Source organism: Anopheles coustani, chromosome 2, assembly GCF_943734705.1.
Source record: "Anopheles coustani chromosome 2, idAnoCousDA_361_x.2, whole genome shotgun sequence".
In the NCBI taxonomy this organism is placed as follows: Eukaryota; Metazoa; Arthropoda; class Insecta; order Diptera; family Culicidae; genus Anopheles; species Anopheles coustani.
Window position 1 is genome coordinate 37,099,596 of NC_071289.1, and position 288,358 is coordinate 37,387,953.

At 44.2% G+C, this 288,358-nt stretch overlaps 6 protein-coding genes across 8 annotated transcripts; 5 read left to right on the forward strand and 1 right to left on the reverse strand.

Moving 5' to 3' along the window:
- The first annotated feature begins 9,839 nt into the window (after positions 1-9,839).
- LOC131263255 (homeobox protein aristaless-like) lies at positions 9,840-30,696 on the forward strand. The gene is made up of 4 exons (XM_058265422.1): positions 9,840-10,123; positions 13,679-13,724; positions 29,890-30,152; positions 30,237-30,696. The coding sequence occupies exons 1-4, from the start codon at positions 9,840-9,842 to the stop codon at positions 30,694-30,696; spliced, it is 1,053 nt and encodes a 350-aa protein (XP_058121405.1).
- A 22,484-nt stretch (positions 30,697-53,180) lies between these two features.
- Positions 53,181-169,957, forward strand: LOC131267176 (uncharacterized). 2 transcript variants are annotated; one of them, XM_058269969.1, is made up of 4 exons: positions 53,181-53,265; positions 53,671-54,151; positions 91,300-91,561; positions 166,455-169,957. In XM_058269969.1, the coding sequence occupies exons 2-4, from the start codon at positions 53,970-53,972 to the stop codon at positions 168,234-168,236; spliced, it is 2,226 nt and encodes a 741-aa protein (XP_058125952.1). In that variant the 5' UTR covers positions 53,181-53,265; positions 53,671-53,969; the 3' UTR covers positions 168,237-169,957. The 2 variants fall into 2 exon arrangements, with proteins under 2 accessions (XP_058125952.1, XP_058125953.1); XM_058269970.1 differs by having other exon boundaries at positions 53,195-53,585.
- Positions 169,958-176,817: 6,860 nt separating this feature from the next.
- LOC131262900 (RNA-binding protein 42) lies at positions 176,818-191,452 on the forward strand. Its single transcript, XM_058264994.1, has 5 exons — positions 176,818-176,976; positions 177,036-177,405; positions 177,494-177,661; positions 178,683-178,941; positions 191,056-191,452. The coding sequence occupies exons 1-5, from the start codon at positions 176,936-176,938 to the stop codon at positions 191,178-191,180; spliced, it is 963 nt and encodes a 320-aa protein (XP_058120977.1). The 5' UTR covers positions 176,818-176,935; the 3' UTR covers positions 191,181-191,452.
- Positions 191,453-191,683: 231 nt separating this feature from the next.
- On the forward strand, positions 191,684-192,571 carry LOC131264352 (radial spoke head 1 homolog). The gene is made up of 2 exons (XM_058266655.1): positions 191,684-191,827; positions 191,897-192,571. The coding sequence occupies exons 1-2, from the start codon at positions 191,684-191,686 to the stop codon at positions 192,569-192,571; spliced, it is 819 nt and encodes a 272-aa protein (XP_058122638.1).
- A 130-nt stretch (positions 192,572-192,701) lies between these two features.
- On the forward strand, positions 192,702-196,117 carry LOC131267427 (ribonucleoside-diphosphate reductase large subunit). 2 transcript variants are annotated; one of them, XM_058270306.1, is made up of 5 exons: positions 192,702-192,910; positions 193,025-193,113; positions 193,308-193,485; positions 193,768-195,761; positions 195,843-196,117. In XM_058270306.1, the coding sequence occupies exons 1-5, from the start codon at positions 192,871-192,873 to the stop codon at positions 196,005-196,007; spliced, it is 2,466 nt and encodes an 821-aa protein (XP_058126289.1). In that variant the 5' UTR covers positions 192,702-192,870; the 3' UTR covers positions 196,008-196,117. The 2 variants fall into 2 exon arrangements, with proteins under 2 accessions (XP_058126289.1, XP_058126288.1); XM_058270305.1 differs by having other exon boundaries at positions 192,705-192,910; positions 193,768-196,117.
- Positions 196,118-265,836: 69,719 nt separating this feature from the next.
- Positions 265,837-266,244, reverse strand: LOC131264353 (uncharacterized). The gene has a single exon (XM_058266656.1). The coding sequence runs from the start codon at positions 266,242-266,244 to the stop codon at positions 265,837-265,839; it is 408 nt and encodes a 135-aa protein (XP_058122639.1).
- Between the last annotated feature and the right edge of the window lie 22,114 nt (positions 266,245-288,358).

Consider the following 288,358-nt stretch of genomic DNA (forward strand, 5'->3'; position numbering starts at 1 on the left):
TTCGTTGTTCTGGATGCTTCTCGATCCGTGTCATAAAAAACCGATTCGTTGTTCTGCTAATTAAAAAACAAACACACACACTGTATCGACTAAACAAACCTAACGGCTTCGGAGTAAAGCTGTTGATCCGGTCCCACGCCCTCTTGCCGTGTGCCCCTGAGTTATGGTTCGACACGCGAGGGACAAATTCAATTTTCATCAGCATAAATCAAGCCAATTTACGAGTTCCTGCGTTCGGGAAGTGATGGAAGACACTTCCATCAGCACTCGCTACCCACTCAGCAGCTTCCATTATCAAGCGAACAAGGCGCGCGAGATGCCTTGGGCCAAGGCGTCCGACGCGCTCGCGTTCACGTTAAGCAAACTCATAAAAGTACGGCTCACACAATTTCTTGATTAGCAATCATAAATTTTCCATCAAGATTAACGCGTGATTACTAATAGCGTTCTCTAGGGGGTTCTCCGGCGGAACGGACACACTCTTACCGACGCTGTTCCGTTGACATCGTTTATTTCAGAAAAAAAATCAAGTGTGAGAGGCAGAGAGAGGTGGTAGATGCAAATCGATTGATTTACGACGGGATCGGATCAAATTGGCTGAAAATTGAATTATTTAACCCACCTTCCGTGAGGAGAACTCTGTCACCGACGGTGTGTCTATGTGTGTGTGTGCTTCTAGGATGAAGGTAAAGCCAGACGATCTTGAGCGGATACAATGTTTGCTGTACTAATTACTGCCTGCCCGCAACAAACTCCTTCACGTCCCTTCACCGCTAAGGGTCATTGAGTCGCTCGAATGAGGTTCGTCGCTTGGCTGCGCTCAGCTCTTTCCGCTCGGCTTCGAGCTGCGCTAATGTCGATGTAATCTAATCAGCCACCAATGAAGGGAGAGGAGCATAAAACTGCATCGTAACGATCGTAAAGGAACATATTTTGTGTATGCTGTGATTAAATTAATTAATTTGTGCTCGACTTCATCATCGTCCGGCCATCAGCCTGCAAATCCCTACATCCCGGAGGAGACGATGAGGATGTCCTCGGTCCCGGACGTTCGGTGTCCGTTTTCGGTGTCCGCCCGCGTGTGGCGCGCGTCTTGGGCAAAGGCAAAAATTCAATCAACTTTTACCGGGACGGGCCATCATTAGCGCTCTTTTAATCATCATCGCCGTCATTGGGTATGCGATGACTTGTCGCTTGTTATTGATCGGTGGTTTCCGCGCTCCTAGACCAGAACCGATCGGAGCGCGCAATCGTACAACATTGCGCACCGCTTCTCGCTGTCAATTGCTGCTTGGGATCGAAAATGGGCGACAATAATGTCATTTGCAATGAAGCATTCTTGCTCGTCGTCGCGTCGAACCGATGTCTCGCGCGATGCGTGTAAATGGCTCGAGCTAGTGACAGGTTGGCAGGCGAAACTACGCTGCAGAATGTGGGGCCTCCCCTTCGGTCTCCGACCCCCCCCAGAGCTGATGACAATTACTTTCAATCAAGCAGTCGTTACGCGGCCCGTCGACGAGATTGATCAATCTTTGGCTCGCTCGCTTGATGTGTGTGTGTGTGTGTATGTGTCGCCGTAGGAGATCACTTCCCAGGATGGTGCGAAAGGAAATTGACTCTCGTTGGTGGTTTTTCTTATCCCGTTCCGTCGAGATAACGCAATTATGTTTCCTTAAAGAAAGTTCTGTTAGTGTATTCGCTTTTATGGGTTCAATTAAGGACGGTTGAATGGTGACAAAACTAAACCTTAAGATCACTCAACTCGAGCCCCTCGAGGGAAATGCAGCTGATGAGTGTTTCCGGTTGCATTCATCGAAACTTCGAACCCGCTGAATCGAACGAACGAATCGCACCGTTCGACTTTTTTCCATCTTCAAAGTAGATCAGAGGGTTAAACATGTGCTCACAAAGCGCGCGAAATGCAGCTAATTAATCTAATAACAATTGACCCATAAACCGTTGCGAGATGGCGATCTTTTCCGGCATTTGTGAAATGAAAAGCCACGCTGCTGACGATTTCACCTCCACCTGGGAGCAACTGATGGGCCACCATTGGCCCAACGTCGCACCGTCATTTATTCAGCAGGTTAATTTTTTCCACACGCCTGCACAAACCCGTACACTCACACACATACCGGATGGCGGAGTGCATTGTGGCTGCAGTCGCATTTGTGTCGCCGCTTCCGCCCGTCATCGTTTCGCGAGTTATCCCACCGCAATCTGACTGTGATGATTCGATTATCAACCATCATCATCAGGTTTGCGTTGAAACGAAGCGGGTAAAAACGGAGAAAAATTAACTCACAATTAATTAAATTACATGACGCAAGGACATTCTTTATTCCCTTCGCGTGAGTTCTTTTTTTTTTTTTTTGCAAACCCACTGGTAACGATTCCGTCTGCCTACGTAGCTCTGTGCGCTCAAAAGGTGTGCGGAAAGCTGCAACCTCATGCACGGTGCCACCGGCTCCGGGTGGTGAATAATTGTTAATTTGAATTTAGAATTACCTTGTTAATTTGAATTTAGAATTACCTTGGAATGGAAATTACCGACCATGGCGAGCGAAAATGCATCGGAATTTGGAAGAAAAAGCCACATCCACCGCCCATTCGAGTCGGCGCGCGTGTGAAGGTGAGAACCTGTGGCGCAGCATTCGACGTCGGTAGCGACGAACCCGATCTCTCAAACGAAACATCATGCACCGCAAAACATGATGAGGCGAAAACGCGGGGGGGTTGCAAAACGAGTGTTGCCGACAGAAGTGATAATGAATGGGGTTGTATCGAGCGTATCTCGAGTGAATGGGAAGTGCATTGTCACCGATCGAAAGGGAACTACCGTCGGCGGTTTTGGATGGTTGGCCAATTCCGGATGCTTAATTCGTACATTCGACACGGTGAGGTGTGTTAATATTATAAATGCTTCCGGAGTGAGTCTTGTAAAAAGCTTTCTGCAAAATTTGTTGGCACAAATCAACGCGTAACTTATATCAACCTTTTGCAACACATTCATTGTTAAAGGAAACTAAATTTAAATTAATTTAATCGTACCATGGTCCAAAACGGTGTTTACCACAAAGTATAAAGCGCAAATGAAGAGACCAACGGGAGCAGTACTGCACGTTTTAAGCAGGCTGCCAGCAATCCGGTTCCGTTTCGCGGCCACATTTCGTACCCGGCCTGGCTCGGGGTGCTCGCGCGGTTTTGGGTGCAACTATTTCGCCACGACTGACGACAAGATTGGCCCCAAGGGGGAATCGGATGGCGGACGGTCCGCGCGCTACGCATAGGAATCTCGTCCAGATCGATTCGTTTTCCACTTGGAGCTCCACCGTGGAGCAGGGGAATCTGAGCCGCGAGGGAATAAAACTCGGTGCTGGCTGGACTTAAAATGCGCATACCACGGTTACCATCAGGCTGGGGCAGGTGAAGGCCTCACCACTCAAAAGGGAGAGGCTGCAAACCAAAAACAAGGAAAAAATAAAAGCAACGGCTGCATTCGATGTCCATCCGGGCAGGCCAATCCATCGGCGGAGCTGACGGACTCGCTCCCGGACGTCAATCGAAGCACATTCCGCGGGTCGCATACCGCACGGGCACGGGAAAATGCGCGCTGCGCAACAGGCGGGAAATTAAATAAACTCCCAGCCCGCGGTGCACCACGGTGGTTGCGGTGCGCACGTTAGGCCACAGCCCACGGTCGACTCGGAGGACGCTTCGGCATGTCGAAAATGAAATAATGATCACATGCGTTCCTCGATCGTCCGTTCGGCAGGATTCTAGGGAGAGAGGTGATTTATTTTAATTTCAATTTTCTATCTCCCGATTCCAGGTGTGTCATTTAATTACTACACGCATGTCACGAAACAAAAAAAAGCTTCACAAGTTGTTTTACCAGACATCTGACATCGGTTCGTGGTTGTTTCAGTCAACGGCGATAATTATGATGCACAAATAAGGAAGCACATTCGAAAGGGAAGTGAAAATGACGACGACAAAAAACGGCTAAATTTAAAGGAAACAGCAGACCTTTTCGATGGCTCAGAGGACGGTTGGGAAGTAATTTTAATTTCTTTCTTGCTGCCCACAAACTACCTTCACATTGGAGGCAAGTTTTGATGCTTTCCAGTGATTGTCTCCGACCTGCCCACTAGAAATTCTCGGGTTCGTCGCTTGCGCTTTAATCGAGCTCTACCGGTTCCATTACCACGTGTATTATTTTGTCGTCACTAGCCGCTGGACGATAAGCACGAAGAAATGAGTTCCTTTTTCGCCTTTCTTTCACGGAAGGATTTTATCTCCCACCAGAAACGCACCCGTACATCGTGTTCATCTTTTTCGCACTACCACCACCATCATGGAGAAAAATTCATCTTTCCGTTGGTCGGTTCGTTTGCACTTTCCTTTCGGGTCGGGGAAGGTAAAAGGCAATCAGAACTCAAAATGATGGCATAAATGGGAACAACCGAGTGGGGAGTGGTGTACTTAGTAGATGAATGAAAAATAAAAAGTATGAAAAACTTGAAGCACAAATTTCATTCCTTCCCGCACTTTATCCGCACGATGATCTTGCGAGGAGGAGCCTCGGCAATTACTCGGGCGTTACTGGGTTCGCTCGCTCTGGGTTCGGAAGGTTCCTTTTTCCCACAGGTAGCTCGTTATCGAACCGTACTGATCTTAACAAGAAAATCGACAAATCGAAGCGTGGTAATTACGCAAGCGTTGTTTCTATTAGAGAGCTTCTGCCCGTTTGAACTTTACAATGTTCTGTTTTGCTGTCAAATAATTTAGCATTGCTGCTGGAAAACAGGAGTGCGAGTGGTTATGTTATCATTTTCTCATTTTTTATTTTGAAGAAAAAACAAAAACAGTTCATTTCTTGGCTCCTTAAGAATAAACAAAAACAATCGAGTGCAACTCTCCCGGAGCTTGTTGCGGAACTGGGTATTACTAATTTCATTACCTCCTACCGTTCGGCCGACCAGATGATCTTAAAGGGCAGAATGAAGAAGTCGTCCCTGGACGGAGGGAGTATCCTCGGTTCGTTGCGTTTAAGAATGCCAACTTATCGCTTTCCATCGGACATAACAATCCTTGCCGAGGCCTTCCGTGCGTTCCGTTGTTGCGCGTTGCGCAGAAGTGCGCGCACCAATAATGATACTTCAAATTTTAATTATCGATAACAGGCAGAAAAAAACGACCCAAGCCGAATGGGGGCCACGTTCCGAGGCGCATCCGAGCCGCACAAATGGAGCCTCAGCGGCGAAAATCCGCTGCGCACGGGTCCATCTTCGCACGGCAGCTACGGCAGTCCGGCACCCCGAGATCTTTATCGGGTCTAGTTAAATGTTATTAAACTTTTTCCACACCCCTCGAATTTAGTTTCCCATTTCGCATTAGCGTTCGAGCGCGCACGGTTTCCGCCCTTCGGTGCTGAGGATCGCGGCTCCTGTGAAAACGCTTGAAAAACCTTTCCCAAACCCGGTGGAATGGAAGAAGCTGGACGCTTCGCCCCGTCTGTGACCCGGCCTCGTACCGCACGCCAACCGAACGGTTGCATCGCGAAAACCAGCACGACAAACGGTGATCTTGTTAATTTATTTTAATTAAAAATTCATAAACAAGATGTAATTCCGCGCCAGGCCCTTTGCACGCTTTCCTCCTGCCTCCTGGTTGGCTTTTTTTACGGTTTCCATTCCCTTGCTCACTCTCTTTTTCCACGCACGCGTTTGCAACCAAACCGCCAATGCACCCGAGCAGAGGAAAAAGGGCATCCTTCGGAAGATCGAAGGCGAATGTCCGGGAAAACGGGTCCTGCGATCGCTTCGTGTGATAATATTTTTTATTTAATTTCTTTTTTTTTTCCCCTTCAACTCACTATCAAAAACAAGCGAAACGTGTTTGCTGCGTAGTGAAGCATAATTTCCGGGGACGCGAAAAGGTACGGTCGCAAAAATTATCACTTGCCGATGTGAGTGATGTTTTTTCCCGTTTATGAATGTAATGTGGTGTCAAGATTGGAAGTTTGGTTTGGAAGTTCATCTGTCTTCCATGGTCCGGTGATGTTATGTAAATCGGCCGATGAATATTTATACCTTCCCAAGGGCCGCTGCTTTGCGCAAATGGTTTGTGTGGATTTTAGCGCACTTCTGAAACACCGCGAATACTTTCGCTACAACCCAAGACCGAGCGCAACATTCAATCCATGCATCCATGCATGCAGAGGTCAATTTTCTGACCTCCCCGCGAGCCTACAGCGATTCCGACATTCCGCTATCTTATCCAATCGGATCTGCTGATTCGAATTCCCGCCGAAGAGGAATGCCCATTCCGCACGCTTAGTCATTCCCCGGCGTGGTCCGCTTTTACTATCGATGAATTAAGGAAAGGAAAAAAAAGAACATCGCTCACACAATCTGGCCAAGGTTACCAAAGGTAGGAGATTGAGATGGATATGTTCAATTCGCTTTGAGGTGTCTGTGTGTGTAAGTGTGTATTTGTTCCACTAATGAACGCAACAGTTGGACGCTCGAGGTGCTGGTTTTACAATTCTGGTCCGGTGGCAAGCGATGTGTCTGGAGGCATGATTTAATTAAGAAATAAAACTAGATCAACACATTCTTTTCGTGTTTGTTTGGCCGATCTTGAACTTTGCAGACACAGTAAGATGTCAGCCTCTGGGTGTAAAATCAATTATACAATACCAACGAAGGGTTTTGCCTTTTTTTGTTTTCCGATGATTTTCAATTCGAGGCACGATTTTTTAGAATAGATAACAACTTTTACCAGTGGCACAGTGTTACAATAAAAGAGGGTTCGATTAATGAATACAATTTTTTCTTTTTAATTTTTTTTTCCGAATGGGAAAACAAGCTCAGCTTTCTTAGCTACCGCAACTTTCATCAACACCATCGATGGATATCCTGCTCTTTACGGCTCAACAAAAATGAATCCAATTACATTTAAACACCACACCGAAGCACCGATCATTTCCTTTGGCAAACTCTAAAGAAAAGACCGACCGACACAACCGAACTGCTTTATACCCACGGCCCTTCCATCGATCCGGTTGCCTTGTACGAAAATTCAATATCCATTTTAATGGCGTTCGTTACGGAAAATTACAATTATTAGTATTTAATTTTCATTATTAAATAAAATCGATTTGATGCTGCTTCTTGCCATACCTTTGGTAGAATCGTTTTGGGAGCACCGCCAGGCGGGAGTCCAACGTGCGTGCAACCATCTTCGATCCACCATCTCCAAAACGTCCGATTTTGATAAGATTCGCTAAAGGGGAACGAAGATAATGGCAATAATAATAATATTAATAAATATAATCATTATTATCAGAGCAATTATGATAATCATTTGGTTTCACACTTGTTCGGGCGCACGGAGGAAAATAAGCAAACATCGTTCGGGCCCGAAATTTCCCGGTGGCAGGAAGGAAGGTATACACATGGTTCCCACTTTTCTTCCTTTTACCTCTATTAGATGCCCAAGTATGGGAAGGAAAATAGGCCCAATAAAAGACTCACGTGTCTTTAATACGGGATGAGGAAAATGAGATAAAAGATTTCATCTATAAAACAAACGGCTATGTGTATTTGACCTGTCCACGAGAAAAGCACTTCTTCACTAATAAATGTTAAAACCTCAAAATGATCTATTTTAATGTGGTGTTGAAAATAATCTCGAAAAGAACCAAGCCTTGCTGGCGTGCAAGTCGTTCGAGTACTCCAACCATATGGAGAAGGCAAACCGCAAGTACTTTTAAACCAAAAGATCTATGCCCAAGGGATGACGGTAGAAGTCAGAGAGTATGGACGAGCAAAAAAGAACTCCGTCAAGGCAATGAGACGCGTGAGGCAAAAACACAAACAAATCAAACTAAGCAACTGGCGAAAAGGAAAAAAGAGGGAAGATAGAAACGAGAAAAAGGGTAAGAAAAAACTAGCCTTTACTCCTAGTTGGTAGCATCAATTACTGCTACACTCCATAAATAATTAAGTCTGTAAATGAACTCGGATGGGGGCTATCGATCCGTTCTCGCCACCGTACGGCGAGCGATCTTCCCGGCAATTTCAATCGAGCAGCACATCCTTTCGCGGCCTTGCGCTGGCTTCTGTTCTGGGTCGGGCGTGTAGCTGCTTTTCCTCCCGCCTCGAGCTTTCCGTAGCTTGCCCTTTTTCCCCCCATTTAACGCAAGTGATTACTCTACTCCGACGCGCGCTCCGAAGCTTCCTCGACGCTTCCTATCTATGAGGCTCGTTTTTCTTCGCTCGCATCCGATTCGGTCCGATCGAGGGATGTTTTTCTTCCTATTTTGCGCACCGCGATCGATCAGCGATCGATTGTGACTATCCAATAAAGGCTGATTGGTAAATAGAGTTGTAACCGGGGCAAAAACACGCGCCCAGAAGAGCAGCAAACACGAAAGGCAAAAAGAACGCGGCATCGCCGGATGCTCTTCTCCGGTTCGCAAGTTGATGTGTTTTCACCGCGACAGCGCCGGGGTTTTTCTTCTCGGTTTCGACCGCGAGCTACCCGTTTGCCGGTTCTCAGTTCGGATTCAACTCGTGCTGCATGCCAATTGCGCGATGCCCCCGACGGTGTACTCCCTTAGACGCTCGGTCCCTCGCCAGGGCCAAAAGGGTCTCGAGCTCGCCGTAAACCGCGTAACTAACCGCGACGAAGTAAGTGGCCACCGCGAGTAAGCAAACAGCTTATGGTCATAAAAGAAATTAACTTGTTGCCGAGTAGCAGCACCAGAAGCTTTGGACCTGTCTTCCCTCGAGCCCAGTGCGCTCAAAGTGGATGTTTAGCTTTTCAAACTGATGTGTGAAGGGTGGCTATCGTAAAGTACGAAGTGGGTTCCCTGGTGGATCTGTTAAGTCAACCATCTGTGGTCGATTACCGCAACAGAAACATGATTTCTTGAATTCATATAGCTTCAAGCATAATTTTACTTCAGTGCAACGATCGGCCAGTTAGGTTAAACCACTACTAAACGATGGTTTAGTCAAAAAAATTCAAAATTCAAATGGCTAAACACGCTAGGAGCGTTTTCTCTCACTTTTTTTTATTTTTTTTTTCGTGAACCATTTTTCTCCACTTAAAGTGTGATAAATGATTCGGCTTCCGAGTGGGAAAAGCCACGAGGCCTCAGACCAGGAACAAAAGAAAACGAAACATTAAAGCAAAGGATGAAAAATATCGCGCACACACAGGTTTAAAATCATGTGGCTCCTGGGGGTCCGGGAGGGGGTTCTTGTTGGTGGAGTAAATATCCGGATATGGGCTGCAATTTAGTACACTTAGAGAGCTTGAAGGAGTCCCCCGGAGAAGAAGGGGTTGTGCGAAAGGGAAATGCAATCTCCCATGCGTCGATAAATTGGCAAAAAGCAATCGTTTATCTTGTAAATGAAGTTTTGCATCATTTGATTAAATTTATTAAAATTAATACCTATTATTCTTGGCTTCCCTTTTCGGCGGCCTCCTTTTTTCGGTACGGGTAGTGTAAGTGTGCGTGCACAAAGCATTGGTTCAGCTCGGTTGGTGTTTTAATCTGGTGTTATTTTCTTTTATTTTCTTGCAGAGAAAAGGACCAAGCAGCATCAGCTTCTCCCCTTTCACTTCTTTAACTGAACAACACACCCACCCGAGAAAGCCAGGTGTCGTGCGAGCCTCGGAAAGGGGCGGATAAAGCGGAGAGACAGAGGCGCAACACGCACGCACGCACGCAAGGGTGAAGGTTTGAGGGCGAAGGAGCGTAAGACCGGTTCAAAATTTACAACATCGCACGGCTCGCCAACCTAGAGCAGCCCAGTCGACCAATGGGCATATCGGACGAGGGCAAGTTGCCGGAGGACATCGGACCGCACGAGGCGCGGCCTCCACAGGGCAGCCCGCACGAGCGCGCATCCAGCACCGGCCAGCTGATGGGCAGCAGCGGCGGCGACCCGAACAGCCCGCACTCCGACCCGCACAGCGACGACGGCGGGGATGACTTCGCGCCGAAGCGGAAGCAGCGCCGCTACCGGACGACCTTCACCAGCTTCCAGCTCGAGGAGCTCGAGAAGGCGTTCTCCCGGACGCACTATCCGGATGTCTTTACCAGGTAGGTTCAGCGTCGGCGTGCTCCTTTGAGGGGGTTGATTTCTACTCGAGCTCTGTTACTGTGAGCAAGAGAAAATTAACGAATTCGCGGAGTAGGGACTCAATCAGGGAACTTCAATCTCAATTGAATGCTACCGATAGTCGAACAAACTGTAGTGGTTTTTGACTAAATCTCTTCTCCCATTTATATAACCAAAGAACCATATAATAACCTTAACATATAAGAAAGAAGAGGGTAAACATATTTTGAATCAACTAAATGTACTCCAGAATTATCCATTTTGATTCGGTACAAAAAGAATACGATTGATTAACCTACCGAAAAGTGAATTCAATTTATGGGGCTGCAAACAATTACGAGAAATACCTCAAAAACAAATAAAAATAAATGCAAACAACAGAGGGCTGCATGAAGCAAAACAATCCTCATTTTATTTCGTTCTCCAATGTGATATCTCTGACGTGGATGCACACAACTACAAAACTCAGTTCGCCGAATCTTACTGTTTCTGTTTAAATAACTTTTTTTATAACCACTCTGAAAACATGGAGAAAAGGATTCCAGTAATAAAAAATGGCTCATAAATGGTTAAACATTTCATAATCAATTGGTTTTGAAGAAGTGTTACGTATTCAAGTTAGGAAATAATTGTGTTTTAAACAAATTATTACAGCCAGGTGAAATTACTTTTACAAACTGGGGTGGAAGGAATCTTTAGTATCGATCTTTTTTTATAGATCAATCAACAAGAAGGATAAGTTCTGTAAGCTACAGTCCATTAGTTTTGCATCTAATTTTAGTGTAAAGTATAAAGGAAGTGAATGAGAAACAAATTTGCTCTAAGTTTAGTTATTTTTTCAATTTCAATATTGAAAGAGAATTGAATGCATAAGGATTGAAGCAGGACATGTGAATTCAAAAGGGTATATTAAGATCGAAATGATACAGTTCTGAATTGAACATATTATTTGAATACATTTGAAAAAAGGTAAATAATTGAACAAACTTACAATAAACACGTTCTAAACAGTAGAAGCAAACGTATAAAACTCAAATCATGTGTGGAAAAAGGGTAGAAAAGATAGATTCTATGCGAAAGAGAGCAAAGAAACTCAAAATCTGTTCTCGTCGCTTAAATGGCCTCAGCTAGCAACTTTGTACCTTTTATCTCGGTGTGTCAAAAATGTTGAAACCAGATTAGACGTTTTCGAGTGCCATTCACCGAATTCATACTCCATCATATGGAAAAACACCCCTTTGCCATGGCTGCAACCTTGTATGTAGTTGCACTCACTGTCAAGATAAGCTCTCGGCTCGCAACAAGTTTGAAATGGCTTGCCATACGATCGCGGCTCGATCCGCAAAGCGCTCCGGTGTGTAACGGTGTAATTGCCACAATTATTGTCGCTGCACTAAACAAATAGTTGCAGCCGAGAGTGTTGCCGGCTGAAGGAGCATATTTGCAGCCACCGCCGCCGCCTCCGCCGCCGCCGCCGCTTGACCACGCCAATTATTTAATCAACATTTCATTACCCGCAACATAACCACCAACACTTTGGCCGGAGAGTTTCGTCGTCGTGTCAATCGAACCGAATGGGAGGGGAGCCCCGCTCCCCGACGTGTCGTGCTCGGCTGCCATCGTGGAAGTTCACTAACAGTAATGACAGAGCCACACTGCACCATTTCGGGAAGGCCAGGGGAAGGTGGAGAGTTAAAAGTTTTGCATGGCATTATAATTTCATGCTCGGGTGCGAAATGCACCAAATTATGCGCCACCTATCTCACCGCTTTCCATCTTCCTTCGCCCCCGCCCTTCGCGCTCTATGAGTCCGCTCGGAAAAGTGTAAACATGATGTGGCGCTTTCGTGCAGCAATACTCCCTCCACCCCCTGCCAGCACACCGCGGTCACGATGAAGCCGCGTTTGGAAGACATTTTACCACAGCCAGCAACCGGCTCGGAACAGTTGCTTTTACTGCATCTGCTGTTCAGTACAAACCCTCTTCCATACCATAGACCGATAAAAACTGTATCATTTCGTGGGATCGAGTCTTCATTCTTTCTACCCACCCCTTGCCCATACTTTTTCCGCTTCCAGATCCGATGTTCGCCGATGTCGCCCGGGCACGCGAAATTAAAATGTACATACATTTTAATTAACATGAATTACCAAATCATATCCCCCGCGCCGGCGCGGAAGTTCGCGGTTTGATGTGCAATTACTTCAACATGTTGTTGTCGTTGTTTTGTTTTTGTTTAATACTCGCTGATAATATGCTTTCCGCTCGGGCGCACAAAAATATATATTTATACGGTATAGAAAAACGTCCGTAATCGAGAACTACTTTAAACGCGGATGACATTTTGACGTTCATTAACGTGGCGCAACCGTAATGCCAGTGCTCGGGCACACGGGGTAAATTATTTAATTTATTTACCCGACTTTTAACTACCGGCGCATGTTTTATTGGAAGATGTTTAGCATCCGAGATGGTATGGTACGAACAAACATGGTTCGGTACGTTGTTCACAAAAGTACAAATGTGAAACTATAAAATTATATTCATCCAACAGAGCAACACTTAAACCAGGACAGGCGGTCGGTGCGGTCTGGTACAAACTGTATGTCTTTCTCGCGTGAGAGATGTTGGGTGTGAGGAATGGGGAGTAGTTTTACATGGTCAACGAACTCATTAGCCGGGCTCACGCCGGTGGTATTCATAATTAATCATAACGCTTGACGAGAGCTTGACTGACGGATTCTCGGATCTCGAGCTCCAGCAAAAGGTCACTAACACGTTAAATAAACATAGGCTTATCGATAATCAGCCTGCTTTACCGACCAAAACACAACCGCGGTACAATGTCACCAGGAAACGCCCCGGGATCAAGATGCCGTTCGCATCAAGAGGATCCTTTTTATTTTGTGTTCCGTCGTAGTGACGTCTGGAGGAATTATTTTCCTTTTCAAAAGGGCCAAACACAAGCACTCGACATTTTCGCGACCACCACGAGCGCGTTGTGCTTTGTGTGCCATTTAGCGCGACCCGGCCAAAGGTGAACGTCAATTAGCGGTCGCTTACAAACACGCGCAAAACGTGTGCAGCACATACCCCCCGGGAGAGCATTAGCATAAAACATAATGCAATTTGCATATTGATTAAAATTTAATTACTCGCATCGCTTATCGATCGCGTCACCCGGTGCGACGGTTTTGCCCGGGAATGCACAGGAAGTGACTGCTGTTCGAAAAGGAATTTGTTTCCTGTAACACTACAGCATGGCGAGTGTGTTGATGGGTTTTAATTTCGAAGTACGATTTATTAATAAGTAGTTAAGGCAGCGAAACATTTTAAAACAAATAGTTAACGAACGAGGTGCCGCTCGAAAAAATTTCCGCCATTCGTACTGAATGCAGACAATTATGTTTTCCCAACCGTTTACGTCGCGTGAACTTGTTCGCCCCTTTGTCCGCAGTGTGTGTGTGTGTGTGTGTGTGTGTGTGTGTGTGTCTGGCGAAAAAGCATTAATATAATTTAACATTTTGTTTTTCCAGGGAAGAGCTAGCGATGAAAATAGGACTAACCGAGGCTCGGATACAGGTGAGTTATAATGACGTCTACCATTACGTTTCATTGCGCACGTTCTAGGAAGTGGAAATGGGAAGAATGAAACGGCAAACGCACAGGAGATGGGAGTTTTTCCCATACAGAAGCGACCCTTTCCCGTTTGGTTTCGGGTTGGGTTTCGTGTTGTGCGGGGTGAAAAAAAAAATCAAATATGGCATGCCGAACCCCGGAGCAAATGGTGTTGGGGTTTCATTTTTATTTTCTCCTACTTCTATGCTCCAATCGAGACGCAGCAGAGACATTCGTCAGCCTGACATAGAACTCCTATGGCGGAAGTGAAAGAGAAAAACGAAATAGGAAATGAATCACGCAACGTCATTAGTACACAACTTTCCTACCAATATATTGGCTTGTTAAAAGGGAAACAAATTAAATTAGTTCGCCTCGAGTTTTCTTACGTCTGTATGTTTGGAAGGCTTCACTTTCTTGCATTCGTAAACCTCGGTGTGGATCGGCATCTAATTTATTAGGGGTGGTTCAACTGGATTCAGTTTCGTTTCTTTCCATTATGCATCCCGGCGGTAAACTTTGCTGAATCTAATTGGCGTTAAATGATGATGTGTGTGTGTGTGTGTGTGTGTGTGTAAAGGGAGGCAGGCAATAACAAAGTTCCGTGCTTAGTTAGACTAATTATGCTTTAACTTTGCTACATTTGATTGAAGCAATTTCCCGAGCGTGTGACATACGTCTAAACCCCACTCCATCTGGAAAAAATGGTTAACTACATTTCCGGGTCAAAGAAATTTCAAGTCAAGGAAACGCATTGAAGTTGTTGACAGATTGAACTCAATTAGCGTAAAGTATATACAATTAGATGGGGAATAGCTTGCAATATCAAGTCGCATGCATGAAGTAATCAAAATTTTAATCAAACCTTGAGGGTTCTTATGTCGATAAAAAAAATGAAAAACCACTTTTTCAATAATTCACAATTCAAAATGTTTTAGCAGCAATACAAAAAACATTTGTAAATAATGATGTTTTCCAAATCAATCGTCTCATATAAACTTACAGTTTCTTAAGTACAACAAAAGTTTGCTCTGATCAAACTTCACTAAACTTGTCATGGAGCTTTACCGGTAAAGCACGAAGGAAAACTCCAAAAGCAGAGCGGTTAAACAAACAGATTATCGTTCCCGGCCACGTCCACCTTCCGTGCAGCAAACCCCCATTCCCCCAAACCCGGGTATCCCGAGCGGGCCTGACGGACGCATAAACACATTCATTAGCATATTTATTATGCTGCCGGTTGCCGTTGAACGGGGGAGCATGTATGCATGTTTGCGTACGAGCGTTTTTTTTCGATGGACGAGAGTTGAAACGAAACACAGAAGGCCAGAAAGGGACAAACCGAACGGCGCGCGTGGCCTATGCAAAAAGGGAAGGCTTTGGGCCACGGCCTCTCTCGGGAGTGGGTGCATTTATGAGTTTTCCCCTCCCCGAGACTGCGCCCGATGGGTGGAGTGAAACCATAGTGCGACGAGCCACAACAACATGGCCAACGCATAGGCGGACGGAAAGCCAGCATAGGCCACCGCGGATTGGCAGCCCGGCTTCGGTTTTCTCTTTCCTGTCCCTTGTACCTCGATCGCACAAAAGTCGCACCCCCCTTTTCTGTGGAGAAAGGAAAACGGCACTACCACGCGGCCCGGTGGAATAGAGCTGTCATCGAGTACGATCAATGTTTAATCAGACGCATAAATAGGGCCTCGGACGTAAAGCACCGTTCGTCGGTTCGTGTTGGGCGAGATTGGTGCCATCGACTGCTCCATTAGCGTGATGGAGGAAATCCACCATGAATTACAACCCGGCTGCGGCGGCGGCTCGAGGAGAAGAAAAAAAAACGATGATTGGTTCATAATTGCTCGACTCCATCGGACGCCCCAAACCGGCCAAAGCCAAAGGGAGTGCCAGGACCCGGCGATAAATTTAGATTGATTTAATTACGAACTAAATTGAAGCAATGTCACCTGCGATTACCGACGCGGGCTGGTTTGCCGCTCCGGTGCGACCGGTTTTTCCACCCTAATGTGTGTAAGTGTGTGTGTGTATTTTTTTCTCCTACGATCGCATGCAGTGTGAGGAAATTTAATGGATATAATGTCGCGTCTAATGGGAATCGGTCACTCGGTGGCAGTTGATGTATTCGCCTGGTCGTGACTGGTAGCAACCAACCTGGCAACTGGTGAGGGAGGGCAAGTCAGTGGTGGCCCGGAAATTTATTGCTTTAATTAGTTGTTTTTTATGACGATGATTTTACACCTTGCCCCGCCCGCGTGCACGAACACCGCGAAGCCGAGCGGCCATTGCGATCGACACGTAGGACCTCCGAGCGTATCCTAGCGAATGGCCTAATTGAATTTTAGTTTCCCTTTTATCGCACGGGGCCCTAATTTATGCAAATAGATATGAGCCGACGGTGCGCGGGTGACCTTCGAGGCGCACCAAGACAAACACACCGGGGCCGGTACTGGGGATGGTAAATTAGGCCATTGAAATTAAGGATAATTGGCCGATCTAGCAGGACGCAGGATAACGATAACGGGAAGTGGGAAAGTACCGAGCTTCTAGGGCCTTGTTTCTCTAGATCCTGGCTGGTTTCGGGGTCCTTGCCGGGCTAGAAATTAACGTCCATTAAGTAAACGAAACATATCAAAGCGATGATGAACCTCACCATGTAGGTTTTCGTTTTTTTAGGCCCATGATGAACGGAAAAGAGAAAACATTCTGACAGGAAAAGGGAATACATTGACAGGAAAGGGAGCTCATCGGAAACATGAATGGTAGAAACCGACTCTTGCTAAACTAAATTACATTTATGAAGCACAATGTAACGTACTCTTATGAATATGAAAAATGAACAAAGATCCATTGTTATATAGAGGAAAACGAGAATTTGAACAAGACATTTGTATGTTTATTGAAGAGAATTACACATTCCTTTGCTATATGAGGTTGGAAGAATGATGTAATAGGGAATGCATGATTTTGTTTAACAAAATTTTGACATAACGCACTTGTTTTCAAAGTTGAACAATATTCCCCCCAAATGCATAACTTTATCTCTTACCATAGTTTCTGAGGTTTAACTTGTGGTTTTATTCAAACTTCTATAATTATACAAAAATATAATTGAATGCTTAATTTTAATGTTAGGACACAACATTAAACAAACTTCTCTATTACTTTATTTTCACTAAAGTGCATTACAAATTGGTAGCATAAAGACAAAATGGATGATTTTTTTCCCAGCATGAGTGGTTTAGGAGAAAAATTTAAGAAATATTTGGACTCCTTGGATATGCAAACAAAATAAGCAAACAAAATTATATTTACTTATAAACAATCATGTCATCTATAACAATATGGATTCGAACTCACAAGCGTAAAGATGAAACCCAAATCTATGAAAAAATAACACATTTGGCAAAGATAAATAAAGCATATTCGAACTGGGAAATTTTTCTGTCTCGATGTCGCCATAACGTTTTTGTGTTTTTGTATCTCTAAGAAAACTATCTCAGTTTCAAAGTTATAAGAAACAACCTCAATTATCCCTAAAAGCTTCCGAAAAGGGAAAACGGCGTGCCTAATAAATTCCTATGCCATTATGGGCTGTGAAATACAACGTTCAACAACCCACTCATCACCTGCGCCCGGGTTAACTATCAATTTCACGATTCGTCCATTTTCCCGACGCGAAGCGGGAAAATCCCGGCGGCCACGTTGCCCCATACCATAACAATTTACAGCCCGTTACGGGAACAATCACGATTTTTCTATTAGACAAATCCCTGTAATCGATCGCGCAAAGGACGCGACTTGGGAGCGTTTTCGGTGGGTGGAGGAGAATCGCGAAACCCGAGGGGAAAACCCCCGGTAGCAGTTTCGGGCTTTCAACCGGAGCGCTTGATTTCGGTGGCCATTCGAGGACCGGGTCCCGATCTGCGACGGATCTCGTTATTATCAATTCTCACGAACTTATCCCGAGGGCATATCATTGCGGTGCTTCGCAGAATTCGAGTCCGTTTCTGTGTGTGTGGAAATCCTGCTTCCCGTGTACCGATCGTGATATTTGCATAAATTCATACCACGGACCGGTGGCCCACGGTTGCATTTATGTTCCACACCATTCCGCGCACCTTTATCGCTCCGCTTTGCGATGCGCCGTAGTTTGCTAATTAATTTTATTGCATATAATCATACACAATCATTTAACGATAGGGCTGCTCTCGGACGCTCCGGCTGCCAGCGCGCTTGCTCAAGGTGGGATATCAAATGGCATCGCCTAAATTGGCTAGAGAGAGTGTGATTGGGCGATATGTTAATGTTTATCTTTAATTTGGATTCGTTTGCTTTCGCCTGGCAGAGATGGAAGGGGGAAATAGGGGGGATCGAAAGTAAGCCTTGCGATTCAAATATCTAAACGTTTCATTTATCCTGCGAGGGAAGGGAGCGCTGAAAGTAAAACTACAAACGATGTTCTCCAGCGTCGAAACAGTCGAGCTGGGAATCGTTCAATTATTGATCGAATTGGAAATGATAAGTTTGCTGGAAATCAAACAGTTTCATCGTAAATGGGTCCGGTAAAAGCCCATATCAGCGGATGCTCAGTTCGGGAGTCCTGTAATTCCGGAGTCGTTTTCTACGTCCGTTTCGACTGTTCGGAGGCTGAATGAATCGGTGATGATCTCCGGCGCAGCGAGCGAACGGAACCGCATTCAAAATTGGGCCATTTTTTAAGGACAACTTTTTCTGCAAGGCGGATGACTTTTACCGACGATCGCTAATGAATTTAATTGAAGGACATTCGGTTGCGTAAGATGCAACGCAATTTAATTAAACTCCGTTCGATTCTCGTTACCAGCGTTCGGGGTTGGTGGCGTTCGCAACATTTTCGAACGCATTGCAGATCCCACCCAACACAATGGGAATGGTCTGAATGTATCCCTCCGCTACACACAGACACTCGCAAATAAAGGAAGCCCGGTCAGTGACGCATGGACGCAGCAATAATCATATCACATTAAGCCGGGAAATGATGCAGAACATTTGATTGATTCGATTCCGATGCAAATGGGTTTTGTTTTGTGACGCATCAACGGAACACTACCAATTTGGGGCTCAACGGTCCCATGTTTTTTTCTTGTGTGTGTGTTTGGAAGAACCTACGTGTGGGTTATGCTGCGGTGTTTTGGACAGAGCAACTTGATAGCGGAAACAAGGGAAAATAAATAAAACCATACGAACTCGCTGGAGACGATTCATTCGAGCTTCTCGCTTCTCCAATTCTTAGGGCGGAAGTCGTGACCTTCGGCACGGTGACGCCACATGGGGGTTTGTGCTATTTTGCGTACGTGTATTTCCGGCAGAACCGTTTGTGGCAGTGCCTTTGTGTTTTTTTTTGCCTCAGGTTGAGTCTTTTTTTATTTTATTTCACTCCCCGAATGAAACGTACCTTCTTTTGCATCTGTTGTTTTATAAATGGTCAATTCAATTTGTCTAACGGTACCCGGTTGGGGGGGGTTTCAGTTTCTTTTGCGGAGTCATATGGCCCTACAGAATGTTTAGTTACGTAACGATGATAAATAACGCAGTGAAAGAGGCTGTTTAAACACCACTAATCGCATCTAATGAAGTCCACTTATTTGATTTCCTAATGCCTTAAGAAAAAAAAACCCCTCCAGAACGCTTCTCGCTCATCGCCCACTTAAGTCGTTTGATGAGCAAACGGTCCGAAAGGCTTTTGAGTGGCGGTGGAACATCGTCGTCTTAAGCCTTTCAACGCTGGCTCGCTGCTCGGGAGGAAGCTGCTCGTTAATCTCCCATTTGTCACCGCAATTTCATCCGATCGCCGGTCGGCATCATCGGGTTTTCATAAAGGTCGCTCTTGGACCGGGGACCCGTAATAGGATTTAAGGCTATTCGTTAGGGGGCTTTCTGCCTTCGTCCAGCAACATTATCGACGCACTAACCAGGACCAGGACACGCGGTCACTTTCGGCACTGCAAAACCGCTCAAAATACGCTCACATTTCGGACGGTTAACACCCCGGTGAAAAATAAATGACCACCGGCATCCATTACTTCTCCACGTTGGTCCATGAAAAAGATAGTTTATTCTCCACCTCCATTTTCCTTCCACAATTCGCCGAGTTTCGGATTTTTCGGACCGAGGGCAAAACAAAAAACGAACTCAAAACGGAACCAGAGTTCTTGTATTTTTTAATTTCGCTCCGTTGCGCTTCTCCACTCTCCATTTCGGACAACCGCGTGGCGTGAGCAAATGATTGTGACCAATTTTTCCACTCATTTTTCTCACCCTCATCCCCTAGCGGATGGGCCGCGAGCCCGGTGGGAGGCCGGCGAACACAAAAAAAAAGGTGACCAATGTGTTCGGTACCATGGCGGTGCGGATGGCCTGGACCTAATTTTTCGTTTCAGTTTTTTTGATTAATTTTCTAAATTATTTTGACAGTTTAATTACCGTCGTTCATATAAATTTCGTTCCTAATCGATTGGTCCAGACCCCTGCCCGAATGGGACGAGGGGAACGTGCAGGAGATGACTGTGCGGTGGTTCACCGCGAGGGTGCGCAATCAAATTTGGCGGCGGCATTGTGGTTTTTGGCTTTTGTCTTTGCCCGAACCCGGCCGGCGAGCGGGGAGCGGCACTGATGCTCTTAATTTAATCTGGCGAGGGTCAAATATTTGCATATTTAATTAACGATAATCCGTTCCGCGCCGTCCTCGCACTCAGCGCCGCTTCTTTGTGCCGACGGCACATCTTCGCCGGGCGCGGGTTTTCTTTCGACGGCTCGTCAACTCCCCGAGTGGTTCTTCTTCCTTGTGCTACCCTTGGCCTGGAGCTCCCGCGCGACGCCTTGCGTATCAACTGCATATCAGCTGTCAGAACGCACCCGGAACGCCGTCAGCTCTGCATTTCGTACGCGGAATACGCGGCGAAATGTAAATTCAGCTCGGAAACGAATGGCCACAAACAAAATGTAACCCCCAACGAGCCGTGCGGGTTTTTGAACATTTATCAAAAACTAAAAATTTAATTACTTTTTTACCTTCTCCGCGCCACCGGCTTCTCGGAGATGCTTCTGGCCATGCGGGGTTTCTATAAAGAAGAAGGAGTCCGTATAAGGGGGTTTCCTTTGCGACCGTCGCAGCAGACAGCGAATGGCGTCAGAGTATTTAAGATAACGCTGGAATGCCGGGAGCCATCTCACCGGTCTTTGATTTGCGAATTCTCTGGTTTTTTGAAAGATTACCGTACATAATACCGTCGAATTAAAAGCTTCTATAAACTAGCGCAACATGACACACGCGTGATCTCCTCTTTCCTTCACTTTCTACTTTAGAAGCTCCTGATAGCAAAGCTTTGGGTTTCTTTCCGCTTGAAAATAAAGAAATCAGACTGTCATAATAAAAAGCCTAGTCCAAGCATACTTTTTGTTCTTCGCCTTCAACATTCTTCTTTCCTCTTTTTCTCATCTCACCGTGAACGCAACACCGTTCCAAATCGAACGAATCCTCCCTCCAATCGCCACGGAATGTACTTAATATAACCAACATTAATTAAATATTGGTAAATTATACGGAGCGGAAAAGATGCGACAAGCGCTGGGCCGACTCCCGAGGCGCCCCGAACGGTCGCAGGAAATGTCCCTTTCGTCCACGGAAAGCTAATAATCATCGTCGGAAAACATGATCATCATCCAATCGTGCTGCCATTCCACGCCTAAGTCCTACCACTCGCTGGTGCTGGCAGCCGGGTGTGTATGTGTGAGTAAGTGGGCCCGTAAGTGTTGCTGAAGGATGCTGAAGGTCTTTCTATGGCCACAGACAAAAAATCCCACGGTACGAGCGAGGCGTTCGACTCGAGGACGGGAGGGATTTCCTCCGACGGAAGGTGCGGGTCTGCTCGGACAAATCTTCCGGAACAAAGCGTGGGCAGCGGTAGGAGATGGGGGGTGGGGGGGGCTGCGTCGGGAACAAATTGTACAGCAGTTTCGGAAACCGATACGCGACCGGCAGCGGACAGGTGAAGTGCCCGGGCGAAAGAAGCGGACACAGTCGCGACGGACGAGTAAAGATGGAAGCAAAGCGGATAAAATAAAGGACAGAATCGAGCCGCGTTTCGAAGGACAGGAGTAGAACGGTGGTGGCTGCGCCTGCGCGGACGGTGGATTGTTTTATAATTTCCTTTGCTTGTCCGTTTTCGGACCGAGTTTCTGAAAGGCCCGGCGCCACCTTGCCAGTGGCCCGGGAGTCGGCGGCGACTGCCTCGGCCGAGATTCTACGAACCACACGACAAGATTTGGATGTTCGATAAGATGACACTAAACACGTTTATCGGTGACACGAGCCACTCGAGCGCTTCCACGGTGTGGTTTCGACACGGTTTACGGGTGGGTTTTATGGGCCGATGAGCCGTTTATTGTGACCGATCGGGTGTTCGCCTGTCAGCCCGGATGGGCAAGCGTTTCAATCAAACAAACCCGTGCAAAATGTGGAAAATTGAAGGATGAACCTTTTGAAGCGTATAGCAAGAATATTTAAAAATGGTACCAATCCAATATTTCGTCCTTAAAATGTAACGAGTTTTAGATCATATACTGAGTACTTTGTGATTTTATTTATCTTTTAACATAAATAATTCCAATGCAGATCGTCGAATTCGAATAACATTGGGTATTTACTTTCATTTCTTGTTTCATTAAAGACATTATTTAATACATCGCAAAGGATTAAAAATTTGTATTAATTTTTTAATGATTTAAAACGTTAACGTTTAAATTAATTGCGTCAGAAATATTCTCAAATAGGCAGCCAGTTAGGAAAACTTGAAAATCTTCCATTTAGTCATGGTGTATTGTTTGACATAATCCAATTACCCTATCTCTTTGATGAAGATAATGAAGACCAGGACTTAACATGTCTCGAAGATTTGATTTAGCCAGACATCGATTCTCGAAGTGATTTCTCATTTTTCATGAAAAAACTTTTTATCAGTTTGCTACAAAGACATGTTGAGAAGTAGTCGTACGAAAATTGTGTTTTTGATGATGTTTCAACAAAAATGTTTTATTCTGCTACTCGAAAGGGATTTAAAAAAAAATGAAAATATCCTCCAAATATATTTATTCTATTCAAAGCTCTTGGCCCTCGTAAATTGTTCCAAATGTAAAAAATCATCCTGACGAAATTCGACCTCGAAATCCAGAACAATCCATCACGTGGATCAAGTCCATCAGTTGGTAGTCCTCAACTTCTGGCCCTGGGGGTGCATTTTACTTCCCTTTTGCGTTGCCCAAATGAACCCGCCGTTTTCTGACGCGTCACAGACCGATCTCCGAACGCCAAATCCCGTGCCATCAGCAACCCGCGGCTTCCTACTAATTACTCGCCCCAAACCTAACCGAACGCCGGCCCGGAGGGCAAACATTCCTGCGCGCCCGGACCGGAAATCACGTAGGTGGTAACATTATCACTCATTAATTACGGTCTAATCTAATAATACTAAATTATATGTCTGCCGGGATGTCTTCGTCGCCGGGAGACGCTGTCGGGTGGCGTTTGTCTCTTTGAGGCATGCGAACAGCAACAAAAAAATACAACTTGTACACAACAGCAAAAAAGTAACACAAGCGTTGATGGCCCACGGGGACGGGGAATCATTTCGATTTTATTTTTAAGTCGCATTCTGGCGGAAAACAATCAAAACGAGCAGTCGTCGTGTCGTTTTTGAGTTGAGTGGTTTTTTTTTCCTTTTACTTCTTGACTCTCACAAACGTGCCATTTCGATCGCAGCACGATCCGATCGTCCCGAAGGAAGTTGGCCCGACATTCCTACGAACGCCCGCATGCAATCAAATAATTCGCTGGCCACAGCCCGATGCACCGTATCTGAACTGCTTCATTATTTTAATGACACAGCGGAAAGGACGCCAACTTTTACGATCGTTATGGGTTGCATCTTTCGGGTTCGGCTTTGGCTCTCGCTCGAGTATAACTTTTGTTATTTGATGTGTGTAAAAGTTTATTTAGGCAATTTAAGAAAAAAACAACCAACTACACATATTCTTCAGAGTAGTAAAAGTAAAGATCAGTAGAATAACAGTTGAACTTCCAGTCAAAGTGACAGCCTTGCGCTTCGGATTTGCAACACGTTTTGACAGGACGCGCCTTTTGACCAGTGACTTACATTTTTTCATCATCTCGTTATGGTTAAGGCTTGCGTTAATGGTTTCATTACTAATGTTTCATGTTTGCTCGTGATATGAATCGTCTTGCATTACTAAAACAAGCAGTAGTTCTGTCTCTGAGGGGAGAAAACCCAACGTCATTTCCAGACGAGGTTTGCTTAAACCGAAAGCACAGCGGGTGGGAAGACTTACTGCTTGGTCAAAAGCGTAGTCCCGCAAAACCAACCGATACAGACAGTGACATAAACGAGTTATTGAAACGTACCCGCGTGGTTGCGAGGAGTTCGCTTCTTGTGGTAAACACGATGCACGATCGCGATCGACCCAACCGTTCTATGGTGGTGGAAAACCGTAGCCAATCTACAATAGCACTTCCCGAACGGAGGATGTCAAAACGCGCAGGCAGGCCGAGAGCCGATGGGCCGAGTTACTTACCACATTTAAACTGTCCGTTTTTTTTACCCCGGGACCACCCAAGGGAAGCCGGGCGAGGTTATAATCAAATTTATATCATTATTTCCCACTCGTCCTCCCCAGGAACACCACTTCCTTCGCTTTCTCATTGGCGAAACACGCGGGATATCGGTATCGGAAGGAGCCGATTGGGCATCATGCACACTGACTCCCGCCGGAATAAACCGGGTCGCGCGGGAGCCCCGGGCTTTCCCTTTGGGAGCCCTGAGTGGCGCTGACAGATTAGCATTTGGTTAAATAAACGAATCACACGACACGGTCCGGGAGGCAAATCTGGCGAGGTCAGCTGAAACCGAACAACCGATCTTATCGTCTCACGACGGACTCCGTTTCTAAGCGAACGTTTTGATCGATGTTTAGATGCGGTGAGTTCCGCGCGAGAGAGAGGATTTTTTGAACGGTGATTGATGGAATGAAAGTGACGTCTGATGAAATGTTGATAAATAGTGAAGCAAGCGGTCAAAATTTCAGGCTATCAACATCCAAGGCACAAGGATCCACTTTAGATGATTTGTTTTAATGACACGACAGGCAGAAGTAGGATTTGGTCTCTGTTTGAGGCGAGCTATCGGTGATTAACCGTTTGTTAAACTTTGGAGTAAGAAATTTTGGACTTTCGAACCCACCGTGAGCACCCACACTTGAAATCAGGGGTCGGCAAAGTCCGGCTTGCGGATCAAATCCGGCCCGTAATAAATTAATGGTGCTTTATACGAAAATGATTGTTCAACGAGTTGTATTATTGATCGTTATAAAATATTCTAGCGTCGTTGTCAGAAATACGACGGCAATAACTCGTTTACTTTGCATAAAAAATAGCTACATTCAAGGAATGCAATTTTTATATCCATTACGAATAAGGCTCGCAATATTAAAAACTTGTCAAAACTGAGCTATTTTTGTTACTCAGAGAGTACGCTAGTTAAACTAAGATATTTTACAATAGTTTGTGTACATGATTAATTTCAAGCTCAATTTAAAAAAGGAATTAAAATGAAAATGTTTTAAAAAGTTAATAGATAAAATTTAAAATCTTTTAGTTTCTATCACTATTTATGTTACTTTACTATTTAGAAAGTAGATACACTATTAAAAAGGATTTAGTATTATATTTAGTAAAACATTAAACAATTGTTTAAACTATCCGGCTCGCGCTTTCGGATTCTCTTTAATCATCTGACCCTTGTTGGGAAACGAGTACCGACCCCTGCTTTAAATGGTTTCTAGCAGAAAGTCCATGAATACGAAAGCTGTTTGTTATTTATAAGATAATAATGCTGGGTTGAAGATACAGGCAGCAGAAAATGGCAATCATAATTTTCCAAAAAAAATCAAAAAATCAATTCATGGCAAACAATCTTCAATGAAATACATACACGCAGACCCTTGCTTTAAGACAAAACAATAAAACTGTGATACGAAATGCAGTCCACAAACATTGAAAATAAACAAATAAACCGCTAATAGGCGCCCGAGGGCCAGCTTTATTTTTCCAAACACGATTAAATTTCCCGGGCAAGAAAAATGGGAGCCCCAAAAGATCAATAATTTAAAATCAATCCACGGCAGTACATCGGGCATGCGTAGCGAAACATTATTACCGCCATTCCCCTTCCCGCGTCACCTTCGCCACGCAAGCCCGGACCGTCTAATCGGACGCCATGGCGTGTAATTGCTTTTCCGCGGGTGGCTTTTCCGCCAGCGCTTTGAGCAACCTGATCCTCCGACGGGACGCAAAGACAAAAGGACCGCCGAAAAGAGTAAATACAAATTAAGAATAAAAAAGCACAAGCTCAAGAGTATCATTCGACGGATGCGCGTTGCGCGTCGTAAACAATGGGGAAGAATAGAGCGAGAATTAGTTTCGATTATGTATTTATGAGCAGCCCGTTTGATCGCTCGCGTATGTGTGTGTGTGTATGTGCTGTTTTCTTATTCGACCGGGAGAAACCTCCATCGGGGAACGGGGAACGCAGAAAGAAAAACGCACATACGCGCGCACAACCGACATCGATTGATTCGATCGTCTTTTTTTTGGGAGATCACGGGGAAACAGAAATCGAAATCGTGGATATCGTCCCGGCCCGGTCCTTCGGCTCCGGCGGATCGTCGAGATAAAAATTATGTGTTTTGGTCGCAGCAGGGTGCCATTGTTAATCTAATTCACCCCGGGCGGCCCCCTCGAGAGTGGCCAGCATACGTCGGGCTCGTTCGTATCGTTTAGAACGCGGCCAGCCTCGACGTAACCTAACGACGTCCACCCGGAGACCCCGCTAATCACCTGTTGCTTGCGGTCCGGGTCTTTTTTGTGTGTACCCAGTGAGGTCACGTTTGTGCGTGTGTGTGTATATGTAGGCCCGAAAACGAGACACAAAATTATTGCTAATGAAAGCCGCGTCCCGAAAAACGTCGGTGAAGATCGTCGTCTTTGACCAGCACGTTTCGTTCACGATGTCGCAAAAGGTGTATGCTTGAGTGTGTTGGAGTGTTTTTTCCTGAATTTGTTCCTTTTTTTTTTGGGCTTGACCAAAAATTCCCAGTATCACCCGATAATCAGCCGCTCGATGAAAGTTAGATCGCTATCTAGGGCTTGACGTTGCGACACAAAACCAGCGGTATGAGAGATATTAATTGATTCGTAAATCGAGCTCGACGGCCGAGAACGGCATGCGCCGAAGGTGCGATAACGATGCAATGGCCAGACAGCTGCCAGCGGTCCGATTATCGGGGATATCCCGGTCCTTAACATCGGTTAGGTGCCAATTTTTCGAGCTTGAGGTGCTGGAAATTGGTTCGTTCGCGTCTAATTATCGCCGATGAGCACATTTATTTTCCTTTTTTAGAGTGTCACCTTTGCGCAACCCGATTAAGCCGACGAAAATGTCCAGTTCAATTGCTTATTTTTTTTTTTTACTTCTCCCGTAGAGTTACATGCATTTTTGATGCGTCTTTCCAAAATTATCCAATCTTGTTAAGTAAAACCAACGACGCCAATTCCTTAAGGCACCCGTCCTTATTTCACCCTCTTCAGCGAAAACTCCTTGTTCGTTTGGCACCTCTTTCATGACTGCCCACGCTCGCACCTTCGGGGCGGAAACGGTTTTAAAATGGCGAGTGCATAAAATCGGAACTTCATGGGATTCGAAAACGGCAACGCCAAGCTATCTCTCCCTTCGGCGCCGTTGCGTTAAGGTTGGAGCAGGGATTCCCGTGGGAGGCGAGTGAGAAAACCGACGCCGAACACACCGAACTAACTTGCTGCGGGAGTGTTTACATATAAATAAGCATACATTTTTTCGCCTCCCTGAAGAAGGAAGCGCTAAAGAAGACACCAACAACGGCGTTCGACACGTGAATGCGAATTCAATAATGATAATATTGGTTTTAAGTGTTTACTGGCCATAAATCAGGATGTGGTAAATTGGATCCACCCTCGCCCGGTCGGTTGCCAGGAGTGCTGCAGCCCATCCTACCGTTGGGAAAGGGCTCGCGTTAAAGATGAAGCCACGAGTCCTCACCGAGGACCACGATTGGCCGTGCTGGGATGTGTTTGTCTACGTGTGTGTGTGTGTGTTAATTGCACCAATCAGCTGCCAGCAGGTCCGCGGAAGGCATTGCGATGCTAAGGAACTTCAATTACCCGCGCCGAGGAGTAACAACCGAGTAAAGATATGACCCGAACGCTTGGCTGTTGGTCATCTCCGGTTAACGAGCCACTCGGACGGAGCCCTCGCACGGCCCGGGGGACACTTATGCTAACGTTTTTATCGCCGTTTAATGAATCGTAAAAGTGTGAGAGAGCAGCCCGGCCAGCGTCGACAAAGTATCAACCGTCTTTCGTGACGGCACTTCAGCAGGGTGATAGCTAGCCCCCTCGCGGGTCTTCGGCGAAGAAATGGCTTTGTTAATGATTTAGCGATTGTGATCTTCATGAATCTTTACGGAAAGGTGCCTCAGTAGTTGAACGGCCTGTTGACCTGCGGGAAGATTTAAGATTTAACTTAACCTCCGGTCCAGCTTTGCTTTCTGAGGAACGAAAGCTCTCCTCAATTATGTAAGGCTGGTTTTGGAAAAATGTATGGTCAAATCTTCAGCAAAATATGTGAAACGCCCTTTTCACTTCAGCTCCAGAACAAAATTAAGAAATATGACTTTGAAATTGAGATGGTTTGAGTGATTTGGAATAAGGAATTGATGCCTGGAAATTGAGATCAAAATAAATCTTTCAAATCTGTATCAACGCAGGTAAACGAACAACAAAGCTGTGTTTGAGAAGACCTCAAAACAACTACAGTAATAAACACTTTCGTAACAAAGTATATTGTAGAAAAAAGCGTTGCTAGTAGGAATAATAAAAGGTTAACTGCAGTTTCTTGTGGGTTTGAGAATAGTTTCATTCACAGTTTTTCAAGCCATAGACACTTACACCCGTTCATGGTTGAAATAAAGCATCACAATCTATTATTTTTTGTAGACAATAATATTTTAAAGCTTGATTGCTTTCATTGGAGTTTAATATTGTGCTCAGAAACTAAACAATCCTTTAGTTTAAACCACTTTTTGAAGATTTTGAACAAGCTGACAAGTTTGAGCAGATGAAGTTAAAGTTTTCCATCGGATAAGTATGTTTATAAAAATTTAGCTTCAGTGGATTTAATTAGCAAAGTAAAAACTTCTTTGCTTTTCATTGCATTGATTTCCTGCCAAAACCATAATGCGTATGATTAATTATTCTAAAAGTATTGGAAAACCCAGTAAGAAAATCTCAAAAAACAACATCAATCCTTCACATGCACCTCTCACCACAATAATTGCCATCTGCATGAATCCGAAGCATATGATCATTGATATTCATTCGATTCGAAGGAGGTTGAAAAACCAAAATACAAAAAAACAAGCACCAAAATCATGATTCTGCAAAACAATCAAAAATCGAACCGCGCGACTCGCTCGTTGCCTCAACGCAGCACGCGAAACGAACCGTGCCAGTTTCCTGGAAGGACATTAAAGTAATTGAAAAGTACGGAGTGGCACGTTTGCATCGGGGCGATTTATTGGGCTTCGTACGCTTTGGCCGTTTCGCCATTTTTGGATTTTTTTATTAAATTATCATTACGCTAAATGTTCCCATTCTCGGAGGGTTGTTCACCATCCCGGCAAACCACGAAGGACGTTTTGCCTCGCCCGGGGACGACGCGTTGTGTCTCTGCGCCAAGGCGGTTCCCGATTGTCGAATGTTTGTATGATAATTCGTTTAATGGCGACGGCGCTGCGTTTGCGATTGTTGCGCACGATTCTCGACTTAAATTGCGTGCCGTTTCGGGGTTTTATCTTTTTCCCATGATGGTTTCGGTGTGTTTGTGTGTGCGGTGAGGAGTAGTAATTTTCCGTAATTTAATTTTCCTTCAATTTTAACCGCTCTCCACTCTCTATCTCTCCTTCGGATTAGGTTTGGTTCCAGAATCGGAGGGCGAAATGGCGCAAGCAGGAAAAGGTCGGACCGCAGGGACATCCGTACAATCCGTACCTGGCCGGAGCGGCTCAGGTTCCGTCGGCCACCGTCGTCGCTCCCTCGCTACCCCCGAACCCGTTCAGCCATCTTGGCTTCAACCTGCGCAAACCGTTCGACGCAGCCAGTCTGGCTGCGTTCCGCTACCCATCGCTTGGCGCAAGTCACGTGCTGCCGTCGGCCTACTTCAACCAGTTCCACCGGTAAGTACCCCCCACTCACCCCGCAATGTGCCCTTCTTCCCCGTTACCGCCAAGGAGACCAATTTTCACCCCCGCCAATAATAGCGTCTCACCGTTTTCTTCTTTCGTTGACGAATTTTGCAGAGCGCCCCCGCCGCCCCTGCTTCCCCCGGGCGTTGGCACCCTCTACACACCGTCCGCCTCGTTCCAGACGCTGCTGGCTAACATTTCCGCCGCCCAGCGGGCCCCACCGCCTCCCGCCCCGATGCCCTCGAAACCTGCACCCGGCACGGATTATATGACGCCCGGTGGACCCGGCATGCCGCCAGGAGCCATTCCACCTTCGCCGACCTCCCCGCCCATCTCACCGACGGCTCTCCCACCCGTCATGCCAGTTCCTCAAACCGCCCTACCACCACCACCACCTCCACCGACTGGATCGGCTTCGCCTCCACAAGCGGACCGCCGGAGTTCGTCCATAGCCGCGCTGCGATTAAAGGCACGGGAACACGAGCTGCGGCTAGAGATGCTACGCCAGAACGGGCACAGTGATATCCTTAGCTAGGTCACGGAAGACTGGTCGAACCGTCGCGAGACGAACGCACAAAGACGAGCACAGTAAACATTGTATTTAAATCGTATTCATACAGGACACAAGCGGAAGCAATACGAAACTGCACGAAAGCAATACGACGCGGCGTACTCAGTAGACTAAGATGGCAATGGAAACAGGTTGATTTTCACAGTTTGTAAATCATTTCTTCCAAGCGGGTCAAACGGAAAGCAAAGCATCATCAATGAAGACGTGAGACGGTTATCACATGCAACCAACAATGGAATGCCGGCCCACACGGACGGATCATTAGGACACACAATTAATCAAATTGGCGAGCCTTTCATAGCACGCACGGAATTAAAATTAAAAAACAAAACACACACACACACACGAAAAGGACGCGTTCCAAATTAAGTCTTTCCACGTCACGGGAGGTTTCCATAAAATGGCGACGAAAAAGGGAATATTAAACCCTTTATCCGGTTTGCGATCCATTCATTCCCGCCCCGTACGGCCCCCGGGGGTGGACAGTTTTCATTGAAATTTCACTCGCCAAGGCCAGGGCCGGAGTGAAAAGCGGCGGTAATTATTATTCGAAAAGAAAAAGAAACTAAGCGACGAACCTCCCTGCAGCCTGGGGCTGCCATTTTTATTTCCCTTTGCAACCGGGAGCATGGCGTGCCGGTGGCCATCGGTTACCTAGCGTGACAAGCGTCACCGAGGAGGGTTTCGAAGAAAAAAAGCAGGGCGCTTTTGATCCGATGACGAATGGCTCAAATTGCCGTAAATTGCGCCGAATTGAAATGCGGCACGAGAAGTGTGTTTGTGTGTGTTTGCTATAGTTTAGCTGAATTGGGGTTTATTTTTCGGAAAAAGAAAACACGTCATCGGTCGATAGCGTTCCAGGGCGGCGCCAATCAAACGGGAAAGAGAATGAATGAAATCCGCGAACATCTTCCCAGCGCGACGGCGTCGTCGACGTCGTCACCTTAATCAAAATCATTTACCTCGTGGCAGAATCATCATTACGTCCCGACCGAGCGATCCCGTCATCCGTCATTCGCAAAGTTGTGATTATTACCATTATCACCATGCGAAGGCTATCGTTGACTTTAAAAACATAAGGAGGGAGATGGGCACAGTGTCGTGGCGGAAGATTTTCTGCTGATCGACAAATGTTTTTTTTTTGTTGGAAGCAATAAGAAAATTAAAAAAACAATGGCTCGAGGATCTGTAGCTTCTGGTTTTCCGCAATGATAAACGCCCTGGCAGCCGGAAGCCCTGGCACGCCACAATCAACTCCGTGCGCTCACGGACCAAACTCAAAGAATCAGATTCGCAGAAGGACACGCGGAGGAACCACGGGTTCTACGGTTCGGACTTAATTTTCATTTCATTCTCCCGCTTCGGACCCCGGGGGCGTTTGTTGTTGTCCTACTCGGTGCACACATTTGTCTTGTCTCGTTGACGATCCTGAGGCCGAACGCGCCGGAGTCGCTAATTAATGGATCCGTGTCCTTGAGGAAACCGGAGAGAAGTGGAGCCTTGTGCTTGCGTGTTGAAGAGGCAAACGTGGTGTTTCTGGTCAGGATATGGCCAGGAGCGAAGAGGATGTACTTCATTAAGGAAGCTCCAACTCTGCTGCACTCGGCCACATAAGTCACGAACGTGTGATTAATTTTCACGACGCGCCAGAGAAGCTTGACGGAGAAGTTTAACGTCAAAGGGCGTTGTACATACATAGCTTGTTTTCATTTTCGTTTATACCTTAGTCACTAAGCAACTTCCTTTTGTACTCGATTGTACTCTAAAGTGGATCGATATCCAGTATCCTTAAACAAAATTAATTATGTAAAACGTAGGCGAAGTAGGAACACAACACAGATGTAAATCCCTTGACTTGCGAGGCAAGTCATGACAGAGGCCGCTTCTTCGCAATAATGCTACTCAGAGCAAATTAGATGAAATGACATTGGCGTTCACTAGCAAATGAATGTTAAGGTAGAGTTAACTAAATACCAAGCGGTGGTACTTAAAACAAATCGTAGCCAGTTTATAATGCCGTCGAAAGATGCTCGTGTGTGCGGTGAAGATAGGTACTAGGAACATAAATATAAATAAGATTGTATAAACGTCTGCCTGAGTCCTTGCAAATAAGATTTGGTTGAACTTACCCTTAAGTTGTTTTTGATTGCTGAAAAAATAAACTATTTAACGAGACCAACTGTTGTTATTGTTGACGAAATATGATGACATAGGGCTAAAGTATTATGACATATTGCTCTCATTTTATTAGGAAAGAAACTTATCACAGCTTTAATTTGATGTACAGTATTTAAAACTCAGAACTGGAACGCGCTAAAAATACTATTTGTGCCGGCGATTGGTTATTTTTGAGTTATCGAAACAATTTTTCATACAGTTAGACAGAATACCTTTTAAGTTTGATAAAGAGTGTAGATAACTACGATATTCGTTTATGTTTTTTGGAAGCAAAATTGTTAAACAGCAACGTTGATTACCTACCCAATAATAAACACATTTGTTGAATTAGGTATACATCAATTTACATAAAACAAGCTTTTTAAATATTAAATTATTTTAAGATAGGTTTGGCTAAGATCCATCTGTGAAACTTGCAAATAATAATTGAAAGTATTGTCTCTGTCCAATGGAACTATTAGGATACCGCGATCTGAATAATATTTTATACTCTGTCAACAACCACTCTTTAATGTCCTTGACAACTCCCTTTCAAAAAGAATCCTTAATGCTTGTTTCTTTAGTTAGATATTGTGGAACGCAGCTGCAGAAGATTGCACAATCAAAATAACTATTTTTCACCTCTAAAACCATGATTCACAATGCCTCCTTTAAGAGTTTTGTACAAACAGAACCCATTCAAGTGTTGATTAATTTTGACCATTAACAGTAAATAAAACAAGCAAATCGAGTCGAAAGCATTGCCGCCGGGGGCAGTTTTTTAATTGAATTTCCTCTCCCTACCGACACTCCGAACGGATGGCGCGAGTGCTTCGATGAGGTGCTGACACGTCCCGGTTTATGAAATAAAATTTAAGAAAAAGGAGACACCGTGTTCGCTGACGTCGAGCTTAGCCGTTGCCGGAGGCTGCCTACTTGTGTCCGCTGAAGAATGGGGACCTTTATTCAATTAAAAAGATATATTGCAAGTTAAGATCTTGTGGTTTGCTGCTCCGGATGTCGAGCGGGTAGCAAGAGTTGGTTCAAAAGGTTAGCCATAATTGGATTTTTTTTCTTTTGCTTTCGCTCCATCCATTCCTCCGGTACGACCCACCTCGGACGGAAGCGTTCCGCTGATGACGTGTTCGCTCGCTTCCATTGGTCCACCATTTTTCACCTGGGATCTGGGTGACTTTTCAAAACTAATAACTCGGGATTGCCATTTTCTGCCGTCATAATTAATGCTGCCCGCCCTTCCTTTTTCGATGGACGTGCACGTTAACAAAACAAAAAAAAAAACGCACACCACGATCACACGATCGTCGTCCGAACCGGGTCAATCATGAGCCTCGTTCGTAACGGTTCGGTTCGGAAAAACCATCGACTGACGGGACGGAAAAGTGCACGCAACATTGTGTCACTCGCGAGGAATCATGTTTGATTCATAAATCATAAAGACACGCCGCACACGGCCCCTTCTTGACACTCCCCCGATCGCAGACCGGACCCGTTCGTGGCTGAGATTTCAGACAATTACCATTAAAATCAATTAAAAATCGTCTACTCGCTGGCTCACGATTCGCACTCACGCACTCCGGGGCGAAAGGGCGTTCCCGGCGGCCCGCTGAATCTCCGGCCCTTAACGAGCCGAACCGCGAGCGGAAGCTACCCGCTTTCAGCAGACTTTTCAGGACGGCAGCTCAGCAGCAACAGAAGAAAATGGCCGCAAAAAAAGGTGGTGCGCATTCTTTCCGCCCGGGTTGCAGCCCGGGGAGCATAACGAGCACCGAGTCCCTACCGCGTGCCAGGTTGAACATACCACCGAGGGACCTTGTTGCCTTTTCTGAGGGACTGCAGCACGTGGAGCTGTCAAAAAATTAATTATAAACAAATGTTCCAGCGGTCCACTTCGTTAAGCTTCGTGCACACTTTGATAATGTGCGGGCTGCTGGTGGTCAAGATCAACAGTTCGCTAGAAAAGAACTCCAGTGAGATAGAGATAAAAAGTAAAGAAAATTTGCAGACTTGAAATTCCTTAAAATTAAGTTAAAAGAAGACGATGTGCCATCAATTCATTAAGATACACAAATTTGTGTGACTCAGTCTTTTCGCACTGAGCACATAGTATTGTCCAGCTCAAAAGAGAATTTGAATTTGAAGTATTATGTCTGCGACAGCATACCAGGTGTATTTTGCACCTTTTTTATCAAGAACTATTCCGTTCCTAGAAATGTTTTGTACACGCGAATGTTTCTTTAAATTGGCAAAGAAAGAACACTCATTTTGCATTTTTGTATGAGCTAAACTGTGTGTTTACTCCAACAACCTCGTCTGCAATCTGCCTACCCAAGTAAATTGTGTGTTGTTTTATAGTTTTGCATCTTATAGAAGGCGGAAAACAGAAATCAATCCACGTTTGAATTGTCATCAAAATATGGCAAAAAAACTTAATTTTAAAAATATTCAACAATACACTTCTTTAATTTGGAATGCTTCACTTTTGCTTTTGCATAATTTGAATTTTGCCTGTATCCTAGACAATAGAAAATGTATTTTATGTGTAGTGTTTACCCTCATAAACAGAGTTAAAGAATTTGAAACACAATAATGTTTTAGGAAGTATAAATTAATTAATGTATGTAAAGGATTTGTATGAATGGAAAGAATAAATGATTAAAAATGTGTATTTGTAACTGCATAGACAGAAACTTACAAGTAAATGGATTTCTCTCACTATAATCGCAAATTATGTTTAACAATAATAAATGTTTGGTGAGGCGCCACAAAGCTAGCAAACAAATTGACGTCGTGTGGTAAAACTTTTTCCTCTTTTCCTTAGCAGGATTCAACTATATTTCTAACACATTTCTTCGTCCCCAATTTCAGGTTATTCAAGAAAACAAAGCATTTATTACAACTTTTATTTCACCCTCCGTTAATTTAATTCCCTTTCAGTGAGCGTTCGATGAGTCTTTTGTCGTAATGTTGTGACGCTTTGCATTGTTTGCTTTTAATGAAATTTTGATATAAACTGACTGCTAAGCCGTCCAAGCTAGTCTTTGTGGGACCTATCTCACCATGGGCTCAAATCCTTTCGAGCGGGTTTCAAACTCGCTCGCCCAGCCCGACGACCACTTGGAAGCGGAATGAATTCAGCACAAGGCGCGCACGGGCGGAAGTGTTCCCGCTGAGGGTTGCCGTAAATCACACTCTTAAATACGGGGTTTACGGCAGGCATATTAAGCAAAATACATTTAATTTTGTTTTAATTTCTTTTCCCATCCGGGCTCGGATCGCTGTATGTGGGGTATGTGATGGAGAAGGGGAGACTTGAAATGCCAACGCACACCGGGACCGGTGGGGACTTTAAACCGATCGCACGACCGCTCGTTGGCAAATGACGTGATGCTTCCTTTGGGCGCATCATCTCCTGCTCTCGGCTAGCTGGAGATGTGCCGTCCTTGAAGCATTCCATCCAGAGCAAACAGGCGAACCGGGAAACATTGCTGGGAAGCGAAGATCAAGAAAACATGCCACGCCAGCGGGACGGAGTCCCAGAAAGTCTCGCATTTTTATTTCCTCCTTAAATCACCGTTCACTCAAATGCGAAGGATTTCCTTCGCTTTAATGCTTCATAAAAGCACATATTAAAACGCGCCTGTGTGCGTCTGCGTGGAGTGAAAAATATGGAAATATGATTGGAAACCGATGGAACTGGCGAAGACTTAGGCCGCGATAGGATTTAAAAAAACACACCACGTTATGAGTCGTTACTCCGAGAGCCGATTTTACGATCAAGAATAGGGAACATACTGAACGCGATCGGTTGGTCGGTTGCCGATCTAGCTTTGCTTTGGGCAAAGTCCGGGCTACAAAGTGTCTCCGGGCCGCGGAGCTCGTCGTTATTTCGAGGCCAATAAATGTCTTCACAGGATGCCGGCCAACGCAGCCGGTTGTGGTCGTACGCGCTGTAAATGCTGTCCCCGGCAGGCGGTGGTTTTAATTTCATTAAAATTATTAAACTCCTTTTTACGTTCATCTCGCCGAGATGGAAACGATGCAGATGTTCGTCCCGGGATGCATTCGTCAGGCTGCAGTCATGTGTGGAAATGTTCAAATTCAAACGCCCACATTCAAGTTTAATTAAATTCAAACTGATCGTCGGAAGATGCTCTCATGCGGGATTTCAATTATTGAAAGCGTATTCCTTCTTTATTTTAAAATTTGCAAGAAAGAGCAGTGGTTTTTAGGAAAAATTAATTTATTTATTATTTTGTTTTTTTCTCTATCTCTAACTCATTGAATCGTTGACTAGAACACTCCTGGGAGAAAACACAAACGTTAATTTACTTCGGCTAAATGGTAACGAGCCACAAATTTGACCCGACTGACAATTAATGATCCCTTTTCGACAGACCCTATAATCATCGCTAATGAATTGAACCACATCCGAGCCGATCCCGAAGTCCGGGACCACCTCCAATGTTCACACCAACGTCCCGCACGGTGTCTCTCATTTTCTCGAGATGTCCAGAAAAGGGGTCTCGCGCTAGGGATGATCAGATCTGACCGTTCCCGATGGGTTTGACCCATTTATCCAAAAATCAACATCGCTGCTAAGGATTTCATGTCTTCGGTTGTCTTGATTTTGACGTTGATTCCTCTAATTCCACCGGACCATATTAGGAATCGCTCTCTATTCTTCTTCTAACTCATATTTCTTCGCAATATGGCCCTCCGTTGGAGATCATCTGGGGAATTCTACAGCAACGCCGCAATTCTTACACTGCATCATCCATCATCGGTGGCCGCTAAATATTTGTTGAAACAATAAATTTGAGCAATTAGGGCAATGGTTGATTGATTTTTTAATTTTTCTAATGAGTTGATTGATTGTCTTTGGTGTTGAAAAGTGGGCACGGTTTTGCCAAATTCTCACTGTAAGAAAACAAAAGAAATGTGATGCAAAACAACTTTCAAATACTTCTGTATAATCAGCGCACAAGGGACAGAAACTGAAACATAATTGTTTTTCTATTATTAAAGTTAACCATAATGTGATGCAAACGATTCCACTTTATGGCGGTACACACAATCCCACGAACAGTCCACCCGCTCCGACGCATTAAAATTAACAATGCACACTAATTTCAAATTAACCATTTTTCACCTCTTAGCTCGGAAACAATCTAATGAAAATTTATGTTTTAATAAAACGCCACAAACCCGCCCGGCCGCGAGAGGCACATTTGTTTTCACGTGTTTTGACAAACGGCGACCGCTCGCGTTGATTGTTCGAGCTCGCGCCCCAGCTCGGCCCTAGGCCGGAGTCTAGGACAAAACTGGAAACTCGGAAACCGGGAAAACAATAAAAAGGCCGCGCATCGCTTTGCTTCGGATCAAATTAGATTGCGCGATTAAACGGTGGACCCCTCGCGGTGAGCCGGAGAAAGGTTCAAAGGCGCGACGCGGTAGTGTAGGTGATCGAAAGCGTGAATGTGTATGTGTGTGTATGTGTGGATAAGCCTCGGCGCTCCGTAGAGCGAATGTGGAAAAAGAAATGAGAATCGAAAATCTGAACCCCCGAAAGTCTACCACAAAACGAACCCCATAGAGACTCCGGCTCAGGGTGACAGATGAGATGCCAATCCAAATCCCCGCCGTCGCCACCCGTGGGCCAATCGGAAACGTTTAGCGAAAACCTCGCCTTCGAGTCCAAGTCCCGCGAGAAGATCGAAATACGAAGCGCCCGATGGTCCCAACGGTTCGACAGACGGTCGCAGCCGTGAGAGCTAATAAAATAAAAATTTATTTACTTTTTATGAAACGGAACATAAAATTAAATAATAAAAATATAATTTATGGTATTTTAGGAAATTAGATAGACACAAAAATTATTATACGAATAATGGACGCCGGGATGGAGTCGTTAGCCGCTTGAAAAGCGAGACCGTCTCGAGAGGTGGGTGAGAGCGGAGGGCGAGGGGACGATAACCGGTGCCGAACGAGCGGTCCGGGACGCGGCATCCGCTAGGACATTTTATTCGTCAACAACCGTATTTAATTCAATCATAGCGTGGGGTTTTCAAATGAAAATTTATACACGCACCACAGTCGGATTTGGGCTGGCTGGGGCAGTCTAAAGCACATTAATCGAGGGCAAGTTTCGATGTCCTGTGTATGTGTCTCCGTCTCTCTGCTTCGATTTTCTGGTCGGGTTTCCTCTTCTCGGTCCATTGATGTGCGATTCTGAGTGAAACCGTTTAATAGTGTATTCTGAGGAGGATTTGGATAGAGAGATTCAACGGAGAGGAAAGGGGTTGTGCCGTAGAGGTGTTGGAGAGCACGCTGGGAAGGGATTATCCTATGAAATTCATAAAATTATACAATCATAACTTTGCCCGTTGTTCGTTCCCATCGAAACGATACGAAAGACTTCAATGGCCCGAACCAAGCGACGAACTCACGTTTAAATGAGGGATTTTGGAACATTTTTGGGGAAACATTCTGTCACCGTTGGCGAGGAACCGAAAGGAAAAGAAGTGGAAGGGGAGAGACGGAGACCTGAACACCTCCCCGGGCGAGGGCCATCAATAATACTAAATCGTCTTATCGATGACTTTTAATAGACTCTAGTTGGGTGTTAAATGAGGTGTGGAATGTCATCCGACGGTGTTACCGAAAATCGTCCATCGTCCACTCGCTTGTTCGACCAGGACCGCTCGAGATGGTTGCCGGTGGCCCCACAAGCTAGCCCCAGGGATGACATGCACTTATCGCCACAGGACGCCCCAAACACACATACACAGTGCGGCCAAAACTACTTTCGATTGGAGCAGTTTATTATCCTCCTGCCCATGTTTGTGGGCTGCTCACTTTGAGACAGTCGGCGATTGATGGCCTTTTGGGCCGGTCACAATTGTAGATTTATGTCTTGTTTCTCTTGCGCCCGCGAGTACCGGGAGGTAAGGCGTTCGAGCCATATCTTCGTAGCTCGTAACCCAAACGAAAGGTTGCCTTTAAGATGTAAATTTTGTCGAAAGCAACATTTTGAGCGGTAAAAACAAACATGGCCCACCCTAAAACCCATTCTTTGCGGAGACGATTTATTGACGATCCCGTTTCCGGTTTATTCATCCAAAACGATTAATTATATCTTCAATGGAAGCTTAACTATAAAAGAAAAATATGTTTGGATTTACTGTTTAAAACAGAATAGCACGTTTGTTTGTTTTATTTCCATGGTGGTAGAATATGCAAGGTAAGAAAATTAAAAACAAAAACTATTATTAAAGTATTTGTTGATCAAACATTAATTTTAACTGTAATTTCCGTTAAACACCGACATGCGAATTACAATTTTTTTAACCTACACCCTTGTTATTGCAACGAATAGTTCCGGCAGAATAAAAATTTACAAAGCATGTTGCAGATAACGATTTACTTGAGCAATGAATCCTTCCCATATGGACAATGTTACTTTGTTAGACACTTCGTTCCACTTTCGACTTGAATGCCAATATAGTAAAGTAAATGATACATATTTTATTGTACTATTTGTAAATACCCCATTTGTAAAAAATATATGTTTTAGATGGATCATTGTTGCCTCTCTTTATAATAGAGTTTCTTAGTTTGACGATATGCAAATGTTTCAACTAAATTTGTTTTGAATGATGTTAGTTAATTAGACCATTGACTAGTCATTGTATTATATAATAGATTTTGTTATTTTTCCAAGTTTCAGAACTATTACAATGTAGTTTTTATGCGTATTTCTTAGTATTTAGTTGTTGCGTCCTTCAGACACCAGACTATGCTGAACAAAAAAAATCAGTTGTACGTTTTCTTTATTCACATCAAACTTCGATCTTATCATCTTATCTGTTCTTCTTAAAAATGTGGACAACAAGGAACTTTGTCAATACATTGAGAAGGCATTGGGTGTAGTTGTCACTAAAAAAATGGTGAATACATTTTATTTCGCAGTTCACTTAAAGCTTTAGCCTGGAATGATGAAATTAAAGCTATATTGATGAAATAGCAGTCATTAATGTTAGCTACGAGGTTTCTTAAGAGTTGACTTAAATTTCGTTGCTTGCATTTCAATTTTAATAAAGCTGGAATACTTAAAGAAGGAAAGGCTCCTCCCATGCCAGTAAACTCCTGACCATTTACTGACAACGCCGCCATCTGAACTAAGCATCTCATGGGGTACGTTTCCCTAAAGCGCATTTTCTTCGTTAACATCTTTCATATTTCCCACTCCATATTCAAGGATGTCTTATGGGACATTTGATGGACTTTGGCATAGGGTCGTCGTTAAGCGTCCATTACGTCACTCTGTCGTTAAAACTCCGCCCTCGTGCTGTTGGGGCGAAAAATATTATAGGGCCCACATTAAAAACTGTACCCGAGAGAAAACATGCGTTCGTCAAAAAACGTTACACACATTAGCACACGAAAAAACACACGCCTAATTTAGTATGGAAATTTATCGATGCAACAATCGTAAATTGTTCTGTTTCCATCCGAATGCCGGAACTCTGCGCTGCAACAGGCTCCACGTGAAAAGTCACGAGTACATCATGGTGCTTTCGTGTGCTAATGTGTGTATCTGTGTTTTATTTTGCCTCCTGGAAGGGGTGTGCGGGGTCCAGAAATCCATTATCGGCAATCAACGGGCACCTAACGTCCCCGAACCCGGACCCTCTGCAAGAATTATGGGAATTCCAGCAGATAGCCTCGAACGAATCCTCGGTCTCGGTAAGCATTGCTGGTTGACGAATAGGGGTAGTTGGTGGGGAAGTGGAAACGGACCCACGGAAGAGGGCACACTCTCAAACGACCCATCAACTGCAATGCTAACAAATTGAATTTAGCAGCCGATAATGATTGAAGTTTCGCATCCTTCAGCCAAGGATCGGTGTCCATCCCCATACATTCCCCCTCCTTGCTAATCCGTTCTCGGCTCCACATTTCCGCCCCTTTCGCGATAAGGAAGGCCATCCTCGCGGGCTTCGCGAGTAATGTTTGACGAATCTTTCCGCCGTTGCCGAGGAGTGGAAAAAAAGAACCGGGAGTGAAACTTGCACCGAACGGACGGAATGGCATTTATCGGACGCGGTTATAAATGAACTTCAATTTATTACATTCTAAATTGCCTACCGCAGCGCGGAATGAAACAGCACGGTGTTCATCAGTGCAGCGCAAATACAACGCTGGCTTCCTTCAGCCGGACCATCTGTCCGGCTCTGTCGGTCCTGCTCCTACCTTTCCCGACAGTTGAGGCACGTCCCGTCTCGAGCCGTGACGAACCGACGTGCAATTGCACCGGAATCCGGTCACTGTCTCTTTCCCGGTGAAGCCCTTCTCTCTCTCCTCTCTTCGCTTAAGCATCCTCCACCCGGACACTTCAAATGGAGCAATGCCGTCGATATCACTGGAGACGCGTGAGATTGGAAAGAAAAAATAACATTAACAAACCGAGAACCTCAAAAACACGGTTTCGACTGATGACGAATGATTGATCGAGAATGAAATTGCATTTTACGCACGGACGGTGCATCTCGGACAGGTTGGGGGGGATGAGCCGTTGTTAGTATGCGAAATTTAATTTTCGTTAGAAACAATGCACGCCTGGGAGGTGGTTTTATTTAAAAACGGTTTGTTGGAGATTAATTGCCAGTAATGCTGTTCGTTTTATATGAAATTGAAAAATTAATAAACTTTTCATTTTGGAAAAAGGGTAAATTGCAGAACTTAAACAGTAATATTCGAATTGTTAAAAAATATTATAGCTCAGTTCTGTAAACTGAAGATATAACATTATAAAATGCTTTGCTGTGTGTTCAAAACTTAGTTTAGATCTTAAAAGACATATTGCTGCATGGAATAATCTATAACCTTTTTAAAATTCGAATATACTTATCCTCTGAAATATTTACTCTACTAAGCGAGGCTGAACTTTTTTTTAGAAAAATGTCATTTATTGAGAATGTTACATAAATATGCTTGCATTTCTATTTGTACAAATTTGTACATGCAGCAAAAAATCAAATATGATTGTTCTGCCATTTTTATGCTTCCAAAATAACATTCCAACTTGGGAAGACGAATAATTTGAATAGTTAAGCCATTTTAGTACTTTCTACAGTTTTAAAATTATGATGAAATGCGGGAAACAACAAACCATCTGGCCCTTTATTTTGAAATATTAGGAGTACATTTTACTAAAGTTTATCAATATCGAATTAAAATAGAGTGAGCACTACTTCAAAAATCGCTAATATCATTGGGTATGGCACTATTTTTTCCTACATGAATATTTAAATTAAAGTTTTGTACTTTTTATACCTTGCTCGACATCTAGAGACAAATTGTGACAAATATCCTTAGGAAAACATCATCAGCAGGCCATTGGAATTAAAATCTACTCATGGGTTTCCATTGCATGCCTTTTCTCTTCTATCCGAGTAAAACTTATCCAATCCCAATTTAATTGAATGTAAGCGCCATCAATTCCATCACACACAAACTTGTTTCTAAAAAAAACCAAACAAACCATTCCGAAGGGAACATAAGAGCCCACTTCCATTCATTTTGAGCCCTTTTTGGAATTTACTTTCCACCAGAAGGTGCAGAAGAGGGCGGAAAAAGCAACAATTTAATTTCAATTCAATAATTTCGTGGCACTCAAATTCGAACATTTTCGGCCACTAATTCACTGCGCTCCGTTCCGTTCCTACGCCAGACACACTTTTGGCTTCCCCCAGCCTTCATGTACCCTCCATCCCGCGTTTCCCATTTACTTCCACCAACCGACGTTCCAACCCGTGTCCATAAGTCACGCCGCGCTGGAAATTGGTCTGCCAGCGAAAATATGCAAAATATAATCAATAAAAAAAATATTCATTAATTTGTTTACAAAGAGGAACAGAAAATCCAATTTGCAATAACGCATATTTCACTTTTACGATCATTTATTATTCACACACTGCGAGCCGCGCGAGAGATCGCGAGAAAGGGAGCCGCACCGATCGCATGATCGGTTTCGTTCGCTCATTCTTTGCTTTCGCGTTCGGTTTCGGCCGTCTTTGCAAGCGCAAGCGGTCAACCCAGAAGCAGCAACGGCAGCATCCTGGAAGCGTCACGAATGGCCGGACCGTCGTCATCGGGAGGAAAACTCGAAACCTCCCCATAACATGGGGCACGCCAGTTAAAGGGGGCAGCATAAAACTTTTCCTTCGGTCATTCTTTTTTCATTCCGGTGGCTCAGACTGACTTTTATTTCGGTTCAGCAAGAGCAGGAGAGAAGCATTCCGTTCCGTCCGTAGGGATTTAACGATGTCTTGAGATGCAAGGATACGATGTCGAAGCGCGGGTGCAACTCGCGAAATCCACCCAATCGCAGCCACAACATTCGCGGTACCCTGAATGGGAGGCGAGGGGAAACAAACGCTGGAAAGAAGGGGTTGTAAATAATCAGTCGACCGCGAATGATTTTTGTTTGTTTTTCAAATTTATTCATGCCCAATATGTTATCGTTATGGATCGTCAACGGCAATTGTCGGTAGTAAACGAGCACATGGATGGACCCGCTGCGACAGGCGGAACGGGGAACTAGGGGTAAGAAAACCCGGGTTCTGGTCCTCGGTCGGACCGAAGACTCGTTAGCTCCTCCGGCGTTGAGGTTTTTGCCATTTTTACTGCTCGCAATCTCGCCACTTTTTCTCTTTATTGTACACGTTATGCTGGAGTTTGTTGGGTTCGTTTTCAAACCGCGAGTGACACATACTACGAACAGAAGAGAGAGAGAGAAAGGCAAAAAAAGACACGGAGGACATTCGAAAGAGGCGCTGATTCAAGCTCGCATACGCACAGCTATTTACATATAGCGTTTGTTCGTAAGCGATTTTTATGCTCCGCCAACGACCGAAGACATAACCCCGGATTATGTGGCGTCAGGATACAAAGTAAACAAATTAAATAATCTTAAATTATTTCCGCCGACCAGGATAGTGCGGGTAGGGTAAAAGCGTTATGAAGTTTGTAGAGTGGCTTATGTTTCATACATCGCCCACACTGTCTGTTTAATAAACATATAATTCTGTTGAAGTACAGTTACAGTCTACAATTAAACAATGACACAATTTTTTTAATTGTTTTCAAACATCCAATTTAAATTTTATCACTCTTATTATTTTATTACTTATTAATATCAAAACGCAAACGTTTCTATCGTCAATACAGTATTCCCGATATCGCGGCTAGAATATCCTTTTTGCAGATTATCAACAATCAAAACAGTTTGTTTTGCTATTTTTAGACTGTAATACACTCATGCAGTATTCTATAAAGCTGTGCGCATTAAAAAATAGTCAATCAAATGTTCCTGCAGAGCACAGGTGTAAAATTGGGTTTGTTACATAACAATTTGGAAGTGAAACTGAAATCTCTATGATGTTTTTTTTTATTTCTTTTGCAAATGTTGATTTTAATTATTTTGATGAATTTTTAACCACTTCGAGTATTGTGCACAAATTAAGATTATTGAGATATATGCGGGTGTTATTGCTCCCAATACCTATCTGCGGATAACGAAATTGACAAAATTAATTTTAAAACACTTAAATAATGCACTGCACCCTTATAGGTATTGCAAAGCTGGCGAGGATGTATTTTTCAACTTAAAGATAACTAAAAGGCATTGCTTGGGAACATACGAAATATATTACGAAAAAATATCCGTATTCTTATTTTGCTTCTTTTTAACTAACATTAAAAAAATAGAGGCTGATGTATTCATTAAAAAGAGGCCAACAATTGCACACGCAGCATTACGACACATCACACAATGCCCAAACATAAAAGCCTTCAGAACAAATTTATGAACAATTGATTTAAGATGCCACCTTGGTGGAGCACTCGTCTATTTTGCCGTAAATACAAAAACGCACATAGTAAATAAAAAATTAAGCTTTTAAAAAATTAATTAAGCGGTTAGGTCGTAAGTTTATACAGTATATTTTAATAGTTTACTTTTTATTTTGTTTGTTTTCTCTTGTGGTTTGTTTCTCTTTCTTGCACTTTAACGCTCAGTTTATTCCATTTGTCATTGTGTGTTTATTATACAATATTAACCCATTAAACCTTCATCATATAAGTCATATCATATTATAAGTAAATTTTTGGCCAATAAATCTACTATTACATCCATATTCAAAATTAATTATCTTGTGTTCGTCACGAAGTTTTCGATCGATCTGCCTTCATTAAAGGTGTTAATTTCTTCCGCACTACCATAAACACATTGTAAATGGCTTACTTTAATGAAACGAAATATTTTCCAACAATGCCCTACCGTTATTAAACATTTTCCGAAACGATGCACACTGCACCTCGTCGTACCTCGTACCTCTCACACGTAAGTGTGAAAACATTCAGTGCAAAGTGTCCAAGAGTCGCCGAAAATGTGTCCAATTTGCATATTATCAGAACACGGCGAGAAAAGTCCCCACGTTCGGCCCAATATGCCCTAAAGCCATAATGTTCTTCGCTCGATGGCCAGGGCCCGGTAATGATAATGATTGATTTTCGCGTCCCATCGGGTTTAATGCAATTGCCCGCGAGGCTTTTCCGGCCGGGATGCGTTAAGTGATTTTTGATGCGGTCAATAATGTTTCCCAATTAGTCACTTGCTGCTGGTTTGGAAGCGTTTCATACGGGACAAGGTGATTCTCGGCATTATTTTGGGCTATGAATGTTTCATGTGATGGGTGTTTCAAGAATGCCTTTTCTGTGTTTATTTTAAATACACCTATTAACAAAGAAAGTAAGGATAGGTAAGTTTTGTTTTCAAACATTTGGTTTAAAAACATGTGGTTAAAACTATACAGACTCGTTCTATTCAACTGCAAACACTGGTATCAGAAATCATCATTTTTATGTTTAGAATCATAGTTCATATATTGTTCAGGTTCGGGCTTCTTCTTCTTAGCGTAACGACCTCTTGGTCACCCCTGCCCGTTAAGAGCTTACGAGACTTGTTTCCCTGTGGTACGTGGATAATCAGTCCTCTCGTACAGGGGAGGGTCCGGTCTCGGTTGGGATTCGAACCCACGCCGACGAGGTGGTGAGCCCCGGCGCTAATGGGCCGATTTTCTAACCGGAGCTACCGCTCGACTGTCGCGGACCCCCATAATTTACGCTTATTTACTCCATAATTTTCAACGAAACGCATAGAAGAGACAGTGCAGTGATGATTTACTTTTGCCTTTTCCTCATTACAAGTATTGCGCTGTAGCAGGGCGCATTTTTTTTTTCAAAATTCGTACTTATGGAACCCCACACAACTCGAAGTCGTATGAAGTTGAATAAATTGAATCTCATATTAGTATATTTCGAATCGGAATCGCATTATGCATATACAATGTACGAGCATTGTATATTCTTTGTTGCAAATGATGTCGATTAAGAATGTAATACGATTTTCTTTATGCATACGTATAGATGAACGAGCAATGTACGGCTGATGTATATCGTAAGTCGTATATGATGCCGACTTAGAAAATATACGACTAAACATATACATTTTGAACAATGTACGGTTAGCGCCTCCACTTTTGTACGTATAGGCATTTTTTTTGCCTCATTTACGATTCTATCATATTGCATAGAAGTACGATTATTTCAAGTTGATATTCGATTTACATGCATATGTGTTGTGTGGGACAGTTGTCATAATAGAAATACTGTTTGAAAGTGAAATGAGTTACTTATAGTAAAATTAAAGGAGTATTTCAGAGAACATATCGTATACAGTCACTTGTTAGTTTAATGCATTATAAATAAACAGACATACATTATAAAAAAAATTATTATTTCCCATTGTTCTATGCAATATTTGCACTCATGCCATTTTTTTTAAAAGTATATTATTCAAAACCTCTGACATGATCAATCAAATGCTATCGGCATAAAAGCAATATTAAAAACGTTCCCTGTGGATATTCCCATTTCCCTGCTGCTTGAATTTTGCAACACGAACAAAAACATCTCTTTAAACAACTTTCCCGTTATGCGAACCAGATGTTTGGTAAGTAAGAAATAAAATTCGTTCTAGACATAAAACGGCACGCGCACAAACCGACTCGACCCGCAGATTGCGCGAATCCGGCTCAAGGTGTTGAATTAAATGAAAATTGAACCCTTTAGTTAAACATCCTGCACCCTTTCCAGCGTTGGGCGCTGATGGGCGCGTAAAAAGTTTGTTAATTGTGTTTTTCCTTCCTACCAATCGCCGTTTCACCGAAAATAGTCGGTCCGTACTTGTTCTTCGTGGAATGATCGGAGAAACAATGCACCATCTGGTTGATCCAGTAATGACTAGTTCAATGGGGAGTTTACAGTAATCGATTTCTTGTTATTACCGAGCGGTAGTTTTTACTGATCCTTCCGCATATTCTAATTTATATACTTTTGAAAACATAATTATTATTTAACACCGTAGTTCAACCAATCTATAATCAATTTATTAACTTTATTTCGTAGCACGGACCAGAATTGTTGAAAGAAAAGACTAACCAACATATCAACATACCTACTCCTGTTTGCTAGCATATGCTCCGAAAGCATCGATCGACATTGAAGGACAGAAAAGGGTGAAAAACATGTCGAACCTGCGCTTGGTCTAACGCAAAAATGGCGTACGACAGTTGGATCTGCCGAGTTGACCTTATGCTGCCCGACGCGACCCTTGCACCTGAGCGATCGGATCGAAGCATTTAAACGCAACGCTACCGCGAGAGGAGTCGTGTAAATTACCGTTTGTTTGGGGCAGCTCGGGCCAGGACATTTGCCATTAGTTACAGTTAGGATAATAACAAGCCATTCGATACCGCATTATTTGGTTCAGTCACTAATCGGCAGTTTCGTTGACGGAAGGATCCAATGTAGCTCTCGCGCTCCAAAGTTTGACTCAGACTCGATAAACTCTTTTGATAAAGTGTTGTTTGATGATCGCGTCGTTCGATTAGCATTGTCCGGCAGTATTAGAAGTTCAAATGACCACTTGCGAGTTTGTTGATCGGTATGCTTGGATGTTTTAAGAGTGCTGCCTCATAATTTGCATATTAGTTCTGGTGAGTCGCTTCAAGTCAAAACCATCACATTATAATTTAATTCATGCTACATTGAAAAAATAGTCTATTTTAGCAGCATCTCAACAGTTGCCAATACATTATAGAGCAGGTTATAGAGCGATCCAAATTACAGATAAAATATTTGGCTTGCGCACCCTCAGGATTGAAGAAAAATGGAAGTATTTTTCTTCTCGACGCGTCTGATCGCAAATTAACAAAATCATCTCACTCCAATTATTTGCATTTAACAAAGTGCAGGATGCACCGGGCACACCGGGAAACACCGAGTTACGCATACGATCAATCATGTTTGCTACGTCTTGTTCTTGTGAGCGGTCAAAGTCTTATCAGCTCTTGGGGCAGGCTGTGAATTTTGTAAATTTATTTTTTATTAAAATGTAATTTAATTTTTAATTTATTGCCATCCTACGCCCCGACCGAAGGATGTCAGGATGGATGGCAGCGACATCGACTGGGTGCTTTCTCGTTGCCGTTTTTTTTACTCGCGATATCAAAAACAAAAATTAACTTATTAAAAATTCATTAATATTCCTCGATTACCGCGTGGTCGGGCAGTGCATCACAAAATTTGTCTGCGCTCGCCTAAGTTAGGCCCAGAACTTTGGTGATGCAAAGCGGCTGTCATTGATTTAGTGCAGGGAAATCAAATTAAACAAAATTTGCATTTGAAAGTTACGCAAATATATGGATATGCTGATGGACGATCGTTCTCGGGTTGATCGCTAGTTGTTCGATTTGAAGGATGTTTTTACCTCTTAGAGGAATTTTGCCAAGTTTTAGAAACAACCTCCAATCAAAAGAATTACACCGATTCAAATTTGGTATCGTGCACGATAGAAAGTACACATTAAGAAAAGGGTTAATTTTGAGTATTTCTTTCGGCCTTGTAGGATAGGGTAGGGTAACGGTACTAATAGTGGCGCATTCAATCATGTAGCTAACAATATGATGTAATTTATAAGTGTCAAGAATACAACATTTTACATATTTATACCAATTATGATGACACCACTTTTCTTCTGAAAAACATCTGTTTTTACCATAAACCATAGAAAGTACACGAAAAAAGTGTTATTAAAAAGTGTATCGTGTGCTGGTAGTACAGAAAACTTGGAAAAAACTGAATATAAATTGACTGTAATTTGTTTTTGAAGCCTATTTCAAACAGAACGACAACATTACTTACAAACCAATGCAGTGTCATTGAAATGACTGTGTTTTTTTACCGGAATATGTCCAATTTTAATTCATAAAAAAGGTGTTGAATATTGCAGCTAAAACTGTAGTATATGCTTTAACGTACAGTCTGCCAATAAAGTATCCGTACAGTCACCAATTTCAACTGCAATCCTAATTATCTCAGTGACTACGTGACCTAGGGCTACCATTTAAACGACATCTCGTAAATAAACTTCTGTTCTATCCAATGAGGTCTTAACATTTCGAAAAAGTAACTTGTAGGTCACTTTGTTTTAAAGAAACCCAAAAAAAAGGCTTAAAATCGATGACAAAAAAGTATCCGTACACCCACCTTTCTTGACGAAAAACACCGGTTTGGTGAGGTTCTATTAGTCAAAATATCAACCTTGTCATTATTTCAAGTTATTAAGGGTCTAAAAGTATGGCGGCAACAATTTTATATCATCACAAGCTGACCCAACGAACTTCGCCTCGTCCCATATTAACAATACGCTAATATTAGACTAACAAAGTATTGAAACTCAAGGGAAGCCCCATAGATTCGGTTCATGAAGATGTCGACAACACATAACAATAACAGATCTATCTTTAAGTCGCGGCATATCCGACAAATCCAAAGAATGTTTTAAAATTCCAGTTTTTCCATTTTTTTGTTCAAAATTTCCTTTTCAAAAGCGATGTGAAATTTCTTCGGCGATGTCATTTTTATACATATCAATCAACGGGACTTTTTATGGCTTCATCAAAATAATCTTTCTTTTACGTATAGACACTTTAGTCCTCTCCTTCAATGCCAAAAAACGCCATATCCCATCAGGCGACGTACTTGCAAATTTGTTTGATAGATTTCCCTGAACTTAAATACTCAAAATTCATATGTATTTAGCAAGAAAGCTCTTTCTGCCACTCAACAAAATACATTCAACGCGTATCAGAACCAAATACACGTGATCTAGGTGATCGCTTGTTGATTAACCGAGATGAAATTATTCGATGATCTGTGAATTCGGACTCATGATTTGTCACAATTGTAATCGGTATGGGTAAGAAGGAAAAAAGTCATCCCAGAACTTCGTTAAGATTGGCCAAGCGGTTTCTTAGTTTAAATTATACATCGTATATTTGATTTGATTGTATGGAAAATGCAATTTTCACAAATCTTTCCATTTTCCGGCTTTTCCTTAGGGAACGTTAAAGTTTTCTTTTCTTTAAACTTGCCATGAATAAAAACGAATAAATAATCTGATTACATCGTCAAGAATGGCTCAGCCGATTTTAGCTTTTTAGCTTTAATTTTAGCTTTAAAAACAAACAAACACTCATTTTTATAAGTTTCAATTTTTTTGGGAAAAAAGCATTTATCGAGTTTTCTGGGTTTCTGGCTTTTTCTAAGAATTAACTAATCTAACTTGGATTGTTTTATTGGGCTAAAAGAAACAAATCAGCGGAAGACTTTGTTGGGATAAGTCCAATCGTTTTCGTTAGAGAAGGTAATTTTTTTTTATATGGAAAAAAGCCGTTTTTACCTAATTTTCACATTTTCCGGCTTTTCCTTGGGAATTTTCAAACTCTCTTTCTTCCTAAACCTTCCTTGGGTAAAAAGGAACAAATCATACGAAGACGTCATCAAGATTGGTCCAGCCGATTTTGAGTTTTAGCATCACGAACATACAAACATTCATTTTTATAGATATAGAGAAGAGAAGAGAAGAAGAAGAGAAGAGAAGAAGAGAAGAGAAGAAGAAGAGAAGAGAAGAAGAGATAGAGATTTAACGTGAAATGGCCGGTGAAACTAGGCAAACAGCTGCAACCGATAGAGAACTATCTTTTACATGTGATGTAAAGGGTTTCTGTTTTGTAGAAACAGAAAAAAATCACCAAACTTACCTGATTACATTGCCAAAACCTGGAATAAAAATTGTATTCCTTCCATTCTTCTGTGTGTTACTTGTGAAAAAAAAATCTATGGCTTCTATAGGAACAACTCTTGTCTCTCTTGTTGTGCCTTTAATGCTCAATGGCAAAAACTATGAAAATATAATAAAATTTTGCATAAATGCATTAAGTTCGTGTAAATCAATTATATTGGTGTATGTAAGTAGCAAAATCATATGGTTTTAATGATTTTGTAGTGATTTATAGCCTTAAGGAAATCATGTTGGTACAACCTGTAGAAAGTATGAATTTTAGAGCTTTTATATTACGGAATGGTATGGTTCATCTTTTGAACACTCCGCAAAAGATCAAAGAACATTTCAAAGAAGAGCAAATTTCTCCGTTACATTTATTTCGTCTTAGAGCTATAATTTTATTCCAATACAACTACTACAGTGGTATTAGCACCATTATGGATCCACTTACTCTATTCAAGTATCGGATGCAGAAGAACTGATCGATCGAACGCATTTTCAGATGCGTAACGGATGCGTTGAAGACCAGTTTTTTAGTTTCAATTTAAAAATGAACAAGTGTACTCTAAGCACCTTGGGGGCGTGACGTTTTGCTTTGTTATAACTATCTTGGTCATCTTAGCACTCACTAGCGTCATCTGGTGAGCGCAGCTACGTACTACTCGTAATTCCCGGTTCGAACCGGAAATGGGAGGGCCGCTAGCGCCATCTGGTGGGCTCACTAGCGTCATCTGGTGAGCGCAGACTCGTACTACTCTCATTCCCGGTTCGAACCGGAAATGGGAACGCCGCTAGCGTCATCTGGTGAGCTTTTACGAACCGGTAAACCGAACCGGGCCGGCAACGTGTCTGTACACGGATGCGCATGTGTTGGTGCGCAGAATGGAAATGTGTTCGTGGCCCGTTTCGTTCTCCGCGAGAGAAAATTGTCCTCTCTTCTCTCGACGAGAGATTGTAAAAAAAACTAAATAAGATGGTCAAAATGTCCAGCTGTTTTTCCCGCGCAGTTATCGACGGAACGTCATCAAAGCGTGTTGTGCGTTCGCGTCGCTCGTTCGTCTCGTACGGTCGCTGGCGTTTTTTTCCCTCCCGAGCAGATATAGGTGAGCGCTAGTTTAGCGTTGTTTTCCTGCGTTTTCTCGATAAGGGAAGCCGGTCAACAACACGACCCGCCTGGAAGAGTGTTGAGTGTTGAAAACAAGCTCGCTTCGGCGAATACGCAGTTGTGTTTTGTGTTTGTGTTTTGTTTTTGAAAGGGGCCCATAGTTGGCTGGTATAAATCGCAGGTGATTTCCGAACAACCGATCGAAACCCGGCGCATTTCTAGGTGCACTGAAACTGATTGTAACATAAAACTGCAAGTGGAAAAGAATATAGTTTCGGGTGGTTCTCAAACACAAACATAGAAAGTGGTCGTTCAAAGGTGCGTCTTCCGTTGCGTGTTTTGTTATTGGTTTGTGCGTGCTATCGCTCGTTGTATAATAGCTTGTGTGCGTTCTTTTTTGCAGAAAATCAAGAAAAGCAGCCCAACACATATAATTCTAGTGACACAAATCTCTGTTTCCGAAGTTTTCGTTGGCTCGCATCTCGCCATCAAGTGGTTGGCGGAGTTTTTCAGGAGGGTAAAGTGAGTTAGGAAAAAAGTTTGTGCATTTTCCGAGGCAGTGAGGGGTACTGTTGGAGAAGAAGAGAAAGCAAAAACACAATCGTAATAGTAAAGTGAACCCGCCGTGGCGTGCGTGGGTTGTTGTGCTGTGAAACCTGTGACTGGGAGGAACGTCTATGTGTCGCGTGTGTCGTGTCACGGATGATGTCGTTGGTAGAAGTTTGGAACACAAACGAAGAATCGCCAACGAAAATTCCCACTAAAGAGCAGCATCATCGGCAGCACCAGGAGCAGCAGGAGCAGCAGGAACACCAGCATTATCAAACGCACTGCATGCAGCTGGACACGATGCAGGATATCATATGCGAGGAAGAGACAGTGAGGTACGTGTCCCGTGGTTTTTTTACGGCCGGGTTCGTTCTGTGGTTCTTTGCCGCCAAAAAATCGATAATTCTGCTCCAAACTTTTCGTGTGCGATGCGTGCGTCCGCCGGGCGTAAAATTTAGCGTGCATCGCAATACCATGCAGGACTCGCTCGCTCGCTTTTTCATTCTCTCTCTCCCCAACATACACGCGAGAAGAGCAGGCGTTGGTTGGAAATTGCTTCAGCAAATTTCCTGAAATCCATTCTGAAAACAGCGGCACAGCAAAGCACTTTCGAGTGTTGGTGTCGCAGTAGTCTGGTAGAATGTTTCGGAAGGGAGAAGCAAAGGGTCTACTCTCGGTCCTGCTCTAGAAGCGCGTTGTTCTCCCCGCTTCTCTTTCCCCCCGCCGTCTGGCGGGTCTGTCTGTGCCGCACGGCTCAGCTGTACGTTGTACAGGTATCATTTTTTTCCAGCTGCTAGAGAGAAAGAGAGCGAACGACCTTATGTACACGACGCTGTTGTATATAGATAGATCAGCTCGTCGCCGACGCTTGTTACGGGTGTGTGTGTGTGTGTTGGTCCTGCTGATCCTTTTATGCGGTGTAGTATTTTTTTGTCGATTTCTTTTTCGGCTGGGCTGGGACAAAAATTGGAACACAATTCCGAGTATGGTTTTTGTCGGACGCTCTTCGCTTACTTCTCCGAAATTTGGAGACGGAATCACGTGACTCACCCGAAAGCGCGCGTTTTTGCTGCTAACGCAGTTTTTCTATAACTTTGTTCCGGGAGTAACTCGATTGTTTCAATCTCGAGTCGAAACCGACGCATCGCCACTTGAAATTAAATCAAGTTTTCGATGAAACACAGCCGGGCAATGAATGCGCGTCCCCCGGCGTACCAGCGGGAAAAGGCGAGATAGAACGATACCACCCAAGGAACAGGTAGAAAAGGACGGAGACAAAAGCTACACCCGAAGCAAAATGCGCGTCAAAATGAGAGCGTAAATGTGGAAAGTATGCGCGCGCACATACACACACACACCCATACTTGGAGCGGTTTGTTGTTTCCTTCAGCTTTTCATACTTTTTTTTGGTATGATTCTGTTCTCTTCCCATTCCGCACCGCTTAATGCTTCTTTTCGTTCTTTTCTTACGACCGATTCGTTCTTTTATGCTTCCCTTCTTGAAGCGTCCTCCCTACCGTTTCCTCCGTTCTCTACCCTCTCTTGGTTTGTGGTCCAAAAATACGTACGCTTCCTTCAAACCTTGTTCCGACTCGTCGACCAACCGCTTCTTCCACCGCTTCCTGCGTTGTTGCACTTGTGGAGAACGAGTTTCCCTTTCCGTACCGTCGAGATGATGGCGGCAGGGAGGGCTTCCTTCCTTCTTTTCCGTCGCTTTTCTTCGACGCTGCTGTTCCGCTTTCCAATCAGTTCAGAATGTCGCTTTCCTTCGTTCCAGCGGCGGGCGCATTAGAACGCCCTAGAGAGAGGAATCCATCGGGTGCAGGTTTTCGACGATGGACTTCTCCAAGACTCCGCGCTGGGCACGCCACGCCGGGTGCATCGAGATGCGTTTCGATGCATCGGTGGTGTGCAAGTGTATCTCCGTGCGTTTGTGTGTGTGCGTGTGTAATGGTCTCTGAACAAAACGAACCAACGCGCGCCCCTTCGTCCCTTGGTCGTAATCAGATGTTAACAACCATATGTTTAAGTAATTTCTTTCTCTCCCCGGTTTCCCTCTTTTTTTCCTATTACCTGTATGTGCGCGTGCGTGCGTGCGTTCTGAATTTCCTATTCTAGCGGCGCGAGCGCGGGGTTGGAGGAAAATCATCTGTGGCGTATCTCCAAGTTCTACGCCATTTTGTGTGTTGGGTTGATTGATTCGATTCCGAGGGGTTTTGGCTTTTGGGCAAACGACGCTGTCCATTGTGGACGATGATTTCTCCGTCGTACGGTGGACTTTAGGTTGGGTTTTTTTAAATTAATCTGTTTGAGACTAGGCAAAACGAAAACCATGCTCAATGCTATACAAAAATTGCATGTTGGTATCAGCTGCTGCCTGTGTGTTTTTTTTGCGGCTTAGCCTTAAAAAAAACCTAAAAACGGCTTATCATCTACACGCGATAGGAACACACGGATACGGGAAAGGGCACAACCCCCTACAGCACGCGGTCGATTGCATAACCTCTCCCGCCTTAGCACCATCTGATCGCAAATGGTCGTGGATGAAAAAGAAAAAGACCAGAATAGTCAAGAAAAACGACACGAGGGCGCTTCCGCGCCGCTTTTCTTGGGCGCTCTCGGGGGTAGGAGGAAGAAGCAAAAAAACAAAAATGCCCCATCACACAACAGCTGTGTACTGTGCCGGGGTGTTATGGTTGTTTTTATTGCCAGCACTATGGGGAAACGGTGGCCACCAGGAGTTGAAATGGCTATATCACGGGATTGTTGGATGAGAGAAAGTTCAAGGAGATGATTCCAATACTTTTTTTCAGAAATTTTAGTTAGTTTTTAAAACGAAACGTTTGGTTAAATTTTTATGTAAAAGGAAGACATTTTTGAAGCAAACATTCATTTATACTATCATGTGAAAAACCGTGATCAATGTTTATAAAGTCAAACCCTACCTTCCGCTCTGCATAAAATCTTTATCATCAAAAGTTTGTTTAGAATAATCCAAACACAATTTTGATGATTTTTTTAGAATTCAATAAATAAATTTGATTTTGTCATTGTAATGTAAGTAGTAAGCAAAAATTGTGATTTACAAAAAAAAAATAACTCCGACCGCTCATTCCCACGCTAAGCGTCCACAGTGCTGCGCACACACCGCGGGGCCGAAACGATGACGCCGTATACACACATCTATTGGAGGCGACGTTGTTTTGGTAACGAAATTACGCAGTAATTTTTATAACGCTTGCTACGTTCTCCGCGTGCGCCCCGCTGGGCTTCGTTTTTTTGCCCGGCGTCCGTTCCTGGAATCGGGGAATGTACGGTTGTTTTGTTGCCTCGGAAGACACGGTGAAGAATTTGAATGTTTTGCCTTTTCATTCGCGGGCCGGTTTCTTGGAGCCGATGGAACCTTTTTTCTGTTTATTGTTACAGCTCCCACCGCCCCCTGGCCACCCGTCCTCGTGGTATGTGTGTCAAAAATGCGACTGCCAAGCAGTTTGCTAATTCAATGAAAAAGTTGTTTTCTTTATCCCTGTTTTTTCCTAGCTGAACAAATTTTGTCGAAAAAAAAACCCGATGCCATTTTTTGTCGATTGTGATGACGCTCGGTGCCACGTTAGAATGGTTTTTAAAAAGTACGTTCTGTTGACAAGTTTTGGATAGAGAATTCTAAAATAAAATTTTATGTCTAGTTTGTGACAGTCAGCTGTTGTGCCGAAGTGCCGAATCCCATCCGACAAACCACCAGCTGTTTTTCCCCTCGCTGATTGCCTCGTTGTTGTTGTTGTAGCCTTGCCGGATCGGGGAGGGAGGAACCCCGTTAGAAGCCGCGCATCAACATTTCGACTAATTTATGATCATGTGTGCCGACGACGACGACGACGTACGACGTACGACGTTGATTCTTCGGGTGTCATGGGCGGATTGCAGGATAATCTAATGTGCCGGGAATGTTGTGCAAGATATCCCCCTTTATTCAATATTCGATCCCTACCAGCCGAATCACTTTTTTTGTTGCTCGGAATTCGTTAACTACGTGCGACCAAGTTGTATGAATTTACGTTATATTTTTTCAAACAATAGAATGAATGAATTTCTTTACTCATAAAATTACAAAAAGACATTTACTTGGAGTAGCTAATGGTGGAGTTTCCTTTCCGTAGTGGAACATCGAATGCTTTAAATGCAAAGAAAATGTTTCCCTGTTCGGTGCAATCTCAAGTAGTTTGTTTTTTAATTTTCGTCCCCGTGTTCGTCTCATAACCCTCTTTAACGAGAAAGAAATTGGTCCATGAATATTAAACTTCCCAAACACGAAGGGAAATCTTCACTTCCAATTCTAAATACACCACTACAGCTGCTTCAATACATCTTTTTTTGTTGTCTCCCTTCCGTCCCTTACGCTGGGCCATTTTTAATGCCCTTCTATACTCTAATGCAATTATGTGCATTCACAGAACACTTTCCCTTATGTACAGCGACACCGACCGGCCGAAGATGTGATCGCTTCGTTGTTGTATGCGTTTCTGTGTTTTTTTTTCTCTCCCTTTTAGAAGGAAAATACGCACGTTCCTCTTTTTCCCCGGATTCATTATGCGGCAGGGGAAGAAACAATGTGTGTAATTTGCCCGATGCATTAAAAATTAAAAACATTGTACGATGTTACGTGCGTATGTGTGTGTGTGCGTGTGTGCTTGAGTATGGCGTCCCGTCAGCGTAAAACAATTTTACGCAAAATTCAATTATCGTATCCTGGAAGAAGGAAGTCTGCTTGCCCTTGGGGTGAGAGTTTTCCGAGTTGCAGAACGGAGTGGTTGCAGGATACGAAAGGAGCCGGTAAGAACCATTCCCCCGGGGAAAGTGCTGCAGGTGTGTTGGTGCTACCCCCGTCCAAGGGAGGTGATGGTGGTGGTGCTGGTAGAAGGGATTTACATTGGCTCCGGATTGTTTTGTCAGCTGTTTCGATGCAATGATGGCTGCTTTGCATATGTTTTTCCCCGTCCTCCATATGATGCTTGTGCTTGTAGGAGAAACCGTTTGGTAAACCCTTGGTTTTTGCAACATTCGTTTTAGAGAAATTTGATTTCAAAGAAAAATTGAATTATTGAATTTTAACGAAAAAACACATTTATACAAACTTAGTAATTTTTTAAAAAGTAAGGCACTGATAATGTATTTTTCTACAATAATTTGAATGAAAGAGTTAAATCGTTCATTTTCAATTGTTTATGGTTCTAATTGTTTTTTAAAAAAATTCTCTTTTTCGAATTTGCAGTTTTTCTGTTTTTTTTTTATCGTTAATATCGTTAAGGCATGAACTTTTGTTTTTTTATAATGTTGCTTTAAATTTTGTCTCCTTTATTTCAAAAAATAGTTTTAGTTTCTATTGCGATTCATTCTATCATGCACTTTAAATCTTTTCTTGTTGTGAATTGAATTTATGTACCATTTTGTTCACACTGGAAAGAACTGTTCGAATGTCTTGCATTCGGGTTTGCCTTGTCTCACATGCGCCTCGAGATTAAAATAATAATCGCCCACTTGCGCTTATTGCTTAGAAAATATGTCCCCATCGAAACGGCCGGGATCTCGAAATAAGACATTAACTTAAAGCTCCCGCCATTCATAGTACCTCGTTTGCTAATCAGCGTACTATAATGGCTGTATCTGTTTCCCCCCCCCCCCACCCCCCACACCCGCCACCCCCCCATCCGGAGGGTAGGGACGGGAACACACACACACACACAATCTTACAGCTCCGGCTCAATCTTCTGCGAGAGTCTGCGAGAGATAGGGAACCGAAACGAAGTGCGCAAAACAGCTGACCTGAACGACGCGGCAAGAAGGCAGCCACACACCACCGGATCTGTTAGCATAAGGTTCGCTTCCACCACGGATCGATGCTCTACTGCGCTGCGGCAGGCGGTATTACAAATTCCTCCCATACTTGCATACATCTCCCCCCGGCATGTGGGGCCGCGAGGGAAGTGCTGATTGATGGATCGCAACCGGACCCCCGGATTTCAGGCCGAGGGTGGCAACGGTGGGTGGGTGGAGAGCGATGAATTGGATGGAAGTTCTCATCACCGTGAGTCAGATGTCTCGTTCTCGTCTCGAAGGGACGGCGCGCGGAGGGGAGAGGAAAAAAAAGTTACAATCCCACAATCGCACACCCACCATCACCATCACCCCCCACCCCTGTCGTTTCGCTTTCCCTCATCCGGAGGGCTTTCCGGTCTCGGCGAGATGGATGCTGACAAGCAATGGGGGAACGCAATTACTGGCGTTTGCTAAAAATAGTCTATCTCCATTCAGCGCCCCCGTAGTGGTGGTGGTGGTGGTGTCCTCCCTCCTTCCCAGCTTCCTCGGTCCATTCCCCCAGCAGCATTCGACCGGTGTTTCTCGCATCCGCCCGGGTTTGGCATGATTGTTGTCATCGTCGTAGTGTAGTAGCAGCGTGTCGCGCAAAATACTCCCTCGCACTCCTCCCCTCGCCCGGCCACGTGCCGCCTTGAACGAAGCTTTATTTACAAAACCGGGCTCAACAGCTATGCCTTGGACTCAGCTGGCGAGAAGCGGATCAACATGGCGTCGTGATCGAGGATCCACGAACGCGGGATACTTTCACTCGTTCCTCCTTATCAGACGGTGCCCTATTGTGACCACAGGCAGCACACACCAGTACACCAACACCCAGCAGTGCCGTGGCGTTATCAGTCGATGCTATTTATTTCTGCAGAACCCATGCACTCCGGTCAGCAAATGCAAATTTGGCGCCAGAAATAACTGGAAACGAAATCTCAACCATCTTCTGCTTCGCAAACTCGATTCGACATCGGCTTTGGGAAGCTGCCAAACGAGGATCGTCCGGTAGATGACGTCTTAAGGTTGTTCCTCTAATATCCGGGCGGAAGAGGCGAACGGTGTTTGGTTTTCCCCTGCAACGACCTACGATCATCGCCCCCTCAGCGTCTGGAGCTCCAGTAGGCCATTCGCCATAATACTGGGGGGGTTTGTGTAGTACGTTTGTTTGTTTTCTTGCGTATGTGTGTGCTGTACGCCAAACTGCAAAAACTCGCATAGTCTCAGCAGGCTGCAACTGCATCGGCTACGGAACGAAACTGTACAAAGTTGCCAGCAGCTCTCAAGTGCATGCGCTGTTTTTTTCTTACTACCCGGCCGGCCGGCACCCTTGGAGTTGGTGCGTTATTAGTTTTTCCCGCTCGAAATGGCTGCGTTCCACCCGCATATGGCTGATGATGATGATGGTAGTATAACTGTACAGCGGTTTCGTCGGTGCGAGGAACCGGGGAAGGGAACGGTCGTAAATCATGCTACCAGAGGGAGAACCGGTCGTTTGCGGCGCGTTGTAACTATTACACACGAATGCCTGGATTAACGTCACAAATAACAATGCAACAAAGTATGGGCCCGAGGTCCGGGTGACGCAGTTTTTCCGCAGCTCGGGAGCGCAAATCGAGTGATGCATGTTCTTCTTTGCATGGAATGCATTTAAAAAACGCGATTTACGCCACAGTGATGGGTTTAATTTGCTCGATGTTACAAATTATTGAACAAATAATTAAATCATTTTGTAATTTTTGCGTTTGTTTTATTTTTTGCTTCAATGTCTTTTCGATTTTTTTCTTTAACTATTGTATTTTAAAGCCCATGATTTGACTTCTAATATTCATCATTCAATTGGTATTGCCAGTCTTCTGCTTATTCAATTTAGTTTGATAGTCCCATGCAATCTCTTTGTTTAATACGTTCTACATTTTCAACCTGTTCCTACTTTAGTCGGTTTGCGTTATTTTTTCCAATGTTACAAATTATTGAACAAATACCTAAATCATCAGTAGACTTATTATTTCCGTCATTCAATTCATACTATTTGGCCTCAGCAATGTCTTCTGGTTATTTATTTTATTTTGTTAGTCCTTAGCAATGGCTTTGGTAAGTGCGCTTAATGTTTTCAACTTGTTCCTGCTTTTGTGGGTTTTTTTTAAATGAAATGTTCACAAAAAGGCTATAAAAGCGCCATGGTTATTTTATTATTTATTATTTTTATTATCAAATTGTTCGCCGTGTGGCTATACAAAGTCCAACTTAAAAGCTAACAGAAGGATAAACACAGACTAGAGGGGTTACAACAGGAACAGGATAGGGGTAACGAAAAAAGATTAGGAAACGGTGGACAGGAGACGAGAACGGAAGCTGACCAAGGACATGTGGTGGTCAAACAGGTGACCGACGGCGTTAAAGTCGGACAATGCACGTAGCCATGGGTCATTCTGGGCAAACAGAGTCCGACGTGTAGGAATGTGAAGAGGAGGACGGACTCGCAACCTGTAGGACGGGACGTAGAAAGGAATGGCTGCGAGAAGGCCAGGAGAGTCAATATGGCCATGTAGGATGTTAGCGATCAGCAACGAGCGAGCGTGGCAGTGGCGGTCCTTGACGCTAACCAGCCCCAGCAAACGGCACCGGACCGGGTAAGGAGGCAAGGTAGCAGAGGGGTCATTCAGGAATCGCCTAACGGCAAGACGCGTGAATTTCCTCTGCACACCCTCCAACCTATCCATCGCTGTGACGCCCGCGGGTGACCAGACAACGCAGGCATAGTCGATGATGGGGCGAACCCAGCAGCAGTACAGCGCCTTCAGGCATAGGGGGTCGCGAATTTCTGATGTCATGCGGGCGATGAGTCCCAGCAGCCTGTTGGCCCGTTCGACGACTGAGTCCAGGTGCGACCTGAATGTCAGCCTATCGTCCAGCCACACCCCCAGATCCTTGACTACAGTCACACGGGGGAGGGGCAGGCCACTGAGATGATAGTTGTGCACCAATTTGTCAGGAGAGCGACCAAAAGAGATGACACAACACTTCGCCACGCATAGCACCAGACCGTTGGCGATGCACCAAGCTGAGAAGGAATCTGCAAAGGTTTGCAGAGAGAGGGGATCACTGGACGAGGACACAGGAAGATAGAACTTGACATCGTCGGCGTACATCAAACAGCCCTCTGGTGGGAGGGCGCAGACACAATCCGAGATGAAAAGAGTGAAAAGGAGAGGACTCAGGACGCTCCCCTGAGGTACACCGGATAGGCCGATGAACGGATCGGAGAGGGACCTCCCGACCCTGACCCTGTACGTCCGATCCGATAGGAAGGACTGGAGCCAGCTCAGGAGTGCCCCCCCAAAACCCATCCGCTCGAGTTTGGCCAACAGTTATCAAATGTAAGGTTACATTTTCCCGGTCTTCTTTGTGGGTTTCAGGTTTAATCATCTACCGTTGCAACTGAATCTAGTTGAATACATGTTACTTTTTCCACACGAACTTAGTTTTCATAAAAACACAGGAAGCGAAAGATATAACTTCAACTGTTTTATTCTGATGCTCCAAGATTAATGCTGTGCTATTTTTACTTTCAATTACCTGCTACAGTCGCCCGAATTCGGTGTAATCCTAAAAAATAGTGGAAAGCATTGTTTTGCCCACTTATCCGATGGAAGCTTCGGAAAGGGAAAAAACAACATACTTGTTACAATTGTATCGTATCATACCACCTGTGCGTTCGAGGATCTACGATTGAGTGTGTTCAAAACAAAAACGGGTGGTAAACAAACCCCTCGGCCGAATGCCGACCACCCGCGTCCCACGGGTGTACGATCGATCGATAATTATAGTGTAAGCTCTCGTACACGTGTGTGTTATTGTTTGGGCAGGTGTGTGGCGCTTGTTGGAATTGTTGTGACGTTTGAAGGTCTTTTTCAAGGGAGGGTCGTATTTTTGCTTCGCGTTAGTTTCTGTTCAAAGGGCTCCGAAACACCCTAGTGAGGGTTTGTTGTTAAATACCTAGTGTCGTTGATGTTACAATTTGGTGGTTTTTAAATTATCCATTTCGCAAGCCGATTGTTTACGGGTAAAGAAATATAAATCATTAGATTAGTGGTGCTTTTGGCTGCGATGGACCTTGTTTGTGGTCGTGTTGTGCCGACCGAAAGCGAAATGCACCGCAATAACGCCCGGCACTGCATTGCATTCCAGCCGGCCCCCTTTGCCCGAGCTCGGCAACAAACCGTGCAATTGTTTTCATGCTTTCCCGCTCACTCGCTGCTCCGTCCGTTGCACTCGCTCGCCGGCCACGGGAGAGAGACCCTTTTGGCGGCAATTTGCAAAAAAAAAGAATGCAAGTATTCACACACACACACTTGCAGTGCGCCAATAATCGTTGCGCCGACGACCTTCGTGCGAATATTATCTCGTCAACAATTATTGGCAACGTCCACAACAACCTCGATTGGGGGTGCAATGATCACGCGGATGCACCGCTGTGAATGGGCGGGCGAGGAGGGGTGGGTGGTGGGTGGAGGGTCGGAAGGGCCGGAGCGACGAGTGACGAACGAGAACGCGAGCGTCCAAGACGACCACGACGAGATATATCATCGGGCGCTCGGTTTGGCGCCATGAGGTATTTTTTCCCATGGCGAATTGGAAAATAGTTCCTACACCACCTTCGCGCCTCCCCTCACCCAACACCCAGCACACCGTCTCGCACACGTTGCCGTTTTCCTTCACCCGTCAATGGAGATTAGTTTCTCGTGATTAGCTCATTGCATTCGTGCGATGGAGAGGCCGACGTTTGCTGTCGTTGTTTACGTGCGTCATGTTTAGGTTTGTTTACGGGAGGGGATTTACTTCGCCAACTGTCCCGTAAAAGATAACTGCCATTTTGAAGTCTATTGGCTGGTTGTCCGCGAGGGTAGCGACAATGACTTTTCGAATGGTGGTAGGGTAATGGATTGAGTCCAAGATCAATTGCAGTTTGTTTATGTTTAATTCTGTATAATAATTCTGGTGGCGTCATATGGTGTTAAAAAATCTCACGAGCAATTTATTATCAGTTTTTATGTTTATATTCGAATTGTAGGCTTGAAAATGCAATCTACGATGACGTGCATTTTGTGAGAATTTAAACATGCTTTTGCAAAAATTCTATGCAGGGACAAATCAAGCGTACATTAAACTCAAAAGAATGCCGCAAGAGTGTTTACATGAGCCCATACTTGTTTTTTTTTCTGCCTGGTCTTATACTAGCAAGAAACAACAAAGTGTAAAAAGGGTCAATAAACAAACCAACTATTTTAAATGACGCCTTCATCTAAAAAAGGGGTCCACATACATTTCCTAAAAAGGGCCAGATGATTAAAAGGAAACCAAAAGCCCAGGCCGGATACCGATAAACGATGATTTAATGTAAAGTTACATAAAAAGTGGTAAAGGTTAAAATATTTGAAAAAGATATTTAAACATTTTCATACATATTTTCGTTGAATGTTGATTGTTTTTTCAACGTATAACGGGAACACCTCATTCAACAAATTTAATCTTCTTTTTTGGGAAGAAAACATGAACAAATCCGATAAAAATTGAGATGTTTTTTTGTATGTAGTACTAAACTTTTCTTACGGGCCGGTATTTGCCGACCCCTGATCTGAAACGTTATGTTTAGCATCCCGCCATCCTGAGACCGCATCTGACTGGGCCTCAGTGGGAACTAATACTTCCGACTTCATTTCCCGCGCTCAGCTGTTAATCGACTCATACGGCAATCGAGGAGGCATGCAATTGTTTACATCGCTCGCGTTGTGGTGTTTATTACGAATACAATCAACTATCTCCTATCTTGATTTTTTTTTAAATAATCAACTTCATTCCTATTCCTACATCAATCTGTGCGGGGTTGAGTTCGAACTCTAGCCTGACTTGCTGGAACTATGACTGACCTTGCGGTGTTTTAGAATGAAGAATTCAGACCAGTGTAAACGTTTTTATATATAAAAGAGTTGGTATGGTTTCTCTTTTTTCAAAAAGTTTCACTCAAAGATCCCAACATTATTTCGAGTGAAATTTTTCTAAGAAAATAGAAACCACTCCTGCGTTTTGCGACGCCATTTAACACGTTTACATCATCATCTTTTTTCCAACCTTCCGGAGGAGATCCCTTCGGTTAGTTTGCGCGGTTGAACTTTGGTTACGTTTGCTTTTTTGCCGGTTACAACCGATTCCATATGGCCGTTGAGAATGTGTTTCCCCCCTCGGGGCTGCAGCCATTGTTGGTAGTTTGGAGGGTGTTGGTGTGTGAATGACGTTGGTCCTGGCGCCTCTACTCTAGAGTGGCGGGAACGACCAACAACCTGTCCCATATGGCACGCGGTACGAGAGAAAGAGCGAAGAAGATGTTAGCCATCGAGAGAACGATGATGTGGAGCGTCGTTCTAGCATATTGACTTTCTCCACCTCGGCCACGCCTCGGGGAGCCCAAAAGGACGCGGAGGTGTATAGCTGGTGCTCAACTTCCACCCCTTTTGCTTCCTTACCTCAAGGGGTGGGTAATTTTGCGCACTTTGCTCGAGTATACTTCTCCGCAGCTCTTCCGAACCTCCTTTCCCATTTCCTGATTCCGTTGTTGCCCCTGGCGGAGGACGTCGGCGACGTATGGAGACCCAGGAGGTGGATGACAGTCATCGATATCGATTTTCGGAAGCGTGTGTCTGGCAGGGGGAACGCGGACGGGCAGCTCTTGCGCTTCCTTCCCCCGGCTCTTGAATGTCGGGTTCCTGACGCCAACCGTCGCCATCATCGCCGTCGTTGTCGTCGGCGGTGGATCACATGTTCCGCTGGATGACTGTACCTTTCACGTGGCTCGCGTATCGTGCTCTCGTTGGAGTTAACTGAACTGGGAAGCATGAAGGAGAAATTAAATCTACTTGTAAAAGGAGCGAACGAAACGGTCTGATAGTGTGGCGCTCGGTTCGGAAGATACAAGTAGCACCAATAAAGTAGTCTCGTAAGTAGCCACACTCTTAAGGAGGGTTATGGAAGGGAGGCTATTCTGGCCATTCGTCCAGCTAAGGTTCTTCCCTCGATTTTGTACATACGTACGTTTCGCGCCTTCGGCTGACACATGCTCGGGTTAAATAGTGTTCCGAAATAGAAGACAGGATAGGAAACCGATCGATCGCCACCGTTGGTCTCGAATAGAATAGGACTGACCATGTGCAATTGTTGATTTTTGGCGAGAAATCGGCAGAATCAGGTTGACATTCGCAAATAATTTTCGTTTGTCGTTTGTTAATTTAATGTTGTAGGGTTGTAAGGTTTGTGACTAGAGTTGTGCCACTCAGATTCAGATTCATGAATCTTTACGATTCTCTGCGTTTTAGAGATTCAAGGATCTTTTCAGATTTCAGATCTTTTCATTCAGATGAATTCATGAATCCTACAGATAGCATATGCATCACACCAATGGAGGAATCATAAAGGTTTGTCATAGATTAATGAATCATTAAGGTTTCGAAAGATTCATTAACGTTTGAAGATTCGAATCCCAAAAGATTCATGAATCAATCTGAATGAATCTTACGTGAAAGATTCATATGCATGAATCTCGCCAAAAGATTCATAAGGCACAACACCAGTTGTGGCATATTTATTCGTTTGCCTTTTCAGTATATAAAAGTTACAAGATGCATTTCAGTGTTTTTAAGACAGTCGAGGACATTTCATTGAGCGGTGTGTTGTTTATCGATCTAACCTGAATTTTTATTTATTTAAAAAAAAACTGGTTACATTCTCCTTTTTTGACTTTTTTTTTTGGTAACTTCGGCATTCCCAACAACGTAAAAATGAACGAACTTAAACTCGGAATTAAATTGAATGGATTATAATCGGCTTTCAACCGGTGCACGAGCATACTTTGCGTTCGACCGATTGCATTACCGATAACTCGCGCCAATATTTGCTCTTGTGTGCGCTGGTGCTTTCCGGCGGATTAGTTCGCGCTTATCTGGTCACCCGATTATGATAGGCCACTCGTGGGCCATCGTGGTAGCATTTTTTCCCCCCTCCGGCCCCGTTATCGGTTCTACTACGTCGTACAATGCGCCAACCCAGTTTTTCCCGGTACAGCATGATGTATTGAGCAATGTCGCGCCTGCTGCTGTTGATGTTCGCCCGTTGTGATAAGAATCCGAAACGATTAGGAAATGGTGTGGTGCTGGTTCTTCCCGCGCGAGTTCAGAGGACCCCCAAAGGTGTGTAAGCACACAGGGGTGGCTTTTTCCACCCCGTTTTTTTATCTGTTGTTATCACGCCGAAACACACACGCACACACTTACACAATTTTCCCGCGGGAAACAAGTGTATCAGTTGGGTGCGGCTTGCGGCGTCATTGCCTGCATTAATATGGATGTACCGCGAAGACGGCGATCTTCCGCCCTCCTTTTGAGCGTGTATGTGTGTGCCGTGTGTGGTACCTGTAGGCTGTTGTCTGGCGTAAAGGCTGTGCATCATCACCCCCGGGTAGAGAGAGAGGTGGTGGTGGTGAGTGAGGGGTGCCCGGTCGATGTGGAATGGTTGAAGAAATTAGAAACACGTGCTCGGAACATGTGTTTCGTGCGCCAACCCAACTCAAGCAGCTGTGAGTGGGGAGCTGCCCATTTGTGTGTGTGTGTGTGTGTGTGTGCCAGGAGGATGTAGCCACTTGCAGTCTTTTGTACGTACTTTGGAAGGTTTCGTTGTGGCGCCAACAGGCGTTTGGCAAAAGGGGGTGGGAGGGGTGCTTTGATCCGCTTTGCTCTACGCTGATTGTAATGGTAGTAAGACGCTGATACGTGCATGATATAACCACGTCGACTTCCGCGAATCCAATTCGCCCTTTTTCCTGGAACTTTCAAGGCCTTTCGGGTGACTAGACTTCGGCCATATTTTTGTTCATCCTTGCACGCACCAAGAAGGGTGGCGGAAATGTGGTTGTTATGGCCTGACAGAGTATGAAAAAAAAAACACACACACACGACACCTATCATCCCGCTTTCGCAATATACACCTTTATGAAGTCGCATGGGTTCGAAGAAAGGTCCGGAAAAAACGGTTTTCAACATTCACACAACGTAGGATGAATAATTTATTTCTCCTTTTTTGATTTAATCCGCGGTTCTGTTTTGTTGGAAGTATTACTTATACACACATACAAACCCTCCGGTCCAAGACGAAACCACCTTTCTCGATCACGACGAGGGATGCAACGGCGTTGGGGTCTCAACATGTTCCGTTTCTCTGAGACCGTTCGCAAAAACAGCTGCCAACGAAGGCTGATCCTTTCGGTCGTTTTGGCTCAGGTTGATGGGCTGTTTGATGGGATACCATTTAACAACTGAAGCATCAATTTTTAAATTTAGTGAAACTTCTTCGTTTTGCTTTTGGAAATACGGACGATGTTGAAAAAAGGTGTAATTTACTATCATTTTGCTTATTCAAATAAAGAAATAGACATAATGATCGTAATAAATCGTTGTAGAGTTCAGCTGATCTTAGTTTTTAATGAAAAATAAATGAAAAAATAAAACGGCTTCTACCAGCTTCGCTCTCTCTTTCGTGACGATGCAACGGAAAGGAAAATCTAGCGCAAGCGACCACGCCACAGATGATGACCGTATGCCGAAACCCAACACACACACACACAACCCGTCAGAATTTTCGCCAAAGGTGCTGTGAATCTATTTTTACAATTTTGCAAACATATTCGCTAGCACAGATGGTTTTTTCCTTCGCCATGCACCCCAAGGCTTCCCTGCAGGCGGCGATTTCACTTTCATTCGCTAAGAACGAGGGCAAGAGGTGGAACGGCAGGTGGGGTGGGGTGCAGTGCGGAGGAAGCTCGAAAAAGATGATAAAAAATGATCCGCCGCGAATATCGCTACATCAGATGATAGGATTTGTTTTGGGAGCGTGCGAAAAGAATGTTTTTCTTTTTTTTCCCGAGCGAGGCGGAACATTTTTGCACGTTTTTATTTTTAGACACAAGAGATTCGATTTTCTGAAACACCGGTCGGATTAGTTGGTTTTTCGCTTCGGGTTAAGTTTTTTTTTGTAAAAATTAGAGCCTGATTAGCAAATGAATCAAATAATTTAAACTAAAAGAATCTTAACTTTGTTTCAATTAAATTTATATTTCCCATCTTCTAAATGCAGAAAACACTTCGAAAACGGTTGATTTTGCACGCTTTGTACCGGGACCACGGTGAGCCAAAATTCGCGCACCACATAATCCAATTTCGTGCTTCACCACCGCACGGTGCAGCATGTTGATGCACTCGTGAAAAACCGCACTTAAATGCATCGCGGCCGTCTGCGGCGGCGGGGGTTATTTTTGTGGTCTCGCGCGGGAAGCCGGTCAGCGGTCAAACGACCGACCGACGGTGCGATGGCAAGTGACTGATGGTGGCGCCAAGTCTGGCCATCCCGCGCGCAAATGTGTGCTGTGCAGCCGGGGGTGACGAAGGTGTTGATGCAGCTGCCACTACCTCTTCTCCCGCTGCTCTGGGGCCTGTCTGTGATTACAAAATCATTCAGTACCGGATTGGGGGTGCCGTCGTCCGTTCCGGGCGCACTGCACTGCATCAGAACCCATTTGCAGTTCATAATTTTTTGACCCGGCGCTTTGGGGCTTCTAAATTACGACAAAAATCAACCGCCTACGTGCAGCGTTTCGAATTAGAATTTGAAGTGCAAGCTAATGTAACGTAAATGGCGCCATAACTCAAATAGAGTTTTTGGAGGTGTAGAGACGGGATAATAATGTGGTAAGCTTTTTTTTCTATCACCCTCTTCTAGTCGACGCACTGTTACATACAGATGATTTACTTTCTACTGCCCCGGTAATAAATTATGCCACCCTTTTACGTACGGTGATTACAGGCAATATAGGCCTTAGCATTATTGATGCATTAAAAGTGTAAATTATCATGGGAAAAATTTACCCAACTTGTTAGAAAAAGCTTTTAATGTAAAATTGGAACGAATAAAATAAATAAAACTTTATTTATACTAAATCTAATCTAAAGTTGTGCCTTATAAATTTTTAGGTGAGATTCATTCATATGAGTCTTTCATCCAGAATTAATTCAGATGGATTCATAAGTTTTTTACGATTTGAATCTTAATACACTGATAAATCTTTCGAAACCTTTATGAATCTTTAACGAATCTTCATGATTGTTTCATTGGCGTGGATTATACGATAAAAAACATTTGTCTCGTTTCCCAATTTTTGGGCTTTACTTTTCGATGGTTTTAACCTAAGTGAATCTTTGGGACTTGTGAATCCCTCATTGAAAGATTCATGAATATCGTAGCTTAGGCAAAGAGTCATCCAGATTCATGAATCTGAATCGAAATCACACAACTCTAATGTAATTCGATGAGAATGTGTGCATAAGAAAATGATTTATTTTGAAAACGAAGACTGAGATAAGAGATACGAATAGTTTATGATGATAGCAGGTAAAAGTTTATGCAGGAAAAACATCATTCTCAATAATCACAAAGTAATTGGAAAAGGGGTGTGAAAGGAGGTGTTATTGATCGAATTTGTGTTTCATTATACATACTCAAACCTTTGCTATTATTTTTTATTTAAAGAAAAGGAAAATGACTTAAAATGGCATATGTTCAAAGATAGCATATGCTTAACACGTTGACTGCCATGTCACCCAAAAGTGGGTGACAGTTCTAAAAAGTTCTAAAAAGTTTTTTATTCATAAACAAATGAAAATGCAACATAAAAATTATAGTAATATTTTTTGTCAATTCTTTGAGTAGCAACATTTTTGCTTAGCCTGCAATAATCGTTGGTTTAATAAATGTTTTAAGCAAAATTTATTAAAAAAGATTGTTCTAAAAAAGTGTGCTAAAAACGCTTGGCAGTCAACGTGTTAAAGTGAATATCGAGCCGGGAATATATCACATATTACTATAAATATTCTAAAGTATAAACAATTACCTCGTGGTATACTTTCTTAGTAAAAATAACCTTTAAATTAAATTGCCTTCCTCACCGTTTTCGGTTCGTTCGTTGTCGGTGCGCACTTCTTTTTGCAGAAACTTTGAAGCACGTGGTAGCTTTTTCGCCTCCCTCGGTGGTGTTGGTGTGGACCCGACGGTCTACCACCTGCACGATATGTCAGCTGTGCTGTGTACGAACGATGTTGACCGTGCAGTGGAATTGGATGAGTCACGCGCTCACGCGATGCTGGCCGCCATCGCCGTCGGTGGATTCCCTGCTGATGATGATGCCGATGCCGATGGCGACGGTCGCCGATGTTGCCTATGCGTTGGCGGTTGTTGTTGTGGCGGACCTGTTCTGCCCGATTGCCTCCAAGTTCCGGGCGGGACCACCAACGATTGACTCCAGTCGATGAATCGGCTTCCATAAAGCTCTGCTCGCCGTAGCGAGTCTACGAACGAATGGAGACAGGTTACGTTGAGGAACCATTCGTTCGGTTGGCGACAAATTAGGTGACAGACCGTTCTGGTACGCCCCGTCGTCTTGCGCGCGAGCACTTCGATTGATCTCACGCTCTTTGACCGGCAGCTCCGGCGCCCTCCTACGCGCCTTCGATCGTGAATAATGCGCCGCCCGTCGCCGGACGTTACGCTGTGTGGAACGCGATATGCCTCCGTCTGGCACAGTGCCATATTTTCTGCCCACCTTTTACTGCTTCCCTTGCCAAGGCCGGGACCGTCGTGCGGCCAGCAGAAGGAAGATCCACGCCCGGTGGCATCGGTCGGGCCGGGTTTCGATCACATTGCCTTAGATGTCACCGAGCGCAACGCCTCGTAAAGTGTCTGGCGCTGGGCTGGCCGTATGAGGGGGGGAGCACACTTGACTGTCCGGCCGAGACGGGCATGAGCTCATCGGATGTTGTCTCACGCGCGCTCAGCATCGCGGACAAACACCTACGGCGTCAGCTGACAACGGCTTTTTCATCCGTCCGTCTTGCGAGCGGAACGGTTGTGTCGAATGATTGAAACATATCCAATAACTGTCGCATGCAGAGGTGGTAATCGTAAATATTAGCTGAAGTAAAAGTACGGTTAATATTGTGTCATTCACGAGTTGTAATTGTGGCACAAAGGTTAATCACATTAGTATTTTAAATAAACATCGTTTTTTGTGTGTGACAATTATGTTAGCTTATTGTTCCGAAAAAATCTAAATCCTTTTAACACAAATGTGTTAATTGAATTGAATGCCTCTGATCTGCAAATTACTGCTTTTGTTTGGTTTAACACCATGATGATGTTTTCGTGTCAAATTGTCACAGATCAGTGACAAAATGCTACTTAGTAAAGTCAAGAAGCAAGGACTATAAGAATTTTAAGTAGCAGTAGTAGTTATAATTAGAACATGTGATACAGTAGTTGTCTTTCTAACTAACATCCTTCCACATTGTAGCCGAAGTTTTTTAGCTTGGCAGACTTATGTTTCCTTTCTTATTAGCAGTCGATAGGTTGGAGTGGGATTTTGTTTGTTTAAAGAATTTTAACTAAGATGGTGGTTGTACCTTGAAACCAATCATCTTATTGCATTATTTTGTCCTTTTTCATAAAAATAGTAATACAAATAATAATTTAATAATAAGTTAGCGGGCAAAGTGGATAAATAAGGCGCCGTAGGTAGCCATCCTTCCTTGGTTGGAAGAGTGTTAAAAACGCAATTTAAATTTGAAATACTGCGAAGCTCGGTTGAAACAATAAAGTTACAAAAAATTACATTTGATCAAAACAATTTTCCACCAATTGATTTAAATCTTTTCAATGATTATCTAATAAACATAGGAACCTAGTTCTCTAACTCGAGAGACGATCTCCTTTATCCCAAGTCAAAGCAAAATATATGACGCACTTGGGCAAAGGCAAATTTTTAAACGGAGATGGATCGTTCGAAATAAGCAAGCGGCAGCGTAAGAAAAGCATTAAGAATTAAAAAAAAACAAACGATACTTTAAAAGGAAAAGTTTTTCGATTCGATACCGAATATATCCCACACTTAGCCGGTGGCAATGCGACGTTTTGTTATGGCTGTTAAATAATCTGATGCAACCCACACGTCTCGTTCGCTTCGCTGTCTTGCCTTGAATATGCAAAACGCCTACCGCTTCCTCCACAGGCCGAGTGTAAGGGTGGCAGGTGAACGGACAGCTCTTCCCGAAAAGATCCCTCGCAGCAACGGGAGGAGGTAATGAACCAATCCACCCCCGCGGCGAGTGGTGATCTACATTGTCGCGATCGGCGGCGGGACAATTTTGTTTCCATTTCTTTCTTTTTCCTCCGTCTGTGTCGGAGGGACGACGGGCCATTGGGGGTGGGAGGAGGACTCCACCGTTGCCACCACCATTCCTGCAGCAGTCCCGAGGCGCCACCTGTCGCGGTCTGTGCGCGAAAAATAGCACATCCATTCACGAGCGGCGGCCGACAAAAGTAATAAGAATACGGCGGCAGCAGCAGCATGACCGCAACATTTCGGAGTGGTAATTTTACACGGCTTGTTGTGTCAGGCCGCACTACACTACATCGGTCGTCGTCGGGGGGTTTTTGCGCGGCTAGACGTTTTCCAACGAGTGAAAATTACCATCCACCGGCCTCTCCCGGGGGTTCCCTGCTGCTGCTGCGCTTGGTCCGAGGCGGAAACGTCCTCTTTCTGATACCGAAATAGCCGTGCCGTCGTCGTCGTCGTCGTCAAGAATGAGAAAGTGGTTCAGGAACCGTTTGGAACGCTGCTCTTTATTTATGTGCTCTCGTCCCCATCGGAAATTGGCGTTACGTACGGCGTGTTGTTTTGTTGTGTCTAGCGCGGCGCCAGTAACGATCGTAATTAAACGATGGCCCGTAATTGCACGTGATGCACCGACTTCTTAGATTGGCAAAATGAAACGAAGCAGGAAGGAACGCTTGCGGGGGGGAGCTGGTTTGCGAAAAAGTTTTTAAATGCATAATTGATCGCGTGATTTCGAATCGTTTCGGGCGATTAATATTGTGTGCTCTGGCGTAAGGGAAGACGTAGGAAAATTAAGTGCATCTACAACGAAATTGATCGTAGCTAATTGTTTGACGTAGTTTCTATATATGAGCAGGAAGTCGGAAATCTTCTGAGGCGGAAACACTAACTTTTGGCTGGTTAAATTACGAGAATGTTAAACCGTTGGGTTTGCCTGCGGAAAAGTTGGATTCTTAAATACTTTCAACTGAACTGAACAAACAGTTTGATCAACAAAATAACAATTAGGACATAGATTTTTCGAATAAAATTCAATGTAAGGCTCATAGATTACTCACAACAACAAATATATTAAGTTTTCTGGATACAAACAAACAAGTTATTAATATGCTTATGAGAAGCACAGAAATATTTGTTGATTTATGATATCCTTGCCTTGGTTTTCAGGCTATTTCATACATAAATAATAATTTATAGTTTAAGTGGTATACCACTATGTCAGGTGCGACCAGAGTAAATGACGTTCACTCGCTGTCATCACTTGACACTAGACCTGATCTGATCGGATATAGATCGCCACTTCTATCTTGATCGTCCAGAAGCACAGACATGTAAATAAAGGGATCCACGACGTAACACATAATTTTATAATTTGTTTTATTTCAGTAGAAAGTACTCCTCTAACTGCTTAAAACTTTTTTTTAACCGCGTCTGAATTACTTGAAGAAATACTAATTTAATAGTTAGCAAGCAATAAAAAATTAAAAAAATAATAGTATTTAAATAGATACCAAACATATTTCAAAATGTCGTTTTTCTAAATTTTAATGTTGTACATACGTATTTGATAGAAATTTTTCAAAAATTAAAATTCAAAACTGGAGAATATTTTGTAAATTTGAAACAGATGAGAATAAACCTTTGCTGTTGTAGAGGATTCCAAAAGTTTCATGATATAAAAACATCTTTTTGCATGCGATAAAATATTCTTGTTTCTTTCAACCAGGTCGTATTGATTGAAAACAAATATAAAAAAAAAATCAGCAAAATTATAACACCTCTTGCTCACACCGTTGTTTTTTATATCTAACCCATCGTAATTGCTACTAATATAAGTCAAACTCCACAAGAGAACATAAAACGTTCCATTTATTTTAGAAGTACAAAAATCGCACCGGGGGACATCGCCAAGCCTTCTTTTGTTGACCTTCCCGGTTTCATTTCGCCTCGAGCCGAGCACCCACCACCACCATCGTCATCCAAAACATCATCATCTGTATTATCAGTGGCTTCATCGTTAGAATTAGCTTTCACTTTCCCTGATGAAGCGGACAGATATGCGAAGGACACCATCGTCGTTCGCCGCCCTCCCCGCCTCCGGCGAATTCTCTTGTGTTGGAATGAAAACACGACTTGCACAAATCGCCATCAAAAGCCGGGGGGACGGAATGGGGAGCGGCATGGATCAAATCAACAGAGAGTCCTTGAAATAAGTGCCCCAAAAAAAAAAACGAACAACGGGAAAAACATACTCGCACACACGCGGCTAAACATCGCTTCCGGTGGGTTGTTTCTTTTTCAGCTAGGAGATTTTTTTTTTCTTGTTTTTGCTTGCTTGTGTCCGTGAATGTACAATCGACAGATTCCTAGCTGTCGCATTTTTGCCTAACTATTTAAGTCTCGAGATCCGAGTTGCGAACCGTCTTCTCGAATCCCGCCTTCTCGCCGTGCCAGTGTGTGGCCGAACCTTCCTTATCACCGCGTCGTCCCAAAGTGCGTGCGTGTGTATGTGTGCTCGTGTGTGTGTTCCGCGAGCTGGCGACCACATACTTTCCGGGCCTAAGTTGATTGCATTCCTTTCCGCGACGAGCGCGCGCGCGCGCTTCTTTGCTTGCTGGTGGCAGATTTTCGGGTGTAGACATTCGGTTTTAAAATAACCTCTAGTGTTGTCAATAAAAAAGTCTTTCTCTCGTAAACCACCCCCCGGTCTTGCCACACACCCTTTGCCTGTGGGCACGGTTTGATATCATTCCGCACGGATGCCGGGTTTTTTTTTTTTGGGCCGAACATTTTATTTTGCGGCTGGCGTGTTGCTCCTGAACCGCGCACTTCCTGAAGAGGCGGAACGCGCGCTCTGCAGCATCCATCCAGCACCGGCCGCTACCTCCTCTCCCTCCCCCCTCCCCGCGCCATCCAACTCCCAGGAAGCCTATCTCCGGCTCGGTAGTTAGCTCTGCCACCAGCCGGGCGAAATGATGCTATCTTTAAACCGATTTAGCCTTGAAGAGCGAATCTCAACACACATACGCGCACTCGCTCGCCCGTTTCGTGCACCCGGAGGATGCGGGGATTCGGCCCGGTCTCCTCCTTCCTGCGCCCCTCCATCCGAGTCCTTCGCAGCGTTAAGCGAGGGGGCCGAGATTGGGGAGTTGGATTTCGGTCGTTCTCCTCCGGCTACTCCTCCTGCATGTAGAGGTTCTAAATTTCGCCATGGCCTATTTGCCGATTCTCTGCCCTTCCTTTTGCCGTTTTTCGCGCCCCCCTCTCCCCCTCCTTCCCATATCCCCAAAACACGGGAAAGATAGCATCATGTTCGGCCGCCCCGTTCATTTTCCTGTGTCGACCCCGTCGCTGCCAATGCCGCCTTCTCCTCTCCGTCTGCGCCTGAGTCGCAGTCGGTTTCGTGTTTCTTCCTGCCCACCCCTGGGTTTATTATTTCGTCAGCCGCTCTTTTGCCGGCAAGTGCCGGTTGCGAACTTCCGTGGCGAAAATTTAGATTGACACTACAAGGCGACGAGCGCGCGCTCGGATTGTGCGTCGTGCGTGACGCTCTCGGAACGATGGCCCGAGTGGCGTCCCTGATCTGCCGTCGTCGTGTGCGGTGAATTGGACGATGGGACATCTTGTTTGCTGGCGAGGTAAAACCCCGGCTCGGGTAAAGGCTCGCTGAGGTCAGAGCACTATCAAACGATTGGAAGAAATGTATTGTAAACTTTTTAAAACTGTTAAATATTATTACATTAAATCAAAGAAGAATATTAACTCAATCTTAATGAACCTTAGATGAAAGATTCATATGAATTAATCTTGCCTAGAGGTGCGAAAAAAACAAATCTTTTAATTATAACGTAAATAGTAAAATTTGGTTGATATTTTTTTCTCGTACCGATTGATTTTGTTTGGTTAGTTTTGGTTAAGCGAATTGTTTTTGATTGATAACAATCAATCATTAGTATTTGCTACAATAGGCAGAGGGTGTTTGATATAAGGCTGTTTTGATATGCTTCAAAATCTATTACTAAACCAATATGGAAGTGTCATTTTCCATCCCATTTACTTTAGAGTTCAATTTTTAATCCACTTTCAATCGATGAATTGAACAGTAAAATTAATGGTGTCTTGTTTTCCCTTCTTTTTCTTTCAAGGTATGTGGATTGCTTTTCCGATTCCGAGCAGTGCGGTGACAGATTTGGCCGACGAGAAGAATTTCGATGGAAAAGAGAGAGGAGGCGGGCGTGCGTATCTCGTTTAATCGCGGAAAGCGGATTGTGGTGTCGTTTTGCAAACCGGAAACATTGGGAGGTAATCTAGCCATGAAAACATACCACGAGCGGACCAACATGATGATGGGAGGCCACTGCTCAAGGCGGATGGCGAAAATATATACACACCAGTCGGTGTGTGTGTGCGCGCTCCAGAACTCCCAAGACGTTTTCCAGCCTGTTCCGGATTAATCAAATAACCGGAGGAGGGAGGACGGGATGCGGGGGGTATGCGTGTGCACGTACGATCGTATGACGATTGCCCCCGACGAGAAGGGGTTTTTCTGGCCTGACGGAATGAATGCCCGGTCGGTCCAGACGTAAAATGATAGCAACCTGACAACACACCACCCGGATCGGACCGGAGCGCGACGGCACGTCCGAGGACTGCTAAATACATCGTGTCTGGTGTGCGGTTGGTCGTAAAGCTTGTGCAGGACGAAAGGCGAAAGAGCGACAGAGCGAGAGCAAGAGCTTAGAGGCCGGGGGTCGTGAAGGGAGGTGGTTGTAGAGACGCGAGCGCATCGGTGGTGCAAAAGTAGGTCATAAACACACACACACACAAACCACGGAGACGCAGTGCAGTGCACTAAAAAGTGCTCACCGTTTGGCGCTCGACTCGCTCACCCGCACAGAAGGGGGATTGCACAGGAAGGATGCCGGAGCATAAGCCAGCCAGCCAGCCAGCCAGCCAGAGTCATAGTGGCAGAGAGTATGCACGGAAGGGATGGGATGCAGAGGAGCGTAAAAATTGCATGTCTGCTTTCAACTGACCGACCCAGCGCGCACCGTCCACCGTCCAATCGACCCGGCTGATCTGTCTGTGCTGCTCGGGAGACCCCGGGTCGGGAGGGGAGAGGAAGGATGCAGTGGCCGGTGGTGTTGCTGCTGCACTTCGTAAAATGCATTTCGTTGCGGGCGTGCGCATGACGAACGACTTCGGACGGGTAAGCGGGACAGCGCGACTCGTCGTCGGACGATCCGTACGCTCCCGCGTTCTTCACGAACCCAGTCGATGCCGGCTTGCTAGACGACCCGAATTGCTGACGATGATGATGATGATGATGTTGGAAATCATCGTCATCGTCTACCTCTTCGGCTGGAGCGTGTCCCCCCCTGTGCACCGAGCGATGAAATGTAATCATTGCCCAAACGAATCGAATCGAAACGAAATGGAACCCGATGCACTCATACTGCAGTGGGTGTGCAACGGGCGCTGCTCTGCGGTTTGTGGGTGGGCGTGAGTGGGAGCGCCCGGTCATCACTATCGTCTTCGGATCGTCTGCGTCTGCTCGACGTTTGCGTCGTCCGACGACCCGACGCTGTGCCTGTCCGTCCGTCCGTCTGTCTGTCTGTCTGTCGGCGAGCCGGGGATTTTCACCGGTTCGCGGAGGCCTTGGACGGCCGTGTCTGGCATGGCGTGCCCGGAGAGCGTGGTTGCATTTTAAATGCTCCTCAAGGAGGGCAGGACTTTGGGCTGGACATGATGGAGTGCCGCTTATTGGACTCTCCCTCCCGCCACTGTTAGCGGAGATCGGTCGATTCGGGTTGAGTGGGAACATCTGGAGGAGAACGGGTGAAATAAATCATTTTACGCGAACGAAACGACGTGTGAGGACCGGGCGAAAAGCGACACTGCATTATCCTTATCGCACAAAGAAGAACCCTCCGTGCAGGATATTCGGAGGGACCATTGGGGACATATTGAAATGCGCCGCACATCGGAGGACGGATGGCTTTGGCCCTGTCGGCCAAAGAGGTTCGCTCGAGACTGCACTCAATCGCCCACGAGAATACGCGAACGAAGAACGTCCAGGCACTATCATCCCTCCTTCCCGACGCTCTCAGAAGGGTTGGCTTCTCGAGCATAGCGTTCCGGTTCGCTGCCTGTCCCCCCGGGCTGGTTCACCTTGAGCCCGAGACCCGTGAGAGAGCGACAGAGAAAGGAAGCGCGGACGAGGGTGGGTGGAGGAAGGCACATGACTCGCGGCGGCCCTCAAGCGGCAAATGAATGATGAAGTGTGTGCAATGGGTGGGCTGTGCGAAAGATGCATTGTGTGTGATGCACTTCTGCTTGGCCGCCGCAGAGGGATCTCGACACCCTCCGCCCCCCACCAGTCGAACCCGGTGGAAGGGCGGAGGAGAAAGTGCCGGGGTAAAAGACAATGATTATCTTTTTCCCTCCTTTTTCTTTAATGTTGGTCCCCCCCGAAGGTGAAGTTGAAATGGTTAGGGAGGGGATGAACGTGAGGCAGCGGCAACGAACAGCCAAACAAGAAGAACATATGAAAATAAGCAGGCGTAAAACTTTCTGGAGCATATCGTCTGGACGAAGTGGACCTACCAGCCCCCCATCCTTGTCCCTACCTACCGAACCCGCTTCATAACTCTCTAGCGAAGTTATGCTATGCTGATTGCATTTTCTTGACCAATGTTCTGGCGGCTAGTCTCTCGGTTCTTTGGGTTGCGTTGTAATGGCTAACCGGCCTTCCGCTGACTGATTATTTTTGTATCTAACCGAGCCCGGGAAGAAAAGTAAGTGGTCCTGGTTTATGTGGCTTTTTATTTGCCCATTTGCATATGCGGCAAATGGCTTTATGCGAGGCCATGGGGATGTGATCGTCTCTTGGAGACGCTCTGGAATTGATGGGAATTTAAAAAGGAGTGTGATTTATTTATTCCGACAGCCATACTCCCATCATCATCACATCGACTCGTCCGATAACTATTAGCGCTGATTGGAAAGGTTCCAGGTAACGATGGCGGCTGTTAAAATGCTTTTTGGTTGAATGAAATCAATTAAATATTTACTTTCTTTTCTAGAGCCTCTCTGCGTTGCCTGCACGATCCGGCGGGTGGTTCGGGCACTGTCTCGACAATCCTTGACGACATTGTAGTGAATTCTGCTGGAAAAGGGCCCCTCGAAACAAACCACCGAGCAGACCACAAAAGGCAACACGTAATCGGTGCGCACTCGCCTACCTCTACCGTTACAATGGCCCTTTAAAAAATATACCAACTATTGGAGGGAGAGCGCGGGTCGATGGATTGTCTCGACCCCCGCCCCACCAACGCTCCTAGCCACAACCTGACAACCGTGGTAATTTGTGGCTATCCTTGGGGCGCTCTTTCGTGCGCCCGATGTGTCCCATCCTCGAATCGGATGGTTGTTCTGTTTTCTCCGTGTAGGGGCGGAGGAGAGGATTTGGGCAGCTTTGGTTGATGCCCGACCTGGCCGGTCCGGCTCGTGGGTTCCCACGTTCGGTCGGGATGGAACTCTAAAAATAACGGGTGGAAGGACTACCGCTTTCGGGGTTCCACGATGGGGTCGTCCCGCGGGAAGGAAGAGTGGCACGAAGACGGGGCACTCACAGAGAGGATGTCGGTGTAGGACTGTGTGCCCTAAATTGCACCCTTTGCTCTTATGCATTCCCTTCCCCCCCAGCGACTCCTCGCTCGGTGGTCGGGTCCGGGTTTTGGAAACGAAAGAGAAATCGCAAAGAATACGCAGCCAAGGTGTTGTAGGAATAAAAAATGAAAAATGGTGGCAAGTAAAAACGGGAACATAACAGCAGAGCACCAGCACCACCGAGGTTCCGATCGAAATGGTTTATTATATAAAGATTTTGTGTTTTTTTTTTTGCTCTCCGATCCTTGCCGCAGCAAATCGGCCGACGTATAGTTTTCGACCATCCTTTCGAGGGGGAAAGCGGCGTAATCGCGGCCGGATGCCACTGGAAAGGGCTCTTTCGCCATTCGCCAGCGCCTTTCTGCGGTTTCTCCACCGTTACGGTAAAGAATCTTTAAGACCTTGCCCGAACCCCGAACCTCCGGCCCCGAGGTTGGGTTTGGACAGCTCGCGCGTGCAGAGTCAACCTGTGCTCTGCTCGTACGTTGGACGAGTTTCTTTGCGTCTCGATATAGTACCGACGCTTGTTATTAATGTAGGTCATTGCGAAAAAGGAGCAGGAGGAGTATCAGAGTAGAAAAAAAGAGAATATAAATTAATCGCCATCCTTTCGGTGGCGGTTATTCGTTCGGAACCCGCGCATTATTATTAAAATGTCAACACATCGACCAGCAAGTTATTATCTTGCGAAGATTCCCAAGAACTGATTAGCAAGCAAGAAAAAAACATATCTGTCCTACCTAGAAGATGATAAATCTTGTTTAATTAAAAAAAGAAGACACAATCTACGTAATATGAAGTGTGTGAAGAAAATATCAAACGATAATCCGTATCTAGTTTTGCGAAAACATTTTCACATTTTTGCAACTTTCAATTTAAAAAGATCACCTCTGAATGTATGTTGTAACTGGATCGACGATTTTGTTTTATTTTCAAACCGTCGACACTCTCACGGTACATGGCGTTTGCCGTGGTGCGAAAAGCCACTACTCTTACTTTCCTGGACTCGCTCCTTATGTGTGTAGAGCCTTGCAGCTAGTGAGAAAAATTAAATTAATGGAACCCAATCTCTCGATGGCGATTGCCTCGATGGTGTGTGACACATGCGTGCGGGTAAATTAATGGCGAAGATGATTAAATTTAATTGAATGCATCGGTGCATTCGCGTGCACTGACTGATCGTTATCTGCAGTCTACGGCGTCTAGGGGTGCTTCTGCTGTCTGCCATCGCCATCGCTTTCTGCTTTTTTCATCCTTTTTTGTCCTCTCTCTCTCTCTCTCTCCCCCCCTCCCCTGCTGTCTAATAAAGTAAAATGTCAAGAACAACATGGCATAAATATTTGGCACGCAAGTAGGTGCGAAGTGATGATAGATAAATGACTAATTTGAAATGACTTGCATCGCTTCGGATGGTTGGATTACCAATCACGAATTTTTGTGTCCAGCAGTACATGCTGTACTATTTTGCTATCCTTAAACTTTGCACTATTCATAAAATATATATCAATCCTATGTTACCAGCTGCTTATATTGAAAGTTTTCTCCATCTTCTTAATCTGTTTGATGGTATGATTGCCAGTTTCTTACATCATTAAATACTCATAATTAAATAGAATATTTTTGTGTATTGAACATTACCATTTGGTATCGTTGTTGTATAATTAATACCTGTTTATGCAGAAGATTTAATTTTTAAGCAATGATGTTTTAGGTGTAATCCAAACACCAGTACTTTTTGTCGGCAAGTGCTTATTCGCTTTCGCAGAATAAACCATCTTTACCGACCCGACCTGAACCAAACTTTATGTTGAAGCTAATTCATTAGGCTTTTTTTAGTGTCATGGTGAGTGATTCATGGCCATAGGCGAAAACCCCCAATGCTAAAAGCAGATGATTTTCGCGCGAACCCCGTGGGTCTTTTGGCCTCCGGGACACTGGCCAGCTGAATCCGTCGAGGTCGCAATGTGATATACCTCGAACAGCATGCTCCAAAACTCCCTCCTCTCTCTCTCTCCTGGTGCTAACTCTCATGGCAACACGAAGCGGCCAGCTGCGTAGTAACATAATGCAGAAGTTTGCTAAAAAACCAGATGACAGGACATGAAAGGTGGAAACGAAAGGAAGAAACATTTGGTGGTGAGAACGAAAAAAAAAAATTGCACAATGTTGAAGGACGGAAGTAAACAAGCATCGTGACTCATGCGTTAGTGCGAGACCGGCGCACACGCATCCGAGGATGGATGGGTGTTTGGCGGGCAGGCTCGCTGGGTGTATGGTGTGGTAGATTGCTCCAAAAAAGTGCGGCCCTGAATTTGGCGAATTACCCCTCGCTCGTCGGAGTGACGATAGGAGCAGCAGAGTTGTAGTGCGAGAAAAAGGAAAGGCAACGAGTGGGAAAAAGAACGGGTTGGTCCTAAAACGAAACCCCAAACCAAATTTAATAACCGCTGATGGCGCGAAGGAAAAGTATGTGGCGGAAGAAAAAACGAAAAGAATCGCGAAGCTAATTTACGCACACAACGCCGCGGCCCAAACTAACGCGTCCAACTATAGCGAAACCGAGTTCTTTCGCTGGTGGCGCAAAAGGAGGAAGGTTCCACTCCACTGCCCTGTACACACACACACACACACACACACACACCCGCACGCACTCACTGGCCCCACACAGGCTTATAGTCTTTGGGGATTCGCGGATCGATGGACGTGACGGTGGAGGGTGGGCACAGCGCAGACGCGTTACACGTTGGCGCGCAGTATCTCTCGCTTTCCGTAACCCCCCACCTCGCACCGCCCACCGCCCACCGCCCGCCAGCCAACATGCGGAGCATTAACGGAGGCGCACGGTTATTCACGCTCTTCTGGTCTCTCACCTTGAACCTTTTCAGCCGGGGCGAACGGTTGGCGCGCTTCGGTCATAATCAGCCGATTTTTGCGCATAACACAGCTGTCTGTCCGCCGGGGGTTCGTCTGCGTCGCCCCGCTCACTTCCTCCCTCTGACACTCTCGGCCCGCAGGCCTCCCTTCTTCATCAAGTCGTACAACAATCTTGCCCGCTTGATGCTACCCCTCGATGGGTTGTGGGGAGGAGGTAGAGGAGTTAGGAGGTTGTTCGATGGGGAGCAGCATGATAGAGATCCAAAAAAAAGGGAAGTAAGAGAGAGAGAGAGCCATAGAGGGGGTTAATTTGTGTTTGGCGCGCAGCAGCAGCACGTGCGGTGGGGATCGTGTGCGCGGGCAGCCGCGACCTATGAATGTGTTCGCGGGCTCAGAAGAGAACACACCGAAAGGCGATGGAAGAGAATGAAACGCCGCAAGAGGGGACGAGAGTTGGGCGAGGAGGGATCATTGAGCCAGTGCTATGCGCACCGGGTGGAACGGAACGGAACTGACTATGGTGGAGAGTGGTCCATGGGTAAGGAGGTAGCGGGGAAGGGGGAGAGCGAGCATTTATTTCGCGCAGAGCTGTGGTGCGTCGTCGTCGTCGTCGTCGTCGTCGTGGTGCTCGTGTGTACGGATGTGGACCCTGGTGCTGGACAACGGCCCCCACGAGATGGCCATTTAAATCCGGCTGCTGACCGGCAGGCGGATGAGAGTGTTTTTAAATCACGCACGCATACACATACACACACCGAGAAGCAGCCGCGCATTTACGCACGTTGCGCGGACGCACATGGAACCGGTGGGGTCCGGAGGCCACCAACCAGCTGCCATCGTCGCACAGTGGCTCAGTGGTGAAGTTGTGGTGATCGTTCATCAAAGATTTTCGCGCATAATACTGTATGATACAATACTCCACTTATTGAAATATGAATTAAAACTATGAACTATTCTTATCACACACCGATTCACTACTACGAGGCCTCGTCGAGTTATCATATTGGAGAAATAGTAATTTTTGATAACTTACAAACTTATTTCCGAATTTATGTATCTTTTTATTCATTTTTTTGTATTTTATCGTTTTAATTGGATTTACTTTTACATTTTCTATTCACAAATCATTGTTTTCATCTACAAATTAAAAAAGACTACAAACTCCTGCCGATAACTTGTTCCTTCCAACTAATGTTTTAAGTTTGATGGGTTAAAAGTATTTTAATTTCAACACTCCTTTAGAAGCTATAAACTCTCTTAGATTATAATTTTTAACAGTCCCTTGAATTACAGCATTCTTATTATGGAAATCTCGCATAATACACATTCTTTGCATACTAGCATTCCCTAAGGTTTGCATACTAGCATTCCCTAAGGTGAATAGTTCTATCAGTTTACCGAATGGCAGTGCCCGATGACCACTTACATAAGACCATGTCCTGGGATGTTGAATTTAGTGAGTCACACTGTTTGCATTTGGATTAGACAAGACAAATCGTTAGAACTGAGACAATATTCTAAGCTCTATTAATGTTGACAAATAAAACAATCCATAACAGGCAAATTCTATGAAAATACTATCACTATCTTTCAGTGACAAATGTGGATCACTTAAGAACATTCTAGTGTCATATAGACACTATTTTTTATGAAAATCTGTTGTCCGTCGTGGTAACCCACTGTGCACAGCCGGTCGTCCAATATGCGATCTTTTATATCTGTACATTTATTTTTCTCGCACACTATATTTCTTTCTCGCCCTTCTATGCTCCCCTTTCTGGCGCATGATCATCATGCACACAGATTCGTGAACGCACACTACCACGTTCACATCTGCCTTTCGTATTGGAATTAGACGAATTAGATGGAATAATTTGCGAAATTCCAATCTGCTGCGGTGGTTCGCCTGCCCCTTGGTGCTCGCCTTCTTGGCCCCACGTGCGTATGGGTGTGTGTGTGTGTGTGCTTGGTTCGATTTTTCGGCTACCAAACCCCGCACCACACACCACCCATCCCGCATCAACGCACGTGTTCCGTTCTGGCCTACCGGCTTCTGCTTCGGGATCATGGCCACCGGCCGCGCCGCGACGTTATCGTCACAAAACGCGGCCCCGCAATAATGTAGGCTAACCTTGAGCGCGCGCTCGCCACGGATTCACATGGGGTTTTTTTTTTGCGTTTCACCGAATCGCAATGTTTGGGGATCGGTCTCGAGGTGACGAAGGAGAGAAATAAAACCGCGAACCGGAGACGACCCCCCTCAAGAACACAAAATTTATGCGCACGAGTATGTGTTAGATATGTCGTGGGTTTTTTTTGCTCAGGGTTCGTCCGCTGATACGGCCGGTTTGCACACTGTACAGTATTCTTTGCCCGTGCCAGCCAGCTCGGGTGTTTCGATTGGGCAGAATTTGTTGCAAACATTGCCTTTTAACAGTGGCCGTGTGTAAAACTTGACCCTGAACGTCGGCGGCGGCGGTGACGGCGACGGTGGCGTTGTCTGATTCAATTTCCTTCTCTTCTTCCAAAGGGGTTTAAATGGCGGCGAAACAATCGCGAAGGGCTCGGGAAATTAGGCTAAACATATGGTGGGCGCCGAACGGCACTGGCCCACATTGTTCCGCCATTAAATTTATTTTTAAATCTACCGGTAGAAAATAAGAAAACATACGGCGCCATTCGACAACAAAGCAAAAAGGCACTCAAAATAAATTCCTCCTAACTGTGTACCTTCATGGATGTTTTTTTATGAGTTGCTTTTAATGATCGTATCCCGCTGGATGGACGCTTTCCCAACCTGAGTTCGCTGGTTAATTGAAAGACCACGTGTTTGATCATCTGCTCCCGCAAAAGGGAGTCGGTGAAAATCGGTCCACCATTAGGAGATGCACGCAGGAAAGGGTAGTTTTGGCGCTTTGGCGGAGTAAAAGCGTTAAAATCATGTGTTACAAATTAGCACCGGGGTGTTTGGGCCCTACGCCGGGGGCGGAAGAAGCAACGATACGGTTCGCTGCACAACCATTCGCTACCGCGTGTATGCTGCGTTATCACATAACGATGTTAAACATAACGAGGAATAGGTGCAGACCCGATGATCGTGCGCTTGTTGATCGTACCAGTTAGAGTGGAGCCGACGTTTTCGGAGAGTTTCCATTTTAACGCTCCATCGGTACATTATAACGTTGCCCGACGTGTGTGTCTATGTGTGTTAGTGTATGATTGGTTCAACCGGCATCGTAATTCTTTCCCGAGCATATCGACAGGTTCCTCGGATCGTTTGGTTTTTGATGAACAATATTGCTTTTATCGACGCTATAAACGCAATATTGTTTAAGGCGATGCATAAATGACAAACTTAAGCCATGATTTACCGGCGATCTACTATGCTGCTGGACCTCGCACTGGCTAGCAGCACAGCATAATCCTCGGCAAAATAATGGGCTCCTGTCGAGATATGGGATAGGAATGGGTGATAGTTGCTCGATGGTAGTCCGGATTTGGCACAGTCAACACTATATTGTGTGCTGTTTCGTCAGTTCTCCCTTTTCGATGTCCGCTTCCCGCTTCCAAGAACCTAGTTGGGTTGTAAACATAGGACCGATTTCCATAAAGCATAAAAAAAACTGTTCGATCGTAAATGGCGCGAACGGCAGCGAATGGAACAAAAACCTCACTCACCAGTAAAGGAAGCAAGTTGCCGCCGCCGCCAGGAGCAAACGATGATAATCGGATTGACTTCCCTCTCGATCTTCCTTCCGAGGGCCGTATGTGTGTTTGCCTTTAAAAAAAAATGCACAAGGAAACGTTTAGAGACGGGAAAGAGTTTTCGCTTTTTATTGCCAACGTAGCTGGTTCGGTGGGGTTCCTTTCGACGACGTCGGAAAACCACAATCGTTCACCCGGCAAGCACGATGGATCCGGCCGGGGCAGCCGTCATTCGATACGAGTTGAAAGAAATATGACGTACTTTGACATGCCGTCGTTAATATTTTTATTACTTTCTAGCAGAGTTATGGATTATGATGGGTTGAAGGAAACAAGGAGCCGCTTCGAAGGAGAGCTCTGTATGCATTGGAAAATGTTTCTCCTCGAACAGGTAAAATGGACTTTTGCCGGTAAACCAGCAAAGGAAAACTATTCCACATGCGGTGGAGATGCTGAAAAAGGGAAAACTCACCGAGATTTCATGTGAAATATGGTTCGCTGGTTCAATGTGGACATGTTTATTTTTAGATTTGAAAGAGAGCAGTTTGATTCGTACCACTGTACTAATGTAATTGTTAACCGGAAACATTATTCTCTACTTCCATAATGAATTTTGTATGTCAAACTTCCACTTTGTATTTTGAAGCACTTACTTTTAATTCTAATGAACTTTTCATTTCTAATGATGTTTGTATGATCTGTGAACATGCCCCTCAGATAAGTTGAAACAAGAAGCAAATTTTGGGAGTAGAGAAAACCTCTTTCTGAGGTTTGATAACTGATGTGTTTTTGAGCTGAAATTGAACAATTTAGGTTTCCCTCGTCGGTGTGGGCCATTATATTGAGGTTAGAATGCTTCTTATTTTGACTGTAAATGTTCAAAATAATAAATAATGTTGCAAAAATATTCCTGCTAACCTTGTGCAAAATTTATTTGCACCAGAAAACCATTTTCCAACACAAGTGTTTAAATCACTGCGCTCATCTACGCGTTGACGAAGATTTTCTCCGCCGGTGGAAACGATGTGTTGAATCTTTTTCTTTCCTTTCCCATTCGCTGGCATAGATTATCATAACTAGGTCAACTCCACCTGTCAAATTTTGACGGCATGCTTTGAATAGCACGCTTAGCAGGGCCGGTGGGTGGACCAGACAATGCAGAGGGAGGGGAGAACGGGTCGGTGTGTCATCGTCTGGCAGTGCCGTGTAAAGGTCGTGCACCTACCAGCACCACCTCAACTGGCCAACATGGACGTACAATGGTGGGGTCCTCCACGATGGTGGTGTGTTTTCCGACGATGTGATGGGTGCATTGAAGGGAGAGGTTGGGGAGTTGGGCCTTTTTTTTTGTTACGGTAACGAAGCGTGCCGTCAAACACGTACGCATCAAACGCACAAAACGCCGCCAGACGGAACCGAACTGAAATTCGAACCCCCGGATGTGCACGACGTCGGGGGCCCATGTGAGTCACGGGGTTTTGGTGGGGCTCGGAAAAAACCCAGAAATTGAAGGCAAAATGATGGGCCTCGTCGCTATCTCGGACCCGCTCCCTCGCGCCGCCACCCGAATGCACAAACTCTCCCTTCTCTAGGAGGCTATTTTCGTCGACTTTGACAAAGAGAAAGAGAGGGAAAAAACGAAAAACCGGCCGGCACGATGGTGTTTGCTTCTAATGAAGTTGCATGGTTTGGTGCAGAAGTTATCAACTCTCGTTTTTACTATCAATCATCAGCATAATCATTGCTGCTGGTTACTTATCAAGCTGGTTTTATTGTTCACACAAATCAATCATAATTTAATTTCAAAACTGTGATTTTACGTTGAGTATGAATTCGAAGTATAAATTTATTCTTTCTTATTATTTCTACCTATTTATTACATTGCTCTGTATAAAAATCAAATTTTTAAAATATTTAAAATAAGAAGTTACATAGAAAGACAAAACTAAATCGAACCTATTGCAGGCCAAGATTGCCGACCCCAGGCGGAGGAGGCATGCGAACGAAGTGTGAACATAGCCGACTTTCTTGTTTCGTGCGTGTACGCACCGAACATGGAGGGTGTCGGTGTTTAAGACTACCGTGGACTTTGTCGGCCGCCTCGAATGTTACGCATGTCACGCGGTGTCAATCGAGCTTACGATTCCGTCAAACAAGCGCCTCCCGTGCCGGTTGGACACATGTGACATGCCGTACAATGCAGTCTGACGGACACAGACTTTTATGTCACACGAACAACACAGTTTAGGATTCGTTGTGTGTCCGTTGTGGCATTTCGACCGAAAAACGATTATCTTTCTTAAAATGCAACTGACTAAATCTCGGGGAAAAAAAAAGATCAACCGACGACAGAAAGAAAAGAGAGAGCGAGAGAGTATCAGTGTAGAAACAAAAAGAAGGGGAATTTGTTTACGTTTGCTGCGAGTCGAAACGTTGCACAACAGCCTTCAGCTGATCGATTCGGTGGTGTCCTGTTTTCGCCGGAAGGCAAATTCAAAAATAGTACCGCCAGCTCTCGGTTTTCAGCCTCGTCGACGTCGTTGTGTTTGGCCCCGGGTGGTCATCATCACATCTCCCCCTCCACCCTCGAGCTCAGCATTATCAGTCTGGGTGTAGTGTGCGGTGCGTGAAGGCCACATAATTATTTCCGGACCGTTTAACTAGAGTCGTTAGCCCGTTACTGGGCCACTTGGCCAGCTGATAGGCCGGGTGGACTGAGGACACGGGAGGAACCGGAATTTAGGTCAGCGAAGGATGCGACTGACGGTGATGTTTTGCGTGGTTTTTTTTGGCCTCCTAAAATACGCACCAAAAATCTGATGCGTAGAATTCGGCCGAGCATGTGTTGTTCTGATTTGCCGTTTATTTACCGGCGATTTTTGCGGCTCTCAAGGCTGAGAGAAAGTAGGTTAACTTCAAGTGGCCGCGGATTAGAAGAAGTTGTGTAGGCGTTTTTTTTGGTTAACAAATTCCTGGCGCACAGTGTTAAATATTTCACGTTCGTGGATAATAAAAGTTTTTTTTCAATTTTATATTCTCCCAAAATAAATCACACGCCGCACGCAATAACCTATTTCATGAATACCTTTTTCTGCCTCTCTTCCCGCGCAGATATGTGCATGTGAAAAGTGAAGACGGTAGTGGTGGAAACAACAACAACAACTGCATCAACAGCAATAACAACAACAACGGCATCAACAGCTCGTCGTCGAACAGCAGCAACAACAACCTGCAGGGTATGGATAAGGACGAGAAGCGGATGCGCCGCGAAATTGCGAACAGCAACGAGCGGCGCCGGATGCAGAGTATCAACGCGGGCTTTCAGAGCCTCCGGCAGATGCTTCCACACCACGAGGGCGAGAAACTGAGCAAGGTAGGTGCGAAAAAAAACTAAATGCTACAGAAAACTGGGATGCAAAAAATCGGTTTCATAAATAATTGGTCCGTCATGGTGAAGCTTGCCTTTTGGACGAGTTTAGAAAACATTTATCAATGACCAGGCGCCTCCATCATGGATTTGAATTATGAAAGTCAGTCGGTTTTTGATCCCAAAGTAGGTTAGCCATGTCTTTTCTTGTCTGGAGGAGAAATACTTAACGATTTCATTTATCGATTATATTGTTAGTTTGTTTTCATCATAGCCAAAAGATTAAAAATGTGTGGGTCAAATGGTCTTTTCTGTAAGAATATTTTTTTGCTAGCGTTTTTTAAACAAAAATCGATTTATAGAATTTATTTATCCTATATTTTACTCAGACAAACCTCGTGTACCCTAATAGTTGAGGTGTACGTATAAACTCAAAAAAGTGAATAGCTTATGACGCGATCTACGGATCATTTCGTTTTAACTCGTTTCTTGCTTAACCATAACTTTGCCTAAACAGTTTAACTCGTTCAATTTAACTGTACTGATAACATAGTTCAGCGTGGTTTAATAATCGCTTATCGCGAAATAACATTGTTCCCTTGAAGCACCGAATTCGCATTGATTTTAATTGCTTCCCTACAGCTTACCATAAATATGGGTGATTGGCTATAAAACTGTAGGAGTTAACCGTTCCTCCCCGTTCCCCGAATTGCATTCGTTTGGCTTCATTTGAGCGTGTTTAAGGCATCCCCGATGCACTTATTTATGACTCTGGGTGTGTGTGTGTGGGTCCTGCGTTCGCTTTCCGCTGTTGGCAAGCACGTACGCTGCCCCTTCCCACCATGGCGGTGAAGCTGCGTATGGTGTAATTAAAAATTAAAATAAATGTACCCTGCCCTGACCTAGCATAATTTAAATACAGCACATGCAACGGTCGAGCGAAGCGCGCCACGTTCACGGTTGACTGACCACATGGATTCGGTGCTCGCCGATTCAACCGGTCCGTTGCATCGAGCGCATCGAGGGGGGAGGGGTGGGAGTTGTAGCAAAGGGCGTAAGGAACAGGAGTGGGTTCGGCGGCTGGTGATGGGCCCGACGACCGAGAGGGTCAAGGGAAAACGTCGGTTTAACGTCGCCCATCGATAGCCGTCGCCGCAAACTGCAGATGCATTTATTACTCGCTAAACTCGTGGGATCCGTCGCGAGGGTGCGGGGGTAGGGGGTGTAAAAGGGCTCCTGCTCCCTCTACCATGCCCTTCCTGCCAGCTAGCTCCGCTTCACGCTCGTTCAATCACGAACCAATTCTGATCGCGCACCACCAGCTTGGGCGCTTCCAGTGGTGGTGAGGCGGAAGAAGTTTAAAGATTTCCTATGTTAAACCCATTTTTATTACTGGCGAACCGCTCTGTGAAGCTTTGTACCGTCGGTCGATCATAAAACTCTGACCACCGAGAGCCCGTAGCGCTAAGACTCCGCTCCCTATGGGCAAGATGGGCAGCCGAAGGCAGGCGAAAAAATATGTGAGTGGGCAGTTCTGCAGAAGCTGCAGAGGCTTCCTTGGCTTCGGAGGCAGTCGGTACTGAGTTCTTCGGGTCCATGATTGAAGCCACGCTGAGAGATCCGGTTTGGGGCAGCACGTTTACGTTTGCAGTAATTAGGCGTATGGAGGAATTGTTCGCACGACTCCGGCAACGGACTTGCTGTTCATCAAAAAGTGATGGTGGTTGCTTGGTTTTTACTACGATACAGTTTGTAAGGCTTTTGCTATTCGTTTATTTTTATCCAACGTGAGCTAAAATGAATGATAACAAGAATGGTGTAAGCTTACTGTACGTGGTTCAAATGCATTGAATAAAAGTATGTTATATTTTCATAATCGTGGATTAAAGAAAGTAAAGCAAGCTAGAGTTTTTGAAAGGGATAAAAAATGTACTACGTTCAATATTGTGTAATTATCTTTTTCCTGGCGTTCGGTCATGTATGTCCATAAAGGATTTGCTTTACTTGTTCCGTTTGCGTATGTTGATAGTCAGTTCTCTTGTAGAGGAAAGGGTTTGGTTTCGAACCCATGCCGTAGTGGGAGTATCTATATATAAAAAAAATCTTGTGCCACGGTTTTATTGGTCAAACTTCAGAACCAATTTTAATCAAACTTTGTTCACATGTTTCTTAGGCATGAGAATAGGTTTTAAACTATATCTAGAAGCTACATACTTTTTAATTAATAAAATTTTCTATCGTCATATATTTATTTGTTTGCATTCAGCAATGACCTATGAAATAAAATCTCAACTCGAAAGTATAAACAGCATTTGCAGCATGCCTTTTTTACAGAGCGTGGTGAGTTGATTTCGAACAATTCGTTTTGTTGCAATAACATGAAATTTTTTGTCGGTAATATTTAATAACAAAATTAGTTTAGTTTTGGTATCTATTACATACATATGAGTAAATGCAAACGTTGAAGCAAAAACATGCAAACGTAAAAGAAAAATTGTTTTAAAAAATCAAGATTTTCAATTCACAGATTTGTTTATACTAGCAAATAAAACTAAATGTGTATTTTTTTTATATTCTCAACCATTCCTTCATGATGGTCTCAATAATGAGAATTTAGAAATACATTTACTGATCTTCATCGCACATATCTTGCATGAATTCTTCTGCTCGAAAGTAGAGTTGTTCAAATGGTTCTAAAATTAGCTCATCCATTGTTTAATCGCAATGTGGCCATCGTCACCCCTTCAAACATCGTTCTCACAACGGGGTTAAGCGCAATCGAGCATTCTAGTACCGTTCGTTTTGTTTTCTCGCCCACTAAGCGATACTAAATGGGTGTGTCTTGGGCCGTTGGTCCGAGGGAGGTTTGTCTTCTTCTTTTTTTTCCTACGTTGGAGGAGGCATAAAAGAGTAACGGCGCTGTTCGTACAAATTACCTTCGCGTGATAGTCGTTTGCATAAATCGATGTCATCCGCGGACAGCTATTGCAATCAGTGTGTGCAGTGCCTCTTCCCCTCAGTCGTCTATTCGTTTGATAGAGAGATAGAGAGAGAGAGGGGGAGAGAAGAAGAGACTCGACTGGGAAAGCGTTAAAAGAGATGTTTAGGCAATTCGTTGTCCCTGCGCGAACGGAGTTGAAAGGTGTGAAATAAAAAGATATTGCGATTCGCTCAGCTTTGTACGATAATCGCCCTTTAAATCACAGACTTCCTTTCTGTTGTCATGCAAATTTATGACACGTGCTAGTACGGTTGATGACATTGGTTGTAAATATTAAATAAAAATACTAATTGATTTTTTTTCATATCGAGATGTCAAATGTGAAAATATGTTACTTATTTGTTGATAAACGTTTTCTCTTTCATTATTTTATGGATTGAAATCCATTTGCTAAGATTTAGAGAGGGAAAGGATTGATTTTTTTCTTTGTAATCATAAAACATGGTTTTAATTTTTAATTATAATCAACCATATGAAAAAAGATAAAATAAGATAAAGCGAAAGCTACTCTTTTTTGAACACATTTTGTGCAACAAACTGAACACAGGTACGGAAATCCGTTTGAACCCATCAGTTACGTGAGATAAAAATAGCGTGACTGAGGAAACGTCAACGGCATGGCATTCAAATCTTAATGAAATCCGGTACCGTACGACAAGTGTCATTTAACCGGTGACGGATGGCGCCTAGCCACATCAAATCGTATATGTGTGTAAGAGGAGGGTGGTTGTCGGCGAGTACCTTTCCCGCGGAATTTATTCATTTAAAATTTGTACTCTCACGCTCTGGCGCATAAATTCGTGCTTACTCCTCCGTAGTAGACGCGGATGGAAAAGGAGTAGAGGCGGTTTGCGCGCCAACGATTATGACGCCGCCGTTGGGCCAGAGTGCATTATTTTTTGCACTGTTTTTTTTTTTTTTTTTGTATGTAAGTACATAAAACTACTTCCCTCGCTCGAGACATCCACATTGGGGTGAAGTGTGTATGCTAAGCGAAAGGCGCGAGGCGCGATCCGCGAAGGGAGGTGAGGGAGCGCAAGAGATCAAGAGCGAGCGTCAGCTGGATCAAAGGTAAGGAAAAAGTAGGGGCTGTGGGAAGCGGGAGGCGTGAGCAAATTGAGCGCAATTTAATTTGCAACATTGTTGCAACTGCGAGTACCTCGTCGTACTTTGCACACTCCACTCCACGCCACTCCACTTCCACATCGGACGTCGGAAGGAGAAAGAGGGTTCAGAAAGCCGAAGAAAAATGAAACGTTACCAGTTGACGGCTGGGCATTTAATGCACCCGCCGAGAATTGTACCAGTCTCCCTTGGCCGCTCGGTGGCGTGTCCTCTCCTCCTCTCCCCCGCCTTGCTTTTTTCCGAGCGCGTTGGAAACGCGTCACCACAATTATTCCCTATCACGATCCGATAATTTATGAAGCGACTCCAAGCAAGCGAATCCGCGCTGCTGCGCTCAGCTGTTGCTTGCATTCGTAGGAAGGTCTTTCGAGCCCGAGCTCTCTGAGGGCATGATCTCCCGTCCCTATGGCGTCCATGGAAATTTGTGCGAGATGCGGTGATAAGCGTGAGCGCATCGTTCCCCGACCACGGCGTGGACCTTCGGTTCGGAGTCGCACAGTTTTCCCCACCGGTTGGTTTGAGGGCAAATCGATTACTTTTTCTTCTTCTTGTTGTTGCTATTGTGAATCTGCACGGAGGAGAAAAAAAGAAGTAGTGCCATTGATGGTCACCGCCCCTGGATTTTGGACGGGAGTGGGTGGGTTGGTGTTGGGTGTTGACCGGGCGATGGTCGAAGACGAAAACGAAACCAACATCCAACACAGTCACCACCATCACCACCGTTGTATGGCTGGGTTTAAGCAGTGTGTTTGCGCATGTCCGATAGTAAATGTAATAATCAAGGTTAAGTGCTCCATAAGCCGGCTTTGTGCTTTCAATCAAAAAATATCAATCATAAAGCGCCCCTCGAGGGGCAAGTGCCGTATTTGCGAGGGAAGATGGAAGCTGGAGGTAGAATGCACCGAGGTTCGGGGCAAAAGAGACCGTGCGCCGCAATGAGAAATGCATTGGAGAAATAATAATATGCGTACAGCGTCGGAGGCCGACTAAAGGCAAACAATCACGGGGGGGTGGTAGAGTATGCAAAGCAACTTTGTTGCAAATAAAACAATATGGCCGTAAGACCCGGCTCGGTGGGAGGGCGTCAACGCCGCACTTGGACTAGGATAAACCAAGCGAATAAGCGGGGAGGGGCGCGCGGTGATGTGATAAATTGATTGATAAAGTAAATCGACGTTTGATTGCGAAATAAAAAATAAAAACAATCGTAGGCGGATAAACCTATCTTGGGCGGTATTCGACGTTGATTGGCCGTCAAAGATAAAGTCAACTGCAGAGAAGAGATTCTTTATACTTGCAAGATCTCTATAGATTCACTGTTCAGAGATTTGCCTGTTTCCGACGTTTCTTCAAGCATTTTGAAAAAGAGCCTCTTTTTAGTTTTTTAAACGCCCTAATAATCTTTATACTCTTGCAATGTTTATACCATTTTTGTTTAGTTCACCAACGAACAATAATTCTAGTTGTTTTTAGATTTAATTTGAATTAATTTTTTTTTTTTTCAAATTTCAAGACATAACAATATCCCTTCCATATATTCATTGTCCAAGTTTGAATTTTTTGGCGAAAACTGAATTAAAATAGAACAACCAATTAATGTTTTGGTTGTATTTAATCAATTTTATTTTATATTTAATTCCTCATTATCAACCATTGTAATGTCTACGACACTTAAACACTAAATTTGCCCTGTAAAGTGCAAAAATTAAAGTATCACCCAAAGTTCTAATCGATGGCGGTTGAAAGAAATACAGAAATTTACAATTGATTGCACGTGGAATGTACAGTATCCTAATTGTATACTCGCGAACGCATAAGCATTGCCACGGTTCCGTTTTGCCAAAGCCTTGGCGGAAGACGGATGACGAGCCACGAACATGCAGCAGTGGCGGTAGCGTGCGCTACACGAGACCTTTTTTGCGCGGGACTCAAGTGATTATGAATGAATCGGTTGTAAACAAAGCGAGCGTATATAAATACGGCAAGCGGGGGCCATTTATATTTATGTGTGTCTGTGTGTGTGTGTGTGTGTGTTTGCCACGCAACAAGGCTGCCATAGAATGGCATGGGAACGCGGGAAAGCGAACATCAACAACAAGCCGGCAAGCAGCAGCAGCTCAAAAATATCATCCGTCGCGCGCGATCATCGGCTGCGAAGGCTGCGAGCGAGAGTTGCATGCCGCTCTTCTTCGTCATCAGCATCAGCATCATCGGCATCGGCATCGTTAGGCGGCGGTTGGTGGGTTTGCCTTGTGCACAAACGTGCACTTTTTTCGATCCCTGACACATGCCGTCATGCGTTCAGGCGAATGTGGGTCACAGCACTCGATCGGACACTGATTGTCGCTGATTGTCGTTGGCAGCAGCATGGTCGGGCAACTGCATCGGTTTCTCCTCTGACCGGGGGGAGTGCAGGGAAGGGCCAGGGTGTGTCGGTTTCGGTTGCACACCGCAAGAATGGGTTTCCGTTGTACTCCGGTGCATGCGGTGAGATGCATTTTGGACGGGAAAGGTTGTCGTTATAAATGCAGTCATTTGATACGCGTTTGTTTCAGCTTAATCGATCGCGACTCGGGTACACGCCCGTCATAAATTTGATTAAGATTGAATCAAAACGCTTTATGGACGAATTGATAAGCTGGGAAGAGATGATTTCATGAACAGCGACTCGCGCTTGGTCTTTCTCGAAGACAGAAAAAAAATGAGTACTTGTAAAGCTGCATCATCGTACAAATGAAACATTATTAAAATCCCATCAATTTATATTAGAGATGTGATTTATTTTGAATTAATAATTAGGTGATTTACATCATTCATAACATAGTCGTAAACAGCTTACAGTTTTTTTCCTCACTATTTTTAAGTATCGTTGGCATTACCATTGTGAATATCTGATGGGAATTGAAATCCGCATCATGGGCAACATTTAGAAAAAAAACCCTCGGCAAAAAATAATTACATTTTCTAAACCTAAAACGTAACCCAACCTTACTTATTAGCTTATCTCCTATGTTGAGACAAGTTTATTTGTAAAGTTCATGCTACTCATTTCACACTTGTAATAAAATTTGTGCATTTCTGTCAGATTTAATGCACTTACATATGCAACATAACAGATCTCTTACTTTTTAAAAAAATTAATTTTAAAAAGTTAATTCCGAAATTTTTCTTGTAATTTACATTAAATTTTTCATAATTTTTTATTTAAAACTTTCTTTTTGCAATCAGATTTGTTCGGAATACATTTTATAAGTAAGAAATCTTTTTGACGTATATTCTCAATTGAGTCCCTTTTGTGATCGATGTGTTGTTGTGTTTGTATCATATACCTAGTTAATCCTTACTTAATTTCTTCTAAGCATGACATAATATTGTGCCAAAGCTACGTAGAATTCAAACGAGTCTTATTAAAAGATTACATCCACTTTACGTGGCGTAATTTAGAGTTTCGTCGAAGTAAATTAGTGGCTTTTGTTTTGATTTTTTTCACCACACATTTTTATTTCCTGTGTGTTCTTGCGGGGCCAAATGATAGTTTCACCCTGGCCAAATGATAGTTTGTTTTTCCAACATTGCTTCTGTTTGCTTCTTTCGTGTCAGGTGTTGATTAATTTCCCTACTAATATGCAGGGCTTCCCTTTGCTGCCCAATTTCCCGCATGGTGCGCCAAAGTGAATGTGTGATCAAACTTCCTGCCCGTGCCCGGACATGAATATCGGTCGTAAATTTGTTGCATTTTCGTGTGGGGGGCCCTCCATTAATCCACCCCTCCCCCCCCCTAATGCTGCACGACCATATGGCAGTGGGTCGTCGCGAGAGCAATCTGCCTCCAGCTGCTCCGTGAGTGGTGGCGCGGGGGAAGGGGTGTGCTACCGACGGTAATTAGAAACGTTTTTCATGCCTTCAATAAATAACACACTGGCGCGCTAACGGCGCACCGGAACCGAGAGCGAAACTGTGAATGGCGCAAGCCGCGTCCTCTTCCTTCGTGGGTGCAATTTCGCTACGGGGCTCGCTGCAGAACAGAGGGTCGAGGGTGGGAGCTACAATCATGTGGCACGCCGACAATTGAACTTCCTCCCTCCACCGGCTGCCTCCATTGCGGTGTGGCCCGAAGCCAGAAGAAATGGGCCAAAATGTTGGCGGATAATTTATTGTAACGCCTTCGGCAGTTCTCTTCGGAGGTTATGACGACGACGACGACGATTGGAGAATGGGTGTTTATCTTGGCTTGTGTGTGTTTATACCGGGGAGGGTGCCGGCTTTCGATGACGATCTTTGCCATTGTATGCGCGGCGTGGGGGGGGGGGGGGGGGGGGGGTGATGAGGGTGGAGCGGCGAGTCGGGTTCCGGTAAACGAATCAGGTTACCACCTACCAGATCCTTCCGGTAATTTGTGGGATGTGCCGAGCGCAATGAACGAGGAAAGGGAGGTGGGGGAGAATGCATAAACATTCGAACGTTACACCTCGTCCTCCTCCGGCCTCCCTCCCTTCGCACCACCCCAAACAGGCGACCTCAACATAAACGGTCGGTTGGCATCGTGTGGCGGCGGCGCGTATGATAGAGGTGGCAACAATGTTGCGAAATTAATTTAGTTTTCCTCCAACCACACACCCACCAACTCCTCGCATTTTCCCTCCCCCCATCGTCAGGGGCTGGCGTGGTGGTGGTTGAATTATCATATTTTACGATCGTTACAACACGCCCGTGGCGAAAATATGGATTTCCACTCCCCGCCGTTCCTGGTGGAGGTGTGGTGGGAGGAGGAGCGTACCTTCGGGACCTAGTCGCGCCTCCTTGTGTCCACGACAGCAGCGTACGTCTCCGGCCATCGGGAAGACCTCCAGGAGTGTGCCGATTGCAGGACTTGGGACGCGCGTGTAAACGGGCCACCAGCATTTGTGGTTACCGCAAACAGTTTATCTTTGGCCAAATTGCAGCTAAACATCCTGCGAACGGAATTGCGGGTGTGGATGGGTGTATTTTTATCTTTCCTCCACCCACCTACAACAAAAGAGGGGGGCGAAAGTGAGAGAAAGGCAAGATCCCAGGTCCGTTGCTTTTGAATCTGGCTTTTTATTTACAGCGCGTAAAGGGCCTACGAGGAGGAGGTGTGGTACTCAGCCACCCGGAGAGCCACCCTTAGGGCAGGTCTGGGTTTGCTGCTGCGTGTGGATTTTCCCTTCAGCGAAGTGGTGTGGCGTTTGCAATCAGAGGAAGAGAATGCAATTTATTGCTTTCTATCATCGTAGGCGGCGACACCTACGAGGACGTCGAGATTCGCGTCGTACTCGGGCGCGATTTGATCGCGGATGATCTTCTTTTAAAGCCCCCATTTTACGTTTCCAACGCAGGGCAGTAAGGTTTAGGGCTATCGATTATATCAGGGGTCGATACATTCCTTAAAAAGGGGCCAGATAATTAACAGGAAACCGAAAGCGCGGGCTGAATACCAATAAACGATGATTTAATGTTTTCAAGGTAATACCATTTGAATGGAGTTTCAACTTTCCAAATAGTAAAGTTGCATAAAAAGTGGTAAAACATAAAATATTTGAAATTATATCTAAACTTTTTTAAACATTTCCTAACATATTTTTGCTGAGTTGTAATTGTTTTACAACTATATACATAGCAAGTACAGCTCGTTCAACAATTTTAATCTTCATTTTTAGGAATCAAATAAACAAACAAACATCGTGAACAAATCCGATAAAAATTGAGAAGGATTTTTTGTACGAAGCACTTAAATTTTCTTACGGGCCGGATAATTTTCTTACGGGCCAGTTGGTGGGCTTTTGACGAACCCTGGATAGTGGGGAGATTTTCCTACGAAAGGAAAGAAGCGTTCCGATCGAGTGACGGTTTCCATTTAAATGCTAATCAATGTTTCAATTGAGCATGCTACACCGCACGTTTTCAGTTTGGATGAAATAGGATTGAAACTTCAACTGTCAGTTTGAAAATAATAATAAATTATCTGACATTTTTATAAAACGAGATTGAAAAGAGCTAATAAAACTTAAAGAAATAAGAAAAAAGAATAGGAACGGAATTGTTGCACAAGAAAGAAAACATAAGCTATGCCATAAAAATGTAGTGTAAGAAGCTGCGAAACAAAATCATGTGTCGGTGCGAACGGAAATGATCTGTTATTTCCACATCTAGATGTTTCTAAGGTACAAATGATTGACTCGAATATCCTAAAAAAGCATTTGCGATTTTTTTTTTTTATCATTTTCATTCATGACACTGCGTGTGATGATGTTTATTTTAAGAATTTCAAGGCTCATAAAGCTATATTTAACCAAAACGGAATCTGTTTAGCAACAAGTTGATGAGCGAATTTTCTCGGAACTAATTAATACACGCGCGAACGCGATGGCGATATGGGCGATAGAAATATGGCAACAAAATTTCTCCATTCAACACTTGTTTATCGGATTACAGTGTTCCTAGAACCGATATTTCCGTACTGTACGGTTTTATTGCTGTCATAAATGCATTATAGCGTTTCGCGGAAGCCCGCTCCGGTGCGTTATTTGCATCGAAATCATCGGACTTTCTCAACGTTCGTTAGTGGGTTTGTGCTGTGCCCCCACCAAAAGGCAACTGCGGCCAGCTGAGATGGATTTTCGGAAAATAACGTTTATCGCGCCCACTCTGCAACCGCAAATGACGCAAATGCTCTCGCTCGGGGATTTGTGGACATTCCGATGTTTGTCATGTCGGACACGTTCAGCGACGATGGATTGTCGTCCCGCCCGCCCATGTGCATACTGAGCACTAGGTCCTACCCCCGCGCTTACACACACAACCACTCGGCTCCCGTGAGTCAGTGCATTCCGAGTGCATTACACAAGCCAGGCTTCTAATCAAAAAACGGGATTCCGTTTCGAACCGTACCATCGACCGTGATGGAGTTTGACTTCCACCCCTTTGCCAGGTGAGTTTGTCGTAGGTCAGTGTCAGTGTTGGGGCCGTTGCTTTGGCTGTTGTGGGGGTTCGTTGTTGTGATACTTGGCCTTTTTTTATACTCGTTTTATTTACCCCGATTGATCGTGAGAAAACGGTTCGGTCGGTTCACGGAGGTGGCGCTCGTCGTTACGTTATACGACGCCTAGGCATGTTATTAGCTGGTCGGTGGTATGCAGTCACCTTCCCAGCACCGGACTGAAATGCCTACACGGGCAATGACAGGTGAAGCAAGGTGGTATGGTGGTGTACTCGATGCAGTTTTGCGCCCCTTAGGAATGCCGTCGACTTTGGGTTTTAGGCTGTTGTTGTGGACGTGCTGTTTAGACGGACGGTGGCCTTTAGGCTGTCACCGGTGGTGATCGATTAGATAGCTGCCCGATGTGGCTATCCTCGGCTTTCGATCGAGGCTGTCCGATGGTATTAGCATTCGAACGCCCACGGGATGAGTCTGCGTCTGCGAGAGACGGTGCGTCTACAGTATGATTGACTGCAATTCTTTGAAGAATGAATAGAGCTTCGTTGAAATTCGCGTCAAGGTCGATGGGATTAAAAGCGTATAATGGTGTATTGTTCCTTTTAATCCTTGCACAAGCTGATGAACTAACATATATAAAAGCGATTAGCTTAAAGATTATTTTGCAGAAGAGGAAAATTATCAGAATAGCTTGAGGGGATATTGGACAAGGCTTAGCAGAAGTAATGCCCTGCACATTTTCAAACATAGTTCGCTAAAAAGAACTTTTTCGGTTTTTAAGAGACTCAATAACTAATTAGATTAAAATGAAAAACATTACATTACTCGTCAATTTTGTTGATAGAAAATAATATTCGTGATAAATGATTCTCTTCGCATGTTCGCGCAAAAATGGTGATGCGTGACATATGGTTTTGAAAATTAAGCTTTTGTCATTTTAAACTAGGGATAATATTGAGGAAAATTTTAATTTGTATTGTAGTTGAAATTTTATAAATTTTGAAATATAAAATAGATTGCTGAGTGCAATGTATGTTTTTGGAGCCTTTAGAACACTTAATCCGCCGCTAACATCAAGATATTAATGATAACATTATTGTCTACGTTCATTTTCATTTATTTTCAAATTATACATCAATACAGTGCATTCAATAGGAGAATTTAATCGAAAACTGTTAGGATTCTCTGATTTCATAAAAAAAGCTGGTTTTGTGTTCGAGTTTTCATTCCCAAAAAATGCATTTGCACTATGCACTACAAAAATCTTAGTTCTAGAAGGTTCTTAAATGTTATTCAATGACGATCTTTTTAATGAGTCGGTGTGTTGAATAATTCTTAGTTCTAAGTATTTTGCTAACCTTTAATGGTGATATTTTTACAGAGAAAATGTACACATTTATTCAACCAGCTCTGGAGAAGGCTGAAAGAAAAGCGTTTCGTTCAAGCCCTAGGTCTTCACGGATGATTCCAAAGATATCGCGAAATGCTAGATGAAAGCGCATATCCCCCCCCGACACATTCCCCGCTAAGACGGGCCCAACAACCATACGGTATGTTATGCATTTGTTTGTGACTCAGCCGGCGATCGGTTGCGATCTCTCCGCTGCAGTCGCCGGCCCCCGCGGGCCATCCATCCACTTGCATTCAAACACTCCGCTGTCCACGTTTGGCGTCGCTCCAGCTCGAATTAGAGAGGCACAAGCCGACGTCTAACTGAGGCCACGGCGGTTTGGTTCGTGCGGTCGCGGACACACTACTCCAAGAAGGTGGGCAGGGGATGGGGAGAGGCAGCTTGTTGTGTGAATGTTGTGTCGTTTGGCTGCGGTCGTCGCCGCTGTTGTGTTGTGTTGTGGATGGAGTGTGTGTATTTTTTTTTTTCGTTACCGTCCTTCCCTCCATTCATTCATTCATTCATCCATCCATCCATCGCGATGTGGACCCGGCTCCATTCATATAAACCTCGGCTCGCGCGCCGTTGTGTGTCCATTCTCCGTCCATTCATTATTGGGCGGGAGACTGGGTAAAAAAATCTCTCTAACACACGCACACACCACGGGCGGGGAAGAAAAAAAAAACGCGACGCGCGATACTTTATGAAGGGAAAAGGAGGTTTCATTCATAAAATACCGTTATCTCGCCGGTCGTGTGCGTTCGCGATGCGGTTCGGGTGGGTGCCGATCGTACGAACGGTTTCGATTCGATCTTCATCCAGACCGACGCATCGGGGGTACGTTTTCCATGACCACCGAATTCGTTGAAGGGTTGGTTATTGCACTGACATAATTGAAGATGTTTGTGTGAATTTATTTTGGTTCGTTCTAAGACGCTTTTAAAAAAAATATTTCAACTGTTAGTATTTTATAGGTAAATTTGTTTGAGGCGATCGTAGACCCCCTAGGAGCGATAACGATAAAGGGAGCTCACACGTTCCTGCCACTCGATGGAACCACACCCAAATCGAGCCGATTGACAGCGACACGCCCCGGCGCGCTGGTCTCTTCTGCTGCGTGCTGCTCTCAATCTTCCGGTCAATCTACGCGTTTCTTCTGCGAACAACTTGATTAGGAAGACGGACATCCGTTCGGACGTCGTCCACCGGCCACCGCACCACCGGGGACAGGAAGAAATAATTCATGAATAATGCATTCTTTCAGCTGGCCCGACCGGCCACGCCAAGCCAAGCCCCCTGCGCACGTACGATCGAGCGGGCCCAACATATGGTCTTGAAACAATCGTCGAAAGGAAAGGAAAAAAACCTCACGGGATTTTTTTTATTTTTGCTGTAAATTCCCCTGAGAGGAAGTCAATCAGTTCGTTTGTTGTTGGTGGCCCGAAGACCTGATCGTTGTCGTGTCGGAACGCAGAAGAAGGAAGAAAGCTGCACCGACCTTTTTTTGTATTTCCGAGACCTCACCGACAAGAATGGAACACCCATTAGGCCGTTGCGTTTCTCGATCTCGCGATCTGTGAAAGTCGTGCGTGTGTGTGTGTGTGTGTGTATGTGGGGCAGGGATGCATAATGCATTTTGAACGTGCACATTACTGATAGCGACAGCCCCGAGATGTACGCACGTCGCGTCGGTGCGCACTAAAAATGGCGATCAGCGCGCGATTTGGGGCGGTTTGGTGTGCTATCAATCATAATGCCTCCCATCCAAGCCAAAACCGGCCACACATAAGTGATCGGTGGGCTGGGCATCCTTCTCTGCACTCCCACTTGTGGAAGGAGGTTGATTATCATCGTTGTTATCACTCACCGTAGGTCATTAGCGAAAGGGTATGATCGGGTGGCAGTAACGATGACACTAATGATCTGCATTAGGTGGATGAGTGGTAAGGTGTGTGTGTGTGTTCCTATTGCGACGAAAGCCTCCATACCATCCATGCTAACTGACATGCATTTTTTAAGCGAGCACCATACTTTCCCGTGTGTGATAAAAATATCTATGAGACGCGTACGCGTTTCAAATCACATCCTCCCAGAGATAGCTGTTGTCTCAGATACGGTTGCAACAATCGCCCCGGTTTCGTATACAACGAGAAGTTGAAAATTAGAGTTTGTTGTTGAAGAATGGTTAGAAAATAAAATTGAATTGAGCAGCAGTGGCAATTAAAAGTACATTACCTGACACTATTTGGAATCGGAAAATAGACGTTCCAGTTTCGAACACTGATTTGTTCTCTGCCTTTTTTTTTTGTTACGTTATAGTATATTTTTCATCCATGCCCATTTAGATTTAAATTACCCATGAATCGGTGCCAAACGGGGGGTGGTGATGGGGGGGAAACCCTTCAATCTGTTTAACCTGTTATGCATCTCTTAAGGGAAAACATCCCGGTTGCGATAATGACACCACCGCTGCACATACTACGTTGCAATACCCCTTCGTGTGTCCCGCTTCGTTTCAGGAGTCAAATGGTAGGCTCGTTTAGCACCCCCCCCCCCCCCCCCCAACCCCCTCTCTCATTCCCTCCCGTAATTGCCGACAGTTAATCATAGTGTTTCACGGTGTGCACAAGCGCACCAAACATAATTGAGCCGGCGTGCGCTTATGGAGGAAAACAGGCTGAAAAGCGTGTAAACGTGAAATCGGCTGGGTTTGTGTTTCTCATTGGTGGTTAGGCATTTAATGATGGGATTTTAAATATTTGATGACGCGCTGGATGGAAACGAAAAAAAATGGGTTTGAAAAGATGTCCATCCTCCGGGACTGACGAACCATCATCCTGAGCATTACGGCATAGGTTTACAACAACATAAATCAATAACCCGAACCAGCGTTCATGGGGACAGGAAAGTGCCGATCATGACGATCAATCGACCGATAATGAGTCATTAAAACAATACACACCGGTGTCCGGCTCTATACTGCAGCACATAGGATGATGTAATTACTGACAGCACCTCGTTCCGGCCCTGGGAACACCGGGATCTTTAGTAGATTGATGAAACATATGACGCGCACCGTTCCGGGGAGGAACGTCAGCATAAAGTGAACACGGCAAAGAGGAGGAGGAAGCGAGAACCATTTACACGAGGGGGAGCTGCAGACAATCGAGCACAGGTGTCCGTCCGCTTTGCTGTGGTCCAGTTCCGATGCAGCCCTTCGCTCAAGGGCTTTTCCCCCGTATGCGTGCGGTAGAATGCAATCTGTGTGAAATCTGTTTTATCATGGTAAATTAGTTTTTATCCTACCTTTCCTTTTCTGTGTGACGGACGAGAAGGGAGAGAGGGGGAGAACGCTGGAGCACAAAATTACTTGCGCCATGTGGTCAGATTGACTTCCGGACTCCGGCGAATAATAGGATGATGTTGCGTGATATGTTGATTAAAGTTTATATTTTTAACACACCGAAGCACCGGATGGCAATGTTCGTAAATTTAATAACAGTGTTTCTCTCTACAAATTCTCTTTGCAGGTAAGCGAAACCCACCCCCCGGACAAAGCGTGATGTTTTAAGCAGTTCAAATGGAAAAACAAATGTGGAAATGTGGGTACAGAAATATTTAATCATGTTCACGGGCTTCATTTTAATGTAAAGGTTTGTAATATGATACCAATTGGAGGATGCATGGAAAGTTCCCGGCACATTCCGTATGCCACGTGCAACTGCCTGTAACTCGTTTGATATGCAAACGAGCATATTATATTAAATTCACCCACCGCACGGGAACATCCTTCCTCTTTCATCCCTGGTTTACTTTATTTTTATTTTTTTACACCGACAGCGACCCGCACTGTGGCAGTGTTTTGCGAAGCAATTAGTGGAAATAAATACATTCCGTCTGGTGAATTTTAAAATGCGTTACCACGGCGCAGAAACCGCGCTTATGCAAACATCCGCCCCCCAACCTAAACCTACTTTCGGGGGCCGCGACGGCGGTCATTCCGAGCCGATGATCCAGCCAGCGCCAAAATTGGCCACCCATTTCGATTCGGTTGCAGTCGCGCGAGCGCAGACAACAATTGTGTGTATGGGAAAGGGTTGAGCAGGAACAAATAAAAATAAAACCACCGGCTGCAGCGCGTGCGTGTGTTGCATTTGCATTCGCTTAGCCGATCCTGGTGATTAATGCATTTCCGCGCGCCGTGGCACCATTTAATGAGGTGGTGATAATTTAATGGGTGCGTTTTGTTTTCGCAAATTAAATTGGAAGGTTCGAAAGTCAGTTGTAACACTTTCAAGAGGAGCATGTTTGACTTTACTAACCAGACAAGCTAAGCAGAAAAATGTTTTAGCGAAGCATAAAAGACATTTGCCAGCGGACAATTGGTTGTTTCTGGTTATGAGAAGGTACAAAAACATAAAATAAAGTACAATGTATTCCTCGAGCCCCGATCATCGGAGATTTTATATTTCCAGTGTCCGATTCTCCTTCGTCCGATCTGTAACTACAATGTTACTCTTGTTACAACCCCCAAGTGCACTTGTAACACGAAAGCGTCAAGCGAAGGATACGACGCTTCGAACGCAACACGAAGAAGTACCACACCACCATAAAACGCCAATAAATTAGTCACGGCCGTTGCGAATCAATCGCTGTTAAAGTGCTTTTCTTCTTCTGCTCGCTTCGGGCCGGCGGGAAAATGATTGACGGCGCTCTCGCAGCGGACACATTGTTGACGATGGTGTGCGAAAATGGGGTTCTGTTTGTCCGCAGCATCGCACTGGGTAAGGTGCAATGTGCCCTGGCTGGCCAGCTAACTATGGCGGGTGTGATGTAAAACAGTGTCGTAAAACAGTGCAATCATCTTCCGGCGAGAAAAACAAGGGATGGAAAAACTGTTAGAACATGAACGGGAAAGGCAACGCACTGGAATGCAAACGGTTTTGGTGGCCATTTCTTCATCTCACAGTTGGTGGAGTTTTGTTTTTTCTCCCACTTTTCATTATCCTTTCTGGTTATATCTGGTGAAAGCTTAACACGTACCGTGGTGTGTTTGCTGCTGTGTTCCGCCAAACTATCGGAAACGATCTCAAAAATACGCTGCAAGTGTCACGCAAACGGTCACTTCGACTCCCTGTCGTAGGAAAGCTTTTTCGTTTACCATTTCTATTTTATGATCCATCACAACACCACGATCCCCTTCGCTGCGCTGAAACATGTTACACGTTCGAAAGCGATGCTGCAGCTCCTACAGCCTTCGGTGAAAGCAAGAAAACACAAAATCGTATGATAGAATTTGCCAGCCAACTTTACAACCATGCAAATATTGTTATGCACACCTTCTTCCTCTCCGGTGCATAAGAGGCAGAAAAGGGGCGCAAAAACGCTTCCCTTTGCAGATATGCAAAGTGGGACAAAACGATTGTCAATTATTTTATTATCGCACTTTGTACCGTTCCCCCTACGCTCGTGGGTGAACCGGTGGACGGTTGTTTCGAGTAGTAGGGGGGTTGGGAGAAATTGTTTTTGAAAATGTTCGGAAAACACTCGCCCCAGCGAAGATGGAAGATTCGTTACACCCAGAAGCGCATAAATCACCTTTCGCCTGCGAGGAAAAGCGTTCTCAACCCTTCACCCTTTTCTTTCGCTTTCCCACCTCGTACATTGCTGCCATATTTGCATAAAGCTGCATTTATGATGACTTCCATGGGCATGCATTGCATGTCCGTCGGCGTCGGCGTCTCCGAGACAGCGTGGGGTTGCAGTCGCCTTTCTCGAAGGATACCGAGGTTCGAACCGACCGAGTTGCATATGGGGGAGTACAAACGAACTAGACAGAGAGAGAGGGGGGATGTGGGGCTGGGGTTAGCTTCATTTTTACGAGACTCGCGGCCCGGAAAACTCATTAACGGATCACTCCGGCGGCGATCGTCAAAATGCGTCTCGTCGCGGTCAAACATTAGCATGGCCTGATTGCAATGGTAGTGCACGCTCGGTTGTACGTTTTTACGAGCGCCAACCAAATGGATCGACCCTTGGCGTGTGAGGGTCGCAAGTCGTCAGTCAGAGTGAGTGCGATCAGTGCACGGTAGTGTGCAGCTCCTTGGGGCGATTGCATTTGCACACCGAGACGACTCGGCGCGAGCGATGGAGAAGGTGAAGTTGGTTTAAAGGAATTACTGCTCACTACCTAATGATGGTCATTAGCATTGCCAGCAGGAGCAAAGGTGTTGGTATCAGTCAGTTGGTCGTGCACGAGCAGCTAAGGATATTGAAATTAAATCTGAACCAATGAGGTTTCGAAGTTTGTTTTAGTTTTAACTCGCGTTTAAAGACGCTACACTTATACCAATTAACTTCGTATCGGAACGGATTGGAGTTCAGTTACAACCCGGACACTTTAGCGACATCTGCTGCCATAGTGTGACGTCCTGTTGGTTGTTAAGGCATTTGTGCTGGCGGTAAAGTAGTCCAGCACAGGATTGTACAAAAGACGCCAATTGATCCTGATGGGAGTCAATCCGGCCGATCCGGATCATATTAGGGATCGGATCGACAAAATGAATACAAGATCAGGTTTCTGGATCATGAGCTCAATTCTGCTTCCAGATTCTGAAGGTCCAGGATCTAATCCGGAACGAGTTTCCAACTCATCATTATATTCGTCAGAAAGCTTGAATTTGAATTCTATGTTCGTTGTAGATGAATATAATTTAGATATAAACTAGCTTGACGCCCCGACGATGCCAGGTGAAGAAGGGATTGAGAAGATAATTATGGTTTAATCTCTTTACTTGAAAGTTGTGTTTTCATTTAATAGTTACAATAACTGCATATTTGAAATGGTTGATATTCCATCGATTTTTTCTTGCTGTATATACCTTGTTGTATAACTTTGCTGGATACACCTTGACATAAGAGTACATGCTTGTTTTGTTTGTGTTAGTAAAGCGGAGTTTCAACTGTAGAATTTTGATGATTTTATGAATTTAAGTAAAAATAGTGATTAAACAAATCTTCAACAACATCAGAAGTGCTTAAACTTAATGTGTTGAATGTTTCAGATTCGGCGGTTTTAGGTAAAGTTTTTAGTGTTCACAAAAGTTCATACATAAAAAAAGCTATAATATGTAATAGATAACAATCAAAATATGTTGTACCTAACGTATCTTTCTTTTTTCAGTGTTTTGCCTTGTTACGTCAAGCGAGGATTAACACTAACGAACTTTTATTCAGAAAATCTTTATTTTACCAGTTAATACACTGTTTTTCCGCTGGTTTGTTGTCGGTTTGTTAACAATTTTATGCTACAATCCAGTTGTCTGGTCAATGTGTTCGTAGATATTTCCCCGTGGATGTCTCTCCCCGATTCCGGTCAGATTTCGTTGTCCCCCTCCCGTTGCTGCTGGAAATAATTCTTCTACGACTGGGTGAACTTGTTGCATCTGCATCATCCAAGCGAAGGTTTTCAAGGTCTCTGCGGGTGAGGAAGGAGAATAGGTGTCGATGATTGCTTGTGGCCGGACGTTGTCGGTGGAAGCGAGAAGCAGCACTTTACTTCAGATCGGAAGGATGGGGTGCAACATATTCACCGTACGGCAGCAGAGTGCGGTGTGTGGAGGCCAGTGTTGTTTCGAATGCAAATCGAATGCAGCAGCTTGGTGTTGCCCCACATGCTGCCTGCGTGGTGTTCTTGGGGTCAGCAGGACCGACCGGGCAAGGCAATCGGGTGGTGGAGGGCTGGAAAGAAGGATGGCTTTGATCGCTGATATCGGTATCAGCAAACCTGCCGGCCTACCTCTGACAGTCGCAACAACCGGCCGGAGACGACGGAACCTCCAGTGCGGTGTGCATTCGTGTGTCCGAGAAGGTCTCTCGTGCTCAAGGTAAAGTGCAATTGCTGCAACGGACACGGCGGTTTTAATGTTGCATGCTTCCCGCCGTCGTTCTGTGCCTGCCAAGGGTCTCCTCCCGTGCAGCAGGATCCCGACCAGACCGACAGACGGCCGGCCCCAGACAGACGGCAAGGTCCAAACTGCGAAGACAAATTACCTGTCCCGGTGTGCACCTCTAGTACCTGGGTGCGGGCCAATGGCCACGAGAGATATTCATATCCGCCGTCGAAGGTTTTCCACTTTTCGTAAGCGAGAGCTCACAGCCGACAACTGCACTGGGACTTCTTGTTTTGTTTTTCTTACACAAACCCGAACCCGCTCGCTCCGGGTCCCATTCATATCTAACTGACACACAATAACCCTCAAATGGCTCTTGGATACTACCGATTTTGACTTTTGCGACCAAACGCCACGGATTCGTGAAATTGTACGTCGCCAACCCACGCCAGTAACGAAAAAGTTGTACACCATCTCGAGAGAAGGGAAGCCAAGGATTTCCCCGCGAAAGTGCACAGTGAGAGTGTGTGTGTGTGTTTGCAAAGCCACTCGTCAACGCTTTTCAAACGAACAAAGTGCGGTCCAGGATGCGAGAGATGTGGGATTCGCGCCTGGTGAAAGGATCGAAATATGATGGTCGTATAATTTGTTATTTTTTACCTCATCGACTTTGCCATTGCTTGCCATCCCCGGTGTGCTTTGTTCGAAAGTGTAAACAATGGACTCCGGCTCACACCGCGTTGAAGGATGCGATTGGCACTTGCTATTTTTTGGCAGATTTTCGCCTACATCGCGGTTTTGCTAAATGGTTTGCCACCCAAATACGGGCGGAGGTCGTGTAGGGTACGCTTGCGTTTAATGTGGGTCATGTTTGACCAGAAACCATGGTCCGGACCATGTTAGCGAGTTTTAAAAAATTAATAACGTTGAACAGAAGGCGAAAAACGATGCACAACAGTTCATAAGAGTAAGGCTAACTCTGATGTCTCACAGGTTAAGTTGGTGACATAATACGTTAAATAACCAATTTGTTGTTTTGCTATACGTGTGTGGACGTGCGATTATCCTAAGTATTACAGGGTCTCCTAGAAGTATTATTTTTAAATGTCATCGATTGATGTGGAAAAGCTTGCTCTTGCTAACGCTACGTGTAAGCATTGATTCGGAACCGGACGAGTCCGTCTGCGGCAAGAGTTCTTTTGCTTCCACATTTCGATTTCATTCCGGAGCCCGCGCACGATCGTAATCACGCTGATCGTGGCATGGAAGACGAGGCAAAGCGTGTAGAAAATACTACGCTTACCGCCAGCGCTCTCCCTCTCGATTCAACAAACCAAGCAACCGCTGGGAAAGGGAACGGTGTTGGGAGGAGGGAGGGTCTATTTACAGCTCCAAATTGGCTGACTGACTGACTGACCGACCAACCTTAGCCGAGTTGAACAACGAGGACGACGGAGGGAGGGGTTTTGCGGGGCGAAAAAGAGGAAAATGTATTTCATTCATTCACATTTTCCACCGTTTTCGACCACAATTGCACTTGCACTCTCGCGTGCGGCGCGTGTAAAGTTGGCCCCCGTTTTGCTACACGCTCTCGGAGGGGATTTTCAACAAGTGGAAAAAAGGAAGCCACCGTCCCATTACTTGACGGTGTAATAATGCTGATTACACCTGAATCCAACCGGCTGGTTTCGGTGTGGTGAAGAAGAATTTTCCAAAAGCCGTCAAGTTAAATTTAGGCTGTGGTGCACTCTTCGTTGTGCTGCACTTGGCTTCTTTGGGGGGAAAACACCTACTGGCGGTGTGGTAGCTGTGTTTGTTATGATATCTATCTTTGTGCCGGAGTAACGAGTTTCCGAGTGGAAAACGATGAGATTATCTTTCTAAAAAGACGACTGTCGAAAGCAAACTCATGTAATATAATTAATTCAATTTTAATTACCTTCAATTTCCGGTTTTTCTTTACGCTGAACGCTCGGAAAGTTCATTGTAGTTGGATGTGTTTTGTGTTTCTTTCCATTTCCCGGTGGGAAATGGCACAAGAAGAAATTAAACTTATCAAAATTCACCTTTAGACCTTCAATAAGCCTTCAAATAAGTTTTAGATTTCTTTCTCAACCATTTTAAAAGCCTCCTACAGTATTTTGTAAATGCAGTTCCGTAGCAATTAACAATGTCATCAAAATAACCAAAATAAAATAAAATAGTTAAAATTTAATTTAGAAAAGAGCTATGGCTTTTACTCTTTACTTGAAAGTTATATTTCAATTTAGTAGTTACAATAACGGCATATTTAAAATGATTGATATTTCATCGATTTCCACGTATCGTATAAACACTACTGTGTAACTTTTGATGAATACACCTTGGCATATGTCACTGAAATTGGATTACAGTAGTGGCCAACTAAGAGTACATACGCGGATTCTGGGTTATTTTTATTACAACCTTGTATGATTCTAAATTCGGGTTAATTTTTTATGAAAACCCCGAAATTGCTGCGAATAATTATTGTTTTTCCTAAATATTTCTGAAAGTTGTTGACAATCTTGAAAATCAATCTTTATTTGTTAATGCAACACAAATAAAGATTGAAAATGAAGATTTTGTGCTTTTTTATGATGTGTTTTTTGCCTGATGCTTGTTTCTGTTAGTAAAACAGAGTTTCAATTGTAAAATTTAGACGATTTTATAAAACCAAATAGTGATCAAACAAATCTCCAATAGCATCAACTTAATATGTGGAGCGTTTCAGAATTTTACATTTGAACAGAGATTTGGATAATTAATTTAAAATAAATGCTTGTCGTGAAATGAAAAATGTTAAATGACTAACCATGGTACCTCGAATAATTTAGTTATCGCGAGTTCTCCTCCCATTTGCTAGTTCCACTTCTAGGCGCAACAGATGGTGGAATTATTGGGTCAAGAATATTTCGCTTGTCGGTCGTAATCGCTCTCGCTCGCTGCAAGTGCGCCACTGCCCTCTGCCGTTTGTTCTAAAGAGTACTAGCACCCCCAGCTAACTATCGCTGCATGTAAGCAAAGCCGGGCGTGAAGATGGCAAGAAGAAACACCGCGACCATGCAGGCTCGTGCTCTCGTTTTTGTCCGCGAATTGTTTCGTGCGAATGTGTGTTGCTGGGAGTTGATTCGGAGCGGGCAGCTCTTAATCTGGTCTGCCTATAGCTGTAACCGTTGCCGAGTACATCGGGGTCACAGGCGACGGAGCACCACGGCGAGTCACTGCCACGCTTGCACCATACCGAGATCGAGTTATAGATTTGCGAAGCCTTAGAGAGGACTGCGGTGCACGGAATTGCGTTTGCGAACAAGTCCTAACGCTGCGTTCGCAATCTTTGGCGGTCGCTGGGTCTCGTAGAGCATGTAAATTTATGACTTTCTTCTCGCTCCACTTCGGCGACGGCCGGGCCCGGGGGTCGCACGCGGAACGTGCTCAATATGGGTAGCGAAATGGCCTTTCCGGGAGTTATCAGAAACGGCGACAGGCCCGACGTGTGTTTGGCTATCATCACCATATAAAACATATCGAGGCGCCTATAGGGCAGGTTCTTTTCCGCCGAACAAATCTGCATCTGGCCTGATCACGTTTGCGCGCATTGCTGTGGTTCGGGCGAAGAGTGCCAGGGCCGTTGGTCGAAGCTTAACAGTACGCTTGGGCACTTAATAGAAATATCACCCCACGAAGGGAGGGTGTAACCGTCGCCGGGAACGCGGGAAGGCCAACGGCGATTTCGTAGAAGTGTATCTCGCACCAGAGCACGGTCGGGCTAATCGAGCGATGCTGCCCGAAAGCCCCGGGACCCGGGCGACGTTGGTGGTCAAGCGTACCGTTGGGGAACTAGTTGACCATTGAAAATAGGCCGTAGGAGCAACGAGAGCTAATGATGCCATTCGGTACGCGACGGCTCGTCGATGTTGTCATTAGAGAGGGGCCCGATCGAGAGCTGCGAATCTTGTCCTCGTTTGCGACGAGCGGTGGTTCCCTCTCCGCCCCTCCCCTAGGGGGTGTGGTTGGGGTGGTGGACCCCATCCGAGCAGCGGGGAGGTCGACCTTCCCCGGGACCCGGTTGCCGCCGGTGGCTTCGTTGATTGCGGTGCTCTTTAAAAGTAATCAACACACTAAACCGAGTGAATCACGATCGTTAACGATCCGATAAAATGGCACATGTTTCGGCCGGGCGCATCCTCTCATGGACACACGCAAGCGTTTTACTTTTGCATCAGTTGCTGATTCCTCGGGGATCAGATGATGCTACGCAAATAAATACCACTAAGCAGGCAAAAGGTCAGAACGTGGCGACATCGATCAGCCAACAAGGTTCACCTGAACCACGATCTATATCGGTAGCAGCTCTCCGCCATCCACTTGCTGAGGCAAAATTATAGGAACATCACATAAAAACAACAACAAATGAACTGTTTGTGTTGGGACAAAAGTGAAATCGAACTCTAAATGCAACGCATTTTTTTTTTCTTCTCTTTCTAAAAAAGTGTTTACTTTGGCGATCATGATCGATCCTCTTCTGAATGTTGGAAGCTGAATTCTACCCATTTCCGGGTGGTTCGCGTTCAATTTTGAATGTTTATGTTTGCGAAATATTTAAACGCTGAAAGGAAGAGCTTTTGATGAGTGGTCGACGGTTTGAAGTGTTTGTTTGAACCTCTGCTATATATGGTTATTTGTTGTGTTTTGTTTTTCATCATCTATATTTAAACTCGTCTCCATTTGTATAAGCAAACAGGGCGCATCGCCGAAGCGAAAGGTCAAGCGGGGGATCATACTGAGGGGAGTTTTTTTTATAATATCTCCCCAACTCACGATCAATCGCTTTAATTTCTTACGAGCGTAAAAACGAAAATATTCATGTCAAGTTTGTTTAAAAATTATTTTCAGTTCTTATTGAAACAGAAATCAATAAATTTTCCCAATAGTCGGCACCTAGAGAGGCCATATGATTGTCTCGTGTTAGCGCACTTCTCTCGTTTGATAAAGTTACCTTATTTTATTTTGAACTATGAACTTGTAAAAACGTGTCCTTCGGTGAGAAAAGGGGCAAGTCTACTTAGAAAAGTAAGAGAAAATGTGTCACAAACAGTTCTATCAAAAGTGAAGAAAAGGAGTGACATGCAAATTGAAAATAAATTACACTACCGACCAACGCAATGGAGAACAAGTCAGTGGGAAACGATAAACAAACAACCGCAGCGTGTTCGACCTTCGTTGAGGGGAGCAATAAGCTAAACGCATGTTTTCGTCAAATGTTTTCCGGACCTCAGGTCTGCTATAATTTTTTGCTAAATCTGAGTATAAAAAAGATGACTTTCGAAAATATATTTTAAAAAGGAACCATAGTACGAAAAGGGAAATACAAATTAGTTGATAAGGAAGAAGCAAGACTCGGAACTGCGTTCTAGATTTACAGCAAGATCTGCATAGCTCACGGTTTTGCAAACACCTTTCCCCTCCGAGATCCACCGCAACCGGTGTGACATTCAACCGGAACGAAGCCTTGTCCTCCCCCAGCCAATGCCACCCTCCCCCGCCCCGGATGGCAGGAAATCCCAGCTTCAACCGTGGTCTGGGCAGAAGTGAAGGAATGTTGCCGCGGATATGTACACCTCAACTTGGGCAACATTGTAATGTTAGGATCCCATCACCGGCAACAATGTTGCGTCCGTGGGGGTAGTCACCCCGCCCGGTTTGTCGTTGACAGCGGAAAATCGATCATTGTTGCTCGTCCGCCCCGGGGAGGTCTGAGGAGGGTTGCCCGTACAAGGAGTCACCTTTTGGGGATGGGGGGAGTAAGGAGGAAGCAACCTGGGTATTGGGCGTACGATGATTGGATTGCGGGTGCAACGCGCGTCGGTCGTTCATTTCGAGTGTGGTTTTGTTGTTAGTCGAAGAAGTCGACTCGACACGACTGAACGAACGGCTCACAAGACACCCAGTGCCACTTTCAGGCCAACGGTCTGCGGGGCCGGACGTGTGTGCTCGTGGAGGCGTGTGGCGTCCCGGCGTTGTACTAGAGGGTCGCATAAATAAATAAATTAGTGTGTAACCTCGCGCAAAAGTAAGCCGCACCGTCGGCGACGCAGACGCCCGGACGGGCGTAAGTTATGGATCGGCGTTTCGGATGGATGGTAACGACGAAGCTGGGCAGGGAAATTACGTTCGGTGCACTATTGCTGCATATACATATCGGTGGCGCGCCGGAGAGATTTGAGCCCCAACCCCACGGTCGACGGCGTCGTTGTACGTTGGCGAAGTCGTACAAGTGCGTACGCGCCAACTGCGCGCGAGCGACATCCAGCCGACGACCCAATGCCGGATGGGTTGTCGTCCGTTTTGCCAACCGAGACGTCGCGCCCGCCGAGGCTGCGTATGCAAAAGTGTCGTACCGGTGTTGGGACCGGCCATCGTCACACACCGCCATTGCGCACCTCCATTTTGCACCGACTTGTTGCCGTTCACGAGCCGCCAATGTCGATGTAGAATATATCGTCTCAAACGGGGTTAAGCCGGGCAAACGGAAGGAAACGAGGTCGCGTGTGGTTTCGCAAAGTGGTCACATTTGTGATCTTCTTGTCAAATGACGAAAATAAATTTGACGCTTAAGCACCGATAATCAACTAATAACCTCCGAGTACATTAGCTAGGAGTAGATTTAACATATTCTTCTTTAATCTGTACTTTAACTAAGATTAAACCTCAAAGGTGTTCAAAGAAAATGAACTTTATAGAATTTAGATCAAGCCGTGTCGAAAGATTTGTAAAAAATTAAAACGTGGTTAATTTTTCAATCAACATTGTACAATATGTTAGTGATGTGCGTACTAAGTGAGAATGAATGATTTAGTTGAATCTTACTAATGAATGAATGATTTAAATCCTAACGGATAGTTATTTCAATCTAATTCAAATCTTTAAAATAGCTGTTATTCTCATCACTGCAAAATGTACAATTCTGAGGTGTCACAAAAAGTAAAATCAATAACTGTACTTTAACATGAAAGAAGAATATTATTTAGCGAAAATGTAAAAATCAAGCAATCAAATTACAAAACTAATTAATTCGTAGTGTAATTCTTCAATTCTTAGTGTAATTAATTCTTAGTAATTCTTCAATGTGGCACAGTTTGTTTTCAATGTCATATCTCAACACCTAAATTATATTTAGTATAAATAAATGATTTCTTTTCTCCATTATCACTTATCACACACTCGAAAAGTTTAAATACCACTTGTTACAAATGGTTTGTAAAAACCTTGTAACGGAGCAGCTCAATGTAACGGGCTGAGTACCAACTGATTACTTTTGCCCGTGGAACTCACGGGTAAAAGGATATAAAGGGGGGCCACAGATGTGGCACACTCAGTGTGAAAAAATAGCCCAATAAAGGACTAATTTTTTAGTTTTTCCCACAAAAGAAACTCTCAAAGAATTCCTTTATTTCACACTCTCGTTGCAGTTGCAACACCACTTTTGATAAAACTTTCAACATTGCTCTTAGTACAACGATCAATATTGACAAAATCGTCACAACTCCTAAATCAAACAAGATCATGATCAATATGAGATCAAATGTTAGTATAAGTCTAGGATATAAATAGGTTATAGTTAATAACATTTTTTTACTGATCACGTGGGGTTTTAAATAGAACAATTTTCCCACTGAATTCCATGAAAACGTCACATAGGTGAAATAAAATTTCATTTGACTAGTTCAAATATTATTACTATTTATGAGGAAAAATGAGATCGAACCCGATAAAAATCACTTTTTATATGTATTATGTAACAAAACAAATTATAAGAAAATAATACACTGTTTCTACTACTGCATTGCTCCATGTTCACACAGTTTCCGTTGTCGAAGGTTGTGCCTCTCCTGTAATGCAAACAAATGTTTAGTAAAAAAGAAAAAAGCAACTAAAGCGCCCGAAGCGCGCTAATCTGTCGTGGCTAATGGCGCTACACACACTCGGTCCGATAATTTGTTAGTAATTGATATCCAATCTGACCTCAATTAGTGCGTGCCGTGGCCGCTAAAACAAGTGCGGCAATTTTCTTCCATTCATTAGAATGCGCCTGTGTGTGTGTGCGTGTGTGAGAAGATGTAGAGTCATATGGAGTAGGAAGCATCAATCGATACGCTGTTGAGCGCCGACTGTCTTGTGATTCCTTTTTCGATGCACAAAGCGTAATTACTTCATTTAATTGAACTTATAGTTGTTGCAATTTGAAACTGATGCAGCATCACTCTTCCGGAGCTTCCCTGCATTGCGGTGCGAAATTCATAAGCAATTTAAAAGTAATCAGTGATTATCGATCCGTTTTCCGTCCAGCGAAGAAACCGCCGGAGCATGGTTTCATCGCTGAATCAGAAACATTTCGCACCCGTTTGTATTTTCCGGACTGTCATTTGCGCGTTTTCCATAGAGAACCCGTTCCGTCTCGACTAGTTCGCTCTCGTTCGAGCTTCCGGCTGTCGGATGTTCCGGAAAGAACTATGAATGCTCGAGTGTGTGCTGCTTTCGGTGCTCCATTTTCTTCCTTGTGCTTTTACGCCGTTTGCTGCATGGTTCACTGTCCTCTCGTGGAAGTAGTAGTAGTAGTGTAGTAGTGGCTATAGTAGTACAGCGAGCACAACAATGGATGGGATCCTTGCCAACAGCAGACTCCAGTCAGTACATAATGTACTACGTTTCTTAGACCTATGATTCGCACAGCATCCTGCAGTTCCCCCATCCAGCCCTCACCATCCAGTGCATCTGCTGCAGTTCGAGGGAATCGATCGATATATTTCCGCTGTATGCCACCGCTTATGTAAAAACTCGGCTAACGAGGACGATGCATTAGTACACGGTTGGAAGTTTAACAACCGAAAGGTACAAGAGAAAGAGAGAGACAGTGAAAAATTCCCGGAGGCTGCTGTCTTTTCCGTCTCCAACGGATGCATTGTTCGTCACGAGTACACATTTATATTAAACCGCTCGAGCCTCATCCCTGTATCCTGGAGTTTCCTTCTCGACGCAAGCCGTGGAATGCACGCTAGAGGAGTTGGCGGGGGGCAATTAGGCTAGCTTTTCTTTCACTCTTGCCTGCCGCGTTCGGAAAAGTAGCCCGATGCCGAGCAATAAAAGTCTCTCGCCCGGAGAACGGGTCCCACGAGTCCGGATGAGAGTGCTAGAAGGAGGCATTTTTGAAGGGTTATAATTTTACGCTACTAAAACTATCAAGAAGCGAGAACACCGAGTCGAGTGTTGCCCCGGTTCCGGTGCGTATGGTTCGTAGTAAAACATCAGCTGCTTCGCCACGCTACTCTCCGAGACACGCACACACACACGTGCGCAGTGTCATATCCTGGCTGTTGCCGTCCCAACACACCGTTCCCGGTTTTTTTTCGTCAGCTCGTCTGCTGTAGGGCGAATTTTCACTCGGGCATTGACGCATTGCTGCGCACTAACCGATCCTGTTGCCACCGTGCTTGACTGTTCTGAACGATTTTTATTATGATTTTCTTTTTTCATGATTGAATTTAATAATACTTTATTTTCTACATTCAACCGAGTTCTTTTTCCTTGGCTACGTGAAGCAAAATATGTATATCTGTTATTGCTTTCATGTTTAACACATATTATTGCTGTTCGGGTGGTGTGTCATTATGTCTGGCAAATGGTCAGTATCTGTCCTGTCTGGAGCAGATAAGAATCGATCGGTTTCGAGCCGCCGCGCCTTACCTTCGTTTGTTTATTGTTCTACCGGTGGCGTGTGCGCATTTCGCCATTTTCCATTGATGCCTATCTTAATGTTTCATGATTACAAATGTAGAACGATACCGCAGCAGCACCCCTTGGGACCATCATAAAGGAAGGTTCTATGTTGCTTGGTTTTTCTTTTTTGGGATTTTCATATGCTGTCAATTGGTGAGGTATGTTTAAAACAATTGCAAACTTTCAAACAACTTTCGTGCTCGGTTTTCAATAATTGAACGTTATAATATAAATATACACGTTCTTCGCACATTTCCAAACTTTCTTTAAGCATTGCGTAAGTGCTTCAGCCAGCAAACACCCAACACACAGTTGCAGATGCATATATATCCACATCAACTGCAGGATTTGATATTGTGCTCCTTCCCGCCAATCTTTGTGCAGACATCATGTTTGCTACTTTCCTTTGTCGATGGCGGAGGCTTCCAGCTCCTGCGCGGATGCTGCGAGGTGCGAAGAGGTATAGGGAGGAGGTGGCTGGGTTCCCAAAAGCAACAAAAACAACAACAACGACTGCAAAGGCGACAGGGTGGTACCGTCACTGCGCATGCTCCCACTCTATCATCTGCCACCACCAACACCATACCTTGCTTCCTTGCTCATCCTCGGACATTGGCTTCCAATCCTCACTTCCTCCGAGGGCTGTTTGCATCACCTCCGCAGCATCCGGTGGGTATATTTCTTTGTTTTTAGTATTGATTAAATTTTGTTTCATGGTTTCTGCAACGGTAGCAACTGTTGCTTGAAAAGACATTTAGATTGGCTTTAGTTTTAAAACACGCCTTAAACAGTTTTTAAATTTTTCTAACAATCTTTCATACGCATTGTTACTTCCTGGAACATGATTTTATTATATAATACAAAAAGAGAAAACAAGCAGCATTTTCGTGTTGCACAACGAACCGGGTTTTTGCGCCAAACCCAACGTCGGGCCACTAAACTTCCAAACTCCCAATTGACGCACGGCAAAAAGGATATGGCTTTTACGTGAGGGTTGCGTTGCTACGAGTAACCACCAGAACAGACGAACAAGACGAGGATGGTTTTATCGATCGAAAGATTTCCCGCACAAGAGGGCGTACATCTTGCCACATCTCGCGCGTCATCGTCAGATGAGAATGAGATCCGCTCGGTGAGGGTGAGAATATTTCCCTCGAAAATCCCGCGCTTTCAGCGCGTTCTGTGAATTCGCGTGAGGACGACAATGAGGGATGAGTAATGTAAGACCTGATGGAAACCGATTCTAGGTGAGATGGAATTACATTCTTGCCGGGTGAAGGCTCTTCTTTGGGGGAAGAAGGAGGAAGGACATCCTGACGGTGTAACTTCCAAGTCAAAAATGCGCTCCTGATCCCTCGTTGTAGCGGCATTTCTTGGGGTTCGCGTACACAACAACTGAAGGGGATGAAAAAATAAACGTCCTACGTTACAAGTCCAGGCCCTAACTTCCATGGTTACAACAGCTGAACATACCTCCCCACCCGGTGTCTCCTGCGTCCTCTCGCCAAATTCGTGCCAAACCCTAGCCCGAAAACTCTGGTTCAAGTTACAGCGTCAGGCCACTGCAGAGTTACACCGCTTGTAAAGCAGTAACAGAAGCGCAGAACGTCGAGCTGGTGCCACAATTTATCCATCACCTCCTTCAAAGCCCACGCCGCGCTTACCTTTCCCTAAAGGGCCTCCATGCACCTTCTCCCGGGATCCCGATTTTTCCCACCTTTGATCCTTTGACTGCGGGAGTACATACAACCCCCCCCCCCCCCCCCCCCTTTTTCCACGACCACCCGACGATGGTTCGACGTGTGCGCCTACAATGTTTTCCCATCTGTTTTTCCCGGTTGTTTCCCTCCCTTATCAGCCGAACTCATTCGCTCTTTCTCTCTCTCTCTCGCTCCCTTTTGCCGGCTACAATGTTCCTCATGCAGTCAATGTGTATACGAAGGGAGGCCTCCCATGGTGGAGCTACTTTGTCGCTGTGTGAGGGCGAAATGGGCAAACGCTCACAACAGAACGCCACGGCGCGCCCATTCAACGCGGGTCGATGGGATTTAATTCCAGGCAGCTCCTAGCCGGGCCCTTCTGTGTGTTGGTGTGTACAACAATGTTGCACATAGGGAGGACAAGAACCCCCCCCCCCTCACCCTCCCCCTCCCCCCTCCTCTCCTTGAGTGAGAGGACACGGGAGCCTATTCCGCCGTACACATTACTACACACTGGCGCACTCTCTACTTATACACAGCCACAACACCAGCCGTCACACGGCTTCCATATGGACGGAACCATCGACCGCCCTCTTTTGGTTCCCGTGTGTGTGTTTGTGTGTAAGGCCACAAGGAAGGATACGTTTTCGTACGGCCGGGAGAAAAGCCGCTGGCCCAGCTCTACGTTGTAATCAACCCGGCCCCCGAACAAACAGCTGCGAAGGTGTGTGGGAAATCAGTCAATGAATCACTGCAAGGTGTATAGCAGGGGGACGCCTGCGAGCTGCGAGTGTGTGTGCGCGGCACGAACCGGGCAAGGTACAGATGAACGATTTACATATCGAAGCGTCAACGCCGAAACCGGGAAACCGGGAGGATTACTGCGCCCGGGTTGAGTTTTCTTCCCGCTTTTTCCACTCACCGGGAGCTCAAACTCGTGGTAGTAGTTTTTAATGTAAGAGCTGACTGGGCTGACTGCCAGCTGGAAATGGAAAATGGGAGTGTAGATAGAGTGTCTCCGCTCGTCGTATCGCCTTTTTTTACAAACTAGCGTCGTCAAAAAATACAACCGGCCGACACGGGTTTTATGCCTCCCCCAGAGAGGCCTGACGGGAGGGAGGGATAGGTAAAATCCTATCCGTCGGCTGTAACAAGGTGTAAATATTCCACACGGTCGCTGTTAACCCAGTACGTGATGTTAACAGGTTGCGAGAAAGGTAAATGGCCTCGTTGTAAAACAGGTGGACACTTGGAACCACTTCGAGCGTAGTGTCATCCATCCTCTGCTTTTTAATGGCGTCTTTGCAGGGTTTTCAGACAAACCAGATGTAGGTGAAACCATAGTTCAAGTAACGCTTCTTGTAACCAAAAGATTTGTTCCACAACTTTAGCCGGTTTCGGTTTTTGGTAAACTTCCAAAGTGGGCGAATATTTATCAGACCCGCTATCAGAGAGACCGACCGTTTCCCAAACTCCCGAAGCTCCAGTATCCTTTTACAACTCGGGGAAAGTTCGCCCTTTACACGCCCAACGCAAAACCAACCGAACGTGGGGCCAAAATGTTCTGGAAACGGAAAAGTACCAGGCGCCCACGTTTCCGTGCCGGGGCTGGCTTTTACATTGTACAGTTGTCCGGATGGTTTTTCCCAGCATCGTCATCTGGGTCGAGTGCCCACCGCCACCTACACAACCACACAGTCGACGTCTCCCTACCGGTGGGGAGGGGAGGGGAGGGAACTTGCAAGCAGTTATGTACAGCGAGATATCCATCCTTGGTTCCATAGTAACGGCATCGATCCACTTTCCACCGCGGGCCACGGTTTGTGTGTTTGCCTGTTCGCGTCCGCGTTCCTGCACATTCCATGCGCAGGCAACACTGTTGATGACAGCGGCCACCAATGATTCCTTTTTTCCCCCTCCTTGCCTTTCCTCCAGACCCTTCGCCATCTCCCAGTTTCATTCAATCCGGTTCGGGGTTCTATTTACCATTAGGTAGGAAAAAGGGACATTCTTGTTTGTTTAGCGATCCACCCGCACCCATGTTCCCTCCTTCCTACCCACCCTCCACCTGCCACTTCTAAAAACTTGCAGTCCTGGTACTGAAACCCGAGCTAAACGCTGCCCTGAAACAACTGTTGAATAAAAACCCGAAAGGATGACAGGTTGATGTTGTGGCAGGTTTTGAGCGCGTGGGCGAGAAGAAGGAAGAGAGTGGGCGAGACGGACGAGGGGGCCTGGATTTTGGAAAATGATTTCTCAACCTCCCTCCCCCGGCGGCAATGTTGGTGGCGCAAACCGAAAACATCATCAAGAACACCCGGGGATGAGCTTCGGCTGAGCTTCGACTAAACGTGCCATTCTTTTGATTACTGTTTGTGCCAGTGTGGGCGCAAGTTCGTTGTGGACTTACACGCAATTGCCGATGTAAGGTGCGTGTGTTTTTATTTTACAATCATCCCATGGGCGATTTTCAAACAAAAAACAATGGTTTACAATGTTCTGTTAGAGTTTTAACTTCTATAATGTCTTTTAATTTCCCCGCTCAACATTTCACTAATTTTGTTTGTTTATTATTTTCTCCTTCCAGGTAATTTGACATGATTTTCGTTCAAGCACCATATGGTGTGCGGCAAAGGTAATGGACTAGCAAATTTCGGCTGAAGTGCGTCAAGGACCGGGGCTTAACTTCCTCCGCAAAAATTATCATCACAAAGACTTCGTCCCACCGGTAATCACCTTTTCCAGGCGATGAAACCTGAATCAGTTCTCCGTGTGTTTTCCCTTCCCAATGTGTTGTAACGAAGGGTATTCTCATTTATTTGCGTAAACCAACCCCCTCCATATGGGTAGCATTCCACCCAAACTCCTCCGCTTCGGCGCTGCACTAAGGCATCGCTTTGATCACAAGCGCAGCTCCGAGACGGCGGTGGCCAACGATTCTCGGCCGATGGCCGTGTCGGTACACGCTCGCCAATATAGGTGAAGGTCTGTACGCACGGCGTGTCCCTTCAATTTTCGTGCGCGTTCTCTCCCTTCGTCTACATTGCGTGACAAAGGTTCGATGTGGGAGGGAGAGGGTCCTTCGTGTACTTCTGGCCCCGAAAGTACAGCAGTTGATTGCCTTACCTTGCCGTAAAGGGTGTAACATGGAAGGCAAGGGATGGGCGATTAAGGGCATCTGATGAAAGGGTCTCTGTAAGATCCTTTGCATCTGGGGGCGGTTTGTTACGCACTTCGGTGAGTCAGAAGACACTGATACCCGTGCCCTTGAGGGATTTGAGAAGGAGGGACAAAGGAAATAGTGTACTACAGAAGTTTACTTTTAAGGTACATTGATGAGACTAACAACTTTTTTTTTAAGATTTAAATCAGAGTGAACAATCATCATAAGGATTCGAATTGTTAAGTCACTCTTTTGGGATTTGAAGCGTTTAAAATGAGTTAATGGTCGTCGCAGTATTTAAATCCTTGACAGGGATTCGAATCCCAAAAGAGTGAATGAGTGAGTAAAAGAGTTGCTAGTCCTAATAGAGATTCGAATCCGAAGAGTGAGTAAAAGAGTTACTAGTCGCCACAGAGAGTCGAATCCCAGGCGAATCTCAAAGTGGGATTCAATTCTCAAATAAGGATTCGAATCCCAAACTTTATGTGTATTCATGTATAGTTCGCATGTAAAGTCCCAGTTTGGGATTCGAATCCTTATTTGTGATTCGAATCCCAGTTTAAGATACGACCCTCTCTAGTGACTAGTAACTCTTATATTCACTCTTGGGATTCGAATCTCTATGACAACTAGCAACTCTTTTACTTATTCTCTTTTGGAATTTGAATCCCATGAAGGATCAAAATAACAAAGGACTAACAACAACTATCCGTTAGGATTTAAATCAATCATGCAATAGTAAGATTCAACTCAGTCACTCATTCTTACTCAGTACGCACATCACTAACACTTACGCACACGCACAATCGTTGAAGCATATCCAGATTTTATTGTCTGTATAAGGTCAAATTAAATTAAAACAATCTGGTAAGCATACATGCGGGCTTATCCGGTGCTCGTAATTTCCTCCTGAGCTTTAGGTGAAGCTCCCGGTATATGGCCGTAAACATCTGCTCGAGAAAATCACGGCGAGCTTAAGACAAATAGAGCGAATGAAAATAAGTGGAAACGGTTTTTGCTTGAAACAAAAAAAAAGTACTTCTTCGGCGCTTTAAGGACCGAGTGAGCATACAAATTACATAACAAGCAAACTGATCATCGTACTCTCCTTTTTCCCGACCAAAAATTATCCACGCTCCCACCTCGCTTGACAAGTTTTTGCTACCAGCGTGGTGTATGTATGTATGTACGTAAGCCCACCGGTTTCACGTTTATGCTGGTGGTTGGGTTTTCTTATCCTGCTTGTTGCAGTACAACGCGGCCTTCGACTGGTTCGTCCGTCCGTCCGACGAGTCGGCTTCTGCCCACGTACATATCCTCCATGGGCGCGGGATTCTACGCCACCCTTTTTGGTTTTTTTTTTTGAAGCCCATCCATGCGAATGAGGGTCGCCATGGGAATGTTGAATCATGAACGCTCGGAGCCAGAGCGGAGGAAGAGTGGAGAGTGTCCCTGAGCAGGGGTCTCGGGCCAGGACTCTCTTTTGGGGCCATAAACGAAAGGTAGGCGCGCGTCGTCGGCCAACCCCCTCCACCTCCACCATACGCGGTGAGGGTGGATTACATAATTGAATTTTCCTCGTGCCTTCATCGCGCCGTTTCACCGCCGTTGCAACTTGCCGAGACTGGGGGACCACACTACTGTTTCACTCGGATGCACATACATACAATCAAGCCTTCGGCGTAAGGTTTCCCTTTTTTTCTGGCTGATGTCCTTCACTGGTTTTTTGTTCAGTTGCGTAAAGGGATTCGAAATGCAAGGAGTATGGCAAGAAAGAGAGAGAGAAAGAGAGTGATTGTACCCGAAACTCCTTCCTTTTCCAGTTCCTAAAAACCAGCGGACGAGAAAGCGGTTTGTTTGCTATACTGGTAGTCTACTTTACTAAGGTCAAAGGTCGGCATGGAGCTTGATAGTTGAGACTGTTTACTTAAAACACGCGATAGTAGCGGTTAAAGTTCGATATTTAAATACTACCATTTTTATCTAACTTGGGAAATGAGGGATTGTTTTATTTTCCTTTTTTCTTATTTTGTATCAATGCATATTTTTTAATACTAAACATTCAGCAGTATTTATTTAAAAAATACCATAAAATGCGCTTCAAGGCCATTGGTGGTTTTACCGAAAAAAATAAACAAATTATCAATTCCTAAAAACAACACCAAACCCCATTACGCGTCCTTTCCATTACGTTAATCACCTGTATGGCCCGTATCCTAGTCGCAACACTTGAAACGGAAACCCGCCTGCCGTTCAAACGGTGGGGCCAAAAATTAATGCTTTATTTGCATTATCAAAACGATGTCTTAATAGGATATATTTTCCTCCGGAGGGTAGTTGAAAAGTTAATGAGATCTCCTTCGACCCGGGCAATTAAATGGGGGGAGAACAGCGTGAAGATCGGCTCGGTACGCCGGCAGTAGCTGCGTATGAGTGTTCACATACTGCCCTCCCCCACCTCACACACCATCCTTTTTCCTAGCGCGTGAATTTCCGCCCAAGATAATGTCCCTTCTCCACTGCACGGATTTTCCCACGAGACTCCTTTGCCGGGGAGAAAATTATGGCGCCTTTCTGCAACCGGCGGCGGCGTCCCGACGTCTGCCTCTGTGTGGTGGTGCAGGGTGAATGGGAACGGAGGGAAAAAAAACCTAAAAAATCATCAACACGCAAAAATGAGCCCCGTTACGAGCGGTACACCGAGGATAATGGTAATGAAAATCGTGCCTTATCAGCAAATCACGTCTAACTTGGAATTGAATTGGGTAGCTGCTTCTTCTTCCCTCTTAGATGCTTCGAGCCAAGTTATTTTACCGTGTATATATAATTTTTTGTATTATAAATACGCAAATTCGGAATACATTAACTATATTTAATTAAAGTTAAAGTCTAAAAATAGATAATCACACGAACACAATTTTATGTAATATACTCATGGTACCAGGCCAAGAAAAGTGGAAAAAAACTTATATTCTTTACATATTTTTAATGTTATTTATTGTCGCGTACAAACATATCAACGATGTAGAGTTTTGTTTGTTACCACAAATACCAAAAGAGCTACTAAAAATAAGTTATATAAAGTAGAAAAAGAAAGCGTAATCATTCGATGGCCCGGATTTCGCAACACGTAGCAAAGAAACAGTAAAGAGCAAACATAATAAAAATTTAAATTGACCCCCTTGAAATCACGTACCGACGATATGATTGAAAATTTATATGTGCCTGGTGCACATAAATACGTTATGATACGATTTCCATATATTGTCCATTGGCGTATGCCGCCTTTTCCCATACGCCGGCGTTCAGTTTTTCCACGTGGACTGCGTATTTTGCCCGCTACATTTAAGTGTGTCCCACGTGGCCCTTTGACTCAACACACGGTTGCCAAAAAGTTCGGAACATGATGTTGTACGGTAAAGCGGTGAGGAAAATCGTTCGTCGACTGGCTCGTGCCATATAAACAAAAGGACTATGTAACAGGGAGCGAAAAAAAACGTCACAAAGAAATGGCCGAGGTCGCTTCCAACCAGCCGCGCTGCGCGTGCATGCTACTACTACTACTCCCCTGTTTGCCATCAATCGTCCTTTTACGAAGGACCCACGTTCGAATAGCGGAATTAGTTGTAGGCTGTAACGGCCTTCCGGTGGTTCATGTTTATGGTACGAATATTTATAACCTGCCCGGGGTACGTTTTCTACCACTTAAATCTGGTGCGTTGGCCACTTGGTGCTGCCGTAACCGATTCCGCCCGGCCCAGGAAGCTTCCCAAGGGGCAACTGGTATCGATAAAACCAATTCAACTATTTACGGCTTCGAAGAACGATTAATATCTAGCTAACTTCCCCCGCAGGTTGTCGGGCTTGCATCGCGAACTGTACTCTACTCTATACGCTTTTGCCTGAAAGAATATGCACAAGTATCATTTCTCGAGAAATCTAAATAAGATTCGAATTCTTTAATTTCCATACTGCGATAGATAATAAAAAAGAAGGCTACAAGAAATCAAAAACATGTTCGACAAAATATATAACGAACAAAAAAGAATTACAAACTTCGACAAATTTGACATAATCCATCAAATAATGCGTCATTCACCATTAGTTGTGTTATCGTTGCCATTTAAACGATTTGATTTTGTGTTGTGAAACACACTCAATAGTACAGTCATGCGAAAGTGCATATTTGGCACAAAAGCAGGACGCATTATGTACACGCTTTAAAAAACAAAAACATAACGGCAAATATTGCAACCAAGAACCGGTTTACTGAAGCGCCAGCGAAACATTGCCAGAACCGGCAATCAGCGTACAACAGCGTAAATTAAGTGCACGAATGCTCGTAGGGGGGAACACACCAAACAACAAAAATGGTGAAACCAAAATTTAAAAAAGAAAAACGAACAAAACTCGACAGCAGAGTCAAAATGTGTCGGACGTAAACATAATCGTACGACGTAAACATAACGGTCCCGCAGTTCGCTCCCAGCCTCCTTGCAAGGGAGCAAGTGAATGGAATCGCTTACAATGATCGGGGTATGATCGATCGGTCGGGCCAAATTGGCGCGAAAGGACATTTCGTCTTGTTTCATCAACGTCATCGTCTTGTGGTCGTCGTTCAATTGGAGGGAGGTGGTATCAGTATAGCTGGTCCCGTAAAACCGGGTTTTTGTTTGTGCGATTATGCTACGGGCAGCACATCGATGCACAAGGATGCGATTGCGATGCTTATAATGGAGCTCTCGATATGATGATGGTGGGGTCATGCTTATTAAAATACCTCCATGCACGACGGAAGGAGGGGCGGCGGCGGCGTGGTTCCTTTAATTATCCGCTTCCTGGCGCTCCTTCGTTTCGGCGGGAAAATCGATCGAATTTATCAACATCATGGAGTCGGAGCTTGTGGTGTGGTTTCGCTTGCTATTTTGGGACTTTCATTTTGAAACTCAAGAAAAGGGATGAGAAGATAACGGTTTCAACGGTTTATTCAAATCGAACGATGGAAACAAGGTGAGCGTTGTCACTTGAAACTTTTGACTACTAGATTCATTAATTTGAAACTTTTTTACGTTTAACCGTCAACTTTTGTTCAAAACATTCGTTTTCTGTTCTACGCCAGTGCTGGACTGTTGTTTCTTATTTCTGTTAAAATTGTTGAGAAAGCTAAATAAAATATTGTAAAATAAATAAACGTTCAGTCATTTCATACTATCGTCGTTTTTTGTTGCACTCTATCTGGAAACAGAGCATTGTCCGATACTTTATACTTTTTTCGTCGGCAATGTTGTTGCTAGTCACTGCTTTTTGTGTCTGTTTTGTAATATCCATTCTTAGCATTGAGTTTTTTCATTACTCTCACCATTACTTGGCACTTCACATAACTCCAATCAACACACGTAGTTGGTTTGTTGTAAATTATATCCAATATTTTCAAATAACGTTACTACACCTTGAGTAATTTAGTCTAGGACTATGGTTGAAGGTTAACCAAAGCATTCGACGGTATATATTTAATTTTCTGATGTTTTCTGAATAAAATTCATGTTTTACGCAATTATAATATCACAAAACACAGTTCAAAAGTAAACAAACAACACGATTGATGATTCAATTGTTATTGACACACGCATAACGTCTACTGTCATACTGTAAAAATCGTTGGAAATGATCGTTCCCCGGATTAGGGCCGATTATTAATCTTCCGAGTTTTATAAATCTTCAAAAAATTGCGATCTTTTATGAATCGTCAAAGCTCCTGTAGATTGGAATTTAAAAATAAGGCTTCTTCAAGTAATTTTTCATCACTCTTTTTAGGACATCTTTAATCAATTGCCATTTTAAAAAGCGCGGTGATGAGATGAGTAAATGAGCTTTACAAGTGTCATCTTGGTATGGTATTTACAAAGCAGTGCCCCAAGGCTTGAAAAAGAAGTAAAGTCTCCGTGTGTTCATGCTCAATTCCTTCGATTGTCGGAGCGGCCACATGTGAATCGGCAGACGTACGTTGGCCATTTGGTGGACAGCCAATCTATTTCGTCCTTATACGGGCACGGTTTGGTGAACCTGCGTGTGTGTCTCGCTCGCCGATGCCAATAAAGGAGAAAGAGATTATCAATAGAGAACGAAGGACCAAGCGGAAAAACGGTGGGAGCAGGTTTATGCGGTACATGCAACACATTCCCTCCTTTATCGTTCGTGCAGTTGCTGCGTCGAAGTCAGTGGGCGCTTGTGAGGGCGCGTCGTGGGCGGGAAGACCGCAGGAAAAACCTACGCGTTAATGCGAGGGCGCCAGCCTTCCCTCCAGGTATGCAGAATGAGGACGATCTCAAGCCCGCGTCGGCCGACTGGCGTAGGTTTGCGAGAGAACGCGACCGGGACAAACCGCCACGTATGCGGAGGTGGACACCAATAACACAAATAGCAGCAGCGGGGCTACACAGCACACACCAACAGATGACCTTTCTCCGACGGTTGCCGGTGCCCGCGCTTCAACCAAGGGGCGGCAGCGAGGAAGGAAGACGGAAAACTCGTGATTCCGTGGACCCTCTCCAGGCTGCGCGGATCGTCCGATCGATCTCTCGCACTCCGATCGCTCGCTCGCTGGAGCTCGGCTTAATATTAATTTTTCTTTTATTGCTCAATTAAAAACGTGGGTCCCGTTCTTCGGCGTTTCGCCCCGAAGAGGGGGGTCCTTAATGGTTCTTTTGCCTTCTACCTGCGCTGCGGTGTAACGTGTAGCATTTCCTTGGGGGCATTTCAAGTCTCCTCCGCCAACGTTGGGTACTTTTTCCGAACATTCGTGTGGGGGTGCGCTGATACAAATAAAATGAATAACAACAACAAAAACTAGGGAAAGAAAGCGCCCGCAATCGGCGCTTTGGAGGAGGAGGTGGAGGAGAAGCGTGTGGGATTGAATGTGCTTGCACTACACAACCGACGACAACAACCAACACAGAAACGTCACCGAAACGCAACGCGCAGTGACAGCATGAGAAAATAATTCATTACCATCGAGGAATCAAACAGAAACCGTGGCACGGAGAGAAAGGGAAGGAAGGAAGGATAAGGTGTGGAAAGGAGGGTATGGATTTTTCCGGCTCGCATATGCGCTTGATGCGAGTGAGTGCAGTTTCGCCAACGCAATTCCATTTCCTGTTCCCACTCACGCGCTTCCACTTCCACGCGACGACATATTTGAACCAATTCCCTTCCAATGGCACTAACATTAAAAGAAACTCAAAATGGTTAGTTCATTCGCGAGAAAACGTCTAACGATCGATGGATGAAGCGTCGTCGTCCCGTTCGCCTGCAGCTGTTTGTCGTTGTTGTGTTTGGCATGAGGGGGGAAGGAGTGAGGAACTATGCTGTGCGCTAGTTTTACCTGATCCATTTGGTCGTTTATGGGAGGTACTTCATCCTGATGGTCGATGTTGTTTGTCTGCAAACATATATGCCTTTGCCCTTGGGCTAGGCAAAAAGAGAAAGATTGGAAGTTGGCACTGGTGAGATTGTTGCGCTCACTATGTTGCTCACTTCCGGTGATGCGGATTCCATTCGAAGTAACGCAAACGCTCGCCGTTGCGCCCAGTTCGAAGGCGTTCGAATTTAGGAATGCCGTTCCACATCCGTTGTCATCGACTGGATCGCATTTCGACGGGTTTTATCTGAAGAAAAAAATGTTATAGAAGACTCATTTCAAAGTGCTAAGGAGTATTTTACTAAGGAGTATTAAAATACTAAGCATCATTTAGTGCAGCATAACACATATAAACCGTATGGTTAAATTGGCAAGAACGCTACGAAACGAAACATATTATTTATTTATTTATTTAGGTAGAAACGAAACATATCTATAAATATAAAATTCTTGTGTCACGGTGTTAGTATTTAAACTCTTCTAAAACGGCTGAACCATTCCTTATCAAAGTTTGTACGCATGTTTCTTAGGCACGAGAATAGCTTTTTTAAGTATATCTCACGTCTGTAAACTATATACTTTTTTAATTAATTACGATTTTCTATCGTCATACATTGGTTTGTTTGTTTACATTCAGCAATGACCTGTAAACTCAACTCGCAAGCATAAACAGCCATTGCAGTATGCCTTTTCACAGAGCATGGTTAGTTGATTTGAACAGAGTGAACTCTTTGATTTTTATAGAGCATGGCACCTACACAATAAAAATATGTAGTTAAAAACCAGAGATTTTCAACAGTTGTATGTTGTTCAAATAATGTTTAACCGAGCCAGCTAGTGAATACATAGAAAAATCACATTGCCGATCATTGTATAAACAAATCCCTTTAAATCCCACGATTCTTCTGCGTCCGTCAAAAAATTCCGGCATCTGCGCGATCAACCATCCCAACAATAATAGGTTGAACTCTCAAAAGGCGTCGTCAGCATCCCCTCCCGATTCCACGCTCCACCCCCAACCACCCGGAAAGGGAATAATCCAAAAATACATCACAATACATGCACTCCACAATTTCGTGGACCACGCTCTCTCGCAAATTTCGTCCGCATTTCGCATCGTCGTCGTTTTGCGGAGGCTTTGGTATGCGCGAATGTTTTGCTTCATTTTCCAACCCACCGTCCATCCATCCCGCCCGTCAAGATAGCGATCATAACTCAGCTACAAACGCGCGCCTTAGAAAGACCGAGGCGAAGAACACGCACACAAGAAAAGAGCGATCGATCGCGTGAAAAGGGATTGCCGAAAAAAGCGCGCCAAGAAAAACTCCTGCTGGCGGGGCGGCGGGAGGCAGGCAGAAGGCAGCATAAGATGGACTGGGTAGAATGTAAACACACTCATTTTATACCCCACTCTCACATGCCCCTCCCCATCCCACTACGTTTCTTCTCCGCAGCGCCACCAGCAATCTGCAGGCGATTGATCGTTTGGGGATCTATTTTTGGATTTTTGCGGTCGTTGATCGCTCTTTTCGGTGGCCAAAAGCGACGCGCAACGGCAGGCAGAAGGCGGAAGGCGGTTCCCACCTTTTTGATTTTTGCATTACACCGAAATGTGTCCGTCATCATCATCGCCATCATTGAAATTGCTTTCAGGTTAGAAGAATGTGAGGCGAATTTTGTGGACATTTTTTTGTTTTGTAATGTGTTTGAATCAGAAATCGTTTTCATCTTTGTTTTCCATGATTCTTTATGGATATCTCGCGTAAATTGATTTCAGTAAATAATAGAATATGTTTTAATTTTTTTATTTGTATTCAGTTAAATTTGTTACCAGAAATTTTCCTTTCATTTCAATATGGCATAAAACAAAAATAACCAGAAAACCTGCCTTGTTAAATTGGCATACTTTTTACAACGAATTAAGCCTGATAGTCGTGTACCCTAAATGAAGCCATGTCCGACCGGTTACTGCGTTGTACAGTTTTCGACATACTTTTGCAGACGGGAATGATTGATCTTTTTTATTCGGGAATGATTGATCCCCTTTCGTCAACTTTCTTTACGCGTTTCGTTTCTCGGCTCGCTATTCGCCCCATTCCCGCCAGCGTGAAAAAATGGTGCTGCTATTTTTAGCACAGCATAACACAACACAGTCCACTCCCCCCTACCTTCAAGCGCTCCTCACTGATGCCGGCGCCATTGAAGGTGTGTGCCCCATGCCGACCCGCCTCGCCTCGCCCTCTCTTCTGCCTGATCAGTCCATTTTTGGGCACGATCGTGCTCCTCTCTCGTGTAAAAGTCGAACGACGATGGAACGGTTTCGACCGCGAAGCGAAACGGTAGATGAATGAAGCGAACGAAAGCAGATTTCGTTCGTCCGTTGACCTAGCAAAGTATTTTTTATGTCTATCAATTGTTGATGTTTTCGAGCATTTCTATGTTTAAGTTTGTGTGTGACAGGAGTGTTTTATTTTATTCTTTCTATCTAAATCTAATTATCCTTTCCCCAATCTTCATTCGCTTTCTTCTTCTTCTAAGAATTCTATACCATCACCATAAAAATTAAGCTGATTGCTATGTTTGATGTGAGTTTTTAAATGCTCGCGGAATCTGCCACACTCACACTAATCCGATGGCTTTTGTGTGGCTTTCCAACAAAACAAAACAAACTAATCGAGACGTGGTAGAATACTTTCGCGAAACGATCCACCGATGCTCGACGATGTGTTCAGGTTTCCGTGAGGTTCGTCGCTGATGTCTTGCGTTGATGTCTTTCTTGTTTTTATTATTTTCGCACCAATTGATACAAATGACATAAAATATAATTTAAGATTTTGTAACATAATATTGCGGCTTTCTTCGTACGCAAAAAAAAGTAAATAACCTCATAGATGTTCCCGTGACGATACCATTTCTTTTCCATCTGTCTCTTACACTACCCCAACGTGAGATGATCCGCGAGATAAACAAGACATTTTCACGCCAAACCATTTACTTTCCATTCAACCACGGCTAGCTTTTTTCGCATGATAAATAGCGCACACTGTTTTGCAACAAAGTTGTCTATTTGAGCGGCACCATTCCGGTGGAAAAATCCGGTTGGAAAACCATTTTTCACAGCCCTCCGTATCGTGCGCATTCATCCCCGTGCTGCGGAAGATTATCGGTTGCAAGTGTGATTTATAGCAAACGTCCTGGTGGTTTTATTTGTTGAATCTCTCTCCCCCGTTGAAAACGGGGACCGTGAAGACAAGATCTCCGCTAAGTACATTGTAATCGTTTTGGAAATTGTCTCGCCATGGTTTGGTGAAGTACTGAAGCTTACGTTAAAAAATTCAATAAAACAGTATCCCGGGAGAGGTCTCGCAGATGTGTATATAATTCAGTGGGAACCAGGCAAAGGAGAGCAACTCCGGGGGCCGGTAAAGGTCGCTCGATTCCCTTTCTACTTCGTTTCGGATCGTTTAAAATTCACCGCACACCGCCTCCCTACTGCCCCCTTCCATCTTCAACCGCAGCGATCGCGCAGTTTCATATTTAAATTAATCATCGTATTTATCGCGAAAATGCTAATACCGCTAACACGATAATTGCCATTCATTCCGGCGCTGGTAGTTGTTGCTGCTGCTTGAGTTGATGCGAAACGGAATGGCTTCGGGGCATTAAAATCGAATCTGTGTGTTTGCCGGTGGCGCACATCCGTCATCGTTCAACCTGGGGTTTTTTTTTGTATGTGTGCCGGTGCTGCTGTTCCCTTGTGAGGCGAACCTAGGCGAGCCTCGGTAATGAAAACCGCCGGCAGACAAACTAGTCCATCCGTGAACGTGATAACATACTCTCCTCGCTGGCCTGTGGCAGCAGGCCGAGAAAGGCGCGGGCCTTTCCGTGCGCCAACGAGATCAGCTGTGGAAAAGCAGCCAGAGCTCTCGGGAGACCTTAACACCGGCACCTTCACGTTCGCTCGCCCGCTCGTTGTCGTGTCCGTCTGGTGGTGGTTGGCGCTGATTGGCGGTGAAACTTGATCGATAGCCATCGCCGGCCGCCATAGAAGACTGTGCCCCGTGGGAGCATACGAGGCGTCGGGGTAAGGTGCCTTAATGGTTGTTGCATCTTTGGCCGCGGAATGCTGCTGTGTCCGCTCGTGACTCGTCAATCGAGGGAAGGGAGGGAGGATTGTAGGGATTCCGACAGACGTTTGGCCTTCCCAGCAGTCGTGTTAGCCGTCCAGGCGGTACCGCACACCACCACTCCCTTCTCCACCGCGATGTTTTCGGTGAGTCACTTTTCCCTTCCCACCGACAAGCTTCTTCGGCGAGAAGAAAATCCAAACAGAAGAAAACATCCACTCAGGGGTCGTGTGCTTTCGTGCTCGTGTTTCACGGCCACACCGAGCACGTCCTCGTGGAGCCCAGAACAAACTTGCCACGGTTTGAAACACCGCGCGTTCGTCGCTTGCCGCGCAGTTTATGTTTTTCATTCCCGGTGGCGGTATTTTCTCATCATCGCTACCGCGCAAGGAAAAATGCTCCCAAAGGGAAACCGATGTGCACGCTGCTATAAGGTGTTTTTATTTTGTTTTGTGCCTCACTTTTTTCTCCCAACCCCAACCACCGGGCCCGTTCTGATCGTATCAAAAGCAAAGCCGGGATGGCCTGCACTTTCACTTCTTTTTGCAGGCGGGGGAAGCATAAACGATGGGGTTGCTACTGCTGAGCGGGGGAAAAAAACTGGTGATGATCCGGTTTAAAAGAAGGGGGCGGGGGTGGGTAATCGCCAGTACCCTTGGGTCCCGATTGACTGGCATGGGAAGAATTGAGATAACGATCTTATGAATCTCGCCCGCCGTTAGCGATCGGAGGCGTTTGTAATAAAAGGGCACATTCCCGAACGCCATTGGAGAACGTTTTGCTATCGAAATTCGTGTGCATATCGGGAGCATCTTCTGTTTTGGCGCCTGTACAGCTATTTAAATTACAATCCTTATCCTCGTTAACATCTTCAAAGCAATGTCGAGATGCACGATACATCTGATCGAGGTTAGTGTGTGTGTGTGTGTGTGTTGTAGAACGTCGACTTCATTGCGCGGCAATTCCGAACAGCTGCTCTAACGACTCAACGATGTGTAGAACAATTTGCCCGCCGATTAGACGGAAGATTCCTCGAATGTAGCAATTCGATTTGGTATGCAAATAGTTCGGCATAATCGGCAGCTGATGTGAATGCGCGCTGGAATGCCATCGCATCGGTTCAGAGCCTCTCGCGCCGATCGTGAGAAGCAGCCATTCAGCCTCCTCACCCGTGGATTATTCCTCCGCGCAACGTTCGGTGTGTAGGCAGCGTTTATGCGCTCTCTCTATTCAAACTCTCCGCTGACCCGAGGGACAGTCAGCTGTTTTTTCTATCAATGGACTCCTTTTAAATGGACCCCACCGGGGAGGGGAGACACATACACACACACAAGCGAAAGAAATAACTCACCTGCAGCACCGCAAGCGAGCCCACCGGATCGCGCGCGGAGAAGCATTCCAACGGGCGGACCACCTCGATTGGCGGTGGAAGAAGGGCCAACGAACTCTACCGGCGTGTGTCCGTGAGCCTGGTGGTGACGGCGAGACTAGGCTACAAGTTCACCTAGCCCACGTCGATACCGAACAGCGCCTATGGACGACAGGCCAACTCCAATCGCTCCACGAAACCGCTCCGGAGCCGAGGGCGATTCAAGTGACACTCAATCTCGCCCCGAAGGGACGCGTCTCGGGGAAAGGGGCAGAGTGAGGAGGAGAAGAGAGATGGTTGGTATGATCGAGATAGCGATAGATAGCGGGGAGGAGGTGAAAGAGAGAAAAGGGTGACCGCACACACCCCCTGCTTCGGGCCCTCCGAAAGGCTAAAGCGGAGTAATAAAGTATTTTCAAGCCACGTTTTGGAGGGTGAAAACCACATTCCATTCAGAACGGGGCTGGAGGGTCTCCCCTTTGCCTTCCTTCCCTCCCGTCGATGGTAATAAGAGAGCTTTGTATGTTTCTTTTCGCTCTACTCCTTCCTCCGGTCTTCGGGCGTCTTAGGCAACACTACAATCCACCGGCTGATTCGCGATCTCCGGCGTGTACCGGTTTCGAGGTAAAAACGCGCTCCTTGTATGTGTGCCTGCAGTGATAACGCTGTCCTGATCGGAAGACAACAACCTCCCGGGACGGCGTGACACTTGCGTCTTCTAATGCGACATCGTCGACATTTGCGGCTCGCGCAAGACGAAAGACGAAAAGTCAAAACGAAGGTAGAACGGAGATATTGGAGAAATGGGGCAGGGGTCGCTGGGAGCGCTTGAGTTGGAACTTTATCTGCGTCGTACCTTCAGACCCACCAGTCCCCCAATCCCCCATCGTCAGCAACTCTTTCCTCCGCAAGCGACGAACGCATGTTTCTTCGTCTTTATCAGCCCCGGTGTGGCGTTCTTTGGGTGTTTGTTTTGATTTTTTCACCATTTCAACCATCTCTATCGGCCATTCCAATCTCGCAACGTTCTCCTCGACTCTCCTCTAACACCCCGCCCTCCCCCCTCCCCCGCCCACAGAGGGGTGGTGCCATTCCTTTGGATACTCGTTCGCGTACTTTCTTTCTCTCTCTCTTTCTCTCTCGATCGCGTTCGTTTCCCCGGAATGTGTGCACATTCTTTCCACAAGTCCAGCATCATCATCATTTCCACGGCCCACACAAGACACAGCACACATCCAGCTGTGCCTCGTGACCACCCACCCCACCCTCCGCCGCTTGCCTTTGCATGAAGATCACGCGGCAAACATTCTTCTTCGCGGCGTCGGCTTGAAAACCGGCTGATCGGAATCAGAACAGGATTAGTGCAGTGGCTCGCGCAGTGTCCCTCCCTTCTCGGGCTCTGCTTTTTGGTATTGGTGAAAGGGGAGTTTCTCGCGCGGTGTCGTGTGTTTTCCGTTTGAACTGGTTCAAGCGCGCGACAGCGATCACAGGACACGCACCACGTGGTTGCGATGGGCAAACATCGTGAAATCAGTCCGTATGCTATGGCGAGCGATCAAGGCGTTAGATTCCCTGGTTATTGTTTCGAACCGTTTAGATCCGGTTGAATGCAATGTACGAAATGAATGTTTGCCTGGAGTGGTGTTAGACTCCATTGGAATTGTTTCCTAAACGCAAGGATTTGATTTTCAACATGGATTCTGATCTCATGTGCCAAATGAAACTTTATCTGTTTTGAATTTATTTTAGTTTAGTCTATATCAGGGTTCGGCACACGTTGCTTGAAAATGACCAAATGATGAAACAGAGCCAGAATACTGTGGGTCAGATATCTCAAACGATGTATTCATCTTTTAAAAATGATACTAAACCATTTTAAAATGGAGTATCAATTATTTAACCCGAAAAGTAACACAAAGATGAGATAAAATATTTTAAATTTTAACATTTAATCATTAATTTTTATATTTTTTTTCGTTGAATTTTACTCTTTTTCAAACATCAATCTCTTTTCGTATTAATCTCTTTTATTATAACTAAAATTAACCATTACGCAAATTATTTTAGCATAGCAAATTTGTCAACAAAACTCAACAATTAAAATAGCTCAGCTTCGGGAACAGTCTAATAAAGTTACCTATGTATTGAACACTTCGTTTAATACTTTCAACGTACCAAGAAAGAAGTTTGATACCGAGAACAAATCCGATAAGGATTGAAATGTTTTTGCTTTCTGTATGTTGCTCAAACATTTTATTCCGGGCCGGATAGAATCATCTGGTGGGCCGGACGACCCCTGGTCTATATAACCTAGCAATTCTGTTTTTTCCACATCCGATAGTGTGGTCTACCGAATTTTTATGATTCGTGGTTTTAAACGTCCGTTGCTAAATTTCCTATTTTCTAATCTTCCTATATTTATCCAAGCGTATACCCAAACGTCTCTATGTATTTTTTTTATAATCATTCCCCTCGTACGGTCCCTCGTACAACATCCCGTTCGATTATGTACCGTTGATTTGACGTCATTCGTTTGAAGCTTTTCATTTATCTCACGGTAATGTGTGCCATTTGTTTGGGTCTGTTTTTTGTCGGCTCATGCTTTACGAATTTCACACGATGTTATGTCATCGCGGACGGGTCGAGATATCGTTGAAAAAAAAGTACCACAAAATTAGACGAAGACGGGGGGACGTAGCAGATAAACTGGGAAAGGCACATCGGAATGTGGCTGCTATCGCTAAATTGATATGAAAACCCGCTCAGTGTAGGGGAGGGTTGGTTGGTTGGTTGGTTGGTTGGTTGGTGTTGAATGGATTTAAATCACTCCTAGGCCTTCGAGCGCACATCGAACCTCAACGGAACGCGGAACGGTTCTTCGCCAGCGTTCGCTACAAAGTCGACTTTAACGACCAAGTTAAACACCCCGCTACCACCCTTTTGCTGAAAGTCGAACATTGTTGCCCCAGTGTATGTAGGTGATAACGCGGGGCAGAAATAGCAATCGGGGATCGCTGGGAAGTACGTGGCCGGTCGTCGCCCGGTATCGCAAGTGAGTTCTCGCGAAATGGCGTCGTCCCGGGGACATCATCAGCTGGTGCGAGGTGCAAAATCGCACCCAGTTTTGGTCAGCTGATCCGTTTGTCTTGTGCTCCGGTGTAGCGAACATACACACACACACACACGGCCGGTGGCCTACATTCATTCGTGTACCTTGCGGTTTGTTCCCGTCCGGGAGATCGGGCAGGGTTCCCTTCGCGTGACTTGATAAGCGCAACGCGATAAGTTAGCATGGAATTTCGTAGCTCACGCTTGGTTGGGGAACGCTCGGCTGGTGGTGGTGGTGGTGGTGGTCCATAAAGTCATCGCTGCTGCAAGTACAATCGTGTGTGCAGTGGGGTTTTAAAATAATGCACTGACGACATCCTTCGCGCAGTTAAGAGCTGGGAACTCGAAACCGCGAAAAAGTCACGATTCTTGGCTTTAGGTGTTTGTGTACTCCTCTAAACGATCGCTACCAGCTTAGCAACGCTTAAATAACATCGTCATCAACACCCCGGACTGCCCCAGACCCCGGGTTCGATAGCGGAAGAACCCTCCCCCGATCCGCAAGTGGTGGGTAACTAATGAGTAATTTTCTCACCGTGTTCGAATTTCAAGCGCATCACGGCCCAGCTGGGCGTGTCCTTGAACTCGCTTCTGCATCTCTTTAAAACACGTTTACCTACTCCATTGATCCGTCTTCGAGCCTTCGCCGGCCGTGGCCAGTTTGCGTGGTACGACCGATGGTGGTTAAGATGTTTATTTATGGCCGGAAATATTAAACCACTCCTAAACTCCTGCCACGAGGGGGAAGGCTTAGGCTTGTACTCGGGTCGTCCGTTGAATGCATCGAATGTGCTCCCCGTCGGAATGCATCTCCCCATCCATCTTTCCCCCCCCTCACAGCAAGGAGTGTCGTATTTGTTGAAGATGCGGTACCGCTGTACACCCACCGTGACCACACTGTCGGCATCATATGTTGCATCTGTTTTGATTCCTTCGGGGAGGGCAGGGCACGGCTTTGGACACGTCTAGGCCGGCTCACCCCTTCGAGAAATCATACACTCAAACGGTAGCAGAATCATCGGTTGCGGTCAGCCGCCTTCGTCCGACTTTCGATACCGTGGGAACAATTGGCAAACCTTACTGATATAGTTATCAACTTTTTTTCTTTCTTTTTGCAGGTATGTTTGCGCTGGTAAAGGATCATCACTTTGCGATTATCGCCGGTTTTATTGTAAACGGTTTATTTGAAAAAAGGTCACAGGTATTTAAACATGTTTTTCATTGCCTCCAGATTTTCTCTGTTGATCTCTTCATTAAACATTTCCTTATCAATAAAAATTATCGCTCCTTTATGGAAAGGCTTGTATGACAGAACTATAGTTCTGCAATTCTTTCTCTTCGATTTATTCAAAGTTATTTACAAATTTGTTGTCTGTTCATAAACTACATTGAATTATCGTTATCCGTGATGTGATATAACTTACCTTTACCTTTGTTTTCTTTATTACATTGAATAAGGTTCATATTGTGGTAACTTTTAATTATATTAGTTGAAGTCCATCGGAGATAACGTTGTTATCTTCATAGACGAATTCACTAAAATGTTTTAAAATTACCAAAATCGTATAAAATATAAAGATTCGCTAAGATGACATTGAGATGTCTTCTTTTTTCGATTTTGTTATTATTGGTGAGAAAAAGCTTTTTTTTAAATCGCGTTCTATTTTACCTTATTTTTTCCGTTTATCTCGTTCTATAACCGCTCTTTGAATTTCCTTATGTAATTACTAAACATAGCTTTTTTATGATTATGTTATGGAACATGGTCGAGAATGTTTAAGTGTAAAATAAAACCGATCATCTTTCATGCAGTTCCCTCGTAATGCATTTGGCGCTCTCCAACGTGGAGGAGGAGGGTAACTTGCAGGGGGAGAAGGGAGCATGGATAGGTTGTTTGGGGTGGTGTTATTGCGCGCCAAAGAATTCTGCCCGCTCGAAGGTGAGCAAAGCCGCGGAAAAGACGTCGAAACCGAGGTGATTGACATCCATGTTAATGTTTAAAGTCGTCGCCGAGCCGGCCGCTCCAAACTCCATCCCCAACTCCTCGCGCGAACCTTCCCGTTGACCAGTCACACACACTGACGCCGCCACCTCATCCCGTTTCTGCAAAAGCTCCCAGCTCGGCGGCACCTTCACGCCTTCCATACGCAAACAAACGCTTTCCAAGCCAAGTGAAAGGCATCGAAATACGGCGTGTCGTGTTTTGTTTAGTCGTGTGTTCCCAGAACACGCTGGCCCGGGTGGCGTATGTAGTTTGTAATTCGATTCCGCGGGGCAGCAAAACCACGGCAATGGCCGCCGTATGGCCCTTTTCGCATCGTTCCCGCTCCGGGCGTGGCAGATTTCGGTGCTTGGGCGCATCATCTCACCCACGGTCGGTGGCAATGGAACCATGTGCTTTTTTCACGAATCCGAACCGGTCGATCTGTCTCTCTCTCTCTCTCTCTCGATGCAAAGTGGTTTTGCAAATGGGTCTGGTTTTTTTTTGTTCTATAGCAAATTTTAATGTTGATTTTCGTTCATAAATCGAGCACAGACGGCGTGGAACATGCGTTGTTGCAGTTCCTAGCGCCGCCGTCGCCGAAAACCGCGCTCATTCCGGCACGTCGCAGCCGCAGTCCAAGAAAAAGTTCCACGGAATCGAACGAGAACGAGGGGGGCCGCAGGGTGAAGAAAATGAGAAAACAAGAACCTGGGGGGGAAAAGGAAACGGTGGATAAAAAAGTGCACACGGCGAAGACACGTAAAATAAAACTCCGAGCCAAAGAGTTAACCGCAAAGCGCGGGAAGCGTAGAAAAGTACAGTACCGTCAAAAACATCGCACCGTCGAACGAAGCGAGCGAACATCGCTCTCGCATCATCGTCATCATCAGCCGGGACCCGGGGGTACGCCGGTGCGACCGCAACGGCAGCAATGTTTATGCCGCGTGCGAGCGAGACGGAGCCTAGCGGCGTTATGAGCGATTTGTGAGCCGCGAGTGTGTGTGCGTGAGAGAACGATCCGCGCGCGGATCGGGGACGGTGCGTGAATGTGTGTGCGTTACGACGCTGCGGCAAATGCTGCGGTGGTGTGCGAGAATACATAGCACGGTGACAGAGTGGGATGCGTGGATGCGGTCGGACGGTCGTGCGAAAGAGAGAAATGAAATATTTATAAACATAATAAAACCCGGGACTTTTTCGATATGGAGACGATGACGATGAAGATGATGATGATGATGCTGATGATGATGATGATGGTGGTGCTGATGATCATGACGATGATGTTGGTGATTGGGGTATTTAGAAGTGTGCGTAAGCGTCGGCCGGCTTAAACGAGAGGAGATAGGAATAGGTTTGAGTAGCTCGAGGGAGCGAAAGAGATGGCCAATGTCATATGATGTTGCTTCTAGCCATCGTTTTCTTACGCATTTCCATGCACATAACTCCACACACACACACACACACTGAACACACTGATGTAGTGAAGATTGTACGCAAGCGTGTTCTTTACGACCGGAAAGAGCGAGAGACGCCGCACCACGCGGCGCTAACCTTGCCCTTCACTTCACCCCGTCGGCCGTAAACCTTCCCGGACACTTGTCCCCGTACCTGCCGGGGAACGGGGAAAAAGGAATTCTGTGTGCCTCCTGTCCATAATGTTCCAACACGCGCACGCAACGCCGCCCCGCAACCATCTTCATCATCGTCGTCGTACGCAACGCGTCTGTCCACGCCATCTTCTCTGGATGGGGACGACATTTTTGTTCCTGCAGACCGGCTACAACACACCGACCGCGCGGGAGCTGCGGTTTGTGGGGGAAAAAACTGTAGCCAAACTCCACGCACACTCCTCCCAGCGAATGCCCTCCCTCCTGGGTTTGCCTTCTTCCGAGATAACTCTTGGACGCCGCGATTCCGGCACTCTCGTTCTCGTTTCTTGATTCTCTTCCGTTCCGGGGTTTGGCGTTTCGTTTTCCAGCTCGGTCCTAGCACAGCCCGCCCCTGTACCCCCGGTCAGACTTTTCTTCGCTGCGTTGCGTTGCACCACCCCGAACCCGACTTGAGGGAGAGACCGATGGAGGTGGAATGGGCTAGAATTTGTGCCTCCATCTTGGCTGGATGCGTCTCGAGTAAAGTGGACTCTCGCGTGGAGGTATTCGTTGGGCTTGTAGACATTCAGAACTTCCACCAAAATTTTGAAACCATCTCCGCTTTTTCGGAAAACTTTTCTTCTGAAGCGAAAGCATTGGATGCAACTGTTGGATTTAGAACCAACTGACTATAATTTAAATAGTTGGTAGTTCCATAGAAAATAGTCAACTTTATCAACTTTTCTGTAACAAATTGAAGCCTCTTTTTCATGAAATAATCCAACTTAGATCAAATTTAGATTCAGATGTTAGGCGGAATCTCTGGCCATGATGAACATATAACAGGTGTAAATCTCAGTTCTATCTCGTCTGGTACGGGCATGTATTCTACATTTATTTTGGGATGTCTCAAAATCCATGGCTGAGGCAAGCTGAGGGCGTGACACCATAACTTCAGCGTAATCGTCAAGCAAAAAAGTTATCGGAAACCACGAAAACTTCTAATAATAGACAGTCAAAAGGGCCCAAATTGGTGGACTTGGTTCTCGGAGTTGAAATGATCTCTGGTATCTCATAAATTGATCCTAATAATATTCAGGGTATAACAGTTTCATGATCATCGTCCAATAGATCGTATACACCATAGAGATGAGACAATATGCTCTCGGTAGTAAACCACCACAGTTTCGACTACATAGCGCCGATACTTGCGGACTCCCAAATAATCCCGTGCATGTCTGCAACAGTACATCGAAAGTGGTTCCATCAGCTTGGACTCGTCCGGCGATACACTTTGCCGACCATATGGCGTGTGTGCCCGTTTGTAGCCGCGGTGTCCATTATTTTACATCGCTTTCCGTAGCGTGCGGCAGGTGTTGTTGTTGTTGTTGCCGTTGGCCCTTCTTGCCTGCCGTCTTGATTGCCGGCAACACATGGGGCAAGGTTACTTATTCCCTTTAAAACAGGTAAACAGTACCCCGGGTACACACAGTGAGAGAGAGAGAAAGAGAGAAGAGAACCAATCCTTCGCGCCAGACTGAAAGGCAAACGAAACAGAATGGAGAGAGGAGGTGCAGAGGTGTTTTGATGTTGGTGCATCCCCGTACCATCAGGCCGGAGATTGTCGTGCATTAGGAGGATCAAGCTCGCCCCGAACTCCTTCGAACGTGACGTGACGCTTTGGTGGCGTTTCATGTGTCGTTCTCCGAGTGCGCCGAGTACTGTACTCCTCAACCCTTTTAGTTGGGTCGGGGTGCATTCTCTCGCATATTCCTGTTTAAAAACGGGAAACGTTGTGCTGTTTACGCGGTCATTTAAATACTCCCGCCCGGCTCTCGATGCAAATGCGACTCCATTTTTTCGACTTCTCGCCCGGTACTCGCCGAACCGGTTCTAATCGGTTAGCAAACCCCCTGATCGCCAGCTGAGCGATAGCTACTGGATATGGCTGGATACATTGTGCGGAGCAAACACGCTACCGATGGCACCGATCGATCGATCGATCGACACCGTTCACATGATCGCTACGAGGGTAATAAATTAACGCGACCTGCCATCGCTTCTAGTATGTGCAGTGTGCACTACCTTTTTTATGAACACATCGTCGACGTCTCCATCGGTCATGAAAGGCTGAACCTTGTGCAGAGCGTACAGAACCGTGTGCATCCAGCATCGGGTTTCCCGGAAGCGAAACGGACTCGCAGGTCGTCAATTTGCGCGGTTCTTGGCGCTTCTGCCCAAACCGGTTGTGGTGCGCAGAAATTTCCCGCGCAAAAATAACGCGCATCAGGAAGCCGACGCATCATCGAAACGCGTGGCGAAGAGTCTGCTAACAAGGAAGTTGTTTAAAGGAATCGGATGAGAGAACCATACCTCTTGTTCACCGTATCACATAATACTACAACTGTAATTTTTCATAAGAGTTGTTAGCATGAAGAACTTAAAATTAATACTTTTAAAAACAACAAGTAAAAATTAACAAATTTTAGATAGTTTCCAACCGTGGTCTTTAGTAACGCGATATTTTTTGTAACAGAAAAGACCGTTGTCTGTTTTCCGCGTTCCTCATCTTTAACAGGTGCTTGTTAAAGCGAGTCCGGGTTCGCAGTTCCGGACTGTCTCTAACAAATATAACACAGCTTATGCACTTCAAACAACCGATTCGGTGTAAAACAATTCGGAAAGCAAATAACATGACCAAACTCAAACATGACGCTACATTAGCAAGTCAAACCATTCATATGTCATAAATACCAAAACTAAACAAATTTTTTATTATTACCGACAAATAACCAAGATTATTTTTCATGTTATTGAAAAAAAAACGATTTGGTCGAAACTTTCACGCTCTGTGAATAGGCATGCTGCTGTGACTGTTTATACTTGTGAGTTGGGACTATAGTTGTCATTACTGAAAATAAACAAGCCAGTATATGACGATAGAAAATCGTAATAAATAAAACAAATATTTAAAAAAGCAAAGTTTGCAAAGTTTGATTTATAATAGTTCACCCGTTACTGGGAGATATATAGATTTCAACTGTCAATTAAATAAAATTATAATAAGGACCTTGTAAAAGAATTCAACATAAAACGGCAACCATTCCAACCAATCTGAACTTGAATTCAAACCTCGAGTCGTCATGGGTCCAAAGCAAGTGCAAGCGTTGATCTAGTGCTCGCCAATCCAACTTCTCGAGGCAGATTTCCATCAGTCCGGGCCGAGTGTTGCCCTCGGCCAACGGCCTGCAAAAATCGAATGCCACGCTGAGCGCTGAGTCAAAAAGTGCGCGTAGTAAATCTTCCGAACCCGAAACGGACCGTGGCACCCTTCGACGATGGTGTGTCTGCGTGTATGTGTGCGCGTACGATCCCCAATCAGCCCCAAGATCCCTCCCCTCTGGCCACCAACTCCCCAAGCGAGCAAGCGCGATCTCCGTGGAGCTGCGAATTTTCGCAAAATCTCCAAACTTAGAAGTCGCTCAGGGACGTCGAGGGGTAAAGGGTGTGTGTGTGTGTGTGTGTGTGTGTGTGTGTGTGTGTGTGTGGGGGGGAGGGGAGTATTTGGGTTTCGAGTACTGAAGATTTTTTTTTGTTTTCGAGGTTTATGCTTTCAACTTTGCATCCCTCACCCCGGCATATCCCCTCCCCCGTTATGTTGCACCCAACGGTTCGCGGGCTTTTGGCCGCTGGCGCGCCTGAGTGTGTGTGTGTGCTGATGGTATCCATGAGATCCCGCGCTCGACATGATGTAGATCTTTTTTTTTCTTTTTTTGTCGGTTGGAGCGCGAAAATTAACTTTTTTGCAAACCACCATGAAGTTCGGCGCCGCCACGCACGATGCCGATTTTGTGACTCCACTCTTGTGGATGGAGAGAGACAGAGAGAGAGAGGGAGAGAGATGTTAGCGTATTTTTCGTGTCCTACTCACTCGCGGAAAAACACGTGAATCGACGATGCCGGGCTTTTTCGCGAACCGTTGGAAGGGCATGAAGGAAGGACAGGGGAGGGGGGGGGGAGAAGGAGTTAGGTAGATGTTTGATCTTTTTTCTCTGTTTCCTTTTCTTCCGATCCATCCCGCGGTCCTTTCCCCCCGCCGTACGTCTTATTTCCTTTGAGATCTCGTTTTTTCTTCGACCGCATTCTTTCCGCAGCACCGTTTGTTGTGTTGTTTGGAGATAATTTTGGAGTTGGCGGTTTCGGTTATGCTGTGGCGAGGCGTATTTTTTTTTTTGCTTCTTCGTAACGAAAAAAAACCTTGCTGTTCCTGCTTGTTGTGTTGTGCGCCTTCTCTCCCACAGCATGGCTGTATGTGTCCGTGATTATGACCCTCCTTGTGTGCGAATATGTGTGCCCCAAGTTGTGTTGAGATTTTTGAGGTCTGCACGCAACATCATACATCCAGCCAGCAGCTGAAAGGAAGGGCCAAACACAACATACGGGAGAAGCAGAAAAAAAAACCCGGTGGAAATAATACTGCGCAATTTCTTCAACCACTTTCCGCCCTACCAACACCCCGCGCCAAAGGCCACCACTGCCGGCAGGTTTTTGGTTGGGGTCTGCTCTTGCGTTATCTCCCGAGCGTGCACTGTTCCCGCGGGTTTCGCTTCTCTCGCAGCGCCACAATTCGCAAAGCGTTCGGAACGAAGTGAAAGAAAAGAGCAACCGAAAACCATCATCTGTTTTTGGCGAATTTTCTCCCCCCCCCCCCCCCCCCCCCACCCTCTTTGCGCGGTGGTGGTCAGCAGCGTGTGTGCGTTGCTCCCACCGCACGTGTGTGCCCTTTTCTTGATGATTACCCCCTCGCGCAGAAATGGGTGATGTGATGAGCACACATGCCGCTTTTTCAACCTGCCGGGAATGTTTGGCGCTTCGGAAGCTCCTCGAAACAGGGACCATCCGTTTGGTGGAGTTGTAAAAATTGTATTTTCGCTTTGAACGAGCTCGCAGACGCTTATTTTGTTGCTTTTAGCTTGTGGTTTGTGCAACAACACACTTACAGCGCAATGGGGTTTAAAAGACTATACAAAAGGTAACTTTCTTTTTTCTTAACGTTAAAAAAATAAGCTCGAAAGATGACGTACTTTGCGCCATATGTCAAGAGCAAAAAACTTGGTTACTGCTTCTGCTTGACCACCTTTTCCAATATAATTCTTGTGCTACAGTAAAAATCCAAAACATAAACCTTCCAATTGCTTCCATTCACAAATTGCCTGTAACGGAAGGAGAGGGACGGAGTGGTTTTCCCCTCCGAGAGGGACCTTGTTTTTTGCAGCAATTTACTACGGTTACGGTCTGCCGAGAATTCTGGTCAAAATCGGTAAACTCATTCCGAACCACCAATTAGTTTAATTAAAGATAAAACAAAAATAAAATTCATTTTCACATTTTCCTCCCGCTCACCTGTGGGCCGCGGGGGTCTCTCCACCTTATGGGGCTGGGTCGGACGCCCGAGTCCCGCCGGTCATTCAAGCGCGCATGGGTCCGATAAAAATGATCTCCTGAGGGGAGGGGCGGTGAAAAAAAAATGAAGATGTTCCACGGGAAGGCGAGACGTGAAGTTTTTGAAGCACAGGAGAAGGTGCATGTTCATGCCATTCGGTACATTTCGGGTCCTCGGCCTGCGACCCCAGCCCTTTCCGCCCGACGTCAATAAAGTTCCGCCACGTAGTTGTTAATTAAAACAGCAGAATCGAAAGGTAAGCGTTCTGGAGTAGCATGAGACAGAGAGAGGGAGAGCAAAAGGAATAACTGAATGCCTAACCAACAACGCGGCGGCACTCGGCTTCCGGAACTACTCTTGGTGGCTAATTTCGGTTGGAATCGCCTCGAACTGCCTCTGTGGGAGGGTTTCTAGTGGGTTCGCTTCCGAGCCTTCCCGATAGTGGAAGACCTATCCAGCCGTGCGCCCAACGGTCTGCTGAACATCGCGTACTCTGCGAGCCACGAGTGGCTAAATTCGTGGTTCACTGGGTTCCGAAATCATGAATGATTGCGCTCTCCCTCCCTCCGTCCATAAGGATAAGAAGGTACGGTGCATTTGGTGCCCAACTGTGTGCTTGCGATAAAGAAAAGAGCCGATGGCTTTCCATCTGGATGATAATGGTCAGCAACGTGGAGCATTTTTCTTTTTTAATTTTCCTTCATTAGAGGGTTTTCCCGTACCCGTTGGAAGCGCTCTTTTTGAGTACGGAAGAGTTTTCTTCCCGCGTGAGGCAACTGAAAGGTTCTATAAATTTGTCCACTTCCGTGTAACGACGGTACTTGTCGTACAGATGTGATAGAAAACTCGGGAAAAAGGAGTTAAAATGCGAAAAGCAACTGAAGATAATAATATGAAGGAGAAAAACAGCACGAGGAGGAGTCGACGTTCTGGAAACCTGGTAGAGTTGTCTTCATTTATTTTCTTGTTCGTTAATAGCATAGGAATATGATAAAATTTTATTTCTCTAGGTAATAGAAAGTTGATGAAACTAGTTGCAATTTTAAAACAATACTCCAAACAGCTGGTTTAATGTAGTTGGAGCAGCTGCTTGCAAAGGAAAAAGATGCAAAAATATAGAATCAAACACACGAACGACAGAAGAATCGTCCCGTTTAGATTTTCTGTGTACCATGTGTTCCGTTTGTTTGCCCAGCTGACTTATTGAAGCGAAAAAAATACAGATCCATGGGTTTGATTGTTCTGCGGTTGTATTTTTAATTCAAAAGGAATAATAATTCGAAAGATGTACTGAACGTTGATTTCCGAAACCCCAAATGAAACAAATAAAATCTTTCCTATCATCATCAAAAGTGTGTCCATCACTGGATGGAAATTCATCCCGCTCGAAAAGTGCGGGAAAACAGGGAAAATCGTCCGGCAATCAGCAGTAGGCACATATGATATGGTAGCGAGAAAATGCGTCCGCAGCGGCGAGCTCAAGCGTTTCCACCAACACTCGAATGGAAATCATCGGGCGTGTACCAGTATCGATCGAGAAAATCAGGCGGGCTGTGGCAGCGTTTCGGATGGAAAATCCGGCCCACACCAGTGCAGGAGAGGTAGAGGACGATCCTTATGTAGCTCAGCTTGAGCCTTGCAGTACATAACCACGGCACGCACACACACACAAGTGTACAAGCCACACACAGCAGGCACACAGCGCGAGGGAAAACTCCCGAACAGATGATTACGTTAAGCGAGCCTTCGTGGCACCAGTGCCGCAACCCGGTGTCGGAAAATACCGGGTTTTTATGCTCCTAATGTGTGTGTGTATGTGAGAGGGATAGGGAAAAATGCGAATGACAGGGAGGGAAAATTGTGCTGGTCGGTCGATCGGGGTAGACTGCAGCACGTCATGTTGCTCTGGTAGAAAAGCGCGCCGAAACGCGCGCATTTTCGGAACGTCGGCTACTACTGGAGCCTGCCCGCTTTCCGCCGGCCACTGTTGGGGAGTGTGGGTTGAGGAGGGAGGGTTTGTGCGGGAAAAATAGACCCTGCCGTTGACCGTAGTGTTTATTTTTCTGCACCATCCATGACGGCATCGTTGACTTTTGAGAGGAAAAGCTATGGAAAACTCGCCTGGGAGGAACGACACAAGGGAGGGGGGACTGCGCACGCAGAGGATTGCGTACGTACCCGGCTGGATGCTGGAACGGGGACCAAGAGGCGGGAAACTCCGGGACTTCCGTCGTACGCTGTTGTGCAGGATACGGTCCGACAAACAAAAAAGGAACGCTTTGGGAAACTCTCGTGGAAGCGCTTCCCCGGGTGGCTTGACGTCAGCGAGAACATCATCCTCATCCTCCTTCAGAGCTTTCCCAGTTTTCCGCACCACAGGCGCATGCGCCACAAACCACGACGCCGCCAGGTCACGTCCGCCTTTTCGAAAAACCACCCTCGGGTTCGTATATACATTTATTCCACCCGAAGTCCTGGAGTGGGTTTCGTCCACCCTACACTCGCTCCTTTTGCCGCATAAACCTGCGTCCCGGCGTCCCCAGTACACTCCCCTCCCAACTTGCCTGGCATGTGACGTTTCGTGCGACCCGTCGATGATGATGGCAACGAACGATGATCGCTGCGCTGACGACAATGACGACGGTGTAATGCGCCTGGGCGATGGCCTCCGTCGGTTCCGTCTGGCCATGGCCTGGGGTAGGGATTTTGGCGGCTTTTCCAAGTCTCGCTACTAGCGCCACTACCACCCCGCATATTTTCCACCCCCTGCTGTGCTTCTCGAAACAGCTGGTGGTTTTCCAATGCGGCGTCGCCAACGTCGGACGGGTCCGGTGTAACCCGTACACGGAGACAGGGGAAAGGAAGGAGAGCGCGGGTTGTGGGGTTCGGGTGGCATTTTCATTTGTTTTCCCTGGCGCTCCCGGTTTGCTTTTTTTCTTCTTGTTCTTCCAGCCGACCAGCTGTACATGCGGGAAAATCCTAGCCGCCGCTTCATATGTTTCGCTCCAGAGGAAAGGATCTACAACAACATCGATGCGGATATTGGACCATGCATGAGTTCAAACCAGGAACCGGAAGGGCGGCCATCTTTATTTTTTGCAACACACACACTTTTTTTCCTTCCTGCGAACACTTCCGGCGGGAATTAACAAGACGGAGTTGGCGCGCGAACCCTGGGACAACGCCCATTTTTCCACTCTCTCATTCGTATCCTCTTGGCGTTTGCTCCATTTCGTAAGGGGTTTCGCCCGTGTGTAGGTGTGGGTATTTTAAAAAGCTCGTTGAAAACGGTTGCTTCCCGCTTTGAAATGCGGCAGACTGACTCGAGGATACGGGTGGCACTTGGTGGTAGTATTTGTCATCGTTGTGGGGTGGATGATTAATTTGGGTCAATTTAAATTTTCCTACAGCAGCACACCAACACTTGGACAGGTGGGGCCCATTCGTAGATGGCAGGTTGGTGTGGCCAACCCGGTTATTTACCAGGATTCGGATGTGAATTCTGCCTCCAAAAACACGGGCTGGCGCATCTCCCGCTCAGACGAAAGAAGGGTGTGATAGCGTACGTCTGTCTGCGTAGGATCTCACCGTCGATGGGACGACGCACCCCCAGCAGGATGCATTGCTCCAGTTCCAGACCATGGGGAGTATGAGGTTCGTCGTGCGACACAGGCGCGCCTTGGTATCCCCTGCTGCAACATGGCGCTCAGCACTTAGCAGGCGAAGGCTGGTCGTTTTTATTCGCCACTGCAACAACCAGCTGCTGCTCCCCCATACCTTGTCGACTAAACAAAAGCGCTCCCCTCGGGTGACGAACTGCGGCTAGACGAAAGCGATTAAACCTTTGATGCTTATGCCTGAATTTTCCAGCGTTTCCCAGGGTGGGACGCCCTGTAATCGTGTGACCCAAACGAGAGCCGGGAGTCTGAGATATGCCGTCGAGACGTTATAGGTTCATGTACGTGTGTGTGTATGGGGTAATTGAGCACAAGGACACGGTACGATGACCTATTCTGCGGCGTTACAGCTGTGTGTGCCGCCACATATCGATCCGGGCTCGCCAATGATGCAAACGTACAAACCACTTACTTAGCTGGCGAGTCTAATTCGCTGTACGACAGTGAGGTCTCCGTACAGTTCGTAGAGCTCGTCATTATATCAGCTCCTTCATTGTGCTTTCTCATATACGGGACCAAAAATCCTTCCGAGCATCTTCCTCTCGAACACGGCTAAGAAGGTTTCGTCAGATTTGGGCAGAGTCCATGTCTCGGAAGCGTATGTGAGTACTGGACCTATTTATGTCCGGTATAGTCCCAGCTTCGACTGTCTTGACAGGTATCGAGAGTGGAAGAGTTTCCTCAGACTGTAATATGACCGGTTGGCTGCCAGCACCCTAGCCCGAATTGAATCTTCCATGTTGTTGTCGGTGCTAACCTTTGACGCTAGGCTTTCGACAACCATTGGCAGCGGAGCTGATGGTCATCTTGGGTTTTTCCCTCGTTAATCTGTAGTATGAGGTTATTCGACGCTTGCTCGATCCTTTGGTATGCTTCTGCTACCAAAGGAGAGTCTGCTACTAATAATATAAATATCATCAGCGTATGCCAGGATCTGGATTGACTTATAGAAGATAGTCCCTGAATTTGGTCCATATCCGAGTCTCAGATGGCCCTCTCTAGCGCTAGGTTGAAGAGTATGCAGGCAAGCACATCCCCTTGGCGCAGTCCCTTGGCGCAGTCCCTTGGTGGTAGGAGAGAATTTTCTATTCAGCTTCACCTGACAAGTGCCGTTGGTCTTCCAAATGAGCTCATGGCATGATACAGTTTTACCCTGGCTATGCTATCATATGCGGCTTTAAAGTTAATGAAGAAATGGAAAGTGTTTTGTGAATACTCTTCCACCTTCTCCAGGACTTGCCGTATGGTGACGATCTTACTACTATCTCTTCAGCGTATGGGTCAAGTCGTTCTTGAAGAACGGGGTAGAATATTATGTAGGCCGTACAGGGGTATCTAGTTACTGCAGTCTAACGTATCTCCCTTTTTGTATATAGGGTAGATGATACCAAGATTCCAGTCACAACCACTTACCTACACAAAGGAGGTGGCAAAACTCTCCGGGCCTTTTTGGCAATATTTTGATATTGAAATCAGATGAGAAGCGAAATCGGGAGCACCTTTCGCTGCAACCCGGACCCGGGGACACATTAAACTTCCTGCCGTGAAAGTAGCCACCAGAAGGATTTGTACGCCTGCAAAGCGACAATCAAAGCGGAAAGTATTTACAACCAACGTCCCGTAAAATAAAAAAAACAACGGCTCGCTCGTAGTATTTATGGCACCACTATTTTATACGACGTTGAAAGGTAAAAGTCAGTTGCGATCCGATCCGCTGCCGATCGGCGATACGCCGCCATTTTGGTGTGGTAGAGTTTCTTCGCAACACACCAGTCGCCCGGCCAGCGTCGAATGTGCGTCTTAGAAACTCCCCATTCGTCCAGAGGTCAACAGCCTAGCCTTGCCAATCATGAAAGCGTCAAAAGAAGGCAAAGAAAATCTATACACGGCTTTTGAAGGTTTTGCCAGCAGAAGGGAAGCGACTCCACACGGTTTGGCCTAGGCTAGAAAAACCGTTCCCAACGTGCGCGCGCGCTCGGTGGTTGGTGTGGTGCAGAATGGGCGAATGGGAACAGAATCACGCGCCCAACGAAGGAAAAACAACACCAACAACCACAACAACAACAACCACCGCGCCGGGGAAGGGAAAACGAAAATTCGCAAGCTCTCTATTTCGTTTACGGACGTGAAATTCGCCAAGCAACGAACCCCCGTCCCGCTTCCTGAAGAAACGCGCAGCGGTCCGCCTCGACTTGTTTTTGGCTTTATTGGGGCCGGCAAATTTCGGCTTCCCACAATTTGGCCAAAATTCCAGCTGGCTGGCGCTGTTGTGTGTTTTTGGTTTTGCTCTGCTTTTTTCCCCCCGCCCCTCCTCCTGCGTTCCTCGTGACGGACCGGGTTTTTCGGTATGTATTTTTGTAGGCATCTTGTAGAGTGTAGCAGTTGTATCTGATTTTACGCTCCACGTCTTCACGGAACGCCGCCAAGTCCGCGGAACGAACATTACGCTTTGGCGGCTCCAGGAAGCCATTCCCTGCGTCTCTCTCTCTCTCTCTCCCTCGCTTGGAGCTGGAACGAATTTTTGCCAAAATCTGGCCACGGTGTAAAAAAGGCCCCTGCCCCCGTCCAAAGAAGCAGGTGTTGCGGAAGTAGAGATTTGCGAATTTTGCCGACCGGTTGTGGAGCGTTAAGCGAGGAACCCGCGGGATGCAATGTCATACCCGGGTGAATGGGGGACATCTCGAGGGGACGCGGTAGAGAATGGTTGGGACGAGGGATCAATTTGCTAAATAACTTCCTGTGGTGGGATTGTAAGAGGAGTTGTACCCACGCCGTTGGGAAGTGTGCACAAATCCCCTGCCCCCAAACTCTCATCCGGCAAAAAGAAAGGGAGGAAAAAGTAGAATAAGAATCGCACGAGAAAAGAAAACATACTACACACACCCTTGGACCGGAAAGAAAAATCTCTCCCACAGTCCATCACATTTTGACCGATCCGTTGTCTCGGAGCCTCACGCTCATCGGTGCATAACCAGGGTGGAAGATCGACGCGATCTTCCTATAGCCGCTTGGCGAGGAAAGTATTTAAATTTTAAAAACCACCCCGCCCCAACAACCGCCCAGTTTTTGACCTCATTCACTCGTTCGCATTTCTTTTGTCCCAAGGAGTGCTGTTTTTTTTTCTTTTTCTCTACGCTCAAGTTCGCACGCACCTGTGTGAAGGCCTGAAGGCGCCAAAAACGGAGGGAGAAAGAACCAAAAAAAAAACGCGAGGAGTACATCCGGACGAACAACAAACGCACCTTTTCGGGTGCGTACTCACGGGTGCGTAGCCCGATCGCCAAAAGCGCGTAAAAGTGAGATCAAAACAAAACCATCAAAATACCTGCCATCCCTCCGGGTTGATCCTCATCCTCAGCATCATCGCGAACGATCATGATCATCGTGATCATCGTCTCTTTCGCTTGTGGGTTTTCATTTTTCGTGGTCCCTTTTCGTTTCCTTTTCAACGCATCAACACACGCACACGCTTTTTCTCGTGTTGCGTAAGGAGAAAGAAAGAACATCTCCCAAAAACAAACCTCCCGCGCGGTCCCTCCTTCCAGCATTAGGTAACGTCCCACCGAGAAAAGACTATGTATAACACCACCCTGGAGCTTTGCCGTTGTGCGTACACCAAGTGCGTAACTTCCTGCGCGCGGAATTCGTCGGTGTTGGATTTGCGTAAATTGTAAATACGGATGGCTTTGGGGCGGGGATTTTTCGGGTTTTCGCCATTTCTCGCGTTCGTGCGTCTTTCTAAACATCTCCCGCGAAGAGGAGGGAGTGGATGTGGGGGCCCAGTGGGGGGAGAGATCTACGCAACATAGCAAAGTCATCAAGTTCACGATCGCCATTCCGGCTCTTTTCATGGGCTACGCAACGATCATCATCGTGGCGGCTACAGCTGGAGTGTGTAAAAGGTCTTGTTTAAAAAACCACGCGCGCCTCCAAGACACACCTATACAGAGATGCCTGTGTGGCCCCGCGTGTAAAAGGTGCGTAAACGCACCAAACCCGGCGCGCGGGTTCATTCACAACACGGCAGGGTTTGGCGCATTTTTTCGGTACGCATGATGGGGAGGGATGTTTTTATCCACTATTTCTCCCTTGTTCTATTTACAATCTAACGATTGTTTGCTTTGCGGCGAAAGGGGCATCGTATCTGATTTTGGCGTTGTGTGGGGGTTCTGCCACTAAACATCAAGTTCAATGTTGTTTTGGGTTTCTTTCTGCGAGCAGTTTGTGTCACGTGATGGTGTTTTCTTTTTCAAGCTGATGGCGCCAATTTTTACGAGTACGGCGGAGGCATAAAACCGCGTGTATAAATTTGTTTTGTTTGTGTTTTGAATACAGAGCATCTATGGAGCTTCAAATTATGACGTAGTGTCCAGTTAAATAAGAAAATTGAACTAAAATCTTCTTCCTTGATATATTATCTCAACACAAAGCCAATGGCTTATAATCTTGAACTATCAAAAATGGTTATTTAGAATTGTCGGTTTCGGAGTTTCGATTAATTTCTCGTCTTCTAGGATGAGCAACAAGCATAACTTTGTTATAATTTTATCTTCTTGTTAACATGCTATTGCTAACCATCTCCAGAAACGAGGTAATCAAATTCTTCGAAGACTCTGTTTAGCATGGGAAAGAGTAATAAGCGTTAGTTGGCTCCAATAAATGTATATTGCGGAATAATTGATGACTTTCTAGACCTTTATGTTCTTTAAATAAATATTGATGATTGATTCAATGTTATTTGTACTACAGAAAATGTTGTAAAGTGTATGTGTATTTATATATGAGACTGCAAAAGCAAAATGATCATGATTCAGGTTCGAACGTGAAACTAAAAAATCAATGCTTCCAGCTGATGAGTTTCAGCAATATTTTTTAAATAATAAGTAAACAAAAACGACAACTGTTAGGAACATTTTTCGTTCCTAATTCACATTTGAACCGAAATAATTAATAAATAGACATTTGCATATGTAATGGAAAATGTCAGAATAACAGATTACCAGGCTATTTTTCATGGAACACCGGGCACAGTGGAACATGGAACGCAGGATCGCAAAAAAGTCTTTGGTAAATAAATCCACTACTATTAACAGCTGCTGAAGAGAAAAAATCAATTCCCGCCAAGAAGCTGTTAGGACCGAGTGTGAACTATGCTTTGGATAAGCCGGAGATCAGATACGATTCGCCCGTTTCGGTGCGGTGTTTGGTTCTGTCTACCTTTCAGCTGTATGTTCGGACCAACAGGCACACATACACACACACACACACTGTATTTCTCCCTCTCTTTCACTCGTTTCCCTCTTCTTTATTTGCTCCACTAAGTGTCTGTCCCTTTCGCCGGCGTTAAACGTTAAACTGCGTGAGCTGATTAAATATGCCTTTTGCCACGGCTGTTCGGTGAAGGACAAGAGGTTTTTCACCTGAGCGCGCGAGCCCATCCATCCACCTGGGCCGAAGACCGTCTGGGTTGTTGCTTGTGGTGGTGGTGGTGGAGTAAGCCCGCGCGAGCTCACCCGTTCCTTGGCGGGGTGTGTATTCTGCGTATAAATCTGAATCTACGATCGCGATCTTAACGTCAAACCCGGCCAGAATGATGGTTCCAAGGGACGGGAAGGAAGAAAAGTGCACGATTATGGTACCCGAACGAACCTCCGGAACTGGGAAGGCTGGGGGTTGAGCTGGTGGTGCTAATGATCGCGATCGTTTCCCAGTCATCAACTCAATCCCGGCTGCCCCTACGGACCGTGGATGCAAGCAGATAACCCGCGTGATTACTATTCAGTTACATTATTTATTAAAGTAGCATCTGATGAGAAAGTGTTTCAAGTAAGGGGTAGCACCTCCGGCTTTTTATTGTTTTGCTGTGCTCTCCACGACGCCGTCTTTTGCGTGTGGGTTCTGTTTGCTTTCCTTTTTTCCCCCTTCTGCTGGGCGTTTCTTGCGCCACCGAGTCTTAGTGGGTGAGAATTGGATTTTCCTGGTTTTAGATCTGCTGGATATACCCGGGTCTCTTCCATGCCCACTCTTTCCGCTGCTTTTGGGAGGGATGCATAACGATTTCCCTTTCTATGGCCAAGCGTGGCCAAAGAGCTCTTGTTAGAAGGTTTCCCGATGGCGCCCGCGCCATAAATATGTATATGAATTAAGTGGAGTAAAAACGGCGCGGAACCGACCCAGAACAAAGCCCTATACCAGCACCAGGACATCCCCACCACCACCCCCACCGGCGAGAGTGACTTTTTATTTTAAGGGGTGATATCTTTCCGACGGTGTTTTCAAGCTCGTTCCGTTTAGAATCTCATGAATTTCATTTACATCATTATTGATATTTTATGCGCGTCGAACGTTGATAAAACGACATATGAACCGGGGCGCAGTGGTCGGAAAAGTGTATCGCAGATGTGTTTCGGTTGTGTGTTTTGGTGTGCATGGGAAAATCAAGCAGTAAAAATATCATCGAAGGGTGTAACAGAGTAGTGTTTGACTGTTCGGAGCTAACAACGGCGATGGTGTTGTTGCGACCAGTTGGTTTTCTTCGGAAAAAAGGAAAAAAGGGGTTCCGCTTTAAAAACAGCAGTTGCTAATAAAGTAATAGCTTTGAAATTCGATCAGAAAATTGTGGGATGAGGAAAGTTTTGATTTCGTTAGTGTACAAAAAAAGATCACGTTACATCACTCCATGTCAAATAATGGTTTTAGGACTAACCATCTCAGTTATATTATTTTTCCGTTTGCTCATTCATTCGATTGGTGTTCATTTTTCCATGTTTCATGATTAAAAACTCAGCTTTAACTATTTACATTGGTCACCGGTGGGTTATGTTTTTTTTTAAATCAAAGTCCCGGCAATTATGTGGCGTTTTTACTGCGCGCATCGGAGCAATGCATTTGCGAAGCGAAAAAATACAAACATCACTTATTCAACCGCAAGCCGGCCGCTTCGTCCTGGCTAATGATACAGGTGTCGACACCTTTCATCGACAAACGTGTCGTTAGTGCCATTAGGTGCGCTAACGCTGTGGAGTGTGTTTTTGTACTGTCTACACACAACGAAACAACAACAAAAAATTAATAAAAGAAACCCTTTCGAAACCAGGCGAGCTCGAAAGTGGATGGTGGGAAAACGCTTAACGTACCGTTTAAAGTAAAAAAAGAAAAAAAACGGCAACCAACTCTGGATAGTCGGGCTGTTGTGCGGATCGTCATTCATTATTCATCCGTAAGTAGCACGCGCGACACCGTACCCCTGTGAGGGTACGAGTTTTTGTTCACCGTGAAATTTATCCTTCAGCTCATGTTTTTATGGACGCGAACATATTAAGGTTAAATAATATATGACGGGTGCGCGAGCAACAAAAACAAAACTCCCGCAAATGAATGAAACCGAATCCATTCACACTTGGTGCAAAATTAGCATTAAATCAGGTTTTTAGCCGCTCTTTTCGCGGTGCCCACCGTGCGAGGGGCTGATCTTGGAGAACATGTGTCCAATGCAACCGCGCTCAGCTGCTCTCGAAGCTTCTCGCAATCGAGACTACTCAGTCGTCTACCTTTGTCCACTCATTAATCGCGCCAACGGAACGAACGACTTCACCTGGACACAGGTGACGAAAGTGAAGATGCACGCCGTGCAATCCTGTCGCATGATGTCAACTGCAACTGCCATTTGAATGCTCATTTTATAGCATAGTTGTTTTGTTCAAACATGCTCACCAATGAGCCGATCGAGGCTACAAAATCACAGTTAATGGATTTTTTTTTCATTAGTCAGCGACGTTTTTTAAGTTGTTGACTATTTTTATTTGTCTAAATGTAGAACTTTTTTGTTGCAAGAAGCAATGAAATTGTCATCCACCAGCGTTGTTTTCAAAGGGATATCATATAAAAACTATCTATTATCTAAAGTATCTTTAACGTAAGAAATTTAAATGTTGAACCTTTTTGGATAAACCACTTGATTTGTACAAAGCTCAACAATCCAGCGCGCCCAACAATTCAAAGCGATGCCTATCTGTATCCAATTTTCATCAGAGCTGACAGCTCTTGCAGAAAACATTAGAATAGAATTTATTTCAAACAAAAAGATGTTAAAAATTGATTGCTGTAGTAAGAATATGTGTATGGTTCAATTATTTGCTAACGACTATTCGTTTTATTTATTTTAATGGGTCAAGAATGCCCAGTTAGTCGTCCATCAGCGATTGCTGGTGGTAATGCAATTATCGGCCCTAGCTGCTGACCTTCACTTGCAATTAAAATCAGATTTGGGATTTAAATGATTCTCCCTTATCGTGATGTGCACTCCACGGACGAATCTCTCCGCAAGCAAGCCCCGGCGTGCAGCGAATGCTCGAAATGACCGAATGACGAACGGTCATGGCCTTATAATGACCGCCAGCCGCTCGCCGAACACTCCCCACACCGGTACCGGTCGTTCCGAATGGCAAGGTTTCGCATCTCGATGACGATGTCTTTAGCGTGCAAGCATAAACCGACAACCGAGGGGCAGAAAGAAAAGTCGGCGCATAAACCGCACATGGTGCTGCTGCTGCTGCCACCAATGGAGACGCCCGTTGCATATAGCGTGCAAGTGCAGTGCCGTGCCGCCGCCGCCGTTGTTGGGTGTTTATGTGTGTGTGTTTGTTTATGTGTGCGAGACTGCGCGACACGATTAGTCGTAACAGATATTCTAAATATAAACATTTTATTATATCGCCTGTCTGCGATCTGTGCACCCGAGCATTCGCAGCGCGACTGCAACCCACGGTTGCACCAATGCTGCGCAGCATAGGTTTTTCGAGCATGGATAGGACAGGGGAGTGGTCGTGAAGCATGCGAATAGAAGACCGGCATGCTTGAGAGCGTTGCTTCAGGATTTGTACTGTTTCATTCGTTGGCGCGCAATTTTATGCACTGGGAGATGATTGTTAAGTCATCATGAATTTGTCAATTGACGTTGGCAAATTGAAATGTGTAAAAATTGGTGTTTGAGAAGAATTTCTTACTCCTGTAAAATGTTTCAAACTTGTTTACAATTTACGTTTGAAAAGCCACAAACAACATACATAGAATATTTATACATTATCTAATTTATCAACACAACTTTGCTCAGGCTGTAGATTCCTGCGATCTTTGATCATGTGATATTTGATGTCTGATGCGTGCTGAACTTTAAATAGATGCAAAGTTAGCAAAAGAAATGAATCTTATCGTACGAATCATTAAGAATTTAAGAGTACACACATTGTGAGCTCTACAGTATCTCCCTGATGAATATAATATTGAACAGCAATTTAAAAAATATTGATTATTCTGGCCGTAACTGTGTTTTTTTTAACTTTCCGACTGATATTTTACCCGACATTCTACAAGTGAAAACGGGATTCCCGGCCTGTTCCCGCAGCAGCCATTCCTGTAACTCTGAATTGATGGTGAGCTAAGTCGAAAGATCTACGACCAGGGGAGAGAGGGAGATGAAAGTGGATGCCGACCTCGACTTGTGGGAGCATATGAGGGTTCCGTATTTATGTAGCTGCAAACGCAAACGCAGCCATAACCGCCCGATCTCCCCTCTCCGCCGGTCGAGCCGTCTGTCTATCTCTGTATGTTTCTGTCTGCTGAGATCAGTCCGGCGGATCGGTGCGTTCCGTGGCCAACTTCCAACCACGGGTAGTGCACGCATTCCCCGGTGGCGGAGGTAAGAAAAAGAGATGAAGGCGAAGCTATTTGCATATCGACTGCAAAGTGCACCGGCGGAGTGCAGTGCGCGCAAAGGCAAACGCAGCAAGGGTGTTGTGTTTGTGTGTGCTTCCATCGCCCCGAAGCCTATCCGGCGGCAAAACGGGAGGGGGGGGTTAGGCGCGGACCGTAAAAACCACCATGCGATGCACCATCGACGACGACGACGTCGACTGCCTTTCGTCGTTTTGCGTTGGGTCTGGTCATGTTTCTCCGTCCCAGTGCATTTTGTGGCCGGGGATTACGATACGATTGCGTTTCTGGTGTGTCGCTGCAAGTGGTGTGCGGATTGCAGCCGGCCTCGCTTGTCGGCTTTCGGCACTAGGATCCGCACGGACTTGGGATGCATGCGAATGTGTCTGATCGTTAACGACGATGACGATCGACGGACGACGACGGGTAAGGGAAATCAAGCGGTGAAGAGGAAGTTCTCGGCATGTGTGCTGTGGCCTCGCATCTGCAGGTTCGCAAATTGTATTTATTTTAAATCGTCTCCCTTCTGTACCAAATCCACAAGCATTTGCGTGTCGGTGTTTCTGTTCTCGTATATGTTTTGTGCCGGTGAAGAAAGCATATGCACTTACGTTAAAAAGGCCAACATATTCTTCGTATAATTATTTTGAAAATTTCGTCATCTTTGAGCAATAATTCGATGGAACTGCAGACAATCGTCTCCTATAGCCACGACACACAAGATCTCGGGCTATCAGGTGCATCGGATCAAGCTTATTTTCAATCGACATCATAACAAACTTACGAACTTTGTATAAAATAACTTTATTAACCCGCTTGGACCTTGCACCTCTTGCTTCGACATTTTTAAAGCATATTTCAAGATAGCTTCGACAAGATCTTTTTTTTGTCTTTCCAATCCAGGTAACTTGCTATCAGATCCGATCGAAATCACTAAAATGAACACAATTTTGTGATTTGAAATTGATCTTATAAAGTTACTCTAAGGGGGAATAAAGCCATCGAACGGTGTTGCTCCTTCGGAAGGCTTTCAGTATGAAAAAGAGAAAAAGTTTTAACGCAGATTGTGAATGCAGCACATCAGCCTTTAAACGAAAAAATACATGGCAAAAAGGGAATAATGGTTCTAATATACATAATAATACTAATCTGCAGTATTTGAACCTAGGGGAAACGCATTTTGGGGATTTTTCCAAGGATGGAGCTATACATGTACCGAACTTGAAAAATCGACTTTAATGAAGAATTTCGTCTTAAAGGAGGATGGAGCATAGGTACTTGTTTGGAGCTGTTATTGTTAAACTACTTCAATAAAATGCTTTTTTTAATGCATCAGCGGGAAAAACAAAAATAAAGTGCAACCATGGAACTTTTTTACTGGCTTAGTAAAATGCGCCATCCAAAATTGTACAACACTTATTTATTGTTTTCTTTGTTTTTATTCTATTTTTAGGCCGCGATTTTGCAGCAAACCGCCGAGTACATCTACTCACTGGAACAAGAGAAAACCCGCCTGCTGTCGCAGAACTGCCAGCTAAAGCGGTTGCTTGACCAACAGGACCACAATGGTGATAGCGCCTCGCAGGTCTCAGCACCGACCGTCACCGGCAGCACGATCGTGGCCACCGGCAATGGCGGCTCGGTTGTTTCCCAGCAAACCGGAACCGTCGTCACGACCGTGGCTAAGAAGCGAAAAATCGACACCATCGTAACCGTGCAGCCCGTCTCGGACTCGTCCGACGAAGGACTCGGATCGATGTCGCCGGAACCGGTGACGTTACGTGGCGTCAGCGTCACCACCGCTAGCAACGGAAGCAACGTGTCCGGTGCGACGACGGGCGGCGTTTCAACGAACTCTTCCTCCAGCAACAACGGCCGCCAGTGCACGACGGTGAACTTCTCCGTGAAGGACTATCTGGAGCTGAAGCACCAGCTGGACGTCGAGCGGCGACAGAAATCGATCGTTGAGGATCGGCTGAAGGCGCTCGAGCGGCAACTCTACCCGACGCGCGTCCAGTACCAGGACTCGCCGGACCTACACGTACCCAGTGGAGATTGTTCCACCGGCGAGCCTCAGGAACAGCAACAGCAGCAGCAGCAACAACAACAACAGTCGGCTCCGGAAGAGGTGGCCGTTTCGATCATCCACAAACCGATCGTCGCAGGAAGTGTGGTCGGGGGGAAACTATCGCGGAGTGGCCAGGAGTTGGACAGTGGTATGTCGGTGATCTCGCTCGATTCGAACAGCTTGGGCAAGGGTCAGCAGATAGTGGTCTGCTCGAGCGAGCTCATAGAGGAGGCACTTTCTATGCAGACGGCTTCTGGTGGAGCACCAGCAAAGCAACTGCTGATCCCGCTGAAGGACGAAAAGAAGATGTTCATCAAGCGCTCCCGGTCACGCTCCCCAACGGTGGGCAACAGAGGGGAACCGACGGTGGTCACGTTGCCACCGAAGAAGAACCGCTTCCCGTCGATCCTCGAGGCCGCGATCAAGGCCGAACCGAAGGTGGAGGTTGAGCGAATCAGCTCACCGTCCTCGATCGTGGTCACCGACGATCAGATGATAGTGACGTCGGCGGGATCGCATATGACTCCGGTTCAGCAGCCACCCATGAACATCTACCACCGCCACAACCTCGAAACGATCGTCGAAGCCATCCGCCATTTAGAGGGCGATGTGTTCGACAAAGTCCTCCCAGCACAACAACAACAGCAGCAGTCGTCTTTACACCAATCCCAACCTCAGCCCACACAGCCTGCTTCTCAGTCGACGATACAGCAACGACCGGTGCAGGATGTGCCCCTCGCGCTGACCACGAGTAAACAGCAGCAGCAACAACCGAAAACCGATCGTGACCACCGTCAAAGTCAACTCGAACCGTACCTGAAGTTCCGCACGACGCCAGGCAGCACCACCGGCACTGCCACGACAGTCGCGATTGTTGCCACGGCCGACCCAAACAATATCGTGACGGTTGCAGCACCGCCGCCAGCTAGTTCGATCATTACCGTATCGATCCCATCGACCGGAAGCAGCTCACACCCAACCGCCACTAGTGGAGTCTGTCACTCGCCCGCCGCTTCCTCGACGACAACATCGACGATCGTTGCCAATGGAACCGCCGCGGCCGCCGCTTCCAGTATCCCGCAGCATACGCAACAAACGACGGCAGCACAGATCCTGCAGCAGCAACAGTGTCGACCGGGTGTGATCGTGGTGAAACAGCACTCATGATTACCTTCCGCTCCGGCGGCTAGTGTCGCCACCGGCAGCAGCCCAACCGTTACCCCGTCCTCGTCGGGCACCATTACGTTGTTTTCGACCACGGCGGCCTCCCAGTTCCAACTTCAGCCCCAGAACAACCACCACCACCAGCAACAGAACGGAATCCAGGGCAGCAAAGCTACTCCGCTGCTGGTAAGCGTGAGCAGCAATGTTGCCAAGCTGAAGTTTGGCCCCGGTGGTGGTGCGATCGGTGTTCGATCTACAGCAGCCCCAGCAGCGACAGCGGCAACACTAGCAGGCCCCGGAAGCAGTATCCATGGTCACAACGGTGGTGTTAGCAGAAGCCATGCAAATGTCGTCATCAAATACCAGAAAACGATCGATGGCGCTTGAGCGATGATGCTCCTATGGAACGATGTTCGGCGTCCCATTACATATATATACATATTTTTTTTTACAACCTTGTTTGTTAATTATTTTACTAGATGTTATAGTTACTTTTTTATGTTCATCTTCAACCACCGCGATCGCGTACCATTTCTTCGAACCGTCCATCGACCACCCCGTACCACTACAGTCCTTCGTCACGAAAATCACCTCGGAACGAAAGCTACCTTTCTCACCTAACCTCTACCCCTCTTATCCTACCCACCCACCATATTGTGTAGGGTTTAGCAATAACAAGCGTGTATTATGTCGGTGTTTCCTTAGCCCGAGGGCACACTGGCACTCTAGTTTTGCGTTTTCCTGGCGATGGACGGCAACAAAACACACAGACACACACATACACACATGGCTAACGGACGAACTTATCGATACGCGCTTGGGAATATTTGTCTGTCTCCTCGCTGCGAGGAGACAAGCGTTTCTTTCCCTGCTGATTTAGTGCTAAGCGTAAGTGCGTTGAGCACTGAAAAAATAACGGCATAACTGCAAGCGTATGATTTTTAGTAAGCTTACGTTAACGAAATAACGCAACAGCGATCTTAAGCGACATAAGGGAGTATGTGTATGGAGGGGTTAGCAGTTAAGTATAGCGCGTAAGATCCACGATAAAAACGGAATGATATATCAAAAGTAACGTGTAAGAATCAAAGGATGGTATGTAGCAGAGTGTGTACAAGAATATAGGAATTGGTGGCACGTGACTGGCACTAATAATAAAAGTTCGTAACGAAGCGAAAATAGGAGGAATATTTGCAATGGAGTGACGAAACGATACGGTTGTACACACGAGAGAGAGTGGATGCTAAGAGAGTGGTATAGCAACCCATTAGGAACAGGCATGCATGTGTGGTAGAGCGTACATTCAGTAAACTCATTTAATTATTTGCCCAACATTGAAAATATTAATAATAGTCTCTAGGGTTTCCATTTGCATTTCATTGTGTGTAAGGATGATGAATGATATAAACTGTACCGGGAATAATGTAATTTTTTATTGCTACTTCTAACTATAACCAGGATAAAAATCTAGTACTACTTAAGACGAGTATAGTGCGCGATAGGGACGGCTTTTACACTGCTATCAATGATTTGCGCCATGACAAAACAAATGCTGAAGTGAACGGTAACCTCTAGTTTAGCACCGCGGTTTGCTACACAGCGCAAGGAGGGATAGGGAATTTGCGGAAGGAAGCGATAGATAAAATGATGCAAAGATTTTCCATCCCCTGAAAGGGTTTGAACTTTTGTTTTTGTGCAAAATATACTACCACTTTTAGTATGAAGCTTGGCTAGTATGATATGATTGATCTAAATAATTGGTATGATATGATTGATCCAAAATTGTATCATTAGGGGTTTGAGCTATTTTTATTTATGTATAGCTTATTTCATTAAAATCTAATTTGAAGGCAAAACGATGCAACGTGGTACAAGTAATATTTCTAAGAAATTAGATTGTCCACTTTAACCGAGCTTCCACAAAACTCGGTTAAACATCCCGAAAAAGAAACTTGAAAGGGCAGAAAAACGGATATGCACTACTAGCAGATTTGGTCATGTTCATGGATTGAACTTAGTTGATCCTCTGTTTACGTAATATGCCTCGAAACTCAGTTTTATGCAGCCAATTCCGGCTTGCCCAGGCCTAACTGCAGGGTCTGGAAACAATCAGTTTTGGTTTTATTTTGTTCACATGTTCATCCCTGGGAGAAACATAAACGCTATGCACGGTGAGGGTCATAAGCCTTACGCTCTTGCCTGGTTGTTAGAGTGTGATGCAATTTGAGCGATAGGTAAACAGGAGATGGATTGAAGAGTAGCTTTCAAAAAGGTACTCATCGCCCATTTAGACACTGATTTAACCTCAGAGACAAAAAAACCGTGGCGTAGCAGGAAAGAAGACGTGGACATGATAAAAGGCTGAATCACTGAGTGTTCCAAAGTATTGCAATTTCATAGTTTCTAAAACGAATCCTGAGTGGCGTGTGCTGAAGCGGAAGCAACCACAGAGAGGACTGACGAATAAAATTCGATGCCAGTGTACTTTCGTTGCTTTTACTTTTTGGCAAAATCGTCCAGTAGAGGATGCAAAAATGTGTCCCAGCTGATTCGTAGGGATTTTTTAGGCGGAAATTATGTGATCTTAAAAAAGTAGTTTATCCTTTCGATTCATTTCTTTTTTGTATTCTTTTACCGATCATAAAAACAAAAACTCTTGTTTGGATAAGTGTACTTGTTCATCAGTTTGGACCATGTAGAATCAATTCGGTAAATTAAATCAATTTCGATCAGTTCAACCGCAGAGATAGACAAATGTTTTTCTTGTAGATCAAATGCAAAAGAGTGTTAAGGAACCTCTTAAAACTAATTCATCGTAAGGCGGCGCAAGGACAGCCTTATAAATCAATTGCGCTAGCAAATTTGGCAACAAACTAGAACCAACATCCAACGATGAAATTTGGAATTGTTTTAGCAACGAGCTAAAAGGACTGAGCAATACAAATGCTTATTTTGAGTTTTTTTAACCATTCTTACTGAAACTTTTACAATTTTAACTACAGTAATTTGTTTGAATTACGGCAAATACAAGCTTACAGCAACACCTGGACGGAATCTAATATTACAACATAGTTTTAAAATAAACCACCATCAAAGACCTAGGTCACGGTAACTACCGAAATGAAAGCACTGCATGCACATGCTAACCTTTCCCATCCGTATTCAACGAAGCAATTGAAACAATTATTAAGATATTAGCAACATTAATTGGTTATCAATATCCATACTTTCTGTCGAAAGTGAACAATCTCAACACATGAATCGAACAGCAAGCGCAATCTACAATCAAAGTGAAATCATACGAACTGATTGCACATGTTCATTCTGATAGTTTTTTATATCGCGAACGTGCAATTTCAAAATGTGCCCCCTTTCTTCTGCTCGTTGCAACTCTACGTTGCCAACGTAAGCAATATTTTCAATTCGATCAACAACTTTCTACGTTAAGTTCATTCCTTTTTTAATGCACACAAGGTTAAGTAAACGCCATTCAAATACAAAAACGATATCCCCGTGAACCCGATCACTGGTGGTAATGTATAACGCGTATCGCTACAGTTCAATATTAAATATAAACATAATTTTCCTCGCGTTGATGATGCATTTTTACAGTAAGGAAGACTTTAATTTCAACTGAACACCCTCGCCGCAAAAAAAACAATAGTTCTCACACCGAACTGACGGCTCGTTGTGAAATATTTGAATTTGAAATGCACTGAACGGATGAAGAATCGGGTAGTGGTAGACAACAGAGCAAAGTAAAACACGGAAGGGAAAATAATACCATGAAAATCGTAACAAACGGGAATCAGTGGAAAATATAAGTATCTAAAACATAGCTTATAAGTGGAATAGTATGCGAAGAACATTCTGACGGAAAAGCGAGCAGTAAAAAAAGAAAGTAAAGCGAAGCAAACAGGAGACAGCTTGATGAAGTGCGCGGAAGGTGGCAAAACAGATGATCAACAAAATTTAAAATTTCGTATATTACATTTACAATCTCTTGCAGGGACAGTCCTTTGATCGGTCTTAAAGAAGCCGATCGTCGGTATAGTTCAGTGCTGCATCGTATTTACAATTGCTAAACCATGCCTGGAAAAGTGTAAGACGACGCTGCATCGAGCGCGGGCTAAATATGATTTAGAAGAGTCTACCCCAAGTAACAGAAGAAGGCGATGGTTCCGCAAAAAAGTGGTATGTGAAGTTGAAGCAGGAAGCGTAATAATTAATAATTGTAAATGAGTAGACACACAACGGTCCACTCTCATGCACACTAACATTTACACGGACAGCATCGTACGCAAACAAATAACGGAAAGTAAATTGATAACTGCCCATGAAATGCCTGAATTCTTATCCCCCAGAAACAGTTTTTTCGACGACGGGAACTATATTACAGCGAAAGCATTCACACTTGGACGGGTTGATCCCGCCGACAATGAATGTATGTGAAAGCATTGATTAAAAATAACAGAAAAAGCTGTCTCGGAGCGTTTATGAAATGCCGGCAGAATGGAGCTATATTAAATTAAACATTACAGCACATTTACTCAGCAAAAACCTTCCCTCGCAAGATACTGCAGGAAAATTAGCCAACACACATAAACGACCGGAAATTATAACCTGGACAAAACCCGGTGTGAGTTTTTCAGTCGATGACCTCGTGCAGGTGCGTCAAAGAGCTACCCGAAAATGCAGGAGTCAACCGACTGAATCGTGTAATATGTCAAACTGAAACGAATTTCCACGCGTTATCAAACAAAATTCATACTCAAAATTCAAAATTTTCTCCAATCAAAAAATCTTTCATAAGCTTGTTCGTATGAGAAAGGGAAAGCAACCCCTTAGTTTGTTCTTGTATCATAAATCTGAGAGCAATAATTAAACAAAAGAACTTAATATGGCGACCACCATCCCATGGCAAAATTTAAATACAAGAAACAAGAGCACAAACAGATAGGAGGAAAATAACGTAAGCAAGATATGAAGGAAAGGATTGCTAGCTTTTGGCTTATCTGAGAAGAGGAAAGATATGAAAGGACGAGACAATCGTAGTACGATTGTAAGGCTGGATTTTTTCCTTCCCTTGATCGTCGCGTTTCTCCTCTGATCTACGATTTCCTTTTTTCGTTTAAAAGCTATTTTTTACTTTGTTCGTGAAGTATGTGATTAACCAAAAATGAAAACGAAAACCAGAAACTAATTAGAAATTGTTTGCCATTTTTTATGATATGTCTCGGCCATTTCTTTCTATTTTGTTTGTGTGTCTAGGGTGGCTGTGTTTGTGGTCAGACGATCTGGTTAAATGCCGTCGCTGGGATCGACCGATCGCTCGATCATGGTTTTAGTCCTTGACGAAACGATTGCATAATTTTGGCGCGATAGTTTTGATAGTGAAAATTTAGGCTTAAGTACGTAAAAAGGATAACCGTGAATGAGTGAAACCCCTCCCAAAAAAGAAAAACAAAACACTAAGCAAGTTTTCTTCCGCCCGCCCCATCAGCTGTGTCGAGTGAGGAACCGAAAAGGGAAAACTAAACCAAGAGCATAAGGCAAGCAAAGCAAAGCAATTTATATAGAGATATATATACATATATATATACAGAATACGAGTACATAGACAAAATGTGTACATACTAATATGTAAGTTTATACGTAAATATGTTTACATATTTATATATACTCTTATATATGCACATTTGCATCCCCTAAAATATGTTTTAGGTCAATCATACGTCAAACCCATCCACTTGCCGGTGTTGCGCGGCCATGCCGTTCCATCGGGTGTGATGGATGGGAGGTAATTTCTGTGAAATTATTACGTTCTTTATTAGACATCGTTTGTTGTGTGTACAGAATCAGCTTCCCTTACTGAGCTAAAACGGTATCGTGGAAAAATTAGGCAAAAATAACCTGTTTGTTTGGTTGAAATAGAAAACAATGCATCGGGTGAGGGTTAAGGGTTAGCGGAGCAGGAAAAAGTAGCTCGAACAAAAAATCATAAGGAATCTTTAAAGGGGTTTAAAGTTTCTTTTCCTGATATCCTCATTGAAACATGCATCGCTTAAGAAATTTGGGTTCTCTGGCTCAGTTTCACCCCGTTTCGTTACTCCCCCTTTCATTTCTTTTGGCAAATCTGAATGTGAACCGGAAAGAAAAATTTGGTTTGACATACTAAAAAACGTTAAACATAGAAAAGATATTCCAAGAATACCATCTCTGCCGATGTAAGAATACAGGAAGGCGAACATAGAAATTCAATGAAAGTAATACTGAAACAACATTTGGCCATTCGCAACATAAGCATAAAAAGAAAACTGAAACGATAATCCTCTCCGAATAATTGCTGTACTCTGTCAAAAAAAATAATCTTCAAATTAAATCTTTTAAAACATACTTCGCAGACATTGCAAACATACTTAAGCGACTCATAAGCCAGGAAAATTCGACAGGCACTGCTTAATAAACGAAACTTACAAAAGGAATACAACCCTTCAACGAAAACATAATTGAATTGTGCAGAAAAGCGGCTAGACAAACAAGAGACTCGACGACCACTAAAAGTAAAAATACGCAATGAGCAAAACAACAATAATTCTAATCGTTTAATACTTCTAACTGTTTCATCATCTTTCTTCCGTGGAATGTCTTCTTGTGAAATGTTTGAACAAAAACAGCAAAAGAAAAAGCAAAAAAAAATCAAACCAATAAACTTAATGACGATAGCACAACAAAATTGGCAACAGAACAACAACACCTGTTGAGAAGCAAACGACATGAAAGATATGGCAAGCAAAAGGAACAGCTTTTGATTCGTTGAGATACACATTACATTTGACGCCATCATCGTAGCAATTCACGATTGCGCTTATTGTTCCTCAAGTTAGCATCAGCTTTAAGTTCATACATATGTTCTCATGCGTATAAATCGCATTTACATCAATGCTGTATTTTTCAATCATGCATCTGTTCAAACGTCCTTTATTTTTCATTTAGTTCGTAATGCTGATAGGTTTTTAATATTTCTGTATATTTGTAAAGTAAAAAAGAATTGTTCCTTTTATTTAAATCTTTATATGAGATTTAATACTTGTGTAAGGATATGAGAGAGAGAGAGAGAACGAGAAGATACAGAAAATAACATTAGCGCTACGATTGTGAACAGACAACACTGCATCGTCATAGAAGAGACAACACAAAATGTCAAAAGCAAATGTAATGCAAACGCATTGTCTCTATGAAAGCGATAAAGGCGTAAAAATAAGGCGTGTAGATTTTTCTTGTTTCATTTAAATGTGCTTTCATTCATCGTTTGTAAGCAAAGGTGGAGCAAATGCCCGAAATAGGTAAAGAGAGACGAGGCACCGAAGACCCAAATAACTGTAAGGAGAACACACACTTCCTCCCCCATTCGTTGGAGTTCAGTTTTCGTACGGTGAAATAGGACTACAATTGTGTTTAGTTTCACTAGAGAAAGCAGTTCTTCGTACTATTGATAGAATAAGGTTTTTTTCTAAAGATTTTTTTTATTGACTGTAATAACATAATTTTGGAATGTTTCTTCACTTCTTTGATGATAAAGAGAAATATATAAGCTTAAGGGTATGTTTAAAAAATGCTTGATGATCTGTACTTGTCTTATTTTTACAAATTTCTTTATCCGAAATCGTACAATTTCTACCATTGGTGATCCTTCATAATACCCAAATATTTGTGATAGTTATACATGATTTTAATCCAGAAAGTCAACTTGTAAGCATGCACCATATCAACAGAAATTTGTTTCCAAAAGAAATTGATTTTATCGGGAATCACACCAGGCAGCACACCAGGTAGGTAATTTCTGATAAGCGTACCACGAGAGACGACGTTATTCCAGCATTCATGTACACCCCTGTACATGAAGGTAACCATACCTGCATCCTCCTACTACATGTAGTCGTGTGGATTGGAGATAATACTAAACTTCTCGAGCTGGAAAATTTTTCTCCTGCTTAAAACGCGTAACAGAACATACAAAAAAAAAAATAAATCAAAAGGAAAATAATTAAAATCAAGAGGTGCATACTGCCTTACTTTCCCCTATCTATAAACAAGTCAACATGAAATGTATGTTTAAGTTGTTGAAATTGGAATAAAACGTCTCACAACCAGGGATAGTAGGATTTTGAATTATTTAAACCAATCACTAGAGGTAGCAATTCTGTTATTGTATCCAGCACAATACTTTGTTCGTTTAACGGAATTTATTTGAATTTGGTTTGTCAATTCTTTCGAACTTTCAAGATCGCTCATGATACGACTAGGTCAAGTTAGAAGCGTTTTTCGAACTTGTTTTGTTGTACAGATTTTGGTAAAAATAAAGGTTTTTGATGCACATAATGTTGTTTCCTTCTCTTTTTTCTAGTCACCTAAATGAATCGAATTTACCAGTTGAACATGTTTAGCCAACAGCTTATAACAATATATTCAAAATGGTGCATGCATGAGACGACCTGCTGTCTTACAAACACATAGCCTTGGTGAGCCGCTTGACAACCGGCTGTTGATCAAAACAAATCGACATCAGTTCAGTTCCAAACATCTCAAGTTTAAGCGTGATAAAAACGATCCAACGTACCGTGTTGTGCAGCTTGGAAGATCTTTCGGCCGGCTGGTTACCCTTTGGCTGAAGGCAGAACCGTTAGTTTCAATAACTTAAAATGGGCAGCAAAAGAAAAACCATGGAAGACGAAATGTCACGGTGCGTATTAAAGTTGTTCCATCACAAGACCACGCTACAATTTTACTTGTATATTACAGCTTTGAAGCGGAGATTTCGAGTTCCTCCGTCACTTATCCTGTACCGGCTGCCGCACCGATGCCTGCTAGTAACCCGTTCATACCATCCCAGGTACGCACGGTGATCGGTTCGCAAACATACAACCAAGTGCAGCAAAAATTGGCCCAAGTACCACCACGGATGCCACCGCCGCCGATGCCGCCGTATATGCCCTCGTACAGTGCGCCTCCACAACCATTGATACCACCAAAGTCGTATTCCAGTGAGCCTACACCGGTCATTGTCAGCAGCGCACCGAAGCTGTACACGGCTCGTCCAACTGTCGGCATTGCTTCGAAACCGGAACCATCCGCTGGACCCTCTACAAGTTCCGCTCCTACAGTACAATCGGTAGTGTAACTTTGTTTAGCTTTGCCCAAAGCTCAGTTTTATAACAATCTAATGTTGTTTTTCTATCTCGTGTACTTTTCAACTCCAGTACGATATCGCCAACATTCAGTATGAAGTGTCTAACAAAATGAAGAAGCCCAAGACCGAAAAGTCGGGCCCAAATCCAATTGCCGAGGAGGCTATTAAAGCGGCCCGAGCATCGTCAGCCCTGCAATCTTTTGGAAATAGCGAACGTCGAGGGAAAAAGGATAAAAAGGTAACTTTATGATGCGGGAATGGCAAAAAGGGGATGCAAAAGTGGCAAAAAGGGGATGAACTGCAATAACTGGTTAGACAAGTTGGCAACGCCAGGCCGTGCTAGCTTCTTATGCATTATTCGACCTCGCTTCTATGACGGGACCGATTTGTGGACATCTGCCCGTCCAGTCTGGGAATGCATGGAAATTACCCCTTTGGATAATTCTTTGTGGTTTTGTGAAAATCAAGTTTTGTATGTCTTTATCATGGCGTGCATTTCTTCAGTTTCACAAAAAAGTCACAGAATGACCTCACACCCGGAGCACATAATTCCGCCAGAACATATTCTTAACTGTGTCAATCTTTAACACAAATCAAAATGTTGCTTGCTTAATTCCACGATATACGTTCCAGGATTCTATTTTCGCTAATATCATCGCCCTATTTGAAGTTGTTCGATGATAGTTGATTATCATTATTTTTTTTTTTAATCCGTGCCCATGTTTTTTTTCCAGAATAAGTTTAGTTAAACTCTTGCATGTGGCATAACAGAGAAGTGCATTTAACGACAACGTTTTGTTTAAGAAAAAAGCCAAGTGAATGGCATATTGGAATTGTTCTGATTTCATTAATATTTAAAATTAGATAGATCAAACACTTCAACAGAGAGGGACATTGTTAACTAATGTTAAAAGTTATTTATTTACATAAATTTATATCATAACATTACCCTGCTATTGAACAAAATAAGAAAATTATTAGCAATGTTTGACATTCAAATTAAACAAGTTGAACAATTAGTATCAACCAAATTTTGCTGGATAGAATTTGGCATGAAACAAATTTTTAATAATTTAACCTTTCCTTAGGTTCTCCTTTTGAGTGAAAATGTACGTCATCAGAAAATCTCCAATTGCTTAAGATAGATTCCAGTCATTTTTATTTCTATAGTGTTGCTACCTTTCAGCCTTGTTAAATTAAAACAACCCACACTTTTTTATTTTCACCATCCACTTGGTTTCGGATTGTTTCTTCTAAAGCAAACGGTACGCGTCGCTGGCGGTCAGACGTGGGAAGATATGTCACTATCCGACTGGCCGGAGGACGACTTCCGCATCTTCTGCGGCGATCTCGGCAACGACGTCAACGATGAGCTGCTGACGCGAACGTTCAACAAGTATCCCTCCTTCCAGCGTGCCAAAGTGATCCGGGACAAGCGGACGAGCAAGAGTAAAGGGTACGGTTTCGTGAGCTTCAAGGACCCGCAGGACTTTATTCGCGCGATGAAAGAAATGGACGGTGAGTAACACATTTGCACGATGTAAGATGTAACGTGTGAAAATAAGTGGCTCTCATGCGAGATCTCTGTATTTGGTATTCAAGTTCGTTTGCAACTTCCACAGATGCTTTCTTTGTATATTTACGACACACTTTGTCATGGTTTTGTCATGCATTTTTAATAATGTTATATATGAGAGTAATTTTAAAGCATTTTCTTATTACACATAGAATGAGACATGAATTATGCTTTCGTGTTGCCTAATTTTAAACACCTTTTTTGTTTTGTGGTTCATGCACGCGATGGCACGGGTGGGTCCAAAGATGTGTTAGGTCACCCCGGTCCACATTTATCCCATCGGACCCCAGCCGTACGATACAAACAGTTGCGGCACTGTGTACTGACGTCGGGCCGTGTTCACCTTGCTGGTCGTGCGCACCGAAGGCGAGCTGTCAACGTAGTCCGTGTCGGTTCGCAGTTGTTGCGCGTGTACGGCAACGACTTCCGGCTCGTAGCGGGAAGCGTAGGGACCGCCAGGATTGGCCGATTCGTTCGCCGAACCATCCGGCAATGGAACGGGATGCTTATGCAGCTCTTTTTGCAGCAGCTGCTGCTCCTCCTGTATCCGTTGCAGATCTTGCTGCAATGGTAGCTGTTCCTGCTGCTGTTGCTGCTGCTGCTGCTGGGCTTGCCATTGCAATTGCTGTTGCTGCTGCAGCAGTTGCTGCTGTTGCAATTGTTGTTGCTGCTGCTGCTGTTGCTGTTGCTGTAGCTGACTTTGGGCGTAAGCTTTCTGAGCCTTCGAGTAGTGGTTCAGGTAATACATTGAGAACGGCATTCCCGAAGCTCCCCAGCCGCGGGACATGAAGAGATCCTTCTTGATGGCAGACGGTGTCGCTGGCACAGCTGCCGGCACTCCCAGGCCCGGACTCTGCATTGAACCTTCTAGTGTCCGCTGGTTGCCACTGCTGTTCTCCGTTTGACCGTTTCGAGCACCTCCGGTGCATGGCAATGAGATGACTCCGTGCGGCGCGGTGATAATCACCATCGCCACCAGGCAGAAGCAAATTCGCGTTATATGACGACCCTGTGGTGGAGAAATCGAAAGACGGAGAGAAAGCGAGGGTGAGAATGATAGTGAGACACCAGATAAGGAAGTGAATAACAAACCGGAGGTTTACCGGTGGCAAATCCGGCTAGATTAGCGCCATTGCTCAATACCAATTATACGTCGTTCGAGTATGATTGTGTGTGTCTTTCTTGTAGTGGGTGGCCATTCGAGATCTGTTTATTATTAGGTGTTGGAAAACCATCAAATCCTTTCAAATACCACGTGCTAAATAAATTATAATGAAGAGCTTTTTTTATAAAAAAAATTTGGATAGCAACATAATTTAAAAAGTAAAGTATACACTTGTTCGATTCTCGTGAAGCTGTCGTGCCTTAAGGCTAGTTGGTAATGATTTTTTTAATAATATGATTTAACCGCTACACCAACGCCAATCAGACAAAAAGCGGATACCGAGGATCTCATCAATATTTAGCGCCAAAGTAAAGGTTAAACATTCCCGCCGGTGGCTTCGATTGCATTTAAAAGGCTCCGATCAACGTTACATTATTCTACCAATCAATTTGCTGAATGCCTACATGCAGACGACGGTGTTCCAGTCGCGTCGCTTAGAGCCTTCTTGGTTTTGCGACCTTTTGGTCCACTTTCATTCGTTCAGCTGGTTATTTAGCTTTAAGCATTTTGGCGCAATGATATGGCACTATTAGAGTTTGAAAGCAGATGCAGATCTGCTCAGAATTTTGTAAAGAATTCGCTAAAACATTGTATTTGTTTTTCCTTCGATTATATTATTCGATCAGACGGTATTCTATCCCAAACAATTGTTATTTTATGTATGTTTAAAATACTGAAATTACCAAGAAAAATTGGTGTTGTTTTAAAATAATTTATCCATACATTCTTATTAATATTGTATAGTTTTCTTTGCCTTCAGGTACGATCGTAAAACTATCAAGTTTACATCATATCCTGGTAGAAACAAGCGCAGCAACAACAATCCCCTCCCATTTAGGTGAAAAGGGCACCAAAAATGGAAAAATTCCAATTGCAGAAAAGTCCAACAACACTGATATCGGCACTTACTTAGGTGTCTGACCCCTTGGTGATAGCGAGAACTTTTCCGAAAGTTCACAGGCACAATCAGTTGAAAATACGATCGAAAATAACCCGCCTCCTCCCCCCCACCAATCATCCCGATCCTTGGGGTCCTGTTTCATCTAGCGCCGTTGAATCGGTTACTTCACGCGGCGATAAGCGGAATTCGACCGAGTGGATTCCCCATATCAATTCCAATTCCAGACCGACCGAACGCATCTGGTTGTTTGTTCGCGGTTTTCTTTTCGGCGGCGTTGTCTATTTTCGGTCGCCGTCTCGGATTTTGTTTACTTTCCACGGTGGGAATGTTTATATATATATATATGGACTAAAATTGTGTGCAGCTATACTTTGCTTCACAGCCCATTGGAAGCGTTTGATGTACGCTGATTAGAGTGCTCGAGTAATTAATTTGATTCTCCCGAAGACGACTTCGCTGGTGTCCAAACACATACACACACACACACACATACGTTGAAGGCTACCCAATGATGCACGCCGGTCGAACCGATGATAAGGAGCATGGACTGATTGTGGTTTTTACAAGAAAATACAACCGAACCACTTTTAAAACGTTATGGCCAGAGTGATTAAAATAGATTAAACAAATAAATAAAAACACTCACCCAGTGGGTGTACGCGTTCCCGCTTGATCGGCTCGCGATCGATCGATCGGTCGGCCAAAGTTCAGTGGCGAAGGTACAAAACGGAAATGAAGGGTCGTGGCAGCGGTTTTCTACGCCTCATCCGTCTTATCCCGGCCCATGTGCATGCAATGTGATGCGCCAGTGACAAGTGGGTCACATTTGTTATTTCGCACGCGAAGGCAAAACGAACCCCTTTCGGCCACGGGTTGAAGCAACCCCTCTTCCCGTGCCCTGACCCATCACCAGGGGGCGGGCGCGAAAAAGGGTTTCGAGTTGATGTTTTCGATTGCAGTGAGCATGATGCGATGTGGTGGGTGTTCTGTGCTTTTTTCATTCGAGTATTTTAACGATTTTCGTTATCTTTGATTCCATGATCTGCACGTGAAACTTAATCACCGGAGAGGCAAGCACATTCCATCAAAGCGCCAGCCTTTGCGCCGTTTCTTGGTGTCACTTTCAACCGGGGTTGAAGTAGAAAAAATAATCACCTTAAAACATCTTAGTCTGGGGTCATTTTACTATGCGTTGCAATGTACTAGGATTGGATTTTAAAGCAATTGTGCTATGTTTTTGAGTGGGTAAAGGACTTTTTAGCGCCAAATAAGGATTTACAAATTAACTCAATATTTTCATCTAGAACAAGTGCGTCCTTTATCAACTTATCCAACTTCAGCTCCCACGCATGCCCACGCCTAAAAGTGTTTGATGCAGGGAACTTCAGTTTATCGCGCCGAACTTTTCATTCTGACCGTTGCATTGTCGGTTCGACCAGAAGTATTCTTCGTCCCCTTCAGTCTTTCGAGGGTTTAAAACGAGAGATGAATTTTAAGTTTTATATCCCCAAAGATTCCCTTAGTAATAATCATTCCATTGCCTTGGTTCTCTTTTATCCACTAAAGCAATTCCATCTTTTTTTTTCCAACGGAACAACTAAACAAGGACTTATTTAATATTTAATTATTCGACTAGGCTTTTTGATTACTTGATTTGATTACTTTGAACTTGATTACTTTGGCGCTCACTGGCTTGAAGTTTTTAAAATCTTACATTGTATTGTTCAAATGCCAACAAAGTTCGCATAGCGCTCCTTAGTCAATAATTAAACACTGATGAGGAGTCAGATCTGGCTAGGTGAAACCATTTTTTAATTAATTTTTATCAGCAATGCCGACAATTATTAATTAATTATTACAAAACCTGTATCCTTGTGGATCAACACAAGGATATCTGTGCACCGAAAAGACACCTCATGGAGGAAAAACTCTTCGCATCTCTGTTGGATTCCAAAGCCAAACGTCCATCCTGCTGGACCAACTGGATCGAAAACAGTACAAACAAATGCATCGATGTTTTTCATGGCACACGTTCGTGTCACCCTTTAGCCCCGCCGTGCGCCATAAGCACACATCAGTCGCATGATTTCGTATTCACGAGGAGTCGTTCAATGTCGAGCATTGACAAAACAGCTACGCGGTGCGCTCGCGATTCTGCAGCCCCTGCCGGTCGAACTCTTTCCCGCTGGGCGTTACTAGGCGCCTCCATCGGTTTCGATCACGGTTAATCACAAGTGAACGGCTGGGTGAAGTAATCGCGCCGTTCGCTCGTCCCGGTGTTCCCAGGCAAGGAAACGAAAGGAACGAGGGTACGGGTACGGCCTCCACCGTGCTGTCCTATCTTGTTTACGCGGCCACAGTTCAGTGTCGATGGTCGGATTTCGTGTGTTTTTACCATCCCGGGTGGTGGGTGAGTAAGCCCCAAACAGCCGGTCAAGTGATTGGCTAGACTTTCCCTGCGAATGCGATCGTCATGTTGCCACGATTGAATGATATTGTATTTTAATTTCGTTGTAGAACATTTTACACTCTCGTAAGCGTTACACTGCGGACCGTTGCTCAGTGAATATCTCAGGTGTCAAAGTTCGTGTATTGGTTCCCCTCATGTATGGTTTGGTTTTCCAACGACTCAACGAGGCAAATGGAATCGGAAGCAGCGAATGAATATGAATGTTGGCAGGCACACAGTTTGGTCACAAGTGTGGTGGTTGAATGTGGTTTACCGATCGCTCCTATCCAGCTTACCTTATCCATATTCGGTCGTATGTTAGTCGGAAAGTATCCTGCGAACGTTCTTGCTCTGCTCTGATGTCCGCTGAGACTGATGCTGGTGCTGGGCCCAAAAGCGAAATCACACAAACTATCTCCAGCTGTTGCTAGCCGGTTGGCTGCCGAAAGCTCAATCGCGGGATGGCGACCTTGACGCGATGACGTCCCTGTTTTTTGGGATCCGGAGTGAACGATCAATCACGGATCAAAGCAAACCCGGGTGAACTTGTCGGATGGATCATGGTGCGTGGGCAACCGGAAGGGCTGAATTACTTGCACTCTCTCACTCGTATGCACTGTTCACTGTTCCGCCGCGGTGGACACACGCGGTGACCGTCGAAATTCCGTGCCATTGAAACACATTTGCTTGAAGCTAATGGTGGTTCCGATCCGCATACAACCGTTTCTAACGTCAAGTGTTCTTTTTCGATTACGATGATCGCGTCCGTCCGTGGCGAAGATCCGCTGCAACAACTTCCGTACCGTGTGTGCCAACCGAAAGGCTCGAAATTCTGCGACAGAATGTTAGCACCCGCCGGTCGGAGTCGGCCTTTTATCAACGTCCGCTCTCTCGCACCGACTACGAGGATGTTGGGCGCTGTGGGAGAGTAACACTGATACACACGCACACACAGCGTGTGTTATCAAACCAAGCTCAGTGTAGCACGAACTGCACCTTTAGAGCAGGCACATCCCCCCGAGCCTGCCGACGCCTTGAGATGAGCATCGTTGAATCACGTTGAAGGTGAGCGACAAGAGCGGATCTCAACACTTTCATCTCGTGGGGGGAGGAAGAAATTGCCGTTGTTCGACGGCGGCAAGGACTCGACCGATGATTCGCACCACGGACTTCCAGGTATTTGCGCGCCAAAATCGGATCCCAATCGGATGCGTTGATCGCGAGCAAACGTGGCGCTCCTCGTACCCAGCGACAAATAAGGACAGGAAATGAATGCTTTGTTGATTGCCACCACAGAAAAGCCTTTCGTTCGAGACATCGATACACTTTTGTTTTGTTCCAATGCATCAAACAAGTATATTGACAAAGTCAAACGTGTGTGCTAAAAGAGTATCGCTGGAACTGATATTGCTGGTCAGGTTTTCTCGTAAAAATCAATTCCATAAATTTCGTTGAATGCTGAAAGTAGCGAAATCTATTGTTCAGAAAACGCAATAAGGCTTGGTTCATTTAGAAATGGGGCAGTTTGTTTGAATGATAGCGGAGCCCCCCGTGGACCAAAATGGACAATTTTTACAACATTTGGTGACAAAATTACATACTTTAGTTGGTCAAATTTTCACGCCATTTAATCATGCCTGCTCAAAGATATTCGACATGCAAGAAGAGAAGCAAAAAATAATTGTGCACAACTATCTGCAGAATCCATCAGTGTCATCTCGAGAGCTAGCAAAACACAGACGAGTGCCCGTAAGGTGCAAACTAAGCGATGGAGTGGAACCGTAAATCGTCAATTGCGATTGAGAGTCATTCGGAAAATCAAAGCTAACCCAAACATCTCGGACTGTAATTTGGCCGAAAATCTGTACGCCGACCGCTCTTCTGAACGGCGAATCCGACTCCAAGAAGGCTTTAAGTGTTATCGAGTTAGTAAACATCCAAATTGAAACTTAAAACAAAAAACAATGGCCAACAACCGGGCTCGAAAACTGTACGATCAGGTGCTGATCAAGCCGCATGGTTGCATTTTAATGGACCATGGAATCAATATTAAAGTCGATTTTAAACAAATTCCGAGCATTAAATTTCATAAGGCTTATGCTCGTGCCAACGTCCCCAAGAGGTTCAAACTTTATTTCGCTAAAAAAATATGATTTCGCAAGGATTCTGTACATGTGGCAAAAAAACCACCGTGTTTGTGACGAATAAGGACATAAATTCGGACTTGTATAAGAAAGAGTGTGAAACAAATTTTGCCATTTGTTAGGTCTCATGATGGTCCAGTTATGTTTTGGCCTGATCTAGCAAGCTGCCATTATAGCAAGGACATGCTACAATGGTACAACGGTACTGCTGTGAAATTCATATAAAAATATAAAATAAAAAAAAAATAAATATATATTGGGCAATAATGAAACGAAAATTAAAGAAGAAGAGTGCAGTAACTAAGGACATAATACAAATGAAGAGTTTTTTTTTAATTTACTGGCTAGAACAGTAACTAAAGCTGTTGTGCGCTGGTTGATGGGCGGTATCAACAAAAAAGTTCGAGAATATATTCGTAAAGCCAGAACGTAATTTTTTTTAAATATTTTTTTAAATATATTAAATCAAAACCTATGATTCATTCAAACAAAGTTTTTCAATTGGTTTAATGGTATAAAAGATACACGCAATACAAAGTGCCCCATTTCTAAATAAACCAAGCCTTAGTTCAGGGTTTGGGACGAATTTTTGTGGTAAATTAAGAATTTTATTCAGTCGTTAAATAGGTTGGAAACATCAGTTTCCAGGAGTTTTCGATGGATAAGGCAAGCTTAAACAAGTTGAGTATGCTAATGCAAAGAGTGGAAGTAAAAGTTGAGTGTACTAATGTAAAGAGTGGATGTAAAAGGGGTTGGGGTTGATGATGTACATAAATTATTATATCATATTCCAATACTCGATGAAAAGAAAATGTAGGTGGCCTGCCGATTGCTCTCTTAGTTTGGTATCGTTCTGTTAAGTAATCCCTATATATTTTTGTTGATACCTTACACAATAACCTTTCCAGTGCTTTCAAATTTATCTCTACATTATGCAAATGAAGAAATAAGGAATAATTTGTTTAAATTTACTCCAAAAATTTGTTCGTAAATTTGATAACTGTTATTTATCGATGTGTTGGACATTTTTTATTCCACTTGATAAATATCAACGCCTTGCTTAGGAAAATTGTTGCCAAATAGTAATTCATGTTTTCAAAGCTGGAAAATCTTAGATTTTACAACAAAAGTATACTCCAGTGAAAGGACCGAGTGCACATAGAAACAAGTTTGTGTTCTCTCATTTAAAAGTATAAATCAAAAATGAGGTGCAGTTTTTCTCTGTAACTTTCGCATTTTATTACTTTTTCTACAATTTATATATATTATTATTATTAATTTTGGTTTTTGTGTTTGTTTTAACATTTAATGTTATGTATACTATTTTGCCTGGTGTCAGTGCTCTGACGTTTGCGACTTTATCGTGTATTCGATTCAAGTGTTTCCAAAATTTTCACAAATTTAAAAAAGTTAAATGAATTTAACTATTTTTTTTAAAGAGAGAAAAGCTTTAATTTCGGGTTTATAAAATACAGTTTGGTTGACAAATAAAATCGGATACGACGATCCGATAAAAACAAATTATTTGGATTTTACCGTACCGTTTTAGGCTACTTTATTTATTTTAGAATATTTTAGACTTCCGAGATTGCCAAAAAAGTTTTTTCTGTTTTTATCGGGTTGGTAGGTCGGTCAAACCGAACCATTTATTCTTTACTGTATGAAACCTGCCTTTGAGAGCCTGGAAACGTAAAAAAAAATGCTCAAATAATCCCCCAGACCGCATGGCATGGCTAAATACACGTTAGGACAACGTGTTGGTCAATCCCACGGGGATCGATTTACCATCCCGCTTATCACGAGCAATGCTAAGCAATCGTATTCTATTATTATAGACTTTTGCTTTTTCGCATGTCCGTATGTTTGCATTTTTCCGATCGACTTTTGATCAGCAACCACCCACCTACTCGAAGCGCGGGGCCACTAGCCCAGCATGGCGTGGAGCCGTGCCTATGTTTAATCAAATGCGCAAAACAAGACCTTTGGGCAGAAGTCGGTGCAATCGGTATGCACTGGCAGTAACGTATTAATCTAGGGTGAAACCCTCCCCTTCTCTGGCAAACAGAAAATTGTAAACTGCAACAGATCAACAGATCGAGCAAACAAACTGCAATCACGCATCCTTCCGTTGGCCTTGCGTGCATAAATAGATTGTTGGTTATTTGCAGAACAATGTGTGTGCTCCCTCTTGCCGGTTTGTAAAAGCGTAAAGTTTTCGTTTCAATTTTGATTCGCATCGCTTTCGAAATGATAAACTTGTCCTTATGAAAATAATTAATTTGCGAGATTCTTGTGGGGTGTCGCATTTGAATAATTGAACAGCGAGATAGCGAATTTCCATCACCGTTACCAAATCAACACTAGCTTTCGACAAAACAAGACTCAAAAGGGTATATTTAGAATTTACCCGTAACAAACGAGATACCTCCTGTTTGGTTAACATACATGGGCGTCTGGATTCAAAGAGGCTCGACTATTGGCAATTCAAATCACATCGAGCTCGAACAGTATGGAAACAAAGACCGCTAAAGGACGTACGGTTAAAGTCGCAGTCAGTGCCACTTGCGCGAAATTAATCCTCGTGCCAGTCATCCATCATTGTAGATGGATGAATGCGCGTCTAAACTGTTTTTATCATAAGGCTCATCGGTTATGCGAGGTGGTGCCAAGTGTTTACTTGTTGATAGTGCTGCGGTGAGCAAGCACAACAGATGTCCAGTAGAACGCAAGACACGGTGGTCACAGTTCCGGCAAAAATCTGCATTCTAATCGCAAGGACTTTGTAAACATTAGATTTTGTTTTCCTCTCTTCAAAGGACAAGACGCGTGCAGAGCGATGAGTTGATCACAAGTAACAATAGCTTTGGTAAACAAACAGCCATGCTTCGTCGCACGAAAGACCTTATTTATCTGCTAAAGGTCGCACATTTTGCATCAATTGCGCATCGCAGCGCAGAATGCGATATTCTGCCGTCAATCGCACCTAGTGTATAAGTGGCAGCACATCTTCTAAGGCAGATCTCGATAATGGCCAAATCCCATTCTGTCAGCTGATTTTATCTGAACTCTTTTTCTTCAAAAATGTACGTCGAAACTGTTGAACGAGGTGTTCAATATAAGATGACTTCCTTCATTTTTACTATTGACCGAATTAAAATTACCCAGTATCCTGAATTTAATTCAGAATCCAGCGACAAAATAATATATTCACTGTGCATCCACAATAACTACAATCAAGAAACACGATTTTTAACTCTATTACGAAACAAAATATAGTTCAAAATAACCTAAACATCCAGAACCAAAGTTATTTTAATTACTGATTATCAATTTCAAGTATATTACAAACAACTAATTCAAAGTACAACGAACGTACAGTCGATATCAAAAATGTGGAAAATTCCACGAAAATCAGTATCGAAATTAATGATTACAAGTAACACTTTGAAATATTTTACCTTACGTTTACGATGCTTTCCAAATTAGAAAGGTAATACTCCATTTAAAAACATCATTTTCTTTAAATTAAAATTCTATTTAAGATATCTAGCCTGCGGTTTTAAGCTCTCTTTTATCATCTGGCCCCTTTCAATAAACGTGTGCCGATCCCTGTTCTAAGCCGTTAATCTTTAAAAGCTCTGGGCAAGATGAAATTAAAAGATCCATTGAAATCTGGGACCAACATACTTACTACATTATACAATAGCGTACCACACAATACAAAACCTACTGTATTAAATACCTGCTATAGTCTACACTAGTTTAAAGGAAGTTAAACATATTACATAAAAGGGATTAAAATTCATGGCTATAACAACTATTCTAGTGCCTTTTGGGTAAGCTCAAGTGGTGCTTGTTATGTTCAAATAATATTCCGTTTATCCAAAAAAATCCCTTTACACTACTCGTGTGCCTTGTAAAATGCCGAATAAATTAGAAAAAAAGATTAGATAAATAAAAATTACATCATATAATTATTTACTTCATGTCCTGCAAACATGTTTTTAAGAATAAAAGTATAAGAGCGTGGCTATTTTGTATATGTATAGCATTTGGTATACACACACGTAACACGCACAGACAATATGCGTAATTAATTCCTTTTGTTCGGCTTGCATATTCTTCCTACATCTTCAGTGAGTTTGGAACAAATTTGTTCTAAAGCAGAAAGCACCAGCACTTGAAAAATCAAGCTATCAATTCGTACCCATGTTGCGAACATAAAAATCAATCAATCAATACGAATATTAGCTTGCCCTATTGTTTATCCTCACAATGACACGTGGCAGGTATCTTTGTGCCGGCGCTTGGACCATCCGTGGAAAATGTAATTTTCCAAGAATTCAAACCTGGGCCCAGTTTTGCCTCGTAACGGAGAGTAATCATATTGAATTGCCTTAAAGCGTCATAATGAACGCAATATGGAACACTAAGGACACATCGGAGCATGAGTCTATTGAATACTACTTCCTCTGTAGGTTCATTCTGGCCATTTTTTGGACTGATTTGGTGGCTCCTCTCGGCTTGAACGGCTTCGATTTCGCATGGCCCCCATGGTAACCACCCATGAACGTGCGTTCGTCCTTATTTGAATGGGAAACATGTGACTGTATTGCTGGCATTAGAAGGCGCAATGGTCCGATGAAACCAAACTCAGCTCCCAGCATCCGATGCTTGCGGCTGTATGTGAACAAAATGAAGACTTTCTGTGAACTGTTTCAATTCCCACTACCGGCCAGCACCACCAGAGGCTTCATATTCGATGGGAAATGTCATGGCAAGATGCTGGCCTTTTTCTAAAAATTGCCTCCAAAGTTCTGTTAATCTTTCTTGCGCTAACTTATCTGATTGTTTCCACGCCGTGTTGGTGGAGAAACCAACATGAGGACAGAAAACTTTATCTCACTTGCCGGATGCTTTACGGTACATATAAAGTGTGCAGTCCCCGATGACATTTATGTTCTCTCGCTTGCATATGGAAACGAAGTCCACCATTGCAGCTGCCGCTTGTGGCCAACAAACGAAGATGTTAATGATGTTTGTTGAAGTTTGAATATTGTTTCCGCATATCGCCTTGAAGTCGTGGCGATTGGTCAATATGCCAGCTAGTTTAGCCTACATTTCTTGTGGCATTATAAACTTTTCTGTTGTAGTTTTCGGAGAAATTTCTTGTCCAACTTCGTAACTTTCCCCGTGGCATGGCGTGTCTGCATATGAGTCGTTTCATTTCCGTAGAGCTGTGCTAACCTTATTGCTTGTGATGACATTTTCGTAGCCGTGTCGAAGCAGATTATCCTTAAGCAAATCTTTTAGAAACTTAAAAAAAAATACGAAAGTAAACCACGGAAACCTTATGATTATGGATCTTATGTCTTTCTTTTTAACTATTTCCCTCAGGACGGTACGTCGGCAGCCGACCAATCAAGCTACGCAAAAGCACGTGGAAAAACCGCAGCATCGAGGTTGTCCGCAAAAAGGACAAGGAAAAGCAGGCGCTTCTCAGTCTATTCAATCAGAGCTAGTAGTGCGACGAGTTGGCGTGGACGGAGATTGTTTCGGTGGAAAATCGCTTCTGATGTCCTCGTGGCGAATCGGTGGAAACCTGTCTGTCATGCACCTTGTGGCGCGTGATCGTTGATGCTCCTGGAATTGCGTCATTTGGAACCGACTCCGACAAGCATAGAGGCGGAAGTGGTTAGACAATGAATCGCGAAAATGCTCTACTATTTTCAAAGAAACCGACAAAGGTTAGCCGAAAAATACCCGCCAATTAAACGTTCAATTCTTATCGAAATTGTTCACACTAGTGTTTCGCTTGTGTTTAATTATTTTAAAACCCCCTATGTTGTTTTAAAACCACCTTAAATTCTCATTTTAGCGAAGAGTTAGGTAAAAGGATAATATAAAATGCACATTTTAAATTAAAATTTTGCTCTTGGATTTTCTCCCCGAAGGAAGCAAAAACAAGCCATATTTGTATCTAGTTTTCTTTGATAAAACGGATTCATCATTTAATCCAGGCAACATGAACAGTGCACAGCTGACTTCTGACATCCTTGAATCCCCGGGAGATGTGCTGCACCCAGAAACGGCGATAGATCTGGACAAGGGTAAAAATGAAAAGGAACCCCACACTACATCGGTGCCAGTCCATTGTTTCAACATTAAAGTAAGTGGTTAAAAGACTCAGCCGTAACGGCAGTCTAAGACTGACCATTAATTGAATATCTTCAAGTAGCGTTATGATGGACCACGGAACAAAAAGAACGAGCCTAGTGGGCCTGGTAGTGCGAAATTAATCAACGGCGACAGGTACGAAGGCACGTTTCGTAAAGGTTTGTTCCATGGAAGCGGAGTCTTGAAAGAACGAACCGGACATCGCTACGAAGGTGGCTTCCGGAAGGGGCTCCGAAATGGACGAGGCACACAGACATACCCAGACCGTTCCTCGTACTGTGGCGATTGGAGAAAGGGAGCTCGGCATGGATATGGCGTATATAAATACGCAAACGGGGATTGCTTTGAAGGAAACTGGTGCAACGGTAACAAACATGGCATCGGAACGTACAACTTCGCTGAAAACGGTCTAAGGCTACGTGGATCATGGAATGCAGGAACACTGGCTGGGCCCGTGGAAATATTGTTCGGTAACTTGTGGTTTCATGGCATGTGGAATGAGGTTGGCCTTTTGGATAGTGTCGAAAGTGTGTTCAACATTGCATGCAAATACCTGTTGCGCGGTGTTATTCGTTGCGGCTCGTTCGATGAGTACGTCTGGTCACCGAGCGCTATCGAACGGTACAGTTTTGCTAGTCTGCCCCTAGAACCACTTCCAGCACCCATACCGCTCATGGTTAAATCGGATTCCAACTGCTCCGATGAATCTGTAACTGACAGTTTGAAATGTGTGTAGCATGGAGTTTTTTCGAAAAACAGATTCGATGTTCGAAACCAACCGTCATCGCATCGATGACAGTTGCGGCTGTCAAAACAAAGCACAAATTGCGCGAAAAACAGGGAAATTGGCGTTCCCTCGCATTTCACTGTTCGTCTTCGTCCGCTACGGTCGGGTTTTGGTTGCAGTAAAAAAATATTCATCAGGTGTTCAATAAATAAAACTGCTATTTTACTTTTCGTTAGCTGACAGTTTTGTTAAGTGCCTCGTTTTGGTGTCTTTCAAGTAGTAATCTCATTCAGTGTTGTCTATTCAAGATGGTTCTGAAGTCGAACAAGATGTACGTCTTCAAGCGAGGTAAGATTTTGTTAGCAAATCCGAACGCCATTACGAACTCATGGCTATCGAGAGAAAGGAAGGTTAAGTGAGCAGGGATTGAAACATGCATTTTATACTTATTTTTCTCAAAAGATGGGCGGAAGGAGGAGGTCCATCTGGACAAGATCACCTCCAGAATTCAGAAGCTGTGCTATGGATTGAATATGGATTTCGTCGACCCGGTATGTGTGTAAAGGGCAAGGGGAAGGGTGCACCCCTCTAAGGGTGTCGAGGGGAACTTGATTCATTCATGTTCGTTCATTCATTTGTCGTTGAGGCATTGCAAGGGAAAGGTGTTGTTTGGCTCTGTGTTTAACCTGATTTTGTGTACCTGCACATTCCTTTTCCCATATTGTCCTCGATTCATTTTTATTAGGTGGCAATAACGCTCAAGGTTATCAGCGGGCTCTACTCAGGTGTGACGACGCAGGAACTAGACAATCTGGCCGCGGAAACTGCTGCAACGATGACTACGGATCATGCCGACTACGCGATACTGGCTGCCCGGCTTGCTGTGTCTAACTTGCATAAAGAAACAAAGAAACAGTTTTCCGGTAAGTGTGCTTGCTGCGATTGAATGAAAGCTACATTTGATGCAAAAGTGTGCGCGTGTGTTGGTAACCATATCCTTGCGGATGTGTCATTTCGCCCTCGGATGCGGTGATCATGATCAGCTGTGTCATGAATTTTCTTGTATCAACATACAAGAATATTCTTGTCTCAAGTCACGCGATCAACGCAACTGCATTTGTACCAATGCGTCGAATGTTTGCATTCCGTGTTGCAAAATGTTGGAGCACATAATAAAGTATGCTATGAAATTTATTCTTTTGCAGAGGTTATGCACGATTTGTTCATGATGGAAAACGAATTCCTTAAAACCAAGTCACCAATGCTTTCGGAAATGCACTACAAAATCATCATGGACAACGCGGACCGGCTGAACTCGGCCATCATCTACGATCGCGACTTTGGCTATAATTATTTCGGCTTCAAAACGCTCGAACGGTCGTACCTCCTGAAGATTAAAGGCAAGATCGTCGAGCGACCTCAGCACATGCTGATGCGCGTTGCCATCGGCATCCACGGCGAGGACATCGATGCAGCGATCGAAACGTACAATCTGCTCTCGGAGCGATACTTTACGCACGCCTCGCCGACCATGTTTGCGGCGGCCACGCAGCGGCCGCAGCTGTCGTCCTGCTTTCTTCTCACGATGTCGGACGACAGCATCGAGGGCATTTACGACACGCTGAAGCAGTGCGCCCTGATATCCAAGTCCGCCGGAGGCATTGGCCTGAACGTGCACTGCATCCGGGCGAAGGGAACGTACATCGCGGGCACGAATGGCATCTCCAACGGGTTGGTTCCGATGCTGCGCGTCTACAACAATACGGCCCGTTACGTTGACCAGGGCGGCAACAAGCGTCCCGGTGCGTTCGCCATCTACCTCGAGCCGTGGCATGGCGATGTGTTCGAGTTTCTCGATCTGAAGAAAAACACCGGCAAGGAGGAGGTCCGTGCGCGCGACATGTTCTATGCCCTGTGGGTGCCGGATCTGTTCATGAAGCGTGTGGAGGCAAACGAAATGTGGAGCCTCATGTGTCCGCACGACTGCCCCGGGCTGTCGGAGTCGTGGGGAGAGGAGTTCGAGCGGCTGTACACGGGTTACGAGAAGGAAGGCCGGTTCATTCGGCAGGTGAAGGCCCAGGATCTGTGGTTCGCGATCATCGAATCACAAGTCGAAACGGGCGTGCCGTACATGCTCTACAAGGATGCATGCAATCGCAAGAGCAACCAGCAGAACGTGGGCACCATCAAGTGCTCCAACCTGTGCACGGAGATCGTCGAGTACTCGTCAAAGGACGAAATAGCGGTGTGCAATCTGGCGTCGATTGCGCTTAACATGTTTGTGCGGCCGGATCATACGTACGACTTTGTGAAGCTTAAGGAAGTCGCGAAGATCGTCACGCGGAACCTGAACAAAATCATCGACATTAACTACTACCCGGTGCCGGAAGCGAAGCGTTCCAACATGCGCCACCGGCCGATCGGAATCGGTGTGCAGGGAATGGCCGATGCGTTTATTCTCATGCGCTATCCGTACGAAAGCGAGGACGCGCAAAAGTTGAACCAGCAGATCTTTGAGACCATCTACTACGGCGCTTTGGAGGCAAGCTGTGAGTTGGCAGCCCGCGAAGGTCCGTACGAAACGTACGAGGGCAGTCCGGTGAGCAAGGGAATCCTGCAGTACGACATGTGGGACAAGACTCCGACGGACCTGTGGAACTGGGCGGAGTTGAAGGAGAAAATCGCCAAGCATGGCGTGCGCAACTCGCTCCTGCTGGCGCCCATGCCGACCGCCTCCACGGCTCAGATCCTGGGCAACAACGAGTCGTTCGAACCGTACACCTCGAACGTCTACAATCGGCGCGTGCTGTCGGGCGAGTTCCAGGTGGTCAATCACCATCTGCTGCAGGACCTGACGGAGCTGGGCCTCTGGGATGACGACATGAAGAACAAAATCCTCGCACACAACGGTTCGATACAGCGGATCGAGGAAATTCCGCAGCACATCCGCGACTTGTACAAGACGGTGTGGGAGATTTCGGTAAAAACATGCATCAAAATGGCCGCCGACCGTGGTGCGTTCATCGATCAGTCCCAGTCGTTTAACATTCACGTGGCCGAACCGAACTACGGCAAGCTGACGTCGATTCACTTCTACGGCTGGAAGATGGGCCTGAAGACGGGCATGTACTATCTGCGCACCAAGCCGGCAGTGAACGCGATCCAGTTTACGGTGGACAAATCGAAACTGTCGCAGAGTGTCGCCGCCGCCAACCAGTCGGCGAATAACATCAGCCGCATTACCAACGGCGGTGGAAGTCCCGATTCGTCGCCGCCGCAGCAACGGTCGCTGATGAACGGAAGCAGCAGTACGCCAAGACGTGGCGCCGATGGCCAGCAGCAGCAGCCGCAGCAGAACGGATCGTTTGCGGAGCGTGATCGACGAATGGCGGAGATGGTGTGCTCGCTGGAGAACAAGGACGAGTGCATGATGTGTGGATCGTAGAACGGTACACCATGATTTTATTAGGCTTAATTATTTGTCACCCATTTTACTATCGTTCATTTTAAGAGATAATAATTTCAATCTAATCCAAATATATGTTTCAAACCAAATGCATCGTTTATTTCTGTACTCTGCTCCCTAAGTGCGGTATCCCTGCCCTAAGCCTCTTCGTCTTCCATAGAATTCGCCTATGCTAGACTTCTTGTCGTTTCCTGTCCCAGGTGCTATATCTCTACAACTTTGTCTGAATATGTAATAAGTAGGAAATAATATGATTTAAGGATTAATATATGTAATGGTAGAATTTAGTAATACCGTCCACATCAAACGCCTTCGCCATTTCGTTTCTTCCGTATACGTTTTACCGTAGCAGGTCAATGAATGTACCGCCATTCTGGAGGACATGTGTTTTCACTCCTGTCCGCTAGTGGTAACTGGAAATACGATTAAATTGATTTATTGCAGGCATGCACTAGTTAGAATCATTTTCGTCGCAAATGCAGTACTTAACGAATCATCACTATTCTATTTTTAGCGTTGATATTACTTACCGGGATAGCTGGAGGATGTGGTCCTAAGTTCGTCATTCTAGGGTATTTAAGTAGCTCTTCCTCATCTATTTCGGCGAACATGAATTGCAACATTTTAAATTTGTCTCTGATTTCTCGTTCTATTCGCTTCTGCGAATTGAGTCGAACGTATTGATCTTTTAGGCTTCTAATGTAAGCCTCCACGTCCGAAGCAGTTGCACTGGGAACCACTTCCTGATACATGACTAGCAGCATTTTGATGGCAGTATCGCGTTTTCCCTGCTTATTATAGCCACGAGATTGCTTATCCCACAGGCACCGAAGTTCGCGTAGGATGGAAATGAAGCGCTCTTCGAACGTCTCGTCCTCTTCCCCGGAATCGTACTGTATATGGTCCATGACGTAAACTCGATGCGTGCTCAATCTAGAATTAAAAGAATAGACGTTCATATTAAAGCAATAGCTAAGACAACTAATCATCCTTCAGTACATTGGATAGAATCTTGAAACCTACCGGCTCGACCTGAACTAGTGATGAGAAGAAGGAATAGCTTCTTATGATCCGATCTGCTCTCTTGATTATATAATCTGATCTGATCCGAAAATATGAGAGCAAATGCTCCATTATGATCCTAGTGACGCCATTACCCGTAGCGCTATGACGATGTGTTCTGATCTGATCCAATACGCTCTTTGCCGGCAGACCTATGGCGATGTGATCTGATCTGCTCCATTATGATCCTAGTGACGCCATTACCCGTAGCGCTATGGCGATGTGTTCTGATCTGATCCAATACGCTCTTTGCCGGCAGACCTATGGCGATGTGATCTGATCTGCTCCATTATGATCCTAGTGACGCCATTACCCGTAGCGGTAAGGCAATGTGTTCTGATCTGATCCAATATGCTCTTTACCTGTAGACCTATGGCAATGTGATCTGATCTGCTCCATTATGATCCTAGTGACGCCATTACCCGTAGCGGTAAGGCGATGTGTTCTGATCTGATCCAATATGCTCTTTGCCGGCGGGCCTATGGCGATGTGATCTGATCTGCTCCATTATGATCCTAGTGACGCCATTACCCGTAGCGGCATGGCATTGGAGTACGATTATGCTCTTCTGATCTGATCCGATCTTTGACTAAGAGCAAATGATCTGATCTGCTCCTGAAATTTTGGAGTTTTCTCATCACTAACCTGAACTCCCACTTTTTGCAGCTGCACTGAATGGCCGTTACAAATCGCACACGATACACCGACTAGTGTTGGCAGAATCGGGATTCGGAAGATTCGAAGATTCGATCCCTAGACGGATTCTAAAGATTCGAATCCCTTTGTTCAAGGTCTGTAGAGAATGAGAGGCTATGTTTTGCAAAGCCTTTATGTTTATCATCCTGATGGTTTTCAGAGTTGATTGTCACTTCACTACGCATGAATTTATAAAGAACGTTTTACACGACAACATTCTACAGCTACAGCTTTTTTGTCAAAGAGGTTTTTGATGGGTTGTTATTAACTTTTTCCCTTCAAAAGAGTATCTATATTGCTTATGACTTTGACGTCCGTATAATTTATGGTACAACGCTTTACGTCCGGTATGTTTGATCCAGTTGCTCCGCATCTAGCCCCTCTATTTATGCCCTCTCTTTTTCTATACAGTACCCGGTTGACAAAAATTCAAATTTTTTGCAGCTGTCATGTAGTACCAGCAAGTTTTTCCATGGCAGATTGCTGGGACTCTTGCTGGAACTACATAGTACCAGCAACAATGTCAATTTCTGTCAACCGGGTAGATATCCGACATACGCGGATTCGGAGACGCGCGGTTTTCAAAATTTGACAGTAGATTGCCCGGTTGACAGAAATTGACATTGTTGCTGGTACTATGTAGTTCCAGCAAGAGTCCCAGCAATCTGCCATGGAAAAACTTGCTGGTACTACATGACAGCTGCAAAAAATTTGAATTTTTGTCAACCGGGTGGGTTTATTACATCGATGTAAATTTTTGAGATGTGCAACCACACGAATAAATATGTAAATTACAAATTTGAATAACTTACGCTTTTTATTTCGTTTATTGCAATTTATTTTCTTTGAATACGCCTGCATTGCATTCATATTAACGGACAAAGTATTTTTTTTATATTCTACCCGGTTGACAAAAATTCAAATTTTTTGCAGCTGTCATGTAGTACCAGCAAGTTTTTCCATGGCAGATTGCTGGGACTCTTGCTGGAACTACATAGTACCAGCAACAATGTCAATTTCTGTCAACCGGGTATGATACATGTACACAAGAGCACGATCTCCTAACTCCTAGTAGGGGAAGGTGGGGCAAGACGCGCCGGTGGGGCAAGATGCCCCGGCCTGTTTTTCGCTTAATTAAGCCATTTTAAAATGATTTAAGTAATAGAATATGTTCATCAACGTATCTACTACAACCTATGTAAATTTTACTGCACGAAATAACCATTTCAAAAAGAAAACGAGAAAAAACCAAATTGACTCTAAATGATCTATTATTTTGTCACTTTTATGTAAGGTATGGCATGCTTTGATATTATATTTTTTAAACACCGAGGCTTTCTTTTACTACCTGATAATGTATTTAACGAATACCGAAGAGAAACTGTTTTAAAATTCTCAAAATTTTGAATAAATTACATAAAATGGATGATCCTCAGAGTGGGGCAAGATGCACCAGCCGAGGTGGGGTAAGACGCCCTAGCATTCCAAATGTAAACAATGGGGCAGGACGCACCATTAAAACAAGAGCCAGTCGCACGGTGCCTCCATTTTCCACGCATTATTGATTAAAATAAGTCTTATATTTTAAATGTCATGTGAGTTTCATAGAAACGAATAGCTTTTAGTTCTTCATATGAAATTTGTGTTAATTTTTTATGATGTTCACCAGTGTTTTCAAACCACAGATCATCTGGATTACAAAACGTCAAATTTTGACTCTGTCAGAAGTGCTACCTGCAAGGTTGATGTAATTGTAAAGGTTGTACTAAGGCGGTTGTATAAAAGGCCAAAAACAAATCCGTGAAAATATTCAATAATTGTTCGGAATTCAGCAACGAATTTATACCCAAACTGTCTTTTGAATGGTACACCACAAAATTCAATCCAATGTGGGTTACATGGGCTCAGTATCGGACTGTTTACTAGTGCCTCTGCATAGACTAACCTTTCAACAAGCAACCTTGGTCCATCTCCTGTCTGTTTTAGGCCATCGATGGCTTGATATCTTGCCCCATGTTTACGTTGTGGCGCGTCCTGCCCCACCGGCTGGGCCATCTTGCCCCACTATTGCCAACGGAGCAAAAACTGAAAGGCCCTTCGAAAATCTTATTTAATATGAAATTGATTAGTTTGATATAGTGTTTGATATTTTTCATACATAAAAAAGATGTTTATTTATCTAACATTGAAAATTAGAGACTTTTTAATGAAAGAAATAGAAGAAAATAATGTTTTTCGCTTAAGGGGCGCGTCCTGCCCCACCTTACCTTATAAGCTATGTGTCAAGCAATATTCGAGATACGCGTAAATTCGAGATACTCGAATTTCTCTGTTCCCCATTATCCGCGTAAGTCGGATACTGAGGATCGAATTTACTCCAGCACGCCTTTGAAATCAGCTTCCTGCGCCTTTGCTATCTCACCTGAAGACATACCAAAAAACTGGTACGCTCCAAGTGTCAAACCAGCCAACCCAGAAGTGCTGGGTTGCATTTGGTATGGTACGCTGGAGCTCGACCGTACCAAGTTTTTGGTATGGTACGCCTAATGTGGTCACGCAGATAGACTTCTATTATGTTAAGGACCGGCTACAAAGACCGTATGACCTGATTTTCTGTGATTACGAATCTCATATATAATTATCGTAATATTCATATATTTTGCGAATATACGTACGAACTTCTTCTTCTTCTTCTCTTCGGCGAGGATTTACTCCAGAACGGCTATTGAATCCAGCTTCCTGGGCCTTCGCAAACTACCTGGAGACATAGACCTCTATTGATTAAGGATCGGCTACTAAGGCCATATGTCCGGATTTTCTGTGTTGTTCTGATTTCCTGTGATTCTGATTTTCTGTAGGCGTCGCCTTTTGACTGCCACCATGCGGCCAGGAGCACTGCTACCCAACCACGCTAGTGCACAGTCAAATTGTGGCTGTATAGGGTCTCCGAACGGGTTTAACCCCTGGTCACAGCTTTACGCAAGGTCGTACGTTCGCGTTTTTTCCCATGGGAGAGATAGGGGCTGTCACCGATGATAGCATGACAAGCTGTGACCCGACAACAAATCCATTTGTTGTTTTTGTACTTGGCTTAAACCGTTCTTTGTGATCCGTATGGCATTTGGCAAGCTGACCTGTGTATAAACCAGTATGAAAACGTAAACTTTTTGGTTGGGATGTAGTAATGAAATGTCTCGTGCGTATGCGCAACCTGAAGCTACCGATGCAACTGTCAGCGATACAACGTGCCCCGCGTGTAGACGCGCCTTTAGCAGGCCTGAACGTGCTGCGAGGTAAACCGAGCTTCACCTTCCTTCGCTCGTTTCAGTTGCTCGACGAGTGCGCTGTTGTTCGCCGGTGTCTTTTCAGTTCGTGTGCGCAATATTTGGTACGCGGCCGAGGAAAAAAAAAGTGTAGTTTGAATATACCGTTTTTCCAGGTACGAAGCGACCTCGTTGAATGGCGAGAGATTGAGCGATTGAGCAGGAGAGTGATTTGTTTGTGATTCTTGAAGATGCTCTCCTAGTGTCCCCTTTAAAGTGTATTGCTTGTTCGTTGTTGTTGCGATTAAATATCGCTCCATTTAAAAAAAGGGAAAAGAAGTAAAAAAAAAAAAACGGGTACCCAAGGAGCAGCAGCTGGATAATTGGCCCAGCTCTCGTTCGTCCGCCGGGAAATGCGTTTAGGTGCTGTTGGTCAGCTGGTGGTTGGTGGGGGGAACAATCTGCTAAAGGTTGGCCCTTTCGGGCAACCAGTTGTGCTGTGGTGTTGCCAAAAGGAATATTCGTCTTAAAATCGTAGTGGTAATTCGAAGCAGGCCGTGTTATCTGTGAAGGATAGCAGGTTGTTTAAATTCGGCTATAAACAGGAAATGAAGTGATGTTGTGGATCCGGTGGCCATCGTTAGTGCAGCGGAACAGCACCTTCCGGAATGGTTGAACAGAAATAATACCAACAAAGCATCCGGTGGCATTGGCCAATCAATGGTAAGAATTAATGCATAGCTATAATAACTGCTTGTCGAAAGCAGTCGGTTCCCTCGACTCCTACGATTGTCGCGAACGACAACGAGCGCCGTTCCTTCGCTTTCGCGGGGTCGTGTTTGGGTTTTTTGGGGCTACAGCTTTTATGCTGCTTGGAGCGCGAGAGGAAAACGTGCGTGCCCTAAAGGAACGGGGAAAAAAGAGCGCTTGCCGGCTTTTCATCCCAGCATCGAATGCGCGAGGCGTGCATTTCGCGAGAGGTCGCTGAGACGAGCGAGAGAAAGCGCAAGACGGCATCCCATGCTGGCTCTCGGAGTCCTGGAAGTGGTTCGTAAATCCACGACGCTTTTCGCTTGCATTACACCCAAGAGCTCGGCTCCTACACACCTACGGACGGCGGATATGCTGGCGCTGCAAGTGGGTTGGCCCGCTTTTACCCGATTTTTCATTTTGCTCCACCAGATCAATCCATCGAAGGTGGAGACCGAGAGGGAAGGGCAGAAACTTGACTGTGGTACAACGAGCGAAGCGTGCCCCACTTTCCATCCCCCATGGTCTTCCCATGTTGTGTTGTGCGAATCTGGTTGGAGGTTGTGTATCCGATTTTCTTCACCCGCGAGTTGGCTGCAGTTGAAATCTTTTCCCAGTCAGTGTTTTTCCCGGCCGAAGCAATGCATGCTGCTGCTTTTCCGTGCACAGTAGGCTCTCACTACTACACCAGCGAACCCGTACGCGTGCTAGGGATTCACATTCGAACATATCGTTGCCCCGGATGGATGGCATTTCGTACCCTTTGATAAGGCCTTTCCTCTTCTAAAGTGGCCTCGAAGATTTTCGCTTAACGTTCGACCCCGTCTCGTGGTTGGAAAGCGTTGCACTTCCGACTGCCAGTGGAACGATTCACCTGCCGTACGCCACGGATCCAATGAATAATGATAACACCACGACCGCGACCCCGCCAACGGCGGGATTGTACGACGTTTGGTGGCTTGTCTGCAATTTTCGTGGCTTATGCTAAAACGTTTATGCAAATGCAGATGCAACCCACGGCTGCCACCGGAAAGAAGGTCAAGGTTTCAATCGATAGCTTTGCCCGGTGCATACATGTGTCGGTAATTGTGGCAATGTGATATGGTGATGGACGACGATTAGCTTTTCCCCGGCTTGGCGATAAGATTGTGCAAAAGAAAATTAGATTAAGAAGCATTAGCTTGATGCATAATTAAGCGTATGGTTATCGATTTATTGCAGTGTAATTGATAATCTCTCCTTTTATCGGATTACCTCTTTTTTTCTATCACATATTAACCACTTGATGATTATCTGTGATTCCAAATCTGTCCTCTAAATTTCAAAGAATCTGTTTATGGATCCAAATTTCCAAGATGCAATATTTACAGCCTTGCAATCAATACATTTGTAAATATTATAGAAGAGTATTTTCTTGCTACCAGTTCATTTCTATGTATTCTACAAATTTAGAATTTTCTCAAACGTTGTTTTTCAGTTTTGAATTCATTGTTTGATTTTCAGTAATTCAATACATTTGGTGATGAATGTACAAAAAACTCCGAATTGAAGAGCACAAAGTGTGTATCGTGACATTTAAAATAGGGTTAAATTTTGAACACAAAAGAAATCGTTACATTCATTGTATCGATCATATAACGATAACATTGGTATGGTAATGTAGAGTAGCTATTTAAGGATGTAATAAAATTCATATCATTGAGTTTATTTGATGTTTTCACTGAAAAATGATCAATTTTCGAACTCACTTTTTGACACTATTTTGGCCCACTTTACTTCTATCTTGGTCCACCTGTGTACCGGTTTTGGCCCACTTACAAAAATGTTGATTTTATGTATTTTATGATTTAAATAATGTTTAAAATTATTTAGAAACTTCTGTTTTACCTTTACCATAAACGAGATTAAATGTTCAATTTTGTATTTTAAAATTCTTTTTTTTTTTAACGATGGATGAATTTTCGTCTAGAAAGTCTCGGACAATCAACTGTCAGTGTCAGAATGCATAGAAATTTCGCTTCAGTCCAAACCAGATTTCCTTACATTTATTTTAGCCCACTTTTACATCGAAAAAAAAAATCGAGCACAAGAAAAACAAGCAACGTTTTGATAACGTTTGCATAAAAAAAAGGGAAATTTTAACGGCTTTTCATGCAAAAACGCAAAAAAAAAGCAAAAAAAAAGAAGCATTTTTTTAAATTTAGAACAAGTTTGACAACTGTATCTTTTGAATTGACTCCGCCGTGGCCAAAACATTCAACCATCTACGTTTGATTGTATTTTAAAACATCCAACTTTATCGGGGACCACGTGAGCAAAAATTATTTAAAACCAGACGGTGGCAAGTGGTAAAAAAAACCCTGGTACTTTAAGTTGCTTTTGAAGCTTGTTACAGTATATTTAAAATGTTTTGGGGTCACTTAACTCCCATAGAACGCCATATCATCGGCACAAAATCAGCGAGAAGGCTATGCACAAAATCGATGTTCTTTTTGTCAAGACTTCCGGCGTATTGAGAAGTGTATAGTGTGCAGTGCCTTCCGGAATTAAAGGCAGAACTTCTTTCAACATGTTGAAGTCCAAAGGGTCATGAATGCCTCACAACACCTGAAAAACATCCATACTAGGGCTAACGTTTCGGCCACGGACCGTAAGACCGGCTTACTGGCTATCGGTATATTTTTTTAGAGTATTTTAAAGATGTAACTTTACAATAAAATTTACTCTATTCAATTAGCTTGTTTAACTTGTTTTTCTTATCACCCATGAAAATTTGTCTATTTTTTTAACGCAAACGTTAATCCTTTAAACATTCAAAATTAAACAAAAAGCATTACTTTCGATTTTGTTAGGTAGTAATTGCTTATACTACAATGCGGGCGAACTACCTGCTTACAGTATTATGGGTTTAAAAAAAGGAGATTTTAACGATTTTTTCGAAAAAATATAAATTATAAAGTCGCTTCCAAATGTGGCATTTAACTAGAATAAATCAATGTCAACAATATGAAAAAGGTTATGGCGCCTTTTTTATTCGAAAAAAAGTGATAATTCATCTCTTTTCCAGTGTAGAGAACATATTTAAAAAAAAGTCAAATGAAATCAATATACTCAATCAGGCAGTGATAAATCATGTGGGATGTACAATTAATTCCCTTTTTTACTGGTTAAACTTAAAAGCACTGTGTAAAAACCGTCCTCGTAAAAAGCTCTCTTTTGCTAGCAAGTGCTGAGAAAAACTTTTAATACCCAACAGTGCGAGCTAATTTTCACTCTGCATTTGAAAACATCCACCGATCGGTTTGCCAACTTGCAAACAGTTTTCCGTTGTGCGTGTACCTTTTATTATGCCAACAAATCGATGGTTTGTTGATTTATGCGTTTTGCTACAGCGAAGTACTTCCGCACATGGCTGTCGTATGAAGCGACCGTTTCGGGCTCAGGAGAAGCAGCTTACTGCTGCACTTGAACTAGTGGCCTCATTCTTAACGTTGCGGTTGGTTTATGTTTTGGGGTTTACTGAAAGCGGACGTCGCGGGACGTGACTCAAGCGAGCCGATGCTTCCCCATGATTCACGGAAAGCAGTACGGTTGTGTGTTTTACGTTCAGCGAGCTTGCCACAAGAACTTATGCAGCAACGTTTCTTCTGTTTAGTTATAAATGACACACACCCATGAGCTTAACATGAACTATGGTAGGAGCTTTTCCCTAGGCCGCCCTTGTAGTTGTTGGAATCGGTTGAAATGGTTGCAATTACATTTCCCGGGCGCCTTCCATCTTCCATCACACATCAGGCGTGTTGTATCTGTGCGTTGTAACAACTTCAAGATCGCCCAATATCACGTTTCGGATATCGGATAACGCAGAGGTAAATGCCGTAGAAGTAAGCATGAAAACGGAATACACTAATCACGCAGTGTAACGGTGGCTAAAGAGCGACCGAGCCTCCCGATGGCTGCCCGAGTACGTGGTCTCAATAGCCGATGGCCCACGGGGCGTTGCAATTGGAAATTTACGACCAAGCTGCACTATGCATTAAACGGGTTGGGAAATTTATTTCCGAACTGTGCGAATGGTGCTCCAATTTCGAGACCAGCCGGACAAGTCACAACCAGTTTGTTGTATTTATCATAGGTGAGTTGTTGCAGGGAGGGTCTGGAGAGCCATCCACGCACGTTGGTTAGAATTCGGACCAGAAGAACTCTTAAAGGGAGAAGAAGAAGGTTTGACAGAGTGCAAACTAGCTAACAGAGATATTTTTTAGAATTTTATTGTGTGCGTAAATAACTTATCAAATAATTTTAATCTACTAGCTTACAGTCGAGAGTTGTTGGGAAAATTTTGTTCCAGACTGAAAATATTCTAGAACACCTATAATGAAACTAAAAAAATAATGAAAATAAAGAATAATTCTAAAACAAGATTCTAATATAATTAAATGCACAATGCGTAACATCATCGTCCCTTGGTTTGGTAACGACAGGGACGTTAATTAATTCAACGAAGTATTCTAGTTCCTAGAAAAGGTTCTGGTGTTTATCAACATTTTTTTATGTTAGTATGGGTTATTCAAGTTTTGTGTTGTATGGGACTGAAAAAAATACTCACAATAAAAAAGGACGATAAAATCAGCATGGGTCCAAGGTCAAGGAGACATTAGATGGAGCTGCATTCCCCTGGCGTTAGCGAACTTTCCGATGTTCGTGGCAAAATTGAAAACGGATAAAATAGCGCAGATGCGATACGGGGGGTTGGTGGGGGAGGGGTCGAGTATCGTTTACCCAGTTTTTCCCTTCGACGACTACAGGAGCCGGCATTGTTCGGGCCACGGCAAAATAATTCATTTTCTCCTCACGCGCTCCAAACGTGGGTTTATGGCCCAGTTTGGAAACTTTTTCACGACCGCCGCCTGTCTGTTTCGTTATTTTTTTTACATTCGCTTGGCTTTGCATGTTTTATTCCATCTCTGGCTCGCCATCCGACCCGGTATCGGGGTTGTAATGAAGGGACTTCCCACGACAAACGGGGCCGATGGTTAAAAAGATGGGCGCTGGGTTTGGTTCGGGCGTTGAAAATTATGCCTCAGCCAAAGTTTTCACTTTATTTGCAACACCAATAAACTGCGTTTTATCTAGAGAGAACATTTGCGAAGCCGCGTTTCGAGCGATCGATTCGAAGGTGGATTTGGGGGTGAATAATGCGTTCGGTTTTTTTGCTTTCGAAAACCTTTTCGAACCATGTTTGTATCGGGTATTAGGCGAATATGCTTTTTCGCAATTATGTGTTTACTGGTTGTTAGTAAAAATACGTTTTTTAAATTTTATATTACATTCCACACTTGTTTACTTTCCCCCCCACAAAAAAGCGTGATAAAAATGTGTGCAAAGTTTACAACTTTCAGTTCCACTTCGTGTTTGCACGAGCGAACTCTGGAAACGCAGCTGGCACAAATCTCTTCCAGCTTCGGCCTATCAATTAGCGACGACACAGTTCCGGACTGATCGGGCTGATGGAACGGAACAGGAAAAAAATAAGCCATCCAGCATGAACGTGCTAATGTACCCGACCGCAGTAGAAAGCATTTCGCCGAGGCTCCACCAAAAGCTGGGTGGTAAAGGATGGCCTGTGGCCCCGATTCACGGCTTCGGCTGTGACTTCGGGATGGATTCCGTGCCTTGGCGAGTGTTTTTTGGCATTAAAACCTAACCCCAAAGTGTCACGTTCGAAGTGAAAGTGACGTCCACCAGGCGTTCCATCGGGAGGCCGCCGGTTTTGGGCCGCCCATCTATCCTCGAACGGCAGCCAGCCGGCTTGGTTCAAAGGTTAGGTGAAAGGAAGCCGCAGTGATCCAGAACTCCGGACGGGGAGTGAAAATGTTAATAAACTCCAGCCACTTACCGGCTGCGATTTTGGTTATCAGCGCCGCTGGAGCCTCTGGAGCGTGGTGGACAATGGGTCGGCGTGTTGATTAGGAACGTTCACTCCTGCAGCTACTGCACATCAGTGAGTCAGATTTGAGGAACGGCACAGCAAGACTTTTGCTCCCAAGCAAAACGACCGGCTCGTCTCGGCGGGCGTGCGATAAGGAGAGGATCCATTATGCAAGCTGGCAGGCATTTGAATAACCTTAGTGATGAGATTTCTACCTATTTCTGGACAGTCTGGAACGTTAGTCCGGCTTGACCTTTCCGGTTTTTGCCGGCTCCAGCTTTGGGGCGTTACAAAAAATGTCAAACGGTACTGTTGCTGCGAGCTTCTGCGTGATAAGAATGACCGGAACGGACGAATGCGAAGCAGGAGTTGGGTCACATTTGCGCGAAGCATGTCTTTACCCAATTCCATTTTTGTGCATACATTTGGTTGGAGGACGTCAAAATCTTTATTCAGTCAGCAGCATTATATATAGAGTTAATTTTTAAAATGTATTAACACCTTGTCCGGACGATTCAAACATTCTTCATCGTTCTTCTTCCGCAGCATTTGTTCTGTTAATTCTCTGTATGTCTACTCTACTAGCGAACAAAACCTTACTTATTATACTTGTACTGATGCCCACTTATTATTCTTGTTCGTACCCAATGTACTGATTAAACACAACAAATCATTAAAATGATCTTTGCAATGAAAACGCATGGTGTTTGACATCCAAAACAATCTGTGTTTGTTTACAACGCCGATAGAGCTGTCATCTCTTCAAACCGGTGTGATTGGCTCAATATGGTCAATCAGCACGTTCTTAAGGCCTGCACAGCGGAGACTCCGGATGACAAGGTTTCAAAATGGCTTTATTTGTTAGATCAAAAATGTGGCATATAAGAGATACCTAGAGAAACTCGATTCATGTCTTATGAATCTGTCATCCAAGCGGAGATTTTTATTTGTTTTGTAAAGATATGCAAATTTCTAAAAGTCCATGAAACTGTCATCCAAAAACCATTAAACAAAAAGAGTCGACAACAATTGTAAAAGGGGTATCCGAAATTATTTAAAAACGTTTCATGAAAGTTCAGATATTCTAGGGGAATGTTTCTGTAACATTTGTGGTAACAACACCGGCGAGAAGGTAAAAGCTTATTTTAACGGTAGTAATATTTAACATCTGACTACATTTGACTTTCTCATATCTTTTGTTACAATCTTAGTCAAACAAAACAGTAATAATGTTGAATGCTACCCTAATTTGAGTTCATTCATGTCAAATATAAATAAAAAAAAATAACAGTCCAATAGTTATATTTTTTATAAGCTAGAATTCATACTTCCGAGACTATGTATTTAAACACCTGATTTGGCCATGGATTCGAATTGCAACATAACATCGCTCCAAAGTCTTGTGAAGGAAGCCGTAATAAACTGATCAGAAGTAGAAGGAATGTTTCACTACGGCACTTTGTCGGCTGACTGTGAGTCATCGTTTTATGGATACCATTCCAATTGTTTGTACAATAATAGTTTATATCGTATTATACGCTATTAGAACACACCTTTATCGTCTCTTTTAGGGTGCTTTGAAGAGCTTTTACTGGATCTGGACTCAACATTGAACTAACATTAAAGGGCGAGTTTATTGGTATTGCGCAAAGCGGTAAAAGTTACAGCAAAGCTCTCTTCGTGTCATTATAATGTGAAACGGAATGTAAGCTTCTTGCTTTCGGAGCTGATTTGAATGCATAAAATATTGTTGTTAATGATCGCATAGTTTTGGTTCGAACAAAAGTGGAAAATATGAAAATGCGCTAGCGAATACAAACTTCCACGGCGAGACCAAACTTTCACGGACGCCTGCACATTAGGTACGGTGTGGAAGACACGATTGACCAATAAAACAATAAACCTTGACATTAGGCGATGTGACGTCTTCGAAAACTTTAAAACGACCCGATCATCGCGTTTGGGAGGTGAAAGGAAAAACGAGAGATATATATTCGGGTGTCCGATCGTTTGAGTTATTTTATCGATCATCCGGTGGTTTTGGGCGATCGCGTGCTGAACCGAGTGAGGCTAAAGATAACTTCGAGTGTCTTGCAATGATAACGAAGAACTACGCCAAGCGTACTTTACGATTGAACAGTGGAACTAAATGCTTAGTTACTTGATAATAATAAGTATTATGTTTGTAACTGTTTTGCCAGCTGTCAGTCCGCTTCCACGCAACCCTTTGGGAAACGGTTCTCCAGAGCGCAACACGGTTCGCCGCGCAGCCAATGGCGCACAATTTCTAGGTCCCACCAATTGCCCTTTGCAAATTTAGCGAACTCTCAGTGTTAAGCGCGCTTGTTTGCGGTACTAGGTTTCTTTTACTTCGCCTTTGCGCCATTGGCCATAAGTGACCGTAGCGACCCAAATTACCCGTTCCACCGCAACTGCCGCCTGCTGGCGTGGTCCCCCTCCCTAGCTGCTTGCCCTACGCAGAGGGATGTATCTTTACCACCTTTCACTTTTGCGGCCCAACGCTCGACACCACGGCTCGGCACGGCGTGTTGGTGCAATTGCGGTGTGCTGTACTGTCACCCTATCCCTATCTGATGGTGACGGTCATGTGCGCCGATGATTCAAGAAGCCGGTTGTTTCCATGGCCGGGGGGGAGGGTGAGGGATAGCCAGCCGTTACTGTTGGCGGTCGTTGGTTCGATCCTGTTCGGGCCACCAATGCGCTGGTTTTCGCTTTCATTTGTTCCACGTATATTTGGGTGTTTTTGAGGTTGTCCCACTAAAAACCCGGGGGGCTCCAGCTGAGTCAAGGGATTGCATCACCGAAGTGTTGGAGCGAGCAACTGTTTGTGAATAAAATAATTGAATATTAGAACCTTTCAACTCAACTCCACAGAGGTTATATGCGCCTTGCTAGACCAACCATGAGTGTGTTCCAACCGATGCTTACCAATGGAGCAGAATTTGTTGGCTGAGAGGAACTCTCGTCGCTTAGCCAACCAGGAGATCACTCCGTGGTTCAGCTGGTTGCATTTTTTCCCTCCCTTTCCCCCTCTTGCTACCCTTCCATTGAAAAGGAGCACCGTACGGGTTTCACATTACGGCGCCGGCGTGGGGAAGCTTTCAAAATAAGATTTGCGCAAAAAGTGGTCGTTCTTGCAAAGCTCGGCGTTCGATCGCACGAGAAGCGTTTCGGTGCAGGATGTTTAGCAACGTTTCATGCCACCTTTGGAACGACTCGTTAGATCTCCACCCCGGTGGCGCGAACCATTTTCAGCCATCAAATGGAACATTTTTCACCTCCTCCTGTGAGAAATTGTTAGGAAACCATATCGGGGATAATGGTTATTGCGCGTTAAGTTTAAAATTTACAGAATTGAAATGATCGGTGAATTCAAGTTGGAACACCAGTGTTCCTTTCCATTCTTACGCCCAAGGCAGAGTGATTCTCAACCAATGTGGTACGGCTGTCTGGTTTACCCTGAGTTTAGTTATTCTGACCATAGCAACTCTTTGAAATAATTTGGTACTTCAGTGCTAACATTTTATTACAGCTTGGTTTTCGATTTCGCAGAATCCTGTGGTTGTAAATTTTATTCTGGATCACTGATGTTTCTCACTTGGCCTGCATATGTTGCATAGTCTTTTAATACTAAATATGTATTGATGTTATTTTAACATGAGTTTTTTTGAGTCTACAAATTAATGTTAATGTTCCATTGAATAGAAGCTTTGCTATGAAATTTTTTTCGGTTCCGTTCATTTTTCTGACAACTGTTGTTTATTTACTCAACTGTTATGAAGCATATGTTGGTAATAATATTCTGCAACTGTTCAGATGAATGGAGATCGTATGGGACAATTTTAAAACCGCTATCTTAAAAGCCAAAGTTGTATGGAGTTGGCACATGCGTCCGAAAGATGACGGGATGCTGGATTACTAACTCGTGCATGGTCTTGTTTTATGGTAGTGGTAGTTTTGTTTTCGTTTTGTGAGTCCAAAATATTCGGACTATAAATATCAATATATCAGTATTTTCATTTGAAAATTACATAGAATTTATTTAAAAAATTTATCACTTTTTATATTTATAATGTTGCAAATACTTTTGTTAAGTTGTTTGGTTTAACCCGTTATATTAATACTTCACTATATTTTGTTGAAGAAAGAATGCCGAAATTGAAATAAAAATAATGTATGTGTGTATGGTATGAACTTGTAAATTTACATAAAATTGTGCTTTTATCTTAAAATAAGTATACATGCAGCAGAAGTTATAAATCATGCAATTCATTCTGCTCCTGCAGAAAGTGTTGATGGGATGAATGAAGTGGTTGCGCTCCATCGCAAGTGGAAAGTGGAAATTTCCATTTCCTTCGCTGCTTTATGCCATCGTCAACATCACCTCAACTGGCGCGCCAAGGACCATCGCAGCCACGATTAAGAACAAGGAGCGCTACTAATGAAATGCCGCAAGCCATATTGCTGCTGGCGTGGTGCTGTACGGTCACATTGTCCACGGCGCGTAGTTGCTAGCGAGAGCTGCGAGCAATCAATTTTCATGACGACAGCCTTCAACAAGTATCCTTCCTTCCATTTCCGTCGCTCCCCGCCCCGTCCCCGTTCCCGACCAATGCATTGCGGGCAGCGGGGGAAATACATACATATGTCCCATCGCTCCAACACCCCCACGGGTGGTGGGGTTGGGCGGGCGCCTTGGGGTGCAGTTATCGCGAAGCTGCACGGTGCACTCGACCAGATAACCGAGGGTTAATGAATTCTCGCTAAAATGAGATGCTCCGGTGAGTGCACCGAGTGTTGAACGGGAAGCCGAGGCTGCGTACGAATGCATATAACGACGGCGTACAGCAAAGGGGTTGCACTGGCGACCAACGCAAACATAAAAAAGAAACCCATTTGGGAGCGCCGGCGGAAGATGCGCCTAGGTCGTTGTGAACTGTGCAAAAGGGAAAAACTGAAAATGAAAATGAAAAGATCGGTCGGACGCACCGGAGTGTGTTCATCTTTTCTTCTCGGTTCCGCCGAGGGTTTTTATTTGTCCTCCTTTTCGAGACGAGGCGAAAATGCTGGGCAACGCTCGGTGTCGCAAGACGGAATGTTTAGTGTGCGAATTTTCATTGCCGCAATTCATCTCTGGCGCTTTTCAGCTCAGCTCATTTCATCCATCCTGGGAATGTATAGCCGCGTTTCGTGCTTTTTGTTTGAATTTGGGTCGAGAACTGCATGTAAATAGAAATCGTTTGCATACTAACGTTACCGGTTGTTTTTTTTTGTTTCTTCATTATACTTTTTTATGTTTTACTTCAATCTTGATATTTATAGACGGTGACAAACTTATCAAACACGGAATTAAACCCGGAACCAATTAGTGAGCAACACACCGCTCCGGTTGTCTATCTGGCGGAAGGCTTTCTGAATATTCGATGCCATCAAAAGGGGATGCTCGTACGATTGAGTGATGAGATGATCGTGTCGCGTGATGGGGCGAGGAAGCTCAAGAACAGAGACTGTGGGGCGTGGTGTCGAATCGATTTAAATAATATCACTTCCGTCCCTGTGCCAGCTTCCGGAACGTTAGCGGACGCATCGGCCGAAATCCGGTTTTACAATTTGAACTAATTAACTATATTATGCCAATTCCAATCACGTCGCAAACAGCACCGAATTGCATCGAACCCCTGCCCTCGGTAGTGTGGGTGGGAGGCGGAACAAAAGCTTCCAGCAAAATCAGAAGCCCGATGCTCGTGATGCAATTAAGCGACGGATGGACTCTGGCCGGCGGGGACCGGTTTCTGGTTCGATGCCAAACAGCAGCAGCAGCAGCAGCAGCAGCATCATAAGCCACGACCACGGCCGGGGCCGTGTTCTGAAGTCTCGCTAGATCACTTGCCTGCTGCCAGCTGAGGGGAAACCGGGTGCTCGTGATTACGTTTCCGAAACAACGAAGCCAATTAGCATAACGAGAATATTTAGCCCCTCGTTCGGGGTTTCAGTTTCAGCTGCGCACCCCGGCTATCGTTTCGGCCTGGCGAGATAGGTAATCACCTACCAGCCGGCCGAGAGGAGTCCAAAGATCAATCATATGTGTGGCCGGCCCGGCCGGAGATTGTATCGATTCGAGCGCAAGTCGATAAACATTCGAGCGCCAGCGTTGACCGTTTAGTAGAACGTGACACGGATTCTTGTCGGTTGCGGCATGTGCAAGTCGCAACTCCCGAAGCTCAGCCGGTCGAGCGAGAAACCGGTGTCTTGCCTTCGACTAGAATTGGCAATCGGGTTCCTCTCGAACCGCGACCGGTGCGTCCGTCTAGGTGAGACGGACCGAAAGGCGGTGGTGTGGGTTGGCAGCATGTGCTAAGGATTGGAGCAAGTTTTCGAGAGCGTCCACCTGGAGGTGTAGTTCCCTAGTAGTAGTCGAGTTGCCCGTAGCCTCCGAGAAGGCTTACAACCGTGATGCCAGCTCCAGCAAAAACCGACCAACCCAAGAGTTGCATGCCAACAGCCTCGCGTCCGAGTTCGCCCGGCAAAGGCAAGTCTCAGAAGAGCGAGACGGAGCGATGCGTGCCGGTTTTCGGTTGCAATCCGACGAGCGGACCACACACTCAAGCAGGGCACACCGGTTCTGAGTTGATCGGTGGGGTCCCCTGTCGTCTACAGAGTCGGTCCCAGGCCTGACACCAAATCCCATAAACGAATTTCATCACCCGTTAAAGCTCTTGTGACTTTTGCCGCGACTCCAGCGGTGGCGTTTTTGCGGATCGTCGTGTCGCGTGTTCGCGCGATCGTTTGCCTTGCGAGTGTGCGATGATGTCCGACGGTAGGGCCTTACCCCGACGCACTTGGCCTGACCCCGTCGGTCGTCGTCGTCAGGGTGAAAGAGGTATCAGTATCGGCGGTTCGCGCAATTGTCCAAGAGGTGCACACTGCTGCTGGATAAGTGGGTCACCGGAGGTGGGAGGTTCGAGGCTCGGTAGTCGAGTGTTCGGTGACTTCGTTTAGAACTGCGGACCGATGAACCGGACCAATGGAAGGAACCGGACGGTGGAGTGTGCTACCGCCGACGCAATGTGCCGACGCCAACGGGTATCACTTGGGCAATCGTTGGGGTCTCGTCGGGGTAGATGACGATGTTGGTGATGGTGATCGGTGTGTTTTGATTACAAATTGAGATTTCATTGGTGTGCATTGCGTTGACATCGATGGTGTCAGAATGGGGTGCGATTTTTGCAATCAGTTTTGCGATTTTTGAGAGCTTCCTTTCACAACGCTTCCACTTCTGCTTGAAACTAGCTATTTGATGGACATACTGTTACCAAAGCTTTTAAACTACATCTTTGATAGAACGCGTCCAATTTTTTAACAATAACAGGTTCACATATCAAAGTACGTTTGTAACAACAGTTTTTCGTGCTACCTTAAAAGACCCACTAATAACATAAGGTATCTACATCCTTTTCCAAAAATGTTAACCATAAGGCTATGTATTGGGCTTACACACTGTTCTACTTCGTCTGCATGCTGACGTCAAACCTTTCAGGAGCTGTTCGTGACAGAATTCCGTGCCAAATAAGATTAATGGTCAGTAAAATACATCATCGGTGCAGTGGCTACATATAAAAACCCACATCGCAGTGGCTACACATAAAAACCCTAGGGTGAAGCTGCGAGAAAGAAAATAAATTTAGGAAAGGATGATGTGGATAAGGGAGAAGACTAGAGTTGTGTAATTTCGAATCAGATTCATTAATTTGAAAGACTCTTTGCTTCGTTTTCGAGATTCATGAATCTTTTAGTGAGAATTTCACGGCCAAAGTAAAGCCAAAAAAATGGGAAGAGACACACTTTTTTGTCGCTTAATCCTCGTCAATGAAAGAATCATGAAAGATTCATGAAAGATTGATGAAGATTCATTAAGTTTCCGAAATATTAATCAATATTTTAAGATTCGAATCCCTAAAGGTTCGTGAATCAATGTGAATGAATCATGAATCAATTTGAGGTGAAAGATTCATAAGAATGAATCTCGCTTAAAGATTCATAGGTAGGTCTAGTAGTAGCAAAACACAGTCTTTCGATGTAAAATGTTGCTTTCTTGAGCTGTACCTTGGGAACGTTCTGTTAGTTCGGCTCATTAGAACGCCATTACTAACCATCCCCCGGCCGCTCCGGCCGCAAACATGGCGACGTGGTACACTCACTAATTGCGCTATAGTGCTCATAGCGGGTGCATTTTATTGGTGATCCATGTGCAGCGTTTCAATTGATCTACATACGATCGGGTGTAACTATGGCCTGGCTCGGGCAGCGCGAAGCGTTGTCGCAAACAAGCACACCGGAGTGTCTCGAAGTGGGTTAAGTGCTTGTTTATTTCTCGACGGCAGCTTGTTGCTTTGCTCTCTCTTTTTTTTAACTTCAACCCCCGGTTGAAGGGCAGTAGGCTCAAAGGAACATTTTTTATGCGGTCATTGGTTCGGGGTACCGCATCTGTGGGAAAAGCACCTTGGCCATGTTGTTGTGCGGCAGCAGTATGCTAAGCGTGATGGCTATTAGGCCCAAAAGTTCTTTCGCTTATGATACATGTTCTACTTTTAGCGGGAATGAATTATTGCTTTCCGATTTTCTGAATCAATATCAAATTTAGATCTTCATGCTCGTATTATTTCACCTAGGTGAGTAATTTAAATTGTCCTTTTTTCCGTCTACGCTTACGCAACACTTCCAAAAAACTTCAAAATATTTTATTCGGAACAGCATTTTAATATTTCTGCCATATCTCAGGTAAATTATAGATTCCATTTTAATAATACACTGTTTTGAACATTTTCATGATCGATGAAAGGTTGTTCTGCAAATGCATACGTGTCTGAAACAAAATGGTACTAATTTGACGAGTTCTAGAGTAATTGACATATAGTTGGAGTTTTGGCGATCCTCACGGCTTTTAGCCATTCAAGCCGGTGTTTTGAGATGTCATACGGTGTGCGTATGTTAGATATATGCGAAAATAATAACATATTTCGTGAATCCAAAGAATGCCTACAACGCGGTTTAATAGCTCTCTGCCAATTAAAATAGATAATTTCAATTACCACCTGGTAAAAACCGGTAAGGGATGAATACAAGTTTTGCCCTTGCTCTGGACAAACTGAGGAGCAAAAATGAATGTGATGGAAGAATCGAGAACGAATAAGACTGGCGTGCTTGATCAAGAATGGTATGATACGAAATGGAATTGTCGATGAATGAATGAGTTCGAACAGCATTGGAAACAACTGAAAACTTCAAAGGTTCTAAATGCAACTTACTCAGTGGAAGTTTAGTGCGGTTCAGGCCCTCTACTAGTGATGAGAAGCTTCTTTTCATAGCAATAGCTTCTTCTGAACTGATCTGCTCTCTAGGTTACATGATCTGATCTAATCCGAAAATATGAGTACCATTATGCTCTTCTGATCTGATCTATTCTTTGGCTGAGAGCAAATGATTTGATCTGTTTCCGAAATTTTGCGGTTTTCCCATCCCTACTCTCTACGCTAATCTTTCTGATCCTATCGTTAGTACCAGCTTAGTATTTTCAAAACCTATGCTTAACCCTCCATGGTTCAGTTAACGTTTAACCTGGCTTCTCTAATGTCTTCTCTTGATGCCTACCGTGCATAGCGTGGTTTCCAGTTTCCGAATAGAAAAAAAAAATCGTCACCCCCAAAAAGTCGCCCCCGGCAAGTTTTGGCGCTCCCTCGTCCCCTCGCAGTCGACCTCGCCTCAGGAGTTACCTCAGGCGGGAGCGGGGGAAAAAAACAGTATGCCTCGATGTCAATGTCAACACGTTCTCGCGATCGCAAATAGTAGCGACGTCGGATGTCAGCCGCGAACGCAACGATCGAACCGCCGGTTGGCGGCGTTTTGGGGTTGTTGGTTTCCTTGAGATGCTGAAGTTCAGCCACAACTCAGTGTATCCTCGCACACACACAGACACTAATGGTGGGGTTCGCGGTCTACTAACAAACACATACACAGACATCGCAGCATGTTGCATTGGATCTACCGAAGGGAAGTGTGCCCACCACAACCCGTTGTCTATCCGCCTACGAAATCGGCGGAGTTTCATGGAAGACGTCAGCTCGTTGGAGGGAGAGCGTGGAGTCGGTTGAGCCAACGTCTGGGTGGTAGAAAGGAAGGCGACGATTTGTATCACAAATTCGACGGACATTCGCCGCTCCAACACCGCGGCGGATGTTTTGCGACGGAACAGAAGACGTTCGTAGGCTTAAGCGTTCATCACCCAAAGAAAAAAACGAAATCCAAACTCACGGTGAGCAACGTGAACATTAATGTTTGTGCTTTTTTTTCGGGGGAACCATAATTGCAGTGCACAATATGGCCAAGCCTTGCTGCCAAAGGCATGCCGTTTAAGCCCTTGCCACGACACCGCGGAGCAATTACAACGACATTGTGCCTTCCTCCAGCGGATGGATGACCTACCCCGGAGGAGGGGGGGGGGGGGGGGGGTGGCTTCGGATGGCACCAACACTGTTGTAGCGCTTAAGCGAGGACCAGCCCCCATCACCGGGGGAGTGTGGTGCGGCCGGGTCTCTATTGTGAGCACATAGCCACAACACTTCAACACGAGCTCGTTCGCCAGCTGGCCTTGCCATAGCGCTGGGTTGTCATTTTTCATGCCAACACGGCTGAAAGTGTCACGTTTCCTGCCATCCTCTATGAGCGCCGTTTTTTTCTTTTTCGCAAGCCGCCTTTGAACACGACCCCGAGGCATGGTGGAGGTGGGTGGCTGGTGCCACCGCCGGCCAGTGGTATAATGTCATGTGTTTGTCCCTCGCCGCCACCGAAGGAGACCTTCCCGACACACCGATTGCCGCCGGCCGGAACGGAAAGCATCCCCGGCGTGGTGGCAGTAGTACGCCGAACGTGCGCACAATTAACCTTCCCCAGTGCCAGCTACTCGCCGCTGCTAGTGACAGCAGTCTACCTTACGGTCTGTCACATCGTTTGTCGGTGGTGAGCTTCTGCTGCCTTCTGGTTTTGTTTTTTCAAAAACCCCCTTTGCTCTCTCAATTATTCGACCATTAGGCATGGGGGCAGGGGCAGGCTCGGTGCATCATCCGAGATCCCCGAGGGGACGACACCGGCCTGGCGCTCTTCTGGGAGGCTGCCCAGCTCCAGAACAGAGATATCTGCTGGAGATAGGAGAAAGCTCTTAATTGCGTAATAAACATGGACGGTATGGTCCACTGGAAGCATCCAACGCCTTGGCCCGGGCGGGGCCAAGAGGCCCCCGCGGGGTGTGCGGGCCGGGGGTTTGGGTAATGAAGAATGTCAATTTATTTCTCCAGTCACCCTTGGCAATGGGTACGTGAAGGTCGACCTAAGTGTGCGTCGCCGGCGTCGTCGTGTACGTCGTGGCCTGCGGAGGCTGGTTTTTTTTTTATTTTTGCTTTTTTAATTTCGTCCCTCCAGCGACATATTTCCTCGGGTTGATGCGGAGCGGTAAGGAAGGGGGAGAATGCTGTTGGTGGCGCATGATTGGATTCCGGTATAATGTGCGTCCTATGGCAAACGGGAGCCCCACACACAAGGCACGCGTCCAAGAAAGCAATTCCCTCCCTCCTGCTTTACTCTCGAAGGCTTTAGGTTTAATCAATTGTTTAGAGACGCTAAATGGAAGCGTTGCAGTTATTTTTCATCACGAAATGATTATCGGGTGGTTTAATGATTGCTACTTGATTAGAAACCGCTTACGCTTATCGCTTAAGTAGGGACTATAAAATGAAAGTAAGCGATTAAGTTGGTTTTGAGGATAGCTTGTACAAACGAAATAGTTTTGATGCTAAGAAAAAGCCATAAAATACGAAGGTAAGCTTACGCGCTTTCTCTATCTTGTTCTCTGCGATCTTTGATCCTAAGCACATTTCTTCAAAGATGATCAACATTATTCACACCTCGTTAAGGCTTGTATATTGCGAGTTCAGCATCCATTATAATTTGTTCGAATTTGCTGCACTACGACATCTAAATTTTTTTACTTATTATTATGTTGTACTGCGTCTGTTTAATAGTGTCATGAGTTTTATATGTTTATAAATATATTGGAAAAAGAATCTCAAACAACACTGTTTAAAGAACAAAAACGAGTTTGATCATGTTTAATTGATTGTTAGATTATTCTACAGTGTTTAACATTAGAACTTCTGTAACATTTTTCAAATTTACCTGCTATTTTCATAACTGTTTTAGGTGCTATGCTTCGATTGATGATCATTTCATAAATTGTGGGTTATATGACAATGAAAAAATAATTTGTTTTACATTTTTCTTATTAGTTCAAATAACAACAGAAACAAGAAATGTGTTGAGTTTTATATTGAGTTGTTGTTTTTATTTGATGCTTCATCGTTTTATTTAACAATTTCAATTATTTCATTTTATATCACTTTTATTTCATATCAAGTAATCTTAACTATAACACATATACATTCATTCGCACTACAACTTTTTTACAAATGTAGCCCTTCTACATGTATGTATATACATATATTACAAATATATCAACTGATAGAGTATCTGTAAAACTATGTCTGAACTGGTCATCGTTTGCAATAACTGGTTAGAAAAATTGACAGTGCAGGCAAAGTGAGTGTGTAAGTCAGGTGGGCTATAATTCTTCCACACTTATACATACTTCTTCTTCTTCTTTTTGGCGTAACGACCTCTTGGTCATGCCTGCCCGTTAAGGGCTTACGGCTTATTTTTACATTGTTTACTAATATGAAATATTTCAAGATCAAATCCAATTGGTTACGGTGTTTACAGTAAAATAATGAAAATGGCAGAGTGTTTACTCATCAAACCTTGAAACGATGTTTTGTTATCTTGAAGCAAACGCTATACTGCAGTTCAGAAGTCTAAGGACACTTTTACAAATACTTTGCGCAGAACCAAGCTATTTGCCATTCGAACAAAGCACTAGGCAAATGACTGGTCCCGGTATAAAATCCAATGACTTAATTTATTTTCAATATTAAATAGAACATTTTGTTTCGGAAAACATTGACCTTGGCATACGATTGGATGTGTAAATGTCATCCATTACCATCGGTAGAATTGTTTAACCTTAAGAAATAAATGTGACTGAAAGGTACCGGACCATACATTTTGACTTCTAGTCATTTCAAGTGTTAGCAAGTAAGACTATAAATGAATAACATAGAGGTTATTTTTACACTTGTTCTTTGGTGTCTTAAAAAAGCTTCACAAAAGACTTGTTAACTTACAACATTGGTCCGCATTTGCATCATTTCAAGATAAAAATACTACTTAAAAAAAGTTTTCATACAGAAAACATCTCTGCTAACACAAAAGATACAAAATTGAACCATCGCAGTTGTGTAAATATTTCTGTAGAATCGAAACCCCATGCTAGGATTACCATTTATTCATGGTTGTAGAGACAGGATGTGATTCGACGTCACCTTTCGCTGGAAAAGCAGGAACATGAGCCAGGTTAGTCGTTGTACGCCACTTCTGACAAACCGAACAGCCGGTTGTTTGTTGACTGTCTTCGACCGGCGTTCAGAAATAACCAGCATCGGAGTTGGATTATTTTCCCGTTCGCCCACAAGCGAAGAGAATCGCTCGAATGGTCAATGCAGTGTTGAACCGACGGGCGGGAGGAATGTGGGGGGTGGAAACTAACGGCACTTGGAAACATGGCCGGTCGATCGGGTCCGAGGAATCGAAATTCGCCGAGTCAAGCTCGAAGAAGGCCTCTGGTGCCGGTTTGGCTGATTAGAATTTTCAAGACCACCACTCTTCGCCCAATCGGCGACCTAACGGGAAATGCATCCCGGGAAGAAAAACGAACCGCCAAGTAGGGTCGTGAAATTTGTTTGCGTGGCTCAAGAAAATGGAGCTTTCGCAATGGCGGTGATGCTTGGCGCAGCAAGTCGTCCGTCTTTGGCCGAGGGGGTAAACGCGGAATAAGGAAATATCTCAATTGGGTGAAGTGTTTCTCTTTCCGATTTGCATAGCCTCGGCTTGGTTCAGGTGGCAGCGGCAGCTGCAACAGCATCACATTGTTGTGTTTCCCCACAGTACAAACGCAGTGATGGAGGTAACCACAAAAACCCATCCCCTCGTTCGCGTTGCCTCCACCATGCCCCACGACGCGGCCTTGCTCGCCGGGTTGGCCAACTCCGTGAGGGTTGGGAGAAAACCTGCCGCGAACGGGGCGCGGTGCTTAGTACAAAACAAAACTCACAACTTGGCGCGGTTTTCCGGTTTCCTGCTTTTGCTTTCTGCATCACGGCGGGGAAAAGAAACATTCACCTGTCCGCCGCGTAGCTGGCGTTCGGTGGCGTAGCCGATGGTAGGCACGCTCTAGACCGCGTTGGCATTCAATTGTTGCCGAGTTCGTGTGTGACTAATGCGGCACACAAGTGCTAACGTGACATAATCTGAACCGAAGGGACGCTCCAGAGGGTCTCGGTTTCCCTTATTGCAACGGAGCTGAGCTCAGCTTGTTTGATGCAACCATAGTGCGGGACATGGGGTGCACTTTTCTTTTCGACTTACGATCGACTTAGCTGATGCTCATTAATACTGCATCCGGAATTCACACACTTCTCACAGTTGGTTTCCATTTGTTAAATGCATTTTGCAACTGTGTGTTTATTGCAGAAAGCATGAATAATAAGGAAATTTTCGTATAAAATGATTGATATGTTTTTTATATCGCAAAATACGACTTACAAATTTTGCATGAGCTTTTTAGGACCTCCATTTTATTATACCACGCATCGAAGTTTCAAATATGTTTTTAAAATCAAATTTCTGAATCAAACAAGGATAATGCTTTGAAATTCGTTTGAATCAACCATCAAAAACATCGAGCGGATTATAGTTCAAGTCAAACGGACAAATAAAAGTATTTCTATTTAAGCTTACTGCTATGTTGTATTGTGCACATTCCAAAATATGAACAAAACACTTTTTCTGTTTCAATTGTATTTTAGATTATTTATAATTTAAACATTCTTGGACTTGAAAATATAGGACGCAACAATTTTTCAAATCAATCTAAATTGCTTTCAGATGAATATGTCAACTTGAGATGTAAATTAGTTTAACTAGTCTGAAATTTAAAATGAAACTGGATCAAAATAAGGGAATTCTAGGGCACGTGAGCGCTGTTTCGACTGTTGTAGTTAAACAAATGTTCTACTCGATTCTGTTTAAGGTTTGCTTTTAACATTTAACATATTTTTTAATTTCTCTTTGTCAACGAGAGAAATTTGTCTTTAATCATCGTCAAATTAGAGAATACCTTGAAAGTTGAACGTAATTTTATGCAATCTTAGGTTGTCATTATCAGAAAGTCTTCAGTATTTCGCTACGTTCATACATCTGTTCGTGGGACACGCTAACCTATTTTACATTTTGAATGATTATGTTGCATGTGATAACATGAGTTACTCTATTGAGTCTATTTAGCGTAGAGTCAATATTGCTTCACGCCTATTTACATTAGAATTCATTCAACTCCGCGAAGAGATTGCACCAATGCACTCACTGTCACTGATAAGCCTTGCTCTGAAATGTATCATACGCCGCTAGAAATCCAGTGCATCGCTGATAAAGTGTCTCGTAGTGTACAAATTGTGCTTCTCCCCACCATCACCTTAGCGTCTCGTTGACGATGCACTTGGTCATCTTTCGATGCTGCTGGTGTTGGTGTTGACCTGTTGGATGGGAATGGCAATCATAGTGAGCTTAAGAGGATGCCAGCCTCACTAACGATAGGTTGATAGAGGTAAAATCGACGGCTTTAGCTAAGAGAATTCTATGCAACGCGAAGTTAGGCTTTGGGTGGGGAATGTACCGATCCTGGTGTAAATTTTCCGGACAATGATGCTCGTCGTTAGTAGAAGTTGATGTCGACCTCTGGAGCTCGAGCAGAGGGTGTTGGAGCGGATGCAGCGGAATGACAGAATATTTTACGCGTATTTACTTTGGCGAGCTCGGAACGCCGCGATCTCTTTCGATCCGCTGCACTTGTAGTTGTGCTAGCGTAGATAGGGTGTCCAATACCAGATCGTATGTACTCGATCCGCGATCACACGGGAGAACTCTCGCAACGCTCCGCGATCATCACACTGTTGCTTACGGGGGTGGATTTCTGTATCAAATTTATATAAATAAAATCATCGTTAAAAGTTTTTCAATGCCAATTCTTAAATGTTTTAAAATAAAAAAAAAAAAATTTAAAGTTTAAAGTTTGAAAATTTTTCGAACTGGTTCCATGGACTTTTATGCCAGAGAAATAACACCTGAGCTTATTTAAAGCTTAGTACAAGTAGTCACAACATTTATAAAACGAAAGAAAAGGTAAAATAGAAGAAACTTTTGCCCTAAAGAACTTTTTGCCCCAAAATATGTTTAAAGCTGTAAACACAAAATTTATCTTTTGAAAATGCTTCAAACACTTAAATATCTGTTCCTATTTAAGCTTAAATATCTGTGAACCAACAAAATAGCTGCACCAAATTTGTACACCTTGTAGAATACGTTAGGTTCAAAGAAAAGATCAAGTATCGTAAAGAAGCACAACAGTCAGTTGCTTCTACAGCAATTACTTTCTTTTTGCCGTAATGATCGGCTTCAATCATGCCTGTCCCCACTTAGGAGCCTGTAAGACTTTTTTCCCTTTGTGTACGTAGATAATCAGTCTTTCCGTATAGGGGAGGATTCGGTTTTGGTTGGGATTCGAACCCACCCCGTCGAGGTGGTGAGCCCCAGCGCTCATTGGACAATATTCTAATCGGTGGACCGGTTGTCGCGCACCCCGCCCCTCCCCCCTCCCCACAGTACAACTAATAAGAACTCTAAAAAAACTGTAAAAAAAATTCAAAGCTTGGATTGACAGAACTGAGAAACAATTCTTTGAACTACATAAAAAATAGCTGTACAAGGTAGAATTATTACAAAAACTTATTTTATGAGAAAAGGTTTAAAAAAAACTGGGATTGCGTTATTGAAGGGTAGTGTTATACTTCAAATAATATATAGTGCTTATGTCCGAATATGTTTTTTTTTGTTTTTTTTAAACAAATAACAAGAAGTGCAATATTTCTCCATTTACTACCATGCGATGGCTTGGAGTATAGCAGAATACCTAAACAAAAATAAATTAAATGTTTGCAAAGAATGAAGTGATGATGGTTTAAAGGTTATAATTTTTCGATTTAAAAAAGATCAATTTGTAAAACGATTAACATTTTTTGCAATATTCTGTAAACAACTGGTTTATAGTTTTGAAGATCGCATGCAAATGAGATGACAACCGGCTTGCACCTCGCTGTGAACCACTGTGCGCGAGCGCGAGAGAGATAAATGAATGGAAGGGAGGAAGTCGTTTCGCCAACCTAGCACCACCTAGCGCATCCCGTCCGACGGTCAGTGTTGTTTTCTATTGTGAAGAGTAATGTTCGCGCACGTCTGGGTACGCTTCCGCAGGCTTTAAAGCTCCTTGCTCCGTGCAGTCGACCGTGGACCGAGCAGATCGTCTCGGACTCGTGACGCATTCGCATTCTTCGGGTGTGCGTTCTTCGGGAGGCTTGGTGTTGTAAGTGCCGCGCACCCTCCATCCGCCCTGCCGAAGAGTGGATTGCACAAAAGTCTTCTGCTGCACGCGCGCACGCCACACTGTTGCTATCGCGATCGTTCGATGTATTCGCGTGGAGAGTATTCGGTTCTGATCGTCGCCGTCGAACAACGGGAAATGAATTGCGATAGCGCCTGTTGGTTGGTGTTTGTGGTGGTGGGACTCACGCCGAGATCGTCGTAGTGGGGCTCCTTCGCGAACGCTAGCCTGATCCGGTTAGTCCACTTCTGCGCAGGGAGTTCCGAAGGTTATGGACCGTTTTGCCAAGGATTGCAGATTGCAGAATAGAGTTGCCTACTCGCTGGCAAACACACACACACATACACACCGATCGATACACTATCGATCGTCTAATCAGCATTCGAGTTGGGACCATCTATTGCCGTCTTGAGGACTGGTGGTGCAAGCCTCTCAACATGGCCGGGTCCCAACGACTGTCGATGACAATAAAACAAACAAAAAATCGTTGCAACTTTCGGGGACAGAACGGGGATTCACCGCTGTTTCGTCCGTTTCGAGTTTGGTTCGATTGACATTGATTTGATAGCGAGCGAAGCTAACCGGCTATCGCAACACTCCAGTCGACCGGTTACTTAGGTACTTTCTTGTGCAAACCTGACCGTGTGTTGCCAAACAAGCGCACCGGTATGAAGGTCGCGTATTTCGGCTTGTTTTTTACTAACCTTCCGTCGAGCTAGGGCTGCTCCGTGCCTTCCAGATCGTTTGCGACATCTGTTCCCCTAATTCGAGCTACCAAAACGACGGCGTGCCTGCTCCGTCCACTTTGACCGAGGTCAGTCAGCCAGTGGAGATCGTTTTGGGTTGATGCTAATTAACTTAGCCTCAGCTGTTTGATGTCGTGCTACCGTTGGCATAGCCGTTGGTCAAGAGAACGTTAACAAATCAAAACGGGCAAGAACTAAAACCGGTTTTACGAGATGTGAGGCAGCGTAAGGTTTTATTTTCGGTGTCACAGCTTTATGGAGACGCAATTTTCTGCGGAATTAGAAGTTCACGCGCGGTGATGAAATGGACCAAAAAGCATCTGAAGAGATATTCTTCAAGAGTTACGAATATGACTCATAAACTCATGCAATGAGTAACGTTTGGGGAAGTAAATGAATAGTGGCATAGTGAAATAAAAGGTTTGAAGGTCTGCGGTCCAGAACGAGCCTTGATGGAAACAGAATTTAGTGAGCTCCCTTGACCATGAACCAAAACACCACCCCGAAATCTATCATTAGAGCGCCCCCGATGCGATGGCCGTTAACTCCTACCTAATTTACCACTCCATTTCCTAATGCCGGGCGCAGCCGAATCCATAACCACCCGGACCCGGCCTGTTTGTGGATCGCCCTCGGAGCCAGAAGGAGCAGAAAAAGTTGAATTCGTTTGGTGCGAACTGTGTGTCCTCGGGTAGAACCGCAAAACGTATGAAAAGACTAAAACAAAGAGTTACTCTCCTGGCAGAGCGTGTGGGGCAGTTTACCTTGGAGAGTGTTCCTTGGAATGAGCTCAACCGACGGGAAGGATGTTGGGGGCGGCGGTGGGTGGCACATTATAGGAAAGAACTAGCCGCTGGACCTATTCGTTGGGAAATGGATTGAATTATCTAAGGTTAAGGTTGAGGTGGCTCGGCCAGTTGAAGGTCTCCGGTGGTGGTCTCTAGTGCCTTGCAGCTGATGGCAATAGGCCACATACACACATTAAATTACACCTTAAGGGGGGCCCGGTTGCCACCGGTGGTGGGCCTGTTTCGATAAGATGCATATCAACGCCTAGCCTTAGGATGGTTCTTGATGCAGGCAGCGGGCGGTGGGAGGGGCTGGTACGTCCGGTGCCTTGACTCACTTCTCGTAGGACCCGATTTCGCCAGCCGGTTGCCGAGGGCAATGAAAGGATGTGGAAAGATTGGCCCCTGTTTGGATGGAGAGGTGTCAGGAGGACATGTCGGGTCGTGGCGGTTCGCTGTGGTGAATGTATACCTTGCTTGGTAAACAACCTTAGCTATATCCTTCGGCACACACTCGTTCTTACCGCACTCCCCGAGGGGCGATGATGGTCGGTGCTGTGTCAACTCGTTCTTGTTCGATCTTCAACCTCGCTTCGATTACTTACCATGTTAGGTCGCGTACTGTGTGTGCCTGTGTGTGTATCCGTGGTACGGTGAGGTGCTGTGTCGACACTTGTAGCGATCGAGTTATTCTTGGACTCTATGCGGTGGAGGGAGCACATGTACATCATAGGATGAGGATAGACGACGTTTCATGTTTCGTTAATTTGTTGTTGTCGGTCAGAGGTCGGCAATATTGAATTGAGGAAGGATGATTGATTAATATTGATTGAAGAAGTGTTTCAAATGTGTTTGGCACACAGTCCCAACTACAGAACCACTAGACATTACTAAAAATATTGTAAAAGGGAAGCAAAATGGTTTATGTTTATGTTTTTGTTTATGTTTCAGAACATCTAACAATCAAACTTTGCAAATCGGGAAGACTACCAGTTCCGTAGAACAAGAACATTTCAGATGATATGTGGTCCTTAATTCCAGGAATTTCCAAAAGTCTCCAGGAAATCCAGGAGTCACCAAAATTCAGCTTAGGATGGACTCGAAAAATTGGTTTTCGCTACAGAATCACAACATAGGCTTTATTTTAAAATACATTCTTTGGGGATATTAAGTTAGCTCGGGCTGGTACGACCAATTCCGAAACGTTGGATCAACTTTGAACCAACTTTGCCCGTTGACTCCAATCAATGTATGTACGTCGAACTATTCAGATCATTACACTGTTTGAAAAGGATATTTACATCTATCAAACTCTAAAAACGATTGTACCTACATATTAATTAGGGACAGTACATTTTAAACTCGAGGGATAGTACATTTTAAATCTGGCACCCAATCATTTGGCAGGTTTTTATCAAAACAATATCGAGAGCGCGTGGATTCAAAAATATATATTCAGTGTAAATCGAGGTGGTCTTATAGCAACTGGACAGAGTGTAATTGGCTTAGATAAAAAAAATGTTGTCCATTTTGTTATGGCTGTAAATGGAAGCCTATTTTTCTTATTAACTTCTGCACAATAATCAACTAAAGTAAAATAAAACATTTTAAAACTGCCACTAATGTGACATTCCTTAAGTGTAATTTGAGACCGAAACGTGACTTTTTCTGCTAAAATCGAGGAATGGTTCAGCGCGTGCATGACATGGGTATTGTATATGCAATAAAACCAGAGTTTAACAACCCCTGTTCTTACTGTCTTTCATGATACGTTGCAGTAAAAGGAAAAAGCACAAAACTTCCTAGTTTTTAATTCGTTGATAAACGTAGTAAGTTGACGTAAGAAGTCATAGGAACAGCTAAATTTGGATTTTTCGCATTTACCAAATGTGTAATGTCGTCATGGTAATGGCATAACACCAGATACAAACAAGGACTCTAGAAAGCATGGGGTTTGATAGCTATCAAGATTTCCTCAATAAAAAAAACCAGAACAAGGTTATGGGAACGTTACTTTGTGTAGGGTTTTTACAAGTTGGTGATTTTGTAAATAACCGATTTGGTAAACTGTTCGCCGATGTTCGATGTAATGTTTTTGTTGTTCAGCTGTTCGACAATACAACAAAGGACATTTATCCGTTTTTTTTATGTCTTTGGCAGGATTGCTGCAACTACAGTACTTGCGCAACGAGTCAAAAACTTGCTTACTAACATACACCTGGGCCGGATGTTAGCCCACGGTCTTGACTTTTGCCGACCCCTTGCTCCAGATCCGTCCCGCAACCGATACGCAATGGACGAGCTTCTTGATAATTAATATGAATTTTTAATGCAACCAATAAGCAACTGTAACCCAGCGCCCTTGCGTCGCGAACGGAACTTGGAGCTTGGCCGGTCGGTGGATGGCTATCTGCTCCCATTTTTCACGCGTCTCCACCCTGACCTTCCCACCGACCTTCGCTGGCGTGTGGTGTGGTGCCGTTCCAGCCTTTGTCGCGGCCTTCTTTGTCGCCGAAGTCGCGCGTGTCGATATTTGTTGTAATCATATTTTTTCCATCCAACCCCCCCCTCCCCCTTGCACGTCTTCGACCCTAACCCGCCGCGGGATCGGACTCGACCACACTTCGTGCCATTATTAATTCTTGGCCTTCCTCTTCTTTACTCTGCTGCTGCTGCTCTGTCCCCTTTCGATTTCAGTGCCGTTCCAGCCATCGACTAGCGAAGACTGTGTTGCCACCCCGGTCACCAGCCGCGCTGCCGCCATTCTCCACCAACCACAAGCGGTTGTTCACCAAAGGGTTGCCGTCCGCCACCATTCTGCAAAGCTCCAAAAGCACGCCGGAAACTTCGCCGACGGTCTCGGTCAGCCTCTGATCCCGAGAGAGAGGGGAAAGAAGAGCGCACGGTATGCGATCGGGCGCCCTCAAACTCCGAAACTCCCGCCCACGTGTTCGTGTTCCGATTTGATTTGCACGGTTTTAACCGCCCCGGGTTCCGTGTTTTTCCTGCCAACTCATCCGATAAACTTTTGACCGTGAAACTTCCAAAACGCCTAGGAACGCGAATTACAGAATTGTGTGCCTATTTATGCCCCTCAGTTTATGTGTGTGTGTGCGTGGTCCAGTGTGCTTTGTGCAGTCAGTGAAAAGTGCAACGATGCAAACGGTGAAATTGGAGGAGTAGAAGTGGGGCAAAAAACGGAAAACTCCAATCGCGGCCATGCGATGCCGCGTTGTGTTCAGTGTCACAAGCCGGAAACGGGCCGTTATGTGATCGGAGGAGTGTATTGTTTCGACTTTTCGTTGAGCCAAAGTTGACCGAAGCCTTCCTTCGAAGGATGCATAGTGCAGAAATTGTTTTTTTTTTCACAAATTCACATTTATTCCGAGTCGTTCAACCGTGCGCCGTTGTCTGGAGGTTTTGCTGTTTTGTTTTCGTTGTGTTTGCATTGGGAATTTTAAAAGAAACTCGCTGTCGCATAAATTGGACATAAGTTTACCGTGGCATCCGCTGAAGAGTGGAAACTGATGCGCTGGCGTATTCGCAAACTCCGGTGCGTTTCCGATCTTCAGCCATGAACAAATTTGGCAACAATGCCCCGCTGTTCGGATCCGTTCAGGCGTACGATTCGATGTGTAAACAACGAACCGCCGAAAAACGGTAATAAATGGCGGATGATTATTTCCGTGCCGTGCCAGTCGGTCGGTCCGTGCCGTGTGGTTGAATGCCAAGGATAGGGACTGGAAATGGGATTTAAAGCGAACGTTGGAAGTTAGCTTTGCGTGAAATGACGATAAGGTGAACTTGGTGCAAAACCCGGGCAAGCTCTAGTCGGCCGTGTTGCTGCTCATGAGACGTACCGAAGGAGTAGTACTTCCGCCTTGCTCTGGTTGCCGTGGTCTGCAGTTTGATCGACGCCTTCAGTGATCTTCTGGGGGGAAGGGGAGAGAAACGCTAAATGGTGATCCTGAACTGAAGCATGGCGGAGCGTGCAGTTTTGCGTGATCTCCCAATAAGCAACAGATTCCGGAATACGAAACAATATTTGCCGGTTGTGGAGTGTGGTGTGCGTTAGCAGTGGTGGCGCCTAATCTAAAGTTCTTTTCTATGCCTTCTTTTCAGCAGTGCTCGGATCGTGCGTGAAGAGTTCGTGTGAGAGACAAGTGTACGGCACTTGCCCGTTTTTTTTCGTTGTTGCGATTGTCGCGTGAGGCAACGTTGGTGTGAAAAACGTGTGAATTTCGCTCGCCATTTTAACCAAACCAACCCACAGCCGTCTCTGGTGTGCCATTTTGCCTGTCTCGGGAAGAGGATTTCGCATTGAGGCAAGCGCCAAAGTAATAAGTGGTGGTCACAAAGTTTTCGTGTCCACGTCGCTGGAAAAGTGCAACCCCTCGCTGAGGCGATCCCGAAACGTTGGCCAGCAACATAGGAAAATCTGCTCCTCGCATAGGCTTAACATAGTGCGTGTGTTGTTGCGGAAGATTGCCGTTGGTCTCACGTAACGCCGCAGTGGACTACATTCTAACTCTTCGCAGCGCACGCAACTTTGTGCAATCGTGGTGAGAAGAATTGGTGCCGTTTGCTTAGTGTGAACGGTTTGCGAACTATGCTGGAGGAGTGTAGTGATTTGCCCAACAGTGCATAGAACCGGATAACGCGAGATCGAGATCGTCATCGGTAAGTGCATGATGCGATAATTATTTGGTGTAAGTTAAGATCTTATATACATTTCTGGCGTTAATGTTTTAGTGTTCACTTTTTAGAATGTGCATTTTACATTTTGAAAAAGGGAAAAAATAATTCAAATCGGTTTAATTCGATCTTTTTCGACCTTCGACCAAAAACTATACTAATTAATTGTGACTGGAAGGTACAGTACTAGTCTAAAAGCCTGGCCCAGATCTAGAGTTGAAGAATGTTTTAGCTGTTGTATAATTTTTAATCCTGCTGCTCAATCATCCCTCGAGCTTTACAAGAAAATTAAATTTGTTTTACTTTATTCTTTCCTTGCTTTATGAAAGCTATTTCAAACACTGCATATCCCCAAATTTATAAAATATCACAAGATTTCCACTTCCCGATAGTAACAACAATGCAACAGACGGCTTAGAGCTCCTGGTCTGTATATTTAGGAAAAAGCCATGAATCAAAGCGTAAAACGAAATGGTTTAGAAATATTTGCTTTTGATATTTTTCAAATATTATTTCAACTCGCTATGTGGTGAGACAGTAAGTCAACTCCAAAACAAGGCGGACCATTGCCAATCAACTATTCGTCGTATGAATTAATGTACAATGTCATATATTAATGCTTTGTGAGTCATTGATTTAGAATATGTACAATCTTAAATTGATTTGGTCAGGATAGCTATAAATTTAATTTGTTGAAAAGCTTGCCTAACAATTATGTATACCGGTCCATTCAACTCCGTGTAACCCGGTACATGTTACCCCATTATGACGATGTGTTATTTTCAGAATTTCGTTAAATGACATATTTAGATACTTGATGGATGCCTGCTTGATTTGACTATCTCATTTCTACAGTTGATTTAGCTTAAATTCTCGTGGGGAAATCATACATAATTTTAGATTTAATTTGCTTCATTTGGTTTTCTCTTTGAAATTAGAACCAAGAAGTTCAAATAGGATGTATTGGACACGTTAGTAAACGTATGTCCTTTTTTTTTATGTGGCACGACATCCCCTAGTGGGACAAGGCCTCTCTCCGAAGAGAGTTTGTGTGACCGAAAGGCGGTATATTATAGATCGGTGGTCAGCCGTTCGTAATACCGGAGGGTGCCAGACTCGAGATTCGATCCCACACCTGTGGTGTGGTGTTTCCTCGCGCTACCGCTGCGCCATGGGCACCCCCGTATGTCCTTATTCATATATTATTTAATTCATTTACCAACTTGTATTTGACATGAGCACCGGGGCTCACCACCTCGACGGCGTGGGTTCGAATCCCAACCGAGACCGGACCTTCCCCTGTACGAGAGGACTGACTATCCACGTACAACAGGGAAACAAGTCTCGGGCAGGCATGACCAACAAGGTCGTTACGCCAAGAAGAAGAAGAAGAAGACATTGGGTTGTAGATACTGCACAAAGTACGTCGGGCAAATAATGACTTATCACATAGAAAAGATCTTAGGAGTTGCAACTCTCAGTACCTTGTTTATCTTAGCTCTTATGATGTCCAACTTCTGTTTCCCGATCAGTCTTATTTAACGAAAAGACAGTAATGCTTCTCTAAATTAGAGTCCACGCGTTGCGTTTTACTCTTTTATTAATCTTTTGAATCCTTTACTTTTGTCCATGGCTATCTTTTGCTGCATATAATCAGAAGTCCACTGTGCTTAATTTTTTTAAAATATGGAGATCCGTACATTTTCCAAAGAAATGCTCGGTGCCACTAACAAATATGTGTGTTAAAAAAAGATACCACCATAAAATATGTGTGTCTTTTTTCTAAGTAATTCAATACAAATTACAAATGATTTTCAATGCTAGACACCTGTACAAATTGCCAGAAAATCGTACATCTTGGCAACATTAAATAAAATTATGTTCTTTTTATCTCGAGCTGCATAGTTAGAACCTAGCTTTAAAATTGGATTGATTTTAACAAAAAAAAAAAAAAAAAAATGCTGGCGCTGCAACCTGCTAGAAAGTCAGTGACGTGGGAAGTCTGGAATATCCATTTAACTTTACAGTTAACCAAATGCCCGTGGTGTGTGGCGAAACATATTTTTTTATTCCCACTATCTTAATACAGTCCGCAGCCGCAGCTGAAGGTCCTTGACAGATGCCGGTAGCGGTATCGCCACCGCTTGACGTACGGGGCAATAATCGGAATGGAAACTAGGAAGAATGCTTTCCGTTACCCTTTAGGTGTGCTGGTTTCCTGCTGCGTAAACAAACAGACCCACACCACGGCGTGTGCGCCACGCTCAGATGTTGCTCTCCGATATCCACGCGGGGTCCATCCATTAAATCGGCTACTTTGGAGGACATAAGGCAGTAAAGGGAACAGGTTTCTCGCCTACTCGCGTTGTGCTTTGGGGAGGGGGAGTGCTCTAGAATGGGGTGTTACATTTTGTTTTTTCGTTTGCTGTTTGTGAGATGTAATGGTTCGAAAATCCTAGCTCTTCGAGCGCTAATGGCAAGGAGTCGTTGAGCAAAAGGGCAACAGGCAAGAAGTATGGTAGGCCTTCGTCCGAGCGATGGAGTTGGGGGGGATTGGCTCGCTGCAAACCACCGGACCGAGGACGAGTTTCGCGTCGGTCGTTCTTGGTCGGTCGGTTCTGTGACCGTCAACATCAAGAAATCCTGCCTTCCTTCGAGGTGCCCTCGCGTATGACGCACTTCGATGCTGCTAGGTAAGCGCAACAGTGCGCAATGCTGCCCCGGGTGGGAGGGGAGGGCCGGGAGAAGAAGTGCCTTTGCATTATTTATGAGCAGGAATGTGCACCGCTGATGATGATCAATGACAGCGCCGGCAAGGCGAGTCACAAATGCTATCGCCACGCGGTGACAAAGGCTGGTTCCGCGGGTCGAAGGCAGGAAGCAGGAGCAGATCCAGCTCCTTCGGTCGTGTCGCCGTGGCTCGCCTCTCCGGGGTGTAGTGACCAATAATTATATTTCCCCCCGGCATCGTAAGCACCTTGCCTTTCCAACTCCTTTTCCATCGGCTTCCATCCTTTTGCCGGTCGGTCTTTGTACTCGGGAGTGTTTTTTCTCGTTTCGTCCACCAACGACGCACGACGATCGGCCATTCGCGATAACCTTGCGCGCTTGAGAAGCTGATATTGAACTTGATCCGTCCGTGGGGACAGTCTTGGAGGAGAAGAAAAAAGCATTTGATCCACCACCCCAAACAGGAGAGTCCAACGTTTGTCCTACTTTCACCCGCAGATTGTTTTGTAACTTTGTTCGACGCTTTCCTTCGTGCCTTGGAACTGCCAGCCCGGTTTCTTACCACTTCTCTTCGCTTGCAAATGTTCGCTTGACAAATGACGCAGTGTTTGGGCGCTCGAATCAAACCACATGTCTGAGTCAATAGAATCATATTGGTTTTCAGCCTCTTCCGTGAGGTAATCATTCGCGGGGTGATATCGCGAGTTGTTGGGCCATACCCCGTTGGCTTTTTCGTTGGGCCTCCCTCAATAAATCTTCCTTTATCTACTTCACCAAGCTAGGCATCGCGGGCAGAGATGTGTCGTTTCCGGTATCGTCTTCCGAAATTATATCCGCGTTGATGGCGTTGACCGAACCGATTGACTGATATTCGTTAATGGGTAGGGCAAACGTTAGGATCTCGCACTCCAACAACCACAGCGTCTGGTAGTTCTCGATTGCGTGACGGTTGGTTGAATGCACGAGAGAAGGAAGTTTGTGATGCGTGATTTATTCGATCTGCAATCGAGCTGTTGCTTATGTTAATGATAATAATATTTCACTCGAGATAAGGCTAGATAAGGAAGAACCCGCGGGTTTGTTCGATGCATATATCATTCTACGGACGTATTGTTCAATTTTCTTCCGAGTTAAACCCATCAATATTTCATCAAATGTGCAATCTAAATCGTTAAAATTGTCATTTAAAAATGATAATCTTATTTTATTGGAATAAGCTTTGGCCCTTGATTTATCTTATCTCTAGTTAACCATATGATACCTTCGGATGGTAAAGTAAGACTTCTCATCTAATGGACATTTTGTTGAAATACTACACTAATAGACTGTATAGAAATTTTGATCTCTTTTCGCTGGTTCCAGACAAACTACAATTCTTCTTCGACATTAAATTACACCTGAATTCTGAACGTCTTATCCCTCTAGTGTTTTTGATGGAATCCATGCGAGGGAAAATCAAAAGGATACCCAAGATGTAGACAGAAATAGGTATATTGATAGCAGCATCATTTGTAAGGCTGCCTACCGAAGTGAAAACGGGGAGGAGAATCAATATTACCTTAGGGCAGTGGATCGATCTAGCTTATTGCTCAGTGAACTGTGTGATAGTTGCGTGACCGGGCAGAATAGACACAAGATGGATGGTGTTACCGAACGGGATCAGTTGCTGTAGGGTTCATAATTTACATAACAAGGATGAAGAATAATAGCTTCTAGCGCAAGAGATTGTGCTGCCTAGGCAACACTGCTGGGAAAGACTTTGTTTTATGAAAATATCACCGTTTATTGAAATTCTCGAAAGTTTACGGTGGTGCTTCATCACGATGTCACGGATATTTTGAAAACTGTCCATAAACCGATGAATTTACTTTCGCTATCAATAACATGACTTTTTTTTATCAATTACGTCGAATTCATCAGAAAATGATGATGCTCAATGAGATGCGAATATAAAAATGAAAAACATATAGGAATCAAATTATTCATGCTAAAACAAGAATGTTAGTCGCGCTATATACAAAGGTCAACAATTGATAAAGACACCCTTTTAGATATTTTTAAATTTTTTGTATTACTTTTTACTGTACATCAATGTTTTAAATCAAAGTATCTTATGTATGATAAAAATGGTTCAATGTTTATACTGATGATTATTATACATGAGAATTTGCATTTTACAAAGCTTTCAAATGAACTTAATATTTTAATGTACCATTTTTTTGTACCATTTTTATTGAAGAATGATTTGAGTAAAATAAAAATAAAGTCATGAATTATTAAGCTTACACTCATTTAAAAGAAAATCATTTTTCATCTCCTAGATTCATACCTATGGCATTGCACGAAACAAATAATTAATTCATGAATCAGTTGGTTTATTGCACGTCTCTTGGAAGCAGGGATATTTGACATGCTACGGCACTCCTCTAGGAGCAAAGCACTCCGTATGCCTTAACTGATAACGACGAGAACGTTTTTGACAGCTCCGTGCGAAAAGAACATACCAATTTGTTTAGCCGTTTAATGGCATGATAACAGAGCCCCGTGCGGACAGGGTGGCACGCATTGTTAGCGCTCGGTGAATGACCTCAAGTAGTACAGAGACGCAGACGCATAATTGTGACGAAGGCGGATTATTTCGGATTCTGTTGTGTAATTTGCTATGGGCGAATTACTTCTTATCATCCGTGACAAAGGTTAGTGGAGCGCGCTGGTGTTTGATTAGAATTTAACAGAGGCAACCGCGTGGGCCGGAACCAGTTTGTTGTCTAGCAGTGATATAGATTCGCTAAGAAAATTTGAAAGAAGCAACAATGAAATGGTGTAGAGCAGGGGTCGGCAAACGTTTTCTGAAAAAGGGTAGATGATAAAAAACGACCGCGAAACCGCGGCTCAGATGCTTTAATTATTTGACAGTGATTCAAACCCGTTTAAAATGGAGTATTATTTTTTAATTTAGAAAGTAAAAACAAGATATAATATACAATATTTTTGATGAATGTTTTGTACTTATGGTATGTCGTTGGACTTAAAACTAATTGCTTTATCGTATTTCAAATTAATCATCTACTCTCTTTGTAATTAAAGTATCTCATCTTCGGGATGTTTTGAATATTGTGAATCATATTTTGTTTCGTAATGATATCGACAATGGTATTCTCTGAATGCAGTTATAATGGATGCAAACTTGTCACGAGATTGTGAATTTGTTTGGAATGAACAAAAAACTAAAAAACTTTCGACTGAAAAACATTAAATAATATTTAATATCTTTTATTTAACCGTTGCAACGTACATTGGAGCGAAAATAAATAAATTGGCCGACCCCTGTTGTAGAGTATTCAGGGTGTGACAGAGGCATGGTAGAGTGTATGAGAGAGGGCATTAGAGAAGCCCACCTCATCACCGATTTAAAGTTCAATGTCGAAAATATGGGTTTCATAATTTTGACACAAAAACCCGGGGTACGCATTAGCCCGAGTTATGATATCGCTTCGATCGACGCACACCATTCGATAGTGGCAAATTAATTCTGTTGTTTGCATGTCATCTGATAGAGTTGGGTTTTCAAAAGAACGGTCGTTTTATGTAAAAGGATTAAAAAACCGGATTACGGTCGGTTCGACCGAAGGAAGCAGAGGTTTCGTTAGCATGCATATTTGCATATTTTACAGCAACGTGCAAAAACTGGACTTTTTCAAGGTCTGCGCGTGATAGCAAGCAATCATCGTTTTCAACTTTCGATGGAAAAAGTCACCGGTTTTTGGGGGCGCATAAAATATGGTTCGGTTGTAAAACTATGCTTGATTGTCCCATTCGGAGCCGGTATTGAAAGTTAAAAGCGAGAGTGCGGAAGAGTTTGGATGGAAGAAGCCACCGTTTTATAATTCATGTTGATTTCTTTGTGTCTGCCCATTATGCGAGTGACAATGTTTTCAAGAACATCAACAGAGTCGCGCAGTTTGGTGTCCTTCGAGCAACTGTTGGAATTTGCTTACATCTTAGAAAAAAAAACCAAATATCATAACCGTTTCGAGCGAACTGAGTTCGAAGCGGCTGTTGGACAAACTGAATGATACAATTGTGTGAAACACTTGGGAGACGAAAAGTAACCGATACCACACCCCAACCAGGCGCCTCTTCGCAAGTGGTGATGGCCATCGAATCGATACCTATCTAGCCTTGGCAGGTTGTTAGATTCGTTCATCTGACCGGCATGATGTTCGTTACCGGCTCCTGAAAGCATGATACGTGTATAATGGAGCTGCTAATTTTCGCTACAAACGGTACTTATCTTCATGGTTGTTTCACGTTTGAGTTACAGTTTGCACGTTTAGTGAGGGTGAAGGATGGATATTTTTCCTTCGGTCAGTTTCTGACTTGAATCGATGGAAATGGACAGTTTGCTGAAGTTTGGTTTAAGTGAATATATTTAATCTTTTGGGACGAAACATTTGTTGTTTCAATGTGCAAAATGTTTAATGTTGAATATATTAGAACCATGATTTTTTCCCCATGAATACCGATGAAAACGATGAATACATTGCAAACCATAATATCACGTATTATATACACCATGATTTTATCTTTACTACAATAATTTTCAAAAATGCCATGCTATTAAGGTGGACGTCTAACACTAGCTTTACACGTTGACTGTCAAAGGCTTTTACAACACTTTTTAATACAATCGTTTTTGATAAAACTTGTTTATAACATTGGTTTAACCGACGGTTTTTGAAGGCTTAGCTTTCTATAGAACATGGTTTTAATAATACTATAGTTTTCATGTTATATTTTCATTTATTTATTTATTAAAAACTTTTTAGAACTGATTTATGGCTGCCAATGTGTTAAGGCAAATGTGTTCAGTTTGTGATTTTTTTTTTTTGATACACCACTCTTCATCGACTTTCATGCTTTTGAAAGATGTTTGTCTCATCAGGTCATCAGGAATTTACCTTAGTGGCATTACATATTGCTAAGTATTCTATGAAAAATTATAAAAAAATTTACTTTTTCAGAGTTAACGACCCACATGGGCTACCGTAACTGAACTAGAGTTTAGAGCTAATAACTGTATAGGGCTCTAAATCCATGGAGATGAGAGTGGTAGTGTGTATAACAAAATGAGGACTGGATAATTCTACTACCAGTGATGAAACTATTTGATGGCTGGAAAGTAAATTTGTAACAAAAAGTATATTTTTGCAATATAAAAAATATTAGGCTGAATGAAACGAATGACGAATGAAAGACAATAAGCGTTTTGAACATAAACCAGTTGAGGAAACTATATTTAAATTTTTACTGAATAATATTTTATAAAGATTTCGAACAGAGAAGATCAACAACAGCAGTCATCTAGTAAAATTTTCGAAAAAATATGAAAAAATATTAAACAATATTTAATCTCATAAACGAATAATACGAAAAAAGCTTTAAGTCATTCGTTTGCAGTTTTTATATGCATGTTTTTTTTCATATTTTTTGTGCAAATCAGTCTATTTTGTTTATTTTGTTAGTGGTATAATCATATGAATATAGGAGTGTAAGAATGTAAGATAATTGAGAGATTGAATTGCAAATTTCCAATTTATACTTTGAGTTTGGTGTTCGAATAATTTCGAATATGCTTACCTGTTTACTTGATCGATATGTTCATTATCTTCCATTATCTCATACTGACTGATCCCACTAATTTGCATTTCAATTTTATTACAGCGTTATGTTTGGCCGTGTGACGTACAACCATTCCCAACCAATCTGAAGGTAAGCCTTATCTGATTATCTTACTATCGATTACTAGTTTATCACTTGCCATATAACGCCCATATTGCTACGCCTCACATAATCATAAGTAACTTGTACGAGTGACACAAGAAAAGCACCGGCTGAAATCACAAAATCCCACATGGAATTCCGAGAGAGACGCAACAATGACCTTTTGCAATCGACATCTTATTACGAAGACTCATTTTCGACGTCTGTGAGTGTACGTCCAATCTGGCTTCAACCAAACGGTTCAGATACGATTCCGCCGATGGTCTCCGCCGACGTTAGCGAAAAAGTGTGTCATGTAACGGGATAAGCACGGAAGAAAATCACAACCCCGAGAGGGAGAATCCAATAACTATCATCGGCAGCCTTCTCCCCTTTGCTGCCGGGAGGTTGTCTTCGAGTGACGTTGGTTTTTTTTCTTTTTCACCCGTTTTATTCGCCAAATCACGCTGGTGGAGGGTTGCATTTGAAACGTGGAGAACCGATGAGTTGTTCCCGTCCACTAGCATTCGCAGCATCATTTTATTGTCTCACTTGGAAGCCAATCACCCTCACCATCCATCGGCGCTTTTCTGGATCGTGACTAAGTCATGGTCACGGTTCTCTGTTGTGTGCAATTCGCTTTCTTTTCCGCGAGTTCTTCTGATTTGTAGCTGCAATTTGTATCGTTTTGTAGGTTTTGAGAGTGCTGGGTATTGTTTGACGATTGGTTCCTCTAAAACAACATTTAAAGAGTAATTGTAAATCTCGAACAAACAATGATGTAAAGTGTATTGACTTCAATGGAGTGCATAAACTATACAAGAAAAAGAGGACTTGTTAGATTTGTTCTAGCTTTCTTTGATACCAGATTGTTTGTCTATTTTTAAAGAAAGCTTCAATATGAAAATATAATGTATTGTTCAATATTATTAATTAATAACATGCAATTAATTATTAAATTATTTAATGAATTTATGAAGCTGTAACTTATTTTTGGTGCATGTAAATTATAGCTGTATAACAGAAATCTTTCAAACAAAATAAATGAATCTGAATTTTTGTCCGAAAGATGCATGAATCTCTAAGGATTCATAAATCTTAAAATATTAATGAATTCATTCTTAATGTTTTTTTCATAAAATATTCACATAAATGAATCACGTACAAAGGCTTATCTGATGTAAATGATATGATATAAGTTAGATTATCCAGTTGGAGTAAATCTACATCAGAATAAATTAAATTTGGCATTACTTGGGTATTTTTAAACATAACAAAGTTGACCAAAAGAGCAAAACAAATTATTTATGTTTTTCCAACAAATTGCATGCAACATGTACATATAAAAATGTGGTTGATACATGATAATCATATCAATTTGATATCGGTTTGTTTATCGATATACCGCAGTTTTAATTAAAAAGTTCAATGCTTTTGTTTCCATTATTTGCAACCCCTGGTTACGAGTTTTACTCCACATTCAATTGCGATTTATTGGTCGGGGTAATATTGTTTTAATCAAACCAGTTATCGTTTGATGTGTTTTGTTCTGGCGCGTTAGCGTTGATCGTTACATGATCCCGTTCTGGCAACGGAATGATATCAGGAAAAGCGTCCGTGTCTTATTACGTGCACATTATCGCAGCTCTAGCCATCCATGTAATTTTCATATCAACTTCTGGCGACACTCGTTTCTTCACATGGTTTATCCCCCTGAAAATCTACCGGTGGGCGTAGTAATTAATCCTACGGAAGGTAGTTTGTTGGTAACGTAGCAAATGGCTACATGCATGTAAGAATCGGTTACACAATCATGTAAATTGAAATAGCTTAACAATGGCCACTACAACCCGTTGCACGCTTACCAGATTTTCTAGTAAGTTCACATATCGTATCGGCGTATTGAAGAATGCTTCTTGTTAATTTCTAGTTATGTAGTTTAGAGAGTTTTTCCTCATTTAAATTCACAATATTTGTTCACAGTGTCTTAAAGAATTTTTTCTGATAAAAAATATTTCATAAATCATAATGCTCATACAATTGCAGCACAGAATGTTGAATTTAGAGACATTGAAGTTGTTTACATTAGAATTCGTGATTAAAATCTTAACGAGTTTACCATTTTTGATGTTTTATTTTTGCGGAACGATTCATACTTTATCCATCTGCTCAGAAACGAACATGCTGCATATCCTTTTAACATCGTGCTATCGTGTTGTCTCTGATCGATATCGTTTGTGCCGGGACAATTGACCCTGCGACAAACCTAGGGAATTTGCGAATCGTATCGATGGTTATTCGACCTGATTCCGCGGACTGGATTGCGTCGTAAAAACAAATCGTAAAACATTTACCAAGATCGGCCGATGATGGATTGGTTTCCCCGAAGCACCCAGTTTCTGCTAGCCCTGCTGTCTTTCCAACCCTGCCCTACTTTTAGTAAGGAACACGACGTGGAATACAACAAAAGACAAAAGTTTTATTTTTGTTATGGAAAGAAATGTTATTTGCATGCATTTTATCATTGCTAATGGAGTGCGGTTAGAATCCCTGCGCCACGCAAATACGTATCAATGCCAAAAGTTGATCCTTTTTGTAGTTTATATAATAGGCAAACTATGTTGTAGAACTAATAGCCAAATATATTTGTCTGCAGCACATTGATAATTACTTTCTAGTCAAACATGCACGGATCGTAATCCGCTAACCCCTGACCTAACGAAACCTTCGTTTAAGTACTACAAGAACTACTGAGTTGACCTCAATAATTATGAAGTAAATTTTAAAGGTAAATATTAAAAACCTACATGAATTTGGCAAATAAAAAGGAATTTATACCGGTCAGTTTGAAACTGTCATAAGAATTGGAAATGAAACATTTCATTGCGTTGAATGAAATATTACCATCGGTTTGTGTCTATGCTCTAATGAAATATTTCAACTTGAAAAGTTGCAATTCCGTTCAGCTTTGTTCCAGTAATCTTGGTTTCTTTGTGATTAATCTAAACCTTGTTTGGCCGGTACAGCTTTCTTATGCTAACCTTGGAACCATGTGAATGTGTTAGTGTTATAAATAATTTTCTCTACTTTTTTAAAATACTAAAGAAGATAGAAAAATCATAGTTTGGACAAAATTGTAGGTCTTAAAAAGGCCTTTCATTTGAGGTGTCTACTTCTGAAATCGGGCTAGGCATCAAAAAGCTATGAACAAATTACCAATTTTAGAATTGTGTTCAAAATGTGACCAAGACTACTGTAACAACATACTTGATTGCAGCCTTTTGCCTTTGTAAAACCATGAAACATAATTGTTCTAACTATTTCCTTGCCGACTCAACGTAGTCCTTGGCAAGGACAAGAGAATGTTCTTTTCTCATGAACTATCAGACGAAAAGTACTACCACGTTAGCAACAGGATAAAGCCACCGGAGATTCCGTTGCAAGTCGATTCGAAACAAAACACAAACTTAAAGATTCCCCGTCTCGAGGAAAGTAGTTTATTGCAACAAACAATGCAAAACGTCCTAAAGGATGGCTCCTGCAGCTGTGGAGCTGCAGGGTAAAACAAGTGCATAGTGAAGCAGCCGGCCCTCCAACATCTCGGATGTCCTGTCAACCTCGTCATGAGCTGATGGAAAAACGATCCGAATACGTGTATGATTGTTTCAAATCTATTGGATCGAGCTCAAGTCTATTGGAGCATCACAATCAACCCAGGATTCCCGGGACTAACTAGAAAACCAATCAGGAGGAAGCCAGCGCCCCGAAGGACATACAGTTCGATTTTATCATGCTACCCTGTACTGGCAGCATCCGTATCTTCCGTGATTTTCCACTCGATTTATCGGTCCGGGCTGTTCTGCCAACGAGTGGGTCACAAGTTGCCGTTTTCAACGATTTACGATTTATAGAAACGAAGTTACAGATTTTTAAATAGAAAAATTCAGCAATTCCTTAACAAAATGTATATTTTTATAATATACTCAACTGTTTTTACACCCATTTCGCGAAAAATATTCTGATTTAGGAACTTATGTATTTGTTTGTTTTTAGTAATATTTTTATGTTTTTAATTATGTAAACAAGTTTGTAATTATGGTTGTGTACTATTAAAAAAAAGTTATAGAACATAATAAGCGTGTTTAATACATCATTTGTACATATCACGGCTCTAAATTAAGATTCAACAGAGCAAACAGGATGTACAATTTACGCTAGAAACCATGTAGCATTTCTTTCCAATAATTAAAGCTTATACTCAGAACTTGTTACAGTGTTGAAATTAGATTTTTGCAATTAAACAGACATTCAGAAAATACCCTATTATGTTAGTTAACCAATTCCGAATAGAATTGGATTCATAATCCATGCATTCTGGTTGTGGGGCAAAAAGACAATTTTTTTTCATGTCATTTTATTATTTTTTGAAAGTGTTCGGGTAGAGAATTGATCCGTAAAAAAATGGACTATCTTTCCTGAACGGAAGGCGAGAAGTTAATATTTTACGCTTAATCTGTGATGAAGCTTTTATTTAAAAAACTTGAAAATTAGTATTTTATCGTATCCTAGAGTTTTGCGATACATAAGAGGAAAAAAAAAATGGGAACATACAACAAAGCACAAGTTAATTTTCAAGCACACATTTCTAAAAGTTGGTCTACGAGACAATATCACGTACGTTAGAGGCAAAAATCTAAGCTATTTAAAAAACCAAAGGCCTAAGAACAACAGTTCATGAACTTGTTAAAAAATTGATGCTTTAGAAACGATAACATTAATTTTCGAGACAAAATTCAATGGCATCTGCTGTATGTTGCCGATTATCCCTTTTTAAACTGAGTACAGCTCCCAGTTGATAAGTGTTTTCAATATGAACAAACTTCCACATACGATCCTTTCACTATTGTTTTACTTTATTCATCCTCAAAGATTGGTAAAAAAATCGACAACCGTTGGAACCATGTGACATATCGTTCCTTCCAAAGACTACCGTCCATGTGTACGTGTTGCTAGAGCCGTTTTAATCCGTTGTTCTGTTGTTAATTTACGTTTCACTACACCTCAGCGTACCATTAGCTGCAGCCTCTCCCAGCACCTTTCCCACCCGTTCGATCCTGTCGTCATCCTTTCCGACGCAGTCTGCATGCATGCAAGCAGACAAAATGCACACGCTGCCTCGGCCATCCCCGGGAGTGCGCGTGGCGTTTATTAGAACCCTTCATTTACATATTAATTTATGCTCTGCATTTTCATAAATCAGTATAAATATTGTAATTATTGCTCCCGGTTCGCAAGCATTTCCCCCGAAGCCAGCGGTGGCTTTTCCACACTGTCCCTTTCGAACACGGTCATCGATCCGTTTTGCATACCTTTCCGTTTCCCGACGGCCCATCGTCTTTAGGGTCAACGGATTGGTGCATCCTTTTCCTCCCCCCCCCTTCCTGCTCCTTCCTTCCCGCCAGGGCAAGGGGTAGGAAAAAAGTGTATCGGAAAATATTTGCCGTTCCGGAAAAAAGGAAATTCCCTGCGCGCACAACCACCATTGGTAGTCACCCATACAAACGCACACATACACACCGGTAATCTATACTGCAATCGGATAGCATGTTACGGTTTAAAGTCGGAAAAAGGGGTTGCTTGCGGGAGAACGCCAGGACAAAACAAAAAAAAACTTAAAATGAAACAGCGAACAATGCAACGAGGCCAACGTAACATCGTTGACATAGTTTTTCCCCTCGGTCTGCTGCGTCTATGTGTACACACTGCCTCACGCTTGCCCTCCCGGCGTTCTTTCCTAACGGTTCCTGGTTTTCCCTCCGATGCCGGCCAGCCTACAGACCAGGCAAAGGATAATACGCGAGCGTGGTCCGTTTTTTTTTCTATTCGCAATGGCGTGAGAGGCTGCAGAAAGATTACATGACGGGTGAATTTAAAATTTAAATCCTTCACCCTCTGGCCACGTGCTAGAGAACTTTCACTTTCACGTGGCTCGAGCGAGGAGCAATCTGGGTGTGTGTGTGTGTGCGGGGTTTTTTTTCTGCTTCCAAGGCAATGTGTAGATGATGAACGGATGATGGGGAAAAATGTCCAAATTCCCTACCATCGTCTACCGGTTTCGTGCAATGCTCGGAACATGTTGTTTAAAGAGGCGGAATTGCTTTTGTGCGGAACAAAAACAAAGGCACAACACGGTGACAACCGTGCATGGGTGGAGCGACGGTGGAAAACCACGTACAAGGCAGCGATCTTAATTTGCATGCCCATTAGAAGCGAAGCTCCTTCAAGAGGAGCAACTCCAAGATAAATGGACGTACTTTTTTTTTGCGGCCCCCGACCGTTCGGTTGGAATGGCTTTTTTCGTCTTTTCGGACCACCTCGACTCGACTCCATCCTTGTCCGTGCGTCGTCGCTTACTTCCGTGTTTTTGATGCTGGGGTTTCTTCGGGCGGTTCTTCTTCGGCAAAACTTCTCCTTCAGGGCAGGATATAAACCACCGATCTCGCAAACTTCCTCCCCACTTCCCCGGGGGTTGGGAGGGATTTGCCCATGCCGTAACCATACCGGCTCGCAGCTAATCCCTTGGCATTTCTTCTAGTCGTCCTTTGCCTCCCGCCACAATGCCCTCCATCCCTCCGTTTCTCCCGTTCGTCAAGGGGTTTTGACTGATCATCGACCCATCGGGCCGCTTACCGCACGCGCCCGACTTGCCTTCCGTCGCCATTTTGTCATTCTTCGCCCATTTTCCTGCCCTCCCCCCACCTCCTGGCAAGGCGATTTGATTGCTATCGTTTCGCATTTTCCACCCGCGTAGGGCAACGGCGGTACGCACAGTGAACTGGAGGTTGATTTGATTCAGTTTGAAATTTAGTAGTACACAATATATTTTTAATAAATGTATCTTATTTATTTTGATTTTTCAAAAAATTCTTCTTCTTCTTGGCGTAACGACCTCTTGGTCATGCCTGCCCCGTTAAGGGCTTACGAGACTTGTTTCCCTGTTGTACGTGGATAGTCAGTCCTCTCGTACAGGGGTGGGTCCGGTCTCGGTTGGGATTCGAACCCACGCCGTCGAGGTGGTGAGCCCGAATCCCAACCGAGACCGGACCCACCCCTGTACGAGAGGACTGACTATCCACGTACAACATTTTCAAAAAATTATATTGAGAATAAAAGTTAATAAACATTTTTCAAGCGACTGCCGAACTGTTTGAGTACATGGTTCTACTTGTAGTAAAATATTTTTTGATGAAATTTGTTTAACCAACGACTTTTGAAAACAAATCAAAGAGTAAGCATCTCAGAACTACTATATGTTGTAGTCTTTATAGTTATGTGTCGTGTGTCGTAGTCTGACGTAGATTGCTGCTGTAATCTACTGAAATAGGTGATTTCGCAGTCAACGTGTTAAAGTATACGTTTGGGAGATTTTGAAAAGGTTTTAAAATAAAAAATAGGACTGAAACGATCCGCATTTATGCTCATAAACAAAATAAACAAAAAGACAATTAATTCACATTGTTTGGTAATATAAACTTAACACGTTGATTGCTATTTCGTATGTGACTGCAGCTATTCAAATCAGCCTTTTATCAGCCACTGAAGTGCTCTTATATAGTAAAAGGCTATAGTAACTATAAAAATATATCTCCTGAGAAGTATAGTCTTTGCTTTGTGTACCAAAACTAATGATTTGAAAAAATATTGTTCTAAACAATAAAACAGAGTGCTAGAAAACGAGTTAAAAGACAAGATACCAATTAGTAGCTAAAACGATGAAATACACTATAAGACACTTCTTAGTTTTTTCAACATTTTACTTTGAACGTAGGAAATACTGCGGTGTATGTTGTTTAAATGTATAATGAACTATTGCTAAATAAAATTTTCATTGCTAAATTTCATTCTTGATAGATCATTGTTTGTACAAGGATAAAACTTGTTGTGAATATCTTATTCTAAGGTGTTTTATTACATTTTTCACTTATTTTATTTCCTTTACTTAATAACGCAACACAGAAAAGGACTTTATATTATACCTATTTTAGTTGAAATTTAGTACAACTAGTATTAATGGTAACCATTCCACAGATTCTGGTTTTCCATCATATTAGTTAGTCCTCATATCTCATATCGAAAAATAACATAAAAATTATAAGGAAATTACAATGACCCTAATTTCCTCTAGCTAGCTCACTGTGCCGGAACATCCTGAATCTTTGGGAAACAGATGCTCCGATGGATGCTGCCACAACAGTTGCCTTTCATATACAAATCTAAACGAGCACGTACATCCTTACACACAAACACATACACACACACGCACCCAATACCGGCTCTTGTTTTTCCACCCTATCGACCTCCATCTCCGTGTTCCCTTATCGTTTGTTTCCGTTCTCTCGTCATTGATATCGACCGGCGGGCGTTTTGAATGAATCAGGGGTCGGCATTGGGGAAATACGACCATTTCCTCATTCATGCCCTAAACCGGTCGGGCCAACCCGATGGTGTGTGTGTTTGTGCGTTTTTGTGCCCGGTTTTACGATGGGGTGGTACGAAGTTTTCCACCGGAGTTTTTCCCGCGAGGGTTAGCTATTTTGCCAGCAGTTTCACGTTTTCCACCACAGAATATCCTTGCCGCACCACTACATGGGCGAACTCGAGCAGTTTGCCATTAGCCACCACCACCATCACCACCATTGGAGAGGGGATTCGGTATACTGTAGGGTGCGTTGGTGGTTCGATTCGGTTTCCCTTTAATTTTGCCTCGAAATCTACCTTACCTTACCCGCTTGCTTTTCCATTCTCTCTACTGGAAAACGCCTTGTTTTCGAATACGAATCGCAGAGCGAAAATGTCTCTGTGTGCGAGCGGCGCAGTGCACTTGTGTTGGAAAACAAACAGACTGTACGCGAAGCGAATGTTCTATCGACTTTCCCAACCCTCGTACACTCGATCCGCTGCTCACCCTGTTGTTGTAGATGTGCTCGGGGAAAATGGGCAGGAAAAACCGGCGTACCGCACGGCACAAGAACAACTTTTTGTGTGTACCGCGTGAAAAGTGCTTTACTTTTTCCCGAGGTGCCAAGAAACACCGCCGGAAGGTGACGCCTTCGTGAAAGGTTCCTTAGTACTGCGGAGCACAACACTAGGGTCTGGTGGGACGGGTGGACGGGTGGACGATAGATTGTAGGGTGGGAAAAAGTAAAACTAACTAAATTGGGTTGGTTACCTTTTTCGTCCCGTTGCTCCGGGTGTGATAAATTTCTCCAGAGACCATTCGACGAAATCATTTGGTGAATTTCTTTTCTAGCCGTTCTGTTTCGGTTTTTTTGTGTCGTTGGGAAATGCCCTTCCAAGAGCCATCACGAGCTGGCGTCGGAGTTTTCATCCTCGGGAAGTTATTTCTACCCAACATCTCAGACCCTTTGTGCCGTCGACGAATCGGCGAGGCTGACATCTTTATGCTTGGCCAGTCAGCAAAACGAAAAAAAGGATTCCCCCAAAAGCTATCCCCCATCATGTGGCTCGCCTGAGAAGGATATGTTTTTACGATAGAAAATTTGGATGGATGATTCGAGTTTCTACGGCGCGTCTCGGGCAGGCAATAGTATCCAATCGACATCGTTATCGTACTATTTTTACTAGGCGGCTTACAATACGGCTTACGGTCTGACCTTTTCATGAATACCTGTTGTGTTTTATATAGCCAGTATTTTGGGTTGGGAAAAGGGATGCGTGCTAAGAATAAAATGGTGGTTTAATTTACTACATCAGGAAAAGGGCGAACGAATCAGTTAAACAACAGTTGGTTAAACAACCAAACTATGAAACAAAACATTTCACGACTTTTTGCAGCGGAAAACGAATTACTTTGAAGATGGGTTAATTTTTCAACAGTTCAGTCTAATGAAATTTGCTTAAATTTTTAAATATGCTATTCTCTCATGTTTACCTTCAATAGTTTTTTTTATTGAAAACAAAATTTTGTTGCACTTCTTGCATTGTATTGATCATAAAATCATAAAACTGGCAAGGATTGCTGGAGTATGTAAGTCTTTAATCTAATTATTTTTTAAAAGTCTTTAGTTTAATTATTTTCTTTATTCTGTCTGTTGGTTTGGTTACACTGCAAAACATATTTGTAAAACATTTTTGCCAAACTAATCAATTTTCATAATTAGTTTGGTAGAGAAATTAAGCATGCTTGAAATAAAAAATACCTTTTAACTTTTTCTTTCCTATTAACTATTTCCGATACGTAGAAGAACTTGTTTGCTTGCTAATGTAAACTTTGTATGAGTATTTCGCTAGTGATTCTTTATGTTTTATTAGACAATAATTTATCATAAATTAATAAAAAAAATCTGTTCTACATCGTCTTTTAAAAAAAATCACACTCAGTATTGTTAGATGGGAACTTTACCACAGCAACACTGCAGTACTTATTTTGTACAACTTCATTTATCTCTTCCACTTTCCAACACTCGGGACGATACCAAGATATGTTGATAAAATTCTAAAATTCATCTTTGTTCCTCGTCGAGCGAGTTTTATCGCGTTTTGCTCTCGCTTCCGTCCATCTTTCTGGCAATCCTTTTACCTATTGTTCCACGCTGTTTGATTCACACCCCCCATCTCCCCGCCTCAGTTGGAGGGCAGATAGATTGGATTGGTTTGAAAGTTTGATAACGAAGATGCAAACCAATCGTAAAACTCCCCGGGCTCCCTCCCCGTCGCAGTGTCACAGCATAGAGGTCTCTCTCTCGCTTCGGTAGAAAAGTTAAATTGGATTCTCTTTCGTGTCCCGATAACGGCGCAGCACCATTTCGAGGACGAAAAGTATTGTCTGCAGCGCCCGCATCATGCCGACACAGGTTTTGGGGTCCGTTGGGGTGTGTGTGTATGTGTGTGGAGGCCAAAGGATCGCTGCATCATGAGTCGGTGGTAGGAAATTTGGTTTAATGACAACTGACTGTCGGCGCGGCGCTTGCATCATCATCGTCGTCGTCGTCCTCGTCTTTGGTAACGTCGTGATCGGCTACTTTATGTCAAAAAGTTGCACGACTCCGGTGCGAATCCCTTGTGTTTTCACTTCATCCATTTATTGAGTTGCGATGCGGAGGAAAATGCTTCGGCTGCTCCGTCAACGAAGACAGACTGGAGAGACGAGTCAACAATTTGGAGCCAAAAAACCTCGGACTGAAACGAGCAATTTTCGTAATGCACTTTCGCGTCGATGAATCGTTTTTACAAATTCAGTTGCCATTTGATGATGTCATCTTCTTTGTTCTTCTTTAGATTCATTGGTATTTTCTTGTGTTGGGCGCGTACAAATATTCTTTTAAGTCGAACACTCAATATAATAAGAAAGATACAGATTAAAACTTTTAAAAACTATTCTCAGACTAGAACTCAAGAAATGTGTACAATCAAAGAGACTATTAATAATTAGTTATTGAATATTTATGTTGAACACCACAAACTTTTTTCTTCTGGATTTGTCTGATCTAATGTGTACAGTTGACCAAACTGGTCATTTTTGGAATCCATGATAATTGTTTTGTCTAAAGGCTTCTTCAAAGACTAATAACGTGACGTAATTGCCTCGAATCGTTCTAACAATTCTTAACATCAAACTAACACATGTTATATTGAAACTGGTTATTTTCACTCAACCATTAGAGACGTGAGAAATAATCTATGTTTTGAAACTTTAAAAGAGTTTTCTATTGATGGAAATTCTCAGATTTAAAACTACCCTTTGTGCTGAGTATTTGGTTGCTAAAGACGCATGTCGAAAGTTTTCCGACTAGTTGTGCTTTTGAAATGGAAAAATGCTATTTCTTTAAATTCACATCTTTATAAAATCAGACAAACGGAACATTACATTTACAAAATTATTCAAAAACGAACAACAGATGATGAAACTCTCAATAAAACTCAGAGACCGTAGTGAATTGGCTCGAGTCCGGGCTGAGTCGATCTCTTACGTTACCTGTAGCGTTTTCTTTATTCGATTCCATTTGAAGTGGATGTAGCCGATTCCCGGTCGGGAAGAACAAGAATGTTACGCAAAAAAGCTCGCGCAGCTCTCGCGTTCTTCCGTGGTCTCGCAGCATCCGGCCTCAACATCTCTTCTGCTCTGGGGCTCGATCGGCTCCCAGAGGCGGGCATCATGGCGATGCTTGGCAAGTTCACGTTCGGTTCATGCGCGCCTCCGGTACCGGGCCGGCCCAGAACGAGAGAAAGGGAGCGCGAGAGCCTACTCGGAGGCTGGAGCGGTCTTCATCCCAACACTCGGGGAAGCACCGGCGAGAGGAGCCCGGCACCGAATGAACAATAAAATCCCCTATGAGATGCTGCACGAGTGCGCGAGTCCATCATCAAGAAATCGTTGACCGCAGTCAAGGTCTTGGCTTCAAGCTTCAGCTCGCTTCCGTAGCTTGCTGCGCGCCGTCCCTCCGACCCACATCGGTGGAACCGGCATCAAGCTCACGGCGAACGGCGTGTGAGATTTTGCCGTCTTACTTCCCATTGCCCGGCCGACGATCGACGCGTGATCGGCCAAATGATCGCGAAATTGTCTTCGAACCCGTTCGAATAATGTTCGTTTTCCGATACTAGAATTTCATAGATGACATGGTTTTAATTAGTAACCAGTTTGGCCACAACACGACCGGACGATCGGACACATGTTGTCCACTGGTAGCTCTTGGGACTAGTGATGAGAATAACGACTCTTTTTAAAAATTTGAATCAGAGTGAACGATCATCACGATGATTCGAACCTTTAAGTCACTCTTTTGTGATTGAAAACGTGTAAAATGATTTATTAGTCTTGGGATTCGAATTACAAATAGGGATTGAGTTTAAGATTTGACTCTATGTGGCCACTAGTAACTCGTTTACTCACTCTTGGGATTCGAATCATTGTTTGGGATTGGGATGCGAATCTCTAGCTAGTCTGACGACTAGCAACTCTTTTACTCACTCATTCACTTTTTTGGGATGCGGATCCCTGTTAAAAATTAAAATAAAAAAGGAGTAATAATTCAACTCAATCACTCATTCTTCACTCAGTACGCACATCACTACGTGGGACTATGCTTTTGGTGTCTTGTGTTATCAAGAAATGAAATGAAATGCTATTCAGAATAGGAACTTTATGTGCAAATATTTTTTGGCCGAATGTTCAATTCGACACATCGATGTTTTGAATGTAGGAATTTGCCTTACTGTTTTATGTTTAGTTTCCCGTTCATCTTACATGACCAACATATTACGTTTCATTTACGTTAATTTCTAGGCGACGAGAGGTCTAATGACGACTTTTAAGGTTTGTACACAAACGCCGGTGAATGTAAAACCTTTCATATTGCATATGGAAAGTTCATGTATGTTTATAGGTAACTGGCGGATACCCTTTCAAAAATCAATTGCTTACATTACCGGTAAGAATTTTAATGTCAAGATGACTATCACTTCTTCACTGAATCGACGAGAAATGTAAAGTGATTGGTTCTTCAATTATTGCATTCGATTGCAGGTTTTGCGGGGTTTCTTGATCTTAAAAAGTAGAAAGAAGATAACTGTCTTCCAAGTTTTCAGCTACGTTATCAGTTATGATTCTTTGATGTCTTTCTGCACTCTCCAGCTTCCAAGCCTTTCTCCAAAAAACTTGAATGAAAGGAATTACACAACTTTTCGTGCTACCAAATGAGGCTTTAAACATTTTGGAATGTTGTAAAGTTGGCTTCCACTTTTGATGCCAACGTTCTAAGCTCCAACCGGCACATATTACTCAACCCATCCGGTACGGCATTTCGGCTCGGCTAGTTCCGGTGGCGTAACGTTCCGTAGCCGTGGTCACGACAGTTCGGGTCGCGTAGTAAGAGGCTTGTTCTTTTATAGGCTTAGCGCGGTGTTCGCAGGCGACAGTTCTTCGTGCTGTTGGTCCCGGTAGCGGGCGCCCGATTTGTCTGAGCTTTGGCCTCCCGGAAATCACCATGACCTACCCTTGTCGGTTGTTCGTGTGCCTGTAGCGTTTAGTGCGCAAACATTCATCGCAAACGCACCCCTCCATCTTTCTACCATCTATTTTCCTAAGTCAGGTAGTAGCGTTTCTGCACAAGTCACGGCGATGGCTAGCGAGGTCTAAGAATAATTTTACACTTCAAGGATAGCTGCGTCGTTCGGCGGACCGGGACCAAAATCCGACACCGAAACCGAGCGCAAGCGCAAAAGCCTCCAAAATCCGCCACTGGATGGTGGGAAGGGAGGGCCGGTTTTGCCGTGGATGGATACGCGCTTCACTGGGCGTAAATTTTTCGGCGATCCGGTCGATGGGTCGATCGTATGCGCGCAGGGCTGCTTGAAGTGCGTGTGTGTGTGTGTGTGTGTGTGTGTGTGTGTGCACGTTGTTGTGCGGAAAAGCTGAACTTCACGGGAGCGTCACGAATCGATGAAAGTTTGTTGCACTCCGCCGTGCCGCCGCGGATCAATACCGTGACTAAAGTCTCCGTTTTCGTATACAGCAGTATTAAGTGGGTCGCTCAGAGGCCCGACGGCTTAGCATGCACGCGCCACAAGATGGCTGCGACCGGAAAGAAGAAGCCGGCCGATCAATCGGTTGAACAATTGTTTTGACAGAACCATCGCTGCAAGGCTCGTTTGGTTTAGTCAAAATAGAATCCAGTTGGTACAATTGTGCTTACACCTTCTTGAACCTGGAAGTGATCGTGGTTGGATACCAATCAGACGGAGAGAGCGAGAGAGACAACAGGAATGACAGCTATAGAAAAAGTAGAACACGAAAATAAAAAATTAAATACTACACAACATTGTATGAAGTTTATTCTGCCACATTTAGAAAAATTAAATTTTGTTCCTCCTGAAAACAAAAAAAGTACCAACTGAAGAAAAGATTGAGATCAACAAGAAATCAAACATTTTGAATGAAAATAAAAGAAGAGACCTAAAGATAATCTGTAAATATTATTTTTTTCCTTTTTGTTTGGAACAATCGCGTGTGTTTGCCAGGACTTAGTAACAAAATTTGCATTTTCTATTTATTTATTGTCCCTTTCAATCAACGATAGATTAGTAAAACGGTAAATAATAACGAAATCTTACAATGTAATTTAGAAAATTCAAGTTAGAACAAATGGTTCAACATAAATTTTTCGGTACGGTATGTTTTAATATAAATCTAAACTATAGTACCATTCAGCTTGATAGCTCAAAGTCTTTGCTTTATCAGTACTCGCGGTCGGTTAAAGCTTGAGCATGAGTATCCCTTGTCTAAAAGAATTATGCAAAAAACTAACATAAAATTATTGTAAAATTAGTTATTTTTTTTAATTTATTCACTCTTCAGGATTATTAAAATTATATCTCATTCTTGAACATGTATTTTGGTGCAATGAATTCTCCAATACACTGTGATTGATACTTTTTCGTATCATAGAATGTGTCAACATTGATTTATATTCTACTATTCCTCTAATCAAGATAAAAACAATCATTCACGTAGGAAATTTATGATAATTTATAGTTTTAATGAGACCCTGTAAATGGTGGTAACTTCGACCCTAATTCGCAAGATGGAAAGTAATATGGATTCTCTACAATTCTCATATTTTCTCTCGTAGAACGCCACTAAATATGTTTGAAAAAGTTTTCAAATGCTCATTTTGTATTCTCTTACTTTGTTTTGTGAATCTTTTTGTGCGGAAATTCGTGGCCTCGGTAGGAAGCTCGGATACGCTCTATAATGTATCGATATCACCAATAGTGTACCACCATATATCCACAATTCTGTAGCGTAATTGCAAAGGCTCTTGCGATCGTGACGACAGAATCGGTTCCAGATAAAAGTCGCACATCGTTTAGCGGAAGCGTTGCCTGGAGGTGAAAGACTGTAATGCAATGTTGAAACCGCGGCAATGTACTGTAACCCCAATCACGACCTCAGTCGAGTGGAGAGCAAAAATTAAGCATAAATAATGGTGCATCATCGTCGTCGTCGTCGTCGTAAGGCAGGCAGCATCGCTTTCCTGACATTGTTTTGCCTGCGAAACAACAACAAACCCAAGCACACGACGTTGGCCGTACGTTGCCTTTGTTGTCATCCCTGGTGGCCGGGTGGCGGCGGAGCGATCCTTCCGTTTCGTCCGCTGCGGTTCCGGCGGCCACCGGTTGAAACAATGACGACGGTCTCGGGTACGCCATCGCGTTTCGTGCACTTCCTTGGGGATGCTATCGTCGCGGAATAGGGGCGTGAAAGGAGGAGGGCCGAGAGTGGGCGACCGGGTGAGAGAGTCCTTCAAGGATAGAGGGAGGATGCGATCGTCGTGCCCACCCCTCGGTAGGTGGATGGATAATCGATAAACAAGGCCCGTTTCCAACCATCATCATCGCGCACGTCGTGCAGAACGACACAACAACGATGGGATCCCCCCTCATCCTCCCCCTCCCCCTTAACAACCACGTTCGGGACCAGCACCACACCAGCACAGGACCTTGAAAGCGAGCATATAAATTGCATTCAATGACCTCTGTTGTTTCGCAGACACGTTGCAGCATCAATTGCCTTCACCGTCATCTGCAGCACACACGCGTTGCTTCCGACCCCGAAACTATCTCTCGGGTCCTCGTCGCGGGTATGTTGGAATCGACATTCTCGAGCCACCTCGCCGCTTGGTTGGTAGTAACCTTGAATTTCCTACGGAACCTACCTCGACCGATGCTCGAACAAACGATGCGGTGCGGGATGCTAGCAGAACGACACGGGAAGGCCGCGGGCAATGCGGGATGTAAAATAGAGCTATAAAAGGATTAACCATCCACGTTAAACTATCTTAAACCACATGGCATTATTCGTTATGGTGCGGCGTGAGTCGTTACGAGGCAATTGTACGTTTTATAAGCGACCTTTTTATTGGGACGCGGTGCAGATGTGAATTGCCTCAAATCGTGATATTTGTTTCACACACATTCGAGGAAACATCGTACACATTACGGGTTTATTAGTGAATCAACCCGATCGAACACTAGTTGACATTATTTGCGAATCAATGTTTACGGAATGTGATTTAATTTATAATTAATTTATAAAGACCAATCTTTACAAGAGTTTGTTTATAAGAAAGCATTGTTCTTAAACTACGTTCAATCGTAGGACGTGTTCTTATGCTGTTATAATGTTTTTTCCCGTTTTTACTACATTGTTTTTACAACTGACCCTGTAGGTGTTTCCTTTTTGTTTTGTTTCATTTACTCTTTTATGATTTAATGACCTGTTTACTTTTCTCGAGATCCTTTATCCTACAGACTATTTTCTGAATGTACACGATTTATCGTTTTTAGTGGAAATATAATTGTACATGCAGATGTTCAGAATCATTTGAATTTAAATCGGATTCACCAACTACCTTTTCACGATGCTTCAGTTTCACTAAATTGTGTAATTTTCGCTTTGTCATTTGAGTGTTGACGCAGTAAGATCTTGAATTGCGAAACCAACGCAGCAAAACCACGAGGGAATACATGGAAGTGTACTTACGCTTCGCAGTAAATTATCACGATCCTCTCCAATGCAGATCTGTCACCCTGCTGCGCACATGCTCGGCAGCATAATAAGGACACAGCAGCATAAAAAGGGCACAATGGCTACTTATCAATCGCTGGTAATCGTCGTGCGGCGAGCGAACGCCATTGTAACGACGTGTGCCCCCTGTTTTGCTGATCGTCGAGTTCGCGCCATCGATGGCAATCGCAGGCCGGCCCTTCTGCAAGCTTCCTTCTCGGTCGTTGTTGCAAGGACCACGCACCGCACGGACCGGGAGTAAGGAACTCCCGGGCATCGGGTTTTGCATTGAACCTCGACCTCCGGATTTTCGCTGGCGGCAGAATGCAAACACCGCGCAACATTGTTGAAGGAATCGATTGGTTGCGGCAGCACCGGCGTCGCGGTCCGTGAGGTGAAGATTGATTCCATTTTTATCGTTTATGATTGCTTCCCCCCGTCCTCGTTGCGACCAACTCCCCCAGTCCTCTCTTCCATGTGAGTCTGCGCGAACGAATTCGCCAGTGTTCGACTGGCGATCTGTTCGAAGCGGCCAGTGTCTTTTTTTCGCTCCCTCCGGATCGTTGCAGACAGCCGTTCTTATTCCGTTAATATTCATTCATTTTGCACGCCGACCACCTCCCTCTTGCCCTCTGCCACTTTGCCCCGGTGCTGTTCGACGTTTATTGAACTTGAATTTCATGGTCGTCAAAAATTGAACTAGGACTATTATAGGACGAACAAAACAAAAACTACGATTGGAAAAGATGAAACAAATTGTAAAAGGGCTACAAAAAAATGTAAAACATAGCCAGAGAACGGGCCGGCTTTAGTCTGGGGGGCTTCATTTGCCATGCTTGATGAATGTTAATTATTAATTACAAAGCCTACAGCAGTTTCCCACATTCGAGATATCGGTGTTGCCCGATTCGATGTGCAACATCGTGATGGAGCTGGGTACGGTTCACTTCTCGCTGGCTGTCTGTCGATCTTGAATCAGGTGATCTCTTGCCTCGTGTCGTTGTAATGTTGCGAAATGCTTTGGCGTAGATGTAGCTTTTTTTATGCCGTTACCATTGAATTTTATGTCGAAATCAGGTAATGTTGTCTCTAATGCATCTGAGTTTGTGTCTATCACATCAGCTTTTGTATCTTGCCGAAAACTTGAAAATAAAAAGGGTAGTTGTGTGTTTCCTAGGTAGTTGCCCTGTAACAACAAAGAGCATTCATTATTTATGTTCAAAAACCAATTTACAGAGTACATTTTTGTCTCCGCATTTTGAATCCCTTACTGGAACGGTGAATTCGAGGATATAAACATATTTTCAAAGCTGCTAAACGTCGCTTGTTTGGTTTGTTTCCAATCGATGTCTTATACCTTTCAAATGTTGTTCAGTGCCAAACTTTTAATTTGTCAATAATTTTGCCTCATTTCCCTTTAACAAGCATCTTTATGTAATAATATTGAGTATAAATAAGAAAATAAGAAGAAATAGTTCTTATCGTGCTAAATAATCAAATTTTTAGATAGCGAAAAAATTGAGATCAGCAGACAAAATTAGATGGACGCGAGACAAAAGCTTATGAGTTAGTGACAAATACCAATGGGCTAGAGACAAAAGTTGATGCGCTATTTCAATCATGTTTCATGTATATGAAATTAATTGTACTAAGTTCTTTCAAAAATTCTTTTTATGCAAATTAATTTCATCATACTATACGAAAACTTATCGACCACGGGAACAAACACCTAGTATCGATCTCCCTGGCCTTCCTTACCTCGCCTTTGACGGGGGGAAATAATCGGCAAAATATCATCGCATAAAATGCAATTAATTGTTCAATTGTGCATATTAATTGCACATAAACGTATTCAGTCGCCATGACGGAAGATTGTGACTGGCACCGATTACGCCTCGCTTGCGGAAGAATGTGTTAACACTGAACCATAATTCAATCATCGACTTCGTGTCGGGTCGTCGCAGCGAAAAAGCGCCGGACTGGCTCAATGCACTAGTTTTTTTTGTGTTGTTCTCTCACTCATTCGCTCCTTCTTTTGTTTTACTTGCATTATCTGCCTTTATTAACCTTTTCGGGACGACGGCTGAATGGCGGTCATGGTTAATTTTCATTTATTCTTTTTGCATTCCCGCGCGCTGCTCATTTCGAGGTTTTCGGACAGTTTGGCGCGCTCTCGTCCGTGCGGTGTAGTTAATTTTTGCTTTCAGCCTGTTGTCATTTAGCCTCAGTCTTCAGAGAATATGTGTTTTCGCGAGGAAAACACACCGACCAAACCAACCTGCAGTCGGCGAGTCGTTCACAGTTTCGCTTGAGTTTTATTCCATTTTACTCGTTTTTTTTTTTTAAGAAAAGGCACATCCTCCCGATCTCCACCAGGGTTCGAGGAGTTGGGAAGTTGTTCTCCTCTTTCCGAATGCATCATCAGCCCATTTGGCAGCTTCAACTCTCCACCACCGCTCAAATGCAGTCGTTGCAGCTTGTGCAGCACTCTCGAGTGCATCCTGGGCTGCTGTTCCACCTCGTGTAGCCCGAAGGCAATGCTGAATGCCGCGCTTGGCCCGCATTGGCCGCCGTCGTCGTTGCAGAGTCGCTGCAGAGCCCCAGCCTCGCTGCCCGATGGTCATTCACGCGTAGCGCGAGTTTAATTTTAATCAAAAGCGATTAATAACCCACCAATTGCCGGCGCAGCGTTTTCTGTCCCCCCCCGGGCGGTGCCGGTTTCGGGGGGAGTGATAAAATGGAAGTTAAGTTAATTTTTACGTCCCCGGCACGCAGTTGACGTTGTTGTCGTTGTTGTCGTCGTTGTCGTCGTCATCGATGCCGCCATTGACCGCCCCTCACCGTTTACCGCTCGAATCGACGAGGACGACACACGGCGCGAATATCGTCATGCGTTCGTTCTGTTTTGACGATAATTTATTTTATTTTATGTTACTCGGCCATAAACATGCCCGACCTGAGGCATGCGTAATTCTACGTGCTTTGAATGTTACCTCACGGTGGAGATTTTAAGCCGGAGTGCCACGCGGAGCTTTAGACGCCGAACTTGAGCTGGCTTAAGACGCTCAAGGATAATGATGAGCTGAAAAACAAAAAATGGAGAATCGTTAACAAGAATTTCAGACTAATTTTACAAACAACTAGGTGAAATGGATAACATTTTACCGCACAATTGTAGGGAGAAAGCATTACTGAACGTTATCCTGGAGGAAATAGACTGCAGTGCTGGTTGTCGGTCGCTGTCAGTACAAACGGGGTCCGTATGTGTGCACGTGTGGCTTGTACGTGCACTACCTCGCTGGTTGTGGAGCGTCGTCGCAGACGCTGTGAATGTGAAGCAAAGCGGTTGGCCCTGAACTCTGCCAATGAACTTCACTTCGCCACCAAGATCGCGCAAGAGTCGGTCGATGTAAAAGTGCCAAGTGAAACAAAACAAAAAAAGAACCAACCGAACCTAAACCAACCTTGCAATCTCGAGCACGGCCACAAGAGGCACGCGCAATAATGGTCAAGAATACGAAACTACGATATGGTTTCCTACAACAAACTCCCGGGCGGACGGACGCACGGACTTTGTACTCCATCAACTGCATCCCTCCTCAAGGCGATGCACCGAATGGTTTGTGTGCTGCAAGTGCGTGGCACAAAGAATTCGCTTAATTTTCGGGAGCAAACAGTATGACGATCAGATAGGATTGGGTTTAGTACGCATCAAGAATTTACCGAAAACCTTAACATTCTGCGTCAGGTTGCACAAGTTTATCTTTTACAAACGATTGAACTGCTGATAGTTCTTAATACATAGAGTCATAAATGGTTAGCCGATTTGAAGTTCTTCATTTTGATGTGGGTCATTAGGAGATATTATGATACCACAGAACGATAATTTGACCACTGAAACTTAACAGCAATCCAAAATATATAGTTTTACATTTGCGCAGTGTTTAACGAAAAAAATATGCAACGCTTGTTCAAGTAGTTGCAAATAAGTTTTCCTATAAATTGAAAATCAAAGCAGCAAAAGCATTAAAAAACATTGAAAATGAAGTAAACCGTTAAATTTAACACACGCATAGAGCATAACAAATTGTATAATTCATGGAAAAAATTTACAATGCCAAATATAGGGGAAAGAGTGGCAAGATGCTCCAGTGAGGTGAAAGGCACAAGCACGTTTTTAGCTGAATTAAAAAAATATAAAGTAAAAGAATATGAAAAATATGAATTAAAAGATTAAAGTGTCTAATTTACCAGAGAAAATGAAAAAATAAATAAACGTCCCCCCCCTAAATCAAGTAAGATTTCCCTAACATAGTTTAGGCTATAATAAGTGGTAAAATAAAGTATTGCAATTAAGCAAACATGCATGAAGTACCTTAAGTAACATTACTAAATGAATACTGAGCTTAATTGTATTCATAACCCTTGCTTTGTAGTTGTAAAAACAAAAATCAAAACATTGTCAAACAGGGGCAATACGTACGAATTAACGTGTAAATGTTAGGCAAGATACTCAAGATTTCCATACTTATTCAGTATAACACTGTTCCAGCCAAATTAACTCGTACTTATTCTGCATTTACAACGCTTTCATGAATAATTATCGATGTTTCTTATTGAAATATATGAGATAAAATTTATTCTAAAAAACTTTTTTTTTTGTAATCGGAAGCACATTTAGACAGACTTTGGATAGCGTAAGCTGAAACGCGTTGATCGCCTTTGTGAACTCCGTTTACGCTCCTTGAAACTGGAATATGACATCTTGCAATCCTTCATCGCATTTGTGACCTTCATTAATGATTCTACACACTCGAATATGATATCCTTAAACTTCATTATCGCCCTGTCAGATTGCAGGCCGGTTTGTTTTAGGTTTCATAGATGTAAATTGTGTACGCATACATATATGGTCAACCATTCGATAAAGACGTTTTTCTTTCACCCGCCAATAATGTATTCTAAATACAAAAACTAAATTACTCTTATTTTGCATACACTTTGTTTGCTCTCAACAAATAGGATTATTACACATTATTTGTTAAAGATGTTTTCTACAATTCGTAAGAAAGGTATTTTCCTCATAGCCTTGTTGAAATTATTGTTCTGTTCTGTGTCGAAAATCGTTTTTCAAATTAGGCCCTATCGGTGTAGGTAATACGTAGTGCTTCCTCGCACGTACTGTAAATTTTCCCAGCGCAAGTTGCACCACAAACTGGTCCTTACAGCGCCGCCAGAAACGCTTCAAACTCAAAATAACCTGCCCGAAGGGACCCACGGAAAATCGATATAATTGCGTTTCGTTCGAATGCCGAATTGCTCGGCCCGGCAATGCAACGCAATGAAAGTTCGTGTTCCCCCTGGTGACGATGAGATGATTCCGTATCGCCGTAACGGCTCGAAAATAGGATCAAAACGTAGCTAGGGCCGCGCTGGCCTGGTGGTTGGGTGGAAACACAAAAAATAAGTTGCCCTTCGCGCTCAAGACCAGGGCAGCAAACGATGCCACCCGACCGCAGGATGTGTTTTATATAATTTTATATTGAATTACGCACGTTCCGCAGCGCGGACGACCCTCTCGGAACGGCTCTCGGGTGGCCAAAGATGAAATACGCAGCATACGCTGGGCCGTGTTTTCCGTGCGCCGTCCTTATTTGGACGCGAGCGGCGTGGTACGCATTGTTCCTTTTTTATTATTTTGGAAGGGAAATCTCGTTTCGTCCTTTCGTCGAAATCCACTCGCCCGTGGATGTGCGTTGCGATGTGCGCTCGCGTGTCCCATCCATACGGCACTGTTTTCGCTTGGCTCGCCTCGACCCTTGCGACCGTTCCAGGGCATGAACTGCTGCTCGGAAAAAGAGGCACGTTCCGGACTCGTGCACCCCGTGCCATGTATACGATTTCGTTTTCGGGGCTGGCAGCCGTTCTGCTTCGAGTGTGCTGAGTTCCACTCGAGCCAGGATACGAGCACGCTTTCCATTCGACTGACTCGCTGCACATTCGCTTGCGAGGGAAAAATCGTACACACATTAGTCACCCCGCCGGGCCCCTGGTTGCACGATACGCCGACACCCCCTCGGACGGTTTTGGCCAACATTCGACCGGCTCGAGATTCAATCCTGCTTTGGGCGCAGCGGTGTTATCCTCGGGCCCGACGCCACCGCTGTCCTGGGAGTTCCCTTCGGTGCAATTTCCATTAATCCCATCTTTTTCCCTCGCTTCCTCTCTTACCCGGTCGTGCTTTCTTCTCGCAAAGCAGCATTTCGATTGATTGACGGAAGAGCAAACTAATGGAAATCTGTTACCAATTTCTTATTCGTTTTTCCTGTTTTTTTTTGTATAACTCTACTCCCCAGAACCGGCCCTAGTCAACGAACCGATCAAATGGACCGCCAGTAGTGAACGCAGTCTAAGGTAAGGATGAGGATTGTTTTTTTTTGCAAACTAATACAGACTCCGGGTCCAGCATATCCGGTGGGTTGGCTTCAAACCCGTCCGACCGGTCAATTAGGGACGTTAAAGTGGTCCTGGTTGTGTTTGGGCATCTAACTCAAAACTTGCTCGTACAAAAAAAAAAAAAAGATACAAGAGGAAACGATGCAACTCAATGCAGATGGATATTAATTATTGTTTTAGTCCGAAATAACGACCGACATCGTAACTGGACATTGTTTCATTTAGGCAGTTCGATAAAAGGCAATTCTGTAGCAAAAATATGTTTACAAAATTGAGGAAAAGCCCAACATTGAGAGTTTACAAGCAGAGAATTACTAATATTAGCATTTGCAAATAAATGTATATGAGTTATAGTATAGTTTTTTATAAATAGCATGTATTTATATAAGTGCAATTTTCAATAGTTTTGGGTCTGACAGCAATATTTTTTTCTTAATTGCTAACTTCTTCAAAGAAGTTCCATCGACATGTGATTAACGCAAAATATGTGAAGTTAAACTCTGTATATTTCAAACGCACAGATATCTTCATTACAGTATTTGAAATCATTTTGTAAATCAAATTCATTTCTACAATCTAAAATTAAAATTCTACAATCTAAATTAAAAACTCTCAGGTTGTGCTTCACTTTTGTTAAAAAGATAATATTTGTGCAATAAATCTTAACAATTAAAAGAAATGTTTTTTTTTTGTTTTTAATATCCAATCAAATGAAAACGGACGGAAAAAGAATTAATTTTCAACTTTCACGATTTTAAAACCCATTAGAAGAGGATACGAAAGAGGAAATGAATTATGATATTAAATTTTGCAAGAAAGTTGCTGTTTGCATTATAATGTTTTGTAAAATATGGTAAAACGTTTTGATCAGATTTGGTTGCGCTTACTCCAGCAGGATAATAAAATGGTTTTTACTGTATGCTTAGAAATTCCTGTTATTTAACTTGGTAAAATTGTTTAAAACAAACATATTATGTTCATCGAACTCGAACTAACGCATCTTTTTCACCATCACATAGAGCATTTGTGTGCGACTGTGTGTGGCATGCAGAAGAGGCATATGGGGTGCAGCAGGGAATGTTCCTGCGGTGTAAACAGCTGTTGTTGAAAATTTAAAACAATTCCGGATCATGGCAGCGGTGCGTAAGATTGCACCAAACAAACAGCCACATCGCCCGTGCATGGCGCCCTTTGCTGACCGAAATGCGTTTTAAGTTCTACATTTTCCATGCCTGTTTTTTGTTGGTGTTGTATGATGCGGTGTGGTTTAGTTTTGGGAAAGTTGAATGTTCCAAAGGGGCAAAAGGATTGGCTGCATTCGGCGTTGTGTGGGGTACGGTAAATAATTTGTTGTACGTTCTAAACAAGGGTGGTAGTGCACCCTTAGAAGCGTTCACCACCGTTCGCTAAACAGTCATAGTTTTATTTCGTTCCATGCGCCGCTGCCAGTCGCTGCCATGGTGCACGCATTTGCGCATACAGCTGAAGAGTAGCGAAGCGTTCCACTCCTCGCCGCTGGTGATGTCTTTCCGTCCCGAATAGTAAGGGGGCTTTGCAAATCCGTTCCATATCCGGCGGTGGCATCGGCTCTGTTGACGCTAGTGGCCTGGATTTTTGACTGGAACTACCGCCACTCTCGGGCTTTGAGTGGACCGATATCCGGCTGTCAGAGCGCCTGATCGATGGCTGCCGGAAAGAGTGCGGCCGTGATCGCCCGAAAGCGATACGGTTCTCGCGCCTCGTCCGACAGCGCGTTCCACGTTTGGCGTGCCGCCGCGAGCACTTGATCCTGCGAGGGCCGCAGCTCGTACCGGAGCGGAAGCTGATGGTTGGCCTCATCTTCGCCGGGCTCATCCTCGAACGCCCCGCCGGTCGTCCCATCTTCGCGGTGTGACCTTTCGTCAGCTTCGGCGGCGGCGGCGGCGGCGGCATCGCATTCCTTATCGAAATCGCAAAGAAACAGCAGAAACGGATCGGAACAGACGGTGGCTTTCGTGCTTGAGCCGACGAAATCGGCGCAGTTCAGATACACCAGCTGGTCCGCGCGCGGCAGATTAGCGAACGTGGATGCCATTCTGCTAGAGTGAATTGTTGTTCTACCGGCTCGCGGGTCATCGACCCGACCGCCTTGCCGTTTGGCTGCCTGCGAACGGCGGCTTCGATTCGAAGAAACACACGGGGTTGGAAGGATTGCAAAATTAGCGAATTTTCGATCAGCATACGAGTGGTGGTGGTTTGGCTCTTTTTTGAAGAAGGAGGATGATGATGATGATGATCTCACCTGGCGATGAAAATGTCAACCGCTTTGTGGAATCGTTTATTTCGCGCCGGCAGCAGTTTGTGCGCTTCATTCTTGATTTGGACCTCCGGGCCGTTGGCGAGGATTCTGCGTGCGATTGGCTCCCGATCCGTTCGACGGATGCGACGTTGACGGCGAAGAATTTCGTTGAAAAAATTACAATCACAGGAATGTTTGGGCATTTTTAGGCACGGCTGCTTTTCAGAGGTTTTTGAGCGATGGACTATATTATGTTTTTACCAAAAGCTGTGGTTACTAGATTAAAGAATATTTGATTTGTCTTCACACTATCGTGGAGCATGAAAATATGACCGCATAAAAACCGCGATTCTAGACTATCGGAGTTCACAAATTACATTTGCTAGGTTTGACCAATGATTTTAGGTTAAAAATCAAATCAAAACAAGATACAGTAATCAAAACGCGTTTCTATTGAAAAGCAGTAAAATATTAAGCATCAAGTAGCTTGTTTTCAAAACAAGTTTGAAAGTAGAAAAGATAAAAGATTGAAAGTAGAAAAGATTGTCCATACTGAAAGGCAACCGATAAACAAACGGACTAGATCTTAAACAGTAACATCGGAAACTTCAAAAGTAAAGCTCAATAAGGAGGTGTCGAGAAACTTATTCAACTGGAAATAATGAAATATTACTGACTTAAAATAGCATTATTTCATAAGGTACAACTCTTCTGTTCACGGCATATAGTAGCATATAAAATAGCGAGTTAGTCGTAGCTTCCGTTTGAAATATTCAGTATAAACCAAGTACTAAGATACTAAGAATGCAATGTCTTGAACAGAAGTTAATCAACGCATTTCTGGACCAACGAACTATTTCTCCCGGTCGAGCCTAAAAAGTACCACGTTAAAACCCTTCGATACGAGATGAGGGACCATGTCCTTCTGTGTGTAAAAACGCTATAGTAGAATCAGTGCAAAACCTTGGAGTGCAATGATTAATCGTCGTGCTTTCGGATTTTGAGTTGTTGTCGAGAGGGCATTATTGATCTTTTCTCACCACGGAATCGTGCGCCACACTCTCGGCAAGGGCCAAACGGATGTCAGCAAAGGGAGCGGTAATTATAGTGTCCAATCCCGGTCCGAAAGCGCGAGATCCATAGCGGAACCAGGCGAAGCTCAGTGAACCGTGCGAGGCACCGTTCACCAGCAACTCTGGAGGCGTCCAGCTCCGCCGAAGTCCAACAGTTTCCCAGCGCGTGACGTTAACCTTCTTCTGGCGCTGTGAAACGAATCGGAAGGACACGCCGAACGTTGTTGGCGACATGCAGCAACAGCAACGGCAGCGTACGACTTTCCTGGTCCTGTTGACGATGGAGTTCAGTTTCGGGCCGCCGGACTTCGATGGCTTTTCAGGGAAGCAAAAGTCGGTCGTGTGATGATGTGATCGGTTTCAAGGAGAGAGAATCAAGAGAAGTGCGCTGGCGGTGCTGGGAGGGGAAAGGTTATGAAATGCCCTAGTTCTCTGGTACTTCGGGGGCAGGACGACAGGGCTTTCCACGGGTCTCGCTGCAAAGTGCTCTTGTCGTTCGGCTTCGTTTCGTTTCCTTAATCGATTGTTTCCGTTTCCAATGTCAGACCGCCGCTCCACCAGCCGGTGGTTGTTTCTGTCTGACTTCTGGAAATCCTGACCCGATCAGGTCTTCACTTGACCTCGGGGTACGTCGAGCTGCGGACTAGTTAATACGGCTCCGATGTGGGCCAAACCGAACGAATTGTGCCGGTATTGGAATAGCTAATTAAATACATACTTTGCTATTCATGTTCAATCACTAGAGCTCCCATAAATTTCCGACAGTTTGTTGCGATAAAGTTGATTTTATTTGTGTACATTTTTATGGCATGTTGAGAGACGTCCGATTGGCTCCACGCAGAACCGATGTGAAAGAATTGTATGCTGTATCCAAAGGATTTGAAGAATGTTTATTACTGATTAGACTTCCGACGATAGTATAACAAACGGTTTGTAGTATTAAGTAATGATTGAAGTTATTCCAATGCAATTAGACCGATCAGGGCAGCTTAACTATCTTACTTCCTGTGGCAACGGTATGTTGTTTAGTTCCGTTTTTGATCATCACATTTGGTCTTTCATTCTATTTCTGTACTTTAATTCTATGTTTCTCTGTAAATACTTTTGTTCAATACTGTGTTTCTCTTTAAATATTTTAATTTCGTTTCCTCATTACACTTTATCCTTGGAGATTTCATTCCTTATTTTCAATTTTTAAAATCAATTAATTTCAAGATTTGCGCTTTCATTCTCGTTTCAACTCTTCACTAACCGAATATAATTGAGATTTTTTTCTAAAATTTACTTTTTGTTGTTAATTGATTGGGAATTTATTTGATAACTACGAATATAATACCCGTTTTAATATTTTAAAATAAACCTTTTCTAATTATCAGTCTGCTTTTTAATAATAAAAGGATACCTGTATTGTCCTTAAATTCTACAATTTATTCTATTTCTTCATTGAGGATAATTACCTCGTTTTAGTTCTACAACAATCTTTATTTAATTTTGGTTGTTTGTTTAATTTAATGTTTTGAAAACTGTTCATAAGTAAAATTAAACGGCTTTTTGTATTGTTCTTTGAAACAGTTTTACTCATTATTCATCCAGAATATTTTGACAAAATAAATGTGCACAAAGTTTTAAGTCCTCACCCTCGAAGAAGTAATGGCTCAGCGAATGCTTCACATTTCATGGTCACATAAAATTACAAGTTTACGTGATTCAATTTACAGTTTTCTTCCCGTCCAACTTGCCTGCGTCCCTTTGATTGCTTGTTCGATATATCCTTGCAGAAATAAAAAAAATTACCGTTCTCAACGAAAGCCAAAAAGCCCTTCGCATCCGCATCGGTTGCGGTTGGTTGTTGCTGATGGTTTTTTTTCGCTTTCCATAACTTGCATCATTCTCCACGTATCCGACAGAGTTTCAGAGAGCTCCAAGTTGGAGCATGCGATTTTTGGGTGACTGCCCGATGGTCTGTTTTCCACCGCCAGCTAGCAAGCAAGCAAACGAAAGTCAGTATTGGCAAAAACGTGGACTCAAGCTTTCATCCCACGGACGGGCGGTAATTTACGGCTGAACTGCCAATCGGCCCGGCGGTTCTGTGTAAGGTCATTCCAAATATTAACCCAAAGGCCAGCCGGCCGCCGAAATGAGATGAATTTTCCCGTCGGTTTGACCTCAATATTTTATTCACCTAGTTCGTGAAGCGCCGCGTGAGCGCTTATCGGGTTGGAGCGGAAAATGGGATTGTATAAATAAACCGCACGTTTCCCGCCAAACCCGTCCAAGGACGGTGTGTCCTGCCAAGGGTGAGGGGTGGGTGCTGTTGTTGTGTACTTCCAATCGTTCCTGGCGTTTGCCGTGAGTTTATGAAAATTACCAACCGGACCACCGACCTACTCCAGCAACAGCTCGATTAACGTCGCTTACAAGGGCGGATGCGATTGGAGTAACTCGGTCGCTCTGCTACACGAATGCTTATTACAATTAGTGGCTCATTTTCCTACAAAGCACCACACGCGCCGAGGTTAGGCGCGCACCATCTTGGTCGGATTTTCTTCGCCCTCCGGTTGCCAGGTGTACGAAAGCAATGAACATTTATGACGTCTATACTTGGGCCGGAGAAAAAACTACCCAAGTGACCTTCGCATCGCCTGGCAAGTGTACTGCTGCCAGCAAATACCCTAGTTTATCGTAGCTAAATTTAGTCCTTGAGAGCAGCTCTATCTTTCTGCAAGAAGCAATTGATGTGCTCTATGGGGAATGGTGGTTCGTAAATAACGAAACTTCCATATGGGAACGATTTCTTAGCCTCGGCAAGCAGGTTGACATTTGACTGTGAGTGACCTTTTCGCCTGTGGCGGACAAAAAAGTCCACGCTACCGGCTTGGGTTAAGGTCACCGGCTATCGGGCTGCCGCTATCGGAATAGCGAATTCGCGTGCCATACGCCGCTGAAAAGGGCCAACATTCAAGGGTGCGTAGCTGTACCGGGGCCGTCGGAAAGGGAAGGATATTTTTCGGCGCACGATTCGGTGCGACAACATTGCAAACGGTCGGTGACGCGAGAGCCGCCTTTGACTTTATCCGTTACGAGTCTCCCCGGGCCAAGGACATGCCGGATATATATTTTCTGTTTGCTGCCTTGGATGTATTATCTTTACGCTTACGTTCCTCGAACGTGGGACTCATCTTTTGTGTCGGACGTTTCCGTGCATTTCAAGTAGTGATTACGAAACGGACGCTGGGTTGGCAGAAGGGAAAAAAGGCTGCAGGATGCAAGGAAGCGAGGCAGCAAAGGAAGCTCGCTGGTATGCTCTCGGCTACGATATGGTTTCGTGTGCATGAAGCCCCAACATGGCCCCAAGACGACGCACCACATCATGCACCTCGTCACGAACGTTCAATATCGGGTCGATGGTTGCGTCGGATGGTCTTTTCTTCTTGTATGCCCATAAGACAACAAGACCCATCATCTCGTCGTTTCCAAGTGTGTCAAGGCCAGTGTTGCATAGGTGCACTCCACTGCAGCCGGCAGTCGGTTGTTTCCGATGTTATTGCCGTGGTTCGATCGGCGCGTGTTTTTCAGTGTTCGCTCTCGTTCGTTTATGTTAATTCGTGCACTAGCAAATATTGTTACTTCGAAATTTATGTTCAGCCCAGGGAAGAATGGTCCCGGAAGAAAGGACGAGCTTTGCGGCGATTTTTGTTGTCATTGTCTGGTTGGGAAAGATTGCGGTTTTATGCGTTTAGCTATCATAAATTATGCATTTCACATGACAGGACATATTTTACTTGCTGTAGAAGAATTTGGTTCGTGCTGTCTTAACCTTCACTATGGTTTATGGTAGTAAACTATTTAAAATGTAACTATTATTTTTCCTAACCAACTCTTCATTGACCGAATGTAGTTGGGAAATTTTACCAACATTTATTATTTCTGTTTTGATTTATTGGCAATTTATTTGATAGCCACAAAAATGAGAGCCGTTATTATATTTCAAAGTAGATCTTTTTTTAAATTATTAGGCTGATTCTTAATAATGGAACTAAACCTATCTTTTACTTCAATACTTTGATTTATTCTGCTCAGTCTTTAGTTCCGTTGGGAAATATAATTTCGTTTTAGTTCTACATGTTTTTGTTTGAGAAAAAATTATTGTAAAATTACAAAATTGTTGTAGTTTTGATTTTTACGTGTATTTAACATGTTTCAAATAAGGTTCAGATAAGGAATTTGAAACTATACAAATTCTTGTTTGACTCGTTGCTTACTCCTGGACTAAAAGAGGTTGTTTGAAAGCACGACTAAAACAAAATATCCTCTTATTTTAAAACTTCTGCGACAAAACATTCTGAAATAATCTTATCGTTTTTGTAGTGGGAGTATAATAGTTGTAAATATTCAATACAATTTCAATGTTAAAAATGAAGAACATCCATTTTAATCGAAAATATGATAGTTTCCTCATGCCTCTTGAAAAACCTGAAACTCATGTGTATACGATTTGATTCCTAATCGTACCTAATATAATTATTTCTATGAAATAGTCCTTTATATTCATTTGTATTTTAACGGTGTTATGTACCACATAAAAGTACCCTTATAATGTAAATATTTTAGTAAATTTAAGTTGTTGTTGTTAAACATATTCGAAACGAATTGGAACACAAATCCTTCATGAACAATAATTCGAGTAAAACACGCTTACGCTCAAGCCTCTTTTAATGTACCATAAGGTCATTTACATGTCATTATATAATACTACATTTTACACACCTTCCCGAACCGCGAAACTGCGTGATTTAACAACCGTAGCGCTTGGGAATCATTTATTGCTATCGCCACCAATGACAAAATGCGAACAAACAAAACATGCCTACAACACATTTAAATAGATTACTCGCTGGGCATTGTTTGTCCTGCGGAAAAGGACGCGTTTAGTGGGCCCCAACATACGCGGGCTGATAATTTCCGGCCGACTATTTCCGCCCACTTTCTCCCCCCCTCCCCCCTCCGCTCCGTTCCCTCTGTTCTCAAACCGAGAAGAAAAAAACCCAACAAACCTATCACATTTTCCACACCTAGTCGCCAACTGTGTGTCAACAATTAGTTAGCCATCCTTTCATGTCGCTGAGGGTTTTGTACGTGTATGTGTGTATGCGTGTGCCCAAATGATGCGGGTGTCATGGCGAAAACGCGTCAAACAGTGCGAGTGGCGTTCGCCGTTTTATTTTTGTCCGGAACACCATTAGCCAGGGAGTGCGATGTTTTGAAGTACTAAACAACTATCACAACACCCTCCCCGCCGCCGCCGCCGCAACCAAAAGGGAACCGTTAGCTCGGGGTGTGGTCCTTCTCGGGGTTGGTGGCGGGGGAGGGGGAAGAAAAAAATGAACAGGACGTCCGTTTTTGAGTGTTCTATGCACGGAAACGGCATTATTACCGAATAGAACAACAGGATAACGGTGCGCTGGACTGGAAAGCTACACTTTCTCCTACCCGTTATTTTCCACCTTCTCCTCCTCCTCCTGGGCCTCCTTCTCCTTCCAGTGAAAGGGGGACATGGTCCGATTGGCGGGGCAGCAGTGGGCCACGGGTATTTCGGGGACCATTAAGGACAACGGCTCCACGAGTGCGTGGAAATCAGTGGATTGTAACGATGGCATTATTTCATTTTATGCAACATTGATTAGCACTGAAAAAGGACACCGCCTCGAGGTACGCAACTTGACGGCAGAGGGAGGAACAGTTGCAGTGCAGTCGTATCCCAAACGAAGTCCTTTTCGGGCTTGCGAGAGGAAGGAAGGGTGAACTGCTGCTCTGCTGCACGGTCGGGAAGTTTTGGAGAGGCAACTATATCAACAATAACAACAGCAGCAGCAGCAAAAAAACAAGATAAGTTCAAAAGCATGTCCGGGCCTCAAATAATGCGACCGGCATCGCCATAGCACCAAGCACCATTTTGCACAATGCGCCAATTATAATTGCTTCATGCTGAACAGTTAATGCGTTTTGCATTTCGCCTCGATGCATTAGCGACCACGAACGTCGCGCCTCCACAATGTCACCGCTCGTTGTGTCGCCCTGTTTATTGTCGTTGTTTTAGGACTTTGGAGTTGTTGAGGCACAGCGTGAATATAATAATAATTAAAGTATGACTGTCTGATGAATTTGATTAGATCGTAGGGAAACTAATGCTTGTCGCGGTACAGACTAAATTCACTTAGGAACTTAAAAGAGGAATGAAAAGAAACTAAACATTTATGCTTCAATTCGGAAAATCTATTTCGTGATCTTTTGATCTGTAGAAAATGTGGAATTGCTGCTGCATCGAACAAATCAGGAGTCGGCAAAGTTCCTAATTCTGGCCCACAAATGGATTTTTTCCGGCTTGTATGAAAATTTTAGTGTTTCATGCGAAAAACCCCTCTCAAATTCTTATCGCACTTGTTTATGATGTCACGCTTGTTTTATGCAAAAAATAAAGATTGAAATTGTTGAACGAGGTGTTCTATATCCGGCGACTTCCTAATATAATTTTAAATAGACTTTTTCTATCGTATTTGCATTATTGATCGTTCTAAAATTTCCTAGTCTCGTAAATCTCAATAAAAACGCAACAATAATATCTCGTTTACTTTAGCAACGCAAAAATAGCTAGAATACAATGTTTGACTCCATTACGAAATAAAATCTGGCTTGCAATACTGAAAACTTCTTGAAGCTGAGTTATTGGAATTACTGCGAGTACGCGAGTAAACCCAAAATACTGTAAAATGATTAATATCGAGGATCAAGTTCAAGTACTATTAAAGAAATTTATAGATTGTACATCAAACCAAAATTTATATGTTGAAAAATTCAATGAAAAACTTCAAATATTTGCTCCATTCAAAAGGGTGTAATATTACTTTGAAAACATTAAATCATCGTTTAGGATACCCGGCTCGTCCTTTTTGCCATCTGGCCTTTTTAAAAGAATGTATGCCGACCCCTGGAATAATATAAATTCGAAATTCGGAAAACATTAAATAAATATTTGAATTGCAAATGAACTAATTTATGGCCTTGAGTCGGATATCAGATTTGTTTCTTTAAAAAACGTATTCTAAATATAATTGGAAAATCGTGGTTGGAAATTGTGAAATTGGCATTGAATGGTCATTCTCATTAAGTTCTTTCCGATAACCGATTTTTTTAGGTGTCTTCGTTATTTTGATCTTTTTCTGTACTTCGCCAGTGCTAATCTTCGTTTTTTCCCTTCCATACTTCCAGTTATGTCCTTGCATTTGTCATATAAGCGATGACAGCAACGAGCTACACATTCCGCCAATCAGCCACCGACACTGCGTGCCTCAAACGGGCAAGCTACTGAACAAGGTAAGTTCACACGATAGTTTCGCGAAAACAATCCCGACATACATGACTGGAACAAATCGGGGACATGTGAAGTTAGGGTGTCGGCAATGCGGTTCCGTCTAGCCAGTCGTAAGGATTCGCGAAGGATATGAACGACGTGTGGCTGGCGTGAGTGCAACATCGTCCCACAAAAAAAAAACCAAACGGAAGAGGAAAAAGGAAAAACGAAGACTTTAGCAGACAGATTGGTTCCGAAAACACGAAACGCAACGAAACCACTAGACGGTAAATATTTTGCGCCCGATTTGGCCGAAGAAGCGAACGACCTTCGCCTTAGCGCTTTTGCCACTGAGGTGGAAAACCCTCTCCTCGTCGGGACATAAGGGGGGGAGCAGGGAATGGGTGTGTGAATGCAAAAGAGACTGGGTGGGAAAAACGAAAAAAGATATAAATACATAAGTTAAACTGTCTGCCGCGCGGGTCTTCGCTTGGTTCGGGAAACCCGTCTGACGCCCTGTGGTCGTTTTTGGGGCGGTTTGGTTGGGTAAAAACATGGTGTACGATATCTTTCTCTTGGTTGCTTGGTTTTCCGTGTGGATGGAAAAATAAAATCGATCCTAGGATCGAACGTGGAAATGGGTTCTTGCACTCATCTGTCGTCTGTAGAAATGCGTCGTCGTCGGTGATGAAAACTTTTAACCTCGTTGGTTGTGGGGTCTGGAGATGGGTGGTGGGAGGGAGTGCTGGGAAACTGTTTACCATCAAACGGGAAAAATGAACACGGGCGCCGACGGGGTGCAGAGAATGCCCGAGCGTCTTTGAGAGTGGTGCCATTTTTGGGCAACAGCAAAGGATGCGAAGGACGATTCTCCACGATTCCTTATTCAAAAATATAGCACTACATAGGAGGAATGTGCTGAGAAAAGAACGGAACGGTAGAGAATGAGAGGAATATTGCTGGCAGTGAGAGAGATTGGGAGATCGCCCGCCAGAGATTTAATTCACCAAGAGCTCTTTTTTAGTAGTTGTTGGCTGAAGGATTCATTTAAGTGGCTGCAACTACTAACACTTGCACAACGTTTGATGAAAACAAGCGACGGCACACTGGTCTCAACATTGGATTTTGAAATTAATTTAGATATAAGTTATTTTTTTGTATTCACAATTAAGTTATCTATTTGAAGCACTTCAGAGTAATTATTTTCAACCCACTAAGTTGTAAATGAAAATGATTCATGTAAAATAAGAAATCTTTACGTATTAAAAAGGGAAAAATGGATAGAACACATAAACAGAGAGCGAAATTTTTCAAAAATTTAATATTGAACACGTAGGAAAACATAGTGCAAACCCGAAACCGGATGATGATAGCAAGGACCTCTAGCGTCGGATGCACGAATGCTGGTGCATTTTTGTGTGAACCGTCGGGACGATCCGGCGCAGCGCACACACTGCTGCAGCACGCCGGTCGGAAAAATGAAGGAAAACACCCGAGATGGCACTCTTCGTCAATGCTAGTGGGAGTAAGCGAAGGACTCTGCCGGTGGTGGTGGTGGTATACCAGCAGCGCCATCCATCGCCGGTTGCGGATCTGTCCCGGGAAGCAGAAGGAACAGAAGAACCGCTTCCGTCATTGTTGTTATTAGTCGTGGTTCCTTTTTTTCCTTTTTCCTGTACCAAGAGGGGTTTGTCTCGCTTCGTCTGGCGAACCAAGAGAGTTGGGAAGGTCGGCATGCACACTACTAGCAGCGTGATGGTGATGATGATGTGTGGTGGGACTGGGGGACTGGGGAAAGTTTTGCGGGCGGTGGCGCAAGCCGGGCATGGAACGTGGGAATGTGCTCCGATGGGCACCGAGCACGACATTATCCTTGAATCCGGCTCGAACTGCGTCCGCGAAAGCATTGCCGTTCGGTATCGTTGGCAAACCGATATAGAGAGATAGTCCTGACACTCGCTTGGGAGTGATCGTTCGCACCGAAGGAAACCGCGTGTTTCGTTCTCATCAACCGCCGCGAGTGAGTTGTGTTGTTTTGAAAGTTTACGTGCCGCAGTGGAAATGACTCCGATTCCGGGAAGCATTGACGTGCCGGAGAAAAGTCCCCACCGCAGCGATCCGGTAGCCGGGAAGTCGTTGCTGGGACACCGTCCCCAGGTTGCGGGCCACCAACAACAGCGCCGGCTTATCGGCGACGGGTTGCTGCGCAGTGAATTGGATCAACAGCTGCAAACAATGTTGCTGATTCTGCTGCAGCAACCGCCTGCATTAATGTCGCCCCCGTTGCGGTCAGCGGCGCCGGTAACGAACCGAAACGGCGCTGGTGCGATACCACGCGCTCAACCCTCGGGCCGGAGGGGTCACAATCGGCCGGATCGACGACTGCAGCAGCGCGAGGAGCAGCTCTGCCGCGAGTCCTCCCTTCGGGCGCAACTCCTCTACGATTGCTACCGCGGGTGGATCGACAAACCGGCGACAACGGTTGGGGCCTCTTGTTGGGCCCTGCAGGACGCACTGTTGCGTACCTTCCATCAACTTCTTCGCGCTGGAAACCGGACCTTCCCGTACCCAGCCCCGCCGAGGAGGGCCCGGAACCGCCGGAACCAATATCGCACGGCGCAATTACCGCCACCGGCCGGGGTTTCCGCTTATCGGCCGACGATGACAACGGTGACACCCGGTCGTCGGAGCGTTGCGGTTGCGAACCCGATGAAAACCGCGACCAACCGGGGCAACAATTCCCTCATGCCGTTCCTGTTTGTCTACGTGCCGTTGCTAGCACCGGTGTCTGTTACCCAGCCGTTGTCCTTGCGGGCAGGACCTCCACCATCGACGCTGCCTGACAGGTTAGTGTGTACGAGTACTCACCAGTTTGCGAACAACAACCATTACAACCCTGTTCCCCCGATTTTGCGGTTACCTTGGTTGGGAGTTCGTTTTCCTCTTCCATTCCGGGGTCGCGATGCGGATATATTTTCCATCTGATCCACGTGGAATCAATACGAATTTTAATTACAGCGCTTCATCGTGTTTGTTAAAAATATTATCAAACTGTTGTGAAGCAGGCACCATGGATCTAAATCCATTTTTTAGTTCTTTCCTAACACATTTTCCGACATTCCGAAAACTCCAACCAAATGCATCCAAGGTTTTTTTTTTAAATAATCAACTTTAAGTTGAAGATTTCCTTTTTTCTCATCTCCCCAAACACCAATTGGATGTGTGCAGTTTTCTCTTTGTCGTCTGCCGGTGACGCGGACCGGAACTGGAAACAGGGAAAACTCCTGCTCCATGCACTCGCCGTGGAAATGGATGCGCCAGATGGAGCACGACGCGGTGGGAATGTAGTTGAACTGCGGTGATTCACAGTGTTCGTGTGCACCGAAACGAGAACGACGATCGATTTACAAAGAAAAGCACCGAGAGAGGGGTAAATAAATATTCAAGGGTGTGTTTGTGTGTGAAACAGAGAGAGAGAGAGAGAGAGAGAGAACGGGATGGCCGAATTGAACGGGAATGGCCGGCGAAAAAACCACGTGCTTTTAATGCTTCATTCGGCATGAATTCATTCGATCGATTTTCTGCGAAAATCTCGCAAAAACCACCCCCGTCGCTGGGGAAAGTGTCGCGCTGCGCGAGACGGAAATGGCAATCGGTGCGTTTGCTAACGAAGGACAGCACGAGGAAGGCATGGGAAAATGGGGGTGACGCCTTTGCGATTATCAGCTCCCGCGTGGAGTTGGTGTTGGAATTCGATTAAATTACTAAACGGCAGCCAAACTTCGCACCAATAATAATGTTTGCGCCAACACGAGCTTTATCTTAACTCGAGCCGTAATTACGTTACAGGAGTTAGGCGACGATGTTCTTGCATTCCGCCACCATTGCGTGTCCAAGCGGGGAGCGCTGCGGAAGAGAATCGGCGACCGACGAAAGTTCACCCAAGTTCAACCGGAATCTCCTTTCGTGACGTCGCGCAAGCGCGCCTTTGTCGGTGCTAGTATTTTATCATTTTTATCCATCGCTACTCGAAGGGGGCAAGGCTCAGGGAGGGAACGACGACGGGGGGTTGAAGTTTCCAAAGGCAGACATGTGGTTGAAATTTGACGAAACGTTCTCCACCATGATGTTCTGCCACCTAAACATACACACACACACTGGCGTTGGCATGGCGCACTTCCGATGCGCCTGCTTCCGGCACGGACGAACGAGTGGTAGATTATTTGAAAAATAAACACTTTTCTATTTGTGTTTCCCGCGGTGCAGTAGCAAAACTAACAGGCAAGGTTTTTTGTTTAGGTTTTAGATTTGTGTTCCTTGTTTGTTTGTCATAAAATCCAATCAACCATCGTGGTTTGTTATTGAGTTATTTAACCACTTATAACACGCTTTCAATGCGATTCACTAGTTATAAAGGCAAAAATTGGTCTCGTAATTAATTGTTATTTTTTCTTCTACGTTAAATTTAATTTTTCCATTCCAATTAAGTTTTTCTTGATGAATAAATACCTATGTTTTTTCTTATTCTACCTTATTTATATTTTATTAGTTGTCTGTGATACTTTTAAGCATAATTGAATGTAATATATCAATGAAATTTTACTGTTTTCCACATCTTATTTCACAGTTCTACGAACTACTCGTCGGCTTTATTTGCTGAACAATTAATAAATAATAAAAGCAAAATTTCATCAATCCGATTATCCATTGACTCAACCTACGCTGATATGAATAATGAAATATCCTTTTTTAAATCGTTTTTTAAACATCTGCTAACACACCTTTTATCAGCAATGAATACGAAATCTTGGAAACATGAATAAATGCTAAGCTGAACAAAGTTTTTTTTGTTTGTTTTTGTACAAACTGTAAAACATAATGAAAAGAAACAAAATCAATCATACTAGTAATAATGCAGAGTGCAATGTTAATTTTGTGAGTAGATTAGTAGAATAATAAACTCTTTTCATGGCCTCTTTTCTGAGTAATTTAAAAATGTAAAACTCTACCAAATCATCCATGAGCAGCCTTTGGGACCGATTCAATTTATAAAATCTTTTCAACACGTATATTTCAACAGTATCTCTTTTGTTAAGCTTGTTTGACGCAATAAAACAACAAATTCAATTATTGTTATACACAATCGTCAATAGGAGAAGTTAAAGAAGTGATGAAAAGTGCTGATTTACAACAAGTGTGTTTTTCCTAAAATTGTAGATGGTTGTAACACTTCATCTTTCATAAACAAGTATAGATTCTGTTATGAAATGGTAGAAATCCTATCATACTTTCAAAGCAAAGTTCTTTTACATCGTTATTGAAATACTATTTATTGATTTTAAGCGTTATGGCCCACAATAATTCCCTTCCTAAATATACCTCGCACTTATTTAATAGTACATCATTAAATATGGATAGTTTTATATCACCATAATTGTGCTTTAGGTTTAGGATGAATAATAATTGGACTTTTGAATCATCCACTTGAAAGGTAATGAAATTAGACATATCTCAATATTGAAGACAAAAGTAATGACATTTTTCAGCAAATGTGTTATGTGTTCCCCTCGCACTGGAGTGATTGGGAATGTGACTATGATCAATTTAATCCTTCAATTTAATAACTCGTTGTTCGTATTCGATGGCATTCGATGTCCAGCGGGATGTTTTTTTCTTCTTATGCACATTGCAACGTGCGATGCGTGCTAGAAACCATTTTTCAGTGTTCGTTTGTCACGCGTCGGCGAACGATGCGCGTGAAATGTTTTTAATCGTTGATTTGTTTGCATAAATTCCCTATGCTGGGGCAATCACAATCTCGGTGGGGACAGCAGTGCAGTGGTGAACCTAAAACAACATTGGCGTCGGCCTTCGCGCCGACTAGCGCGCTACAAACACTGGACAGCACAGTGTGTTCGACGCAGTTGGGAAGCTGCGGGGTGAAGATAAATTTTAATTAGATATTCGTTGCAGATGATTTGCGATCGAGAGAGTGTGTTTGTGTGTGTGTGTGTGCGTGCTTGTGTTGGTATGTGTCCATGATGATACGCTTGTGGAACGGAACATGGGAAGAACGAAGCTGTGAACGCGCTGTTCCGAAAAATCGGTGATCTGCATCATCGCTTTTCAACAGTGATTGAATTTCAATTAGAATGCGGTGTGCTTGTCCAGTGAAGCGTCAGCAGGCGCGACGTGCATACTTTCCGGTCTCTCTCTCTCCCTCGAACCTTTCCGAGACGCGAAACAAGAGTTGCTTAGGGTGGGGAATGTGCACTTGTATGGGCCTTAAGGACATCCTACATGAGGCCCCGAATTTCATCTACCGTCGACGATCGGAAACAAGATCGGACCGTCGAATCCAAGCGGCAGGTTCAGCCGACCTCTAGTCGCGAAAGATCTTTCGTGCGCAAAGTCGTGATCCTGCCGCTCATAATTTCTCGTAGCCATTCCCTAGCGAGACGCCAACTGACCTATCCTAAGATCCACGATCGTCCCGGAGGTCAGTGCATGTAAGCCAGCATGGCATGCTGCACATTGGTTCGGCGAACGGCGAGAGAGACAGAAAGAGAGAGAGAGAGCGGGCCGAGCGGCATGTGCGAATCCTACGAAAAACTCGCCATTCCGGCCCGCATGCCCGCTACTAACCCTGACATGCTGCTATTCGCGCGTGCCACACACCTTCTCCGTCGTCAAGTTCATGCGATCGGTTGCGGCGGCGCTGCATCATCATCTAGTCTGCGCCGAAATGTTGCTTTTTCGCGACCGCTGCAACTCTCCGGCAGCTGTCCGTTTTTGTTTTTGTGTTTTTTTGGTGGGGGGATATTTTTGCATATTCATCTGGTCACGCTGGGTTTAGCACGCGCACGTTTGCTATAGTGAGTGTGTGTGTGTGCCTGCTGTTGTTGTCTGGTGATGGCCATGTGGTCATTGGATGGTTATACAATTGTGCCTCGACGGCTGTGGGCTTTTGCATATGCTCTTGACTGCGCTCCGAACAACGGGTGACGTTGGGTGACGCCGCTGGGATGGGACGGTGGGGAGCGTGAAGAGTGAGAAACAACAACAACAAAAAAAAAGAAACAGCCAACGGTAATCATGTGCGAAATTACCGCAAAACACATCGAGCGGAAGCACAAACGTAATATGATCACGTTACCAAGGTTGATCTGCTCCGGGAACTCGATATCAACAGATGAATTAAGATGGAAAGAGGGTGAAGCAGGAGGATGGTGACGCAATTGCGCCCGGGGAAGGGTGCGAATGCGGGGACGTGTCATGCAAAATGAAGTCAAAGTCATCCCGTGTCACATGGGATTTCGTTAGCGGCCTGCACCTTCAGCTTTGCGTGGCATGAAACGGCATGATTGTTGCAAATCGCAAAGCCTACAACTCACTAAATCTCCTCCCCCCACCCGCCTTAACGGTAATGGTTTGGTGCAACACCGGGCTGCGATGACGATCGCAGCATGATCATGCATTTGTTTGCAAAGGTCAGTTCCTCCTCATGGGGTTTGTATGCAACGAGGCATTTCCGAATGCATGCGCCTTGCGTAAAAAAAAACAAGTGTGTGTCCGTGTGTGGACGAACCTGTTTAATGTAAACGGTACATTATGGTCGCTCTTATTGAGATGCCAAAGATCATGATCACTGGCGTAAAAAGTCCAATCACATTTTATGCAGCAGCATTCATTATGATGCTTCAATCTGGCGTTACCTTGGAAAATGATAGAAGTTTTGCGTAAACAGCCAACTGTCGTATGTTCAAGGTTGCTTGTAATTAGTAATTATTTGTTTTTGTGTCACGTAGTGAAGTCAATAATAATTGTTGTCAAGAAAATTCATGTCAAGTTTGCTATTGCAAGTAATGTAAGTAATGATAATTCTTCTCATTAAGCCACATTTGATAAACTTGTATTTTCAAATAATTATGTCTTTAACTTAGTTACCTGTTTAAAAAAAAATTGAATACTTCTAATTTGTTAACTTGCTACTTTGCTTTACACATCTACTTGTTAACAAGCCTGCAAGGTTTAAATACAATCAATCATCCTCATCATTTAAATGATAAAATTAGCTATTTCAGATGAGTAAACTTACATTTATATAACAATTAAGACAAATGACGAAATTTTGTAATTATAAAAAGACTATACGAGTATTAATCAAAAAACAACGAACGGATGCGATCATGTTATGTTGTTTCTTTCATATTTTGATTGACATTAGCATGAAAACAACTTCTTTGCTTAATGGTATACGTGGCATTTGTTCAAAAACATGTTCTTTTTTTGTCACTTGTGTGTCAAACCTATGTTATTGCTTTATTTATTGCTTAAATAATGTTGTTAAAAAAAATTAAACTTAAACTTAAATAAAATGTTGTCATTGTTTTCGATATAAGATACTTCTAATATCAAAATCAAATGAATTTCAAGCATTGCTATCAAATGGTAAACGATAATGATTTCTTAAGTAAATATCTGCCTGCACGTAATGCGTGGTTGTTAGGAAATGTAATTTCGTTCTATTTTGTACGCGTTTAGGAAAATAGGTTGTTATCAAACCGTGCCCAAGCGAGTCTTGAGTACCATTTCTCATCCTCCAGCGGGAGCAATATTGTAGCGATACTTGCTTCACAGATTCGCCAACGGCTGATGATAATGATAATGACCAGTTCGCGACGTACCCTCCTCCGCCGCCAACCTCTTGGAGGCTCTCTTCCAATCCGTCGCGGGAAAGAAATCACACGAAGCGCCATCCGTGACCGTAACTTCCGCGAGAATCTCAACAATAACTGGCTCACGCGCCACCGATGCTCATTTCCCATGGCGAGCGGTCACAGGGGCGGCCTGCAAGATATGGCGCTGATAGTGGCGTGCAGCAATAGAAGCTTCTTTCCACCCGCGCCTTCTTGCGACCAAAGGCGGGGAGGATGAGCACACACTTCCGCCAAATGGCCAACGGCAACGGTCGGTCGGAAAAACGAACGGTTTTTCGTCTATTGAAATGAAAATTGTGTGAGTTTTTCCAGCGCCAGCCAATTGAGATGAATCGCTCCCAATGTCGGAGCAAATAGAGGGAGCGACACGTTAGTAAGTGGGTGGGTAGTAGTACATTCGGGCGAAAGAAAAGAATTTTCTTCTCGCTCCGGTGACTTTCTCTCAAGGGTCCGCCCGCGAAGGGTAGTTAGCCCCGATCCTCGGCCCGAGGGACCCTGTCCTGCACGAAAGGGGTGGAGGGGAGCGTGCAGTTACTTATTTTGTTGCTGCTTTCTTCCCGCCGTGAAACTTGTCCTCGGATTGATCTAGCTTTTGCTGTCATCGTTTCTTGGCCGATCGCCCCCCAAGGAACTATTCCACCACCCACGCACATGCACACACACACTCACTCCCACCCCCACCCGGACTGCAGTGAAGCGCGAGCGGTAGCAAGTGTCTGAAAAGCGTTCTACGTCGGTGGTTTAATGGTTGATTGTCAAATCGAAATTAAGCACAAAAGTATGGAAACAAAAAACAACCGTTGCCTTTCGGACCGCGCGGCAGTTAAATCAAATAATAAAAAGAGAAAAATAAAATAAATTCTAGCCCAGCTTAAGATTCTAATCCGAAGGGATCGCGTATCCGAGGTTGCACTCGCCGCGCAGGCGGAAGTCTCCGAAAACCATTCCCTTTTTCTGCCGCAAACCTAAGCTTGGTTTTGTTTGCATGCTGTTTTTTTTTACTATTTCTTTAACTGCTTCCTTTCGTATTTAGGCTGTCGATTACTTGACGTTGATAATGTCACCCCCAGCATGGTGAACGGATTTTGGCGGATTTCGGTTGTGCTTTTTTGTTTTCGCCTCCGCTTGTCAACAGTGCCGTGTAGTTCCGGTCTGACTGGTTGGTTGCCGCCGATGGTGTCGGTTGCGATGGAGTAACGACGGAATCGACGAATTAGACCTTTCCATTTATCGATCGGTGTCGATAACGATCCAATCGCTCGGCGATTGACAAATAGGATGCTAGGGAATTGGGTTCCGTTGTTGTTTTTTGTTAACGGCACCTTGAAATCAAGCGGCAGCATTTTACTTTCCGTTCACTTGACTATTACCGTAAGACAAACGCATTGTGGTTTCGGAGCAGATTTCAAATGACAGATTCGTAATCAACTAAAAGGCATTGTTGGAGCTTTTCTGTTACTTTTTTTTTACATTTTTTTTAGGTTGGAATTGGTTTTGTATTTGATCTGTGTATGTTTTGGATATCTGATGACGTTCAAACTGACATGATCGGTTCAGTTATATTCGTATTCCATAGTTCCACCCACCAATTCTTGCCGATATGTCATTCGAATTATTAAAAAGAGTTTGAAGTATCAAATTTAAAAAATTACCTAAATTTGTTAGCGAGTCTTTCATTTATGCTTTGTTACATGTCATTGTCGAAGTATTTAACACGTTGACTACCACATTCAGTGCATTTCTTTGGTACAATCATTTTTGAAAAAAAGTGTTAAAGAATTCATTACCACGTTGTCTGCCAAGCTTTTTTTTTATTTTTTTGGGTTAACCATTTTGTTCAAAATGTGTTTAATATCATTACTTATTAATAATATTTATAATCAATCGGAAATTTTGCAATTACTTCAGCTTCTATTTTGCCTTATTTCTTTAATGGGGCAACCCCTTTTTTGAACTGAGGAAAGCTGCTCGTTTTAATGAATGCTCATTTTAATAGTTTTATTTGTTTTATATACATTATAATTATCATGCAAACTTTACCTCAAAATAAGGTTTCTTAGCCCGAGCTGATTGCTTACAGCCTTAAACTAAATAATCTAATTCTTTCTTTATTCACCATTCTTACATTAATCTTAGGCGATCGGCAAATTGATCAATCGATAATTACTTAACAGGTTTTCAAAGCGTTTGCAAAAAAGGGCTTTCTACGAATACGGCCAAGCTTACTTTGAAATCGGCCGGAATAATTAAGATTGACTAGTCCAAAGCTGAAACCTGGTTCTATTATGGTTTGTATTTTTCTTCCACCTTCTCTCGCCGGGCGTAAGTGCGTCTGGGCCGCCCACTTTCCGCGCCCGGATTCGAAAAAAAAAACCGGTCCACCGTCCGCTCTTTCTTGTAACGCTTGATTAGAAGGCAAATGGGTAATCGTACGAGTATCGTGACATTAAAGAGTGGCAGTCGGTCAAAACTATTTTTATCTGCAAGGCTGCTGGGGAGGGAGCTTTTTCTGGGGCCGGTCTCCGTGCTTCGTCGTCGTCGTCGGTGTCGGTAACGGTGTCGATGTGTTTGGAAATACCCACAGCATCGCGGCGGACGAGCCCCGGTGGACGAATGAGGTCGTATGGGGGGTCGTTCACTTCCTACCTACGATTTCGACTCGTTTTTAGGAGGTCGCTGATGTGACCGCGGAGTTGAGTTGCCTTTTCTGCAATCCTCGACCGTAATCTCGGTCCCCTCTTTCCCTTTGGATCACTAAGCCGGCCTATGGAGAGGCTGGTGGGGAAGGCGAGGTTAGGTTGCATGATGAAGAAGAGTGTTCGAAAAATGCACCGAACCAGAACTCCATTCTTCGCCATTCCCACCTTTCCAAAAGGGCATAGAAAATAGGGAAACGAGTCGAAGAGTCAGTCCCTCGGGGGTTTGTGGGTGGAATGGAGCAAATCGCTAGTAAAAATTACAAACATTTCCAGATGCGCCTCTTTCCTCACCTTACCTTTCCCTTCGAACGCCGGGTTCCTCGTTTGAATGAATACTAGAGCAGCAAATCGTAATAATGGTTCGGATGTGCAGCACTCGATGCACGGTGTTCCGTCCTAGAACAGCGTGGCGGCATGCCGGGGAAGCAGCGCAGTAGCTTCCAACTCCTCCCACACCCTGACCCAACCAACCCAAAAGAAAAGACGGACCCGAGAGAAAGATTCCCACAGCCTAAGATTTACTCCCACAATTCAGCGTCCCGGGAGCGCTTTTCCCGTTTCACGAAACGCGAGGCTTCCCCAAGGCACACGCTCACCGAGCCTTCCATCCCGTCCTCTGTCCACGGAACGATCATATTTTGTGAAATGCTTCGCCCCGGTGTGTCGCAGCTTAGCTCGCGAGATTTGTGTGCGGGAGATTATTTGCGCAAGAAACAGTTAGAATTCCACGATTTCCATCCACGTGCCTGGGAAGGGAGAGAAAAGGTGGGTAGGTAGTTCGAGGGTAGGAGGGTGGAGGCTTGGGAACCGAGACGGAAGAATGTCGGACCCTGTCCCGCTTGTATTCCCGTTCGTCGGCTTGGCTCACCGATCGCCGTTGATCTTCTAAAGGTCATTGGTTTTCGGACTGTTGACCGATCTTTCTCCCGGGGTCGATGGCATTTCCGGTGCTGCAATACGTCAGCGAGCTGGAATGTTAAAATTCGGGCGGTGTGAACCGTCACAGTAAACAGGTAAGACAACTAATTTGTTTTGTATCAGTCTTCTGTTGCAAATTTAATGAGAAGTAAATTTGTAAAGAGCATCAGCTATTCTCATATAATTTTTCGTTTAAATCCTGAAACAAGCCTACAAGAATATGTTTATAAACTTTCACAAATTAGGTATAAGTTCTTCACACAACCTTTTATTAGTCACACAACCTTTTATGAAAACCATTACAATCAACTTTGATCTTGTTAGCATTATTTTCTTTTCTTTTTTACAGATTCACTCAATATGTTATCTTTAGTTTTTTTATATGGCTAAAACTCGTTGGCTCTAACCAGATATTCGTGATCGTGAAACAAGTGTTCAATTATACTTGCGCATAAAAACTAAACTTCTCCTCAATTTTTTTTTTTGTTTGTTGTGACTTGTTGGCATTGTTTTGTAGTTCTGAACGTAACACCGGTGCCTCTTTTATTTTTATCAATTAGCAGTCTCATCCTACTGTTCATGAAATTATACAAAAACCACTTGTTTTAAATTATCCTGTGCTGAATACGCTTTACTTTCAGGAAGGGTTTAAGGAAGGAACATTCCAAACGCAGCTGATGTGTACTTGCACCATTATCAGCTCTTTAAAAACTGTCTCAACTCTGACTGAGGCTCGCAACGCTTGAATGAAAAACGGTTCAGCTCTATGATAGACCGACGGGGCGGGTTTTAAGGGTCCCAGAACCATGCCAGGAAAAGCCAGCTAGCAGCAACAGACACTTTAAAGAAGTCATCGCGCTCAAGTCGTTGCCGGTGGAAATGGCGCATACATATTACAGTGGAAAGTTATTTCCCATGACGATCACCGCCACTTGACGCCGGCAAATAGGGTTAGCGGCAGCGCAGAGTGGAGGGTAGCCGAGAACACGAACCCGGGAGTAGGGTGATCGAGACACGAGGTGGATGATTTTCCGAGGGATTTTCCTCCGGCTACGAACTGCTTCACCGGAACGGCGGGGCAAGCGAATCGCTTCCGCATGGAAAACATTCAATTCCGGTCGAGTGGATTGAACTCGTCGACAAAGAGAATGG

What these genes read in the sequence shown, in the direction of transcription:
- LOC131263255 (XM_058265422.1), top strand. Translation starts at nt 9,840, where the DNA reads ATGGGCATATCGGACGAGGGCAAGTTGCCGGAGGACATCGGACCGCAC. An exon ending in TATCCGGATGTCTTTACCAG is followed by an intron (nt 10,124 to 13,678) that starts GTAGGTTCAGCG and finishes TTGTTTTTCCAG; the next exon opens with GGAAGAGCTAGCGATGAAAA. An exon ending in TAACCGAGGCTCGGATACAG is followed by an intron (nt 13,725 to 29,889) that starts GTGAGTTATAAT and finishes CCTTCGGATTAG; the next exon opens with GTTTGGTTCCAGAATCGGAG.
- LOC131267176 (XM_058269969.1), top strand. Translation starts at nt 53,970, where the DNA reads ATGATGTCGTTGGTAGAAGTTTGGAACACAAACGAAGAATCGCCAACG. An exon ending in TGCGAGGAAGAGACAGTGAG is followed by an intron (nt 54,152 to 91,299) that starts GTACGTGTCCCG and finishes CTTCCCGCGCAG; the next exon opens with ATATGTGCATGTGAAAAGTG. An exon ending in AGGGCGAGAAACTGAGCAAG is followed by an intron (nt 91,562 to 166,454) that starts GTAGGTGCGAAA and finishes TTCTATTTTTAG; the next exon opens with GCCGCGATTTTGCAGCAAAC.
- LOC131262900 (XM_058264994.1), top strand. Translation starts at nt 176,936, where the DNA reads ATGGGCAGCAAAAGAAAAACCATGGAAGACGAAATGTCACG. An exon ending in ATGGAAGACGAAATGTCACG is followed by an intron (nt 176,977 to 177,035) that starts GTGCGTATTAAA and finishes TGTATATTACAG; the next exon opens with CTTTGAAGCGGAGATTTCGA. An exon ending in CCGCTCCTACAGTACAATCG is followed by an intron (nt 177,406 to 177,493) that starts GTAGTGTAACTT and finishes TTTCAACTCCAG; the next exon opens with TACGATATCGCCAACATTCA.
- LOC131264352 (XM_058266655.1), top strand. Translation starts at nt 191,684, where the DNA reads ATGAACAGTGCACAGCTGACTTCTGACATCCTTGAATCCCCGGGAGAT. An exon ending in TCCATTGTTTCAACATTAAA is followed by an intron (nt 191,828 to 191,896) that starts GTAAGTGGTTAA and finishes ATCTTCAAGTAG; the next exon opens with CGTTATGATGGACCACGGAA.
- LOC131267427 (XM_058270305.1), top strand. Translation starts at nt 192,871, where the DNA reads ATGGTTCTGAAGTCGAACAAGATGTACGTCTTCAAGCGAG. An exon ending in GATGTACGTCTTCAAGCGAG is followed by an intron (nt 192,911 to 193,024) that starts GTAAGATTTTGT and finishes TTTTCTCAAAAG; the next exon opens with ATGGGCGGAAGGAGGAGGTC. An exon ending in ATATGGATTTCGTCGACCCG is followed by an intron (nt 193,114 to 193,307) that starts GTATGTGTGTAA and finishes CATTTTTATTAG; the next exon opens with GTGGCAATAACGCTCAAGGT.
- LOC131264353 (XM_058266656.1), bottom strand. Translation starts at nt 266,244, where the DNA reads ATGGCATCCACGTTCGCTAATCTGCCGCGCGCGGACCAGCTGGTGTAT.